At 41.3% G+C, this 243,793-nt stretch overlaps 1 protein-coding gene across 4 annotated transcripts; it reads right to left on the reverse strand.

Moving 5' to 3' along the window:
• Positions 1-8,400: 8,400 nt before the first annotated feature.
• Positions 8,401-235,985, reverse strand: plxna4 (plexin A4). 4 transcript variants are annotated; one of them, XM_018670973.1, is made up of 33 exons: positions 235,836-235,985; positions 225,480-225,546; positions 207,590-208,938; positions 194,153-194,335; positions 102,846-102,974; positions 89,708-89,808; positions 73,711-73,834; positions 69,675-69,828; positions 66,887-66,986; positions 66,430-66,544; positions 58,576-58,776; positions 57,587-57,683; positions 55,666-55,856; positions 51,862-52,013; positions 50,400-50,523; positions 49,091-49,227; positions 48,516-48,683; positions 48,093-48,186; positions 46,202-46,441; positions 45,888-46,034; positions 44,821-45,055; positions 44,296-44,438; positions 41,175-41,443; positions 35,720-35,786; positions 34,538-34,684; positions 33,299-33,458; positions 29,498-29,601; positions 26,623-26,722; positions 24,108-24,298; positions 20,779-20,948; positions 15,987-16,199; positions 13,512-13,662; positions 8,401-12,366 (listed from the first exon to the last, which is right to left on the reverse strand). In XM_018670973.1, exons 3-33 carry the CDS (start codon positions 208,832-208,834, stop codon positions 12,271-12,273), a joined length of 5,748 nt encoding a protein of 1,915 aa, XP_018526489.1. In that variant the 5' UTR covers positions 208,835-208,938; positions 225,480-225,546; positions 235,836-235,985; the 3' UTR covers positions 8,401-12,270. The 4 variants fall into 4 exon arrangements, with proteins under 4 accessions (XP_018526489.1, XP_018526488.1, XP_018526492.1 ...); XM_018670972.1 differs by lacking the exon at positions 235,836-235,985 and adding an exon at positions 233,278-233,739; XM_018670976.1 differs by lacking the exon at positions 225,480-225,546.
• Between the last annotated feature and the right edge of the window lie 7,808 nt (positions 235,986-243,793).

The following is a 243,793-nucleotide window of genomic DNA, read 5'->3' on the forward strand; positions in this document are numbered from 1 at the left end:
CCTCCGAGGATGCTGTCAGAGAGCCAGGCAGCTCCAAGCTGGGCCACAGAGCCAAGGCCCGTGCTGAAGAAGAGAGATTGGATATTGAACTTTGCATAGACAAGCGTGCAAACAATAATTTACATACAGTACAAGTATGTAACACATGTTTATGTATTTTCACCTACTGTTTCTCACTAACATATATGCAATATATGTTGGTGAGAAATATATTCTTACTCTGGAAGAATGTAGTACTGTCAGGCCAAGTTGCATTGTTTACCACATTTCAGCAGTCCAAATACATTCTAATGGAGTCTGGCCTTAATGTGTTTGGATAAAATCTGTCCAGCCCATAATAAGTGTATGAATGGTTGGTGTTCAGTCTTAAACCTGCAATCATCATTGTAATATTAACATTGTACTAATGTGACAGTTGACGGTCCTAATGCCTGCAGCTCTACTGAGCTTTTGAGCCTCTTTAAAATCATTGTTTTGGTTTTCAGGCAGATATAAAGTATAGTGGTAGAATCTCACATACGCAAACTTGATAAATCCATCCTGTAGTAAGTGTCTAGCATCAAACAGCTGATTAACAGAATTAGTGACTTAACTCGTGAACAAAACTTGAGCCCTTGACCCAAATATTTTTCTCAAAAATTGGTGGGTACCAAGCAGTGCTCAAAGAAGAGTGAATATTTGATTTATATTTGTCAAGGGGTCAGAAATCCAACTTGAAATGAATACAAATATAGCTTTAATGGTTTTAGAATTTGGTCATGGAAGTTGTTTTCTAAAGCATTATCCATGGTCTTGATTGCCACGCCTTTTTTTTTTCCTTGCTGTACTTTCCACCTGTTGATGGCTGTGAGCGTGGGGCAGACAGTTTTTGTTTTTGGCCAAAAAAAGAGGAAACATTGATGGATCATTGATGTCCTGTCAGCCACAGACTACACAAAGAGACAGATATGAAAAGGACAGTGAAAGGGTGAGGGATGTAACGGGTGCATGGATTGTGAAGGTAGAAAATGAGAGGCAGCTTGAAAGAGAGAGGCATTTAGAGGGACAACAAGAGCAACGGGTACAGAGGGAGGAAGAGAGGGAGAGCAGAGCCAGGTGAAGTTATGTTCAGTCTTCTGAGGAGGGATGTGGCTGTTTTGTCAGCTCCTACAGACTGAGGGTTATCTGTCTCCTCCAGCTGTGCCGCCCAGCTGTCACACGGTGCTATGCTCCACTCTGTCCTGGCATCCGACTCCCTCTGCCCACCATTATCTGCCTGTGTGTGTGTTCCACATTTGTCAGTCTTTACACTTGCAGATTATTAGCATGCAAATGAGCAGGTTCAGGTTATTTAAGCAGCATGAACCAATATGAGAGTCTCTCCATGCCCTTTCCTCCATCTTCAAGAGAGTTGAGGATCACTGTAGCTAGCTACGAACCTACTGTCTTTCCATGTTCCTCAGTCTTCTAATTAAACAAGTCTGTCTCTTCATGGCGAAAGTTTTCTTTTCAAAGCAGTCTTGGAATCTCTCTGCAGTCATTTCCCAATGGAAGCCATGTGCCTTCTCTAGACACCAAACCAATCTGCAGTCCCCACCACCGCTCTCACCATCCCAACCCCGCCGGGTAAGAGCCTCAATTACCCAGAGCCTATCACCGCAAACAGCCACTTTGCAGCCAACCACCTGTGACTCGGACTGAGAGAAGCTTTGGCTGCAGCATGGCTGTGCGGGGGGAGAAGAGCCAAAGCCCTGGGCTGGCCAGCCAACCATTGATTAAGGGAATCAGTATTGATTAAGGGAGCAGGGGACATCTGGAATGGACCAATTTATGTCCCCACATCAATTATTCAAATGGCTGCCACTGAATTGGATTAGAGGACGATCTTCCTGCCATGATTTCTACCCATCTACAATCTGTACCCTCTCAGCAAGCTGTTGTCACGAGTCTCCTGACAAGTTAGACCCTTGAAATGCAAACTTTTAGTTCACCAGATTGAGCATTTACTGTGTGTACAATTGGTGTAAGTCACTGTGCTCAGTTCAGATTTTGTTTGCTAAATAACGCGCATCAGGATGATGCTAGGACAAACTTTTTTTAGCCCCCAATCTCTGGCTAATGCCTATAGCCAATTGCAGTCCCACACTGTGTTGTCAGATTTGTTTCTCAGTTTGCCCTTCTGTCTTTGTGTTGACATCTTGAGGGCTTGAACACAGCACAGAATGGCACAGCCTGCTTAAGTCTGGGCCAGAGGGTTATTCATATTCATAATGTTGGTGCTGAGGAAGCTGTGAAAACGTGTGCAGCTTTGTTCATGTATGGTGTGGGGTATTTTGGGTGGGGGTGTGGGGTATTTGTGTTAATCTGTGTGTGAGTGTGCCCTGCGGGATTCTTCTTTGTGTGTCATGCAGCAGTCGGCCCACAGAGACGGGCCAGCACTGAGCCCAGCTGATGGGCTCCTGTCCATTGTGGACAGGCTAACATGATGGGAATGAGTAGTGTGGCTGAGCCAGGGACAAAAGCCCACAGGTGGCTGACTATGATAGAGGGCTGCCCTTTGTCTGCTGCCCCACTGGAGCAGCTCACAGAAACACTGATTCCTTTGACAATGATTGATGTATAATTTTTTTTTTATTCCAGATATAAACATCGACAGTGTTTGTTTAGCTTGCTGTTAATTCCATCCTTCCAATATCAGACTGATAAACTTTAAAGCTGAAATGCCTTTCTATCAGTTCAGTTTGTGTGAAGGGCTGAACTGCATGTTAAAATGAGGTACACCTGCATATTTTTATTTTCATTGTATGGAGGCAGGTAACATGTACATATAAATATCAAATCACAATGGAGATGAGAGAGGCCAAGCTGGTACTGCTCACTGTCTCCAGAATAGTGGGATTATGGATTAGTATTATTATAACCTATAAAGTATGTCACCAAGAAAACTGAAGACAGCTCTGGTATTTTTGAACTTGGGCCTTATTTTCCCATGTATCTGCGTGTAAATGATTGAAAGAGACAAAAGACTTTGGAATTGGTGCAGTATCCAGCAGCTGTTCACAGGTGCTGGATACCTAACATAAACAAACGTACCTACGTTAATCGTACCTTTCTGCGTCATAGTAAGTACACTAAAGTACTTGACAGGCTCAGATTGTGTTTGACAACAGTATGGATGGGATCCCTCCAGACATAGAGCTTTTTATTAAAGTAAGAGTTTTGTTTTGTCTGTGCTGTTTTGACAATGGGAGTATTGCCTATAATAGCATGTAGCAGGACTCTGACATGTCAAAGTAGACATCACTCAAAGAATTAAATTGTGCTGACTACTTATAATAAGCTTGGCTGTTGTTTAAAAGCAGGCCATTATATGGCTGTCTGGCTAATTCATGGAGATCCAGTGAGGCCTCTGCACCATTTGTGTGTTGTCTCTTGGCAGCATTTTTTGGGAAATTTCTTGCATTTTCCTCCTTATTAATGATAACTTTTGGTACTCCATGAAAGCTTCTCTGGATTTATTGGTTTGATCGACTTTAGCAATCATAAACAACGCAAACCTTATGGAGAACGTGGTGGAGAATCCTGTTCTGTCTTCTGGCAGAACGTAAACGTAAACACAGACGTAAACAAACTGTCCAATCACAAACACGTAAAGTTGCCCCACCCTTTCCATAATCTCAAATGTTGTACATTCAATATACTTCTCAACCAGATAATCAATTTATTGTGTTGTATAGGCTCACACAGCTCTGGTAATTTGTGTTTTAGTGAGAGCATATGGTGCTGGAGCCCAGGGAGCAAATATGCAGTTTAGAAGGAATTGCATGGTTGTTATTGATTAGGAGCTGAAATGGGAGAGAAGATTTGTAGAGCCCATAAAAGGGAGACTTCTTATAGTGTGCGAATGTGTGTGTATGTGTATAGGGAGAGGCAGGGGTGGGTAAGATCAGTGGCAATGTTTAGCTTAACAGGATGTGTCTAGACTCTGTACTGTGCAGCTGATTTATATGGTGGTGGTGGTGGTCAGGAGGGTTGCAGTGGGAGAGGTTTGTGAGATATAGTTTGATAACAAAGCACTATCCAAGTGTAAATGGTACATATTGTTTGAAACAGTTTGACCCAATATGTACTTGTCATGCAGTCAGCATGGGGAGCCATCTAACAGCACTTAGATTCAGGTATCTGCCTCAAAGAATTATTACACATTTAGTTTATACTCATTGATTTGACTCCAGCAGACTTAACACTCCTGGTCTCAGCTTGAAGGTTACTTCAGTGTTCAAAGTCTTTGTTCTGAAACCCTTTGACAGACTCAGACTTGTATCTTCATTCTCCATCTGTAGTGTTTAGGGTATTTCTGGCAGTAACATTGAGTCTGTCTGATTTCTTTCCCTGCTGCCACCAGCAACACAAATGTTTACCAAGACAGAGCAGACGGAGGAGAATGGACTAATATCGGTAATTGCTCCCATCTGCTCGTGTGCAGTTGTCAATATCTCTGAGTTCACCGCTGAAATTGGACCCGTCAACCAGTGTCCAAGCTGCACTCCTATCATCAATCCATCCATCCTGCCAGTCAGGCAGTCCTCACAACAGTCAGTTATCCACATGATGGGAGCCGTGTGAGAAACCTCACTCCAAAACTCTGAATCACAGACAGTGACCAGATGTTTTAATAACAGTTTTTGGCGAGGGCACCGATCATCGAGGATTATTAAAATGGTTTTTGGCGGTATTTTATTGCAAAACCCAAAACACTTTTCAGTTTTTGATACAATAATTACACAGGAACAACTGACTGTCACACAGTTACCAAGTCATTAGAAAACACTCAAAAGCACCCTGTGGTGTGAAAAGTATGAGATGAGTGAACTTACCTTTAGAAAAAAAAAAGATTTAAGCTCTTTGCACCTACATTTGAGTCTCAGATAAACCCCCCTTCTTTTCTTTTCTTTATGTTCCAATGCCAGTAAGTGTTAGAGATACATCAGGAACATGAGACAGGCTGGCTCCATTAGCCAGGCCAAACCATTACTAAGCTTGAAGTGTTTTTATACTCCAAGATAACTGAGTGGTATGAGCAGTCATAAATGATGGACATGTAATGTTCTTTGCAGTTTCCATATGTCAGTGCGCCATAATGTGATCAGTATGACACTTTTCTTCAACATTTGTTTCTTCCTGTTTTTCTTCCACATTACTTTCCCTTCCTGGACCTGTTCCTCAAACACGTCTTTCTTTGTGAGAGAAGTTTGACGCAGCAGCTGATGGAGTGATATTAATCTTTTGAATTGCTTTGTTGACAGTGAATATAATAGTTTCTTGTCTTGAGCATAAGTCTTTGAAGCTGAGGTGGCCAGGGGATGAATATGGGTTCAAATCCCTAAAGTAGCAGGTTCAGCCTTATTGATTATCTGACGCCATAACCCCACATGCCCCCCAACAGCGACTGTCTCAACAGCACTGAAGTCCCCTCTTCTCATCTGTCCATCATGTGGACAGACATCTTCATGTGGACAGACACTTTAATCTTTTTACATTTATTTTTCCATGACCACATCACATGTGTGTGTGAATCTGATGGGCAGGGGTGGTGTGTGTGGGGGGGGGTTGAGGTGAAAGGGCTTTGGTGATCATGGGAGTGTGGAAAACCACCCCCGGTGCAAAGCAATCATAGCCGGCTCTCTATCATCCTGCCCCCTTCGCATAGTCCATCCAACCTCTCTCAACCCATCACCCTGCAGAGTTGCCTCTCTCCTCCCTTCCATTATTCCCAGCTCACTAGTCAGAAAATTAGGGTGACACTTGGCAGCCCTCCCTCCTCTCTCTACCTCTAACTCTCTCTCACCCTCCACCTTCCCTCTTTCTATTTCTCACCCATTACTCCCAGTTCAGTGGTTAGTATATGGAGGGTGACACCAGGCCAATTCAATCTCTCGTCCCCGTCAGCCACTCAGCCTGCCCGAGAGCTGCAGCCTCCCCCTGTCTATGGGCATAAAACCCCCTCCCTTCCCCCCTCAACGGGCAGTCACTCTGTTTTGTACACTTCACACCTCCCATGCCCTCCTTTGCAACACACAACTTTCTATTTCCTCATCTGTCACTCCTTTTTTTCCATTTACTTGTCTTTTTTCAGCTTGCCTCTGACTTTTAAAGTCCTGTGTGTCTCGGGGAAGGTGTTTTCAAGATGGCTGTTGTTCTGGGGTGGTGATATGCTTTATTGTGAAGTTGGAAGTCAATGTCGCAAAAAAGTCATCTGTGGAGGCAGTGTGTTTTGTGAGATAACGAAGCTGATGAGCCATTTGAAAAAGTAGTAGTGTGTGTTTTGACTGCCTTTGATGTGTGATGTTGAATAATGCAGATTGTAGAGTAAAATAAACCAGTTGTGTTTACAGCAGAACTACAGCTTAGCTTTGTAGACTGACATGTGCTGCAAGGCAGGGATTTCCCTCTTTGATTTCCTGAATGGCTTCAGGTTTTCTAGATTGGCTGTAAGTGGAAGAAGCTTACAGGTTTGACTAATCTTTACCGATGCAGCTGTTTCCCTAATTATTTTGGCAGAAGATATTTGCTTTGCCTGCATCATAATGACCTGGGTTATATCATGTCAGGAAACACCTCTCATTAAAGGAGAGAAGCTTTTGTAACCTGCCTCTTGACAATATAAATGAGATCCATGGATTTAGCCCAGGGAGCTTATTTTATTTCAACTCAGATTAGGAACTAGGCAGCATTTGCATTGGTTGGACTGGTAATAGGCTGACTTAAAGCCAAACACAGCGAGAGGTCCAGGCCCAGTGAGCCAGCCTTACTCATTAATTAGAAAGTTCACTATCAGCCAGTTTCTACCAACTCAGAAGACAGAATGGAAACATTATCAAAGTTCAGGATAACATAATTTACATCTGTATGATAAACATTCAGCTCTGCTGAACCCTGTCTCCTTGTTAGAAAAGAGTGTGATGAAACTTTCTTAACGACTTAGGCTGGAAGAAATAGTAGTTTAGGAATATGGTGTACAAGGATGCCAACAGCACACCTACTTGCCTTGCATAAAAACTTGGCTCTCTAAATCTAATATGTACTCTTGCTATCTGCTGCTTCTAACACACCACCCCAGCCATCAATAGATTTGTGGATCCAGCTTCTTAATTTTATTCCCAGCTGGCAGGGATGTTTGTTTTTGTCCTGCCCAATATGAGACAGCTTTGTCATTGGGTAGGGAAGCTGCTTTGTAAGCCAAAATCAACCACTATGATGTCTGACTGGTGGTTTTCTCTGAATTGGATGTCATCACCATGTGCTAAGCCTCTGTCCCTGCTTGTAGAAAAGCAGTTATGATTGTCAAATACTATTTTACTTATTATTTAAAAATTTACTCTTTGAGCTGCTCATATTGAGAATTTGACTATTGAGTGTGCGTGAGCTTCCTCTCTACAGACATTTGTTCCAAACCGTGCTTTCTTCATCATCCCCAACGGTACTGTGGAGAATCAGGCCATAGGCTTTGAATTAATTGGATAAAGCCATAATTTGAATAATTTGGGCACTAAAATGATTTGGGTCATTATGGATCTTTGTAAAACTCATGGGGGGGTTCTCTTCATGGGAGATGTCTTGTCTTGCTTGTATATACAGTACAGTACTTTTCTAGGTCCTAATATGCATTCAGTTGACAGCACAAAGAATAATTGGAAATCTCACAGTACAATGGAATTAGCTCTTTGTTATGCATCTATTCTTTGTTGCTCTGCCCGGCACCAGACAGTGGGAGACCTCAGATGGCCCCAGCATTCCTGAACACCCAGTCTGGCTGACGTAGCACCTGTCACTAGAGTGGAAAGGAAAATTAGAGCCATTTGGCGAGATGCAGTGTAGTCTGTATGTGTGACCGCATTGCTAAAATTCAGAGCTATTATGCTGTTTTGTCACCAGTCCAGTGTGTAAACTGTGTAGGTAACATAAGGCAAGAAGGCAGAGAATACAGGCAGCATTTGATTTGAACCTGTTGTAATGTCTGGTAAACCCACACAGGTGTTTTCAGACCATGTGGCCGAGTGGCTGAAGCCTGCGTCACTGACACCTCTTTTTTTCCCCAAGTTCCTCATTGGATTTTAGTGACTTGAGCAAACTGTTGGCATAGCATCACCCATAATTGGGCTGTGAAGTAGTTGGCTGTGTCTTAAAATATTTATCATCATGTGTGCACTTTGCAGGAGGTAGTGTGTTTTCCATTGGAGTAAGGGGCATGTCAAAGTCTAAATCTAACCCATAGTACTTCTAGATTTAGACCACAGTATCGGATTACAGTATTCTTTTTCAATTTTAACTTTGTTAGTGACAGTATAGTTCAAATGTAGCTGTCGTTAATTAGCCCACTGTCTGCAAACTGACACAAAAACCAAAAACAATCATGAAATGCTTGGTTTCATAATAAAGTTTATTCTATATTACAAATAGTATTTTGTTCTTGACTGCAAAATAGGAATGCATTATATTTACATACACAGGTATACAATTAATTATAACAAAGTTAGAGAAGCTCGCCTTATATCCCCCAGGTTTCATTTTTCTCTCTCGATAAGATACTCTTTATCTTTCAAATATGGTCTAGTAAAAGTCTTTTCTAGCATGTTTCTGTAACACCTGCTATAACACTGAGCTAGGAGGACATTTTTAGTTCCTACAAAACGTTTGAAGGTGGAAACTTTATCTGTGCTCTTGGCAACACAAGGTAGCTACTGGCAGACAACCTTTTGTTGCAGGGGAAAGGATGGGGCAGGGAGAAATGAAAGACAGGATGTTGCACTGGGGGGCAAATTCACAATGACAGTCCGGGACTCTCACCTTGTGTTATTTATTAACACACGGCTGTGAGGGGAAACTTCGGGTATCTAGAAATAGTATACACTGGCTACATGAATGAAAAATGTTCTTTGAAATTGTCTAAAGGTGTTTCAGTATTAAGATTCTTACAATATTAATGCCAGTCTTGCATGAATTAATAATCCAGTCATGAAGTCCTTATTATCCTCATTTTCAAATAACAGATAGAAAGATTTGATATGTTTTACTACACAACATGTCCAGCAAACACCTTGTGAATGTACCCCTCCAAGTTGAAACAACAGACATTCATCATACTGTATAGCTGCAGACGGTAATTAATGGACAATGAATTGGATATCTCACATACATTTGACACAAGGGCTAAAAAACAATCACTTGCCAAACTCAGTCTTTAACATAAGTCTACTATCAAGCCTGGTGTGCCTCCTCCTCAGAAAGCTGTGATTATCTGTATGATAATGACATGTACACATAATTTCTTCCAGGTGTTTTTTTTTTTTCTTTTTTCCTTTTTTTAATTGAAAGGGATAGTGATGTTTGTAATCTCTGAAACACATGTTGGAAAACTGATGCAGTCTTTTGCCGCTTTTTAAGAACTGGACCAAACCCAGGACCACATTTTGTTATTTCAGAACAGTACTTAAACTGAAAATGTTTCTTTTCTAGCCTCAATTGATGGAGAAAAAAAATCTGCAATTATCAATGTAAATTAATCCAACGCAGTTGACAACTCTAAAAACAAGATGTAATAGCAGCAAAGAAAGAGCAAGACTCAACTCTTGTCTCTTGTTTACTAGAACTAAAACCACAGAGGAGACACAGCTGGAACAAAACTGATGGACTGTAATGGAAAACAGTTCAAGGGACAACAAAGATGGAAATTACATATAGGGTTTGTGTTGTCTTGTGAGATCCATCATCTTAAAATGAACAGTTGGCTTGTAAATGACTTTTAAGTCCCTAGTAGTAGAAGTATATAAATATCTTTGAGCAAGGCAGTTCCATTTCATACCATCCAAATAGGTCAACATGCAAGGGTATATAATATCTTTTTTTATTTAGCATCTAACACTTCACAAAAACCATGGGCATGAGGTTCTGCAGTAGGGGGTGAACTGGATAAAGGTTCCACCTTAAACGAAAGTTATAGATTTTATTACATGAACAATCCACTTTTTCCATCTCGATTCTTCCAAGCAAAAGAAAGATAAAAGAACACATCCACATCATCATTGCAAGGCTTAATTTTCTTATTTTTCTTTTTTTTTTTAAATAAGTTTCTTAAATTGTTTACGTTTTACATGCGCTTAAAAAGCCAATAAAGGACCCAAGGTGGACCTAGGGCGGTCTTCACACATTCACATCACCACATGGGGCACGTTGTCAAGGCAAAAGAAAGGGCAGAGGTCAAAAGGTACGGAGGGCGCCTCCATCATCTCTCTTTCAATCGCTCTCTCCCACAGTGGGGGTTCACATCCAACAAGTCTTACCTACTTTTAATGTCTATCATTTTCTGTTTATCCTGCTGTGATGCTCACTTCTTGTCCTGTTCCTGCTCTGCTTTATCAGATTTTTTTATTCGTCTTTTTTTTTTTCTTTTTCTTTTTTTGAGGCTTGGAGAAGGCCGCCCCCTGCCGCCACTGAGGACAACTACACTAATACAGACAAGAGCGCCTCAACAGTTACACACTCAAGAGTTGGGGTTTTGCCGTATGCAACTAGCTACCATCTCCAACGCTTGTGCAAAACAGAAAAGAAAACTGTTAAGTCAGGAGCCGGACACAAGGGTGAACGGTGTGCCGAGAGCCGGAGAGACCCGGGATGATGGAAAGAGAAAGGAGGATCAGATCACCTCGCCCACAGAGCCTCTCACCTCGACACACTGAGGTCAGAAAAAATCACACAGGTTTCTCTATGTTTCAGTCACAATATTTTTTTTGTCCTAGAAGTGGTTGTCTTTTATGTAGTCCTTTTTTTCAGTTCCTCAGTGGCACTTTACAAATACATTTTTGACCGTTGAAAATTTCAAGCTCCTTTGGTTTTTGGCTGACCAACAAAATCCATCTTGTTTGATTTCTCCACACAAAAGTCTTTAAATAAGAACATCCTGGGAAAGAAGTGCTACTCTCTCAACAGAGCCCCTTTAGGTAGCAGTCAGCCTTCTGAGACTACGCTGTACTGAATCATTCTTCTCATTTTTAACGATCAAGCAGTTTCTTACCCAGCACATTTCAGTCAGCTCTTCCCTTTACCTCCACCAGGGTTGGCATACATATCTGGGCAGTTGGGTTCTTGGGCAGCTGCTGATTGTGTGTGTATCTGTGCGTGTGTGTGCTTTGATAGACCGTCGCAGTGGCGACACAAGATTGGAAGTGGCAAGAGCCAGTCAGAGACTGCTCCTGGTGTTTGGATTCGCAGTCAGAACAATGTCTTTCAGAGTTGGTTGTGTGCTTCTTACAGAGGATCCAACTTGGGTCAGGGCCTCCAGGGTTTTGTCTAATAGGTTAATTTTGCAGTAGCCACATAAGCCAGATGGAAGCAGAAATCATGAGCATTTTCTTTGAAGTAAATGTATGCTGGGCAGGGAAAAATGTGCGAATGTTGCAAAGGGATACAGGTTGGAGATGCTCTGGTTTGTAAAGTTTTAGTGTCTGTCATGTTTCAATAACGGAAAAGTTCAGAGAAGCACTAATCCTTCTCTACCCCCATCAGTCTTATTCTTAAATACAACTCCAGCTACATTGAAAGAACACAAGAACATTCTCGGTTTGCCTGGACTCGCCCCAAATTTCACAGATATGTATGCTTTGCTTGTAGGTACAATGTAAACTTGGCAAACCATCCTTGCATTAATTTTCTTCAGAGGTGTTCATTTGGCTTGCAGTCGTCATCTTTGATGTTTCCTCTTGATTCCGTATATTGAATATAGAACTACAATAAATTGGACTCTAGAGATGGTTTATCTATCCTATTTTGAAAAAAAGTTCTCAACAAAATGGATACCCAACATTGTGGTTTTTTAAAGAATTACCTATCAGTGTAAATTCTTGAAGGCAACATAAAAATGTTTTTTCCCATCTTTTCTTCCAGCAGGGGGACTGAAGTATGCCAATATGGCCAGCTTTCAAGCAATCGCCCCTTGAAGCTCTCCCTGTGGCGAAGCTGAGGGATCTCCCGCATTGCACTGTGGGAGACGCCAACCTCAGCCCCAAACCACCCTTCAGATATATTCAGGTAAACTAGTCTATGCAGCAGAGTGGATGAGGAAAACAAAAATATTTATTGGGGAAGAGGAAGCAGAAAAAAGGTCAAGGAAGAAGTCATCTTTGAAAGGCGGAGGGAGGAAGTCACATGTTGAAAAAGATGGGGACAGGTCTTCGCTCAGGCACGGCTCGGTTTCTGACGGGGTCTCTTCCCAGTGCGCCCTGGGAAGTGCGGTTCTCAGCTCTCCAGACTCATGAAGGCCACCACCTGCTCCAGCTTGAAGGCCAGCCTCTGTTTCCTGGCTGCATCATCTTGCTCCAATGAACACACAATCTGCCAGCAGGACAGTGAGGTAAACACAGACACACAAAGACATTACAGGAAATCCTGAGAATAGCAAAAATGCAGTCACAAAATCTGGTACATCATAATTACAATTCTGAAACAATATGATGCTCCAATGTGTTTTGTACTGAAAATCATTTGACATTAAATACTCCATGTAAGCTAAAAGTGGCTATGAAAACACTGTACTGTAGTTTCCTGACAGCTTTGGTCAGTATAAATTCCAATGGCTACACCAAAAAAGAATATCAAAACATCCCAAGAGTCTTTGCAAACCACTTCTGCAAAATGATCCCCTTCTGTGCTTTAGTTTATTAACAACACAGCTAACTACACTACCCTATGACATTTGCAAGGCTGAACCATTACAGGAAATAAAACATCAATAAAGTAACTGGTGAGGTAACAATTGTTTGAAAAATGCTAAACATTTTGATGCCTTTTCCCACTCAGGATGGATGTTGGAAGTCACTGTAGCTGCTGTGTATCTAAGCTGCCATACTACGCTGAGACCTCTCAAACTAACAGCAGGTGGGTGTTTCATGAGTGCAATTTCCATTGGGAATGGGAGGAACATGTCTGCTTAACTTTTCAGAATTGACCTCTTACTGTCTGGCTGCCATAATCCAAATGAGAAAAGAGTTGATGAAGATGTTGATACAATCCTCTAGGCGACCTTCATTAATAACTTTTACCAGCAGCAGCTAGAATTGTTTGGATTTTTTTTGCCCTGGGCTTTGCCTCTCAGGCAACATAAAGACTAACCCTCTAATTGGTGGAACATACAGTTAGGCCTGTACGCTGCCTGAGGAGATAATAACCCTAACCCTGACAGAAAAAGCTACAACCTCCTCTGCATGTTCGTCACAAGAAAAAAAAACCCCAAAACATTTACTTGAATTCTTTCCTAGCATCAAATTCTATCTGTCTTGCACATTTCCCCCTGTGGGATTAATAGATCTTATCTTATCAATGAAATCAAATGCCACTGTGAAGTCAGTGAATTATTAATATAGCACAACTGATTTATTTCCTAGATTGATGTCATTGTATAACACCAATTTTCAGAGGATTGTTACTTTTAACTCTTATTACCAAAAATCAACCACAAGTGCAGTCACAGTCTTACATACCTCCTCAGTGTATTTGCCCACATAGGAGTAAATCTCACTGAGAGAGCTCATGGTGTTGAACTCATTCATGTGCATCCGTGACTGTTCTGCCAAGTAGGCATTCATGTCCTGGTCGCTGATCGCTGGCATCTTACTAATGTCTGAGTAGTACCTATTGAGAGAGAGGAAGGAATAAAACAAAACATAAGCACTTGTTAGGATTATGTTTACTGCGGAGAACATTGTTAGAAAAGCTGTTAAATGATTTGGGAAACAGGATACACCCAGTGCTGTATTTTAATGTTGATAGTGCTGCTGTTTTCCTCGGAGCTCATTACTTATTATAGCAGTTTGTTGAGGATATTTAAATAATCCATGTGGCACCGAGGCAACAAGTGTGTTTCATAGTAACATAAGTGAAATGGAGTCATACTAGACACTGACAGGCCTTAGATTTCAACTTTGAACACTACAGAACACACACACACACACATTGCACTGAGGTAGAGGCAATCAGTCACTGTCAGTAGCAGCTGTGTTGCCCCTATCAACTATGTTAATTAAAGCTGCTTATTTACATATTAAATTCCTGTAGCTGCAGCCGCTCGAGGACAGGCCCGGTGTTTGGCTGGATAATTCTGGGCGTGTGTGAGAGAGAGGGAGACGATATTTGCCAGGAAACAAGTCTTCAGAGCAAAGTGAGCAAAGGAAAAGGCAGGTGGGTGTTGCTCATAGCTTTTGCACAGAGGTCACACACACATCAACACCTGTTCAGTGCTGGAGGGCAGTTGTAGGGAGCTCCTAGCAGGGGATTGTTAGTGTAGAGAGCAGGTGTGCTTGTTTTGGGAAGAAAAGTTTTTACAAACCAGACTTAAGTCCTATGCTTTGAAAAAGTGGTGAGAGGCTATTTTCGACATTTAGTTAACCCAAGACTTACTGTTCATATATAATATATTGCTAAAACGATTTCAATATTTTTGAGCATTTTAAGCTATATACGTCTTTTTTACAAGGGGCATAAAACATTACTTTTTTGAGCGTACCAATCCATACGCAAACACTCTTATAAACAAATAATGTTATGACAGCTGTGATGGATTTGTCATTGTCTGGAGACCATCAACTCCCACATCAAATTCGAATCAAGTGTCTGTATCTCACTAGCCTGCTTCACTTCACATCCCTAAATTAATAGCATCAGCATACTGTAGGAAGTAAAAAGCTCTGTAGGATATCATGGCTCTGCCCAACTGCACTGACAGACCTCCAATCCCCACATAAAAAGACAACAAACTAAAACTGCTGAATATGTATACTGATACCGTTGTTGTCATTTATCAGTGTTTGAATAGGATTTCTATGTGGCTTGACTGCAGCATAATAAAAACTCTACATGTGTTCTGTCTCTACAGAGTAGTATGCAGTCTTCTGTCTGCTGCTGCACTCTGCATTTTAAATCCTCTCCCTGGTTGGAGTTCAGCACGGTTGGACAGCAGAGTGAAGCAGCACTAGAGCCACCCTAACTCAGTCATTACTATATTACTGAGGCTTTTCCAACTGAATAACACAACTCCACTGAGAGGTGTTCACTGATGACACTAATGCTCCACCAAGCTTGCAACAAGGGCATGATTTAGATACACTAGAGGACAGTAGGATGCTCCTTTTTTGTTTGTTTACAGCAATTAACAAAAACAGAATTTCCTGGAGATCCAAGAGTGTGCATGTTTGGTATGTAAGAACATAGCGTGTATGCACAAATCTCTGCTTGATCCACTGTTTCTGTTTCTTTCTGCTTATGCTGCCATCTACAGTATTCTGCTGTATTCTCTCTCCACACAGATCATTTTTCTGCTTACAGTATCCAAATGTATCCATGTATGAATCAGCAGAGGACCTTTACAATTTCCTCACACTTATTTGTGTTTATGAGAGACTACATACAGACGCACACAGGACTAATGAGTACGGTTCTCAGCCTGAAGCTCCTCATTTGGTTTCACCCATTCAAGCAGCACACATATATTCTCATCCTGAGGCTTGCCTTGTGACGAAGCTACAGACACATAAATACTCTGAACCGCTTCACAGTACCCCATCTTTTATTCAGGACTTCTTCGCCTCCCCTGCTGACAAATAAATTTAATAAAACTCTCATTTTAACAAATTACCGGCTTCTGTTGCCTGCTACTCTCAAAAATGCCCCCCCCACACACACTTCTGCACCCTCCCAGTACACTAACTCATCTGTACTGTAGATCTCATGCCCTGGGCACTCCCATCCATTCCCACTGTGTTGGAATATAGATTGTGTTTCATGGCCCATAGATCACAGTGCTACAGTCATATTGTGTGTGTGTTGGAATGAAACATGGCTAATGCAGGTTTTCTGATGTTTTCACTCACAGAAGAACCCACCCCCCACAAACACATTTCCTCTCTTCATCCATCCAGTGTTTGCTGTTTACACGTGTTTGTGTTTTATCCACAGCTTACCTCTCCACCCAGCTCTTGTAGCTGGGGATGTCCTTGGCATAAAGCAGCTTGTTGGAGGGTGAATCTTTCCCAAGGCGGTGTTCTGAGGTGGAGCACGAGTCCATGAAGGTCTGGGCCACCACAGACAGACAGGCATCTGTGATGCTGCTCTTATGGATGTCAAACACAAACTGGGGGTTCTTGATCACATTCACCCAGAAACGCAGAGGTAGGCTGCAGAAGAGTGGAAAAAGAGAACAAGGTAATGTGTGATTATACCAGTTTTGGACTTGTACTTTTTCATCACTGTTAAATTATGGTACAGTGGAGCAGCTTGATATTACATTTTCCTAATATAAGACAATAAGACTAATGTTTAATTTATTTTGCCATAACCAAACTTGTCGTGAAACCTGTAAACAAAATGACATCTGTTATAAAAACACAACAAAACTCTAAGAACTAATGAAAAAAAAAAAAAAACCTATGACATTTCAATGCACGGTAATATATTCTGCTGAGTTGGGCCCCCTCACTTTTGCATTGATTGTTCAGTTTCATCTCAGTGACAGAATGCTCAAATAGCCATGCAAACATAGGCACAAAGAGTGAAAGTAAACAACAGTCTGTGTCCGGTTGAACTGCTCTGAGATTAAGTCCCTAAATGCCATTTTTATGTTTGCTACAGACAGCCAGGCAATAGACATGAACATATTATGCGCCAGAAGGGAGACGAGGATGCATTCACTTTGCAAAGCTAGTACACAAGCCCTGCTGTTGCCAATGTGCTCTATCTGATTTGTGTGCTCAATTCAATAAAGCCTTTATCTTTAAAACCAGGTGGTGGCTGGCTCTCATTTTTTCCGGCAGTGTCCAGGGGTCCTCACTGGAGGCCGCACAGTGACACAGTTCATATTGCCTTGTTTGTGCAAGTGGGTCCTATTTTGTGCCTGTCCAGAATAATAAAAATATACAAGTCTGTTTATTTGCTGGGCTTGTTTCTACCAAAATGAATAGATATAGGGCCAGTTTTATCTGTGTGTTGCTGTGAAAGGGCTCAGGTGGTATTAAGAAAGAGCTGAGTGTTACTTGGATCTCTATATCTTTACTGTTCTCTGGGCTATATGGTTTTAGCTGACATGGCAAAAAAATCAAACAGGAAAAAGACTGCAGTCTAGCCTGCATATGAATTTCTCTGTATGGCACAATATCAAAGGATGAGAAAACAATAAAAACCAAAATGCAATCATTTAAATACCACCGGTGCTCCCCTGCCATCCCACTAAGCATTTATCCTAGCACAACCACCCACAAAGCCATTCAGATGTACAATCTTACAAAAGAGGATTTGGATTGAGAGGAAGAGAAAATTCTGCATTATGACTTCAAAATTAATCTAAGCAAAGAATCTAGTGGGATTAGGTACAGGGATCAAAGGGATATTAACACCACTGCTGTTCTGCCTTGATTGTTGACAATCTGCCCCTGCTGCCCTGTGCTTTGAGGTGTGTGTGTGTATGTGTGTGTGTGTGTTTTAATGCAGCAGTAGATGCTTGCCCTGCATAATTTTGTGTGTTCAAAATGACCATAATAATAACATCTACATAGTATGTATTGTAATATTTTTCTGCAATTAACTCATGCTGTGTAGTTTTAGGAGTCTGAAGGATGGCCATGATTGGTCCTTTTGGTCAGGGATTAGGTTAAATATCAGATGTCAAGATCAAGGGCATCTCTTATCCAATGGGAATTATGCCAGCGTCAGTCAGAAAAAGCCTTTGTATTAAAAGACTATTCGTCTGTCCATTGATTTAGGACTACAAAGTACAGTCAATTCAAACTGATAAAAGAATGTGATATATTGACCTGTTTTACTCCTAGTCTAACAGTTGGTACAGTGACTATTTAAAGAGAGGTAGCAGGTTTAAAATCAACTCTGCTAATCCTCTTCTCTCCCACTAGGAAAGATTACCCACTAGTATTGACAAAACTTTGTAACTGTCACGCAGCAAAACAACTACACTACTGTAAGCTCTGTTTACTGGATTTGATTCTAAATATTCTGACTGTTACTATCCAGCAAATGAAAGCAACACAAGTTACACAAATGTACATCCACAACAACTAAGACTCCCTGCAGTCCCTCAGTAGCATTTCGAACTGCCTCTTCCAGTTTCCACTGTTTGACACTTCTGACACACACACACACACACACACACACACACACAATGTGTTGTTGTGTTGTTGTCCCATTTCTGCAGAGGGGCCTGAAGTTGCTTGCCATTGGCAGGCAAAGGGTCACAGATGTTGTGATCCAGGGCTTCCCATTTGTGGCATTACAGCACAGACAGGGAGCTGACCAAGGCCGACCTTTTTCATCCAGCGACCTAAGGTTTGAATTAACAGCTTTATAAAGGTGACCTAACTGGGCATTGTTCCAGCTGGACCTCAGTGGGCAAAGAGGCACAACCTTGTATGAATGGCAAGTTGCAGTGCTTTACTGCATAAGCCGTTTGTCTGAACAAAGGGCTTACAACAAATAGTAAACTTTCTGTAAATTCCACAGTGTTCAACTTGATTCCAGAAACTCAGCTCAACTCAAAAAGTCCTAGTGATGCCATTTACAATCTGTGGGCGATGGGACTGCAGTATGACAGCAGATAGGTGGTTATCTGCATGCATAAAAGAGAAGTGCATGGTGCCAGTTTTGCACAATAATTAAAATTCTGTCTGTTGCATCCTGGCATGACAAACATGCAGTGCAGACAGACAGAGAGACACACACACACATCTAATACAGAAGAGCGAGGATGAGAGGAGATGCTGACACACTGCTGCTAATCCAAAAGATACCATCTGGAGATGCTCTAGGAGCCAGTGACTCATGCATGCACACACTTACTGTACACGCATACAAATACACATTACAACTCTGCCACACAATGCAGAAACAACTAACAATTTAGCTGATTTTAACTTTGCACAATCATGGTTTGCTTCAAAAACCGTGATATACATACAGGTATGCTGATACAACAGGGGCATAGGCAGGTATGTCTATCCCTAGAGTGCTGTGAAGGATGACCTTGGATTATAAAGGATCACAGATAATTTCCTGGGCTAGAATAAATCCTCGGTGCCATCTTTATGTCTCTTTCAGGTCTCAGACTGTGTAGATGTTCAGAGTCAATGGAAATCTGAACTGTGTCACACAGCTCTGACTGCAAGCAAGAATCATGTCAAAACAACTATGTCCAATCATGGAGACATAACACATTTCCACACCATAATCAGATATTACAGATAGAGGAAAATTATTCTTAATATAATTTCATTGTAGGTTATGAAAATCATTTTCTTTATAAATTGTAGTATTTAACAACAACAATGACAATTATATAAGAAACAAAAAATATAACAAGATAAGCCCTGAAGCACTACAGACCACAGGAGAGTCTAACATACGGGTTACATCAAGAGATGTCTTATAGTGGAGCTCTGATGGTGGGGAAACCCTGAAGGGGAGGTGGGGGTAGCAATGGGGTGCAGGGCTCTAGCTGGTGTGATGGGTTGAAGTTAATGGTGTGTATGATGACGATGGGCCTGGTAGGTTTAATGGGACAGGGGCCCAGCATGGGAGGGGCACTGGCATTATTATTCTCTACCATCAGACAAAATGAAGGCTTTTGTTGCAGCCTCGATTGCAGTCTTTTGAGACGATTAAAGGTTATAGGTAAGCACACACAAGGAGAGGCGAAAAGACACAGGCATATGCACATCCCACACAGAGCAGATATCTGCAGTGGCATCAACACAACCAGTTGTGTACAATCTAAGTGGCTTTTTGTGATGGTGTATTATGATAAATTGCTATTCATTCACAGCCCTCTAGTGAGAACCCATTCCATTAAAAATATAATGTAAGAGCCTGTTGTGCTCTCAGAAAACACTTAACACAGTGCAAATGGCCCAAGACACAGGAAAGGACCAAAATTAGGACCATAGCATAAAGTAAATAATATTTCTCCCCCTTCTTTAGCCCCTTACCCATTCCTCCTCTCTATTTGTCTCTGGATGCACATAAATTTTATTCTCAGATCTCCATGGTTCTCCTGGGCCGTGGGCTGAGTGATGCATGCTGGGATCTTGGCAGAGGCCAGGAGGCTAATGAGATATTAGTGTGCGTTTAACTCCCACTGAGTTCACTTCCCTTTCTTCACCTTTTCATTTTTCTCCACACTGCATTCTGGTGCACTATTGGTGATTTAACCCCTAACAACCTCTTCAGGTGAGCTCACAGAGGTCACTACAGTCTAAATTAATCAGTGGATATTAATTTAGAGGTGCACTTCCTGCACCCGGGAGCGTACATTTGTCACTATGGAGATTTCCACAGTGACAAGCATTTTTTGGCCCAGTTATCAATGATAATAAATGGAGAGTGTTGGCAGCCAATTGGATTAGCCCCTTGTGGTTGGCTTTAATGAAGATTACACGCCCCTGTGGTTAATGGATATTAGGAAGGGAAGAGGCGTGTGGTGAAGCTTGGCACTGACACTGGGCAATACCAGGGCAATGCCATGTGAAAAGTGCCAAAATGTACTGATTGTGACTGCAGTGCATTTAACAACAGTGCAGAAAAAAATTACCGTGAATGGAACCAAAGGCACCACGCTGTTGAAATAAATGTAAGATCCAAGTAACTGCCTCACCACTTTTTAAAGAGTTCATTACCAGGGCCTACTATGTGTTTGTGTGTATACATGTTTCTGTGACTGTAGGTTTGTACAGACATAAGCTTCACTTCACTCACCAGTTGCTCTTCCATGTGTGTCGAACATGTGGGTCATGGATGTTGTGTTTGTCTGCCTGCTCATCCAGGAAGTCAAACATGTATTTGATGGCCAGTGGCAGGGCGCTGCCTCGATGTGCTGTGCTAAAGATGGTCTCAAACAGGTCATCCACAAACTTCTGTAATGTGCCCTGTGGAGAGGGAGAGGAGAGATGGGGAAATATTATTTATTGAGCAGGACACATAGAAACAGTGAATGAGATTGTCACTGTATAATACATTTAGCAACATTCCAGTGTCTAATGCTGACAGACAAATAGGTATAAACTTGTGAAGTGCATGTCACTTTGTCCCCTAGCTGCGATGTTTATGTGTCTGACTCCTATCTCACAGACCCGGCCCCTAAATCCGCTTGCAGCTTTGATGGGGGAAATTGTTATTTCACAGCTGACTTTTAATAATATCTGGGAACAGGAGGCGCATCTCCTAAGCCTCTTTGTGCTGCCGGATTAGCTCCCACACTGCACCATTGACCCTAATTTGATTTAATGTTGGCGACTTTAAGGAGGAGGAGGAGAAAAGAGAGGAGAGACAGAGAGTGAGAGAATCTAATCCTCTTGTAAAGAATGAGCTGATGGGATGCACGGGAAAAGACGAGAGCGAGGGATGGAAATGAAACGACAGAGGTTTCCTATCAGAGAAAGATTGCCATTAAGTGTGGCAGATGAGGTGTGTACAGGCACTGGCAAATAAAAATCCAATTTGGGTTGGAGCGGGTGACCGAATCACGGAGTCAAGAGAGGTAGAAGAGAGTGGGAGGAGAGAATCCTGTTAGTCCGACAATCACAGCTATAATTCTAATGTGGCCCACATTCCCGACAGCTTATCATTTTTCTATGAAGATGGAATCACATATCTCTATATCAAGCCCATGTGCCTTCCAAGTGACAGTCTGCATTACCTGGCAAGGAAAGACCTGACATTTTGTGTGTGCATGCATAAATGTGTGTGTTGATACTAAAACCTGTGTGTGTGCCTACAAGTGCTGAGGCTGTGACATTTTACGTCACCCTCTATCTCAAGGGGGACTTCTGCATCAACACTGTCATCATCACAGGGTTCTCTTGTTCCCTGCTAGAACTCAAACTGCCAGCACTGCCAACTAGCCCACCCCCCACGACCATCTACCCTGTCATTACACCACACTTTAAACACAATGTGTCATGTGGATGTTTTGATGCCGTGTGCCTCCACATTGAAGTGAGGAGAGCAAACAATCAGGACATTGGTGATAGCACTGAAATAGAAATAGAGAGATGAAGAAGGAAATGTGGCAAAGAAGAGATGGACACACGCTGTTGAGCGTACAAGTAAGGAGAGAAAATGCAATCTTTCCCAGCGCCCCTTCACTCTCCTCACACACTAAACACGCCCTGTACCCACACTCAGAGTGACACTGATGGAGCTAATATGAGAGACGTCAGCGGCGTTGCCAGGGAGAGGTATTTATTGGCATGGTGAAAGCCAAACGCAGTCAATTACACTGCCTGTCTGCCCAGTCATTTCTCACCAGGAGAGATGGCCGGCCAAGATAAACTGGTTATTTCACAAAAACAATCCATCTGGAAAGATGATGTGCTGTCTACAGTCAGAACTCACCTTCCTACACTCTGGAATGGGATAATGGCGGGGAAATAGAGCAGCTCACAGAGGCCGGGAGGTGACGGACACGTGTGTAGGTGTGTGGAGGGCTATACAGTATGTGCCATGCTCCCCTCCTGCCTCTTATTCTACAGGCTCCAGTTTGTTTGTTTGTTAGTTTCTTTCATATGTTCCTTGTCATGTCCTGTTTCACAGATACTGTCATTCCTGTTTTGCTTTGTTGTTGTCACTGTCAGAATTATCTGCTTCAATTCATCACCTGATTTTGCTCATCTACCCACACATTTGCACAGTCATTAATTCTCCCAAGTATAAACACAGGGAAGTGTGTCTGTTTAGCCCATGATATCTGTGTTTCACATTTTCTTCTGTATTAAGTAAGTCATAATGTAATCAGACTCTTTCTATACACTCAGGTTTTTTTTGCTACAATCTTACTTAGATTAGTCTGGTATAACCATTAGCTTTTGGTGGCTAATGCTAGCTAATGCTGGCATACTGTAGCTGTGGCTACGTAACTGACACTACTGTGTCTACTGACTTTTTGACTTTTTTCAAGTTATGTTACAGTTATAGCATTAACCATACTGCTGTAACTGCCACAGTGTCTGCTGGTCAGTAAAAGGTACATAGGCTTACATAAAAACTGCTTTGATGAAGAAACAAAATGAATTTGCTTTTATCTGGAGGTACTATTTCAAAGATAACCTGAACTTATCAAACACATCGCTAATTAGTGATGTTTGCGAACATGTGGCATATGAGTGTGGTCTGCTAATCACCACAAGACTTTCAACTTATTCTTTCTATGCCTGTTTACTTTGAGCATGTGTGGAGAACTGGCCTCCTGACACTTTGTATTTACATTACATACAAAGAACTGTGCCGGTGTTCTTTATGTGAACTGCTAGACAAAGGCAATCAAAAAGTTACTGCCTGAACATTCTCACATCATAGCTTCCTGTTTGCTTTTTACCGTGCTGCTACGTCTCAGTCTGTGTCTGACAGAATGCATGTCTTGATGAAAACAGAAGGAGAAGGTGCTTTAGGAGTGGATTGGTAATTTTCATTCAGGTGTTGGATCAAAGTCACATTTCCCTCCAAACCAAATTAACTGTTTTTTTTTCTTCGTGGGGGCCATTGTTGTGAGGCACATTCACATTTTATAACCACTTCTATTTTTGCCTGATCTTTTTTTTTCATTACAGACACACCTTTACTAGCTTCATGGGTCTTTCCATCTTTACCCTTTTTGATATGCTGCTGCATCGACGCAACAGTAATGAAAAGAGAAAACAAACAGAAATATCTATTTTCTCTTTCTCACCTAAGGGGATGGAGGAATACATTTGAATAATCTTTTCCACTGAGATGACTCATCCAAAGTAAACATGAATATTTAAATTAAGTGAGAGTATTCTGAGTCATGGTACCACAGGGTGAAGGTTAGAGTGACCTTTTAGCCTTTCACCTGCTGAATTGCCTCAAGTGAAACACGATCTGCCACAGAGTGGTTAAAAATGTGACTGATGAGAAAGAGCTAAACACTTTTTTACGGTTAAATCATATGCCCTGCAAAATGTTACAGATCCAAAGTAAAGAATGAATTTAGCATGAAGAATAAATTACAATGTGACCAGAAGGAATCAAATCATTACATGTAAGATTTTCTTTCACAGATGGCTCACCTTAGTAGCCAGAAGTCGTGTCAGGTAGATCTCAGAGACCATCTTGCTGCCGCGGTCGCCCTCCTTCTGGTCTCCATGCTCATGGTTCTTCACCAAGTGCCAAACCTTGACCCCACTCTCCAGGTCAGGAGTGATCATGGGAGTGCGGGAACGCAGGCTATCAGGGCTTCCAGTGTACTTGATCATGTTCTCTGTGAAGAGCAACATGCATTTGGTCATGTAGTACAGATACAACCATTAAACACAGTGTCAATCAGTGCTACTTCAGTGCTAACTTCCATTGGTATGGAATGTTTTACTAGGATATATATAACCTTTATCTAATCAACATAGAGATGTGTAAACTGTATGCTGGAAATAAATAGCTGAATTTTGTTGGGTCTTTCCTGCCTGCAGAGAAAGTAATCATAGAGGGGACAATAAAAAGAAGACACACACACACACAGACACATTTAAAACTTAATCAGAGCAGACTAGAAGAAAAGAAAGCAAACAAAAAAAAAGCAACAATCAGACTTAGACAGCACAAACAAACAAATGAGAAAATACTAAAAAGACAAGTCTGTTGCTTAACCAAAGAGGCAAGTAAAGCCATAACTTGCATGTCAGCAACAGAATCCAATTTTTTTGGCTTGTAGCTTCCAATTTACAGGTCTGGGAAATTGGATATAAAACTTTTAGAAAGTGCGCGTGGTTAATTTTTCATGGCGTCTTCTCAGAGGGAAAAGACATGGCATCGCCCGCTGACACAAAATCGAACAGGTGTCAGATGAGATGAAATATGTATGGCCCACCCAATGGCCAGAGTGGCGATGACATTTCCAAACACATGGCTCAATGGATGTTTACATAGTGTGAAAAAAATTGATCAGTGGGTGTGGTTTGGAGAGAGGAGTGGGGAAAAAAAGAATGTTTTTCACTGTGACAGAAATCAATCTGTTCAGAGAGAAAAGCGGGAGGAGCATGTGGAGGAGAGAGTTTGGGGGGGATAGAGACAGCTGGAGACATAAGATACAGAGAATATATGTGTGTGTGTGTGTGTGTGTGTGTGTGTGTGCGCGCGTGCATTGACTGCTCAAATATGATTACAGTACTGAAAATGCTTATCTTTCCTATAGGGTACTTAAGTGTCCACTATTTAACTGTAGCTTTGTTGTTATACCTGTGTCAAGAATTCTCTACAGGGCTGTTTGATATTACTTTTATTTTTTTCATGGACACTGGACAAGTATGACACTAATTGCGCTGTACTTGAGGCTGTGTGGGTGCAAGAGTGAGAGTGAGCAGTGCATTCATTTTGTGTTAATTATTTATTCCAAGAAGTTAGAAAGCTGAGGGTGTAACAGAGTCAGGAATACACAGGAGAGAGATTTCTGGTTGGATTCTATTCTGATCCAGCTCCACTCACAGGAGGTGTTATTTTTTTCCCCTTGTGGTTTTTGATGGAAACATTACATCAAAGATCAAACACAAAGGTTTCTCGTTTCATTCTCTGACTCAACATGTTACACAGTGTTTGTCTTAATCTTTGTACTTTTTTCACAACTTTCTCTCCTGCTCCACTCTCCCTCCCCCTCCTCAGCAGCTATATTAAATTCATCCTTGTCTCTTTCTTCACTATTTGGCCATTGTGCTCAGGGAGAGTTCAAAGTCACTCAAGTACCACACCAGTTGTGAAGTGGATCACACTTGCGTTTGAAGTCAATCCCTTAAAAAAACTGTTGAGGGAGATATTCCTGGCATCCTCCCTCCCTTTTCTATTATGCCACTCACCTTGTCCTATCTGGTCTCATTTAGAGCCAGAAAGGCGAGGTGAGGCCGTATGGAGATGAGGCAATGATAATAATGTGGCACCACATTTGATGTGTCTGAAGTGTTTGTGGGCAGTCAGGCTGGCCCTTTGATCAGCAACTAACTTGATGGTTTCTCAGGTTCAAGGGGACGTGGAGCAGATGGACAGGCGGAAAAACTCTGGCACATGGAGGGATGAGGGGACACGCTTTGGAGTCTCAAGAGGCCAGAACAACAGAAGAAAGAGTCTATTTGGTCTCTTGTTATGTTTTAGAAATCCTTTCAACTACTCTAAATTGTGTCTTGTCTTTCCTCAGTCTGTCACTGTTGTCATGCAAGGTCCTGTGGATGCTCGTCACTTTCAGATGGGAGCATCCACTACTACTTTCTGTAATAAAACTGTATTTCATAAACACGCATTTGCTATTTTTTTAATGAAATATCTGTGATTTGGTTGATTTAAAGTGTAAATGTATTTTTGCTTCTAAAGATCATTTTGGGTCAAGTTTGAATGACCTGGTGCCTAGGGCAAAAAAAAACAAAAAAAAAAAAACAACAACTTTAAATGCCTTATGTACATTCTTAATATTTAACATTGATATGAAATAATAATAGTGTTTGACTATGCTTTGGACTTTGTAATATACATGAAGAATACCTGCGTACTTTCTACCAGTGTGTCTGGTCTTGAAACTTGAATATATACAGAAACAAGGAGACTTACCATATTTACTTGCAGAAGTTCGAGACACAGTGGAGTTGTTTACTGAATTATAAGCTGTAACTTGCTTGGGAACCAAAGCCATTACTGCATTATCAGGTACCTGAAAAACAGACACACATATATTATGCAAATGACTAACAAAACAATAGAACCAGAATAGCCTTTTGCAGAGAATTTGTTTTTTCATTTGTCCATAATTCTGACACAACCAATCAAAAAACCCATAGATCATTGTATTGGTGTCATTTTCTATATTTCCCTCCATCTATTCTATTTTCATGTTGGTGGGTAACACTTTAGAGTATAGAATATCTTATTACCCTTATGTGTTCTTTTCAGCCCACACATACATATGATGAGTGACAGGGGGGAGGGAGAGTTTAGCAAAGCTTCATACAGGCCAGAGTGAGAGGAGACGTCCCACAGTCTCTATTCAATAATACCTTTCCCCCTGAGGTGGGCATGTGTGTGTGTATGAAGGTGTGAGGAATCAAGAAGTGTGTGTCTGTGTTGGTCTATGTGTAAATAAGTGTGTGTAAATGAATGAACAAGTCAATTGTGTACTCCTCCTTCCCCAGTCAGCCAAAAAGGATTCAATTAACACAACTGGGATGGAGCCTGTCCCAGTCGTGCCCCCCCCCCCACACACACAGCGTACACGTATTCTGCATAATCTGGCTACCCATGCTGCAGGGTAAAGCAGGGTTAATTGAAGTGATCTCTATCATGGTGTGGGTGGATGGGACAGGAATAAGGGAATAAGGACCAGGGCCTTTTGTATGTATATGTGTGAGTGTGCATGTGTGTGAGAGCTGGGACCTTATTAAGATTGTATCATTATTTCACCCAGTCACTCAATCTGCTCCTTATGCATAATATGTTTATATCATTGTAAGCAGGAGGCCCTCAGGGCAGATCTTTTTATTCCTTTGTGGGGAGCCCCCCAACTCTCCAGCACCCTTAAGCATGCTCCCTGATCACTGCTCTTATATGCTGAATGGATATAAAACGAGCAAAGCACAATGGAACATAATGAAATGAGAAAGGAGGAGTGGCATTTGGGGAAATAACATTTGGAAGAGAGGATAAAGGCTAAAAGCACAGCACAGTTTCCTGAAAGAGAGGAGGAGGAGACAAATGTCTCTCATTATGGGACAAGAAAGATCTGATATGGCAAATGCCACATTTTTGCTCGCAGCTACTATGTGATGTTTGCCTGAACAAGTAATCTAACTTTTCATCCAGTTTGAGATGCAAAGGCAGAGTGAGTGGGTGGGTTTGGCAAGTGGTAGATCAAACGCGATTTGTTTAATAAAGGAAAGCACAGGACTCTATTCAGTGTGTCTGGTCGGTCATATTAGCATCTATTAAGACAAACAATACTTAGATAACATTTCTGACATCCCATGACCAAATATAGCAGCACATCTGGGTTGGCAAGGGAAGCATCAATCAACACAGTGCTTCAATGGATTTAATCTGTGAACAGCAAGATCTTCAATAAAAATGATGTGTAGATTTAACCCTTTTAAACTGAAAAATGAGATGAAAGTAAAGTTAGAAAAACAAGAGTGGAAATGCTAAATATGAAACTGCAGATGGCCTTGCTTGAAGCTTGAATGTGTTTGTCCCCTCCCTTACTCGCTCTCTGCTTAGCCTCCTGACAAAATTTGAGTGGATGGGAGTGTTTTCTTTTCTTCTCTCTTTTTTTTTTTTGGTCTGTCAAGGATAAGGTGCCCTTATTCCCCGGCCTGAAAAAATGAATTAACTTCTGTCTTCATTATCTTATCTCCGATTTGAATCAGCTCCCTAATCCATTCCAGTCGCGCCTCGCACTCCAAGCCTGTTGACACTTGCTGCCGCTGACATTTAATTTAGGCAGCACGCAAACTGCACTTGGAGGGGACAGTGGCTGCTTGCTTAGCTGCTGGACTTATTAACAGCATGTTGACAAAGCAGGCTTGTTTTTCCAACCAGACTCATTCTGGTTGGCTGGATGAACAGTCACTGCTCATGAAGCACAGTACACCTGCCGATATGTGTTTGCCCGCCACTCTGCATAAAAGCATTTGTGTATTTAATCAGTGAAAATTATTTGGGAGATTTGTCTTTATTTGACTACCTGTTAATAAATGTACATATTCAGATCTTTCCTTGTGCTATTAACTCGTGTGTCTCTGACCACTGATATGTCTTTTTTGTACATGAAGTCTATCGCAACACTAATCCATTTCAGTACACTTGACAGAGCATCAGATTTGGTGTATGTGTGGTGTCCCTGTCAGTCCAGGATTTGCAAGACTACATGGCTAGAAAAGCTCTTTTGCCAATTTGTCAGTTATATAGTTTTGAAGTTTAGTGTAGATCAGCAGGTAAATAGAGAGAGGCTGATATGAATAAGTTAAGTACCCTTGAAATGTCCAACACTAAATATCAGGCCTTTGTGCTTAGAATCAGAATGATTTATAAATCTGTCAGAGACAGGTTTCAGCATTGTGTTTGTGTAAAGCAAACAAACCTTTCTTGAAATGAACATGAACATGTGAATCTCTTTAAATAAAAGATGTAATCTATTTAATTATAATCTAATTACCAGCTCCAGACAGATGTCTTTGGAGATAGCTATCTTTTTTAAAATTATTTCTTTCTTTGTGAGATCTAAAACCACAATTCAGAACTTTGAAATGTTATTATGATCTCCAAATTAAATTAATGTCTGTCAATATTAATTTCAAGATTTTTAGAAATTTGCAGACACATGGATGTACAACACACAGGAAAACACAGACCCTAAGTAAACATACTTGAACTTGTTAGCTAGTTGTTATTGGCTTAAAACGTTTACTCATTTTAAAATATGTAGTAAAAGGCGCACCTGATAATGGGCCAACATGTTCAGTCTCTTCCAGTCACCCTCAATCTTAGTGGTGACATCCTCATCCTGCAGGATCATGCGCTGTCCTCTACCCTGGCGCCATTCTGAAAAGGAAAACAAAACAAACAAACAAACAAAAAAAAAATCAGGATATTACCCCCATAGTCATGTGACATTACTCCTTTGACAATATCTACTTTTTCCTGCAAAGGAGATTCTGTTTTCACCCCTTTCCTGTGTATCTGTCATATCTCAAAACCTTGCCATCTCTGGTGTTGTGAACATGCCTGGGGGAAAGAAATAATAGATTTTGGTTGTCCTAATGTTGGATTTCTGCTTTTAGGAGAATGTTGTGTTTTTTTAAGCCACAACAACAACAGATAAACAGTTGATTGCAAATCCTAGGGGTATGTTTGCAGTGACAATCAATACATTTCAGTTAAACTGTTAAAGAAATTATGTTGTACTGAGAGTAACAATCCATCATACGTCATATTTACAGGCTGTATATGTAGCAATCTAACTTCTCTCCAGGTATTAAAAAAATGTTGTAATTCTTACATGAAAACATAAACCATATCAAAAAAAACACAAATAAACAGAAAGTATCCTTTCTAATTGCAGTGTCTTTTTCTTCATTGGTCTTTCTTCAGAACAATCATTTCACACTGTCATGAAAACCCTGAATAGAATCAAAAATTTCAGGAGTGAGAATAGAGGAGAATGGCAAAAAAGATGTAGAACCAAAAGAAAAATGGCATGAGTGAGAGACAGTAACAAGAGGCGAGTTAAATTAATCACCCACTCTACTCTTTTTAAAATGAAGCTCCCCCTCTGTTTCCTTTCAATCTCTTTCACTGGTGCGATCGATGGGTGCGATTACAGCTGTATGCTCAGGGCTTGTGCACTTCCTTTTCCATCAGCAGCACCGGCCCTTATGCTCTGCTCTCTGGAGGCGCTATCGGTCCCTGCACCCCCATCCACCACTCTAAGCCCCCTGCCTAGCTGCTCTTATTGTTACTGCTGGGAGCTTTGGTAGAAGCAGATCAGACTCATACCCACACCAATACTAAATGGAGAAATTAGAAAGGCACAAACATAAAACAACAACTTCACTCAAAGACTGCAGATCACCTAATTTCCATACTGTACATGACAGTGTCTTTCCTTTAAACAAAAAGATGGCATTTAAATGACCCTTGCAACCAAATTACATCTACATTACATATACACCAGATCTCCAACATCTGTGAAACCACAGCACAAAAAAATTCAAACGCTTTCATAGAAACATCTCACAATAACCCTGGAACATTATCATAAGTGAAAAAGGAAAGCCATCTCAAAAACAAATAAGCACATGATTCCTCTTTTCTTTTTGTAGACATCATGGGCTTTATGAATATGTTATTGTGTCTGTGCTCCTTGCTTTGTTTCCCATTTGCGTCGGCCACTGTCATCTCCTATCCTGATCACAAACAGGAAAACAAAGCAGCAATCACTGTGGTGTGTGATGAGGCCTGTCTTTGGAGGATCGACTAGAATTGTGTTAGCATCTGAAAAATCTGCAGGAAATAAAGATCCTCCTGTTGTTTTTGTCTATACAGTACATCTTCCTATAAAGATGCAAATGAGCCCCTGTCTCCAGTTGAGGCCCAGTAAACAGATATGGAAATGAAGAGAAAAAAAGAAGGGCAGAAAGGAATAAATAAAAGAGTAAACTTGGTGTGAAACCAGAGCAAACTGAGATTACTCTGATTCCCAAATCCGGTGGTCTCTACTCAGTAGGAAAACAACAGCAAGGGTGTATGTATGTGGACTTGCTTTGTGGACTCAAACACAACAAACGAGATAAGGGCTTTGGGGAGTGTATGGGAACTCATGGTGAAGAGAGGGGCTGAAGGTGACTGTTGTACTCCATAGAGATGCATGACACACATTTGCTACCAGCAACACGCTCACAGTGACACAAAGACCCAAACACAGGGCCTGGCTTCTTTGTTCTCAGGCCCTATCTCCTTTGGTACCCTGTGGAGGATTGTGAATTGCAGCAGAGGGGAGTTAAAAACAATACCTGGGATAATAACACTCCAGGCAGATGTGTCTCAGGACAGGCCTGCCACAATCCCATTATCCTTATCAGACACTACAATCAGTCTGTATAGGCCTATATGCATTTGTATGTACCTGTGTATGTATAGCACCTCTCTTCAAATAAAAAACAGTGTTAAAATTACAAAACAATCAAATGAAAGACCCGTTTGCACTGAAGAATTATCATCCAACTTAAACATCAAAACTAGAAGTATGAAAGAATAAGACAAACATATGCCCTAAGTCTGTTTATGGACTCATGATGAAGAGAGAACTTTCTTCTGATCTGTGCAGAAGCACTGAAACAAATATTTAATTTCATGCACATGTTCTCTTGTGAGCTTGCATTTACTCATTGTCTCTCTCATACTCACAATCACACACACACACACACACACACACACACACACACTCACAGAGAGAGAGAGTGACCAGCCAACAATTTCCAGTCCCAGTCCCTTTTGTAATGAAACAATAATAGAACAACACATCCTGCCCAAAGGGGGCCATAAAACAATTTTATCCAGGAGTGTCGTCAAAAGGCTAAACCAATCTCTTCACTTAGCTATCACAGTCAGATTCCCCATGGTATGCACTCAGCCCATCTTAGATCTGAGGTTGGTTATAAATATGCTATTCTGAACACACAACAGGGGCTTGGAAAATCCATCTGGCAATATTAAACCATAAAAAGCACTGTGCATGGTGAAGAGACAGCCTGTAGGTATTGGCAGACAAACAATCATGGATAACACTGTTATGCTCACATGCATGCGTGTCTGTGAACAAGTACTGTCCACACACACTCAAGGTGTGCCAGACCCCTTGATCACTAGATATCTTGCAGAGAAGGTATATCACTGCACCTGTATCTCCTAACAGGAGACCCTTAAAGTAATTTGAAAATAAATTAGACGCAAGTTGAAATACAATTACACAACCCAGGGAAAAGGACTATACACTGTAGCTGCCCGTAAAGGTAACGAATGGCAACACAGGCCTGCATTCATATACAGAGTCAAATCAAATCCTTCCTACACACACTGTCCAACCAAAAAAGAAAGAAAGAAAGAAAGAAAGAAAGAAAGAAAGAAAGAAAGGACACTAAGAAAAGGATTTTGCAGAGAAGATATCACTGAGCATCTCAATTGATTAGCTGATCAATCATCTGACTCAGACACTAGTCGACAAGAGAGTCAATCGATGGGAAGTTTGGGGAGGGGAGAGACCAGACTCAGACATCTGAGCCTACAGAGCCAGGAAGTCAAGTCTCCCGAGGTTGAAAATAAAGCTAGCTCTCTATATCTAAGAAGACTTGTATTTTTTAAGAAGGGCTGGTGGGGTGGGGAAGCCTTTGTAAAAATCAATGGGTGTCTAAGTTCAGCCTGCTTTTTTCAAGGCACATTGAAATACTGCATGGATAAAAATGTTTTGACAAACTGTACAGTAACTATAGGGATATTCAAAAGCAAAACCTCTCATCAGCAACAATTCTGAAATTTGGAATTATAAATATCCCATTAGGGCAAAACTCTTCAACAGCCAGTCATAAAGGAACAACATGGAAAGGGTGCTATGATAACCCCTGTCATTCAACCTATCTTGCACTGTAAAAAAAAAAAAAGTTACAGTAAATTAATATCCCAGAGCTGACTGTTTGCCTGTTTTTTTCACACTATTTACATATAACAAGTCAAAGATTCATACCCAGGTCCATGTCAGAGGCTTTTAGGCGATGTGAGTGTGGCACATTCTTGTAGATGGCATCCAGGATTTTCTCCTTCACCTGGCTGATGGTGTCACAGTTTAGCACCTTAACCTGGATCTCTGGGCTCTTCTCATTCTCTGGATGGATGCAGTTCACCACCTGTAGCAGAAACACACACAAGGCTGCCACTGTGAGGGGGAACTAGGTACAAGCTGCCAGGGAAACAGTATATCCTTGGACATAAAATAATTTTTCTAATTTGATCCAGTGCAAAGGCTAAATTGTGCTGTGTCTAATACATGTTTAATCTTGGTAGAGGTTTGTGGGTTTTATATTAATAAGGTTGATTGCACTGTGGATTAGTACTCAATGGAACTGCAATGATTTCATTCTTGCCAAAGGGTCTGTGAGAGAATTGCAGCAAAAAAAAAAAGAAAAAAAAAAGATCATTCACCAGGGAAACATCTCTTTCCTCAGAGCTTGAAGAGAGACAGCAATGTGCTACCTGAATTGATAAGCAGTAAACCAGCTAATTATAATATTATTATCATATTCATCAGTTCTTTCAGCAATGCCTTCTGGTGTTGGTGGAAACACCTGAATTACAAGACAAACACAAATACACATGATAAATGAGAAGGTAAATGTGTTATCTCCTTTGTAGGCTCCATCCCAAATATGTATATCTACACTGTGCAGAAAATTCAAGCTTATCTTTAAATATTTCATTTAAGTGTAGTCACACGTCTATATTGTAGGAAATGTGTGGTGAGATTCTGTTGCAAAAGGCTGATCAGAAGCAAATTTTCAGAACATTTTTCCCTATCACAGTTCACTATGGACACTGACAGGGTATGCAAATCAGGAACCCCAGAATGTAGAGTACAAACAGATGTGACACTGAAAAGGAGAGACAGAAGGACTAAACAGTATGTGAGTTGCCCCTGCTGAAACAAAGGCAACACAGCGAAGGGAGGACAACAAACAGACTTGAGGAATAAACGAGAGGTTCCATCCCTAAGCCCTGCTCCTCTCCTTGACAGCTTCAGTCTCAACAGGAAGTGAGGTTGCCACTCCTGTGTCCCCTGCATGTCAAGCGTAACAACGACAGCTTTATGTCCCGTTGCACATCTCATGACCGGCAGCCCATAACCACCTTATTTCTATCTCCTTGTCCCTGAAAGCATATTAAGTGTCCCCTTTTAGCCCTAGGACCCTTGGGCAGGTGAACCCCTTACCAGCGTCTTGTAGTCAATCTGTTGTCTGATGAGCTTGTCCTCACTGAGTGAGTAGCGTGCCTCTCCTGTGATAGAGTCAATGGGGCCTTTCTCCATCTGCTGCTTGATGGCACAGAAAAGGGAGAAGAGAGGCTCGCCTGCACACTCCTGCAAAGAGATTTGAAGAGAGAGGAACAGAGAAAAAGTTTGGAGGGAATAAGAAAACTTTGAGGCCATTTCTGCACTCGTCTCACTGACAGCCTAGTTTAATAATATCTGAGAAAATATCTATCCAGAATGTTGTAGTTGCTTTTTGTAATACTATTTTCAGGCTGCCTTGCCTCCAAAGTTGCTGAGCAAGACTTATAAACATCATGTCCCAAACTCTATCATTCCCTTAAATTAAAGAAAATTGTACCACCTATCAATATATAAACTTAGCAGAAATGAAGCTGGGGTTTTGGAAAGCTTTGATGGATAAACAGTGAAAACTGTCATAAAAGACAGACTCTTGAAGCCACCCCCGTCTTCCTGCCCAAAAACACTGCTGTTTATCAAATAGAAGAGATGGGCCATTTATCATTGTTTTTATTCTCCTCCCTGCTGCAGTAAAGGGATGAGATGAGGAGGAGAAAAACAGGATGATGGTGACATTTTCTTGACTCAAAGGTAGGACGAGGTGGTTTTGCTTTTAGCACATCTTTAATAGCATAGATGCTTGGAATATATGAAAACTAAAACTTTGATGGATGATTAATCTTAAGAGGTAGTTAAGGATGGGATGAATAGTTTGCAGACAACACACTTTTTTTTAATGCAATGAAAACAACATTTTCTGACTGGAAGCCTTTATCATGTATCATTTATAGGCCATGCAGTCTAGTTTGAAGAATGCCTAAAATACAGGCCTGCTTTGATTCAAATTCTGCATTAGTGCAATTAAGAAAACCTTTACAGAATAAACCATGCATGCACAACAAATGGCATGTTCACTTTCCCTTGTATCCAATTAGTGTACAAATGTGAGTGTAAAAAACATCATCATTAACTATTAGTGAAGACACTGAGGAGGCCACACTGATTTCATCATGAGATTTATGCTGGAATTATTAACTTGGTTGAGGCTAGAACGAAAAAATTTGTTGAAGTTTTTCCAAGTAGCTTACAATGTTCAGGACAGTTACAAAGTGTTTATGGAGTTACCTTCAGAAACTTGTATAAGAGGAACGTAAACCAGTTGGTCAGCATTTTCTCTGCCACAGACTCAGTCCTGCAAACAGACAGACAGTCACAAAGCACATAATGAACATATGATCCTATACACTCTTATTACCATCATAAATATTCAATACCATCATCACATATTCTGCAAAAAACGATGACCACTGCTAATGAATAGGCTTTCGTTACACAAACATAATTGCATGACATGAATCGAGAGTGCCTTTGCACATGCTATATGATGGCCTTTCAGACAATCTTTTGGCTGGCTTTTATGCTCAGGCACGCCAAGGGCAGCTCGCCTACGGTGGCGGGGATTTTAATATGAGGCAAAGCAATTAAAAGCCTTTATTTGATCCCTGTGGATTGATGTCGTTAGGGGCTGGAGCGGCTCTGCAATAACACTGGCCTCATTATCAAGAGCTCCCTAGCCTATTCACTGGACTAACACTCGATCCGTGCACAATAGAAAGTGAATGAATACATCTCCCTCTCTTTCTCTGCCTGGCATCCATGCTCCACTGGTGTGGCAAAATAGTGTGTGTCTGCATTGTGTGTGTGTGTGTGTGTGTGTGTGTGTGTGTGTGTGTGTGTGTGTGTGTGTGTAATGACCTGGGCCAACAGTGTGAATGATCCCGTGTGAATGACTAATATGCATACATAATAACAACAGCGGTGGTGGCGAGGGGAGAAAGAGGAGAGGCGAGGATCGGATATCCTTTGACAGCAACCTTCTTGGCCAGCAGCAGGGGTGTGTGGGTAATCTGTCAGAACACCTCAAACACACACACCCCTCCCTCCCTGAGCAACTACCATAGGCATCAATATTTCAGGATTAGTGTCCATTGTGCCCGTGTGCCTGCATGTATGTGTGTGTGCACATAGGTTTTGTCCCGGGTGTTTTCGGCTGCCACCTGCAGCCCTCCCACCCCTCACTATTCAGACAGCCTCTTTAAGAGGCTCCACACTGAGGCGATGGGTGGTGGGGTGGGGGGCTTGTTTGCTGTGCCAGTGGGTTGGCCGGGCACCCCCTGCCAACACTGGCACAGCACCTGGGGGGGATTAACTTCCTGCCTTGCACTTTTATTCTGCCGCCCCTCCCGCCCTTCCTCTGTCCACAGATCCAAGGGTCAACAAGGTCACTTTTCATCTTTTCTTTCATGTGTCCTTGCTGTCGTCCTCTCTCCCTCCCTCTGACTGCCCCATTCTGGATCCTGTAATCATACACACTTCCAAATCCTCTCCATTTCCACAAATGTAGCCCATCTTTCAAAGGGATGAAAGGAGTATGGAGAAAGGAGGTGGTGCACTGGGAAGGAGGGAGGGAGCGAGTAGTGAAAAACGAAAAGAAAGAAAAGAACAAAAAGAAGTCTGGCCTTCCCTTTGCTTCTTCTTCTTCTTAAACTTCCGTTTTCTTACTCACTTCCAACAGATAGTGTTTTTTTTGTGTGTTTGTGTAACTGGACAAGTGTGAGGCTGTTTTAAAGCTAGCATGCAAAAAGCACAAATTAATCCCAATGTGTATTTATTCAGAAACTACCATGTGTGGTGACTAGTTGTGTGTGTGTGTGTGTGTGTGTGTGTGTGCACACGCGTGTGTGTGTGCATGCTTCTGGCAGTGGGTGCCAGCCCTGCAGTAATAAGAAGTCTTGGCACAGTCCCACCAGTTTGCTTATGCTCATTCTCAAGCATAGCACAGTCTATGGAGAACAAGAATAAAAATGGTGAGCTTTAAGATCTAATGTTAGTGTTTGGTATTACAACTTTCAAACAATCTCCTCCAAACCTCTCCTCGGCTGCTGTTCAAAACACAAAACAATCTATGTTTGGGTAAATGCAATGCTATGTGTTTTAACATGCTGGCGTGGTCAGACTTGGCTACTTGGCAGCCAGTCAGAGGGGCAGTGGGCACTGAGATGATCTAGAGCAGAGGGAACCTGGCAGTGCTTAGTTTCCCATGATTACTGAGGTAGGGTTGATTGGAATCAATGTTTCATCACACATTTTTGTTGGCCCATAGATGCCAGCACCATGTATTTGTGTAACTGTATGAAATGGGCACTTAAAAGGCTTTCTGAAAATTGATGTGAAATGAACATAAAGTCTAACCAAGAAAGCCATAACAAGTAATCCTGCCCTTCTGCCTATCTAATCAAAACACACAACCATTGTCTCTGCTGATATTGGTTGGTTTAAAATGATCCCTTACTGCATCAGAATAATAACACTGCTAATTTGAATTAGTTAAAAACAACCAATTATTTGAATATATTTTGCAGATTTGTAAATGTCAGAAAATAGGGGCAAATTCCCACCACAATTTTCCAGAAAACAAGACAGCAATCTTCAGTTGCTTATTTTGTCTGACCAACAATTTCTGACATTTAAGAAGCTGGAACCAAAAAATGTTTTGTCTAACATATAGACAGTTAATCAATTATCAAAATGATTTAATTAAATGACTTCATACTGCCTTTAAAGAGTTAAAAGGCCCTTTCATTGTGTCTTTGAGACTAATTACAAACATCATGTTATTTTCAAAAAATGAAACCAGAATGAAACCAGAAAGGAAAAAATTTAACTCAAGGTGCCTTTGTTGCAAAAAGGAGCAAAGGTGGTTGTGGTAATTGAATATTCAACTGGGTGTGACATGGTTTCAGTCACATGGTAAAAAAAAGCAGAAGTCAGAAATCATTTTCATTTCCTACTCTGGCTCCTGGTGAAAGATATCACAGTGATGGCTAACTGCTGACACTGACTTGTTGCATATATGCACATACAGTCATTCATTCTATTTACTGCTCACACACAAGCAAACACAAATCTCCTTTCAACAAAAATTATCCTTATTGTTAAACAAGGGGACTTTTATCTCTGTGTGATGATTGTGTGTCCGTGCTGAAGCCAAAGCAAGGTTGTGATCAACACAAGAACATATTGTGTTTTCATCTTTTGACTGATATCAAAACTGTTATTTTGACACATCAACTATAGCCAAACAAAATTTAAGGCTATGGAAAGGCTTGTTTAACTCTGCACGATGGGAAGATGGGTGGTTGTAAGGGGAGGCAAGTGAGAGATGGAGGAACGGAGGGAAGAGAGGAGTTAAAGGAGGAAACTGCAGCAAGGAATGTGACAGATGGTTGTGGAAGGCTCTCGTTAGTTAGCTTGCCTGGTGGTTGTGCTTCAGCACAGGTTGAGATGGGACAGATGGAAGGATGTGTGTTTGTGTGTGAAGAGAGAGGAAACAGACACACACACGTCCGCACACATACACAGATTTCTTGGAAGAGGAGGCAGTGGGTAGCCATGCTCAGATGCTGTGCCAGAGACACCCTGCTCACGCACTTTAAGCATTGATTTAGCAATCAAGAAAACAGGGGAGGGGGAAGAGAAGGGGAGGAAGAGCTTGGAATATAGATTGAGAGAGCAAGCAGAAGAGAGAAAGAGAAAGATAAAGATAGCGACAGTGTGACACAAGCAGCACAAGCATCAGAACTGAAGACAAATGAGAGCAGTGGAGAGTGAGCACAGACAGGCAGGCAGGTGGAGAGAGTAACACTCAAAATGAGTAAACATGGTGAAAGAAAGAAAAGGAGAGAGAGACCAAATTAAAGAGAGAGAGAGAGAAGAGGGAGGGGTGCATCTTCATGTTCATCTTCACAGCCTTTTTCCTGTGTATCTGGGCTATTTTCAGCTGCTATCCAAGGACATGCCAGTCAGCCCACACTATGGGGTGGCGTGGCTTGCTCACACTGCCTCATCACATCTGAAATGCATGCTGGAATGATGAAGGATTAATAAGCGCATCCGAGGAGGAGGAATGAGATGAAGATGGCCTGATCTGTGCCCATCACAGTTGTGTGTATGACAAATGGGCAATCAAACTGGGCTTGCATTTGTTGTAAACATGTGCTCTCCCTCTGGTGCTGGCTGACAGCGATGGCGTTTTCCCCAGGTTTTTCCTCTCTCTCTCCCATGATGACAAGAAAGAGGCAGGAGAAGAGAGGGAATGTGAGGGAAAAAAAAGTCTGATAAAAAAGGGTATGTTGTATTTCATATTTCCTTGGGAATTTCATCCTAAATTCAACTCACTCTGACATGAGATAAGTCAACAATATCTGTATATAGTCCATACAAGGCTCTGGTTACAAGTATGATAAGTGATCAAAGAGCTGGTCTCATCACTAGCCTCCATGCCCCAGTGGTCAGCTTTCTTCACTAGGTGACACAGCTTTAAGTGTTTCCATTGTCCTTGACTACCTCTCCCTGTCTCTGCTGTACGTGCCATCTCTTATGTTGTATCCACTGCCAGGATCAGCGGTTACTCCATTGTTTAGTGAATGCGCCATGCTCAGTGAGCTCTGGCTGCAATTAATCATGCCTCCTGCCCAGACAGCATTAATCTCTCTCTGCATCACCAAGTAGAGTCTAAACAGGTTTTCATGAGGTGAATATGTGCACTGTCTTCTGAACGGCATAATGAACAGCATTCATTTCAGTCCTCTGTGCATATGCTTGTTGTGCTTATTATATGTGTGTCTTTACTGGCAGAGATGTTTTTGGGTTTTTTTTTTTTTAGCCAGAGGGAGAATCAGAATTTTAATTGAAATGAGACAGACAAATTAATTTGTGACATGCCTGTCAAATCATCTGGGGGTGTCTAGACTTGACTGACAACCCCCGAGCAAAACAACATACAATGCAATGTGTACACATGTATAGACACACATGCACACTTCACACACATTCACAACAGCTGTGAGGAAGCCAGTTTACTCAAGTAACCATAATCATCACATTTACCAAACACCGCGGGCAGGAAGCATAATCACATACAGTGCTGTATTCAAGTGCATGCCACTAAAGCTTTGACTACAAATCCAAGGGAGGACTGTGATTGTGCCAGAGTGTGAGCTTTTCAGTCTCACTCTCTGCCTTTTTTCACAAATGAGTATTTTTTCCTCTTGAGCTATTTGAAATGTGATTCACTGCTAATTAATCATAATTATTTTGCTAATGATGTGCATGACAATGCACTCTGGTGACTCTGAGACAGAGCCAGTGATTCAAGGTCGCACCAGTTAATCCAAACATGTCATAGATAGGGAACACAGAGTAGCATCTCAAGTCCTTGATAGTATAGAGTTGACATAATCAGTACAAACATTTTATATATTTTCCAAACCAAACACAATACATCCCTAAGTTTGGAGAAGCTGTGTGTGAAAGTCGGTCAGTGCTTTAATATTTAGAGTAGGGCCTCTGACTTTTTATTAAAAAGACAGACAAAATAGAGGACGGGTAGGACAGCTCCTTCATAGTTTAGAATATGCAGCAAAGCAACTACATCAAAAATTGTCACTACCAGCTGCTTTTTAAACAGTGCTAGGAATAAAGTTAAACTCTGGACTTCTTTTTTGTGCCTGTTTCCTACCTGCGGAGCAGCAGCTTGGGGTGGTTCTTGCTCTCAAGGTTGCGGTCTATCAGGTCGGACAGCAGGTGCTTTAGGACATCAGTGGCGTACTCCAACTTGCTCTGCAGCACTGTCATGATAAGTGAGGCAACGTTGCCCCGGTCCCTCATGGAGAAACCACGCTGAGCCTCCAGAGTGCGAATAAAACACAGCAGGAAGACCTTGTTGTTAATGAGCTGGCCAAAGAGCTTCAGCCCCTTCTCTACTTGCTCCTGGCGGTAGCCTGGCACCTATGAGGAAACAGAAAAATGTTCACTTGACTGGAACACATTAAAAATAACAAGGAGGGGAAAAAAGTACAGATTACATGGCACATCCACAGAGTTGACATGTAGACCTAATAAGCCATTGGTTCATTTGAATGTAATATCAGCTCTCTGCCTCCCTAGTTGATCATATTATGATACAATGACATCAGGATAATAGCATAAACAAAGGTTTAGATTTCTATATAATCATAAATATTATTTTTAGATCAGCTTTACAGATATACACATGAAAATCCCTGCAGTAACAGATCAGTTAATACATCTCTCTTCACAAATAAGGACAGAAAGTGGTGAGAAATAGAAAGAGAGAAGGAAAAAGGATGACTCTACAGAGATGAGGATTTTAACATCTTCCAGTCTTTGGTATGTTTAGTCTGAAGGTTGAGAGTAAAGGCAAGAAAACACTAAGCCTCTTGAGGGAATGTTTATTACTTTGATGGTGCTGTGTTCCACACTAATGCAAGTTGAAAGGGAGTGCAGTGATGTGAATTTCCCTTGTCTGAGCCCAGACTGTCCCCGCACCATTTATACTAGTCACTTGCTGCACATGCTTCTCTTCTTTCTTTTTCCATATATAGCACCTATGGAGATTATGTTTTGTGTTTTTTTTAATCTGTCAAGAGCACTCTTGCTAAGACAGCATCTCTTTGCACCCAATGCAGCTGTCAACCAGCATATGTTCTGTCTTTTGCCTTTCCTAGAGGAACCCCTTGTAATCTGCCGGGAGCTATTGTTAAGTTGCAAGTCTAATTTCATACCACTTGACAAGATGTCTTTGGTGTTTTGTGTGTGCACATGTGTTTAAGCTCTTTCCTTTTTTGTGCATGTACAGTATTTTAGTGTGTGAATACAGGCACACATGAAAATGTGGGAAAACTGGGAATCGTGTGTGCACTTGTGCATGTTTTCAACTGTCTTTTGTATTAACCCCAATGTACTGTGAACATTTAATGGGTTACAGAACCAACAAATATATTGTGCAGGACAATAAAACAAAATGTTTTAACTTGTCCCTTAGGATTATAGTGAGAGAGTGCATAAAAATGTCCTGACCTACACACGATCTCCATGGGAAGCCTTTAATATTTGAGTTGACAGGTGGAGCAATAAAATGACAAGAACTGCTGAATCTGAATTGTTTCCAGTAGAGATCAAGAGGGAAGTGGGAAATATAATGGCAGGAAAAAAATCATACAAAAGCAGAAAGCAAAATGAGATTCAGGTGTAAAGTGAAATTGTTGGGAAAATAGAGGGAAAGGAAGTGATTTTGACTGCTAAGAATAAACCTCAACAGTTACAAGGAACAAATAAAATGTCAAGAAGCAGGCTCTACTGAGCTGACACATGCCAGACTATATTTTAATATCTTTCTACCTGTAATTCTCACTTTAACAGAGAGCTTGGGATGTTAAATATTTCATTACTGAGCAAACTTCCCACTGTGTCAGTAAACCCAGACAGACTTTCCATCACCTGCACTGTTTCTAACTGTCTAAAGCTCATAGTCAAAAACTTGACTTAAATTCTCTGACACATCAATAACAATTAAGCAGCTATCAACCGCCTAAGATAAGCCTCCTGCTTTCTTCATTAGGCTCCAACTCCACATTATACTCCTCATACAGTTCGACATTTATACCAATTAAAACATAATTAATATTGCTTATTACTGGGAAATTCTCATCAGGGATAGAGTAGCCAACCCTGAGGGCAGTGAAATGGGGGTCCATCATTCTCTTAATGGAACAAGACGACCTGCTCAATTATGGCTGTCTATCAATGTCACCACCAGGGATAAATGACTTGATTTTTTTCTTTTGCTTTTCTCCCTCTGATTGACTTTTAATTTGTTTTTGAGGTGGGGAGAGAAAACGGTGCAGCGTCTCATATCGTTAGAGTTATTAATGAGAGTGCGCTCCTGATTTGAGGGCTGCCTTGTTTGTTTTTGAAAAAGTGTGGTTGTCGGCCGTCAAAAGGCTTTTGTTTACCAGACAGCAACACAAACAACACTGGCGTCAATTTCACCTACTGTGACCCACCACAATGTTAATTTGCTTGCTCATTTTGCTCTCTTTTCAAATAAGGCTAATTGCATTTGCGATTGTTATTTGATTGGGACTGAAAAACAGGTACACAGACTACTGTTATTCCCACTCTTCAATAACACAAGTGGTAGTAGGCCACATAATTGACTGGGAAATTGGTTACAACTTTTCCCACAAACCATACTTTGCTGATGTTAGTGGGGGACCTGAAATTAAATCCCTAAGTATAAAGAGTTTCCCCAATGTTGTCCCCATCCACAGCCTTACACTTGCAGAATCTAAGTCTCATAAAGTCATTTTAACAGAGCACTGTTCTCTCTAACTACAAGGTGTCTCTTCATTTAAACGCTTCACTAACACTGCCGCCAAGATAATAGGTCTCCACACACCCAGCTTCCAAGAGCTCAATTGTAAGGCCATCACATGTACTGCAAACACAATAGCACAGGACATCACACACCCACTTAACCGACACTTCACTGTTCTGCCCTCTGGGCACAGGTACAAGTCCCTGAGGTGCAGGGACCTGTACCTCTGCTTTGGCAAAAGCCTTGTACCTGCAGCCATAGCACCCCTAAACAGGGTGACACACTAGGCATCTTGTCCTCATGCTGCCACTTTCATCAACTCTTGTCTGTTTTCATGTTGTGTTACCTGTCGCAGTGCAGAGTAAATCAACTATCTCACTAACTAACCAAAGTGAAACTGACCAAATTGGGTACTTCCTTTGTAATTAAGGTCAAATATCCCTGAAATGCTCTCTGGTACCTCCAGGTCTCTCAGTACAGGATGTTCCTCGATGCCTGGGAAAAGGACCCTCATGGTGTAGGTCCTGTAGTCCAAGAAGGGGATTCCTGCACCATCCAGATCACTGGTCAGTTCATGGATGTCTGTTTGGAGCTCTGCAAAAGCTGATGGATAAAACAGATACACAATATATATATATATACGTATATATATATACATATATAAAAAATATGGTTTATTTCAATATCAAAACAATTAGTTTATGATTATATTTATGGCACCTATAATCTCAGTCATTTGATCAATGTCTTCTACATATATAAATATAAAAAGATGCCTATAGTGTTTAGGTATTAGAGTATGTTTACCTTATTCATCAACAAATTCACTGTGCAAATGCCACTTTTATAACAGAGTGATAAATAGAGAAGGCTTTTCACAACACAAAGACAGCAACGTTTGACATTCTGATCTGAATGAGAGTGTTTGGTTAAACAGAGCAAATAAATAATTCAAATTTAGACTACATCAGCACCAGCCTCTTACCCTCTTTGCACTCCAGAGCCACACGTGACTCAAGGTTGTCCATCTGCATCTGCAGCCTCTTCAAGGTCAGGTCACTCTCACGAGACTTGCGCTTGTAGGCAATGAGCACCACCACAATGAAGAGGATGAGAAGGGCTCCGGCTACAGCAATGCCTATGATTGCAGTGCTGCTGAGCGGGCTGTCAGAAGTAATGTGGACCACACCTGGGGAAAACTCGATCCCACCCACACGTGCCTGTTGATAATGAAAGATACAGATTATAATTACTGCATGCATGTACTATACATAAATACACTATTTACTTCTTTGAGGGGTTTTCATAGAGATGGGCCATGTGTTAGCATCTTGTGTGGATACTTTAAAGATGAGACAAGTGTCTGAGTATACTAAAGCTATAATCAGAGACCAGCTTCACCAAAATATCACTTCAGCAATACCATTTGGAAAAGATTCAATAATTTGACTCTTAGAGAGGGAGATATAAGTGGCAATCAAACACTTAAAGGAGTATGGCATTTTTCAAGGAAAAACATATCACAAATATTCATCAGCCTTAACGGAATTATTTCCTCTGAGATTCACTTTTAGGTCTCTGTCTTTAAAATCAAGATCAAAGCTCAGGCAGACAGACATATCGATTTGTGATTTTAGTGTACACACACACTTTATTTGTGCATCTACTAATTGTTTTGCAGTGTTGTGTCCATCTCTTTCTATGACACTGCATCCAGGTGGTAACATCAGGAAGCGCTTTGTTCAAAGTGGTTCCTCTTAAAACCACAAATGGAATCTTTATTGAGTTTGCTGGGGCTCTAATCCCTCTTACTGAGGGCTTATTTGTTTGTCTTCTGTCTGCTTGTGGGCAGTAACAGGAACCACACAGCTGATTGGATTAAAGCTATAGTCTGTCTGGAAGTGGACAAGGAGATAGAAAACAACACAAGGAATGTTTGTCTTTCTGTCAAACTGCCAGTCAATTTGTGGTTCTGTCTGCCTTCTCAACCATAGTTTCATGTGTCTGTGTCTGTGTCTCTTGTCTTTGTGGAGCATGTGGTATATCACTCACCAGGACCTTGTGTCGACCCGTCAGGTTGGGGGACTCACAGAGCAGCTGGGTCTCTGATACTGTTAACATGCAGGGCTTCTCTCCAATCAGAACTGTATAGTTCAGTTTTCCATTTCCACTATTGGTTGGTGGAAGGAAGTTCCGCCCCTGCAAGAGAGAATTAATGCAAGATTAGTGTTTGTACTGTTAAAGGGAGGGTTTAGAGGTCACATAATACATTTATGAATGTGATTCATGTGGGCAGAGCTGTCTGTACTTCACTGAGGCACTGATGTTTGTAAGTAAATGTGGGTAAGTGATATTGATCCTCCTACCTTCAATATGATGGGTGATCCAGGTTTAAGCTCCAGCACCCCAGACACACTGAGTGGTTCAAATTCAGGATTGGGGTAGTAGATAAAATTGGTAGTGTTGAGTGCCATCAAAGCCTGCACATCATCCAGTTTAAAGCCAAACTCGTCGGGTCGTTCAGGTACCTCCTGCTGTCTGGCCAGGCTTATGGGCAACTCTGGGGCTTGACATAGCATGGATGTAGGGCTGAGCAGTTGGCACAGCTGGGAAAAGAAATATTTCTGAATGAGCATATATTCTGCAAATAAAATGGAATGTTTGTTGGAAGCAAAGAAATTTGACATTGTAAGTCAAGATCTAACACACTGGCACTTGAAAATGTACCAACTTTACTATGTGCCAAGCTGACCCATCAACAGTCATTAGTGTGAATCTTTTAAGTCACAGGTTTACATTTCACTAAGCCCACTGGAGACTCAATTTAAACTAGAAGCTCCTCTATTTCAGAAAGTGCAAAGAAAACCTGTTGGAGTATTTTCCTCAAAGAAAGCCCCAAAATGAGGTGCAGTTAACAGCCTGTGCAGTCTCACCACAATCAGGCTTTGATGAGTGAAGATTCAGGAGTGATAACTAGGTCTTACCCTTCCTTCATTACCCTCCAGAAAGACGCCCCCACCATCTCATCACTTTTTTATCCCCTGTCCCGTTATTGCTCTGTGTGATCTTTTCTTCCTTCTTTGACACATTCTCATTCACTCACTCATCTTCCTCTACACCGCTTTCCCACTCAATTACAATGTCTCATACATTTTTTGTGTCTTGTCTCATTGTTGTTTTTTATTCTTCAGTCTATGGCAGGGTCTCTCATTTGACATGTGATGTGATTTAAATTCTTTATGTGTTCTACGTTCACAACTCAAAGCCAGTTTTATAAACAAGGACAGATTGTCCAATCGTTCAATGTCACGCCACACGCCCTTCAATATCCCTCTAACGTCTCCATTTCTCTCTCTCTGTCACGGCATTGACAAATCAACCACTAGCACAGGTCTTATTCACAGACATTTCTGTCTCATTCACAGACATTTCCACAGTAACCTCTGCCATGCAGCCACTCAAACTATTGCTTGTCACTCTAATTGGCTCCTTGAACATCAAAGTTGACAAATCCTGCAAGGCCTTCAGGACATCTCAGACAGTGACTATTTTCTGTACGGCTGCTGCAGGAAGGTTACCACAATAGAACAACAGGGAAAAAAAACAAAACAAAACAAAAAACAAAACAAAAACCTCCTGCCTTTGCACAAATGTTGTTCTAAATTGCTTTGGATTTTGTTTTATTATCTCAGTTTCCCTCTTATTCAATGTAAAATAAGACTGAGAAAGTAAAACATGGGGCAAATTATCTGTCGGCACATTTAATTTATGTTGGTTCAAAGTACAAGCTGAAAGTACAGCAGCTTGAGACACAAAGCCCAGTAAAGGGACATGTGAGCACAGATGTTAAACGTGGTGCAAGCTCATGCTCAAATGGACCACGAAGATAGCATTACTGCCTTTTGTTACTCCCTCTTCCTTCAATCAGATCACAGGGGCCCTTGTATGGCTTTATCTATCCTCCCCTGGGTAAGAGGGTGAATAGAGGGTAAAATAATTTGATAAGGGCCAGTCTCTGTGGTTTTTAGTTCAGTGTCAAAACTTCCCCGTTGTTACAAAGGCATGGAGAGGAATTACATCATTTTCTCTTTTAATTCAGCGGCAACCTGTTGATTTTGTCTATGCCCTCTCGGTGTTCTGAATTTTTTCATTGACCCATTTACCTAAAAGTGGCACTGAGGAATTTAGTCATGCTCTGAGAGAAAAAACCCCTAACATTTACAATGGCTTAGACTTAGAAACACCATTGGTACTTACATTGAGTGTCTCATGGCCATTGTATTTGGCCCTGATGAGTGGGGTCTGAATGATGTCCAGGTTAGTTCCTGTCACTGTCACTGGGGTGTGTCCACTAGAAGAGAGAAAAATAATTGACAACAAACTTAAGGGGATAGTTCAGATTGTTTTGACAGAGAGTGGGAGTGATATTGATGCATGGACAGTGGCTCAGACTGCTGATGCAAAATTATGTCATACGCTATATATTACTCGAGATGGAAAAAATGTTATACATTTTGTTTTGATCCTCGTGCTGATCATTTTTGTCTTTCTTTCTGACTGCTCTGATGAGTTATCTCCATCCACAGAATCCATAGAGTCAATAAGTATCTGTTGCCAAAGAGTAACATGCAACCTGTTGTCAAAAACATTAACTAAAGTAAGTACTCCTTTCAACCATACCTGTAGATGCTCCACTCAGGCTCTATCTTAGTGATGGTGGGATCCTCCACATATTCAAACCGCAGATCTTTCTGGAGATGAGCCTTGTCTATGCTCACAGAAACAGACACATTTCCATAGCCATGGAGGGAAGCATGGGTTCGGCAGGTGAGCCATTGGCCACCTCTCCTAAAGTGATAATAGGATGAAACATTGTTTATGTGTAACTGATATGTCAGTGTTACTGATCAGCGTTAAGTGGTGGATTACAACAATACTATGTCTTTTCCCAATAATTTATACTATAGGAAAATGCCATTTCTTCTCATTAAAAACTAGATTTTTCAAGCAAAAATTAACCATCACTAAATAACAGTTTAAACCTTCATGATTACAAAACTATACACTATTCCCTAATCACCCTCATTGTTTCTTCCTAGGATATTTAATCATTGTTTCAGTTTATGTGTGGAAAAATTATCTGAGGGGTTTACTCCTTCCTGGAGACGTTTGTCTAAGACTGCCTTTAACAGTGCTGTTAATGGAGTGTTTAAGTGTGATTGGCGGGGTCAGTTCTGGCTTGCTCCCCCACTAACCTGAGATAAGTGCATGGCTGATCCTTAAACATGATTGACACATTGCTCCCAGCATCGAGGTGGCTGCCACTGATGTTGACAACGGTTCCTCCAGAGACTGGCCCTCGGCTTGGCTTGAGGCTGATAATCCTTGGGATCTGGAGAAAGGGCAGAGGATATAAGGTCACCAGTCAATCAGAGGGTAAAATCAAAGTGAATTAAAGTAGCAGAAGAAGTGATGTATAACAAAGATAATCATTATACTCAGCCGCCCAAGAGGCCATAAACTGATCGATCAGTTAAGATGAACCAGTGTTAACGTTGTTCATTTGTTCTAAGTTACTATAACAAGGGTTATATCTTTTAATAAACAATATACAATGTATTGTCTTTATTCATACCCCAAACATAAGCACCCTTTCTACCTCAGTAATAGGAAAATTATTTCTAAAATTAGTTGAAACACAATGAGTGAACATGTAGGCTCCAGAAAAAAGAAATCTACTCAATGAGCATTCTCAGCTTAAAAGGCCTCTGAGTGTTGATATAAACTTGAATTGACTAGTGGTGGAAATCTTTCAAATTAAAGTGACACAGCAGCAGCTGATGTAGTCCACTGGAGTTTGTGCCAAAAGTAAGTCCTCCAGTTCATTTAGACTTCTTATGATCTCATCTTCAGCCTGCTGTGTAGTGTGACATCTAGACCTAACATCATATAATCTGGCACAAGGACCCCATTGAGAAATAAACCACAGCCAGCACCCATTAATGGATGGCAGTAAAAACACTAACACTGCATAAAATGAGCACATAATGGCAACAACTGCTAATTTCTTTCAGACTATGTGAGTGTGTAACTGATGCTGATTAATTGTGTGTAACTTGAGTGTTGAAAGTACACAGCCAGTATGTTATGATTTTGTTTTAATGTGTTTGTGGCGGAAAAATGTTTTTGTAAACATCAGTGTTTCTTTCTCATTCTGAGCTCATTAGTGACTGCCAGCCATGTCTCACTGCTGACATATGCATGAAAGAAACATTGCGAGGGGCTGCACCCTTGGTGAGAACCACACCATGTCAGATCACAGCCAAGTATACAGTATGAGGAAATCAACATGTACATACATATTAACACAGTAGGTGAGAACAGACCAACAACCGGCAACATGCAATGAGTGACATATGCAGTGCGGTTGCCTTCTTGCTTATAGAGAGGCAAAACACGGTTTGTGATAATTCCATCATCTAGAGTCTTTTAAACCATCAAAAACATTTTTATGTTTCAAAACTCTACATTTTTATACAAAAAGAGTCAAAAATAAAGACTCACCACAAAGTAGTAGTACTTGGAGGATTTTGCCATGAATTCTGGCTGGCATTCTCCAACCCCCACACAGACCTGCACATTTCCAGTATACTGGCTCTTCTCTGCTTTACCCATCTCACACACAATCCTGGAAACATGCATTGGCATTATTGTGGGATATGTAAGAAAAAAAAACACATGGAACAGAAAAACCCTAATGTACTATATATGCTACAAACAAAAATGCATATGCAACAACCTCTTGAGGATCCTGCAGCAGTTTGCCTTTCCAGCAAATGCAGAACAAATTATTTAATAAGAATGCATCCAAACCTATGTTAAACCCTCAATAAAATAATGTATTATTTGGCAGCTGCTTCACCTCCTGCGCACTTCCAACTTGTGGAAGAAAAGGAAAAATCTCTATCCTTTTACATATGACCTCAAATACAGCTACAGCTAGCTCTCCTGCTGGGTCAGCATTTGCTTAGAAAGTGCTGGCACACAACTTACTTTCTTAGCAGAAGGAGCACTGGGTCTTTTGATAAGCCAACTTTAAACTAGTTTAAAATAATTTGATAAACGCCACCTGTAAGGAACCAAAGTGCTGGATTAAACCCAAATGTCAAGTAAATGTAACCTCCCAAACTTTCTAGAATGATTATGGGACTGTGTGTGGTTGTGTTTGTATGTGTGCTACTATGAAATATGGAGGCCTGACTTGTTCACTGTTGGCCTCAGCAGCACACATACAAGTCTCTTGTACTGTATATGCACTGCTGTGGCTTGCAGTTAAATCAAACTCCACTTTCTTCTGGTCTAGGGATAAGGCATATTTAGTATTAGTTTACTGGCCATGTCATAGTCTTACTCTCTTACTCACTTTCTCACTTGCTGCCTTACACACACACACACACACACACACACACACACACACACACACACACACACACACACACACACCCTGAGGTGAGTACTCTGACTCATGATCTCTTGGTCAGGCTGACTTGTTATAGTTCTGTCGTTTGGGAAACACACGTAACAGTGTTGTGTCTGTGTGTGTGACTCAAGTGTCTTGTTCCCTGAAAGGCATGATGTGTTCAGCTGTGGTCAAAGTGCTTTCAATGGGTTTATGGCAAGAGCAGAAACATTACACTGAATTCATTATTTAGATTTGCTGCTGTTTTAAAATATAGTTTGACTTCTCTCCATGGCTCTAGTGCAGCTGGAAAGACTGTATTCATAGATAATATGTTCATTTGGGTTGACAGAATGAAAAGAAGGAGGAAGGTTGTGCCACGATTGTTATAACCCATAATTATCACTATATCTGCTATTAATAGCCTCTATAAACTGGCTGCTGCCTCTAATGGGACTTACTGCTCTGCAGGAATGTAAGTTAAGAACAGCAAGGTGAGGATATTCTATTTATTACTTAATGCTGTCAATGCTTTAGAATCAGTAATCATTGTAAAACGTGGCTTACTGTTCAGCAGGGATGTAGCCATCACGTATAGGGGTGCAGTCCACTTCGGCCACCTTCACGTTACCCTGAATTTCTCTGAACTCCAGTCCCAGGTTCTCGCCACGGATAGTCACGAGTGTGCCACCTTCCCTGGGACCCCGGAGAGGAGTGATCTGTCGAAATTCAAATCTAGATTGATGATTTTGTACATGTGATTTTGTTTGTTTTCCTAAGAAACAAGCATTTGTGGATTGTGCAGTTTATTATTGTCTGATAATAAACTCCTACTCAAGCATATTTTAACCAGCTTCCCAAATGGTGTGACTAATGGTGTTAGTGATCAGCCAGTTAGACTACAATGTTTCTAGTTTTTTGTGTTTTGGTGTGTTTTGTGTAACCACTGTAATGACAAAGTCCCTCCTCAAAGGCAATACTCAGGTGTGGAGGGACAAACAAGTGGAGAATAGTAGCTATTTATTAGGATTCATCTGTGTTTAGTGGTTCTGTTCACATATTATGTAACTCTCAGAAAAAAATTACTTTTTTCAAGGGTGGGGGAATGAGAGAGACAGCTGCAGAGAAGAAAGCATACATGACAAAATAATAGCTCCAGTGACAGCTAAGGGGTCAAGACTCAGGGTCAAGGGACTGTCATTTCTCAATCCTGTATTCACTGAAATCCACAACAATCTATTACATAAGATTAACTTAGAATCTGGCAATAGATGACATCTTTGCAGTAATCAATGTCCCCTGATTTATCAGTACCATCTCTCATTGTTGATGAGGAGGTTCCAACATCCATCAACACTTTACTCACACAATTACTTTGCGGCCCAGTGAGTGTGTGTGTACACATCATCAGGCCAGCACAGATGGATGGATGCTAGAGACAGACAGAGAATAGTCTGTCCCTATCTGTCTCTGCCAAATTGAAGTCATCTATGCTGCAGGCAGGGGCCTGGCGTTAATGGTGCTGTGTCACCATTCCCCTGAAAAATAGTGATCCCAAGGATTTTAATTGAGGCTGAGACTCTCGTTGTTTTGCTTCTAAGTTTATACTAGACTGCGTGACCCCCAGTGGTGTTCACAGGTAGAGTGCTGAGTGTGTGTGTGCGTTTGTGTGTGGCCTTATCTCATGCCTTGGAGCTCTCGTATTTTGTGGTATGATAATCCTTATGTTACTATTACATGTGCATCAAAGGATTTTAATTTACCTATTTGATTATTTTTCAAAGAAGTGAATTGAAACAAATTTAAGTAGTTGGGCTTGAAAGGAACTAGCCAATCGAATGACAGAGGCAAGCTCAAGCCAGGTCAAGCAGAACACAAGTCCTGTGGCTGTCATGTGGGAGATATCGTTATCGTATGGTTCAGTGTCTCTGATTAATAAGGCTCCCTGCTGATATCTTAATGAAAAAAAGACCCTTCTGGGAGTGGGGCTACAATACATGCAATTAAAAAGAGTGCACACAATGCATTGTGGCTCTCCATTTATTAACAAATATGGAGGATGGAGAAGGAGATTCAAAGAGCAATAGTGAAAAAGAAGGAAGGAGGAAAGAATGGAAGAGAGAGAGGGATAGATGCAATGAGGCGCTGATTATATTTGTGACTTTGACAAGATAATTGACGGTTGGGTAGAAGCAAACACTTAATCACTTCTCCCTCTCTTGCCCTTTCTCTTTCCATCTCTCTATGTGAGTCTCTCTCACTCATATTGTTGATGGGAGATGTCATTATAATGAAGCATATTAGAATGCATTAGGATCCCGGTCGTCTTGGAAAAGTCCTCACTCCTCACCCACTGACAGTTTTTATGGGGGACGTGAGAAGGCTGCAATATGTCCCTGCTGCAGCCTCAGGGATGTAAGAAGAAATACAGGGCACATCTCCAGGAATAAATCCACTGTTCAGGGTGAAGACAAACACTAGAGTGGAGGCATGATAGAGTGCACCTGACTGATCCAGACTCTTTTATAAGTGCAATGAGGGACAAAATATCACCATCTTTTTATCACCTTCCTCAAGAGTTGATTTGATTTTGCCTGGATAAAAATAATCATAGTGGGTTAGGTTATCAATGAGAGGAGAAGGTCAAGTAATTAAGTATACTGTTCTGGAGATGTCTATGTCCTTGAAGTCCAAAGATCCAGATTCAGATTTCTTTCTTCTTCCCCTGTCTGACTCTCTTCCTTTCCTTACTTAAAATAATCAGATTCATGATGCATCCACGGTTATAAGTGACAGTATCAAGTTTATGGCGCTGCTTTCACCAAATCTCCAAGGTCAGCCCACTTATCTGGTGCTGGTGTATCTAGGATTCTGTAGGGAGTTCTCTCTCTGTCCAAACCCATCACTCCCCTAGACACCAAAGTGGGATTCCCTTCTCTGTCTTTTTTATTCACGTGTTGTTTCATCCCTTTCAACTCTAGTCGGTCACCATCTGCTCTAAACACTCCTCCTTGGGAAAATGATGCAGAGAGGACCCTTACATCCATCATGGGGAAGAGGGAAGGAGGTAAGGTGGGGGTCCTCTTCCACCCCTTCAGCCTCTTGTGAGTCTAATCTGGCTCAGTCTACCCATATGTCACTGCTCCTCTCTTTTCATGTAAACCCAATCCATCCTCCTCTCTCTTCATCTGGGCATTTTTCCATCCATCTTTCCTTTGTATCCTCTTATCCTTCATCTCACCTTATCCCTCCTGCCATTGCCCCCTTTATATGTCTTGCACAGGTCAAGTCTATTTGCCTCACACAGTGTTTGTCGTTTTCAGGAACATGCTGGGTTAAGTGGGGGTTTACGTGGACATCTGTGTATAGCTAATTGATAACTAGCAAGAAAGAGGATGATTTGTCTCTTTCTAGGTCTTAAATGCATCTCAGTGTTTGTAAGAAAAGAGCAAATTCCATCAAAAATGACCATTTACAGTTTTGAGAGAAGACATCTAAAATGTCTATCCACATGATTGCTGTTATGGTGATTCTAGTGTATGTGTAATGCTGTCAGACTGAATAGCTGCTAGTGACTCAGGCTCTGCCATCATGCTGAAATGATCAAGTGCCACAATGTTTCTCTCAAGTGTGTAAGTATGTATGTTCCCATCCCAGTTCCCATTGTAATTACGTTAATATATATATGTATGATCTTTGAGTTAAAAGTACTTCCATTAATGTTTGCATTGCATGGCTCTTGTAAGAGCTTATATGAAAAGTACTGTGTTTGTGGACACGTGGACGCTGACTCTTCTCTTCTGTCTCTTTCTGCAGGTATTTCTGCCTCTGGAGTTGTAGGGTCTGATCTGTGATGACAAGTCTCCTGCTGCTCCTACAACTCCACTCAACACCTGCTGCTAGAATTAGAAATTACTTACACTGCTATTAGTTGTATTGTTATGTTAGCAGTTAATACTTTAATTATCACTACTATCATTACTACTGCTGTATTACTGGCCTCACCTTACATCTGATATGGAACCTGTGTTATGCTATGTTCTTCTTTCGCTATTCTCTACCCCCTCTCCCCCCCTCTCCCCCTCTCTCTCTCCTTCTTAACCCAACCGGTCGAGGCAGATGGCCGCCCACCCTGAGTCCGGTTCTGCTCGAGGTTTCTGCCTCTTAAAAGGAAGTTTTTCCTTGCCACTGTCGCCTAGTGCTGCTCATGGTGGGATTTGTTGGGTCTCTCTCTGTAAATACCTATTTTAAAGAGTACGGTCTAGACCTGCTCTATATGAAAAGTGCCTTGAGATGACTGTTGTTGTGATATGGCGCTATATAAATAAAATTGAATTGAATTGAATGTCTCTCCTGGTATGCGTGTCTCACCTGTGTGATCCGTGGGTGGGTGCACTTGCTGTTGATGCCGTTGTGCTCCAGCCACTGGTTTTCAGGGTGGGGGCAGTGTTGCTTGAGGGTGCAGCGGTTCTCTCCTTTACACCAAACACACCCAAACAGTGGGTCTGCCTTCAGACACAAACCGCAGCTTCCACGCTGGGCGTCACACTTGTACAGATGGACTGTGCAGGAGGGAAGAAAGGAAGGGAAGGAAGAGGGAAGAAGGTAATGGCAGAGGGAGAAAGAGAAGAGAACAACCTTTGTACAAATGATTACAGAACTGCAAATGCATGTAAATTTATTTTGGGCAATAGCCTGAAAAATGATGAACAAACACTTCAAAACACATAACAAACTACAATTTGGGTTGTTTACCCATATCTCTGTGTCTGTCAGCTGCTGTTTGAATATATGAACAACAAACTGAGCATTCTGAGGAAGACATTCATTGATATCTTTGTCTCATTATCTCTCCATCTATCATCGTCTCTATATACTCCTCTCTCTCTCTCTCTCCGAGTTTCCAATACAGCTGCCTCCTGCTCTGCTCACCCACCACACATTTAACATATTATCTCCATGGCAACGGGCCAGCCATTTTCTTTAATTGTGATTAGATGCATGTGTGATCTGTCCATCAAATGATGCTCTAGTAGCTGCTTCCTCCACAAGAAAACAGAGGTAGGAGGAGGATAGAGGAGGACTCTCTAGTTCAAACGTCTCCCTCTCACTTTCTCTAACTTTGGTTGATTCTTTGATTCTACACTTATGCTCAAGGATATGTTTTGTACACTGTATTTGACTCAGACACACATGCACAACTACAAACACACACAAGCACTGTACAAACTTTGCCTTACAGCACAGTGTCATGTTGGCATATCATCCACATTCTAACAATTTGCTTTTTATGCCTGACTCCTCTGCCTTTGGTTAAAATGAGTTGTTTTCCTGTCAGAGAACTACAACCCCCAGAATGCTTCTGTTTTCCTGTCCCGGCATGGATCATGAACAGTGGTGGATTGCCAGTGGCCAAACTGAATCAAGCTCAGCCAATGAATGCTGAATGCCTGTCAGTACTGAGCTGTCATTCCACATATATCATGAGTAGATGGAGAGTTAGAAAAAAAAGAAATAGAGAGAGAAATATATCTTACTTTGCCCATTAATCTGGCCAGGAATAATATATTAGCTTTGCTTACTTAGATTCATATTTTATATTTTAGATTTCATTAAATATTGTTTTATCACCATTATTTTGCTCAGCTGTACCTATATGCTTTGCCAATACTTCCCTTCCAAAATGTATGCTAGTAAAACACATTGAATTGCTGAGATGAGAAAAATGAAATGAAAGGAGGAGAGGCGGTGGTGAGAAAAACTGACAGATTGCCAAACTCCCAGAGAGGTGTTGACAGAGCAAATAAGAGAAACAGCAGAAAATAAATAATATTTGAGAGGAGGGAGGCAAATGGAATTTAAAGTTAGGAAGAGCGAGACGACAGAACACAGTGAAGTGTAGGTCAGACAGATGGAAACAGAGATATAGGGAGGGGACAGTGAGACCTACAGAAGTAAAATGTAACAGAAGATGTGTTAAAGTTAACCACTCCACACACCAACATCAGGGGATGGATGCTGTACCTCAGCACACCAGCCCGCCTGTTGCCATGGAGACTGGCTCCAAGGGCAACAATGGGGAGGCAGCGGCTTTACTGTGTGTGTGTATCTGTGTGTGTGTAAGTGAGAGTTTATATTATATCTATGTCGACTATATGTGTAGGTTATTTCTTGTGATACTGTGAGAGCTATGGAAAAAAGCTGATATGGGTTCAGTTGTGTGCCTGTGTGTTTGTGTGTGTGTGCATGTGTGCACGCACATAAGTATACACACAACTCTGTGCATGCTCACCTTTGTTGTGGGCGGGGTTGTCAATGCTGAAATCTCCGTTCCAGATGACGGTCAGTTCCACGGGAAGACTGCTCATCTCCATCCCATCATAGAAATACTATCACCATAGCAACCACAGAGGAAAAGAGAGATAGGGAAGACAGCATGAGAAAGAGAGAGTAAGAGAGAAACTGTTGAGCTACTTTAAACTGTCTATTATCTCCAAGTCCAAAAGCCTGTGGTATCATAATACTCCTTTGAATGCAAAACACATCATCAACAGGTGGCTGTACACACAATGAATACACACGTGAACTCACTCAAGCACACACTGAATTCACAACCACACACTGCACACACCAGAGAGCTTTCAAAGAGGAGATTATTTTTCATTTGGTTCTGTAACACCAGCAGCATGGAGGGTTGATGCTTGAATCATAATTTTCCGCTAAATTACAGTTTCCCTCCTTCACTACTCAATCAAAGTACAATATTTGGATGGTACTGTGATTATACACACAAATCCCACAGCCATCTCTACACACAGATGCTGACACACACACTCAGAATGATGAAGATAGACAGGAAGATGAGATGTTATTGTATCAACAGACGATTAGCATCAAGACCAGCATAAAGCCTTTTTCATGCGAGTCTTTCATTGCTGTCGATGCATTATTCAGTCAGTGAATGGAACCTGATCGCAGGGATATTTGTGTAGGAGAGACAAAGTCAGGCTCTTGTCTCATCAACCCACTGTCTTGTAGACCAAAATCCCTCAGCTGGAATGAGTGTGAGTGTGTGTGTGTGTGTGTGTGTATGGCCATCTCTGTGTGAGAGATCGAATAAGTATTACGGTCACTTTTATAGGAAAATTTTATAGAAATGGGCATCTTTATAGAGATTGTGTTGGTGTGTGGGTGGGTGGTGGTCAATGATGATATGTCACAGAGGCTGACACATTAAAACACACAAACACACACACACACACACACACACACCCTCCTTACCGATGTGTTTTGACACTGTACTGAGGAGCTGTTGAAGCGCAGGGCAGGAACTCGGTGCTCATTCCCCTGGATGGTCAGCAGACACTCGTACCCCCTCTGACCAGACTGAGGCTGGGGGAGGTTCTTTGCCCGAAGTGTGATGGGCTTCACCACGTTGACTGGAACCAGGATCCTTTCTGCGGGTAATAACTGGGGACACCCCTGGAAGAGAGACAAAGAGACAAAGGAGGATAGTGAGTCTAATGCATAATTGCAACAAGATTAATGTTACTCAAGAAGATCCTGCAATGATACTTTGAACTAAGTTTTTTGGAACTTGCATCGAATGCATTCTGCACCAGAGTTTTATTAGAAATGCAGTTTTCCTGTCAGCTGAGGCACACAGTGAAGTAGACAACTTCTTTTATGCACTTTAATGGGAGAAAAAACACAACAAATTCTATTTGAGAGAAGTGTAAATCTGGCTTCTCATATGCCATACTTAAAAAGACCATTCATACAGAATAGTGAGCCAGGTTCAAGTTATATTAGCCTTATGGTGTAAAACAGCATGACATAATTTCATGATGCCAGTTTTAGAATCTCAGATATGTTAATTCATACCAGATTGCTGATTCTATTCCAAATGATCTCCACATAGAGGTGATGAAAATTTGAATAATTTACAAATACATGGTGTCTTGAGCACTGCTTTATTTTACTTTTAAAGCATATAAACATCTGATGCCTGTGTATTTTTGACATTACCTAGATGTGAAAATGATCAGCATCAACATTTTTAATCAGTTAAATCTGTTTGGAGATGCTGAGGGTGGTTGCTAATTGGACAAGGAGTATTCCTAAAACCTGACTGACAAATGGTGTTCTGTAAACTTACAGAGCCATCAACACTCTCATTTATCTCATCAGGTAGCAGACACTAACACCGAACAGTAGGTTTTAGTGTTTTAGGGCTTTCATATGTTCCTATTATTAGTTCCTGTTGGTTTGACATCAGCTAAGTCTCTCAGTTTGATAGTCCTAGGACCTGCTCACATACACTGTCAAAGAAGGGCCCAGCTCAATAGGTACTCTACTGTCATTATCCACAGGAGGGGAACATTACTGATACAATGAAACAGGCTCTTATACAGAGATATGAGCTCTCAGTTGTATTTGCATGTTTGGTTGTTGCGTTCATCTTTTTGTTCATGAAAAAAGATGTGCAGTAATTAGGCAAGAATGAGTGACAGAGGGAGCAAGAGAAAGAGAAAGAGAGACAGAGAGAGAGAGAGATTAAGTCACTTAGCAATTGGAGGTCTAAAATTAACAGCCAATCAATTCAGGTGTGAATAGCTGGCTAAATATAGAGCACCTATGGCTTGCCTGAAAGATGAAGAGGAATGGAGAGGAAAGAGGAGGAGGAGGACAGGTGAGGAGAGGGGAAGAGATGGACAGAGAGGAAAAAACAAAAGACCACCAGAGGAGGACAGAGAGGACCAGTGGGGAAAAAAGCGGTGGCAAGAAGGAAAGTGACTGACAAGCAGGAGTGAAAGGTGAGGAGGGAGTTAAAAGAGGGTAAAGATAGCAAATAGAGAACAGCACTTCCCTAAGTACTTTGCAAACTGTTTCATGTTTTCACTGAAGAGAGGTGGAAAGAGAGAGAGCGCAAAATAGGCAAAATGAGAGACAGGAACAACAAAAGAACAGAGCAACTGAAAGAGCAAAAAAAATACCATTAGGCATATGCGACAGGAGGAGCCTTAGCATGTCAAAGAGGCAGAGGGAAAGAGGGTGAAAAGAAGAAGAGCAGATAAGGTGAACCCCCGCATGGATGGAGCTGGGGGGGAGTGAGGCATAGCGCACGTTGAACTGGGTGATAACACTTGTTTGAAGTTCATTAAAAGCCACTTGATTGGGTTAGGCTGAGTGACTGACTGGATGGCTGCGTGGTGAGAGAGGGGGGAACGCTCTGTGACACTATTCACAAAGTCATTATAGATAAATGACACACAGGGTGAGTGAGTTCAGTGGTGGAGGAGAGGAAGAAGAGGTGGTGCATGCGTGTTTGCTCTTCCAAATCTCATTTTCCTAAGAACGAAGGGTCGTATTTGGAGAATGAAAATGAGTGGGAGAGCAAAGAGAGATGCAATCCATTTTTAATCACATCTCTTCCAGTTAATACACTTGAACAATAGGGACAATAAATTTGATCTGGTTTGTGGAAATGAAGGCATAGGAGGCACTGGACTGTGACTTGACATGGTGACTTAAGCTGAATCTGGAAGACACAGATCTGCACTGATAGTGGCATATGGTGATGAGGTGACAGGACTGTGTGTACACACACACACACAGCATCACAGCTAAAATGCACTATAGTGGCTGAAACCCTACACCCACACCAAAACAACAGTGTCTTGTATATGTCAACATATTCAAGCTTAACATCCGTGTGTGAGTGTGTGAGTGTGTGAGTATAAACACACATGCATGCAAACACATACAAAAACTACAGCCTTGGAATCCCATTACACTGTAAGATAAACGCCACACATCAATCCCAGACAGCGTCATCTGCCTTTATGACAACATGTCATGTAGAAGGAATTGAAAACTTCAAAATGCAAATTCCAACAGCTGCCACCCACACACACACACACACACACACACACACACATACACACACACAATTACTTCACCATTTTATTAACACCTTCTACAATTCTCTTTATGACACATCAGAGTAAATTTATTTTTTTTACAGCTATGCTCCAAATTCCCATCCATGTAATCTCTGGTAAATAATCTTACACGATCACACAAGCACACACAGGCCTACACACACAAACACACACACAAATTTTTTTAAACCCATAAACAAGAGTCATCTGCACTTTAATTCTGAAGCAGGCTTCCCTCAGTACTACAGGTTGTACACGCACGCATGCACACAGAAACTGCAACTATCAACCTTGGTAGCGGTACAGCTGGTCATTCCTCATGTCTGTTTAAAATCAGAAGAATCTTAATTAATCTTAATTCTCACCCTTTTTATTTTGTGACAGATGAAACAGCAACATATAAAAGAACAAAACACTAAACAGATGTCTTATTTGCTTCGACAACAATGAAAAATTAATATGCAAAGGAATCTACAAGCAAGCGTGCACACTGTTGATAGCCAGTGTTTTATCTCCTGCGTAGCTGTGTTTTTTCTGTTTGTATGTATACATACACACTCAGGACAAATTGTATAACACATTGTGAATGCTGCCAGCAGTCCCTGAGGCCAAGTGGGCTTTCAGTGATTTGGACAAACACACATGTATATCCTAGTTGGCTACTGGTGCTGGTGGTGTTGGCAGTGATGCTTGCTGTCGCCCGTTGAGATTTATGTCAACGTTAAGTTGATCTAATGTCAGTGTGTTTATCCGTGCTCCCCACCTTCTCAACCCCCAATCACTGAAGTGCGATAAATAACACAGTGGCAAATGCAAATCACCCCACATGTACACAAACTGGCACATCGTAATTTCACATTGCATTGCAATGTAAAATAATATTTTGTCAGTTACATTTGTTTTTTTTTTGTTTGTTTGTTTGTTTTAGACATTTGTATGAAATTTCTACTGCAACACCAAAACAATAAGGGTGACTTTAATTTGTGGTGCTCACATCAATTACGATTTACATTAAAAAATGTCTTCACTGAAGTACAGGCTGAATTGTAAGCACTTCATTGGCACTTCACGTTCTGGTTGAAAACTACTGACAGCATGTTAAATGGATTACTTAAAGTAACAGGTGTGTCTGTTTCTAGAAACAGCTGATTTGGTGGATATTTGAAAACCTGGAGAAATTCAACCTAAACTATTTGTAAGGTTAGATACCAGTGATTTTATTTGAATTCTGAGTGATACAACATTTTAATATTTTTTTCTCCCATTTTAAGGAAGAGATAACTAATCTGAGTAGTAGATGAGAGAGACAAAAATAAATTTTAGATGCGAAGGGAGCTAGTTTATACATGTGTGTGAAGATGGAAACTTCAGTGACAGTCATGTAATCAAGGACTGCCACTAAAGCACTCGAAAGAGAAAAGTACCTGTCAACAGCATGACTCATCATAACCACATAATCAGCGCTGACTTCTGAAAACAAAGTTGGCGCCTTTCTTTTTACTATATAATTATCCAGCATTCTTCCTCTTTCCATCAATGACTCATTGTTTTCTCTGACCTCATCTCTGATTCTACTTCATGTTCAGGCTTTATTCCTCCTTCATTTATCTCCCTGTAAACCAAGCCTGTTATGTTCGTCCTATCTAGCCTCACTGACCCTTCTCATTTCTCTTATCAACTCCCTCTCAGTGATTCTCTCCTCCTCTCTTTCTTGACTTCTTTTTTTCTCACAGACCTACTTAGATCTGATAATTAGATGCTGGTGGGAGTTGTGAAGGGTGGAGATAGGGAGAATGACAGAGTAGGAAGCAGAGTGGGAACTGTGAATGTAAAAGCCCTTGGCATAGTTTGAAGCATGGGAGGGTGAGAGAGGCACATAATTATAGCAACGTAAGGTGTGAAGATGAAGAGGATCTTAAGTTTTCATACATGTACACACACACACACACCTTGTGGTTACCAAGCGCTCCCATTAACTGGCCTCTGTTTTATCATCTCCAACAGAGCCTCGGGCAAAGACACTCCCTTGCTCTGTGTTCACCTTCCCTCCTTTCCTGCTGCCTCTCACCTTGTTCCTATCCTGCCGTTTGGTCCTCACCTTTAATTTTTTTTAACCCAAATACTTCTTCCCTTTTTTTTCTTCTGACATTTTTGGTCTCTAGCAGCCTCTCTGCCCTTTCTGGGTTTGGGTTTTTCTTTAATAGCTTTAGCCATCATTTCTGCAGGCTATGATAACAGTCTACTCAATAAACTAATTGCTGAGATCATGGTGACAGAGCCACAATTAAATCTGATGGGGCAACAAACACATCTTTAAATCATCAGCCTGATTCTAAACAGTCTAGACAGATTATCTTAACCACTTTATTTCAAGGTAGTTGTGGTGCACCTACAATGTCAGCAAGAATCTCTCACAACAGATCAACACAAGCACAGTAGTTAGTCTGTAAACTGCGATGTTTGGGTGTAAATTCACTGGGGGTTGTTTGACTTTTCATGTTTCTTGCTCTTTTGAACCCTTTTCAAAATCATTGCTGTGTTTTCAGATTTATGGAAGTCGCATAGTAATGATGCCCAAAAATAAATAAATAAATAAATCATATATATATGTTTTAAGTAGCATTAAGAAGCTCTTCAATCTTTCTCTTTCAGTATCTTCATTTTGTCATTTCGCTCCCACTTTATTTCATTTCCTTTCATTCTAAATTTTGACATATCCCTTTCCTCTTCACTCTGCAAATACTCAACTGACTCCTCAGGAGTTGTTGCCTGTGTATGACATTGATTTGCCCACAAATCGAACCAAAGCACCTTTCTCCACCATTCCTATCTAATATTGGCAACTAACAGCTATTACTGCTGGCATTTAACTTCTTTAATAAAATTATCTTGATCACTTGATCAATAAGTTCCCAGTAAATAAACTCCCAGGCATTGATCACCACAGCACAGACAGGAAGTAACTAATGCAATGATATAGTATATGTGCTAGGGGAGAGTGATATGAATTCAGTAACATTAATATTTTTGTGCGTTTTGTATCTCCCTACCAGCTGAATATGTTAGTCAAAGGCTTGGCAGCAGATCAGGATATGAGCATACTGTGTTGTAGACAGAAGAAGAGGAAAGGGAAATATCCTCCTGTGGTTTTCATCAGACAAAGAGAACGGGAAGTGTCCTCCGTTTCATCATTTGCTTTAGGTGCAACTATGCGTGCACTTTAGAGATGGGGGGATGCAGTCTGAAAAAGTGCTAAACATGCAGGTAAACAAACACTGTTTATCAGGCAAACAGGCACAGCCTGTTCATATCTTAATCAGTGCAACAGTAGTGGTCAGGAATCACTTTTGGCTATTTATACAGTGTAACCAAATGGAGCTGCATGCATGTTCTTTGTCAGTGAGACTCATCAAAATGGCTAAGTCCTTGAGATGTGTGGAGGGCAAAGAGGGACGTGGCCTTGCTTAATGTGCCAACAGGCAAACGTCTGATCCGAGTGCCCATATCATTGCTGGCATGAATAAAAAGGCACCCACTGTACGCCCAAGCCTGGCTTTAACTCTGTCCTGCCATGCATACTAACAACAAGCTCAACCAGTAGGGAGATTTGCCTGGCCTCAATCATTAGCATAGCACTAAGGGATTATTCTGATCACTGCCTGAAATCCCGTAATTGTAATAGTACACAAAAATTCATCTCTAGCAAAAAGAGGCCATGCAATCCCATAGAGCAAAGTTGACTTGTTCCCTTTCATGAAATTTGGGAATGATTCTGTGGTTGTATGTGTACTTAAATTATTAATTCAAAACAGCAACCAAGAATCTACATGACCTTGGATTTGAGGGGTTAATTAAAAGCAAATTAAAAGTCATTAAGTCTGAAAAACACCTGCTTTTTCTGAAACAACATGTCAAAGAAGGGATGTCATTAATGTGCTAATACCAAATCCCCTCACTTTATTTATGATTTTCTTTTAGTCAAAAACACAACAGGAGAGGATTCACACATTATTATCCTCAGTCAATATTGACCAGCAGTGCCTGAGTTAATTGGAAAAGTAAACCTGCAAAGACTCAGGCTTGGGCCTGACTAAGCAGGAGGTTCAAAAGGATAATGGAAACTGTGAAAAAAGAAAATAATATTGTCTGCGCAGGTTGAATGGCTCAGGGGAAACATGGGTGGAATAACACAATTGAGAGCAGACTGCTCATCAAAGGAGGCAATCTGGCTAAGCTTGTCCCTGCCCGTCGTGCAGCGTCTGCCAACCCAGACATGAGCACTAGTGATCTTCATCATAGCTCACCTCAGGCTAGGATTAACAGGCCACTAACTCCCTGTAAAACCCTCCCATGAAAACTTCTGTGAATTGGCAAGGTACAGGCAAGCACAAACGCACACATACGCACAGATGTAAAAATACATAGAAGCATGCAGATAAACAGACATACTGTACCCACAGGCCCACACTAAATGTTACAGACATACACCAGCACACCCGAACCCAAACCTTTCTTTATCTCCTTGCGCTGTTATGAAGGCCGCTACTGTGGCAGTGACTCTAAATCAGAGTGAGACCTCTCTCACAGGACGGGAAGTGGGCGGGTTGGGGGCATTCACTGAATGTACCCCATCCAGCGAGTAGCTTGTCCTCAGCAGCAGAGCAGCCTAATTACAGTGGGCTCTGCTTCGACGGGAGTAGAACTGGCTGCCAATACTATTGATAATTCACACAGACTAAGCTGTCGCAGGGAATAGGGATGGGCAAGAGGAAATGGCTCCGTTTTATTAGCTTCCACTGCCCTTTGATGTGCAGTCAAGAGCGAGACATGCCAAGAGACTCATGCCAAATGGAAGCACTACAGCTGAAAGGTGTCTCAATCCTTTTAACATAACTCTTTTTCCATGTGAAACCTAGAATGCTAGCTATTAGTCTCATGTAGCCAAACATTTCCCCTCAATTTATTTCACTGTGTTTTATTACTTTGCTGGCCCACTACGAATAGGCTGTCTGGAGGTGGTCAGCATTAAAGCTATGGGGATTCTTGGACAATCTTTTTAAAGGGTTTGATTGTCTTTGAATCGACAGGCAGAGGTGCCGCCAGAAATTTTGAGCCTTTTGAACACAGCTCAAACCTCCAGGGTTGAGGGTATCACTCTCCTAGAGGGCACCTATAGGGGCGGTAGGCTCACCTCAGGTTTCTTGACTCGTCCCTCCTGGAAGGAACATGTGCGAGGGTCGTGGGTACAGTCATGTCTGTATTTACACCAGTGGCACTGGTAGGGACTACTCACACATGACAGACACCTGAATGGAGAGTAGAGGAGAGGGAGGACAGTGTTTTGAATTAGTATTGAACTGTGGTAAATACACTGGAGAACAAAAGCTCAATATACCTACTTGCTTATGTATACAATACAATTTCCAACACTTTAAGAATCAGTGTCAGTTTTTTCATAAATATGCAGGGATAAGAACAATCTGCTAGAGCATTCCAAGTTGAAATGTCAAGGGAGAGTGACATAAACTGACTATGGATGTTGCATGCTTTGACCCATCTGGTAAAATTTTTACTTCTATGAGTTCATGCAAAATGTAAATCACACATCTTAGAGCAACACTGAAAGCTGTAAATAGATGGAGACTTACGATTTGTGCACGCTACAGTTGTAGAAGACAAAACTAGTATTTGCGAATGCCAGGCCTGTCTCTTTGGACTTGAGATAGAGCTGCACAATCTGGTGGTCACCTAGAGAAAATAGATCACAGTCAAAATTAATGGATTGATACACAAAGACAAGCAGAGTATTTGTATTTAGATAACAAAAAGGCCAGATAAGGAGAAAAAAATGAACCAATGGCAGCAACAATTGCTTTTGTTTCAGGTCATTTATTATTCCCACTATTGATAGTTACATTCAACTTTTGAAACAACAAACACTATCACACAATGGTGATGGTAGCATGTCATAGCTGCTTTTCCAGCACTACCAGTAGGAACACTTTTAAAGGACCCCTGCCTGAGTGATGATAATATTAATCACTTGCTCACATACCCTTTTTCAGTGTCTAGTTACATTAGATTTTCCCGTGAAGAAAATATGACTGCACTGCTTTGAGCCACAGGTGCTCAGCCTGTTGCTGTGGTAAAGGTAGTATCTTTAGAGAGAGGAGAAGGGTTTTGTTGGGTTAAGTCTCCTTATCCCTTCCACCTTACAAGAGACAATAAAAGTTGGTGCACACGTGTTTCCCTTGGGATGGAGAATATTCCTCTGAAAAAGTCTTTGAGAGTGTCTTTGACAAGGTAAAGGGAGAAGATGAAACAAAAACCATGTGTGTTTGTGTGTGTGTGTGTGTCTGTGTGAAAGTGTGTGTGTATGTAAGCTTGTGCCTCATCTGTATTTGGTGTGTCCTTTTGTCTGGCCCTAATGAAGGAGTTCATGTTTAATTCAACAGCACATCCACACATCTAACTGCTCTCTCTCTCTACTCTACCTCTGTACCTCTCTCTGTCTCTCATCCCCACTCTATCTCTACACACAGGTTTCTTCGCTTCTTTCCACACTGCGACTCTTTCTTCTCCCCCGTGTCTCTCTCCATCTCTCTAACAAAGAAGGAATCATTCATCAATCACAGTAAAGCACCGCTGACAACGGATCTGTCCTAATTAGGCCACCTAAATGTTACCTTGAAGCCTGTTAACACTATCTATCCCTCCCTCTCTCTTCATGCCAACCCTCTCTGTCCCTTCTTTTCTCTCTTTTAACCAAGCTTAGACTAATGAGTACTAGTAAAAATGGAAGATGAATGATTCAAACAGAGAAATTCAAAAATGTGGAATATTTTCCTCTTCCTGATACCAGAATAAGATACGAGCATGTATTTGTGGGTGTGGGAGAAAGACAAAGCAAAAGACTGTTCATTTGTGTGTGTCTCAGAGTACATATTTACGCATCTATGTTTGCACAACTGCAGCATCACCAGTTTTACATGTGCCTGACATGGCAAATATTAAACAAATGTTTTTAATTCCCCAAAGCACCCTTGGGCTCCCCATCAGCCTTACATCTGTGTGCTGTCTATCTGTGGATTACTTTATTGCAGTGGTATTGTGTGTATGTGTGTGTGATGTTTCTGTTCATGTGGGTGCGCTGAACAAATAAAGGAAAATGTGAATATTCTTGCATGTGTACAGCTGAGGCCTAAAAAGGTCTCACCAGCACTGTAATAAATGCTGGTCATCTCACTCCCTGTCTCTGCTTTTTAGTCTACACGTACTTCATGTTTGGCTTTTGAATCCAATATTTAAACAAGATTTAGATAAAATGTTTGAAAATGACAAACAAGCAAGTGCGAATAGCATTTTCTTCAGGGCTCTTACATCAGCAGTGGTGGGGTCTAAAACCCATTAGTAGCATGAGCATTCCTTTGTATGTAAATTTTGAGCATTATTGATGGATCACCATCTTTTTCTTTTCTGTCTATTTTCTCTTTTCATTCATTATTCATTTTTTCTTTTTGTGGAACTATGGAGGGATGGCATCTTCATTATCTTAACATGAGGACACATTGAGGGTTGGTAATGAAGAATTGCCTGCCTGGGGACAGGCCTTCCCAGATGGGAGCTTGGTTCAATTAGACCAGGCTTAGCCGACCACGGAGAGGGGAGGTAAAGACCGGGGGGAATAAAAAAAATAGAGAAAAAAATATTTTTCCTTCTTTGCTTGTGGAATGAATAATGTCAGACATGTTTTAGCTGTTTGACTCTTGAAAGCAACAGAAATGGTGCCATTATCCGCAGGGACTGTGTAATCTCCAGGCACTGAATAAGCTAAATAACTGTGGTTGAACACTTGGTTGTGCAGCTTGATATTCTTCTTTTTGCAGTGGGCTAACTGGGGTCCCATCACTCCCTCTGATACACATCCACTTTGAGGGAAGGTCGTAAATAAATCCCTCAGCAAACTAATAACTAATGTTCACTCAATTACTAAACATGTCCTAAGGCAGTGCTGCGAGGCCTGCTGAGTTACCGATGGCAATGAGAAAACAAAAATTCATAGAACACTTATAGCCCTAGGTCTAGCATGGTTCTGACTGAAGGGAAAACATCCAGATGAATGTGTGCTTCTCTAACAGATATGTATTGTATTCAACAGGTGCTCTAATGTTGATAACATGTTGACTAAGGCAATGGCTTTTTTCCTTAATATTTTTTCTTAATTTTACAAATAATGATATTTTGACAGGTTATCAATCAGCTTCCCTCGGACTGTCACAGGTGATGATATCATTTTCTCGTTTGTTTACAATGCATCAAATGCCAAAAATGTGACATACACCACTGGTTGGTATGGAGTAATACATTTCCTTTCCATTTTTTTTTTTCATCTTGTTGCTTTTTGGGTGAAAAAGGCTCAAATAGGTCTACCCTTACCTTTGTCAACAATTATGCGTGGCATCTCCTTCTCAGCAGGTGAGAAGCACTTGATTCGATTTCCCTCCACCAAGCCGTTCATCTCAGCCAGATCCTCAAAGGTGCAGTTGACACCTGCAGAAAGTTCTGGGACGTTATGGGCTTCCAACACCAACTGTAGAAAGGGAAAGATAGAAAAGTGTGTAAACAGCTGTAAATATTACATGCAATCCTAGATAAAATATTCACTTCACTGTACCTGCACTGACCAAGAAACATAATAAAAGAATAATGAAATGAGTTCATGAAAGTGATCAGCAGCTCTGATACCACGATGAACTGGCAGCAGCTAGAGATAACAAAAATAGGGAGGATTCAGTTAAGTTTCAGTGGCTTCACATTCACATTGTCACTCAGTGAAAACAATGAATCTGTTAAATATACCATTGATGAAATGCATTTTTTAAATTGCACCCAGGGTCAGAGATAAACATGTTAGATCTGTGTCCTGACTGTTATAAAATGAATGAGACTCCCAGCATCTGTGAGCACTTCAGAGCAGTTTTGGAGCCAATATGTTCCCTCAAATATGACTGTAACATAATATTACTCGTGAGAGGCACAGCTGAAACTTCTGTGCAGAATAAAGATCCATCTGCAGTGTGGTCAGTGGCCAGAGAAGCCACTGGGGGACTCTTGAATGAGGCATCAGATGTGTCCAAACAACATCAAAACACTCAGAAAGATGTAGACTGACTCGACACTGAAATAAGTGTCATCTTAATAGCCCATATCTGATAGCAACATGCACTACTACCTTTCAAGCCACCTCCCATAATGCCTTGTGGCATCAATGAGCTGTATGGATTTCACATTCAATCTTAATGTCCTGACTCTCTGGCTCAGTGAGGAAAAAAGTATTTTTATGGGAGAAAGTACTGTAGAAAGTCAAGATAAGTGGAAGAATGAGGAGTTTGAAGAGATGGAACAAGCCTATTGAATGTAGATGGCTGAAACAAGTGCAGGATGAAAAGAGACTAAGGACAATAGGAAGAAAGAGCTAGCAGGAAGACCGAGGTGAACAAATGAGGCGGTGAATAATGGAGGAGAGGAGAAAAAGGGCAGGCATACAAGCTGCTGGACAGGGAGGGAAAAGAGGACTCTCTGGGAAATATAGAATGCAAATTTTCCCACTTCATTTGAAAACGCTGTGTAAGCTCTCTACACCTCAGCAAAAACTGGCTTCAGGTGGAGCAGGAGAGGAAAAAAACACTGTCCTTGAATAAGAAGAAGAGGAAGAAAAAAAACAGAGGGTCGGGGAAGCAGGTGGAGTGGGGTCAAGACCAAAATATACATATTGATGGAAAAGCGTGTCTGCACTGGGCCTTGGTCTAGGCATTGATTTGAGGCGCAGTCCATCGAACACTTGTGATATGATGCTGAAAGCTGCCTCAGCGGCAGAGAAAGGCTGACCTGCGCTGTTTTTATATTGCTGTTTAATGAAAAGACGGCAGCGCGGGTGTGAACACATATACAACTTCCCACATAAGATGGACAGTGCATGACTGAGCTTCTATCTCTTACACATCCTCTTCTCTCATTTGTTGCTCGCTCTACCTTTCACCTTCTTCTTCTCCCACTTTAATTTATTTTTCCTTTTAAGGAGGGAATACAGCCAGACCTTGAGTTTCCTCAATTACATTTAGAGTATTCATGGCCAAGCCACAGCAGGGCTGAATAAATATGAAAATAACCTACTCATGGTAACAGAGAAACACACACACACACACACACACACAAATAACTTCCTGTAGTTTATAAAACACCATGCCTAATGCTGAGGATATAGGATGAAAGGCTGTTTGTGTTGCCATGGGGTTTAAGCTAAGAGAGAAACTTTGTTCAAAAGCTATCAGATGCCACAAAAAGACAGGAGGGAAAAATATTTGACTTGATCTTTATAGCCTCTTACATTAATTTTTTTAAGTCACAACATTTTCAAAATGATCATATTGTATTTCTTTAACTGTGACATAATTTATTGCAATGTATAAAACATCCTGTGTGTATACTGATTAATGACAGCCATTTAAGCCATTTAACTAGAAATAATAAATGCCATTGTAATTAAGTCATGTTTGTATGTGTTTAGAGCTGTTGTAGCATTTTGTAATGATTGGATAGAAACAAAAGCAAATGTAAATATACAGAGAAAATTCCCCCTGGAACTGCATAACAGGATAAACTTTTCATAAATAACCAAAAAGAGAATTAAAGTAAAAGAAAACAATGGATTTTTTCTTAGAACGGGTCTGATTTCAGCAGTAAAGTGTCTGTGTTTCTGTCAAGAATGCCTTAGCTTATCTTTCCAAACAAATATTTAATAACACAAAGGTCAAGGAGGAACCCCTGTCTGTCTGGCAGAAGCCTCTGCTCTGCAATCAGTTGGATGGGAGATCTGTGGCATAGCCTTTGGGTAAAGCCTGCTCACTGGAAAAAGGTTAAACACTCTAAAGGCTCAGCTTGAGCAACATCTCACACACACACACACACACACACGCACACCCAATGAATATCATTAAAGTGATGCAGAGGTGTACCTCAGAAAATCAACACCTCATGTGACCCTCGGAGCAACATGGATGGAGAATAGTCATTCAGGCTCGACCTCAGAAAATCATATTGGATATTTATGTACTTGGTCCCTGAGGATCAAAACCATTTCCAAAATATCATTAAATAGGAAATGGGAATTGAAATGTGACATCACTTAAGGTGGTTAAGGTCAGTGGGATTTTTGTAATTCAGTGTTATAACCTTTGAAATATCAAGAAATCAACACACGTGATATGGATAAAGAAAAAGCTTTGGAAGATATAAAATAGCATAATTTGCACAGGCACTGTCAATCTTCTCCTGGATCTGCAGTAAACATACCACACAGTAAACATACCACACACACATACCCAAAGGGATACACACATGTAGGTGCACACATACACAGCCACTTAAAAACATTAGAAGCAGCCCGTTCCTGTTCCAGTGAAAAATAATCCATCAAATTAGGAATGGGCCTTTAGCGGAGGTGACATCTGGTGCAGTGCAAGGGGATACGTGAAGAAACAGCCACAGGTCTATATGATTAATTTCACCCAAATGCAGCACATGCTTAATTGGTTAACAAAGTATAGTCATTAAAGTCTGCTTATGACAATATAACCACCAAATAGTATCATGGTATAAATGACATTGCATCAGTATTAAATCACATTCTCTCCTAACTAATTTAAGTCTCAACAAGTGTTTGCATTTCTCCAACTCCTGAAGCGAGATATTTTTTGTTGCAATGGATCACAGGTCCTTGCACACTAATCAATACCCTTAAAAAACCATAAAGCATTCAGAGCCTTTAAATCTGGCAGCTGTTTTAGAATGAAATGTCCAGGGGAAAAATGGCGCATTTAGCTGCCAACAGTCACAATAAACACAGCTGAGCTAAACTGTGTGCTGTTAATGACTGTTGACATTTGTTGGGAAGAGTATTTCAGTGGACAGGACTGTAAGTTGTGAGGTCAGGATTTGAAGGATGCATGTTGGCAGGCTGTAAAATGATGTAAAGCAGGATTACAGAGTTAACACTGGCTACTAATCAGTATCTAGAGCATAATTACATCGCATTACAAATTATGCTTGAGTGTGTAATATTGTCAATCTGCCAGACAAGATTTTCTCACTAGTAACACATTCAGCAATCTTCAGTTTACTGCAATATGGCTCCATTAAAACAAATGCTTGCTTTAAGAGTTTTTATTCGTATTGAGAAATATATTGAATCACAAGGCACAAGGAAGAAGCATAGTAATAAAACAATAAGGTAATGGCAACTAATATTTGTCAGAACATCTGAAAAGAAGAGGAACTACAACAATGCAGGTTAGATGAAGAATATTTAACTAAATAAGGTAAAATTATGATATGGCAAACACTGTGCAACTACTCAAACCTTTACAAAACAGGTCATTGTTTTTGTGTATGGGTAATGTTTCTATCCACTCACCGTGACACTAAACTGGGACACTGAGATGTTGTTTGGGTGAACACTGAGACGCACACACTGCTTGATGTCCGATGCAAAGCGCCGGGGCTCTGATGAGCGCTCACATTTCTCCTTTCTGGCACACCTGGAAAAAAAAACACAACAGAGAGGGTGTTATTCACAGATTACAAATTCACATGCATGCGCATGCACATACGTGCACATAGTAATCCGACCAGGGCTTGCCCCTTTCCACCTGTTGGCACCAGGGAAAAGGAGAATGTCCCTCTGCTCCCTGACAGACAGAGTTAGACACATTTATCATATTTCCTCTCTGGCAGCGCACTCGCTGCAGTGGCCAGTGAATTGAAACCCTGTCTCTGGAGGGTGGGAACAGTTGCATTTAAAACAATGGTCGCTCTATATGTGGAAGTGGAACCGGTCCGCTGGGAAACAGGTAGCCCTCGTCTTTGTAAAGCTGTCTTAATGACTGGCATTCATGGGCAATGCCAAGTGCAGGTGGAAATGTGGATGTTGGTGGGGGGCAGGGATGGATTCCTCTCCCTCTTAATACCAAACCAGGTGGTCTAATCCAGTCCATTAAAGTGGTTTTGGGAGTTAGAGGACAGGACCCTTTGTGTTGTAAGAGAAACTTACTGGCTCCTGTTCCAAACACTATCCCATGATATACTGCAGGGTATTTCCCAGTAGTCTGAACATCTAAATAGGCTTGTGGGTATGTGAGGTGGGTATGAGAGCTGCAATTCATGCCCACTAACTAGTGCAGTGGAAGGTGTATAACTCAAGTATTACAGCAGAGGTGGCTGACAAAACACTGATGAAACAAAGTTGTTGATAAATGTATGTCCGGTGAGAAATTCTGTGAAAAATATACCTCAACCATTTATTCTTCTCGAAACACACACCCACACACTCTTCCTCTCATCTAATCCCCTCATAAACTTATTCAAGTTTAATCCCCTATTGATTTAGACAAAAACTTGCAGCGCAATTAACAACCTGGCAAATCCAGAGAGTGCCCTCCAACTCCTTTAGAGACATAAAAGAATGAAAAGAAAGGAAGAGGTCGTAATGAATGAATGAAAGAAAGACTTTCGAGGCGTTTGACGTCTGAGATGCAGTAATACCTTATGCAGCAAGAAGCTTTTTATCCTGAATTAAAGATTGAGGGAGGGTGGGTTTTGACCTGACATGAGTATTGTAAAGTTAAGCGGCCTAACATGCTGCAAAGAAGACAGACATAAAGAAAAAGAAAGGAAATAATCTGTTTTAGAGAGGGGGAGAACAGGAAGAGAGGTAAAGAGTGCGAGAGAGAGACAGAGTGGAAAGGAAAGCAAAAAAGAAGCAAGATTTAAAGGAAGGCAACCATTGTTGGCTTTCTGTGAAGCTTTCCGTGCTAAGCTGGTTTGAGTAGGGGTTTAATCGCTTCAGGTTCCTTTGTGTTTCTCTATCACTCCTGTCTGTTCCTCCTTTTCTAGTCCTGATTTAATAAGACCACATCATATAAGTACCTCCAGGCAAACAACCCACACAGAAAACCCACAAATGCACACTTGCACCTACAAATATACATATAATAAACATCAACACTCAGTTTGCTTTCCTGCATACCCACAGGTCTGCTGTTTACACCAAGGGGAAAAGTAACACTGTAAAAGATATTTTGTGTAAATGTTTGCCTTGTATGTGCTTTTTGTGTTTGTATCATGATGTTTCTCTTTGTGCTCATTCCTTTACAGTGTCCCTGCATATTGTGTTTTGGTAGAAAAACCTCAAAATTATGTCAAAAAGACTGGAAGTGTTGCATTATTAGCATTTACTGGCATGGTTTCTGTGAGTGATTCATCATTATGAGTGAATAATGAATGGGTAAATAGAGGTTTATTCCACTCCATCAATTTATAACTCTCTCTCTCAGAGACAAACACATACATAGTAAATATATATCTAAATGCTGTCCTGTTCAATATCTTAAGACAATTACATAACATTTTATTGATTCCTGAGGGATGTTGAGAGTAGTGAAATATTAATATAGAGAAAATACAAAGGATATATAATAGACACTGTGTTGTTTATTACACAAAGTGTTTGCTGCTTTTTTACTTTCAATTTTAGCCACCACTGCTCCTTTTTTCAGCTTTAAGTGTTGTTTGGTCATGTCTGACATCAGATGACATGGATCAGCCCACTTGCAATTCAGGCCTTTGGAATATTGCTAGAAGCTATGACACTGATTTAAAATTTAAAGATAGGAATTGTCAGACCTTTTCCAGCTGGCTCATACCTGAAGCTGAACTGGCTAACTTATGTTTAGTTACATCAAAATTTAAAGTCCATTTAAAAAATGTGTTCCTATTATTTTATTCACACCTTTCCATGGTTGTTTACCACATTGGGAGGGATGCTGTGGAGGCACTGGGTAAATGTGACAGAGATCCCAAGTAGTATTTTGATTTATGAGGGTTGATAAATGCTTATGTTACAACCTTGTATGGCTCAGGTTTATGACATCATCTCCATGAGATGCTAGATGCTGTAAATAACAGAGAAGTGCAGAACAGTAAGATGAAGATACAGGGACACAGTGCGACACTGTCTAGCTTTAAGCTATCAACATTTTTAGGTTGGGTTTTTATGTGTGTGAGTCACAATGTGTGACGTTTACTAGAAATAATTACTTTTGTGAAGATCTGCAGCCAAAACGTTTTATCATCTGTAGACTTTTATAATGTATCTTAATATAGTTACAAGCCAACAAGACATAATGAGGCAATGTAAGTTGATGAGAGCAAAAACTGACCCTGGCGTAACTTGACTGGGGCTTGCTAATACATTATCATTAGTTAGGGTATATCACTCTGCTCTAAAAAGAGGACAGGGGCCAATTTGTTTTGCTTGTTATGCAAATGTGCAGTAAACATGGACATTTTCTTGAAAAACAAACATCCTGCAATGAAGGACATCAATCTCAGGGAGGCTCAGTGATCCCAAACTCTCAAGGATCACTCTCCCACTTCCACTGAGTGAGTCAATGTTTGACCCCCCTCTCCCAGATTAAGTTTACAACTTACGCACATTCAGAGAATGCAATCTGATTCTCTGTAGAGGTAGAGGTTATGCATTTTGCCCTCTATCCTGTCATGGTGTTTGGAATGCCAGTTTTTACTGTGTATATTTTTTACTTTCCTTCACATACTTCACCAAGTCTGAAATGTCATATTAGTCATAAAAAGAGGTGGTAGTGCAAGTGTATCGCAAGTACTGGATTCCCTCTGTTTATCTATGGAGATGTCATATAGGCCTGCAGAGGCTCTAAGTTTCATCTCATTGTCAGAGTCACTCAGTCACAGACTTGCTGGGCAGGATGAAACAGCCAACAGGTCGAATGATTTGCTTTTGCATCCCAGACATGGAGTATGCAGGCAGGCCTTTTCATCCCTCTCCCTCCCTAAGGGATGGGCAACGGCACCACTACAAAAAAATGCAGGCTTTTGTCAATGAGACTACTGCAATGGCACAGTGGAGAGCTCTGTGACAGAGGGCTACACCAATATTACATGGGGTATTCTAGAAAAAATTGGTTCTGAGTTAACTTTTTTTTTTTAAGTTATTTTTTGGGGCTTTTTTGCCTTTACTGACAGGACAGTGGAGAGTTGAGTTAACTTTTTTGGCAGTTCAATGCAATGTCATTCCCCAGCTGCTTACCTCACAAATAAACATCAAGACAGGAGAAAATTACTGCTGCCATGGCAAATTTCCAGAGACATACAGCTGGTGGAGAAGGATGGATTATAGTGTGGTCTCTTGGCATATTATAAATGTTCATGTTCAAACTGGACTTTCAAGATGTCCACACTTATGCAACCATCTTGCATAATTGCATTGCGGGGCAAAACACTCCTTCAATCACTGACTCTACATTGATTACTTGCTTTTCAGTCTTTCCTGATAAACCCTTATGTTTATGTTCATTCTCCCTAGTATATCAGCAGAAAACCCCACTGACATACTGGTAGGTTTTAGAAGTGGTCTTGCATCCTGACTGAATGTCTCACAAATGTGGGACAATGTGTAAGACATATACACATATTGATTTGGATCCACACTGCTGTGAAGGGGAATTTATGTAGCTGCTCTGGCTGATTTGGGCCCTCAGTGAAAGGATATTGAAGATAATGCCGTACATGGTTTAGTTGATGTAAGAGGTGGGCATTATCAGAGCAAAGCACTGGATAATTGTTTTCAATTACTATCCAGACAGACCTTGAAAGAAAAAAAGATTGCATCGTTTGTAACAATATGAAACAATCCCACCCTTTGTAAACATAGAAGAATAGACCATTTAGAGAACCCCAGAAATCAAAGCGATTTAGATTTCAAATAACAGTCATAAAAAGCCTGACTGTGGCTATCTTTTTTGTGGAGAATTACACGTCCAACATCTCTTCATTTGGTTAGTAAACACTGTTGTTGTGCAGAGCTGTTTGACTGACTGGCAATGACACGTTATGAGAGAGCGAGCTGAAAGGATTAGATTGGCCCTGAATGGAAACTAATCTGCACTCTTGTTTCTCCCAGCCTTTGATAAGGTGACACAATTAGAGTGAGACTGTGGAGAGGGCAGAGATGGATTTTTAGCCTCTGCAATTGTTGCTGATGAGGCTGTCATGGCCATTCAAAGCTGGATAGTGTTGTAGATAATATATTTCATCACACAATATTCATCATTTAGCCCTTTTGTTGATTTAATTGACCATAATGTTTAGAATACAAGATGATCCTATCATTCTGTGCAGTATGTGCACAGACCAAAAATATACATAATCAGCACTAAGATGATTTAATGAAATCGAACAGGTCTGATTCACTGCAGACCCTGTATCATACATATGTTTATCTTCAAACATGACTTTTAAAAAAAGGAGCAACACTGATCACCATTCATTCTTTGATTTGTAGTTTGGGTATGAAAACATTCACCAGTATAATGAGACAAACTGTAAACGACTAAGAATGAAATAAAAAGAACAAGGAGAAAAAGCATTCAAAGAGCAGAGCTTTGTTCATGTGGGTAACTGGGGAAAATAAAAAAATACCAAAATTTAAACAGAGTAACTCTAGAAAGAGTAATGAAGTTCACCTTTCAATATAATGTAGTGTCATGGCAACAAAAAATAAACACAATAACCAAAGTCAGTATCAAGGCACTGTATTCTTTGGTATTTTGACAGCATGGGAACAAAATATAATTCCAAGCTTGATCCCTTGTGGCTGAAACTAGTGGAGTATCAGTGGGGCACAGGTTGCAGGGCTCAGGGGAGCGTAGAGAGATATATATACTAAAGAGAGGGTGCAGGTGTATCTGGCCATGTGAGACTCCAGGTGTAATGCATAGCTAATGTGAGACATGGAGAAGGTCAAGCAGGCTGGGAAATGAAAGCTATTAAATTCTCACAAAGCTGAAGTCCAGGCATCCTCAGCTTTATCAAATGCTCATGTCACTGGAAGTACACAAGCACACACATGCACACACAAACACACACACGCACCGACACATGCACACGCACATGCGCACACACATTAAGTAAAACATAAGCACAGACATATAAATGTTCAGCATGTACATACAATCTGTGTATATATACACTGTGTATACACATACAATATCTCATACATATCTGCATATTCGTGTACACGAGCAAACAATAAAACCTCCTGCAGACTTTTTAAAGTATTTTTTTGTATATCACACAACTGCTCACTACCATGCTGTTTGTGGTAAATCAATGCACAACAAACAGGCACTCTGTCGTCCAGCTGAAACCCAATTACCATACTACCCATGCATCATCAGACACTATATGGAATCCTATACATACTAATAGCCTGAGGTTGTATAAGTTGCTATAGAGCAGGACCTGTGGCAGATTCAGTCAAATGACACAAACCTACATTCAACTAGGCTACATCTCTCACTTGTACATGTACACGCATGCACGCAAACACACACACACACACACACAAAAGTCAGTGTGCCCCCCTGTACTATCATTAAGAGTGGTGGTCCACAGAGCAGAAATCCGCATGGAGGGACTGGTGGGAGAGTCATTACCTGGCCCACTGGCCATGACCCTGTTTCTCCCATTTGTGAACAAACACAAACACACACACACACACACACACACACACACACACCACTGTCTGTCTTATAAGCCTATACCCAAAGACACAGAAATTGCAAAGTGGCTGCCCCCAGGTCTAGAAATCTCTGAGCCATCCCCTTTACGTACTTCCAAAGCAAGAACACCGGCTGAGCGGAAAATTACACAGTAACACTGCTGCTGAGGGTCTGCACCAATATAAAGCCATATAAGATGGAACAATCTCTAAAACATATATATTAAAAGAGTGGGGAGAGGCAGAGAGGGAGTCTAATTTTGTCAATAAATGTTCCATAAACAGTTGAATAAAATGAAGGCTATTACCATTTATTATTTCCAACAACCTCCATAAATTCCACATTTCTCTCTCATGCACACAAACAGCAGAATAGATTGGCAGCATCAATCTGGTCCTCTGGCCAAACAAGAAGCAGCTGTTTCCCTCTGCAGTGACTTTTGGTGCCTCGCACTCCACCACACAATTTTAGCAGCTGCCAAAGCCATGCCACCAATTTTCATCACTTCATCTCTCTCTTTCTCTTTCTCTTTCTCTCTTTCTCTCTCTCTCTCTCTCTCTCGCTCTCTCTCTCTCTCTCTCTCTCTCTCTCTCTCTCACACACACACACACTTCCAAACAAACAATCCCCTGGCCTATTTAATGGTATGGTAGTGTGGCAGCCTTATTAGGCTGTTTATCTAGCATGTGATGCCACTGCTGCCCCTGAAGATGTCATTAGGCCAGGTTCTCTATATTAAACAGCTTTATCTGCCTGGCTCGGAGGGAAGTTGGTATATGTGTTTCTGAGAGGCAGGAAGGTTAAAGAGGGTGACAAAGGAGATGTCATTTACAAAATTATTCATTATCTATACATCTTATCCAATAAGGGTTGCAGGGGGCTGGAGCCTATCCCAGCTCACACTGGTCAGGACACACATTTACAAAATTAACTTTTTGGGAATTCTTTACCTGAATTATTGAGTTGTTTACGAATTTCTGAAAACACAAATTAGACAATAAATGAGTATTGTGTTAGTCAGCTGGTTATTTGTATATCTTGATCGCATTCATGTACCTGTTTACTTTTAAATGTCCATGGGAGTTCTAAGATTACTCACTCTTTATTTGCATTTAAAGATGACAATATTGAACTAACATGTTAGTTTAGATGGCATAAGACAGTCAAAGGATCTAAAAGTTAATACTTGGAATTTCCAATCAGGTCATATATCAATGCCCCATTTATTACTGCGTCAAAACACAACCTGACCTCACATTGAAAAAATAAAAGCCCAGACACTGACAAGGGAAAATAATAGCTTATCATTACACTGCATCTACAGTGTTTCCCAAGGTATTTGTGAACTGAAGTCTTCGTTTGATGATGTTTTTTTTAACTGCCCCTGAGGATGACAGTGCAGGGCACTGGAGGACTGTTTTTCAATGGGGTCTCAATAGTGGATTTGGCTTTTATCTTCCCGTATATTGTGTTATGATCCTACATGTGTGCAGCTGCAGATGGCAGCGTTTCATTCAATGAGGTGTGTCTATTCACAGCCAAAAGGAAGTTTCTTACTCTGGATGAGATGACACAAACGTGTGAAGTGTGTGAATGCAGCGTGTCAGGACTCATACAGATGCGTCTAATATTAATTACATATAATATATAATTATAGTACATATAAACATTTATGCCTTGAGGACACATGCAGTGTTTTCTGGTAAAAAACTGAGAATGTAACCTAAACATAGGGTACTTTTTAGTCCCAGGATAACACATCTGCTGCAGGACAACCAGACCCTGCACATGCAGTGTTGCTTGAGTCCTGTTGAGGAATGACTGTCTTGGCATGTATGAGTGATCTCAGTGACAATACTATATGACATAAATACTGAAAAATCAGTGGGGATTACTGTTGCATTATGTAACATGGTTGTCATATTCTCACTACGTTGCTGTTGCCATAACAACAGCTATGTCAAGGGACATGTGAGGTGACCTGCGTGGGTGCCCTCTCCCAGGGGTGTTCTCTATTATAGTCAAGATGGACTCTATATGTTTGTGTTTTTACCCTCATATCCTCCACTAGAGTACCTGCTTCTAGAGTTTAATTTATGTTCTTCACTGGAAGATTTCTCACTCCCTCTCTCTTTCTCTTTTGTCTTACTCACCCCTTTCATCACCATATATCTTCACTTTCTTTGACTGTCAACAGATCTCTCATTCATCCTCTCTGTCTGTCAGTCCCTGTGTCTGACTCTCGCTCTGGTGGACAAAAGCAAGACACCTTCCCCACTGTGAGTGTGTGTTTGTGTGTGCATGTCCATTTCCCAGCGTTTCCCTGTGTGTGGTGGGGTGACAATAGGTGACAGTGAGCAATGGTCCTGACTTAAAAGTGGGCGTGCAGCTGTGTGCTTGTGCGTGCAGGGCTAGAGCAGATTGGTTTCTGTGTGTGTGTGTGTGTGTGTGTGTGTGAGAGCGTGTTTTCACACTATGATGGTGACAGTTGAGAGGGAACTGGGAGGTGTAGCACTCCGTTCCATCCTGATGCCCCTGTCACTTCTTGGCCTTGTTCCCTTCCCTCAACTTCCCTTAGCATCCAGCAAGAGGTGGTGGGTGTGTGTGAGGGGGTGAAACCAGTCACCCATACTCAAGGGATGGCCACCCTCCCCTGGGCACAGACATCAGAGCAAGAGCCATGGATGCAAGGATGCAAGATCAAAGAAACAACTTTGAATAAATTTAACTTTGAGAGCTGACCAGGTCATTTTAGCACTCTTTAAAACCAAGTCCGGCTCCTCCACTTGGGAATATTAGGCTGAGCAGTGTATTGTCATGGCTGCAACTAATTGTACTTAGCTTAAATTGTGATGCAAGGACCAGCATCTTGGCTCTGTCATGAGACTAGGAAAGTTCATTTCAGATATTTATGCTTGTCCTAATTGCTTTCACCTGTCTGTTATTTCACCAATAAACTTCATTTGTTTTGAATTTTATGTCAATAACACTTCCATCTCTGCATTTAAAACAGGCATCTATCAAACAAACATTACATCACATTACATATGAAAAGTCAGCCTACTAGCTTAGCCTGATAGCAGGTAATATTTTTACTTAATGTGGCTGCTCTCATGTCAGATGTATTACTGATAGTGGAAGAACTCTTTTGGTGTAAACAATTCCTTTCCCTGCCAACAGTATGTTTCAAAGCACTTATGGCTATCTCCAGGGGAGGCTGGTGGTCGCCACAACCAAACACAATGCGTCCCTGGTAGCATGCTAATTGTGGCACTGCAGTTTAATTAGAATTAGTGTGGCATACCACAGTAATGAGCACACTGAGGTAACGGATGACTGTGAACACAGCAACAGGTAGCGATGGTGCAGAATTAATATGAGAGAGAGAGAGGTGAAGGAGAGAAAGAAAAACCATTCAGTGGATCTGCCAATTAGCTTTTCCCTTCGAAAGGTTATTCATTTGACAGCACCAAAGATGTCCTGGGAATACAAAGGATTTAGAAGACAAGAGGCTTTGCAGCATGACTTGCAAGTTTTATCAGCCATTTTGTGTGTTTACTTATGACTTCTTGAACTATGTTGTACCATCCTAATAAGCTTGTACATATGTTTGACAACAGTTTATCAAGGTGTGATTGTGTGACTCTAGCACACAACTTCAAAAAAGTATTTAGATTTATCTTCTGTTCATTTTGATAAACAGAGTCTACTCCAAAGGAAAATGTAAGAGGCAACTATGCAAAATGTGACTGTATGAGCTATCATTCAGAATCAAACCCATAACATTTTCAAGTACACAGTGGATGTCTGGGTCCACTGATTCATAAGGACTTCCCCTGTATATCACAGTTTACTTCTAGAGGTTTACTATTGATTGTACAGACAGACCTTCTCTAATGAACTAGAAGAAGGTATTTGCCTGTGGTCAGTGGCACAGATGATTTTACTGTCCCCAATCTACTTCAGGGACGAGGGATCGATGTTTATGAGTGTTTGGAGGAAGAGAGGAAAGGAGCTAGATGGAGTGGGAGCATGATGCTGTTTATGGGTAAAACATGCTTCTGAACACAAAATGTACTACAATCTGACACACACAGATGATGTGTACACATGCACAAGAATGTAAAATAGAGTAAAATACACCAAAACACACACTGAAACTGATGGATAAATGAATTAATACAGACTGGGACTGGATTGGTGGAAGCACAGACACACAAACACGCTCACACAAACACAAAAAATGAAATGTATCATAAGCCTGCTGGATATGGACTGTGATTTGAATGATAGTGAAGACAGGAAGAGGGTAGAATGAGAAAAGAAAATGAAAAACTGAGAAAAGGGGAGAAAGGGAAAATGATTTCAGCACTCTGGGAATATTGCCACTATCGCAGGCAAAAGCAAGAGATTGAGATATGTCAAACCAATTATTAATGTGAAGATACTGCAACATTAGCGCCACTTGTTCCAAATTGACACTGGTATCAGAGTAATGTGAGATATTCTCAACATCCATGCCAAATGTGATGACATTCATTTTGACAATGCTACTTCTCCAAATATGGTTTCCAATCTGTCTGGCTGTCACACGTGACAGGCGCGGTGACAGCCTAGTTAACCACTTACAAAACTGACAGCTGACAGACCGGCATTAGGGGAGGTAACATATCCATAATGTAGCTGTAACATTTCTGACACACTGGGTCGTCGCAGAAGTGCCTCTACCTTGCTTGGAGGGACCCAAGTATGGATGAAAACCGCACAGCAAAATGAAAAATACATCATGTCTGACTGGCTTCATACTGTAAATAAACAAAACAGCAAGACATGAAACCCCAGGGTTTCGCTGAACGGAACAAGTATTAGCAAATTAGTCAAGTTTTGACAATCACAGGAAAGTGATTTTAAAATGGCTCATTGCAGTGTGTTTTACAAATACTGTTCTTACTAGGTCATATATCACATAACTAGGATTTTACATTGATATATGCAGAATACCAAGAGGTCATTTTTTTCCAATTAATATGCATAAAATAAATAAGTATTTATGGTTGCCACTGTACATATGTGTCTTTTACACACTCCCTTAAAGGTAATCCTCTGTAAGAATCCGTCATGAGGTTTTGATTGACAGAGTACGACATCTAATGTCAGTGGTAAAAGAGTGGAAAGAAGGGGGAATGATGAAAAGGAGGGGCTGATATGAGGGGAAACTTTCCTTTCACCTGCCGAGCTAGACAGGCATTAGCATAAGTTGTGCATCTCAGCGGTAGAGAGCATGAGTCCTGAGTTTGATAGGCCAAGACAGTTTGGTTGACAGGTGAGGCTTCAGGTTTATAGTGGCAGAGCTCACTGCAGGGAGTGGGGTGGGGGGTACAAAGTTTCTTAGTGGGCTTGAAAAATATAGAGAGGAATTTGTCTATACATAGCGAATACATATACATATTCAAAGTCGCTTGTTAATTATTGAAGACGTTTGCCTTAATAAATAAATGGTCAGTGTTTTCAAGGACAATAACTGCTATCAGACAAACACACACACAAACACATTCACACACACACACACACACACACACACACAAACACATTCACACACACACACACACACACACACACAAAGGTGTACCATCCACTCCTGTTGATTTCCTCCCCTGTACTATTGATTGCCTTTCTCCTCTTCCCCTGGTGTTCTCTCTAACAGCTCCTCTCACTGATCTATAGAGTAAATAAAGGCAATGCTGGGAGTAGGGGGCAGAGAGGGGGAGGGGGGGAGAGAGAGAGAGAGAGAGAGAGAGAGAGAGAGAGAGAGAGAGAGAGAGAGAGAGAGAGAGAGAGAGAGAGAGCTTGCTTGCAATTCTGTTTGCTCTCAGACCAGTGAGGTGATTTCAAGGTTGATTGGGAACAACAAACTATCTGGAAGAACACTTTGAAGAGGAACTGCATGCCATCCTTCCCCTCAACACCCCTCCTTCCAGCACAGACTAAGTGTGGGTGGAAGAGTATATGTGAATTCTAAGAGTTCCCTGAGTTTTGGCCTTTTTGCTATATGTTATTAAAGATGCATGGTTTAAGCCTTTGGTCTATAATCAGGGCACTAGGCAGGGTGCCTGTTTTTATTCCTTGTAGAAATATCTTTAACCTTGGCTGAGCCAGGGAAAACATTTCACAAGATAGCATTGCCTCCATTATAATATATATTTAGAAATATATATATATCTGTTGTTGCTTTTCTCTGTTGGCCTTTCAACATCAAATTGCTGTCATTCACTTATGGGTGTTCATCCATTGGTTTTCCCTTTGGCTACATGCCATAATATCAGGCTAATCAATTCAAGTTATGACTGAGCAGGACTCCTGACCAATTGGAGACATGGAGGCAAGCATGACAGGGGTTTGCATTTATAGTTTATTAAGTCTTATTTTGGTAAAAATACATATATTTACTATGCACACAGTGTACATGTTAATAGAGGACTCTTGGAAGCTGCACAAGTCCATGTTGTTTGGCTGTAATTCAATTACTCTCACTTTTAGATGACCTTATGTCCATAAAGTAGTTTTTGTTAAAGATCTGTTGATTCAGTTGCATGATAAATTTATAGGCTGTGGTGCTGCTGGACTGCATTGCATTATGTTGACAGATGTTCCTATTATTTTGTTCACCACAGTCGTATATGCATCCTTTCTTTCTTCAACTTTCTTTATCTTTCAGCACATTCAAATTGTATATAGCAATACTTGTAGTATATTTCTCTGTAGGGGTTTGGATGGTGGTCAGTCTGTTGATTTCAGAGACTGCAAATGTGATGACAGAGGAGATTCATGATAAAAGGCAAATCGAAAAAACAAATGAAAAATGTTCTCTTTGGATGTTTTTTTAATGACCTGCTGGGAAGTCTTCTGTTATAGGGTTCAGGCATGTTAATGGTCTTACACCTCTACTGACCTCACATGACATTAAATGCACATGATTAAATAAAGGGGACGTGGAGAAAGAAATGGGAAGGAGACATGCACAATCCTTATGAACCATTTTATCCGCCTGGGGAGTTTGCTCAGGGACAATCAAAACATATTTCTTTAAGGCCCTGTCATCTCAGTGTGTGTTTTTATGTGGTGGCCACCTGATTATTTACAATTATCCCCAAGAGATCAGACAAAACTGACCTGTAGGGAAAAAGTGGCATGTTTACACAGAATATATATGACTGTGGGTGCAATATATACTGTATGTATCACATCCAGCACATTCATTAAGTACATTGCTAACCCAATGTGGGTTAGCTAGATTTTCCACACCCAGTCTGTCCACTTGATTTTGTCTGTCCAAAGCTTACTTAATATTAAAAAGTGTTCTGCATTTGACAATTAGTCTAACACAGAATACTGGGTACTGCTCATCTGTCGAACACCCCAGACTTTGATAACAATCAAGAAAAATATCAAATGAGTATGTGACCATTGACTCTATTTTAGAGTTATTTTATTTTCTGTTCTAGTTGAAGGCTACATTTGGTTTAACAGTCAAAAAATGTAAATTTTGTAAGAAGCTGACTTAAGTAAACAGGGCTAACAAAATAAATATGCCAGGTGGTGAATAGAACAGAATGACAAATAGCAGGGAAACAGAGGTGATTATAGAGCGGTCATAAAGCCATGGCTGCCTTGTGGAGGTGGAGCTTGAGGGAGGGGTTGAGTTACACCAAGACCCAGTTAAGAATTCACAAGCTGGTGGTTGGAGAGTGGTGAGGAGGGGAGACTTTGGGAAAGGTACACCTGTGGTCGATCAGTCACATTGTGTGGTTGTGCATTTTAAGTGTTTGTGTGCCAGAAGGGTGAAGGAGAGGCAAACTGTGCATCCAACTGACAGGAGGTGTGAGCACATGCACACCGCTCACAACCTTTCTGTCCCTCACACACACACACATACACACATAAACACAGCACACCTGTAATCTCCCCCTTCTGCCCTTGTGATGGTCAAACACCTAGACACCTGAGATCAACTCAAGTGGCATTTTGGTTATTTTCTTCTCTCTCACTCTCTCTGGGCTCGATTTTCATTTTGGCGACTTGACACTAATTCTCTAGCAAGAGGGGTCTGCCTATGTGTGTGTATTTCTGCCCTTGTGTGTATTTGTGTAAAGTGACGGGTGAGCTGAGGTGAGCCGATTTTATCAGGCTAAGTGTGACAGGCCAATCTGTGGCCACCCATTTACTCTGACTGGGAGGACGTCCAGGGTGTTAATGGATTTGTACACACACACACACACACACACAGAATCACACGTGTACTCACATGTGAGCCATACTCACTTACAGTAACAAATACTTAGATATGATTTAAATTGCAAGTGCAGTCCAAATGGCAAACCCTTAATTTGTGTTTTTTTTTTTCTTCACTGATCTTCATTCTTCTATTTCATCTCTGGACCACCATAAAGTTGATTCATGTTTGATTAAGTATAGAGTGGGATTCAATACAAGAAATTGTGATTAACATAAAACTTCTGGACTGACGAATTACACTTTCCTGCAATGGTGTATGTGTGTATGTGACTTTGCCTCCAACCTCTGGTTTGTGACCCATAACCCATCAGAGTGTGTCCTCTGTCTGCTAATGCACTTTCTACCCTGGAGACCTTAAACACATTCATCCTCTATTTCTCCTTCCTTCATGCTGCTGAACACAAACTTGGAGGGGGGTTTTCTTTTGCTCCAAAAATCTTCTCATTTGAAGAATTTACTAATCTTTATTTTTTAGTATTCTTCTTCCTTACCTTTCTCCCTTTGTCATCTTTCCATTAATCTATTATTTTCTATTTCTATGTCTCACCGTCTCCTCTCTTGTCCACTGTCCTTCCTTTCTGGGTTTCAGTGTGTGTGTGTGTCCCTCTCACACTCACACTGCTTCTCTGCCCTCGCCATGTCCTCTCAGTGCCAGCAGGGATGAAGGTGCTAAATGTACTCAGTCTCACTCACACACTTACACACACACATACATACACACACACTCTTTCTACCCAAGGGCACCAACACAAGAAACCAATTTTCAATTTACAGTGGAGTGGGAAATCTCCCTGCCCCCAGCAAGCACTATCTCCTACTCCAATCTTGAGGGACAAGGTTTTGACAGCAGCCGGGGTGTGTGAGAATTTGTGTACATGTGTGTGGATGTGTGTGTGTCGTACAGAGAATGATACACTGACAGACAAGCGTATAGGTAAAACAAGAAGAAAAATGCAGGAAAGAAAAAAGGTAAACAAGGCAGAGATTGAGTCAATTGTGCTTAATGAGGTAATCTCTGAGATCTCGTTCAGCAGTTTCCTACAATAATAGAAGCTATCACTCTCCTCGTAGTCAACGCCTGAAGTTTGGAGTGGTGCCCATTAGAGCCCTGGTAATGCCCGGCAGTGTCTGTGCTCTCACCAGGCTCTGGTTTCAGGGCTGGTAAACAATGCCAGTGGTTAGGTTTGGTAATGGATCTAAGAGGGGTGTTGGCACAAGGCCGAGCCCCAGGAAAGCAATCTGAGACTTGGCCTGGGTTGGTTAGAGGAGCCCCTGAATGCTCAAGGGCTGCAATGGATGGAGTGCTAGGCATGGGCCCAGGCATCATGGAGGTAGGGGAGGCTAACAACCCAAACACAGTACCCCCTGTCTGTTTACTATGTGGGAGGCTGAATGGGAAGGAAGTAAAAAAATATTTGTGTGGCTAAAGTGTAAAAAAGAAAACAAGAAAAATGCAACTGTACATGTGTGTTTCAGAGTGTTTGTATGTCAGAGTGGTCACAAATCTCTAACAGTGGCACTTACATGTTGTGCAGGACACACCAGCCACAGTGGGGATCTCCTGATCCAAGACATTCACTGCAGGTTGAGTACTGACCACAGGCCTCCACTGGTACCCTTGACAACTGCAGAGAGATATACAACAATGATTAAAAACCATGGAAAGACATTGAAAGTTTTTTTTATTTTTTCAATTTCCATTTTTCTATTTTCAAATGGACTGAAGATGAGCCACATTACCACAAGACAGAGAATGTGAAATGCCAGAGAAATGTCATGTTGACAGAAATCCAGTGTTTAGGTATGTCATGGGAGGACGTTGAACGTGATGGAGAATATACTATCTGCATGTGTGTGTGTGTGTGTGTGTGTGTGTGTGTGTGTGTGTGTGTGTGTTTTTGAGCAAGAGAGAAAGACAAATCAATGATAATAAATAAATAGATTAGGGGCTTCCTAATACTGTTTTCACATACTTGCCGGCTTACAAAACCCTCCTCAGGCTAGACAAGCATAATGAATTTCTATTCCATGTATACCCATTATTAACAGGTGATTCAAGACCTCAAAAACAGACTAAAAATAAGAGTGTGCAGGGAGCAGGAACTGTTGGATAATGGTAAATTTATGTGCTTCCTTACAGGTGTTGTATCTAATCTACTCTTAATGTAGCAGACAGCCTCCATAACATAAACATTGGTTTCAAGCACTATTACAGCTAAATGCATATTAATTGCAAAAACAAACAAACCAATCAAACTAATATGCAAAATGAGAATGCAAAGTACTTTGTACAGAACAGATTTTCATAAAAATGTTACTGGTTGACAGTTTCCATCTTTCTCCACTGGCTCCATATGGGAAATGTGGCCACTTGGGACAGCAGGCCATCTATTATGATATATAGCCCTGCCAATTCAAACTGGCATTGACTGGCACTGATTGGCATGGGCCTTGAGTGACCGAGCGCAAGGGGCAAAGCTGAGGTAGATCTCTGCCGTCCCCTCCTCCTGTCACCATGGTAACAGCATGGTGCAATAATAGGTGTTGCTGGCACTTTTGATTAATGAGCCGTCATTGGTGGATGACCGCTGTCACTCAGACTGCTCACTGATGACAACCGGGAAAGAGAGACGACATCATCAGTGTGGGAACGATATTGGGTTATGATGAGGGTAAAACTGTGTGTGTGTGTGTGTGTTTGTGTTTGTATGTGTGCTTGCACAATAACTGGAATTTCAGTCTTGAAATTAGTTTTTAGGATTCAACTTTAACAGAAAGACACTAAAAATTACTATTACTAACTGTGTGTAAGAGTAACAATACATGTGTACTGACCATAACTCTTAGCCAAGAACAGAAGTGTGAGGCTGCAGTGGACATAGGCTCACAACTGGACAGTTCAAGTCTGGAGAACTGTGGTTTGGTCTGATGAATCTAGATCTCTGCTAAGGCGTGCAGATGGTAGGGTCAGGATTTGGCATTAACAGCATGAATCCATGGACCCAACCTGCCTTGTGTTAACAGTCCAGGCTGGTGGTGGTTGTTAAATGGTGTGGGGAATGTTCTCTTGGCATGCTCTGGCCGCCTTAGTACCAACCAATCACATTTTGAATTCTACAGCCCAACTGAGTATTGTTGCTGACCATGTAGCCAGAATTCAATGGCTACTTACAGTATGATAGTGCACCATGTCACAAAGCAAAAGTCATCTCAAACTGGTTTCACAAACATGACAATGAGTTCAATGTACTTCAACAGCCTCCCCAGTCACCAGATTTGAATCCAGTAGAATACCTTTGGGATGTAGAACAGGAGATTGGTAGCATGAATGTGCTGCTGACAAAGCTACATAAATTATATGATACAATCATGTCAACATGGACCAAAATCGCAGAATGTTTCCAACATCTTATGGTATCCATGCCGTGAAGAACTGCGGCTGTTTTGAGAGCAAGACAGAACCTGCCTACTATAAATGTGGTGCTCGTAATAAAGAGCTTGATGGGTGCACATACAGAATCTAAGTCAGAAATCAGAACATGGGATCAGCACCAGTAAAGCTTGCTGGATGATGGATTGATGCCTGGGGCAAGCCCTGCTCAAAGAAACTATGGTAGGGATAATGCACACTTTGGCAAGTTCAGCCTCACAGTAAACCACCCCGAAACAGGTTCTGAGGATCAAGTTCTTTTGCATGATGGCCTCTTTATACCTCTGGATATAAGTGATGCAATTTTACATCTCTTCGCAGCACATTTTACTGACTAAATTCCATATTTAAGGGTATGAAAAGGACCATAATTAAACCGTCCAATGTAGGGCATGACTGAATGTAACAAGAGATCAGAAATGCCTATGCGTAGTGGTATCTCTAAAGAACAGCCTGGCACTGACGGCAGTTCTCTCTGTTGGACACACAGACTATCACACGGCACATCTCTGCCTGACAGGCTCGCTCTCTCTCAAATAAAAACACACCAAGTCAATGGTACAATTTCGCACATACTCACTGTGGAAGTCATATTTCAACATGTGTGCACATAGAGAACCACAAAGACACACATACTGTCACTGAAGTCAGACATTGTCACAACGGAGATACTCTAAAAACACACCACTACATCATTCTCTCTCTTGCTCTCTACATTTATGTCTCTTCTGTGTATCTCTCCCAGTACTATAAATAGCATACTCAGGCAGACATGTGCGCATACACACACACACACTGACACAGATTCACACACAGCTGAATGAATTCAGAGGGGGCGTATCTCCTTGTCAAAGTCAAGAGGAATCCTGCATGCTATTACAGATTAGAAACATTGCAAGTGCATCTTTGTGTGTTAAGCGTGTGTGCGTTGGGGGGGGGGAAATCAGCAGGTATGTTTTGCCCTCCCTACTTTGTACAGGCATATTTGCATTAGGTAGATAAAGGGAATGAGTTTGCGATGGAATCACAGAGATAGTGGTGCAAACGTGTGAGCACATGACCAAACTCAACGCTGATCCTCACTGCATCTCACATGATAGATTCCCTTCCTTCCTGTCACTCTCCATTGAGCCTACTCCTCCTCCTAAGATCCACCACTGCCTCAACCCACTGCCAGCTAAATAACCTATTAGTCACTGAAGAGAAAGGCCATTGTATTAGCCTATGGGGGGATATCAGCTGCCAAAGCCTTATCATGAGAGTGTATGAAACCACAATCTCCCTGTGCATGTGCGTTTATGTAATCTACGTAACCACGTCACCACATCGAGTGGTTTGTCACCTTGTGATCTGCCATAAAAGCTAAGCACCCAGACAGAACTGTAGCAAACAATGCCACCATATCTGAACGCTTTATAATTTAACACTTCATCGGTGGCAGATATGCCAGTACACACACCACCCACATGTACACACATACTGTCTACAAAACACAGTCGGATTTAAGACTTTAGAATGGAAGAGACCTCCTGATGCCTATCGAGGCCTCAGATGCCTGCATCTGGGGAAATGGTTTTCTCAACAGATAAAACACACACACACAAAGACAAATACACACCACATTCAGGTCCCAGCAGATACGATGGGTGCCAATGTGAGTCCTCTGTTCCAGAGGATGCATCCTGATATCATTCATTCTCCCTCTGTCTCTGTCTGTCTGTCTTTCTCTGTCACTCAGATGCTCTGAGGTGTGTAAGATCATACATTCATCATCTCCACAGCCTCCGCTCTATATCTGGCCCTCTCTCATACACACATATGCGCACACACACACGCAGACAAAGACACACACACACATACTAAAGCAGGCAACACTTTGTCCCCTCCTTTATCAAAAAAAATTGAAGGATTTGGTGGCTAAACGACCCAATGCACCCCTTGTCTCTCTCATCTCGATATCACATTCATTTCATGCTATCTTCTTCGTGGGCTTTGCCGGAGAGGCAACCATTATGCCTCACTGTCTCTTCACTATGGCTGTGCTATCATATCAGCAGGGATAAATACAAAGGATGGGGTGCATGGCATTTTCTAATTCCCTCCTGTTTCAGGTGAGCAAATGACAGCCATTACACCCTGCACTCTCCCTCTCTTCACAATAGGGAGAGATGGAAGCCGCTGAATATAATCATGCTTTTAAAAAAAGGAAGAGATCACAGAAGTACTTGATGCCTTAATGTGTGGGGAGAGAGATGAAGATGTACTTAATGATTTACTGTGATGGCACAATTGCATTAAATTATATATACAGTATATGTACAGTAAGTGTGTGTGTCTATCATATCTGTAGGAGATAAAAGTCAAAGGGAGAGAGGGAAGAAGAGTCGTTTCTTTAAGTGGATTCAGAATTTCTTCTTCAAGATCTTCATTGCTTCACTCAGTTTGAGTTGATGAAGCTTGACTTTGTTTTTCTTTCCTCTCTCTTCCTTTTCTCTCTGCCTCCCCACCTCCTTACATAATGCCAGAGGCCTTGGAGTCAACCTGCAGTGGGAAAGTGATCATTTATTAAATCTGCAGAGACTTTTATTATCAACTAATTCTTCTGCCTCATCTCTATTCCTCTCTTTATCCTACTCTTTTCCTGCCCCCTCCACTTGTAATTAAACAGGGATTCCACCTGCAGCCAAACTTCACCACTCCAAATGAACAGGGAGAGGGAAATTAAAGTGATAGTCCAATCCTGCTTTACAGCCTGTAGGGCAAGCTGAACTTCTCTTATCTTTTCTCTTCTTCCCCCAGGCTAGCTTCGTCTTTTTCTCCTTCCCTGGTGTGAGTTTGTTCATTAGTTCAGCACAATGCTGGCAGTGTGTCATTACTGTTATCGGTGGAAATAAGACGTTAATAAGATTTTTTTTTTGGAATAAATGTATGTAATCTAGAGTTATTTCGTCATTTTAATAACACATTTTAAGTGAGCGCTGTTGTGTGTCTGTCAAAGGTATATTACTGCTTACAGAGTTAAATATTACTGCTTACAGAGTTAAATATCCTCAAGTTTCACCAGCTGTTACCACAACAGTATGTGTTGCAGAGCAGGCCATTAGCCCCACCTCGCCAATAATGTAAAATATATTAATACATCCATTGTATACTCTAGTTCCACTGTAAAATGTTGAAATTCAGAGTTTTTGCCAGAGCTTTTTCAATAGAATAAAACAAAGAAGCCATGAAAAAATTATTATTCTACAAATATCGTCTACAATGGCCTGGGTAAAATGAGTGGTACCCCTTAGAAGTGGTGATAATAAGCGGATTGTAATGATATTTCAAGCAGACTACAGTCTTCAATTACTGCCACAAGTGTCTTCAATCCTGTAAACTATTTAGCCTATTTAAATGGAGAAAAACTCCTTATTATACTGTTTGGTGTCATTGTGTGCACCACACTGAACATGGACAAAAGAAAAAAATAAGAAAGTTGCCTGAGGAGATAAAGAGGAAAATATTTGCAGCAAGCATGGTCAAGGTTAAGGCTTAAAGACAATATCCAAGCAGCTAGATGTTTCTGTGACCACAATTGCTAGTATTATTAAGACGTTTACGGTTCATGGAACTGTCACCAACCTCTCTTGATGTTCCCTTGGCTGCAAGAGGAAAATTAACCCCAGATTGCAGAGAAGGATAGATTGTGGATTAAGAAGCAAGGAAATCTTCAAAACAGATAGTGTCCAATCATAACATACATCACTTTCTGAATGAAAGTGGGCTCCATGAATGACCCAAGAAGACCCCACTTTTAAAAAACAGATTAACCAAATGTTATACTGACAAGCCACAATGCTTCTGGGAGAATGTCCTGTTGACAGATAAAACAAAAAATAGAGCCGTTGGGTAAGTCACATCAGCTCCATGTTCACAAAAAATACAAAAGAAAAGGACACCATCCCAACCAAGAAACATGAGGCTAAGTTATGTTATGGAGGAGCTTTTGCTTGGCAGCATCTGCCACAGGGTGCCTTAAATCTGTGCTGAGTACAATGAAATCAGAAGATTATCAAGGCATTCTGGAGCAAAACATACTTCCCAGTGTCAGAGACCTCTGATTCTGTGGCAGATCATAGTTCTTCCAACAAAGCAATGACCCAAAACATACATCTCAAAGCACCCAAGAATGGATGAGAAAAGAACACTGGAGCATTGTGAAGTGGAATGCTGTGAACCCTGGTGTTAATCCAACTGAACATCTATGGAAAAAGCTGAAACTAGGGCAATGTCTATTTAGTTGTTACAAATGGTAAAATGACAGTCTGTTTCCTCTTAACTTCAGCTCATAAATTCTCATCTGTCTATCCTCTTCTTGATCTAACACCGGATATTTATTCAATCTGTCATTTATTCCTTCATTTATTTACCGGTGTCTCTCTCTCTGTCTCTGTCTCTCTCTCTCTCTGTCTTGTCCTCCTGTGTCCCACCTCTCTCCTCTCCAGCTGGATGGAGGAGAGATTGACATGGGAGTCAGATGAAGCGAGGGACACATCAACGGCCCACTGCTTCGTCACAGATGACGCACCACTCAATCCGTCAGCCACCAACCAACGGTATTATATCATAAACTCAGTTAACAGAGCAGGCTGATGGATGCAAGTGCAATATTGTTTTCATTCGATGTTCTCAGAGGTCAAATGAGAAAGCCATCCATTGCGCTGTCAGGATTGTCAGCGCATGACAAACGACTTGGATACAATCAATCATTTTCACTTATCTTTCTATTCCAAAGAGGGTAAGGCCCCCCCATACACAAAGAAAAAAAATGTTAAACAAGCCTGAGGCAGTTTAATAATAGTTTACAGATTAGAATTCCCTGCATGACTTTTACTCTGCTATATTTTTTGACCATCTGTCATCTTTGGTATTCCTATGCTTACCAATAAAGCAGCCAAACACTGACGCACGCTAAGCTCAGCAACAACATATTCACAGAGCAGAACTTGCCCTAATATCATGCTAATGTTGTCTCATTACACTGTCAGTCCTCGGCGCTAGAACCATGCTTAGGACATGATGGATGTCAAAGTAAAGTGCATTTAAGGTGTATGGTGAGGTTTGACCCCTGGGTGCACAAACAAGATTTGAATTTAGTCTGCAATTCCACTTCTCCCATTGGCAGGTGCAAAAAGTACAGCCATACACATTCACACACCGTGGCTAATTCTGCACAGGCTGCATCATCTTGCCCTGGGGCATAGCCTGGGTAAAAATAAGGCTGTATTACGCAGACAGAGTGCACAGTTTGGACTTTTTCCACTAGCCAAGATAGTGAGAGAAGATTCTGATGATGACTCACATGAATAACAAATTTTCTAAAGTGTTATATAGCTTTGCAGATTCACAACTACCTGCAATAGGGAAGAGACAGGAACACAAGATTGAGAGATATAGAAACAGAGACAGGGTAGAGAAAGCGAGGGAAGACAAAGGTAATACTTTAAAAGGGACTTTGAGTGAGCCAAGAGTTCACTCCAACCTTGTCTGCCCCACTTCGTTGACATTTTTCAGAAGTGTGTCAGGCAGCAATGGCTGCAACATATAAGCTCTGTTCACTTGCCTTGTTAGACTATAGCAGCCTGCAGCTAAACTGGGACACAACATAATATGCACATCTAAACACCTTTATAACTCACAGCCACACACTAGAGGGGTGAGGAAGCCACACTGTAAGGGATGTGGTAAAAAGTTTCCTGCTGATAGAAATTAAAGGATGCTGGTATTGAACATCTTTGATGAGATGCAAGGACGTGATACCTCCACAAATTGGCTTGTCGGATTTCCCTTTGGGGGTTCATAACAGAAAAAAAGCATTTGACTTTGAACGATCTCACCCCACTATAGTACACATTTTCAATAATTCACACTTACAGATCTGCATTTGCTACGCTGAATATAAATAATTTAGAACCATGAGTGAGACAGTCGCAGCACTTTCCAGCAACAGTTTATATGCTGAATGTAAAAGCCACACTAAATGCTGAGAAAATGTATTTCACCATGAAAACCATGCAGGAACATAACTTATAAAATCTATCCACTGACTGACTGAGCAGTTGCTGGTAGTTAATATGTTTCCCTGGTTGCTGGAGGGTAATGGCGAGACTGTGGAACATTGGAGGATGGACTGAATGACTAAGACAACAAAACAGCTTGAACTGCTTTCAAAATGCCCTGGAACACATGTCAAGTCTCAGCACAGCCAGCCACTGAGTAATGTACTCTACAGTCAAAATTCTATCCAGTCAAATCATTTTCTCACAATCAGGTCCAAACTGAAGTAGTTTTCATCCCATCTGACTAATCACGTTATACATAGACAGTTGCACAAAAGCACAAAAGGTGTGGTGTTAGGGATTCTAGCATGTACATTTGCTACTGCATGGTGGTGTGTATTCAACAGCTAAGAAGGTCTCGCTATCTTAAATATAAATAAGAAGGCAAGATGCTTTGCTTTATGTTTAATGTGTCAAGTGCAGGGTGTGTGTATGTGTGTGTGTATGTTCAACAAGACGTGTAAGAGACAGGGTATTGAGCAGTCTCACAGCTTGTGGATAAAAACTATTGCACATTCTGGTGCTGCTGGCTTTGATACCACCGTATCGTTTGCCAAATTGGGGGGAGGAGGGGGTGAGAGGGAAGGGGAGGAGTCTTTGACGATGCTGAGAGCTTTGTGGAGGCAATGGTTCCAGTTTTGTGACAATCTGTATTTGTTATAGATAGGCAAGTGCAGTAAAACGTTACTATAAGTTATTCATATTCTCCACCTCATGCAATAACTTCCCATTCCACTATTGACCTCAATAACTGCTCATCACTTCAAGGAGGCATGTTTTCTCTACAATAGGTTTATAGCACCCCCCCCACCCCTATCTCCACTGACACCACCTCATTCATTCTCACCAGATGTCCTAATTGTGGCTGACAGATGAACCAGTGTTAACAGGATAGTAACATAGCAGTGAAGTACAGTACCAGTTCACATTAACAGCGGTTTTGACCTGTCCCTGTCACTCAAATTGCAACCCTAACATCCATAATCACAGCCCATTCAATAATCTGACTGTCCTCTTTATACCAGAACATCTATTTAACCCACTAATAAGACTCATGTGTGTATGTGTGTGTGTGTGTGTGTGTGTGTGTGTGTGTGTGAGAGAGAGAGAGAGAGAGAGAGAGAGAGAGAGACAGTGTGTGTGTGTACAAGTGAGAGAGATACAGGGGGAGGGAGAAAGAGAGAAAGAGAAAGAAAGAGAAAGAAAGAAAAAGAAAAAGAGAAAGAGAGAGAGAGACACATAGAGAGACAGAAATCCAATTAGAGGACAGCCAATCACTGGATTAATGAGAGGGTAGGGATGACAGATTACTCTGCTAGTGAGGAATGGTGGGAAAAAAAATGAAGGAATGGAAAACTGGGGAATGGAATGGGGTAAAAATGACAATGGGTAGCGAGAGAGGGTTAGAAATGAAATAAAGAGAGAGAGAAAGGAGATGAGAAAAGAGGAGCGAGAGAGACAAAAGGCTGAATCCTCATTCGCTTTACAAATCCCCTTAGAAATGAATACGGGTTGTAGGAGCAAAAATCTATAATCCTGAAAGAAACACAAACCAAACAAAGATGACACAGTCACAGGATAGAAGAAAGAAAGAAAGTGGTTGCAAGGACAGAGGAAAAATGAAATAAAGGAGGAGAAAATGTATTAAAGGACAATACAGTAGATCCCTTGGTGATTTTTACAGTATACTATTCTGCATGGGTATGTGTGTTTGTGTTAGTGTTTGGCTAGCTTCCTTCTCTAATGAGTGTATAATATGACAGAGACAAGCAGGGTACAGTGTGACTCTCAGCATGATGCCCAGTCCCTGATGCTGAATTTATACTACTCTGTCAAGGTGTTCCAGTAGTTGTGCCACAATGTAATTTATTTATAACTGATTATGAACACAGCACTAGAAGAACATTATCATACTGTGTCATCCTTACAGAGCCACACTAACTATATTTATATTATTTAACTTTGTGAGGATGCCAAAGTGTGCACTGAAAATGACTTTGCTATCTAGATCACAGAATACAGATTTGCCTACTGATTAAGAAAAAATTCCTGAGCTGTGCAATCATTATATAGCCCAGGTAATCATGTTTACTTTCTTTAATTCACTTTGCAATAAGGAGGGATGATTGCAGCGAGGAGAGCGATTGCATTTTTCAACCATCAATGAAATGAGAAGATTACAGAGCCTTTATCCAAGATGTCTTCACTGTAAACTGCTGGGATCAGAAATATGATGATCAAGATGACCAGGGACACTTAGATTGGCCTCCACATTATCTCTGTAGTGTCTATACCCCAAACATGTAGTTCAACACTTGCAGAGCTTCAAAGCCTCAGCCTGCACTCTTTGTATGTAGTCTGAATTATTAAGTATGAAAACTTACAAAACCATCTATCAGTATACAAACAAAACACACAGAAATGAAGGCAAAATGCAGCACAAATTTCTCCAGTCTGCGTTATTTATAATGACTACATAATTATCCCTATTTTTCCCTTTTTGTCCTTTCTCTATCTCTCAAACCCACTGTCTCTCCTCCACCATCAAAGTCTAGACCTCACTATCCTCTATTCACACTGAACTGGAGAAGACCTTCACTCCAGCTAGGCAGGATCCAGAGGTGGTCTTTCTGTTGGTCCACCCTGGGTCTGGCATCACCAGACTGCAGGGGAGAGTTTCAAGGCTAACAACAGCAGGGGATGAGCTGCATCGACCAACTCTGTTCTCAGCCTCCTGTTGCGGGCCCACTCCTCTTCCCTCTCTCTCTACCATGCGTTTCCTCTTTCTGTATTTTTCCCTCGTTCCATCTATCACACTCTCTCTTTCTGAGTGTCTGGGTCCCAGGCCCCAGAAACAGCAGGTGGCCTTCTGCTATCGACCAGCTCAGGCTGCTTTAATAGCATATGCCACCACTGGGAATTGGGAATGTGTGTGTGTGTGTATGTGCAAGATGTTATTCTAAACCACAGAGCTGATCTGGAAAGCAGCACTGAATTGTATATCAAAACTCTTGCGAGAGAGACCACAGTGACCACAGTGTGACCTTTGAACTTGGCTATCCATATGAGGTTAACAAAAAGCAAAATCCGAAATTCTAGATTACATTTATCTCTGAATACTGGTCAGCTTACTGTTACCAGTGAAATGGAAAGGAAAAATATTTTATCTGTATCAGGACGACAAGCAAATGAATGCATGGTACATGACAAATTTGATATGTGGTTGATTTATTTGTCAATTACAAGTGCATATTCATTTTAAAGGTATTTCTGTGCATTCTTTGTGTATATGTGTTGTATTCATTAATTGCTTTCTATATTTGTGTTAATGGTAATTCCCTGATGCTCCTCCTAAACAGCTAGTGGAGGTCAGCCCCCTAACTAGGCTAATAGACTAATTACTACGAAGGCCTCACACACACACACACATGCACAAACACACACACACGCACACACACACACACACACACACACACAGAGGACTACTATTGGACAGCAAAACTCACATTTCAAAATAAGTTAATTAGCATGCAGATTAAAAATGCTAAATTTGTAACATGATGTTAGGCGATAATAGGAAGACATAAAAGATTTTAACATAATGAGAAGAAATGGAAATTAAGTGTTCCTAATAATTCATTTGTTATTCTGTAATATCTCTTGTTAGCCTAATTACACGCACTGCAATCCAAGAGAAAAAACAAAATTTTCACAATGCTCGTTAACATATTTGCACAAAAGAGTGGTAATTGGATGCCATGACAAAATGGCATCCTAAATGTCCTTATTCTGCTCACTTCTGTTTCTCCCTCCCTTTTCCTTCCTCCCTCTCTCTGCAGATGGACTGACTGAGACCTCAGGAGAGGCAATGAAAGCTATATTTTAAAGGGCACCTTCAACTCACTGTCTGTCTGATATTTAAAGTGTTATCAGGAGAATCTGAGTACTTAAAATGTGCTCACATTTGCACACACAAACAAATTGCACTACACATTAGCAAAGACTGACACTTTCATGGTGCCAAAGAGGTCTATAATCCTCTGGAAGCCGAAGACAATATACAAGGGTAACTAGGCTATCGCTGCCAACAAAACAGCAGTGCCCTTCTGTGATTATGGGTGGCAGGAGATAAAGAGGAGGGAGAGAGGGAATGATATGCATTTTATCTGTACTTCAGAGCTTTTGCAATATTATTTCTAGCATTCACATTAATAATGGACAATGAACAGAGCTAAACTGAACTGAAGGGAGAAAGAGATGCACTCTGGATTCTGATTTAGCCTCAGTGACTTGATTACTAACCCGTGTGTCTTGTTAGAAAGATAAGGAAATAACTTTATGGATCAGAATTTCTCTATGAGGACAATGAACATGATGATTTTTTTTTTTAAGAAAAATGAACTAGACTCTCATCACTTGTTCACAAATCAGCTTAATTAGATTTAATGGTCACTTTACCTCTGAGAAGTCCTGGCCTGTGCTATTTATGCTATCACTATTTAACTCACAATTCCACCACATAAATTACTTCCTACTGTACATGTTCAAAATATAATGTAAACACAGGCTTGTGGGCTGTGTGTCTTTTTGCATGTAATATAAAGAGAAAGTGAATACCTAGTGCAGTGAGTCATGTGTGTGTGCATTTACGTGAGCACAGCATGTGTGTTATGGATTTTCCATGGTGCTATTTTAGCAAGGTTTTGCCTCTGATAGAGGTGTTCACAGTCTCTCTGTGTCTGTGTCCATTACACAGAGTGCTGCTATTTCGCGCCACATTCCATGTCATCAAAGGTACTAAGAGAGATTGTGTGTGTGTGTCAGTGAGAATCTGTCTGCGCACACACAAACACACACAAGTGGACTGAGACCACTCTCCTGTCACCCTATAATTCAACACATTTATTCACTCCAGCTCTACCCTTACAGTCTGTTTCTATAAAAAGATGTGGTCATAGCATCCAACAGTCCATCTAATCCTTTACTCTCCTCCAGCCAGGCTGTAATGAATTCCTCTATGCTACATCAAAGGTTATTGTATCCTCTGACATAAGAAAATGATAAATGCCAGTGGTAATGATATTGCGTCAGTAGGGGGGACTTCTGATGTGTGTATTCATGTGTGTCTGACCTGGGTCTCAGACATGACATAGAGGTAGTGGTGGTCAGAGGAGAAGGCCATGTCTCTGAGGATGGGTCCATTCTCCACCGCCTGCACCGTCTCATACTGCAGGGCACGAGAGGAGCCGTCCACCCGGATCTGGAAAACAACAGAAGAACATTGCAAATTAATCTAATATATCTAATACCAAAGTTATTATTTTAACTTTATCAAAGATGACTGAAAATGCAAAACAAAGCCACTAAAACTTGCTTTATGTCATCTTTTTCATAGTATCTTTGATGTAAACATTTCACTTACTCCTTTGCAAGTTACGGAGAAAATAAAATGGACCGTGTGAATGACAGGGAGAAAAAAAGAGTAGTAGGAAAGTATTTCCTTTCACAAGGAAGGACTTGGCAATGGAACAAAGGTGGTGTCTGGGACAACAAAGTGTGCAATTAGGAACCAAGGTATCATTAAAAAGGTACTTTTGAGAAATATTATGGGCAAAATTGCCCATTTACCGCACACTGCCTGAGGATTTTCCCATACGTCATGGATTTCAGTGCTGTATGTGAGAAGCTCATCTTTCTCTATCACAGTTTCAGCCATTCAAAAGTGATTATGGTAATTAGGCATCTGGGCAAGAGGTGTGGTCTGTGGGCCCCTAGGTGTGTTTACTCAGCAGAAAGTGCATGGAATTGGCTTGGTGGTGTGACAGAAATGTTCTGGGTTGTGCATGAACATCTGCTTACATCGCTTCACATATGCACACATACACACACACAGTCACACACACACACACACACACACAGAGGGTGTGATCCAAATGCTCCTCCCTAAATCCAGTCCTCTGGCTGCAATTTTCCAGCAACACACAGGTCTAACATATACCTACCCAAGCAACTTTCACCACCCGGCAGAATACACATTCATATACACACAAAGGCCTGTGTGGGCTTGTGGACAGGTGTGAAGTAAGTCTTGTTAAAGTTGTGATGACTCTTGGTGGTTCTTTGTGCTCTTCAGCACTTAAGGGTTCACAAATAACAGGCTCAAAAGGAAGATAATTGGACAGGTAGCAGATGGTCGAGCAGACAGGTGAGTCACTTCATGATTAATTATAATATGCTGATGACAACATACTCTCTGTGTTCCCTCTGTCAGCATATCATTAAAAATCCCTTTCTGCTGGTCTGCCTAAAGCTAAAGTCTCTTAAAGGTCAAGAAGCCTCAGTTGTTCTAAGTGGGTAAGCTGAACCCTGTGAACCCTGGTAAAATGGTGCTGCATCCATTGAAAACAAAGGTTGTCACCTTTGTTTGGTACTGGGTGGATTTATATTTTATTTCAGAGTTACCTTGGAAGATTTATTGTTAAGAAAAGACCAAATAGGCACTTCAAACTGGTGTGATGTGCACCAAGGATCATAAAGTTCTTTATCTCTGTATCTAGACTTTAACACTTTAATTCATCTATCATGATCAAACTAATAGGGTGAATGTCAGTTTTGGGAAGCACAGTATGCACAGTCTTTATAGTAAGCGATTGAATGTCAGTCACTTCCACCTTCACTTGATTCTGCATCATAACAGAAACCAAAGAATCAACTGTTCAACTATATTCTAACTTTTCTTTGTCATTGCTTAGACAATCAACTATTGTACAGCAAAGAAAGAAACCTGAGTGCAGTTTTAAGTCCCACCCTACTCCTGCTGTTTCTTCTGATATACAGTTTCACAACATGACATTTCTTTAAGCAGGTGCCATCTTTCACCCTGATTTCACCCTGCTCTCCCTCCTCCTTTGTTTCTCAGTCATTCTTCCTCTCTCGCTCTGCCTCCTGCTTGGCTTGTGTAGTGATCTTGATCTCAAAGGACCTTGAGTTCTGTGATATCAAAGCCTCACACACTTTCACTGGGAACTATTATATGCACTAGGGTCAGCTGCAAAGAAAAGAACAGAAGGCAAATAGGAGATAGAGTAAGAAGAGAGGCAGGTAGGAAGAAAGAAACCTCCACGCGAGCCAGGGCCAGATTCAGCAGGTGAGGTTATCTAATCTGCCCAATTGGGTGAGTTAATTTGAGGCGCTGTGCGTATGGCGCAGTACACGCATGTCTGTGTATGTGCGTGCATGCAAAGATGTGTTTTTAACGGCTTACACGCACTGCATATGAAAGAAGTGTGTGACCAATTGCCGAGCAGAGTTAAAGGGTAGACAGTCTATGGCAGTGGCTGAATATAGAGTTTTATTGTGTTGGGATGGATCCACAGTCACCAGGGAGCAGAGGGGCTTCAAGGGGAAGCTCCTGTATATTATCCCTCAATCTGACCACTAACAAAACAAATGAGCCACCAGGGAGCGCACAGCATGTCCACAAGCATGCAACAGTGGCTGGTGTAGTCACACTGGGACTGGAGGGGAACACACAAGGGAGAAAGACTGATTTAAATCAAAGACCAGTGCATTTATTTCTACAATAATTGGCACATAAAAAGTATTTAATAGTAATTTTACCCTGTAATTTTTGTTTTATTGACACAGAAGGGTCACCCTGGGCTCATAGGTTTTAAAACAACAGTTAGAGCATACTTCAACTCCCCTGATATTAAACTCTGCACTTTAAAGGAATAATACTCCACAATGTAATGTAATATATTTTAAAATGAAACAGCTAGTGCATGATTTTTATTACCACTAAAATACACACCATCAGCAAGCAAAAATCCTACTCAGTGTAGACTGAACACAAACAATACCTTAATTCCCTTGATGAAAAGCCAAAGCTAATGATTATGATTTGTTGTGAAATGACTAATCCTAGTTTCATTGTCAGCAACAGTAATTATTAATATATCTTAAAGTAATTTTTTCATCAGCTGAAAATCATTAAGGCAGCCACAGTGGTGCTAGCCAATATTATCTGATTCCTTTTCAACAGTAATAAAGTGGATTAGCTGCTCTATGCTAAATGGATTACAATGCTAATCTCTGCTATCACATTAGCACTACACAATAGACATTCACTGCCAGACAGACTTCATTCTGCCTCTGAATATTGGGAAGGTGAGAGATGCAATGGGCCCACACGTTAATGTGTGCATATAAATATGTGTGTTCACATACGCACATGCATGTATAGAAAACATTGGCATTTCACTCTCTTTCTCTTTCACATGCTTATACACACATGCACACAGAGGCAGCCTGGCTGGAGCGACTCATATGGTAATGAGGGGATACTCTGGGGGGAGTGGGGAAAGTTACTGGCACTTTTGACTCACAGAGCACATTTTCTTAGCCCTGCAAAATGTGTCTTGTAAATATTTCTTCAGCAGTTCTGTTTTTGTTTGGATCAGTATATGTGCACATCTGTGGAGAGATCCACACAATATTGCAAATTATACAGAGAAGATCCATGTCCTCCATTAAGCGACCACTGTGATCATAAACTGTATCCCCCTAGTGGCCATGACAGGTAACTACACCAGTACTATCACTGAAGACAGCGGCATTCGCAGTAAAAAAAAAAGAAAAAGAAAAAAAAGTGTAGACACACCTCAAGTGTCTTTTCTCTGTGATTCTTTATGATCACAAACACTAATAAAAATAAATAAATTTAAGGGGTGTTTTTAAACTCATTCAGAGAAGTGACTGACAGTCCTTTCTTTAGATCTAATAATTTAAGAATAACAGAATGTGAAGGTAGTGATGTTACCAGATGTAATGACAACTGCAGATACATTTAACAGGTTGCACTGTTACAGCGCAAAGAACAAGAAATGACACCTTATAGGCAGATGGTATTTTCTGTCTTGAATCTGTCAATGAAAAATAACGTGCCCGAAGTGACTATCTCCCTCTCTCCATGGGGCTAACAGCTAGCAGAAGGTGTGATACAGACAGGGAAACCATTCCGGTGTGAAAACCACAGGAGTACCCTCTCTCAGTTTCCTCATATTGGCACTGTACACCACAAAAGCACATGGAAAGTACGGCACTTCCTCTGACTCTGCGTGGAATCCAATTTGAGGCAGGTAAAACTATAATGCTGGTATATTTATTAGACCTGTGCTTAAACTGTCTGAGTTATGCTGTACAATAAAATCAATAGAATGTATGCTGGAAAAGATGTGGAAACGAATCAAGATACATAGAAATCCAGGACAAAAACATTCTAGTATCAAGTTAATATAACGTCAAAACAAGGATTGGTTATTTTGTCATTGGTTGGGTCCACAAGACACCTTACATATCCTAAGTCAATAATGTTGTTGCCCCTCTGGAACCTTCTTCGCAAGAAAATTGTTCTTTGAAATTTAGTGCTTCTGGTTACACATCTGTGCACTTCTATTGATTTTGGATAATCTCAGTGAACTGGCATGCCATTATGCAGAGACTACTTTACACCAAGTGGTGAGATGAACTGTCCACAGTATGGTCAGTCCTCAGGAGACATAAAATACTGCTGTAGTAGTGTTAGGGCAGATGGTTTTGGCTAAGTGCAGGATATACGCAACCAGAACTACCCCCTCTGGACAACACCACTTTGGGGAAACTACATATTGAACATGTACTTCCTTCCTTCCAACATATAACAACTTAAACAGAGGAACTATGAGTGTGGTTCTAGGTGAGGACTGTGAGAGTGACTGGAGAATTGTGTCCTTGCCTGCTATGGCATAGATTTTGGGGTGGCAAAAGGAAGGCCAGTCACACAGAGTTGCAGTCTGTTAAGCATGGCACACACACTAACACACCATGGCTGGAACACACACCATGACCAACATGCTGCTGGTGGAAGCCAGAATAAGCTGCTGACTAAAGTATCGCTATGCTCAGACATGTGCCATGCAACCACAGTGAGGTGAGTGGGCCTGGAGTAGAATGTCATCCAAAGTCATATTGCATGCTGGGAAACTTAAATTACCACAATATTTGTGTGAGGAATTCCACCAATCCTCAGAAACGTGCACTTGGGCAAACCCAAAGTCAGTGCCAACATTTCTGCAGCCAACAAGGGTCATGAACCTTTATCTACTGGATACCCACATGACTAAAAGTCTTCTACAGTATATATTAATAAACCTTTTACCAAAATGCACTTAAAATACAAAATGCTTTTAAAATGTAACAACTAGAGTCTTGCAATATATTTGCAGCACTGATTCTAATTCACCAACTCCAATGCTAAAATCAGGAATTGCAGTATGAAATGCTAAACTGACAAATCTTGTTGTAAATACTAAAAACTACTACTTTGTTTCATTTGACTGAACATATCTACTGTAACAAGGAATGAAATGAGCTTTACAAAGCACTGAATGATAACACTTAAAGTGCATTTACTTTCATTGGATTTTTAAAATCAAGGGTGGATTTTTCAGTTAAACTGTTGTTAACTTGCTGCTGCTGTTCTTTTCTATTGGACTTGAATATGGTCACATTCCTTAAACTCAGCAATGAAATTGTAAAATGTTATGACCAATCAAAATGATGGCAAAAACTACAAAAAGAGGAACACACTCTTAAAGAATTCCTCTTCAGTTAGTCGTAATGTCACTTTCCCATAAATGTAAAGCTCATTCACAACATTCAGACTGCCTAATACAGTCTTTATGATGTTGATAAAAAAATACCCAACCTTTCACCTATTTACAATTTTTATTGGAGTTGATTTGTGAGTTTTAACAAGCTCGTAACATTTTTCAAAAGCATGCCAGAATAGAAGCACCTCTCCTGGGGTCTCCTATTTTAGCCCTTGGGTCCCTACCCTGTTCAAGATATCAATCAGAAACATTTTGGAGCAGCAACAGCGCAGCGACATACCAAATGCCTCTGTAACCCAACCTGCCACGCTTCGGTCAGGTTTCAACCCTCTTTGTCAAACCACAGCAGAGTGTTAGGTATTCAACCAGGCAAGGTAGGACACGCAATAAGAGCTGAGAGAGAGAGAGAGAGAGAGAGAGGAGAGAGAGAGAGAGAGAGAGAGAGAGAGAGAGAGAGCACGACAGACAGAGACAACTGAGAGAACATTAACTGTGAAAGAGACAGGAAGAAAAGAAACATCATATCGTCACTACATAATGGCAGTGTGTCTTTCCACGCATTCTATTCATACCGACAGCAATACAATGGTGGCTGTCTGATTGCCCAAATCTGTCCAGCTCACTGAAACATATGGCAGACAGAGAGAAAAGAGGGGGTGAGGAGGGTAGAGAGAATAACAGAAGGAAAAGGGGGCTAGGAGGCGGACTGGATCCATCTCTGAGTGTCAATCAATGCCGGAACAAACCCTCCACTTCTACATTCAGTGCCTCAATATCTAGCTTTAGGCAAGATGGACTGGTGCAAGACTTGTGGGGGAGTGTGGATGATTTGACATTAATCTGAGGGTATTAATGAGGATGCAGCATACTAGTGTGGAATGCTGGGTTGGTTACGTAGCCATGCTGGAGCAAAGGATCACATATGATCCGCTACTCATCACCACTCAAGAGTTATTAGGGACAATCAAATACTGACATGTCTGAGAGGAGAAATGAAAGCAAGTACTGCAGGTGACACATGAATAGGCTAATGCCATGGTACTTCTACATCCACAGCATCTTGTGAAAGAGTATTTTATGTTTTATGACAAGCTATAATGGAGACATCTTGCAGTTATCCAAAAGGTACAATAACACGTCAGTGTTTTACTGCTTTCCTTTATGGAAGTAAAATATTCATTCAGTTCATTAAAGACAATTTTAAAGCCCCCCCCTTTCCTTCCTTCCTTCTTTCCTTCCGGCTTGACTCCTCTCTCTATAGGAGGATGAGTGGGCAAAAAACCCCACAGAGTGGAACTGAACTCATTCTGTGCTTTAATTCACTATTCTCTGTTTTATGTTTGTGATTATGCATATCTGCTACACAGCAGGCTTTTAATTAATGCTCCCCCCCCAATGACTGCACTGTGTGGGAAAGTGCTTTGTGGGTGCAAATCAGGGAAATGTCATTGTTAGCAGGGAAGTAACTACAGAGACTTGCGTTGGCAGTCACAACTTTACAGAAATATGACCTCTACAATGGTCCTCCTGTTGAGTTTGGTTTTATTAAGGTTAATCCTCTGCAGATGTTTTATTTTGGATAGGTTGTTTAGGAACAGGAGGCTAGAAGAAACTGGAATCTCCACAACTCCGTGATCTGAGATAAAAGTGGTATAACTGAGTGTATTAACGAGTGGCCTTAGTGTGGCTGTGTCATAGCAGCAGCTATACAAAGTAACTCCAGAGAAAGATGAAAATTAAGGAAATGCAGGGAATCAGAGGAAAGCAAGACTGAAAAAGGAAAGTCTGTGAGGCAGCAAGCATATGTACACTTATGTTTGTTTCTATTAGTGCCACTTCAGTCTCCACCACCTCACATCTGGGATCTGACACTATCGCAGACAGAGCCGCAGGGGGACCCCTGGCTCAGTGACTGACCGTTGTGGCATTAAAGGTGTCCTGCCCGTTAGCCTGCAGGTCCATGTGGCCTACTAATCTAACCTTATCCCCCTGCTGAGAGATAGACAGAAAAAGCGAGGAGTGAGGAAAGAGAAGGACAAGAATGTTATTGTGAGGGATGATGGTGTTGGACGTGAAAGGGGACAAGTGTCTGGAGGCTTCCCAACTCATTTCTCCCCCTGCTCTCCTGTCCTCCCTCAATCTCCCCCATGGCTTCAAAGGGTGAGTGACAGGTCTCCCTGCTATCATTGCCTTCACTGCTGAGCTGCCTTAGAGCACTGTGACCAGGCAGGGGGCTCACAGCTCAGCTTTTGTTACTCATTTCCCTCCTCTGCTATTGCTCTTGCTCTTTTTCTCCCTCTCTCGTTCTGTCTCAATCTGTAAGTCATGAGGTTGTCTAAAATACCTGCAGGCTTGTGGCCACTTCAATCTTGACAATGTTTGTGACCTCTTGACTTCTCACCACTCAGTCAGTTTCTCTCATATACTTTTTTCCATCTGTCCTTTTCAAAATTGCACTCCCTCTTTCTTGGCATGTTTTCTACCGACTTTATTCCTCTGCTGCTGCAACAAAGTATTTTGTACGTTGCCTTCCATTCATCCTCCCTCTTTTGATTGTGCTTACATATCTTTAGACTGAAAACCCTTTACTCTCCTGTAGACTTGATGGTTTGTTTTTCATTTCTCCCTGCAAAGCCTGTTGGTACATGGTAATTGAAGGCCTGGCACTTGATGCTGTTATCTATGTGGAAGTGGACAGGGAAAGACTCTTCTGTCAAGTCAAGACAAAAAACACACAGATATATTCAGCGTGTCCAATGATGAGCACAAAAGGCCTTAGTTCTTCTGGGCAATTGTTCCTTCCCTTCCTTATTCATCAACTGCTCCATCTCTTATGCTTTTCCTCTCAGTTGCGTCTTTCTGTTCTCATGGTCTTACTTCATTTCTTTGTCCACAGATTTTTAAGCTTTGTCATTTTTTCCTTGCAATGTGCATCATTCCATCACTTATACTGTGTAGAGAAGATGTCTCTCTCTCAACACAACCCCCCTATTCTTTCCCTTTTCCCATCCAATTCCTCTTTCACTGTCTCATTAGAGCAGCAGCAGGGTGTTAGAGGCGACAGGTAGAGATCTCCTGACAGACCTCATTTAGTGCAGACAAATACCTGGCTTGGCTGAGAAAAACCCATACGCACATTTCTTTTTCAAACCAATTATTTCCTCTACTGTTTTTCCTTTTTTACCCCGTTATTCCACGGTGATAAGAGCTGCTGTTCCCGCCAGTATTGCTGCAGCTCCTGACTGGGCCTCAAGGACCCCACAGAGGGAACGGCATAATTTGAGCGCACATCACCACCTGTGTCTCTATTAGTGGCGCAACCCGGTGGCAGTGCTACAGAGTGGTGTGCACCCCATTATATTTTGTGACCAGAGGCCACTGTGTGAGAGCTAAAAGGCTTTGGGAGCCATTAATGAAGTCAACATGGTCCCCGGAGTAGTGAGGGCACCAAATCAGCCTATTGTGCCGAATCAAGACTCGGCCTTTCAGGCGACACAGCAGTGCACAAGCTCAGAGCTATGGATGCCATTCATTTGGAGGAGTAAGGCAAACTGTTTCAGTGGGTTGAATAGTATAAATACAGCCCACTGAGTATAATCGCATTGAGATTATACTCAGTGGGCTGCATTTTGTGTATGTGTGTGCACGTACATGAGACACAGGGAAAGGTTGTATGTGTGTTGTCCACACCTTAGCATCCAGAAAGCTGGACATATGGCAGAGGCAGCTAGCTTTGATGTTAGAGAAACAGAGGGACGAAGAAAAAGAGGAGAGGATTGAGGAGGAAAAGTAGGAAAGAAATCATTCTCTTTCTTCCAGTAAATGAAATACATTTCACTTAAGGATCTATTTATTCTGCCTCTTTACAACACTATATAAACAGTATATTCACAGTCTGTCTTGTTTCCATCACTGTAAATATCAATATACATTTTTCCTGCATTAGTGACCACCAACTTGAGTACACTGTTTATCCACCTTTATATTTATCACAAAACTGCTCCCTCATTTCCCTGCTTCCAGCCCTCCCACGGGTGGCATGCAGCCTTCAGATAGAGGAACTTTCCAGCCAAATTCTCTGCCCAAAGCATAGAGAGCATATGTGCATGGAAGCTTGTTTGAGAAGTTGGTTTAGTTCAGACTGAGGATTGTGACAATTGAAAGACAAGGTGGTCCATTCTTCTTCAGAGTTAAGTGAACTTAATGACATTTCTATCAGCTAACCACACCCTGCTTCCTTAACTGTCAATCACCAATTTGTCCAACTTTTGAAGATAATGAGTAGAGGATCTGTTTGTCTTTTGAGCAAAGGAGACTGAGAATCACTGACCTATGATAACCTATAGTCATGATTACAGGGAGGAAAAAGAGCAATACTGGGGAAACCTTAGATCAACTTTACACAGATCAGGTATATGGCAGGAACCTTGAATGAATATGACCTCTTTGGATAATTGTTTGGTGAAAGACTTTGATCAACATTCACAGGACTATTTCACAAACACCCCCACTGTGACCTTTATCCATCTCTATGTAAGGTCATATTTCACAACACATGAACAGGGGTGCATTCTTTCATCTTAACAGGGTAAACTCAATAGGTTTTCCTTGATTGGACCATACCCTGCTTCTATAAATGTCAATCAGCAGCCTATCCAACCAGGGTGGTGGAGAAGGGCCAGGTCCCCAAAGAGATGTCTAAGTCTGATAATGACCTACTGACAAGCTCAGATCAACTTTAGTCAAGGTGAAGGCATGACTTTGAGAACTCTTTACTCCCTTTTTACCAGACTGTGCTTTGTTTCAGTGGATATCTATCTCTCTCTTTTCTTGCTTATCAGTCTGCCCTCTTCTCACTGGTCAATACTAATTTTCGGCTTGTTTACCAGGGCATACAGAGCAGTTCATTGACTTCAAGAGTGTGATTGGTTTCCTGGGAGATAAGCACAAATACATAAATACACAAACAGACATATCTACACACAAAAGTATGCTCACACTCATACATACACAGAGAAGCTGCTGAAAAGATATCAACAATGAACTTTTAACTGTCTGGCCACAAATGTGGAAAAGAAAGTGTAGTGCAGAGTAATATGTGAGCAGTGTGTGTGTGTGTGTGTGTGTGTGTGTGTGTGTGTGTGTGTGTGTCTGTGTGTGTATCCAGGTGTGTGAATAATAGATGGGGAGCTGAGAGCCAGACGCCGTCTGAGAGCAGACATCACCCTGGATCCCGTTACCACACACTGCCATCAGAATAACTCTTGAGACACAAGCATGGTCTTGCACACACACCTAGAGTTCAAGCAAAAACACATGCACGTGGCTATACATGTGCACACACAATCACATATACACTGTAACCTTTCTACACCCCAGTGAGCCATTTCTCAACACAACACTATCCCTGTCTTTTTTCAGGTGTAATCACAGAGTTGAGTAACTTGATCTTGTAATGGGAATTTTAAATCTTCTTTAAAAAGGTAAGGTTGATGTAGTACACATTTTCCAAGCAATATTCACTCACTCACTCACACACACACACACACACACACACACATGAACACACACACACACACACACACACACACACACACACACACACACACACACACACACACACACAAATTAAATCTATGGATCACTGACTGAAGCTGAAGATCACACATGCTCATGAATTCATGAATTACCAATGGCCTTACCTTTTGGACTTGAGCAGATTTGTGTGTTTATGTGTGTGTGCATCAGTGTGTACACGGGAGGCATTCATTGCCTACTCTTCAGTTTTATGTTGTGGTGATTTATGGGGTTCCTACCAAAGTTTCTAATTAAATAGGGAAGCACCTCACAACCAATTCCTCAGAGATAAACAGGTGTGGATTTCTGTGTATCCCCCCCCCACCCCATTGTCTGTGCAAGTGTGTTTGTGTGTATGTGTGTATGTGTCTCTATGTATATTCCCTTGTTTCTAGCCCTGAGGGTGCTTCCTTTTTCCTTCTCATCTCTCCTCTTTGGCTTTATTCCTTTATTAAACAGACTGCCACACTCCCTCTATTATACCTGTTTTCCCACTGAAGTGAAAAATTGTGTTGCTGGCATAGCAGGGGACAGAGAGAGGAAGACAAAGAGAGAGGCACAGAGTGAGAAAATGAAAAACAAGGAGAGTGTGGAGGACAACGAGAGCGACGAATAACACTGCACTAAACCCTTGAGGCATGTGTTGATTCACCAACTGCTATAATAATGGAAATCATTGAAGGAAAGAAGGTGAGGCTGAGAGGGAGCAAAAAGACTAAAGGCCAATGTCCACTGAAAATGGCTTGGATGCATTACATGAAGCTTATGGCTAACAGAACAAATACAAAGCTGGTTTATTTAATGGTCCGAATTTCCACTGGCTGCAGGAGTCATGTGAGTGGATCGTTATACTGCTATTTTTGTTATTTTCTAACTTCATGCGTTTCACCTAGTATATTTTTTGAACCTGCATACAAGATTAAAGCATAAAATATACTTTCTCAGTAAAAATGATATTTGCGTAAATATTGTGTATAAAATTCCTTTGATGACATATGTGACTAGAAACTACAGCATTAACCTTTTCAACCAAAGAGAGCATGAGAATGACGCTTGAAAATGCAAAACTCAAAAACAAGCAGGCTTCTTAGTTATTGTTACGACAGATGCCATTACCCCCTCAAGCTAATCATTGTTGTAGTGGACATTCACTCTAAGAGAGTGCTCAAAAATGGATGGGGAGGGAAAGGAAGAACAGAGCAACGATACTGTATGTACTCCAAAGAGTGAAACCAGTTCCCTTAAGTCACTTGTATTTTCTTTTCTCTTCTTCCTGTCTTGTTCTCACTTCAAACATCCACATGAGGCAAACACATTAATCACAACACAAGTTCATTTCTGTTTGTCCCTGTATGGGGTACAATATCTCACCCTGAATTATGTCTGGCACACCCATTAGGCTTTGGCTCTACTTTAACTTTAATATAGCAGCAAGGTTTTTCAGGCTTGTCAGAAAAAAACCTTATTACTTGGTGGTTTGGAAATTGCTTTGAGTTATTATTATTATTATTATTATTATTATTATTATTATTATTATTATAACACATGCCTTCTCTTTTACCAATGAAGACATCACAAGTATAAGCGATCCTTTCACTGACTCCACAGGAGGTTTTTCTAAAATTAGCACTTCTTTATCAAGGGAGCACATTAGAGTTTCACGCCCATGCATTATGCCGTAACACAGAAGCAATGTATTGTGCATGATAATGGAGGCTTCACAGTGGGAGTCAGATAACTTCACCCCATAAATAAATGAGCGTGTTGTTTCAGGATGGTTGGTTATCTAATAACAAAGATGAGGAAACAAATAAAAGGACCGTGCAGGCATGTTCAAATGGAAAAAATGCCTTCACAACTATGTATTTCTATGTGCGAGCACATATATGTGCAAGCCTGTGTGTAATTACACAGCCTCACAACATGGAAACAAACACATTAGCTGCTGTGGTGAACATGAACACATGGAGTGTCAGGCAATCTGTCAAAGCACAGACCCATAACATGAATATTGTTTATTAGTTATTTTTCTCAGTGGACAGTGGATGTGGAGAACTTGACTTGGTTGATATGGCAGTTTAAGGACAGAGTTACTGTCTGTCTTACTTCTAGCTCCCACTCTGCCTCGACTCCTCTGCACACTGTTCTTTACCATCTCCTCACCTCCCCTCTATTCTCCATTTCTCAGTCTTATTATCTACATTTATTCCTTCTCTGCCTACCTATTGTGCCCTTTTACGATGTGACATATCAAAGTACAACAAACAAACAGGCAAACCAAGTGCCCCTGTCGGAGAAGAGCAAGCCTGAATGACAGAGAGAAAAAGACACAAAGAGGACAGATTGAGAGGAACTGAGATCACCTGCAGAACGTTAGAAAGATATGGGTGTAAGCTGCATTAGAACTTGAAGACAGATAAAAGTTAATTCTTTCTCTGGGAGAGACAGTGAGAGAGAGAGAGGAGTCTAAGAGGATATCTGGTGAATGGGGCCTGTCAGCTCACGTTCTGCAGAAATCCTCTTATACCTCAAAATTTCAATTAGGTGGGGAAGCGTTTCGGTGTGGTGCGTTTCTCTCATTCTGCGCAGGAAGTACAAGGTGCATGAGGTGGGATTTGTCACAGCAGCGACAGGCCTGCTCCACCTACATTATGATTCAAAGAACACACACACAAACACACAAAGAGCGCTCCCCCCTTCCAACTGCCAAAGCCATTTCGAGTGACAACAGTGGTACACTTGATGCTACTTCAGTGTTCAGTGAGCAGTGTTGCAATTGAGTTTGTTCCACTGAAGAGGATCTGAAATTTAAACTCCACAGGTTTGTGTTGGGCTGCTGTCATCTGTATGACAGCTACAATTACACTATGTGTCAACCTTTCCAAATGACATGACTTACAGTAATTACAATGCCAAATGTAGCAGCCCGTTTTCATGCTCTGTTTTCATTTAATTCTCACCTTAGTGTCTTGCTTTCATTTTACCTTGTCTGTCACCCTCTTCCATAAAGTCATACATAGCCAGAAAAAGAACCACAACATCCAACCTTCGTTCTGAAATTGTATTTGAATAAAAGTAAAGGGTGTAACTAACTAAACTATAGCTAGCTGTTCTTACCAACTTTTTATAAGACAGTGTAGTTCCTCACAAAAAGAGATTGAAGGATATTGTTAAATTAGGAGGAAAAACATAACCATTCCAGTTTATTAGAACTTGAATCAAAGTTTTGTGTTTGCCATCAATTTGTATAGAACTGTATTCACTAATAACTGCTAGGATCTAGAAACATGAAGACAGGGGAAAAAATGTGTGGTTACACGATCAGAGACCAGCAAGAGTGTTAATTACTCCTACTTCTTCTAGGTAAAGCCAAATATCTTTTTATGGTTTTTCCCTTCTACTTCCAATTTTGCCAATTTTTTTTCAACCTGTCAGCATTCTTACAAACTATCAATCTCTTGTTACCTCTACCTCCCTTATCTCCACAAACCCTCTCTTACTCACTCTTTTACCCTTTCTTTCTCTGCCTATCTGGCCCTTGTGCTCCTCTCTTTCCCAAAACTCAATCCTGTCATTCTCTTCCTCTCACCTTTTTCCCCCCTCGCTCTATTCCCTGCTTCCCAGCTGGCTTTCATCTTCCCCAGGTTAGATTACTGTAAAGCACTGCCTGTCTGCCAGCATTCCTGAAAGCTTTTCATCTCTGCTCCGATTCATCTGGGGAGACAGAGTGAGCGAGGGAGAGTGAGGGAAAGAGGGTGAAAGAAAGAGGGAAAGAAAGAGAGAGGAATGCAGAGGATGCTAGCAGAGAGAGAAAGAGAGAGAGAAGGAGAGAGAGACAGACAGAGAGAGAGAAAAAAAGGCTGTGCTGCTGTGCTTATGGATTTCAGAGCCTTCAGTGGTTAACCTGCAGTGCACACTGCACCATGGGCTGATGGGAAATATCCCCGCTGGTCTCTTGGCTGTCTGTGAAACGCCCACTCAGAGCTGAGAGCACACCTCGCTGGGGACAGACAAATATGCACACACATACACGCACATACACTGGCTGTAGCAAAACACAAAACAAACACTAAACACACAAACAACATACACAAAATCTACAATACACAAAAAGTTTACACACAAACCTGTGTAATCTCAACACAAAAAGTGCTCACTAGAGTTTAAAAAAAAATCAAGAAAATTGCTCAAAAGATGAAAGGAAGCATGAAACAGTATAAAAAGGATGACGTTCTGATACAGTATTTGTTGATTCTTGCATAAAAGTTCACTACTAGTATTAAGTATGCTCACTCTAAACACACACACTTTTCCAACAAGCACAAAGCACTTTAACAAATCTACAACCTACCAAGTGAATTCTTGCAATGGTTTTCATAATATTTGAAAGTTCAAACATTGAGCTGCTTTAGTAGCATGATAATACACCTAGAGATGTGTTTATGGTGCAACAGAGTCAGATAGGCACTGCTCATCTGCACACAGCACAGCACAGAAATTTACTCAGCCTTGAGAAAAAAAGAATGCATGAGATGTAAATACAACAGAAAATGCATCTGTGTGTGTCTGTGTGTGTTCCTGCCCACATACATGCACTGACAGCTTACAAACAGCAGTACAGGTTTAATTACAGAAAGCCCTTCAGCTGTTTCTTGCTGTGATTCAGTATGCATGACTGTGTATGTGTGTGTTTACTGTATGTGTTTTTGTGCAAGTGTCTTTGCATGTGTGTTGCTGTGGAAATGGGGGGATTGTGTCAGTGGGTGAGCATCCAGCTGTAGCTACACTAAAGTTTATGACCAACAACTGCAAGGTTTGGTTACTTGGTTACTGAGAAAACAGCATGAATACGACTGTGTCTGTTCTTATTTTCTACAAATAAGTTCAGTATTGGGAGGTCTAAAGCACTCCACTTAGGCAATACGCAACCACTCTTTTTAAAATATCACTGGAACAAGGGCTGCAATTATGTTTATTTTAAGCATTAATTAATGTGTTGATTATTTTGTAGTAAAAATTCATCATTAACTCTCTTGAAATGTTGGAAAACAGTGAAAAATGCCATCACACATCCTTGTGAACCCAAGCTGATATCTTCAAAAGTTCAAATTAGTGAACTTAGTGTTGAATGTTTCCGAGAAATGGAAAAAGTATGGTGTTCCTAATAAAGTGCCCAGTCAGTATATGAGAGCATTTCTGCCATGCCTTCAAGCCAAACTGTGCACTCTCCTTAACTCACATTGTCATATCATCACAACCAAATCTCATTGTGCCAGGTCTATCCTCTGTGATGCGGCTGTATGATGATATGGTGCTCTGAAGTATTAGGGGCATCCCTGCATGTCATATTTATGGACCTGCCTGTCTCCTGGCCCTACTCACAACTCCCACACCCTTTAATCTTACTGCTGTCATCCACTGTCACTGCCTTATGACTATGGCCTTGGCTAACTGCCAGCTGACACATAGACTGCGTGTGTCTGTGTGTGTGCACTTGAGAGTGTGAGCATGGGACTGTTGAGATTCAACATCACTGTGCAGTACAGTAGAATGCAGTATGTCAGTCAAATGTAGGGCAGAAGTGACGAGTGGCAAAAAGCAAGGGTGCTCAGTAATGACACTAGTTACAATACAAACTCACATCCCTCTCAGCTCCAAAAAATAAATGTGTTTTATACCCATAACAAACAAAAATAAATGCAAACTCACTGTCTTAGCTCCAAAACAATCCCAGTGTATAAGGGGCAACACACTAATTTGGCAAGAAAATAGAGAGTGAAAGAAAAAGACTAGAGAGGAAAAAGGGAGGGTTGGGGAGGAGAACAAAACTGTCCTCCAAGCAGTGCTGTTACATTCACAAACTGAATTGAATTAGCAATTTCTGAAAATAACAATTCTTTAGTCTTTGGCAGAAACTACCACCCCCACACACAGAAAAATGGAAATTACACATAATGAATACATTAACGTGTATGTCATGATAATTCTTATAATCAAAGCTAACAGTATGCGGTGCTTTTTGCCCTGAATTATTACAGTTTTCTCAACAGGCCCTCAGAGGCAGTTTGGTTGCTGTCCACATCCTCTGTGTGCAGATTCAGAAATCACTTGAGGCAGATGAGCTGGCTTAATGAATGGATGAATGAATGAAGTGATTAACAGTCTGGCAAATGGCCTCTTACAGTATTTGAAAAAGATGGCAAATCCTGCATGCACACAACATACACACACAGACAAAGACAAGACCATTACCCTGTTATGATAAGCATTTATCACAAAAGGCTTCCACGAAACAGCTAATTCGTCAGGCTCTGTGGGAAGCTCATTGTTCCTGAAGAGGTGATGTGAAATTGCTGTGATCAGCTAAGTAAGTAACTAAATAATTATAAAATGAGACATCCACTATAATGAGCAAAGTTGGAAAGCAGACCCCTGCAAATTCAAAATAATAAAGAAGAATCTAATGTGAAGAATTAAGACTTAACGGTGTACACAGTTTGTTGTTTTCAGTGCATGTGCATCATGTAATGAACTTTGCAGATATAAGTAAATATGGTTAATGTGAAATATTAACATGAAGAATTGCTTCAAGCAGAGGGTAAGCACTACCAGGTCACAGAGTCAAGGGTCGATCTCCCTGAACCCAACATAGCCCATATACATATAAATTATAATTTCTCCAAATAGTGTTTTTTATTAACATTGTTTAAAGTGACTTATTTTTGTTTCATTATTATTTGATGGAAATGCTTGAGTAACTGCATAAATCTAAGAGTAACATATGCAAAGTATCATTACTGCTGTCTGTTGCCAAACACATTAACATAGTCCAAACAAGACCATCAGGGTCTCCTTCTCAAAGAAGCAGCCGGAGGGCTGAGTGTTCCTCCCTCCCTCCAGAGTGGGTTAATTGTACAGTCTGGAGGGGAGTGCTGCCTCAGTGCTTTAACTTTGGACAGATGGGTTCGCTCACCCCTTTCCTCTCTCTCTCTCTCCCACTCTGAGAAGGAAGTTGAGCATCATTATCTGTTGGGAAATCTTAAGGTGGACCTGCTGAGTAAGCACATGGACCAACCTCATCCATTTTCCCTGTACATCTTTCCCATTATTCTGGGTGTGTAGAGTTACTGGAACTAATACTGCCTAAATGGTAAAACCAGTACATGTAACACTAATTCACTATTCAATCAATCGCTGCATTATTAAGTTGCTGGCATTGTGGTGTTTAAAGAGCAATCAATAAATGCAATTAATACCGCAAAATATACTGCAGCATTTTCTGCTGGCTGTCACTGTGTGGTAATAGCAAAAGGGATTATTGTTGTCACTACTCAGCTAGCCTGTGTAACGTCAGTCTTTGGGGAAATTAACAACATTTCCCTGTTTTTCACAGCTTTGCAAGCCCTGCAACTTACATAATGAAGTGAATGAATGACTGATGCAGTGTGGACTGAGCTGCACTAGCCTTGGAGGCAGATTTTACTTCTGGGAAAAACAAATAAAACCAAAATATCAAAATTTATTTACTGGCCTGCTGAATTGATCCCAAGATATAGTATTTGCAATATTAGTTTCTGTTTTAACCTCTTTAGTGAATCCCATGCCAATTATGTGTTTTTGTGTGATGGATTTTTCATTCAGTAATATGAAACTGACCAACTGGTATTCCAATAGGCATAGCTACTGTATGATAAGCCACCAAAATTGCTGTTGAAATTATTAGACCTATTAGGATCACATTGCTGAGCTCTATGCTATTATGTCAAATATCTAATTAACGTGGAAATCTTTTAGCATATAATACTGCTGAATTGTCTATGCCTTAATAGAAAATTACATGAGATACAATTTAATGTTTACAAATCTAAGATCACACACTGTCACAGCAGTGTATCACAAAAGCACCAATACACTCAAAATCAATAAACCGTCCAAGTCAGTTCTGCTGACCCCCCCAACCCCAGTTCCTTCACTCCTAACCCTTAAACAGTCCCATTTGAGCCCTATCATTCCCATTTCCCAGGGGCTATGTATTTTAGCAAGCCAACTCATAGCCCCTTAGCTTCTCATGATCTATCTATGTATGCCTCTCTAGCAGTCTCAGGCCAGGAGATGAGGGCTCTAAGAGGGAACTGGTAGAAGGATTAGCTTTCCTATCCTCCTCCAGCTCTTTACCATTTTAATGAGGCAGGGCCAGAGGGTCTTTCTTCTACCCCAGCCAACTGTGTCATAGTCTGGGCCTGGGGACAAAATGTGGCTGCAGGGGTTGAGGGACGGTTCTAAAACGGCACAGCCATTGTACGGGGAAATGGAGTGAGATATGGCACTGATGAGAGGGGAATGAAGAGAGGTGTGTGTATGGGGGAGAAACACACAGAGACGGAAGTATGTGGGTGTCGTATATGAGTGTGTATGCACAAACCTCTATGCGTGTCTTCTCCCAGAATAAAAGAGCAATTTAGGGCTTTCTATGGGCCTACCTCTAAAGCTTCCCTGGTATGCACCCCGATAACACAGAAAGGGCACATGTGGATTAACTCTCTATTGAAGGAACTGTAATTACCTGCTGATATGAATTATTATTACTACCAGGCAAAAACCTGACAATTTCCCTTTCAAAAATCCACAAAACGAAGTAAATGGTAATGGTTAACTATGCAGGGGAAAAACACTGGGTGAAAATGCTTCACTTTGTCTTTGCAACTTCACTTTCACAAAAGACAACAGACATCAGGGATTGTGTGGGACTGTATTGTGTTGGGATTACACAAATACAAAAATGCTTCCAAGCAATTTTTTTTCTCTTTACATTAAAGTTAATATCTACACATTGGGTCGTGGATACATTCAACCATACATTCAAGACTAGATTAGACTAGATTCATAGCATTGCAATCAACAGGACGTATGGGTGCTACTGTATTCAGTATTAGTAAATTGGCTGTGACATTCACTTCCAAAGCCACCTGGGGTTATGCAAGGCAGATGTCTATTAGATGTTTTAAAGAAGGACAAAGCTACTGTCACTGGAGTGAGAGAATGGATTAAAACAGAACATACTGCTGCCATAGGGCTTGACAGCAGTGGACAGTGGGAAAGGCAGAGGGGCTGAGGGCTCTAGTGTTGTGTGTAAAGATCAAAGGTAAGTTGAGTGTCTGTGTCTCTGGCGTGCACATGGATGTGCATGTGCTTGTCCGTGCTTTCATCGGGAGCGAGCATCCAATGACACCTCAAAAGAATCTGGACTGAGACAATTTTTCAGAATCTACAAAACCCCTTGGCAAAACAAAACTGGAGTCACAGCAGGGGGTCTGAGTCAGCCCTCTCTATTGGACAAAGGGCCTGTCAATCATCACAGGGGGTCAGGAGGGTGGTCAAAACTCAAATAAGGGTACAATGGCTCTTTGGGATTTCTCTCTCTCTCTCTCTCTCTCTCTCACACACACACACACACACACACACACACACACACACACACACACACACACACACACACACAGCTCACACACACTCAGCAAGAATGCATGGCTAATCAACCTTGGGGAAAACACACAAATAACCTCGAACTGATGTTCTGTGGGTGTCAGTGATAAAGGGTTTCATAAAAAGAAGGAACTAGACCAGCCAAAGAATGCTACTGATGTGAATGCGTGCAGCCATAGCTATTGAATCAGTTATAATGGAGAAGTCCATGAAGAGGAGTCATTGACACAGGCTGAAGTCCACTTCACGGTGGTTTTGGCATTAAGAGAGTGAGACTGAGAACCATTTCACAGCCAAAGACACTTGGCCTTGGGGCAGAAATGCCTGTGGAGTAGGGCTAGGCTCAATGCTATGACCTAAGGGTGTCAAGGGGCATAGAACACAATCATTACTGTCACTAAAGCTTGACATTGACTTAGGCTTTGTCTGTCTGTCTCAATCTTTCTCACGCATAGTCTGAATGACCTCAGACACAAGTGGCAAGCACCCATGCCAGTCACCCAAGCCCTTTGTAGTCACATCCTGAACTGATGAAACAGCCAAGACGCCCATGCCTTTTTTCTGCAATTCTCTCTTTTTTCCTATGCACGCTTCCCATTTCCCTTTACCTTATAAAATAACCACCTTTACTAAGGTCCCTCTTTACGTCTCCTGCCTTCCACTGCTTCTTTTTTCATACTCTCCAGTTCTGTCTGCTATCTTCTGCCAGACCTTTACCTCTGTTCAACTCACCTTTATTCTCCCTTTTGTCTCCTCTACAAGGCTGGTTCCTCTATGTTCAAGCCCTATAGTCCCAGGGCAGGCTAAATCACAGCCAGCCACAGGCGCTAAATAAGAACAAACGCCTCTGCTTTACCTGGACAGCCTCCCTGAGGGGACACAGAGAGACTAGAAGACAGCTAGCATTCTCTCCATTTCGTTCTGTAAACCCCCTCCCAGCTCCCCTCACTCTCTGTGTAATTGAAAAACATAAAGCCCAAAGGCCTTTACTTTCTTCACTAAAGAAACAGGGCGAACGCCTCATAGGGAGAGGAAGGAAAGGGGGAGGGTGTGAGGAGACACTGAAAGAGTTCAATGTGGAGAAGTGGGAGAAGTGATTTAATTGGACAAATAAGCAGTAACTGTGACGCACACAGTGAAGGATTGTTTTTAATAGGGGAGAGGGCAATAGGTGAGACAATGAATAGAATGGGAGGGAAAACATCAAATGAATACTGTATACACTTAAAGATCTAAAGAATTTAACATTTTGCTGAAGCTGTACGTGAATGCACAGAGTCAAGTTCAAATGGAACAATATGGAGGAAGTTACAGCAAGAACTGGAGTTCCTGACAAGTTCTGAGATCAGTTAGAGTCTGAGTTGTCAGACTGACATGACAAGTGCATATGTTGCTTGCAAACCACAGCTATACTAGAAATACAGCATCATTGCCTCCATGAGATTTATCTATCTAACATGATGTCCAACTTGGTTTGATTCAAAAATCTTGTAGAAAATGTGTGTGTGTGTGTGTGTGTGTGTGTGTGTGTGTGTGTGTGTGTGTAAAGAATAAAAGAGAGGATGAGCAGGGGGTGGCTTGAGGGATCCTCCATCCTGTTGTTTGATTTTGAACAGCAGGTGTGTACTAATCCCCTTGCTGATAGGACACAAGCTAGGAGGCTCTCCATCCCTCTACACACACACACCCCCACACACAAAATAATCAAAAGAAAATTCACCTGTCTCTTCAGCAGTATGCACAGAGGGACATACACAACATGTTGAACATGCACAGCCCCCTTGTGCAACTTTTAGTCGCAAGTAAACATCAGTCGAATCATAAATGCCCTACATATTTGTCTTAAGAAAACACCATAAGACACAGATATGCAAGTGCATACATATGATGCCTGTGTGTAACTAATTATTAATTTCTTCTTTGTGTATTAGTGTGTGTCACTGCTCCTGCCTGACTGCTTTGCATTCTCATCTCTCCCTCTCACATCGTGCACGCAGATGAAAGCGGGACTTGTGTGTAATTAATTGGATATGTTTGTAATTAGGGGGCGAGAGAGGGAGAGATGCATGCAAGCCTCCTTTTGTTTTGTCTGTTGCGCCTAACAACAGCACAGGAAAATAAAAACTGATTACACAGAACACTAATTACCATGGAATTATCCCCCTCACTTCACAGGGTTAATTCTTATTCCATGTATTTATGTGTTTGTGTGTGCACTCATTGCGCATGCATACACGCATACAATTTGCGTGCCTTCCTTCTGCATATGTGATATGGACACACACTTCAGTGCTACAATCAGTATGTTATTGACCATCAGCCTGATCACAAAGAAGCGTAACCTTGGGATGGAAGGTGATGAAATATTTGCCTAACAAGAAAGCAGCTTGCTTGTTTGTTGGTGAAACACAGTGTGACATGTGTGCTGTCAGGGACAAAATGGATGCAGCTGATGATTTGCTTTTAGCCAGCACGCTCACTAATGAGCTCCGAGCTCCACAGAGTCCAACAGTAACTCCTCTAATTTAGCCTCAAGTTTCTATGATCTTGTTTGGAACTCAAATATTTATCTTAAAATATCTGACAGCCAAAATTTTAACCTTTCTAACAGTAAAGGATGACAAGTGAAAGAAGAAAAGAAAACAGAAGAGAGTTAAAATCACAGGCAGGAGACACTGGGGAGAAATGAGGACATGGCACCAAAGCCAGGGAAAGACAGACAGCGGTTCCAAACCCTGGTCACTCTCAACACCTGCTCCTAATACGTTCTGCGCCAAATCCAAAGATAAGACATGTCCCGTATCAGTTGAGCGACAAACCGACACCCGGCTTTTACTTCCAGCTAAAGAAATGTCTTAAGAATACAGCAGTGAATAAGCAAGGGGCCATGAAGTCAGGATCTATTCATAAACAAGGCTAGGCAGCTATTCAAAACAGTTCAATAAAGTGCCCTAATCGTACTTATGTTGGTCTCAAAAGTCAAGCTCTGCCACTGAATAAGCACAGCAGTGCTTTCACTCCGTCTGCCTTCCTGTTATCGTTGCCTTTTGCTAAGCAGGAAGAGTTGGTAATGAGTTGGTTGGTTGTTTGGATTGTTCTGTTTGTGCATTGTGTGTGTGTGTATGTGTGTGCACACTTGTCTGTGTATGTGTCTATTTCAAAAGTACATATACCCAAAAACATGCACACACATCGTTTCCAACTGTGCCTAAAATGCCATCTGATTAATAGCCCTTTTTTTGCTTGGTGGCGTTAATAAGCTTATCCTCCAGCAGCTTTTATACAAACAAACACAGACGCACAACTGACACCAAGAGACTAACTATAAAAGCATTTGAGGCTTTTAGAATGAGCCTCTACTGGCATGGGGCAGTAAAGAGGTCTATATACACAAACAAACAACCATGGACCATAACAGGTAACAGACTGTGTTTTGCAAGAAGCGACACAAACTACAGCAGAGAAAACAGACCATATGGTGTCAGAGCAGTGAAGTTGCTTATTCTTATTGTTGGTGATACATAGTGCATATTTACCAAAAAGAAAATATGAACACACATATATTTACTGTGGTGATAGACACTGGTTGTCCAAATCAACACTCACGATCACTCTGGAAACAGATTTATGATTCTTACAAAGGTTTACAAAGGTTTGAATCCAAGTCAACCATAAACATTTTTCCTAAAAATTAAGTAGTCTTTTTCACTGTATGCTTCTTCTAATTCCTGTGCTGTATGGATGCCAAACTAAACAGTGATGCTTCAACAACCATGGAAATAAAATATGGGATAAAAATGCAAAAACTGAGCAAAACAGATAGATGACAGCATATGCATCCAAAGCATGTTCCCTCTGAAAGGAAATATCTCTCTTGAATCTATTTTCCCACTGAGGTGGACCTGAGGGGGGGCACCCTCTTCCCTGTAGATTACAGAAATGGAAGAGTGGATCCCTCTGGACCTCTCTCTCTCTTTCCCTCTCTCTCCGTTTTCCTACATCCCCTCTATTGCATGGCTCGGCTCGTCCTGTGTTACCATGGCAACAAGGACTGGTGCGCCATGGTGAGGACTAAGGAGGGGGAAAGGAGGAGAAGAGAGGGGAGGCAGAGTCCACCTGCAGTCCCCTACCAGCAGCTTGACCCCCCCCCCCTCGTCGAGAGGGAGAGACAAAGAGACAAGAGCTGGTCCCCAACTTCCTTCTTTGCACAAATGTATTTGTCCTTCAGCATCAACAATGACTTGTCCTTCTGTCTCTTCCTCTCTTATCACCATCCTCTGCTCCTTTATCCTGCCCTCATCCCCCCCCCAAACTCTCTTCCCTCCAATCTTTGTCCTTCCAACCTTTTCTTCTTCTTTTTATTCCCATTTATCTCCTCTTCCTCTTTGCTTTTGTCCCTCCTTCCTCTCCTCCTCCACCCCCTGGAATGAATTAGTGATGACAGTGGTTTGGTCCACAGTGGTGGAGCAGAATTGTAATTACAAAACTGTCACTTCTAGTTATGCCAAGAGAATTTGGGGGGACATTACTGTCGGTGACATCTGAAAGAACTAAATCTGCTTTACTTTATTTACCGGGTCATATCAGTCTTATATGTAACTAGAGAGCTTAAAACAAATAAAGCTTTTATTCCATGTTGTCACAGTAACTTTCTTTTCATGGATGAATGACTTTAACGTGATATCTGAGAGAAATATTGCTGCTTAAAATGTCACCTTATGACAGATATAAAATGGATTGTTAGACCTCTCATGCCTCCAGTTACTCTCACCCAGCACTTTAGTTATACACTGGGATATTTTTGCATCTTTCTTTTTTTTGGATTCCAACTGATTGTACATTAGAAATTGATGGTGTTTTCCTAAATGAGGTGCTTGTGAATGATACTACTACTTGATTTTCTAATAAAATTGAATAAAATGAACTGGATTTTTTTCGGCCTGCCATTGAGTGTTTTAAGAGATTCTCCAGCCCAGATACTTGTTTTCATCCTTCTTGTATGAAATTGGATTTAACAAGACATTTCTCTTGTATTGGCACAATCTTGTATTAAGTTAGGACTCACAAAGAGTGATGTCAGAACACTGCGCTTTAACCAGAAATATGAGGATCAAGCTCCTTATTGGCAAGCATCCACTATGCTGGATGTTCTTTGAGAAGAATAATGAATATCTATCAGCTCTGGAGCTGCTGTTGTGCTGCTGACTGATCTGGTTTGACCAATGAAGAATCCAATTCATTATCGATGATACACAATGCATAATCATTGGCAGTTTATCAAAAAGTTAAGTTTCTTACACCCTCGCCAATTCTTGCAATATAGCAAAATATGATTTTAAGCTTTGATTGTGATACACCGTGTAGCCTTATCATGATTCCCACTATATTTTTATGATATGAGAAGCTTATGTGGCTCTAGAGGCAGTGGGAAGTAATAAAGTCTCTCTATATCTTCGTCTCTTAGAGTCACAAGTAAAGGCAGAGCTGTCACAGTGATGTAACAATCTGACCTGAACAGGGCCAGGGTGCCGAGACTCCCATCAGATTGATAAAGATGTTCATAAAAGGATTTATATTGGCTGTCACAGAGTGTATAGATTCTTATCAGGCACATATAGATGCAATGTCTGTGCACATGCACAACTATGCACACAGATACAAATGGAGGGAGAGACAGACACATCTTACACACACACACACACACACAAGCTCCCGCCACATCCATCTTCACTATTTATGCTACCAAACCAACTGTGATCTGAGTGATCTCACCAGCTGATTCTGGTTCAGATTTGAGGTATTGGATGACAAGAGGAAATCACATAGAACCCAGATATGATCAGATTCAGGGACCTCCTCTGCATTGCACCGAAATACAACTGGATCACGTTTTGACACATAACACAGGCAGCCTGCTTATCCCATCATTACTGCAGCTCACATTCCCTTTGAAAGACAACATAACCCAATTACCAGCATCCTGTTTTTGACAAGGACAATATGGGTGTGTGACAGAGTGTGTGTTTTTTGTGTGTTCATACGTGTATATACACACATTTTTCTATGTGTTGAGTATCTTGGTATTTCATGTTATGACACTGGGATGGATCCTGCTGAAGGTCACACATCTACGTCCTGCCATACAACATATCAAGGTTCTTTATCCCTACAGCTTTAAAGACATTTAGACTGCCTGATACTGCCTGATGTTGCAATTAATAAAAATCTCTCCTCAATCATGGATTTGTAGTCATATATAAAAATAGATTCTGATTTTATCGCCTGAATTGAAAGAACTTTAGCCATTATCATTTGTATCTGCTGTTTGCAGCTACATTTGCCACCACAGAATTCAGTGGCGATCTAACATAGTATCAAGACTAGCACTGCCAGTGTGCTGTTGAAGGCCACAGTCACCACTCCTGTTGCCTACTGGCTGTTGTTGATCATAACGCACATGACATTTTAGTCAACACATTGACTTTTTACTATTTACTATTAAATGTTGAAAATAGAATTTTGTCATTATTAAACATCTCTTTGTTGAGAGAAAGGTTGAATGAACACATCTATGTCTAATATCTAAGTGACTCATGACAAGAACATGTGGTAAACTACATTTTAATTGAGGAATTTCAAGGATAAGTAATAAAGGGGAAATAGAGAAACAACAAATGAAACCCTAAACCCCATTGCTATCCTTGACACTGTTGAGTTACATGATAAAATGCAATGATAAGCTAATTCATTACAATAAATGCAGTATGCTGGAGAAGCTTTTTATGACTGATGTTGCCTCTCTATAAATATAATGAGGAGAGCATGGATGGAAAGATGCAGGGATGGAGAGGTGTTATGGTGCAAGACCCATTCATTAACAGAATCCATTAGTGCATAAATGAGCAGTGGAAATAAACAAACAGGAAAGAATAGTTACGATGTACTGACTTGATACAGCACATGTGGGTTTAAATGCTTGTGTCTGTCAAGTGTTAATGTTCAGATTAGTGGGTCTGTGCACCCTCTGCCGTGTGCATTTCAGAGGCTTACAGAAGTCATAAACACGATTGCTGACTGTTATCGGGCCTTTTTCAAGGTTACCATGAGCTACTTTAATTAACACACACTGCCAGAGGGAGGCTCCACTGATACAACAGCAGCAGACCAAATTCCCTATCAGTGTTTCTACAATGTTGCTGCAGGCTGGTAGCATTTGTTGTTCACACCAAGATGAACCAGCAATAAATCAAACTGAAGGAAATTCCAGGCACTCTTGCACTTCATGTGGAAGCACGCAGATGAGAGAATTTCTAAACCGTGTTTAACACAAATAAACAGCTCATGACGTGAGAATGTCACTGTGTCATCTTTCCAACACAGCAAGAAAACATTTAAAAACACTTTGTCAAGGTCATGTTGTTCCTGTCATATACATGTCTACAGTGTGTATATGCATTTTTTGTTGTTAGAGACTTCAAAATACAAAGTAATTGTAAATTTTCTGAAATATTTGCTCTGAAATATGTTGTGTGTGTGTTTATCAAGCTGATGTCTGAAACATGTCCTTGAGCAAAGCAGTGTGGAAAGCACAGAAGACAAAACCTGTCTGTGCATACATACCTACACAGTAATGTACAGACACACACTGGACTCCCTCTCTCACACACATACAGAACACACACATATCCATGCATAATAACCGCTGGTCCTTTGAACCTTCACCACAGTACTGATCACAAACACTGACCAGTTGTTTTGCTATCACATACATATTGTTTGACTCACCAACACACCTCTGGATGGGCACTGAAGTACAAAATGTGTATAAAAGTGTACACACATATACACACATACTCTCACAAGCTCACGCCCCATTCATTTTTACTATTTATACTACCAAACCAACTGTCATCTGAGTGATCTCACCAGCTGATTCTGGTTCAGATTTGAGGTATTGGATCACACAGAACCCAGATATGATCAGATTCAGGGACATCCTCTGCACACACAAGGGCATTTACATACACCTCCACATCTTTACTGCTACAGAGTTTTGTTTTGGTCCATTCCAGCTCTCACTCCATTAACCCTGTTGAGTCTCTCACATCCTATAAAAAAACACTCTCACAAGCATAGAAAAAGTGTTGCAGAATGTAAAAATCTGTAAATGAAGATTCATGATGCTTTATACACAGTCGCCCGACACAGAACCAAATCCCTGCACAATTAATCTCCCTTATCCTCTTTGTAAAGTGTGCCTCTGACCCAATGCTGCCTCGCTTTTCCTTCTCCCACTCTCCCCATCAAACTCTCTTCTCCCTGATGGCCACTCTCTGTTCTGTTCCCTGACATGCAAGAGGAAAAGGAGAAAAGCAGCAGCACATAAAGAGGGCGAGGAAAAAGTAAACAGAAAGACAATGCTATAGAGGGAGGGAGCTCCTCTACCATTAAAGAGTTCAGAGAAATAATGGAGAAGAAAAGCAATGAAGGAGGGGCAGAACACAGCTAATGTACCAGCAATGATACACCTGACCTACAACCAAATCCTACTGTACTTTATACAAGTGAACCAAATAATTAACCCACTGGAAAGCTTTGTCAAAAACCGTTGTTCATGCAACAGACAAGCCATTAAAGCATGCTGCGTTGGATTAGGGGAACGAGAAAGCCGGTGAGAAAGATGAAAACAAATGACAACCTTGATGAAAAGTTGAAGTAAGCAACAAAAGGTAAGAAATGTAATTAAATTGAAGCTTTAACAGTTTGAAAGACAAATCAATGACAAAAAATAACTAAAGAGAGAAACTGAAGCAGATATGAAGTCTGAATGTAGCAAAGCACAACTGCAACTCAACATAGGATTCTATGAACCAGTTCATAAATAGAAAGAAGGAAGGAACAAAGGAAGGAGAGAGCAAGAGGAGAGAATAGAGAAGAGCATGTTTCCTCTAGTGCTGAGTCCCCATGTGTCTGACAGTCCAATGGATGATTTATGGCGAGCATTGTCTAGCGGTGTAATTGGCCGCCATGTTGGTTTCTAGTGTGGGAATGAGAGCATGAGAGAAGTGGAGATATCTCTGGACTTGTGTGGACCGTGTCCAAATAGCGGCAATCAACTGAGAGAGGTGGAAGGTAAAGGGGTAGAGATGCTAACAGGAAAAGAAGGGATGTGGGAAAGACTGTGAAAGACATGGGCCACACCAACAAAGGCTGAGGCTGCCAGAGTCTCTTTGCATAGTCCTCATTTGCTGAGTATCAAGCTAGGAGAAACAAACACAACCATACCTTCATATCCTCTCTGAATTGCTCAACTCCACACATAAACACACATATATAAATACAAATACATAATAGGTAATATCAAAGGGTGTAGAGCTGTCAACAGCCTCTGCTTAAATTATCCCATCAAAAGACACTTCCGTAAGTTAATTGTCCTTTTCCCACAGTGCAGAAAAAGTGAGGTTCAGAAGGGCTAAGAGCTTAAAAAATGAAATCCTAGATAAAGAATAAAATTTATCCCCATTTATCCCCATAATTAGTTTCAGTCTTTTGCTTCTTGTTTATTCAAACTAGTGGTTGGCAAGAGAGCAAACGTCAGTTGATGATCTAGTACTGCGTAAACTGGTGAGTAACACCCAATCAACATGCCATCAGTGCCGGGTGACATAACTGCAGCCGTATCTCAATTTAAGTTTATTGATATATGTGTGCTTGGCAATGAGATCACCGCTGTCACGTCAAACTGAGGTCATGCTATAATGTTCGGTGATTTAAGATGAAGTGCGCAGGCTGCCCTGCTAGCCTCCAAGTGTCCTGACAATGTGCTGCACACATTGAAAACATCTCTTTGATTTAGTTGACAATATTTAAAAGAATAAATGAATACTACTACTTCTGTGCATGTCATACAGGCCAAGCAAGAAGGAAGGGACCAGAGAGCATACAAATCATTTTTTGACTATGTGCTGGGTCAATAGCTTTAGATCAGAATCAAAGGGCCACAACGCTTAAATACCTCATCCAGTGTTGAGTCCATCTTCAGATAGACTAATATAACTTAATGGCAGCATCAATGTAGCTGAAGAGTTTGATTCTATATTTACATACATTTTACTGTAATGAAAGCAATAATCTTCTCAAAGTAGGTCTTCCATTTGATCTAATTTTGTAATAGGACTTTTCATGTATAGATAAATGATTGGGGATATTTAGTCATCTCCTTGTCCAAGCGGGCAGCCATGTTTGAAGTCAGTGTGTGTTGTTACATCGCTCTGATGTGTAAATAACACTGTGAAAAAGTTGAGTGCTATTTGGTTTGGTGTTTAACTGATACGGTCTTTGGGAAACATATCAAAGGGCCCTCTGTGTCTTTTATCTTCCCATCCTGGAACTGGCTTAATGCACACACACACACACACACACACACACACACACACACACACACACACAGACATACACACTGCCATCCACCCACCTATCCACATACACACAGATAAAAAAGGGAGGCAGAGGAGGAGAAAGACAACTGCACTGTCATCTGAAGACTCAAGCCAGATAAACTTCTGTCTCTTCCCTGTTCTCCTTCTGATATGCCTCCATCACTGCCTCCGATGCACCTCCATCACTCCCTTCTTACTGGTTCCCATCCTCCTCTTTTGTCTCCACTTTTCCCACCAGTGCTGGCACTCAGTGGAGAGAAGTAGTTCTCGCTATTTTCTCTGTACGAGTGGACCAGGCAAATAACTTCTCTCCTTAATGAGCATGCCATGTTCCCCTGCTCAGCTCATTCCCCAAACACACCCTCTCCAACACTGGCAGCTTTCTGGGAAGGGGATGGTGTGTGTGTGTGTGTGTGTGTGTGTGTGTGTGTAAGGGAACGACAAAGGAAGTAAAGAGGGAGATATTGTCGCTGTGTGACTGGAGCGGGCCAATAACTCCTCTCTTTAATGAGTGAGTGTCATGTTCCCTTGTTCTCTCAACTCTCCTAACACAGCCTCTCAAACACTGATAGCTTTCTGAGGGATGGAGGGATGGAGAGAAGAAGGATTACAAGGAGGAAAGTGGGGGCAGATGGTGATAAAAATGAGGTGAGAGACGAAGGAAGAAGACAAATAAGGCTAGAAAAGCAAAGGAAGAGAATGAAAGGGGAAAAAAAAGATAGAAGACAGACAGGCGGAACTAAACCAAACACCTTCAAATAAGCTGTAAACTAAAGCTGTGAAAGGTTTGGCACAAACAATCTCAGGCAAAGACACATACTCCCTGCATAAATGCCGGCACCCATGCATGCACACACACACACACACACACACACACACACACACACACACACACAGCCTGAGGCTACACTGTCAATCCGCAAAACCCTTCTCACCAAACTGTAATCCCCTCAACCTTCCTTTCTCTAGCATACAGTGATTTCCAAACCCTCCACTGATGTTGCATCACTGCTGTTTGATGACATCACAGACTTTTCCTGAGGTATAGATCAGTGAGCACTGTATACCAGACACCACATATACCAACAAAAGCTTGTTAGAGCCCAAAGCTGATAGGGAAAAGGCTGATTTGCATAATGGCTGTGCTATTAGCAGGTAAAACAAATCAGCCTGTCACCATTTAGTAACCCTTGCTATTTCATAGGCAATAGAAATACGATATGTAAACTCCCACCAGGAGATTAAAAACATAATTTTACCACAAGGTCAAAATATCAACCAATTATAGTTCATACATTTTATGTGGCAAAAGAAATCACTTAAGTGCGGGTAAAATATTAGAGATAAAAAAGTATACAGACATAAAGATGGATATAGTCTATCGTATGAAGTGAGATAAAAGCCCAGTGGCACGCACACACACATACACACACACGAACACTCAGCAGACAAAAGAGCTCAGGTCCAAACTTCTGTCTAAGCAGCAATGAAACCTGCTAGAAACTTTCTGCCGGAAGCAGGTGTGGATGAATATTCATGAATGGAGCCAGTATCAGGTTGCCTTTCCAACCACTATTGAGTGAGTGAGTGAAACAGTGCGTGTGTGCTTTTGTGTGTGTGTTTTTTTTCTGTGTGTGTGGTAAGTGAGTTCCTCTATATCCGTGTCCTCGTGTAGGTGGAAAAATGGCCATTCCTAAGAGAGGGACAACTAAAGAAAGATAGGGGGTGAGAACAAAACACAGGCCAGCAGCAGTTCTGAATATTCATGAGGCGCAGAGTGACTCACAGCAAATCAGCAGGAAGTAACAGGAGGGGGGGGGTTTGTTTCACTAATTCCTGTTCGATCAAGTTTGATATAAGCCTGGAACAATATTGCAGAACATGTTCAGTTGATTTTTTTTAGAATACAAACCTGAGTGCCTCAGAGGAGGGACTTTAAAAGGGGTCTTTCGAAGCAACTTAGAGATATTGGTGGCAACTGCCATGCATTTTAATTATCATCACTTTCATCAGCTTAAGCAGAAAATTCAGTGGACGAGAAACACGAGGGGAAACAAGCTCGATGTGCAAACATGGCACACAACATTGTCATTAGACCTTTAGGAGAATATGAAAAATGAAATGTGTTGGTAAAACTGAGCCATGGCCAGATGCAGAAATAGAGCAGAATGAAGGGTCTTGTTTGGTAGTTCTGTCCACAAATTCTAACAATTTATACACAAAAGCAATTTCTGTAATTTGGGTACACAATGACATTGTTACAACAACGTCTGACAGGCAAAGAAACACAAGTGTTCAGACAATCAGACAGACTGTACACGAGCCAACATTTTATTCAGATTATCTAAATAACCAAAATATCCCAGTAACCCGTCACTGCACAGGAAAACTGTGATATGGTCCTTGCCCCTGCAGACTTGATCTTGATCAATTTGTCTGCCTTCACAGATCTATTTAAAGTAAATTACACAACAGTGTTATTTCAGATAGATATGATAACAACTACAAAATAAGACCAGAGTTGTAATAAACTTGAATTTCTTATAAAGGAAAACAAAATTGACATCGGCTATGCAAAGATATCATCAGAGATATAGATATTACACTGTGCGCTGTCTGTCGCTCTTGCTCTTGTCCATTCTCTCTCCCCGTCTCTCTGTCACACACACATCTGGTTCAAAGCCTTTTCCTACTGAATGGGTAGCTTTATCAAAACCTGGCCTCTGAAAATGTGAGGGACATGTTGCCAAAGGGCATACACACATACACACTCACACAGACATATGCAGACACATACACATACAGGCACACTATCACACTAAAATGCTGTCACGCCACAGTAAAAAGAGGAAAAGCACATTTTCGCCGATCACAGTACATCACCATGGAAACGCTGTTTAACAGCTGGTTTGCATGCCAGAACTACAGTGGTATTCACCCTACATAATTTAAGCCCCATTTAGATGGGCTTTGTCCACTTAGTGATCTAGGGGGAGCAATGCAGGAGGGGGAAATGGACTGAGATGCACCACTGTTGATGCTGCAAGAAAGGTATGGTAGACAAGTAAATTGGTTCTGGAAAGGTCCAATTCTCTAAGTAGCATGAGGCGCGAAAAGGTCAAAATGGGAGGAAGAGTGTAACACTGTGGGAAAGTGAAGAATGGAGGGGAAGAGGAAGGAGAAGTGGAGAAAATGAGCACCAAACACACAAGAGACACAGAGAGGTGAAGACAGTGTGTGAACTGTGAGGAGAAACAGAGAAAAGAAAATCATAATGTTTCACCCACAGAGAGAAAATGATAAATTATTTATGTACTCCTCTGTTTTCTCCCCAATCAGTTAGGACTGTACACTTATTCCACTGAGTGGGGAGAGAGCAAGAAGAGAGGCAGAAGGAAGGACAAAGGAGCAAATATGAGAGAAAATCTGAGAAATGAGAGGGAAAGCGAGTGCTGAGTACTTGACGTGATTGGCATTTTAATGTGATACAGAGATAGCTGTGAGACCAGCAGCTCACTATGGTTTCAATAATAATAATGATAGTAATAATAATGGCTTCACAGTTAGGACCCACATGGCCCGGGCAGAGCACTGCTTTGGAATCTGCTGAAGCTATTTATCTCCATCTTTACTTCAATTCATTACCTCCCTCTCCTCAGCTCAAACAGTTGCCAGGAGTTTTGGAGTTCAGTGTTGCACGAGGAAGTAAATAAGCTATTACAGGAAATGAAGAGATATTTTTCACCTCTTATCTCATCATGTTTTTGTGTCCCCTTGAATAAAACATGTTTGCAGGATGCCTTTGAGTTCAATCAGTTGTACTTAATAAGAAGACATTACCCAAACTTCAATAACTTAAGTAACTTGATTTATTCTTTGCAAGAAAAAATGATTCATGTTTCAGGTGCCAATGACCTATAAATCAATAAACCTATGACAGCTGACTATGCAAGCACAGCTACCTCAAGGTCTGTGTGTGTGTGTGTGTGTGTGTGTGTGTGTGTGTGTGTGTGTGTGTGTGTGTGTGTGTGTGTGTGTGTGTATGTGTGTGTGTGTGTGTGAGTGAGTGAGTGAGTGTATGACCTCGACGTGTCATATCTTGTCAGTCAGTATAGTATGTCAGTAGAGAGAGGGATAAACAATGAGTCAGCAAACACCCTCCATGAATTCCAATCAGGCCAGATGGGTTGCTGCTGTGTCATGAGAAATATCCAGACCTGCTTTCACCATGTGACAGCCACACAGTTACTGCAAACAACAGGGGAGGACAGTGGAACTGAATCAGGGCAAACCTCTGAACAGCATGAGCTCACAACTTTTGCTGAACAGATATGGATGTTAATTTTGCCTTTAAAGCTAATACACAGGGTCTGATGTGAATACCTATTGTGCCACTGGATATTATCATGTATTAAATTTATCAATTATAAATACAAGACAAATATAAGATTTGACCAGATTAAATATTTGATTGATTGTGTAATATTGTGACAAATAAGTGTTTATCTAATTCTATTTAAATCAGTATTTCAAACTATAATGTCAAGACACTTAGATACAACATTATACCCTCTTTTCTCTGAGCTAACGCTGAGCAACAGAGGATATCTCTGAGACGTTCTTGCTCCTATTTTCATCTATATCTAAACACGTCCTCCTTTTTCACCCGCTCCACTGGCTGCCCAGCCTGCTGTTCCACTGCATCTCCTCCAGGTAAGGAGTGATCACACCAGCCCATGACACCATGCTGGGACATGTGGCACTTCTGCCGCTACACATCTCATCTGCCTAAATTAGCATGCATTACACTATCACATGAGCGGTTAAATTGTGTGAGAGGATGACAGCGTATGCTAGGTGGGAGACAGACACTAGGGGAGAGAGTGGCTCCGTGTGTGTTGGGCAGGTGTTGCCAGGTCGGACTGGAAGGGCTTTTGAGGAGGGTGCAGCAGGGGTAATAGCAGTTACAGAATGTTAGGCAAATAGAAAAAGCAAAAAGATGTAAGGCTGGAGGATTTCAAAAAAATATATGATTGTGACTGAAGGAAAGGGGAATACAGGAAGAGAGTACATCCAGGCCAAGTTAAGTGAAAGCAAAAAATAAAAAATAAAAATATAGCCTGTCCTGCTCACCCGCTTTTTCTGTCTTGACACCATCACAGCCCTCTGACATCACCTGACGGATTAAGTGCTTTTCATCTTGTGGCAGGGTTTTTCACCCAGAGACAGCAATTGAAAATCTTACTAAAAAGTCCTGTTAAGAGCTTAACAGCCTCCTTTGTGATGGGGGAGGAAAAGCGCTGGCTAAAAGGTCAATAGGCTTCCACTTAAGATCTTGATGATGACAGCAGGAAGGACAGCAGATGTTGGCATAGTAATTCCTATGCTGATGCGTATTGCTTTCTGTAAGTGTTTTCCTCAAAAACTACATGGCTGAAGTCAAAATCACATTTGCATGCACTGGCAGACACTGACAGAGAGGGGATATAAGAGATATAATATGTATTATGTCCAGAATGGTGGATAAGGAGAACAGTGAAACAAGTTTTTACACTTGGTACTTCAACACAAAGGAAATTTGTCAAATATATTCAACAGCGCAGCGTTATCAGTGACATAATATGCATACCAACAGTTTCTCAGTTTAGACGTGTCTGTTGTCAGCTGAATGTGAAAATGAATTCTGGGGAAACTGCAAAACTGAGGAAACTTTATCTTTGGTATAATATAGTCTCTAAGTCTGCCATGTAGGGCAATGCAACAAGTGCCAAATGTTTCAAAAATCACAGCAAAGAATATGGAAGATGATTTTCTTTTTTCCTGTGATTGACACCTTTTCTTACACTATGTGAACTGATGTGCAGCAAAACTGACACACCTAGTAAAGTATGGACGTTATAAATAACACTGGGAACTCTTTGCACCTGCTGTTTGACCCAGATGAGATCAATATTAGAGAACTCTAGGATTTATATAATGTTTTTCATGAATCCAGATATAGATATTTTCTTTCTATCAGAGCAATTATTCTAGAATAAAAAATTGAGGCTTTTTACAGGGCAAAACTGTCTTTAGCAGGGACAAAATTCATCAAATGCAACAATGTGGAAGACATATTTATACCAGGAAATAAAGGGCTGTGCTTGCAAAATAATACTGTATATATTGTATGTATGCATAATTAACCAGAGCAGCTGTGATATTATGTATAGCACTGTATTTGAGAGAAAACAGGCTGATGACAATCATTATGTGACACCCGTATGCACTGCAGTATGGGTAAATACAATTTGTCTAAATACTGGGTATATGGAGCAAACAACTGGAAAGTTCAGACAATAGGAGGAATTAAGAGGGCACTTTTAAGTTATTAATTTTTCCCACTGCCTGTAAAGAAAGGTTGCCATGGACAACAACATGTCAACTAACAACTGTGGGGTCGGGAGGCATGATAGGATCATCATTGCCAAGAGCAATTTGTGAAATGATTGTGAGGATCCCTTGAAGTGAGAGTGTTTTTGTCTGCATGTCTCCATCTAGGTCAGTGTGAGACCACATGAGTGGCTGCTTACATAATTGAGTCCACATTTCTGTGTTTGTGTTTTATCTTGTTTGTTTAGATTGCACAAGCAGATTATGAAAATTTCAGCACTGCTTGACATGAGAGATTGTATGACACAACTACCTGGGAAACATCAAAAGCCAATCAGTGTGTGACACCTCCACAGAGAACTAATAAAACTGTCATTAGTGCTGAGGAGTGGAGAGTAACTCATTATGAAGGAGACCATAACTTAACTTGTGTCAGACAGTGTGTCTGTGGGTAAGAATGGAAAGAAGAGAGTGGAGATGAGCACAGAAATTGATTTTTTTTTTTTTTTTTTTTCTGTTCAGAGTTCTTCCCACACAAACACCAGTATACTGCCATTGTCATGTATATGATGTTTGTCTAACATGATACACATGTAGATTTTATGAAAGCAATCACCCTCTAAACATAAAATATTAAAAATTTGCATGTGCACACAAGCATGCACTGGTGCTGCCACTCAAAGTCCCACAGTCATTACAGGGCCCTCTATGGACCTAATGTGTGGTATAAAAACAGCGCTGCACAATGCACAGCACATCTGCCTTAGGCCATACTATTATGAAGTTGTGTGTGGCTAAGGGAAGTATAGGGTGACATAACGTTATCACTGGGAACCAGATCCACTGGATCAGTACAATTTAACATCATACATGTTTCTCAACATACTAAAATGTTGAGAGGACATTAAGGCCAGAGTATGAACAGAATTTTTATTGACTAATAGTAGAGAAATAAGCAAAAGAGCAAGGCTGGACCTTGGCTGTTTGGATTGCTCATACCTCAAGTACCACTGCTTCATACAACACAAAGCAAAGCAGGACAGAAGCTCCAAACACATATCAGATGCTAAGCTAGTGGTGTGGTGCCTACTGTGCCAGCTGCAAATTGATTAAGAGAGACTCTGGCCAGGGGCAACAACCCAAACAGGATGGGCATGCAGGTCACACAGTAGAGACACACACACACACACACCTGTGCAAGACCACATGGCCCCACATTCATTTTTGTCTGTGAAGCTCAGTCAACACTCAGAGGCTAGGCTGACAAAAAGATTAAGTGGGTGAAACAGGGACATTTTCACCTGGCTCACTATAAGGGTCACCAGTTTGAACCCCCACACAGGCTGGAAAAGTCTGGGCACAAGACAGTAAGCATGTAGCACTCTGCTGTGATCATTGTTCAGCTAACATAACAGAAAGATAGCACAGCAGAAAAATACAACACAATACAAATATAAGATATTATGTTGAGTACAAAAGGTTTCGTTGATGTGTGAATATCAGCTAATAAAGCAACTAATATAATCATAGTCATCATAACAAGGCTAAGGATTGACGTTAAATATGCTTTGTATGAAAAAATTATCTATTAAGCTTTTAAAATTTGTTGTATCAGTCATTCTGTTAAAGCAGATGATACTCTCCTCATGGATTCATATACTTCATACTTTAACTTCAGTTTTCTACAAAATAAAACATGAGGCAGTCCTGATTGACTGTCCTCATATAAAACTTAACTGCTCCAAAATGTCCACAGCTGCATGGCAGTATGTGGGTGTTAAATGTGTTTACATACCTGTAATAGGGAGAGGCCCATTGCAAAGGTGCACAGATGTAGACGCATCACAGGAATATAGAAGAAAGGGAGAGAAGGAAAAAAAAACATATTAATAAAGTGTTAACTGGGCATTAAAATAAGGATACACAATAATCCATTTTGAACAAAAATGATCAAGAGTGGCACAACAAATCAACTCAAAAAAATGAAATGCTCAATTTACACCACATAATAACCACATATGTCAAACTAATTCTACAACATTCCGCAGGAGGGCTGTTTGTGTGAAGTGAAAAACACCCACAGGCTGAAATGATCAAATTTGTCAGGCAGTTTCCGCTCATACCCGGAATCTAATTTTCTTCTCCTCGCACTAACTCTCAGCCCCTGTTAGCAGTGACAGCACCCACACCCTGTGCCATGTTGTGCGAGTGAGGCAGGCTGGCACGGGGCTGACTGGCGCTCTGCAGTGCTGTGAAAGTGCAGCGGCACAGTAGCAGCCTCAGGTTAGAAAGATGTGATTCATTAATCAACACTCCCCGCAGGGAATAATGCTGCCTGCTGGCACAGCCTTTCTTTCCTTTCTCCTTCACTCCCATCTGACTATGAACTGGACAAACAGCACAATAGTATGCTATACATAGGGGTATGCACGTATAAACACACCGGTATGCATCTCACTTGTAATTAAACACACTTACACGCACACACACATCAACATAAATATTCATACTTGTTTTGCCTGAGCTTTGTCTCCTGAGGCTTATCTGTGATAGAATGGGCTTGGTTCGGGGACTGACGGGACTGGGAGGATAATTAGTTGAAAGCAGGGTGGGAATTTTTATCTGAAAGCTCCAGATTTCTCTTGCAGTCCTGGCCTCTTTGGTCAACCGTTTACATTCACTTCCCATTTTTGTTTATGTAGCAACAGTGGTTTTATTAATCACTGTCAGCCATTATAGGGCCTGAAGTGGCCAGTAATTGCTGTTTGCAGTGTTATGGAGCAACATTATACAGGTCCCCTGAGTTGTTCTGTAAAGGTGAGAGGACCTTTAGGGGGTGTATGCTTTCTTCTGTGATGTTTTTTTTTTTTTTTTTTTTTTTTTTCTGGATAACTCTAGACCTGCAGAAATACGTTTCCTTTACTAAATCCTCATGCAGATAATGGTAAATGAAAATGGTTTTTGTTATTTACACCTTCCACCCTGGTTAACTGGCTCCTTTGAGAAATCTGTAAATTGAGAGCCATGCAACTCTGTGGATGCAGTGCTTTCCATCAATACACTAAGGATGAGTGTCTGGCTCTAAAAAACTTGCACATGCCATTGAATGCCCTAAGGTTCCCAGGCTCTTGTTAAGTGCTGGTTTAACATCTTGAGTAATCATGCAGTCTGCCCCACAAGAGCCCTCAGAGAGACATTTTAAGAGGACAGCCTTGCTGGGATTAGAGATAAAAGGTCACAACTGTGCAGCCAAAACACGGTTTGATGCAGTGTGTCTCTCACATCGACCTATAGCAAACAGACTTAATGGATAAGCTTTAGTAAGAGACAGAGCTGAAAAATGGCAATAGTTCCCTCTGCAGGTTGGAAATGACACGCTGAGGATACACAACTTCAGAGACTTTGAGTTTTTTGAGATTCAAGAAGAAAAGCAGAACATAAGAGCAGCTCACTGACAAAAAACAGAACAAATGGCCAGCTTACTGGCAACATTCACACATAATTTCTGAAGGAGTTACAGTGGCTGACTGTGAATATGTCTGGGAAGGTGTTTAAAGGACAGAAAAGCTGAAGAGAGGTGAAATGTAAACAGTGGTCAGTCCCAGTTCCAAACAGCCTTTTGTCTTTGATTGACGGAGAGCACTAACTCTTCTCTGTTAGAAGATGAGTCCATCTACTGAGTGTAATCTGTGTGAATTCTGGCTCATATTTTAGTCCAATCAGGATGAAGACAGACAGGTCTTATTTCTTAGGTACTACTGACTTTGATGTTTGGGTGAGTATGCCATCTAAAATCAGTATTAGTTATACCACACTATGTTTGTGGAATAGAAGCGCTGCAGAGTGTGAAATTAACGTCTGTCCACATTCTTCTTTAAATACCTCAGCAATTTTTTTTTTGTCTAAATGAATGAACTGAACAATAAACACCCAACAGTTTAAATCCACATTCACATTTCTCTACCACAATCTAAAAGGCACAAACAATATACATTAACCAAGTATTAGCCATCTGGTTTGGCTGTCTGCACCGCCTACTGAGGTGTAGAAGTAGCGTTCACAAAAGCAGAGGTATTATCGACTGTCCAGCTGGCCATGAACAAATAAAGGGGCAGACTAATTCTGCTGAAACAACACATCAATTGCCTGTCCCGTCAGCCACCAAAGGGTGTGCCTAGATGTCAAGTGATTAGTGTGACCCACCACTTACTTCAAATTAGACCTGTTTTAAAGGGAAAGGAAAATCCATATTGAAGCCCCAAAGGATGCAGGGCCACTGCCAGTCATCATGGCAGGACACAGTACAAAGAAACTGGACACACTGCACTACTTTCTGCATGTCCTCTATCTATCCCAACAGTGCCACAGTAGGTCAAGAAGAGGTCCATTCTACTGGGAATCACTTATTTCATTATCATATTATCAAATTTACATTTACACAACATATGTGGCCACCCTGAGAATATTGTCAGTTTTATGAATTAGCATTTAAACTCCACAAACGAGATAGGAGGCGGACAGGGGAGAGATGAAGGGAGGAGGGGGAGTGAAGAAGCATAATAGTGCATGAAGAAAATTATGGAAATTTTGATTAAGGTTCAACAGATGGGCGTCATTTAGATGAGCCACAGCTGACATTTCTGTGCCAGGGGAAATGGGTACTGAGACGGGTTCTCCTAAAATAAGGCTCCACTAAGTAAATACTTAGAGGAAAGGAGGATTGTAACATGTGTGTTTGTGCATATGAGTGTGAGCATGTTTGAATAAGTGCATGTCTCTGTGTGCATGTGTGCCCGTACTTCAAATACTTCAGGGAGCGACAGAGGGGGCTTAAGCACTTCTTGTTTTTGTCTGCACACTGCATTCACGCACTTGACTGTGGCTCAAACTAATTACCTGTAGATTTCACAACATTATTTCACAGCAACTAATGACTGCTCTTAATATGCCTGTAATTACCCGTCAATAGGATATAATTGACAGTAACAGGCGCAGGCCTGAGCCTAAGGAGAGGAGTTTTACAACTGGCAGAAAATATTGACTGCATTAAACTCTGGGCAGTGTGGTTTTATTTTCACTTTCTGTCTTTTTTTTCCCCTCGCTCTGTGATATTTTCTTTGCCAATTCTTGAACATTAGTGGTCTAATTTGCAGTGATTTTGAAGTGTCCCAGTTCTAAGGAATGTTGCTTAACAAGACTATCTTGCATCATCCTTTCTCATCTGTTAGAACTACACAGGAGACCCCTACTACACCATTTCATCTTCCTATTATACATAGAACATAACTGTTTTTAATGGTGCAAAGTCTTATTCCATTATTCCTTTACATATCTTTTTCACTACTCTTTACTTTCTCTTTATCTCTCTGCCATTGTTGATCTCTTCTTCAGCCTCTCATCTCTCTCTCTCTTTGTCTTTCTGTCTCTCCAGCCACTGACAGCTCCTACAGCTTCTCTTTGCAATGCAGCAAGCAAACACGCTCCTCGTTCCTTGCTTTCTCTTCCCGCTCTCACAGTCTGCTAGCCGCACACTCTCACCGCCTCATCCCATTATTTATTGATCGGGTAACAGGGGGCCAGAGGAGGGGCAGTGTACGGGGTCTGAAAGGAGGCTGAGCAGTATTTCCATAAAGGATATTTAAGGCCATTGCCTCTCAGTTCCTCATCCACCATTCCCTGGAAGACATACTGTGGGGTCATAGGGCATGATGAAAGGACAACCCAGACCTCATGAAATATGGACAGCTTATGAGAGTGGCAATAAGGGGACAGGAGGGGGTGATGGGGGATATAAGGCTTTACCGAGGATTTTAAGGGTGGGATTTGGTGGCTATGCTGTAAATCTGACAGTAAGAAAGACATTAAGATCTTATATTCATTCACATCTAAGCAGTGGAATGCTCTCTCTCCTCACTTGCTCCCTCTTTCCCTCATTCACTGGCAGTCAGACCGGTTTAAGGGCCACTCAAGCCCCCCTTTCTCCTTTGAATAAAGGACAAATGGTGCACCTGGGTAGCCTGGCCAGGGAGCGCTAAAATTGAAGCGACATTGTGTGTCATTAAATTCCTCCACACCACCCCAGACTGCTGATACAAAAGCACTGCCAGTAATAGGAATGGTGTGTGTGTGTGTGTTTTCCTAGAGCCCTGTAAAAGGTCAGAGATGGTACTGCAGTCTCTTGTCAGCATTTGTGGTAAGCGGTGTGGCAGGAGAGAGAAAAGGTTGGTAGTATCTTTTCATTTGGGTTTCCCTGGGAAATAACTGGGGAAATGAGGCTCTGTTTCACGGCTGTCTTCACAGCACTGCACATGAGGAGAGAGAGAAAGACAGGTAGTAAAAGGAAGGAGAGGACGTGCAGAGGGGATGCTGAGGGATGCAGGAGAGACTGTTGACGTCCGATGGAGCAGGCCCAAGGTGTGAGTGCTGATCTATGTGGGGCATGTGTGAGTCTGTGGCTCTTGCCAAGGCCAAAGCACTACCTCAGCGACTGACACCAGCCACTGCAACATGACACAGATGCCAGGAAGCAGACAGACATGCTGAATGGGGAAACACAGAGGCTCTGGATCATGAACAGCGGGCAACTGAGGTTGATTAATACACAGACACACTAAGTAAGCAGAAGAATCAGTGAACACTAAGCACTCAACAATCTAGCAGTGAGCAGTGAGAGGACAGGGACTAAACACACATGAGCTAATGAGGTGATGAGTTGGCTCTGAGATGGGCTAAGACAGAACAGCATATAGGGAAAACAATACGGACATATTAGCTGGGCAGTCGGCCAATAGCTGAACTTGGGGATAAACACAGAGACAGTCCACTGTAGCAAATGAGAGGAGAGGGATAGGTGCAGCCAAGGCAGCAACATGCTCACTCACTCTCCCCACTGGTTTCTGTAAGGTCTTCCTCTCTAGTTATGATATAAATGATCTATTGGCCATCATTTAGCAAGGCTGCATGTTAATCATTCATCACAGTAACCATTCTGTATGTAGGAAGCTGTTAGCTCTCAAGCCAACCTATGTGAGACAGAGAGCAGAGGGCTCCCTATGGGACTCACTGGAATGGAGAACAGCGATGGATCATTCCTTGAGCATTAATCATACTAGCCTAGTTCTTAATACAAAGTACAAATATGAGGGGAGTTAAGGTGTGGTGTGTTCATAAGAGGTATGTGTGCAAGAGTATAAAGGGAGGAAGAGAGCATATACAGAAAGAAAAATGTTTAATGCTAATTAATATTCCAGTGTCAAAGTATAATCTTCCACCCACAAACCAGTGACCTCAAAGTAAATATGATGCTCACACACAGGCAGCAATACACAGACAAAGCATTCAAGATGGATATAGAACTGTAAGAACACTTAAAGTCTTATAGTCCAACGTGATAACGCAAAATTGTTGAAAAGCCAGACCCCAGACACCACTATTGTAAATATCAGGCTGTCTGAATTTGCAAAAAGCCGAGCAGCATCCCAATCACGCGACTGTGTGTGTGCTGTATACCACTGATTCTGACAGAAAGCAGACAGAAAACATGACAGCATTAACTGCAAGCAGGGGACCTGTCACCTGAAGACAAGGGATGGAGGGGAGGGAATACAGGGAATACAGAAAAATAAGAAAAGTGGCAGGAGAGATATGAATAAAAAGAATAGAAAAATGTAAATGGGGGATGGCGACACACATGAGCCACAGGCGAGCAAAAGTCTACAGTCATGGGAGAAAAAAACAGAAATGGAGAAACACTAAGGAGGGAGACAAGGATAAAGAAAACAGCAGACCATCTGGTGTGTGCTTGAGTGTCTGAATGCGGGTATGTACATGCTGAGTGAATGGGCTCTTAGTTTGTTAGTTGTATGTATATGAGCATTTATGAACTCCCACTCAAATAGCCTTTTCTGGGATAGAGGATGCTATTACCATACAGCAGGCAGTGGACATGGTCACTTCTGCAAGCTGGAGCAGAGATGAAGAAGAGTCGTGTGTTTGGACAGACAGACACACACACACACACACACACACTTCAAACACATACACACTGCTCATGTTCCCTTGGGAAGCCACCTCAAACAAATGGTTGACCTGTGTGAGTGTGTGTGTTTGTGTGTATTTCAGACATTTATCTTCACAATGTAATAAACAGAAACAGCTGCAGTCAGTCCTAATTAAATACCTGTGCATCTGCTCCTGGATCTGTCTTGCTTCTTGTATGTCTGTTGTGTTTGGTGAGTGGGTGGCTGTGTATTTCTCTGTGTGTGCACATATAGTGTTATATGCAAACTTTTACTTTTTTATAAATAGTCTTACCAAATATTCCATTAAAATTTCATCCTTTCAATTGATAGATAAATGTGTAATTAGTTTAAGCTCTACTTGATTGCATACTTTTAATGCAGCATCATAAAAGATATGGCCCACAAAGGGTACGACCTTGACTTTCAACCAAAGTAGAGCCATTACTGTCATCATTACTATCTATAACGGTGTGAACGGAAAAAGTAAGTGTGGATATAAAGACATGGAGAATCAGAATGAGAAGAGAAGAAGGCAGAAGGTCAGAACATTAATCACTTTTGGAACTAGATGAGAGAAAAAGCTTGATGAAAGAAAAGCGGATGCTTCTCTTGTGATGATGATGAAGAAGATGATGAAAGACCACGCAGACACAGACAGAGCTCTTTGTGTGTCATCAATAGCGGCCAATGTCCAGTTTCTAAGCATGTCAGTCCGTCTGTCTCCATTCAACTCATCACCTTCCCTCAGGCCACTCTGGCTCTAAATTGAGGTCAGATGTCACCAATGAGTGTGTGTTTGTGTTTTTGCTTACACGCAAATGAGGACAGGCATCAAAAATGTAAGCTTGGGTCACAATATCGTACACAAACACCCTACGCAGACGCAAGCACAAACATCCCCAGCTCATCGAGCCTGGGGGGGACAGCGGTACTCGCCCCTGTTAAATATTTACTGGCACTGCTGTCATCAAGTGTCTCACACACTTAACTGCCATTCATAATTGTCTATCTATCTTTCATCTCACACAGTAACGCAGGAAGACAAACATGTATTGACATTCTTTGTCCACTTTCTATGTCTCTTCTCCTGATGTTTCCTCTACTTTTTAACACAAGGCACTGTGACCCTCAGTGACGCCTGTTTAAAAGAAGCCTGTCCAGAGGCAGACCTAATGAAGACATCTGAAGTATAACAGCTGATATCCATAGAATCATATATGTCCATGGTATACACAGCACCACTGCAGTCACTCAATTACTCAGCTGACATACTCCATTGTTTGGATAATAGTAAGGACAAGTCATGCATGCATAAAGGAAAAAGTCCTGTGTGTGTGTGTGTGTGTGTGTGTGTGTGTGTGTCAGCCATCGCCCCAGGGGTGACACTTGGGGCAATCATTCTCCCCACTGCATTGTGTTTAACCTCTGACCTTTCAGAATGATACAGTGCCAGAGTGCTGAATATGTCTAGACCACTTACTGATCGCAGGGGTCAGAAGAAAAGAATCGGCCTCAGGACATCATTGACTGAGATTTATGAATGAAAGAGGACAGAGTGAAAGGATGTTAAGGATATTGGGAGACAGGACTCTTGAAGAAGCTGCTGTTTCAAGTTCTGATCGGGGAGGTAACAGTACTTGTGAGAGTTAGTGTGAATATTCGTTTCATTTACATTTAAACAGGAATTTGTAGAAATGCCATATTCATTCCTTAATTCCTTAATTCAGAGTCAGAAAACATTAAATGAAGCTGTGTATATCAGCTTTAAGCCAAATCAATTTAACACCATTTAAAAAAACAACTCTTCTTGCTCAGTGTGAGAGAGAAAAGCAAATGATGAGAAACTGATCAAACACAAATATGGAAAAAAGCTCCTCTGTATTGGCTTTAACTACTGGCTGCAAATGAGGTGGACTAAGTCCAAGAATATCTATCAAACTCTGGCAAACACAAAAAAAAGAAACAGAAAATAATCAAACTTTCATAGCTGGATAAGAAAAAGGCCTGCAACACACCTGCTGTGTATTTGGTTCATTTATATGATTGAGTATGCGCTGTAGGGACGCAATCTACATAATGTAATAAAAACTGACAAAGGGGCTGCTAAAATGTGAAACCCAATCTCTGATAATCTCCCTCCTGTGTTTAGGTCATCTGTATTGTGTCAACACAAGCTTAAGTGTGTGTGTGGTGTGCAGGGGGAGGGCTGGGAGTTTTCATGATCAATACTGTCACGTGCTTAGACATATGCTAGGCTAGTTATTGCCTGGTATCATTAATCAAAATGCACTTGACTCCATGAGTCTCTGCAAGCCACAAAATTGGGGCACTGTCCCACAAACCTCTCCCTATACCACTGTGTGTGTGTGTGTGTGTGTAGTTTTGACTAAGTGTCTACTGTGTATGACTTTGTGCAGTGAGGAAACATAGGTGATCCTTTGGTATTTCACAGTGTTCCTATTACAGAAGATAAAGGGCACTTATAGATCAAAGGAAGCACTATGGTCCTACTATTTCAAAACACACAACAGCTGCTATCAAGGGACAAGCACTTTGCCCTATGAAGCCCACTTCCCTCATGTATTGAGGTCTTGAGAGCCTGTTTGGGGAGGTGGTGGGGGGGGTATGAAATATGGCGGGTGCTAGTTAGGCACTTTGCCTCAGGGATGCTCTCCATGGCTCTTATTCCATCCTCCACTCCACTGTGGGTTGTTGTGTATCCTAGACTGGTCAATACCCCCCTCCCCCACCCCCCTCCCTGGAGGTGAGTCCTGCTAAAACATGCATGAGTTTATGAGCTGGGAATGTGCCACTGGAGGCCTTTAGGGCTTTTCAAGGTGGTGGGATATCTAAAAGCTAAGTGAGGTTTGAGGGCTTTCCACCTCTCCTCTAATACTCTTTTACTGTTGTCACTCTCATCTTTTCCCTCCTTATGTCTTTGTTTCCTCGCTTCCTCCCAGACAGACATATGGCCTCTATACATATAAATCAGTCTAAAAGCCTCAACCGTTAGGGCAGGTATATCCACAAATCTAGCCTGCTTAGTGTAATGACAGGAAGCCCCATGCTCATTGTACAAAGCTTAGATTTTAGTCTCTCCATTAGGAACTGTACAACCCCACCATGTACTGTAAAAGAAAATGTATTTTGCTCAAAAAACTTGGATCTTATTCCTCTTTATCTCATGTTTTACAGCCTTATGTGGCTTCTTGGATTTAAATTTAAAATATCCAGTAATCTGGGAGGGCTTTTTGAAAAGGAATACAAGGGAAAATATGGGGGTGGGTAGGTGGAAGGAGAAACAGAGAGATTTGGGTCGATGAATGTTTGATGAGCCCAAATGGCCTGTTGTGTGACCCAGCTGTTGAGGGCCAGGTGGGCTTTTAGTAGAAGGGAAAATACAGCTGAACAGAGTTGAGAAGCTACAGTAAACACAAAAGGAAGTTTGCCAACAGAATACAAAGTCTATTCTTTTATAAAGTTAGGGTGAATGTGTTCTGCTCCTCATCTAAATTCACTTTGAGAGGTACTTTGTTTACATCTTCCTATGATATACTCATTTCCCTACCACTCACACAAAAAGTTGAGGATCAATGTCTTGTCATGCCTAATGTGCACTGTCTGCAATCCTTCATATTCAAAACTGGGTCTCGGTATCAGAGCATAGCTGACACAAATCACTGCTCAACAGCAAATGTGGAATAAAGAATTGGAAGAGAGAGGGATAGATGGATGGATGGAGAGAGGGAGGACAGCCACAGCTGATGGAGGAGAGGACCCCCTGCTTACCAACACATTAATCATTCACATACAAAAAAAAGCAGGAACCAAGGCAGACAGGATGATGCTGAAGCCACAACAACACTCAACATGCAGTTCCCTGTCAGAAACATGATCGGCACCACAGAAGGGCAAAATGAGGGTTTTCTTATATAAGACGTGGATAGAAGTTGTACTTTTCTTTTCAACTACCTCTCACTTCATCTGATCAAAAAAAAAAACCTCCTACTTATTTTCCAGCAGGGATTCGAATCTTATTTCCACCCATGTCTTGTTTACACATTTTCCCTTACCCTCACACTCTCCTGCTCTGCATTCCTCTATCCACCTCTCCCTCCTTCTTCCTCGATCATAGACAATGATGCTTAGTGAATATTACACTCATCCATTCTTCTTTTAAGTGCCGCCATTATGGTTACCAGATGCACTTATGGCTTTTTAGGCCCATTGATTGGCACAATCAATACGTCATCTTAGGAAAGTTTGCACTACATTAGAGCTCCCAGACGCTCTTAAAGCTTTAAGCAGTAATTTGTATGGAGATGGTGCTAGTTCGTTATCTTAATGGTCAACAGCAGGTGGGCTAGGGTGGGATCTCAACGCCTTATGGCTGCTTCCAGTATGTTGAGATTTCTTTCCATAGGTTTACTGCAGTCAAACATTATTTTCTCTTTCCAGGCCTTGTCACTGCCATTAAATCATAAATGCCCTTCTAATCATATTGGTCATGACTGTCATCAACTGTATTATGGCATTCATAATGAGAAACCACAGCATACAAAGTGGCCAAGATATTTGCTTCCATTATTACATTAACTAGTGCAACAAAATGATGAGGAATGCATCTGGCACGCAGCTCTGTGAGGTTCACACAAGGTTCAAAGTTTATTTGTTAATACTCAAGGGTAATTTTTGTTTTCCAGGAAGGAGATGTGGCATTCAGAGACAACAACACAACAGACATCATATAAATTCAAAAGCAATGAATGAAAAATCAAAACATTAAATAGTGTACAAATTTTAGCTCAGAATACAGCTTATATTTGGCTGCATTCTCCTTATTTAGCAGTGCAGCAGCCTCTGGCAAAAAAGGTATCATTTGGTTTTTACACGGAGGAGAACTGAAGAATTGTACTGGCTTTACACTGAAGCCATGGGGCATGAAGAAATCATTCAGTTATTTCAGTTGAAACTCAGCTATCAGCTCACTAGGCCCACTTCATAATTTGATTAAAGCAATTAAGGCAGTTTTTCTCTTGTTTCATTCACAGTTCTGACACTAAGGGTTTCATTTTCCTTATGTCTCTCGAAGTGGATTAACACAGTAAGTGTAGCATACTCAACCTGACTGTCAACTTCTCCCCATTTGAAGGTAAATGCATTTAAGTTTGCATTTCAATCCCTCAATCCAACAACTGTCAAATCATTAGTTGAATTTATTATTATACCTTGTTTTGAAAGAACAGTAAGACTCTCAGTCATCATTATAGCCTATAGACTTCACCACTGTCACTGCAAACTTTCTGCACAATGAAACTGTACACAATCATTTCTGAATTTCACAAATTTGAAATAAGAGTCTGTATCCTCATAATGCCAGTCCCTGCTGTTGAGCACTTGCACTATGCTACGCCACAAATAAGCTCCGATTGTTTTGCTATCTTCCCACTGGCCGCCAAGCTAATCTGGCATGTCAGGCCCATAATCAGGCTGAAGCAGGTGACATGTGACTGAATGGCTGAACAATGGGATGGAGCTTGGGTCTCAGATAAGAGAATTAATATTGATTGCACATACATGTCAGACAGATTGTGTCCATTAGGAGTTACATAGTGCTGCTCAGTCACACTGGTAGGGCGCCTTGGCTGAGGGCTGAATGAAGAAAAGAATGAAAGACCAAAGTTCATTTATTCAATCAATAATTAAAGTTAGTGTTCATTCAATTGTAACTTTGATTGTTTGGAGTGATCTTAATGAAGTGTTTTCTTTTAGGTTGATTTAGGGGCCATAGTTTTTATTTCACAATGACTTTCCTGCATTTTAAGATGGAGTGTTACTATGATGACTGTTTTGGTAATTTCATGGTTTGTACTGTTCGGTCACACTACAAATCCAAAATTTACCCATTTATTTGCCATTAAACTTTAAAATTCATTCAGTCCTCATTTATTGCGATTAATTTATTTTCTGTGGTCTACAAATGGGCTGCCGATGCTGTAAAATAAAAGTCAAATAGGAAAAGTATTCAGCCATTTGCTGACTCATTTGCTTTGCAGAAAATGAGGTTACATAAAATGTTCCATCCATTTTCCCAGCAGCCAGGTCTGCACAGTTCAAATAAAGCTGCCCGTGTCCCCACACAGTCAGCCACCTATTCATAGATAAGGCATAAATAAAAGCACTCACACACTCAGTCTGGATAGTGTAACTAACACCCAAATATAGATCTATGCACATGAGTGTGTATGTTGATGTATGTGTGAGTGAGAGTGAGAGTGAGAGACAGACAGAGAGTGCTAAGAGCTATAACTGTGGGAGTGTTTTACAAGCTCAAAGCCCTGTGCCTGCTCCTCTAATTCAGCACACACATTGCACTTTCAGCAGATCAATGATCCCCCTGTGCCTCACACTCACACACACACACACACACACACACACACACACACACACACACAATAAGAACATATACCCTCCACAGTGCACAAAATCATGCACACACGCCAACACACATTCAACTCTCTTCATCCTCCCTTCTCTCCTGCTCCGTTTACCGTGCATGTGCTCTCATACACCCCCCTCTCTTTTTCTTTCCATCCCTCCTTCTCTCCGAAGCCCTGAGCAATTACTCATCAAGACTCTAGAGAAGAGGAGATAGGTGGGAGTGACTGCAGTATGAGAGAGAGGAAGGACAGAGGGATGAGAAGAGAAGAGTTAGATGTAGAGCAAGGAAGAATGAAAATTGCCTGTCACCGACTGCGAGAGACTTTAAACAAGAGCACCTCAAAACATCTGCTCTTCTATAACCAGGGTCAAGGTGTCCAAGTAAGAGTGTGTGAGTCTCATCTGTGCAAGAGAGCGAGTGTATGCATGCGTGTGCATGCGTCTGTGTGTGTATGTGTGAGTGGCAGTGTGTGCAGTGTGAGGTTAAGGGGTGTGTGTGTCTGTTAGGGGGGTGGGCCACAGCAGTATGACACAACATCATTTATTCATTGGGGAGGGTAATGCGTGCGATACAGCTGGGATGCACATGCTCACAACACAATAACACACACACACACACACACAAGGCACTTCTGGAGACCAGACCAAGTTCTATCAACCAGCTGTAACTCTCTTACTGTGGGATAACACACACGCACAGACACAATACAAACAGCACTGAAATACAGTAATATAGAATAATAGCCACGATATACTGGAGATAAGTTATAGTTATGTGTGTGTGTGTCTCTTTAGTGTCCCCAGCCTTCACTAAGCTCTCAGGTTGATCCATTTAAAACACAATGGAGGATTACATTCTCATCTGGCCACTGGCTTCAGCCTGCACAGAAAAACACTACAGCTCTAATACTACCTTGGCACAAAGTGTGTCAGTGTCTAAGGGAGTGTGTGTGTTTTAATATTTTATGCAAAAAAAACCCCCACACAAGTTACAGTATACAACATACTGCGTGCCAATCAGTATGTGTATGTGGATCTCTGTGTGTGCAGGAGCCTCAGGCCTGTCATCGCAAGGACAGGTTGGGGGGGCTAAGACCCCTCTCCAGTGTGGAGTGGTTGTGAATTGGTTTTGGCTCCGGGCTAAATCTCCTCACAGACACCTCTTCGTTTTCTCCGCAAGACCAGAGAAGAGACTGCTTTCACTCAAGCCTCACACAACGCATCCAATTCACTGTGATTTGAGCCAGTCCTTGGCCAAAATGCAGGTGTGAATATGTGCGCGCACACACAAACACACACAGTTTCTCTCCCTCTGCATTTCTCTCCCCACTCATTGCCACAACCACTGAATTATTTTCAAAACAATAATGAACCCCCTACACAATGACCCCCCTCCCCCATCTATTCAAGCCTGCAACTCATTCTTCCACAACCAAACAGCTTAACCATAAACCTCTGCTCTCACACACACACAGACAGACAGACACACACACACAAGCAGTTACCATTTCTACATAGCCGAGCCCCCACACAACGAAAACTACAGTTGCAGTCTGTCTATCCGGCAGTATTCAGGCCCCTGATTAAACCAGTGCTTATTGGTAATTAAACACTGTGCTTTGTGGCAGTATCCAGAATGCGGTAAAGCACTCCACCTCCCCACCACATACACACCCTCCCCACCTCCACTGGCACAGTGCCTTCCCCTCCTCTCCTCTTTTTCTGCCTTTCAGGGGGCCGCAGGTGGCACAATTGGCAGTAATGTGTTCTAATTGTTGGCAGCACTGCCCGGGTAAAGATACGTAGTGGGGAGCGGGAGCTTGGCTGGCATACGGCGGGAGACGGGATGGGAGGAAGGGAGGGAGGAAGAAAATGTAAAGCGGAGAAGGGGAAGGTAAAAATGGAAAGAGGGAGGGGAGGAAAGAATTAAAGATGGAGGGGATTAAAGGACTGAGCGGGAGAAGTAACCTGCCAAGCACAGAATTTGAGGGGAAAAGGTAAGGAGGTGGTATGAGTAACAGCAAAAAAGGAAGAGCAGAACTGTGAATTAAGGACATAGAGGGGAGTAGGAGAAATGTAAACCAACAGAGGATGCCGTTCCTGACGTGTCCAAATGTTTCCTTCTCTGTTGTTGTTTTTCAGGCAGCTTGGAGAGAGGCTCCCCAGGGTTGAGGCTTAGCTGAAACTGCAGCAGAGACAGACACAGCGTGAGCTGCTGGCTTCATGTAGTAACACAGAGGTTAGACACAGACCTAAGTTGCTGAGCTCCAGCCCATATAAACCCCTGAGGTTTTCTAATTCACTCTGTGTATATAGAAATGTTGAGGACTGAATATAAGTATGGTGAGAAAATTAAGTCCAAGAACGTCAATGCAATGACTATTCCATAAAGCGAGTCATGGTTCATTGAGATTCTTACCAAGTGGCATCTATTGTGTGTGTGTGTGTGTGTGTGTGTGTGTGAAAGTGTATGAGAGTGACTCAGCAGCTCTCCCATGGTGCGATGGCACCTGTTCCTCATTTCTCATTGACAGGTGTTGCCTTCCCCCTCTGAATGTTGTTAACGTGGGCTAAATCAGATAGAAAGGCAGAATGACAGCCACTGAACACATACAGGTACGCCATGAGACACTGAGAGCCAGAAATAGTCTGTTTGGGCAATTGTGGAAAGATCTCGGGATGTCACTATGGTGGCAGACCTACTATACAATGATTCCACCTCTGCTTTCAAAAATGAATACTTGGTGCTACGATTGGTCCATATCAGTATTATTTTAAGCTACACTGAACAGGATGCTCTTGAGAGTAACATGAAAGATAGGAGCATGAAATAAAGGTCATGAACCAGATTAAAACACATTGTGAATCCATGGTATGACTCTCAGCCCATTCTGGCACCCGGTTGCCCACAAATAAGGGTGTGGTGCATGTCTAGTGATCAAACTTTAAATTCCATGCACATGCTGAATGTGTGGCTGTGTGTGTTGGTCTTATCTCTAAAGGCAGACAGGCGAGTGAGAGAGGCTGCTTCACATGAAGCCACATTGACGGCCACACACCCAATCATGGTTATCTCTCTGGCTACACACACACACACACACACACACTCCATGTTACCTGCCATAATGTACTCATACAGACTTGTGTGCACCCACAAACACATATTACTCCCTCTCTCCCTCTCTCTGCTGTGGCTGTACAAGCTGTTGGGTCATCGCCATGCAGGTGGAAACTTTCAGAGGACACAAAATCCACTGGAATGAAAACTGCAGTGAGCTTTTGAGAAACAACTCTACACTGCAAGGCGCTGCTGCTGCATTGCCATGGCAACGGTGAGGAGAGCATAGTGTTAGAGTCAGAGTCTCAAGGTTACTCAATCTATTCATGTTTTAATAATACCACTCCCTTATGAAAGGAATATTACATCCCTTGTAAGAATGATGAAAATACATATCAGATCTTTCCAGCCAGTGTACTTGTTCAATGAACATGGAGAACCTGCCATCAAGGTTAAGACAAGGAAATTAACTGCACATATCTTGGTTTCATTAACCAAGACTCAAGTTGATGAGGCCTGATTTCAGACTATTACATGGGCATACTATTTCTGGCTTGGCCTATTTAAATGGGACAAGATTGGTCAAAACCACCGGTATGTTTTCTCCTTGGAATAGACAGAGCTGGGAAGAGAATGAGAGAGAATGAGAGAGAGAGACAGCAAGGTGGAATTGAGAGCATCTTAAACCACCAGAAACAGATGAAGAGAGTTTGGATGCAAACAGAGACGGCAGTGTTTACATGACAACAGGGAAGCGAGGAAACAGAATTCATCACAGCTGTAACAGCTTTCCATGGCCCCAGTGTGCCCCATCTTTTTCCCAGGTGTTTGTGTCAGAGGTGAAGCAGTAGGTGAGCTACTGGCAATGTACTCATGTCTTTCATGGTGGGGTCAGCAATGCCTACTGGGATTTGAGTTTTCCACCTGATCCATCTCTGGACACATATGTGGCCTACTGAAGCCAGTGACAGTGGAGCTGACAAATAGCATTCAGCATAGAGTTAATGAGGGAAAAGCAGCTGTATGCTGTCCCTTTGGAGAATTTCTGTGTATAAGTGCATTTGCTCTGGCTCATAAAATGCCATAAGTAACAAATGATGTAACAGATAAATACGTCATAGTCTCATTTATGCACACACTATCTACAGAAACACAAAGTACAAACATGATGTTAGACCTTCACATCTCACTGTCTCCTTCTCCCTGTCATAACCATGCTAACACAGAGTCATGTGAGAAATGTTTTACACACTGACATACAGATATGAATCTCCTGTGCACAAGACATGTGATTTTCACATGCCTTACACTCCACTTGCTAACAGTTCACATTTATGTGAGAAAAACTAAAGAGCAATAAAAAAAAAGCATAGCACATACATCACGGACATGCTTAGGCAGGCAGCATAATATAATAACCATCTAAAAAAAGAAATATGACAAGCAGGACTATAGTCCCTTCATTTTAAATTATTAAGGAGCTTTATGTAAGAAAAAAATGAAAACAGAGCTCAAGAATAATGTTAAACAGGTTATAATACAAGGATTTATCTGTTGCTGTAAAGGCAGGAAGGCAGGGGTTACATATAAGAAGAAATTAGTTTTGTTGCTGCCTCAGTTATTACAGCTTAGCTCTCTTCCTCCACTCCATGACATGCTGTCAGTGTTCTTCTCTGCACTGCCTCTTTTCCTGACTACATAAGTTATTGTTTTCATCAGCCTCTCTATCTCCCTCTGTCTCCTCCATCTGGATTGCGGATGAGGCCAAACCGTCATGAGCTTTATGTGTGTGTCTCCAGCTCACTCCACAGAGAGCTCTACAGCAGCCACTACCTCTGCAGAGCTATAGCATTCACTGACCCTTGACAGAATCGCTGCAGTGCTAGCACAACCCTCTCTGCAATAAATTCATGACATTAAAGAGATTATGTTAACCCAGGAGAAATAAAATAAGAGTAAACAGTCTCTGCTGTAATACATTTAAAGCTTCAGGCCACATAATTGTGGCAAATTCAATTAAGTTTTCAAAGCTGGGGGGACTGTGACCATTTCATTTCTTTTGACAAAGACTAAATTGAATTTGCATTTGGATCCTTGTGCAACAACTGGGAAAAAATCTCCACAATTATTTTTGAATCCAAGTAATGAAGTCCAAGTAATGACATGTCTATTGTGCAAAAAACATGAGAGCCCAGTTCCTGCAACCAGTATCATTACTGCTGGCCATGGTGCTGCTGATGCCAATCAGAGGGGCCTTCCCTAGTCACTGTCCATGGTGCTGAACTGACTCAGGAGGGAAGTTTACAGCACCTCTGCCACCTCCATGATATGGACATCAAATATGGTAGAATGTACCTGCTTGTTTAACAGTCAAATCTTGCTGATCTCTCAACACAATCGTCAATACAATAGTCTCCATAATAAATTGCAATATGCCGTATACTGTAATCATCCCTAACTGGCAATAAAAAAATGACTGGTAGGCCACCACACTTGGGAGTGTTACCTTTGGTTTCAAGTCCTGCACTATGACAGATTGGATTCCAAATTGGAATTCAGGCCCTGTGGACAGTGCCAAAGTTTAGTGTTAATGGTCATTTCTTACAAGACTGCTAGCATGAATATAGCTGTAAGAGTATCAACACTGTTCACTGCTTCCTCAATCAATCAGTCAACCCATCAGCCCTTACCAGGCACTAATACACAGCACATCCTCTAGTTGGGTATTAGGATCTGTCTTGATTTCCTTCTTGTGGAAAAAACCCTACTTCTTCCCTAAAAACTGCTCTTATGAAGCAATATAAACATTCAAGAACTCAATTTTGAACCACTGAAAACACAAACAAAAATGTTTATAGCAGTAAAATGTTTAAAGATATTTTTGGCCTAATTAAGCAAACGTCGGCGGTGGCGCATCAGAGCATGAACCACTAAGACAGGCAATTTCACTGCTCTCTCCTCTCGTCTATAAACTATTAATTGATCTCCAGAGAGCCTTGCTGTTTAAACTGTTCAGAAATATAGAGAAGACTGTACTGCAACCTTTAACAGAGAGTAAGAAACACCCCCATGGGTAAAGAACTAGTGTGGACAGTGTCTGAGAAACCTCAATTTTAATGAAGTCGTTATCACATTTGTGGATCTAACTCCAAAGATGTCAAAGGATGTAGAGTTTAAGTGATCTCTTCAAACTTATAATTGAGAGAAAAAACATATTTTTAAAGGAAGACCAAAACTTGTTCTCTGTTCATATGATATCCAGAAAGGCATTTCTCAAATAATTTAGTAAGCTAAAAATCTAGTTACAACAACAAACTAGCTACTATTACAACTTTGACTAATTTGGCTGATAATTCTAATCATTTAAAATTCAGACATCTCTCAACTTATGTATTATAAATAAGGACTGGGAGGTTATCATCAGTGCTGTGCTGGTCCCTTTGTGTCCATGAATGTTTGTGTTACATTATTAATGATGCTACAGTATACCATCTTTTAAGTCATGTTCTATAAGCTAGAGGGGGGCAGCATTTCATCAGTAAAAGAGCTCATTAATGTTATTCAGTAGAGTATTTTCTAATTTGATCGGAGATTTGTTCATGAGCATGTGTGAGAGAATATTAGGAGTTTCTAGTTCTCACTGGCAACACCAGCAGCAGAGGTGGGAGGTAAACCAATTCCATGTGCTAAGAGGTGCTCGTGATGTGTGACGATGGCAGGGCCGAGAGGTCCACAAATCAGCCAGGTACCAGTACTTGCCTGTCACAACTAACAGAAAACTGACAAACCAGGCATCACAAAAAAACCCACACATGCTCCTAACAGACAAAACCTATTCCATCCTCTCTTCTCTCCCTCAGTTCATGTGCTTGACTTGCCAAAAGATATAAGAGCGAATATAAACAAACCCTCAAATGTTGTCTCTCTCACACTTTCTGAGGCTCCATTTCCAGCACAGCAGCAAAAACAGACAAATCAGTTCTAATAACTGAGTGGAGTGGTGAAAGATACCATGATGTAACAAACTGTAAACAACCACAGTGGAACAACTCATTGTCTGTAACAACACAATGGAAACTATACAGAGCTGAAGACCACAGGAGAGGGTGCAACTTTCCATCAGACAGAGAGAAAGTGTGTGTGTGTGTTTGAAGGACGCAGAAAGTGAAAAGGCTTGGTCAGACTGCACCTGCATTCATAACCAATTTCAACTGTGGTTAAAATTTTGAGAATTTTCATAAACATATTTGTACCATTACAAATAAGAGAGTTTTGACCTTTTGTCTATTGTGTTAATAGACAATAGTGAAGAGTCCAAAATGAAGTAATCAGCTCATCAAGGTAACTCGCTAAGTTTTGTTATTATGGGCATAAAGGTAACTCGGCTCAACTCTAATAGCTGAAAATTGCTTTTTGCTTTGTATCCATTTTACCCCGAACAAAACCAGTCAAAGCCAATGGTAGCCACTGCACAACCTGCAAGCAATGACTATACCACACTTTTAACAGTACCCATTGTACTGGGATGTACAAATGAATAGCTGACAGAAATGTTGATTGAGCACAAAATAATGAAGGGTATGGGTCAAGAGAGGATATTTTCATCTGTACTGGGAGTGAAGGACACGTGAGGACTACAAAAGACACAGCTGAGCCAGAGAGGGGTGAAAGGACAGAAAAAAACTGATGCCCCATGATGAATCCACATCTCACACACACACACAAGCTATCCCTCTTTCCTCAGAGCAAAACACAACTGCTGCACAAAAGTGGATGTCACCAACACTCAAAAGGCATAAAAGCATGTAGATGCTTCTCAGTTACAATCACGGAATAGTGGATGTTGTCTTTGCTAAAAAAGGTGCTGCTCCTAAACAGTACATGATCAGGCAAGTCTATGACTCATCATTATCTACCATGGGAGACATACACACACACACACACAGCAGCGATAAACAACGGAAGAAGAGTCCCAATAGATCACAAAGGGGAATCTCTTCTGTGTTTATGTGTGTGTGTGCATGTGTAAACTTGTGCATGTGTTACTATACCTTATCGTCATGGACATCCATCACAACAAGCAGCTGAATAATTCAACACTACAAAATAAAGGAACATCCTTGTGCATGCTGAAGAATAAATGGCCTTATAAATGATGAACGAGAGGATGACAAACCAAAAGGGCTGCTATAGTGTAAGCAACTCTCATTCATTTTTGTATGTGAAACTGTGTCCAAGTCCATGTGTCTGCATGCACATATGCATGTGGATCTATCACACCTCTCTATATAAACTACAAACAATGTATACACAAATGCTGACATAAGTGGATATTATACAAAGCTTTCCTCCTCCCCCAAGGGTAGAGTTACAGCACAAAGCAGTTGGGAGTTGGGCCAAACAATTTTCTTTAACACAACACAATAGCAGAGATGATACTTAAACGTAGAGAAGCGTTGCTTATTTAGAAAATACTCACAGATAGAGTTATGACAGAATCAGAGAGAAAGACAACAGTGGAATTGAAAAAGAGGGAGAGGAAAGCAACCAAGAGGAGATTGGAAATGAAAAGACAAAGGCAATAAGGCAAAAGCAAACACTGGGGCTTATTGAAAGTGCCAAGGTACACACACACACACAAACACAGACACACACACAAACTCAGAATCTCTCTCACACAGACACAAACACATACACAGACGGACACACAAACACAAGGATGGAGATGTAGCATATGTCTCCAGTAGTGCCAGCTGGAGACATCTGGTGCCAAAACTCCACAGGTCAAACCAAGTGACATGCTCCCTGAGGCGTGGATGGGAGTGTGTGTGCATGTGTGTCTGTGTGCCAAATGATTAAAACGGTCACTGTGTTTCATATACAGTTTTCACATTACAACAAGCAGGACACACACACACAGTGATGCGCTGTCATTGAAGTGACCAAAATGGATGTGAATTCAAAGAGCAATGGGAACAACGAAGGAGCAAGAAAAAATGTGTGTGTGGTGTGTGTGTGTGTGTGTGTGTGTGGTGTGTGTGTGTGTGTGTTTTTAATTTGTGTTATTTGTGTTGTGCCTGATAGAACACAGATGTCCGCTAGAGGGGTGAGAAGTGAGGCAAGAGAGAAGGGGATGATGGAGGAAGCAAAATGGATGGCTAAAATCTAAATTTGCCGACCAGAGGTCAGGCAGCTTTGAAAGGAAATACCCAATAAGACAAAGTTGCAAAACTGCGGCAGAAAAATATCTGACACACACACAGAAAAAAACATTAACATTTTGCAAATTTTATGACCCATCCTGAACAATACCCTTATGATCATTAAATGCAGCCAGTCTCAAGATATATAAACAGTGATGTAGTAGTAAATCAAAAGTCAATGAAACTATGACTCACAGTCAGAGGCCATCATTAAGCAGCAAGTGATATGAATATATACATTCAGAAAAAACAATAAAAAGTTATGTCTGTGAACCAGAGGAAATTACTTTATAAGCTCACTGAAACTGAAAAAAAAAAGTTTTTTGCTGTTAAAAAATCCAGATGTTGTATCTGCTACATGCTGTATCTGCTGCAATTCATACAAACACATAATTACAACAATCTTTTCATTTCATGCATGCTGTACCCTGTGTATGTGTGAAGGATAACTTTAGGAGGACAAAAATCACTGATCTTTGCATAGTAAAAATACACAATACATGTATTGATGGAAGTAATGGAGTGATGAAGCAATCTGGCTGGCCCCAAAACACGCACACAAACACACACAAATCTGCAGACAGAACATAAGCTTACCATGGGTCACTTAGGGGCAAAGTACTCAAGTAGTTGCGCAATAGGAATTCTGCCAAACACAATCACAAACACACATGCTGTCCAACCGGTAAAAATTGCCCAATTTCCAAAGAGATCTGGATTTCATAAATCAGTTCCAAACAAATGGCATTGACTTTTATCCTTCACTTTTACAATAACAAACTAAGACACCACAGCTGTTTTCATGATGTTAAACCACTCCACCCACATCCCATCCTAGCCTCTTCAAAATGATTCCTTTTTAGATTCAAGCAACTTATTATGCCGAAAAACAGTAATCACCAAAAGGCTCTGAGATGTGTATCACTTCCAATGTGATTGCGTTGCAGAGGAGTACTGAAGTAAAACAGTGCTCATCAAGCCGTAGAGAGTTTACTGTAGAATTAGCATTGGCTCACAGCTTCCAGTGCAAACAGACAAACACTGAAACAGAGATATGATTGTTATACTGGTTGTCCAGCATTGCTCATTAGGCTGAGGAGAGATACGTTGGCAGGGCCCAATCAAACTGTGTGTGTATGAGTGCACTCGCAGCTACAGTTGTATTTGTGTGTTCCACAGACGTCTGTGTGCTCATTAGACTGCCTGTAGAGAGAACAAGAGCCACTGGCCAGAAACACATGCACTCACACATTCATACACATAGGAGCAAGAGAGAGAAATAAGCTGACTACCGTTCAGGCTGCAATTAGACCAAAACACAAGAAAAGTGACATAGCTAAACTGCACTCAACAATGTGATCAAGAATACAAATTAGAGGGTTGATAGCTGGCTACTGGAGACAGTGTATTGCAATATCCTCACAGTGTATAAAATCTGAACAGATGACCTAACCCCTCAACTTTTCTCAGACATTTATATCATGGCCTTCATATAAATCATTTAAGCAGTTAAAACAAATGTAACACACAGACACATACACACACACCCACACACTCCTAGTCAGTTTATCATGCAACACCAGTGAACCTGCCCTTTGGCTCACCGCTCACACAAACACACAGCCAAACAAACACAGGAGCGAAAAGGGCAACGTCCATCTCTTGTCCGGACCATCATGACCAAAGCGTTCAGCAGCAATGCCGGTCTTTTCATTATAACAGTGTTTGCTTGAGAAAGAGAAGATAAATAAACAGAGAAAGACAGATAGCAATACAAGCATCAGACAGTCTTTTATATATCACCTCCTGCCAGTCAAGCCATTTTCCAACCAAAGACAAAGTCATGCATTTTGATACCAGTTTCACCTCTTCATAGACACTAAGATGTGAGTTCATTTTTTTAAAATAGTATACCAAGTCCAGAGCCTGACAAAGTGCATGGGACAGGACTGTCACACACTAAATTGGAGTGTTGGAACATCTGAATCAAGGAGAAAGGTTGTATAACATCTGACTCACCAAACTGTAGGTCACCCTGAGGTGATGCCAGCCGCAGTGCAGTGTTGTTATGCTCAAAGCGTGGGGTTTAAATCTTGCCCAGACTTCCAATTGAAGATATTCCAATGTCACTGACTTTCAAGGATTAAATGATGCATCAGAATCATTGAGTAAATATAATTCTAATTAGAATGTGCAAGTTCATTATTCACACATATACACATTTACACATATACTCTGGAAGAACAGCATATTGTAATAAATTCCCAATTATATGGTCTAAATCCTCCTCAAACAAAGTTATTTCTCAAGCTACTGCATTTACCTTCCACGCTGAGGATAACAAAGTAACAATTTTAGCTGAGAATGGTGTTGATATGTAATTCTTATCTCCATAAGATGACTGGAATAACCATTCACCTTCACAAGAAACTGAAATGTGATTCCACTCATTTAGACAATTTGGAGATATGTGTGAAAATTTATTTGACTTCTTTAAAACACAAATGTCAATACAGTGACGCCTTCTCTCTTAACTTCTGCTCCAACTCAGTTATAATTTACAGTGAAACTATTTAGTTGCATTAGTATTTAGTCAGTTAAAGAGTGGATAATGTTCAGAACTTATTGGTTTTACTATTGGTCTTAAAATGTATAATGATTAGATTAAAATAATCTTTAATTATGTGCTCAAGAGGATAAGTACAGTGGGGACATGTTAATGATATGGTGAACAGACGGCACCATTGTCATGTCTGTCACTGACAGAGAGAGAGAGAGACAGAGGGAAAGAGAAAGGAGAAAGAAAGGCAGTGAAGAGAGAGAGAATGTGTGTGTGTACATGTTCACACACACCCATATGGGTTAGAGCCAGTAAGCACATTTGCTGAACCCATCATTAAGTTCTCTCCCCTTGTGGTTGGTGTCAGGGTCCAGACAGGGAGACAAAGCCTGGGACTTTTCTCCACATGGTACCCAGGGGAGAGGGCAGAGTTCCTAGGGGAGAGAGCTGGGGTGGGACAGCACATCCTGGGTGACAGACAGGCAGCAGGAAGAGAGGGGAGGGAGGGAGGGAAGCCAAGAGAGGGAAGTAAGAAGGGATGAGCTAATGTATGAATGTATGGGGACAGAGAAGAAGCTACAGTATCTTTGGTCTTGTTAAGAAGCAGAAAGGAGGATGGGGTGCACACTTGGCAAGCTGGTGTTAGGGGGGTAATTAGTGGGAGAGACACACATGTCCCTCATTGAGGGGAGTCCCCTGGGTGCGGAACAGCTCAATCAGTAACCAGCTGCAGGTAGAGGGGTTGCGTGTGCTTGCATGTGTGTGAGTGGAGGGCAGGTGCCAGTATACAGCTGCACTTTTACCCTTTGCACTCTGACTCATTAATTCTTATGCTACATTAAAGGGTTTACTAACACAGATACAAAGAAACATACTAATCTCTATTGAATACCAGCTGCCTAAATGGTGTTGCTTGCTTGCAAAACATCATACTCAACAGAGACACGTTTGAATTAAGCTAAATGTGTTTGGGAGGGAATGTAATTGTTAAATTACATTCACGGGCATCAATTTTTCAAACACAGTGAGAAATTTGAGTCCTGTGCCCCATATGTCGTTAAGCTTTGGTAACTAAAACTCTTGGTCAAGGCTATAGCCTTGCTTTCAGCAATTAACCAAGACCACTGTTCTTCCCTAACCTTAGCCAAGGGGTTTGAGCTGCCTAAACATAACCATACAAATGTTTAGCATGCTTTATTTTCCAGGTAGGGAAAAAATAAGTTTAGAGTAAACAGTTTGCACTGACAGTTTGCAAATACTTTGAGTTCCACTGATTTCCTTGTTATGTTGATTACAAACATAATCTAGGCAGCATTACATTTCCTACCAAACAAAACTGGTAATGTAAATTAGTTGTATATGGACATAATGTTTTGGAGACAGGGTGCATACGCAGGTTGGTAATAATGGGTCTCTAGTGGATCCAGTTGGCTCATGCTGTGCTCCGACTGGGAAAACAGACAGACCCCTGAAAAGACGGAAGGAAAAGAAAGAAAGTAGGAAGCGAGTTGGGGGGAAGGGGAGATGCTTGGTTGAACAACAGCTGTTGGGATTACTGTTTAATAAAAGCTGTCATATGCATGCACTCCCTCATGCCCCCCTACAGAGCAGACCAAAAGGCATTGCTGTGCGGAGCCCAATAACCTGACATCACAGTCAGTCTGCCACCCCTGGGGGACCCGACGCCAGGCACCTCATACCACGATGCCAGGCCCCCAAATCTCCCACCAGGCCTGCCGTGCCTCAAGGCACACCGTATGTGTGTCTGTGTGGGTGTTGTACTTATTATCTGCCTATGCATATGTTTATATGGTGCATATGTGAGTGGACCTCTAAAAAGCGTATACATGTGCAGAATGAGTCTTTTTTATAGCTGTGTGAGCCAGTGTTGTGACAGTGTATGCTAGCAAGACATATGTATCTGCATGTGTGTATGTATGTATGTATGTGTGTGTGTGTGTGTGTGTATGTGTGTGTGTGTGTGTGTGTGTGTGGTGTGTGTGTGTGTGTGTGTGTGTGTGTGTGTGTGTGTTTTAAGTGTGTCTCTGTCTGAAGAGGGAGAGGGGGAATTCATCAGATAAGCTACCTCATTTGGGCTGCTTCAGGAGGAGTGAAAGGAGCTGTGGGGAGGCTTTCATCTGTGAGATGGAAAAAAGAGACAGAATCAAGATGGAGTGAGTGTGAAAGAGGATGAGAAGGTGGGAGAGAGGGGGAAGAAAGGGGGTGTGAAAGGAGGAAGAGAGTAAGATAAAGAATAAAAGAGATAATCCAAGAGGATGTTTACCTTGGTCATGCTGGCAGAGGACAAAAGAGGCCACTAATATGTACTGCCCCCTATAGGGCCACAGGATATTGAGTGCTGAAAGGAAAAGTTTATTAAAGAAAACACACGTTGAGGTAACAGTGTACTACGCCCATCACTCACTCTCTCACAGACAAACCGCTTAATTAAACATGAGCTACGCGAGTGCTGTCTGTCTGCCTCTGCATGTCTGGATATACGAGTGTGTGTGTCTACTGTGCATTCATCTCGTCTTCATAGAAAGCACAAGGAGGCCATTTGCAAGTCAAATTCAGCATTTAATGACACGGGAAATCATCTGAATTTATTGAAAGCCAGCATGGAGAGGAAAGGAGCTTGTTCAAGTTTCAGATCAAAAATGCATAAAATTGCCACCCCTCTTTGCCTGCAAATAGAGCTTTGAGTGCTCCTGATTTTAAATGATGGGATGTGTCAAGGTGAATGTGTGGCAGACTGATAGCTTGGGGCTCCCTAGGTGCAATGCCAGATTATTTGATACAGATTTATAGAGATATATAGAGATAACTCTACCCTATAAATTACTGGAAGAAACTTATTGCATGGGTTAAATTGGAACTGCTTACCTAAGTTTGTATATATATGTATATATATATATATATATATATATGTATAGTATGTATGTATGTATGTATCCAGTGGAACCTACGATGTCCTGAAAAAAAAAAAACTTGAGAGCAAAACAGATCAAATCCTTTTAAATCACTGCTAGTGGCTAATAACTGGTGCTCAGGAAAAAAGAACACTAGTTAATTTAAAGCAGAGCCAAGCTCAAACAGGTTAAGACAATGAACATCAATTAATAAGTAATACAGGGCAGTAACAACCACAGCTGTTAAAATGCTCCTCCGTGGCAACACTCATCAAAGTGTGCTGTTGCCATGCGAATGCCATCCAAGAATACTGTTTAAGTGAAAGAAAGGAGGAGAGGAATAGATGTGAAGTGAGAAAGGGGAAGGAAGAGGAGGAAGGCAGTATGTTTGTTATGGTCTGCATCCATCATGCTAATTGGAAATAAACAGGAGCTCATTGTTGGGAGAGCATTAAATCAACCTCTAATCAAGTCTCTGCGTAGAATGGTAAAGCTTTGCCGCCGACAACATTTCCCTCAGAAATAACTTTAATGGCTTTAAATAAGGATGTGTGTGTGTGCGCACCACATGGCTGATAACCTTTTGTATTAGCACAAAGGGGGCTAATTCCAAGTGATCTCACTGGAGAGTAATCAACAGCACTCCTCTCTCCTATGGACACACATACATAGTACACAGCACAACTAAATCCACATTCACGAATTGGTGGCCTTTACATAATCTTCAGATGCTCTCTGCAAATATTTCAAATCTACTGTCTGATTGAGATGAAGAAAATGAAACAAAGACAGAAACCTTGGCTTGACACTGGGAGCAAAACAGAATGACAATACAGACATCAGTACAGACACAGAGAGGATACATAGGGATACAGCTTTATTTGGAGTTATGTTTGACCTGATATATTTATTATTTATTGGGTTACCTCATGGTATTATTTTCTCACCGTGTATTTAATCATGATTTTCATAATGAATGCTATTTGTGGCACTGAAATTATAAACCACAGGCAGCCAACCATTAAAAGGACAAAATAGATGCTAAAATAGGAAGGCAGATGTGCATGGAGAGCCAGGCAGCTAGAGAGAAAGTGATGCATACAGACAGACGCCACAGACATAAGAGCAGCAAAGAGAGATGCAGAGTTGTTGATCTCATTAAGATTAATATAGTCAGACAGGAAAGCAACCACAGAGACAGGGAGGAACAGAAACACTGAGGTGTAGCTTTAATGGGATCAATAGATCGGGCATCAGTGTGGGGTCAGTGGCCGTGTCCATGGTGACCCATCTCTCACTGGCTGAATGACTCACATCAGGAGACCTTTGTCCATGCCTATCTATCTCTCTCACTCACTCACTCATCCCTTATTTCCCCGTTTCTCATCACCTTTTTCTTCCTTACGTTCAGTCCCTATAATTCACCTTGATTTCTTATTTAGTCATATTCTCCCTCTGCTCTCCTCCTGCTGTCCTTCCTCTGTCCCACTGACTCATCTCCTCTCCCTCAGCATGCTACCCACTATCTTCCACCTCCATTCCTGGTGAAAAAAAGAGGAGCTCTGACTGAGTATTTTGTGCGCGACTGCTTAAAACAGCACATATGCTAACCCACTGTTTGGCAGCCTTTTGAATGAAACACTGCACTGACACAAGACAATGAATTCAAAGGTACACCAATTATTACGTTATGTCACATAACAGCACACCATGGTAATAATACTGAAGAAACAACAATTTGTATAGCTACTGCTAACTTTGGGTAGATGTCAATATTACAACATATGCTACATTTTTGCTTTATGTTGATTTTCTTCTTAAGAAAGCTAAATCTGCAGGCACAAATGGGTCTCGCTTCTTGTTTCTTATCAACACACACCACTGAGCTGATGCCTCACTTTCTCCCTGGTACATACAGTATTTTGTAACCTGTAATTCCAGTTGACATAAGAGTGTAGCCCCATGTCCTCTTGACTGAATTATTCACCGCAGCTCAGTGGGGCAGACTGCACGCTGTTACCTAACCCTGCCAGAGACACTGTCGCCGCACAGAGAGAGAATAACAACATGTGTGAGGGTTGGATAGGAAGGGTAGGGGCATCAAGCTGCACACACAGGGAGATGGCGAGAGTATGGAGATGAATGGATTTGTAGAGAAAAAAAAACAGATGAATGAAAAATGAGCAGAGAATGGAAATGAAATGGACTGAAGAGGAGAAATAGATGAATGAGAAATGAGAGGACCTGAAAAGTGTGAGAAACAAAGGAGATGCACTGTTTGATGTACATTATGTAAGACTGGCAAAAAAAGAAGAGAGAGGCAAATATATAAAAGTGAGGACAATAAGAATTTTAAAAAGAACCTCAAATAGAGGAAAAAAAGAACTGGGAATTGTGATAATGTGAGAGCAGGTCTAAAGTCTCACTGAATATTACGTCAAAACTGTTATGAAAGGGAGGGGAGAGAGGGAGGGAGAGATATAGAAGTCCCTTTGCCTTCATCTCCAATAATAGTGTCTCACTTGTGTATTGCACTCTCCATACTGAAGCTGCCAGTTCCCCTTCCCAAAACAAAGCCCCAAAAATATCACTGCCAACACATGGCACATGCATTTACAGAGCTGTGTGTGTGTGTGTGTGTGTGTGTGTGTTCTAGCTTCCATAGCTGTGGGGAGTGAGGAGTTCAGCATGAATAATTGAACATGGGGGGAGAAGCCTGCCATCCAAAAAGCAAAATGCCAACTGCCAGGCTCATTTTATTTTAGAAGGAGGGGGGAGAGCCAAAGGTGGTGAAAGGGATGAATAAAGGAGGGAAATATGAAAATAAAAGAAGACACCAAAGACCCAAAAGACACAAGCTCAGACTTGAAAAGCCCGAGTAGCCCATTAAAACAACTAGCAACAGCTGCGCTTGCCGGCTCAGTCTTTTTTGCCTTGCTCATTGAACAAACAATGGTGTTATAGACAACACAAGGCTCACAGGTCGGGGGTCAAGGTTTGGGGGCTTAAGGTGAGGGTTGAGGTCAGAGCCATTCTGAAAAGCACAACAATAGACTGATACTATATGACCTTGGCTGGATAAACACATGCTCATCATAATTGATCTTAACGCAGAGGGAAAGCCAACATGAATGAATAAAGATAATGTTATTAAGCAAGAGTAGCATCACTGGTCCACTGCCTTTTAAAGCCTCCAGTCATTGATCTATTGTCATTGCTGAGTAAATTGATGATTGAATGATTCAACAGCAAAATACGAAATAACTTAATTCTATCACATTTTTTGAATAAAGTCCCCTAAGGAAAATGCCAACAAAAGTCTTAGAAATTAAATTACAGAGGAAAAGAAAAGGATGGTTGCAAAAAATAAAAGCCACCAGGGAGGGGGTTAAGGGAAGAGCAAGAGTCAGAGCTGGCAAGCGAGTTTTTTTAAAATGAAAATCCTTATTCACCCCTGCTGGGAGATCACAGCTGTCCTACTATTTTATCTCCATGATCACACTGTTGTTTTATAGAGGTATCAACCAACCATGTTCAGTACAATATGGCCAAATTTCTCTCTCCCTCTCTCCCTCTGTTGGCTTTGGTGGTGGTCAGCTTCAAACTCATTAGTCCGTTTTGATAGATAAGAGGCTTGCAGCTGGAAAGCCATGGCAGCAGTGGGTTTTGTGGGTTACAAAAGCGATGTAATCGGGTTTTAGCAATAGAAATCTAAGGAGTTTAAGAAGGGGAATACTCACTGATTTGTGGATTTGAATTGGACTGAGACTTGTTTAGAACCTGATCTAATGAGGCAAATGGGTGTAATCTGAGGAGAGCTGTGTATGACAGAGTAAGGTGGGGAATAGAGTGGCACATGATATAATGCTGGGAAAATATGTGAAGTTCACTGTTACACACCAATTTGCCTGTGTCTTTCTCCTTTTCCATCTGACTCATTTTCCTTTCACAATCTCTGTTACTGAATCCCACACTTGTCTTTGTGTTTCTCCTCCCTTGCCCTGCCATCACACTCATCTTATTTCTCTATGTTCATCTACCCGACTTCTTCAACCAACCCCCCGTTTTTCCCTAACAGTAATCCTCTCCTCCCATCCCTCCTTCTTTTACTCTTGCTGTCAGATCTCTCCATCCACTCCAGGCAAATTACACTTTTCAGATTACACCCCAATTAAAGGCCCCGTCAGTGCTCTGTTTGCATGCTGCAGCTCGTCTCTGGAAACAGAAAAATGTGTCTGTGCAAGTGTGTGTCTGCGTGTGTGTGCGTGCGTGCACAGCAAAAACAGCTATATAAAATACTAGCTGCTGAAAAAAAGGCATATGTGCATGTTGCGTATGTCTAATCGCAGATGGCAGCCCCCTGCTAAATCCCTATTAATGATCCTATTTACACTTGTTGCCAGATTGATCAAAGTTTAGCAGTTGTGTGATCCGCGGCCTTTTCATCTCAGCTGGGTTTTTTTTTTTTTTTTTTTTGAGGGGGGGGGGGGTTGTGTGTGTGTGTGTGTGTGTGTTAGTCTGCATGTGTACTGTGGGTTGCAGGGAGGTTGTTAGTTGGCACAGTATGGGGTAGTTGGCACAAACAAGGGCAAGACACCATGATATAAAGGCAGGGAGCTGTGTGGTGTTGAGGGTATTTATGTAGTGTCTATGTAGTGTATGTGTGGGGTGCTGGCTCCTGGCTGAGATCTGACGGTTCAAGAAAAACAGCCATAATGGTCAAGGCTAACAGGTGCTATGGAACAAAATCACAGTGCGAAGACAATGGAGCCACTGGTTCTGGAAGTATTTTCTCCATTGTAAATTCATTAAATTTTTTTTTTTTTTTTTTTATCCACAATGTTCCTCAACAAAAAAGTGTTTTTGCTATAGATTTCTGAATAGAGGCCAGTCAGAGGCATCAGCCCTGCAGCAAAGTCAAAACACTTGCAAACAGAGAGGAAACACTGCTCCATAGCTGCCAAATTCAACCTAAACTGCCCAGGAATCATAATGAATGCGTTATCATGTTTCTGCAAGGTGTAATCTTTAGCTTCTGTATGCCGTTAATGTCGCACATAACTGAGTTTTCAAAGATATTCTTCACAAAAAACATTCCATGACTCCTCTCTAACATCTCTCCCTGTGTTTGCATGTACAAAGGCTTGTATGTTTTTCTTTGCAATCATAAAGACAGATTATTTCTAAAGCAGCCACAAATCTTTTGTATTGTGCATCAACTATTCGAGTTTCATTGATTCCACAAGCCTTGGAAGCAAGCTCCAACTGTAAGTCACTTACTATTGTTTATCAATGTTTATTGCTTCATGTTCTATATCAAAACTTAATCTTCTTCTTATTCACAGTCCATTCCCTCTATCCCTTCAATCATTAATCCTTTCCCTACTGATTCATCATGTCCCTCATGCTCTCCTTTACAAACCCTCACTAGCTCAGGCTTGTTTTTTTTTTAACATATTCTGTCTTTCACCAAATACACTCCCCCTCCTTCTCTGTCTCTCTCTCCCCAACTTGTCTCTCCTTGCATTGTCCCCTCAGGTTTTTGCCTTGTTAATTGTTCCAAACTGAGGGAAACTTTGAAGTCGCTGTCCCGTAAAATAACACTGCACTCATTTATTTGCCGCCAGAGCTTTGGCCTGAAGCAGCACAGATGAAGACAGAGACGGGAGGGAGTGGAGAGAGAAAATGAAGGGGATTTTAGCTGGAGAAAAACAGTGAAGATGAAAAGATGGACTTAGTATACAAGGGGAAAAGATGGCTGGGGTGTTTTATAGACACTGTCAGCCCCCTGGATCATTCATCACCTGGACAGAGGCCCAACAACATACACAAAGATGCACATACACACATATGCACTCACATAAGATCTCCTCAATTGTCTTTATGGTTACTCATTTTCAGTAAAAGCACTTCCCTACTACGTGTGATTCACCACATCCACAAGCAAGCATATGCTTGTGTAAACACACCCACAAACATGTCCATGTCACATGCAATAAGCTAGTTTCACAAGACAAGCTAAGATTTATGGCTTATTGATTTCAGAGGGACTAGTTTATACTTGTGTCCTGAGAAAATCTTAAACCTTTGCCAAAACAGGAATAGACATTGGCTTGCTTGTTTGTAATTCACAAAAAATACAGCTAATTTGTAAAAGGTTGTGTAGAGCTTGAAGTACATTATGCTCTACATGTCAAGGAAATATTAATGTTAGTAAACTGAGGAATTACTTTATTGACATTTTTTTATATACATTTAAATGAAGTAATTCCACTTTTTAGAGATACATTAGCACCTTTGGCGCATGGGAAACATCATCACAGTTCTCCTTACCATTATATCCAAGTCACACAATTAAGCTAATTCATAATATGAAAATGTGAAGGCCATCAGGAAAATCTTACACTGCCAGTGTCTCTCCCTGCAAGAGGAGAAGGAGAGATTTTCTTAGGCCTGTAAGGAAATTAACCATTTACACCATCACTGCCTATTCACAGTCCTATTGGCATGCAAATTTGCCACTGATTGGCATCAATCATCTCCTTTCCCTGTCCAACGGTGAGCCCACACTGCTGGAGTTGACTTTGAGCATGCCCACTTTGATGATATGAATGTTGGTGTATGCGTTTTCATGGCATCTGTGCGCAGACAGTCCTGTAGTGTGTTAGTATTAGATTAGATTGAACAGTAATACTACTAATGGACGGGCTGAGAAGGTCAGAGACTCACCTTTGAAGAGACTGAGAACGAGGGAAACGATCGATTGCCAAGTGACAGGTAGAGGAATAGAGAGGCAGTTTGTGTATGCGCTTGTGTTTGTACTTGTGTGGAAAGGAGAGGTCGAGAGATACAGTAGAAGTCACTCTTGTATAAATAGCTGAGCCCTCAATTAGCACCTGGCCTTCCCCTTGACCCTTACTAGCCCCCATACCTGCACAATGACAACAGCAAACAAAACCTCTTGGACTGTTTCTGAGCGTTGGAGATAAAGAGAGTATACTATGTACATCTGAATGATTTATGATCTTGCCTTGTATTTTGTTTTTGTTTTTGTTTTTTGGTCTTGTACTATATTTATGCACGAATATGCTGTGGGAAGCAGCTGACTTGCAGCTGTTGTTTACCTCTGTTGCAGCAGAATGTTCACACTTTCAACTTGAATATGCATAATATGACATCACATAGTGTACAAAACAGAGGGCCAAATTGTCCATGCTAACTTCCCCATTGAGCCCCACCAAATCCCATAATAGTAGATAAATAGTTGCCTAGCAACAGAGCATAGCAACAGCAGCAGTCTAGATATGCTATCGCTGTACAGGAAACTTGAGGGGAGAAATGCCTCCACTTTCAGCAAAGCAGGGATTTATTAACAGAGGTACCAGGGAAAACATCAGACTCTACTGAAATGGATCTGCCATCAACTGTAATGTAGACAAAGATCCTTTTCCTGCTGTATGCTAACACAATGAATGGCCTTTGATGAGTTAGTGTTCTGTGCCGACTCAGGTTTCTGTTGACACACAAGCACACACTCACAAGGGGAAATATCCAACTGAGGCAGAAAAAAAGGTGATTGTGGTTTGTGAGTATGAGTCAAGGTAGGGACAATTTCATAGCTTGAGATCTAAATTTTTCTAAATTTGAACACAGTAAAGAGTCGGTGAAAAAAACTTTATATAGTGTATATTTTGTCTACTTAGCCAAGGGCCTGCTTGCAAAAGTTGTTTACAATTACACAGCCTTTGGACCCTTTAAAATGCTACACAATGGAGCAGACTACTACTACCAGCAATTAGTTGATTACACTGGTCTCAGAGTCCATGTCTTGGATGATCACAATTTCAACGTAATGCCATTTGTCTCAAATCAAAGTTTGGGATGTACAATATTTACTGAATTGCACAGCATTAACACGGGCTGTAAAGATGGCCTTGAGCACAAGTACATCTCCTCTATTAACTCAGAATACAGTTTGGCATACTCCAGCCTGAAGACAAAATGCCTTTCTCTCTCAACTGATGAGTAATTTCACTCCTCATCCATAAATCAATTATGTATAATCCCCTGATACAGAGAATTAGTGGCCATTTAACATGAGGAAGCTAAGTGTTCCAGTGTGATACAATGTGTTCACATCCATGTGTGTTTATGTGGGAGCTGTCTGAGTGATGATTTACTTAAACACAAAGAGTTATAGTGATGTAAACATGCCTTATTTCCCTGACTAAGTGCTGCATGAGAGAGCAACTCCAGAATTCTCCAGAAAGAGCAACACAGAGACCATGGACATAATATACTGGACTATCAAATACATAGTAACTGTTCCCACAGTCATTTACCACTTATTTGGTGATGTGGCAAAAGCATCAGCAGTTCAGTCTGGGTTGACACACTTTTATGTACCAGTGTTAACAAATCTTCTCATGATTTACAGCCTTTTGACTAAATTGTTCTCAGCATCTATCCACTTAGGTGAGGTGACAAATGTATTATTAGGAGCATTTAAATATATTGCTTCACACCTTAGCTGTGAATTTTGATAAAACACCCTTTTTGTTACAGACCTCCAGTTTTAGAAAACAGTCCCTTCAGCATATTGAGAGAAAGCTAAAAAATAATTAGCAATTATGGGACAAACAGTGTGTATTCATTTTGCTCCTGAAGGGGAGGAAGTAAAGGGGAGCATTAGAGTCAGTGATCAATGAGAGAAAGGCAAAAAAGGGATAAGATAAAGGAGGAGGGCTGCAGAATTTATTTCAATATCATTTAATGTATTCATAAGAAAAAGGAAAAACATTTTTTTACAAGTCAAAGCTCTAGAGTGCTCTAGCACTTTTTTTGGCATTCATCTGGGACAAATGAAGCCTAAATAATGTTTTCCTAAGAGATGAGAATACTCCCTCCATTCCTCCTCCTCATTTGTTCGTTTTGTTCATTTTGCATATCATCCAACATGCACTACCCCCCACCCACCATCCCTCCACCCACAAATATTACACTGTTCCCAAATTGGCTTCACAAGCTCATTATTCAACCACCAGTAGACATACTAGCCCTATGTGCAAACCAGAGATGAGTCGCTTCTTCAGCAGCTGCTAGATGGCCCGATGATCTCCAGCAAGTTTGAAGTGTGGAATCAAATCTCCACTGAGGAGCGGCAATAACACAGGGGCAAAGCAGGCAAAGCATGGTGCAATAACAGCTCATTTGGGGAGAATCTGATGATTAGAAATACTGACAAACAGATCACCCAATCACATAGGGAGAGCTGTGAGGTGCAAAACAAGGGGGCAACAGCTCTTTCTCCATATTCTGGCAGCCCTTGCTACCTCCCTGTTTTCCTATTCTCCATCTGTCTGGATAAAGTGTGTGCAACTGATGTTTCTATTTCAGAACGTGTCTCCCTTAGCGTGTCTTCGTCAGCCAAGTCTGTAGCCCACACTATGTGAATCAGGGCGCCTGCCAACACATTCTAACACACACAGTTACATCTGTAGCGTGCTAAACCGCTAGGGAATCGGAGCCTAAACTGTAGGGCACTGTATCACAACACAAGGTACTTGTGAGAATAAATAGAGCTAAACCAGCATCCACCTTTAAAAGCATATTTAAAATGTGCTGATGATGCAATATAGTGCAAGAATGATGCATGTTGTGTTTTCTTTTAGATATAATTTGTGATTGTCATGTTTACGGATTTAATTGAAATTCAATTCAGTAATGTAAAATGGTATTCCCAAGAAGCGAGAAGTATCTGCGTTGTTGTTGATTGGTCACAACAGCTCCTGCTAAGACTGCACACACTGTTCGGGTTTTGACTTTTCTGAGACTGACAGCAATTTTTATGTGACTGCAAAGCTCACTGGACTGGACTTGGAGCTGACAGTTAAGCTGCTACTGCGGACCAGAGCCAAGCAATGATGGTGGCGGCAGAAGGAGAGGAGGACAGTGGTTTGGTTGGTTTGCCAGTTGTAGGAGCGGGCAGCTGAGACTAAACGGCAGTAATGGCCTAACAAGGAGAGATCTAGAGAGCCAAACCAGATGGAACGGCAACAGCCACGTGCCTGTCTGGCTCTCTCATGGCTTTGTTAGCCAAACATAGGCACAGACAGAGATTTACTCAAAGATGAAGACAAAAAGATGAGAGGAATGCTGAAATGAGATGAAGGGATGTTGTCTCCTCTACATCTCAATTTCCTCTTTTTTTTGGCCTATTTTTGTTTGTATATTTAATCCATATTTTCTCCAGTCTTCTCTGTGCCCTTCACCCTTTCTTACCTCCTTTCGGCATCCTCTCCCTCTACCCAAACTCTTTCTCTGATTGATATTCAGCACATTCGGTGACTAAGCTTTTTCCCCTTCCTCTATGTGCTAAGGGCTTAACTTTAATGAAAGGGGAGAAGTTGATTACATATGGGGAGCAAAAACTAGGCCTTCATCTCCAGGGAGGAGTGTAGTAGACGAAGTGCCGCACTGAGTTTTAGTCAACAATGAAAGCAGACAGAGAAAAAAGGAATTGGGGTTGCGGGATGTGCACATTAGTGTCCTTGGAAGTCAAATTTCCCAGGATGCTCAAGTGTCAGGTATCAAGGACGTGGAGAAAGGGATAAAAAAAAATATCCATGGTGCTGGCTTTTTAGAGGATTCAGGCAGGTACTACCAACACAAGGACACACTAAAACATGCATGCACACACTCACACCTCTCTGAGCATACAAAGCTCTAGTTTGTGGGGCTGCAGTGCTGCTGTGATGGCTAACCTAAATCCATCTTTGACTATTACAGCAGTGAGCAGTGACTGGACTAAGGTTGCGCTGGCTGATGTCATGCCAGCAGACTATATTTCAATAGAACGCATGGTATTCCCAATGTCTTTCATCCCTTTGCTCACAAAAGTGCGTTGTACTGTACTATATAAAAGGGATCATCTTTCTCTTGAACTTATAGAACCCCTACCTGACTCATATGACAACTTCTTTCACATCATACTGGTTGTCTCTGCAAATACTCTATATACATTCTCTTATAGTGATGAATGTTATAAGAATTACATACTCTGCAAATAGACATGCAAACACACACAAACCACAAGTCCAGTCTCACAGCAGGGATGAATATCAAGCAGGAAAGAGCTGGCACTTACTGAAAGATGGAGAGAGAGAGGGAAAGAGAAGAGGGGTGTGTAGGAGTCTAACTGCTCAAAAGGTGTCACAAAGTGTGTTTTGAATGTGTGTGTGCCAGTGATTCTGGGCTCAGAGGGGTATTGCTCGCCTAAAAACAATTAATGAAGTGTTGAACTGGCACTCTCCCTATATTTTAATTGGCAGGAGATGATGAGGAAAGATGCTGGGAGGAATGGGGTTAAAAGAAGGGTTGTACTCCACAGCACCATACTCGTGACACCGCAATTAACAGCTATATAATGCTCATCAGGCAGAAGAGGAAGCAAGTGTCAAGTAGGTGGTGTTAGAGCAGAAAGAGTCTCAGTTTGTGTTTAACTATATATGTCTGTGTGTGTTAAGAATTTTGTAAACACTATCCATGACTGTACCACACCTTTCATCCCATCCTGTGAGAAGGCAAAACTTAGAGAAAAAGGAGAGAGAGAAAACAGGAGAAAGCTGCATGTTTATCTGACACAGGCCACTGATAATGTGTCTTATTCTTGACAGTGATGAGACCTTGTGTGAGCGCAAAGCTACACAGCCATTAGAGAGGTGTGATGGCAGAATAGCTGCAAAGATAATATATAGGGCCGCACACACAGACCCACAATTGACATTTTTAAAGAGTTTCTTCACCCATTCTGCTCTATTCCTTAAAAACAAGGAGTGTCTCTAACTGCAGATTGGCAATTACCATTCTGTGTGTGCAGCGGGGGGAAAAAAAATCCCATAATCCTTTGGGAGCGCTGGTGTAGCAGAGATAAAAATCCACTTATTAAGGTCTGTGTTGAGGATGGGAAAAGAAAGGACGAGGAGAGGAGGTAAGAGGAAACGAGAGGACTGTAAGGATAGGTGTGCAAGATTACAGATGTTAATTTCTCTTTCTCCTTCTACGTGCCTCTGCCATCTTTTTAATATCTATACCAGCATTCCTCTCACCCTCCTTCCACCTCATTTATTTACTCAGTCTCTCTTACTTTCCAGCTCTCCTGTCATTGTGTCTATGAAGCAGCTTCGGAACCTGAGGCACACTTCAAAGTCTTGATGTCAGTCAGACAGACCCAGGGACCCTTTTAAAGATGTTTACGCTGGCATCTGCTTAATGGGCGAGTCAGAGTTATCTAAATCGCAACTCCCTGACACCACTGCAGCTACATTAGGTGGTGTGTTTGTGTGTGCGCATGTGTGTCTGTGAGATGAGTAGGAGGAAAAGCTGAGCAATATAAGAATGTGCAAATAAACGAAAACAAATAAACAAACAGGTGCTGGCAGATGCAGCTGATGTTTGCGAGAGACTTAATGCATGTGGTGGTTAACAGAAGCTTCCAAACAGAGACTGAATACACCAACACACACGAATAAACACATGGAAAATAAATATCTCATTCATATATGCCTCTTATTCACACATACTTTGGCAACTCAGTCTACATGCCTTCTCAACAGGTTTCAATACACCCACTGTGAGCAAACAAAAAGCAACCCCCTTGACAGTACACTCTTACATCTTCAGTCTCAGAAGTCTCCCTTCAGCTGAGCCTAGCTACAGAGTGCAGCCTTGCTTAGCCTTACCTCCCTGACTGGCTGTTTGCATTTACTGCAGGGAGGAGAGAGGATGACCCAGTTGTGAGGCAAACTGTTCTCTGCAGAGAGGATAAGAAAGAGAGACAAGCAGGAAAAAAGAGAAGGGAGAGATAGAGGAAAAGGAAAAGGTGTGCGAGGGCACTAGTCACCCCAAGAGACCTATAGCATGCGATGATTGGCTACACACACGCAGGGAAGGAGCTTGCAAGGGAAGGAGGGGAGGCAGAGGGCTCACCTGCAGTGGTTTGTCCTCTATAGCTACACAGACTCAACCATAAATCACAGAGACTTGCAGAGAGGAGGGATGTCAGAAAGAAAGGAATGGAGAGATAGAAGGTAGAAAGATGTAACGAATAAAAGAATAAAAGAAAGAAGCATTTGTAACTTGTAAGAATCCAGAGCATGAGTGTTACTGTAGAAACATGGGCACTGCAAGTAGTAGTCATCTAACAATGATTTTGCAACAATCCATTATATACAAAGTGATAAAAGTTTGTGCAGGGTGGAATGATAAAGAAAGGGAGACATACTTGACAAGGATTACTTTGCTGCTGATAAAAAAGCGCTGGAATGAAGAGAACATTTATCTTCACTTAACCCTAATCATTGTAGTTTTAGTTAGTTATGGCTGGTAAGGACTAGGAAATGAAATGATGAAAGGTGGAGCTAAATGCTGTATTTTTCTGCTTCTACCCATCGCATGCTTTAAAATGCTCTTCTTGGGTGCAACAATATAAATTTGCAGTATGGGAGGCACTGATGGGAAATTACACCCTGGCAGGGTTACTGCTGGCCATCCATCCACTGAGCTATACAGGAACACACTGTGTGATTAGTTGCTAGACACTGTATTGATTTTCCACTGCTGGAACACAAATTAACAATTGCCATGCAATGATTTGGTACTCATACACAAGCAAATGCCAACGCATGTACAAAATTGAAATGATAATTAATACACTGTAATGTTGTTGGTTTTGCAGCTACCATAAACTTTTTCTATACCATTTCATTAACAATAAATCACCTTTAGGAATTGTTAATTAAGTGTTGGAGAGCCCATGCCTTCACAGTCTGCTACACAAGAGTAATTAATGCCAATTCAAGCGCTTCTTCAGTATCCATCCACAGAGTAGCCACAGAGGGTGATTCTTAACTGTTCCAGACACCTTTGACATGAGTAAAAGTCTATGTAAATGTGTAAGTGTGTGCGAACGCGTGTGAGAGACAGCTATGTCTGGAGTGTTTCACTGTGGTTACCTATTCAATGATCCATCAGTAGAAGAGAGAGAGAGAGAAGAGAGAGAAAGCATGGACATAATTACATTCCCATTTACTGGCTTGACACAGACTTGATATGGCTGAAGAATGTTAATAGTGATGCTAATTAACTGGCGGAGTAGATCTAGGCTTCAAGAGTGAGCTTGACAGGAAAGGTGGAGAGAAAAGCAGATTTGCTGCATGAGTATGAACATCTGAAAGAGTTCAGCTAGGGTTGGCATCATGTCTATGCTATGTCTAAACTACGTGGTGGGTTAGGTTGCTACCTTTGAGCTTAACTGGGGCTTTGCTCAATCACTTCTAAACTGAACCCACAAAAACCCGTGTTAGTCGAGACTTGGTAACCCGAAGACAGTCTGACAAAGTCTAACTCACTTTGTGATACAAGCCCCATGCCCGCCTGGCAAAGCCACCCTCAATGAGCAGCTTGTAAACACACACAAGCTGCCAGCTTTTCTCAGTGGACAGCCATACAACAACATGTTAATTAGAAAAGGGGGAAGGGGAAGGAGGGAAGGAAGGAAGGACAGAATGACAGATAAAGAAAAACATAGGAAGGGGAGAAGGAGGAAGATGGTGTGTAGCTAGAAAGATGCCGAAAAGTACAGAGAAGAAGGAGAAAAACAAATGAATTGGTCAAAGTTAAAAAGAAAGGAAGGGGAATGGGGGAAGAAGGGAGTATTTTCTGCAGGTTAGTTGTTGAGCCTGGTAATTCACCTGCCATCACCTTCTCTGAATTTGCCATTTCTTCAACTCTGGTACTTTAACACAGCTGAGACTTAATTCCCCACAATCTGAGACACTGATAAAAGGCTATATAGATATTTAACACTAAATGAGCCACAAATTATCGTAATTTCCAGACTATAAGCCGCTACTTTTTTCACACGCTTTGAAACTTGCGGCTTAACCAATGATGCAGCTAATTTATAGATTTTTACGGGCTAACAAGTTTCATGCCGCAAAAACATTTAGACACCTGCGGCTTATAGACAAGTGCAGCCTGTATATGTACTTTTTTTTTTCTTTTTAAATTTAGTGGGTGTGGCTTATAGTCAGGTGCACTCAATAGTCCAGAAATTACGGTAAGCATCTCCTCACTTCACAAAGCCAGCTCACAATTTTCACTTTGCTCTGGCAATGCTCACTAAGCATTTGCTCAGATTATAAGCACTGTCAGTGTGCACTGGCCAAAACTGAATCAGCTTCATGAAAAATTCAACACTATAAGCTTCACAAAACATAGATGGGCAATTATATTGGACTGGATAAGGACTCAAAGGTTTTCATGTTATGTTCATGTCATATCCATGCAGCAGATTTCAACAATCAAAAGGTGACAGGATTGCTCTTGTCTTTCAGTCCAAACAGGAGAAAATTTATATAAACACATGCATACTTATATATATTCATCTGAGCTGATAAAATACTGTTCTTTCCCAAGGTCTAGATGTCTAGCACTAGATGAACCATCTACTGAAAAGATATTTAAAAAAAAAAATGACTGGCAAATTATACTTGAGATCAAAGCACAGATTCCAGATTCCTTGTCAGCTCTTTGATTTGTTTATGTCCCTAGACCTTGACTCATCTTTCTCAGCAGCCAACCTTGTCTTAACCCTGAGCCAGCAACAGATCAGAGTCAACTACAGTTCAAACTGCCAGGAAACAGAAAGATCAGACTGAAGTTAGTCATTTTCTCTCACCAACTTCTCTGCTGGCTCAAGCCTTTCAACTCCACATACACACTGCAGAGAACAGCCACTCAAATCACTCACAGCTCAATAGGCTGCCACATACTGGTACTCTTCTCAATAGGTGCAGACTCACGAGAGTGAAATGAACATCAAACTCTATTTCACCACTCTCACCCTCTCCTCCCATCAGACTGTCTCCCTTTACCCTTTCTCGACATTCTCTCCATCTCTGTAGCTTTCACCCATCATTCTTGCTTGCCAATTTTGCCCTCTCCACTCTTTCAGTCTCTCTGCTCTCTTTTCTGTTGCTGTTCACCCACTCTCTTCCTGCTTCCCATTTCAGAGAAGATCAGTGTAAATAAAAAAAAAAGATTTCTGCAAGCCTTGTGTCTGAATACTAATTAAATTTCAGAGGAAGGTTAGAAAAACATTAAAAATATCCAGCAGCGTAACATCAAGTTGACATTCCGAGGTAGTTTAATTTCACTCTAAGAGCTGTTGCAGCTAATCAGCAAGTCACAGCAATATAAACAGCATTTAGGCAAGAACACTACATGGACCATGATTCATTGCTGGAGGCTCACCTTTGCAACAAGCTGCAGCAATACATGAGCTTAAAGCACTCAGGTGGTTCTGACTGTGCGTGCATGTATGTGCAAACATGGTGTCGACCTGCAGTGAAGCAGCTTGTTACCAAGGTTGGTTGTGTGTGTGTGTGTGTGTGTGTGTGTGCTATTGCCCTGCTCAGCCCCTGGCAGCTCATCAATTATAAAGGAGCTCTGGAAAGGAAGGATAAGGCCAAGCTACAGCAATGGCATCTATAAATACACCTGACACGCTTGAGGTGAACAGCTATTTTTGCATACGGCCAAGTCCGCACACACGTGAACATGCTGAACACATCAGGCAATGTCATCCACCGTATCGGGGCACTTTGTGTATCTGGTGAATCAAGAAGGCAGAGTGTACACTGGCTGCTCTTTGCTAACCTGAGCACCATGTGATAATCTGTCTAAATCAGAGGAGAGATTGCTTTCTTCCTCTTCCCTCATATCTTTCATCAACTAAACACTGTCTCGCTGAATGGCCAAATGGAAAAGTTGAGATGTGTGTGTGCGTGTGTGTGCGTGTGTGTGTGTGTGTGTACACGTGTGGAAGCCCAGGTGAATTCCATAATGGTCTGGATGACATGTTCTATCACTCCCTGGTGGCCCTTCACTCTTCCACCTCAGTCTGTTTCCATGTCCCTCTACCTTTCTGTTTTTCCCTCTTTGATAATGTAGCCCTCAGTTTATCTCTGCATCTATCCATCTCTACTTTTTTCTCTCACCCTCACCATGTGTTGCACATTTAATCTACCAACAATATACCCCTCCAAGCATCTCTCCATCTGTCTATTCTGTTTCTCCATCATACATCCATCCATCTAACCAGTTCTCTCTTCATTGCCTCCTTGTCTTCATCCTCCAACCCCCACAAAACTATGGCCAGTTTCCACACATTTCTCTTGTTCTCCGCCCCATCTTCCATTCCTCCTTACCTTTCTCCTTCCAACTCTATTCCATATCCTTCCATAAGTGAACAACAAGGCTTCCTAAATGAATACAACATGGGCTCTGCTGCCCAATCAGACCGCCTGGCTACTGGATGAGGTTTTTTGTGTTGGCAGCAGGCGCAGCAAGTATTGAGGGGATTCTGAGCAGTACCTTCTGATTCTCTTCCCAGGCCATTACTGGACTTCACTTCTCATTAACTCCTGTGATTTCCTGCACAGAAAATAACTAATATATACACACCCAGAGATTCATGGACAAAACACACACACACAGGCTATCCACAAACCACCTGAATCTAGGGAAGGAACTGAAATTTGGAGGGAGGCCTAAGAAAACATTGTGCATCAAGCAATTACCAAAAGAGGATGTATGGAGAGACAACAAAAAAAAAGAGAGAAGCATAAGGTGACATGCCTTTCTATCTCTACAACAAATAGCAGACCAAAGCTGGCTAACAGACAGCAGTTAATACAGCGAGACAAAAACACCAGCGCACTAATATTGTGTGTTCAATCAGCCTTAGAGCTGTGAGGTGGACAGCACCTGTCATGGAATAACGGCCCACTATCAACAGAGAAGCTCATTCTAATGTGCACTCAGTCAATTGTCTCAGCATAAAGTCTACACTGAGTGTGCAGCACTGAGAGCTTATACAGTGCAATGTACTCTTGTGTGTGTGTCTTCCCTCTGTTGATGCCATCTATACATTCTATCCTATGCACATGGAACAGGCTGTGCTACCATGGCAACTCACGACTGAGCATGCTGCACTAGCTGGTGTGGGAGCAACAACACACACACACAGTGCCAAGGCAACTAGGAAGACTGCCGAGGAATACTTAATAGTATGGGAACATTGACATTCTAGGAGTACTGGTTGAATACAGTAGCAGTTTAGACCACTGGTCTGAATGAATGGATTACTGGCAACTGGCCAGGGTGATAGTTGCAGCGTGTGTGAGTATGTGCACCTGTGCAGATCATTGTGTTCTAAATCATAAACCACTGTCCACACCCACCCACACACACACACACACACACAGCACACATGTACACCATGCCTGTCTGTCCTAAAGCATATTTCATCATTAGCTCTAAGCAGTTAATCCTCTGCTCCACTGACCACGGCTCAGCTCAGCCCATTTCAATAATCTGCATCTGGGGCTAACCAACCCATCATACAGACACAAGCACACACACACATGCAAAACAAGGACACAATCAACCCACCAACATATGGGATTGGTCCAGAGCAATAAATATCTCAAGTAAAAGCTCTCACACCCACACACACGTAAATTTATCCATCTATAATCTGTTGTGCTGACAGAGAAGCCAGTTAGAAGGACAACCCCCTTCATTTATTAGACAGGGGGTGACATAGAAAGGCAACATTAATTGTGATTGTAATAAGTTCAAAAGCAAATAACTGGACATATATTTCGATCACTGTGGCTTAACTATTGTTTCCTGATGAGACTGTAAGATAGTTTAAGATGTTGCTGAGCAAACTCATAAATCCAGAGGAATTTTTCAGTGAGTGCTCTTTACACTACAAAGTCTTTGAGGAACTAGTAGGAACCAGTATCCTCACATATCCTCACAGCAAGGTGATACAGAAGAGAATGTCAACATTTGACTGAGACAGTTGGTAAAGACTTGAAACAACAAATATTTAACACTGGCTTTTAATGACCTTAAGAGTTGAGCATTTTGAAGATTTCTGTTATATGTGGACAGAAGGCATGGGAGAGTGAGTTAAGCCAAGAGTCACATAGCAGAGTGGAAAAATTAAATGAAAGATAAATGGCATGTTTGTGATGAGCTGAGCAGCAGACAGGTAGTGTGAGGAAAAAAGATTACTGTGGCTAGAGATGGGGGTAATGAGACAGTCAAGAGAGAGTGGGCCATATCATATAGTATGAAACAGAGAAACTGACAGGTTGAGTCAAAAGTGAGAGTTTGACCTTTCCCTTCCAAACAACAAACATTAACCATTGAGCGTTGGAATTGGCCTGTTTCTCGCTCATGCCATCTCCCCTGACAACCTTAAATGACAGGTCTCCCTCTCTGTCTCTATACTACTCCTGCAAGATTTTCTCATCTTCCTCAGTAAATTCTAGCTTTGCCATCTACCATTCATTCACCTCTCTGTCTCACTCTCTGTCTTTTCCTTGCCATGCAAATTCTTCCTGCTTTCCTTTTTCTCTCCATTTTATTAGTTTTTCTGCCTGTGTGTTAGCTTCTACACGCCTCTTCTCTGTCTGGCTGGGACGGATTAAATAGTGGCGGCAGTGGTTAAGAGGTGGGTGAATTGTCACAACCCAACACCCTGCTCTTTGCCTTTGGCCAAATGCTAAAAAATGCTCTGTGGAAAACATGTTTTTTTCCCCCCTTTCTTTTTCCCCCTCTGTGCCATAACTCCAAGAAGCGTACACGTGTCTGCTTTTTCAGACTCTACCTTTGGCAGTGCTATGTATATACTGGTAAAATATCTAGGGCAAAGAAAAAACACACACACATTTACTCTCAGCTTCTTCAACCTCACTACCTTTGCATGCCATGCCTTGCTCATTTTTGTTCCTCTGTCGATGTCAAGTTCAAGGTTAGCTGCTCATTGTATTGAGCGCCAATGGTCCCCCATCGGGACGGACAGAGGGGAGATGCATTAGCACCTCGGCAGGTGGCCCTCAATCTCATCTCTTCTCTCCCTTTTCTCTCCACTTTTTCCCTCCACACCACCCTCTCATCCCCTAGTTCACCTCTCCTTCCATGGCCCCATGGAGTTACCTGGCCAGCCTTTGTCCAGCAGTGCGTACGTGGGCTGGCGTGAGTGTTCACTGACGCATGCATGTGTGTTTATCTCAAAACACGCAATCGTGTGCAGTGAGTATCATGTATGTGCCCACGCAAATGTGTATCTCTCATGCTAATGTGTAGCACAACCAGATGACCATAAACTAAACCAAAGCCTGCAGGGGGTTACGGCTTTCCCCTTGACCTACTGCTGTGCACTGACCTGGAGTAAATGGGTTTAAACCTTACCCCACCACAGCCTTTTATCTCCATCACATCTCCATCTCCTCCTTAAGCCACAGACCAACGCACACAAACTGACCAACAGACAAGCTGACAGAAGCCATATGGTCCATTCACTTCCAATGGCAGGAGGTAGCCATCAAAGAGCTCTCACAGCAACTCCAGTCAGCCATAGACAGACAGACCAAGGGAGGGAGAGACATGAAGGGGAAAGGAAGAGGGAAATTATGAGGAGAGGGCAAACAGAGGTAGAGGACACCAGGGGAAGCAAAGAAATAAGGGGGGGTGGAAGTGTGGTGAAGAGTATAGAAGGAGAGAGATTCTATCGATTCATTAGAACCAGGACTCACTCCTGGAAATAGAAAATAGAAGGACTTAGCAAAAGGCATGGAGGTGTACAGACCATATAAAGCCCCTTCTGATGTGAGGGTCTTAAGCCCTGTGTGAGAAAGGAAAGGCCAAACATAGCTGTAGCTGTGAGCATGTGCTGAATTCTACTGATTTGACAGCACTGCCTGTTTTCTGCTGACAGGAGAGTGTTACGAAGCTCAGCTTAGACTGTGTCAATATGGTCTTTACACAACACAGCCACTCAGCACCAGAGACATTTGAGGTAGTGGTTGGTTTGTGTCTGTGTATGTGTTTCAGTCAGTGCATGTAGTATTGTACTTTGTGAGGACAAAACTTAAATTGGTAGACCATGACAGCAAAGTGGAAAATTTTGGCTGGTTCATACTTCAAAGAACTGAGACTTGCTTTTGAGGTTAAGGTTAATATCAAGCATTGGTGAACATTCAATATAAAAGACCTTCTCTCTCATAGTTTGCCTTTATTCTTCTATTGGAGGATACTGGTGGAAAGTAAGGCTGGATTTTCCTGATCCGGTCTTACTTTCCTGACTCTGTCACTTCTGCTTTCCCATGCACTCTCAATCGTCTTTCAAAACAACTACACAACCCAATACATCCCGCCAATCACAATGACCTCCAGATTTTTCAAGGAGAATCACTCCACCAGCACCACTATTGTCTAGACTACAGGGAAACTTGTCCTACCTCCTGTCTTAATGGGCCAACATTACATGAAGGCACTTAAAAATAATGGGGCCTAATCACCCAAGTCTTCCTCTCCTGCCATTTCAAATACTATTATACATCTCCAACTAATCTCCAGTTTAGGTTGAAGCTAAGGTAAGGGTTGGGGTTAAGTATACAGTTGTGTTAGTTAAGGATAGGTTTAAGAGTTAGAGAATACATTATGTCAGTGACGGTCCTCATCAGTATACAGCCATGTCTGTATTCTGACCCACAGGCCTCACGTTATACTAGCGAAATTTTACTCTAACCCCCATTACATAAAACTATTTCACAAGCAAATTGAATTTAATTCACTCAGCTTTCTGCCCAGCTCAACTTCATGATGTCATAAAAGCGAGCCTGTAAACACTAACATTTAGCTCACCCAAACACCAATGCATTAAAATCCATCCGTTCTCTTTTACCGTAATGCTTATATTTATTCAGGATGGTGTGTTACTCACAGGATCATAAATAACACTGAAAAAAGCTGAGGGTGAAAGAGAGTGTGTGAGAGTAGATCTGAGAGAAAGGAGGAGGAGGGAGTTGGGGGATGGAACAAGTAAGGTGGAGGAGTGTGTATAAATCAACATCCATTAGCTGAGGGGTTATAAAGTCACTGATGAAGGAGGTGGACTGAAGCTCAGACCTTTTATTGTCTTGTTGTTCTCTTTTATTGCCTGTGATGTCATCTAATGGTATACAGTTAACGACAGGGGAGGGGAAGTATGTACATGGGAGGGGAGGATGGTGCTGTAATGGGGTTCCATGCAAGTGTGTACGCCTGTGTTGACACAGGATATTGATCACCTTTTGTCAAAGATGGTACATGAGTGCGGCCTCTCTTTGCATGAATATACTATATGTGCACAATCTGATCTTCATTCATGTCGAGTTTGAATGAGAACAATGCCAAAATCCTGCAGACGCGATTTTCTCAAGTGCCAATATGTGGGTTTGAGAGGGATGTCTGGAGAGCGGCCAAGGGAAATTAGAGGGAAAAGCATAAAGATAACCAGGAACAGAATTTGTTTCTCACATCCTGAAGCAAAAACAATATTCAGAAAACAGCTTGTAATACTTTTAGCACTCAAAGCCACTAAATTTCTCCTTCCTAACTCGCTCCCATCACCACAGATGAGCAGGCATTAAATATGACTGCATATTTCCCCTGTTTGAAACATCTGCCTACGTGTTGGTTATTGTCTTACAACATGGAAAACTGCTGCTTCAACCACTCTGTTCCTGTGTGGAATAAAAACAGCAACAACAAGCACAGGCAGGGGCCAGTAATCAACAAAAACAAACAATGTAAAAACCCTGCCTGTGTATTGGTGGGAAAATAACTGTCGACACTAGTTGCTTGTTCTGTTCTCCATCACATCTTTGTTTAACTTTTCTCCACTCTGTCTTTCATCTGTGTCCCTTCATCTGTCCACACATAACTCTGTAAAAATATCTCCCTTTAAGACAGGGATTTCAGGAATATATTCCATCTCGGTGTAATCTTTCCCTTTCAGCTCAACTCTCCTCTGCTTCCTGCAGTCACTCCCTCCTTCTCTCTTTCCTCCTGTCTGTGTAATGCTGTTTTCCCCGAGCCTGTGAGGCTCACTGGTCTAGCCGCCCCAGAATTAGTCTCAGTCATGGCCCTGTGATATATGTGTGTGTGAGTGTGGGAAAGGGAGGGTAAATGCACAGGAGCTACCATCCTTCTATCACACCTAGTAGCAGTGCATCATCCCATTAGCCCAGAAAAGGGCTGCCACATGGGGCAGGGCACAGGGGCATGAGGGAAGTCTAAAGGTGGAAGCCACAACAAGCCAAAAACCCAGCTTATCCAGTGCTGTTTAACTGTGAGGGGACAAATCTTGTTTAGCCAAGGGCTTTGCTGTCACATAGAGTGTGACATGTTTTTCAAGGGAGAGACAGCTGTGGTCAGAGATGTTCAAAAATGCTACAGCTAACACAATTCTGCATGAGCTTCCAAGCCTGCATAGCCCAGTTTTGTTTCGGATAATGACTAATACTGTGATGATGATCTAGTTGAGTACACAAACTTAGTAAAGAAAAATGTCAAGCAAATGCAACTCACAGCCTCACAGTATGTGATCTGACTTCCTTTACCAAATGATTTACGACAATGCTAGCTCCGGCAATGCTGTGTTGCAATCCCTCCGGTCCGGCACTGACCGTTATGTTGCAATCCTTCTTGGCTTCAAATCTCTACCAATAGTGACTGCACCCATACTACATACCGCTTCTTTCAAGCATTTTCATTCTTAGTTACCATTGATACAATTAATCATCACTTTGAGTAATATCATTGGTACAGTTATTCTTTAACTTTTGCACTTTGAATGACAATTAACTGTTTAAATCACAAATAATGATTTTCAACCTCTCATACCAACCTTACAGTGTGTTACCAACTTGCCTTTTTCTACGACCGGACAAGCTCTCTGGTACTTTTCAGTCATGTTGCAATCTTACCATTGCTTAACCATACTGTCATATGATTTTTTATGCATTTCATGCACACACACACACACATATTACATTGGTTATAATGCTCATTTTATATTGATTAATTTCTAAATGGTATATCAACTTGTGCATCTTACAACCATGGGGAGAATCTAGCATTAGATCCTTTCTTTTGGCGTTGGGAGTGGATAGATGTCAACCTTTCTTGACAACATAAATCAATTAATGAATGATGTATTTCATCCATTTGGATCCCTCAATTTGCCTCAAGAAACAGATAAGAAACTTTGTCTAATCGATTCTGCAACATGCTGATCTGTGCTGTCTAGCAAGTTCTGCAACATGCTGATGTGTGCTACAATCTGCCCCCAGGGCTCTGGATTTTATTCAAGTCCAAAGTGAAGGAAAAGTACAGCGGATACTCCTGATCCTGGGTGTATAGGAGTGTATGTGTGATATATGGTGCAGTGGATGAGGAGGATGTTGAGAGATACCAGATAGGTTTGGCTCTAGGAATAAAACCCCCTCAGGGGCTCTCCTGATCCCCCTTCCTCAAAACACACACACACACACGCACACACACACACACACACAAATTCTTTCTACGGTGAAAACACACACTTCCTCCTTTCACTCTCCCTCTCTTTCATGCACACATACACCTCTTCCTCTAACAAATACAGCCGACTCAGCTGATTTGCCTGAAAGTCAATCTGCCTTACTACTACTATCCTTCCTCCAATCCAGCAGTCCCTAATTCCCAGCTCTTACTCCACATTCCTACAGAGAGAAACCAAATCTCTGCTACCCTTCATCCTATATTCCTCCTCCTTACCTTCTTGACTCGGCCGCTTTTTGTGCCCACGAAGACGAGCGAGTGGTTCTTGTAGACGTAAGCGATGACGGAGGTCATTTTGTCAACAGCGTCGGAGAACACAGGCTTGCCGCGCACCATCTCCGACACACCCAATGGCGCATTCATGTCGAGGCCGCAAAAGTCGTCATCAATGGTCAAGAGCTGCAGTGCAGAGGAAGAAGAAAAGGGATTAGTTCAGTTTTACTCATGAATATTAGGTTTACAAATTCAAGTTGAAGGTTAAAGGCACCACATGGGCACTTAATGAGTTCTCATGTCAATTTCTGAAAAGAGCTGTATGCCAGACAGGGAGAAAGGCTGGGGGTGTCCCACAGTGCAGAGCATGCTTTTCAAGATACAACTACAACTGACTCATGAGCTCAGGATTAATAAAAATAGCAATCAATACCTTGTGTCTGAGTGTGAGTGTATTTCCACAAGGGATAAATATGGGGGAGAACAAAGGAGAAACATTTTGTATGTGAGTGAGAGGATGTGTGAGCATTTGTATGCATGTGGACGTCTGCAGGTCTGCACGCAAAAAAATGTGGAAACAAGTAAGAGAGATGAAGATGGAAGAAGACTGCAGTCAGGCACTAGCTCTGTAATAGCGCCAGAGGCTGCTCTGTCAGGCACAATTCCCCATCGTCCACCCAATGCAACAGCAACTGCAGAAATGCCAGTGCCGCAAGATATTCACCATGAAATGATTTAAAGTGAACTGAGTGAATAAAAAAGTCAGTCACACAGCTCTGAGGCAAATCACCACTATGCATCTAAATATATAAGTATTAAAAAAGAACAGACTTAGAATCAGGAGAAATAGAATTCTTGATGGGGGTTCATCTGTTATGCTTTTGATGAGGACACACTGCTGTGATTTTGTGATTATATACAGATGGGTGTGTTACATGTTCTCTACCTCTCTACAATTTCTGTTTTGCATGCATGTGTTTTATCCTGCCAGGGGGATATTCACACCAGACACTGTGGGCAGAATGACTTATGGGTTTTGATAAGAGAATAATGGTGCTGGGGATTGGTCATTATTCTGTGTGTATGAATGGATATGAAACACTGGGTTTAGGACTGAAGCGGGTGTTGCTTGATTAATCGCTTAGCAATGCAGTGGGTTGCTGTGAGGAAAAAAAATGTCCTGGCAGGTGACATTATTTTTTCAAAATGCACAGAAAACATCAGTAGCTAGATGATATAGTGGGTGTGTATGAAAACCACTACTAGTGTAATGGCTTGATGAAAAGCTGGACTGATTTGAATGCTGAATGTTTGAAATGAAGCCTTTGAAATGCTTTGTAATGCACTTTTGACTTTGCCTTATTTTCCGTTTGTCTTCCTGGAAGCCTCACCACCTTTCACTAAACGCCATCATCATCAGAAGCCTCAGACAAAGCCACAGAGCATATATGGGGTCTGCTTTCATTAGACAAATGGAACATGGCTGGTCTAGGCCACAATGAGCTTGAGGCTATATAACATGGGCTTGTATGAAGTGGTATGAATGATCGATAGAGATGACCTGAATTTGGGTCAAGATCATGTCATATGGTTAGACGGGGGTGATATGAGGACGAAGAGGAATAACAATATATGGATTAGGGAGAGATGATAAAACAATGCAAAGTTGTGACACCAAAGACTGTGAAATAAAGGTGAATACTGGTGCACAACAAAAACATATTTAAGTGGACAATATTTCCCCTGATTTCTCTACCCTCTGCTTACCCACCCCTCTCTCCCTCCCCTGACCTTTTCAGAATGAGCTGCTGTCAAGAATGCACTCTCTGTCCTACAAGTCGTGTGGTGGCTCACTGCTAGACTGATGGTGCTCAGATGAGAATCAGGGTCACTCCATAAAATCACTGTGAAATATCACTCTGGTTTGCAGTGTTTCTCTTCATGCTAACCTGCCCCTCCTTTCTTAGACAACGATTCATAATCAAGACAATTCCTCTTCCTCTCTGACATGCTAACAAGCCACCACAGATCTCCACTAATGTCCACTTCCTGTATGTTTTCTCTGGTCACAGGTAAAGCTGTTTATCTATGCATTCATATATAATCCTTGATTTTGTGACAGTAAGAAAAACACCCTCTCTGTGTTGCCATCTGTTATAAAGGAACTTCACTCTCCTAGGTTTCAAAGGTTAACAGGGTCTATCAGAAGCCATACGGAGTGCTTTGTAGTATTCGGGGTCTCCATGATTGAATGCTTCCTCAAAAGATAATAAATGTGCAACCACTTCTCCCAAGATTGATTACTTTTATAAAAAAAGAGTGGCTCTTGTCATTTAAAAAAAAAAATCACTTCACATTATGTGTTTCTGTCACACACATTGGTGACTGCGTAAGTACATGGTGATGCATGCGGAGAGGAGGAATCTTTTATGTGTGTGGAAATTAGTCTATGTGTGTGTTTTCATCTCTTGTCACTGACACATGCTGTTTTTTTCTGCTGGTTGCCAATCACAGCCGCCATCTCTGTTCCGCATTCTGCAATCTAATGAAATATACTTTCTGTCTGTCAGCCCTTTCAGAAAGCAGACACATTTTCATTACACCACCACCAAAACATGGCATTTGTAGTTGTGATGCCAAGGACGCTTCTAGTCAGAATACCAAATAATATCAGTGTAGCCCTTGACACTGTCGACAAATAAAACAATGCTGTCAGTGCTTCTATCATGTTTTCTGCCCCTTTCTCTTTTTCTAAGCCTATCTTCTGAATGCATTTTAAAACTCAGAGGCTTACAGTTTTTCACTGCTTTTTCTCTCAACCATTTCTGTGTGACTGACTATGTGTAGACCTTGAGGATGATTTTTCATCCTCTTTCTCTCTGTCTTTTAAGTTAAATTTCTAAGTGTTGCCGACCACTCACACATCTTAAAGTTCTTTAATCTTCCATTAAAATATGTTCAAAAACATATCTTAATGTGGAGCGGTGCTCTCAAAGGCTTCTGTGACCCTGACACATTAAACAGCCTGGCAGCAGTGAGAGATACTGTCCTCGAAAGGTTTTGAGAGAGCCTCATCCTTCTAACCAAACTGAGGAGGCCAAAGTCAGGGGAGCAGCACACAGTTACATCAATACATGAACTCTTCTGTGGTCCACTTCTCCTCTTGCACTGAGGCTTCAAGCTAGTATTAGCTGCTAGAGGATGTCACAATGGCTAACTCAGAGGCTAGCAAATTCCTGATTCCTCATTAGCTCAGGACAGTGTCTCAGCTAATAATACAGGGCTGGGTGTAGCATAACAGATGAGAAAGAGGGAGGGGCAGTGGGAGCAGAGTGGTCTGCTTTCAAGTCTCATACTAGCACCAGGTTGATTTTCAGAACTTGCACTTGCACTTGCACACCTCTTAAATAAGATTATTTGGGTATTTAATCATACTAATACATTCAGTGCATCAAATTTAAGTTCAATCCTGACTCTTTATTTTCATTTTCTTAATAATGATAATAACAATGATAACAACAATAATAATAACAACACCAATAATAATAATAATAATAATAATAATAAATTGAATCAGTAGTAAGGAAAACAGCGAATAAGGCTCAGTGCTTTGAAACTCCTCCATGTCTGGGTGCTGCAGAGATATCATTTAATCAAATTATTACTGGTGCAGGTACCATTAGTTGTAGATGTAGGTGAGTGAGGAAGTGTGCAAAGAAGAGCAGCTTGACTAACCACTCAAACTTGAGACTCACTTCTTGCTAAGGCCTGGTAGGCATTTCAGCCTGAGTCCCACAGTGTAGCAACAGAGGAGAAAGACAGAGGGTTCCTCCCTAAAGACAGAGGGACAGGAGAGCAGAGTCTCTGTATTTGGACTGAGGCCAGGCAGTGAGGCAGAATCAGGTCACTCTCAGCCATATCCATCTCTCTGCTTCTGTCTGCCTGCCAGCACCAGCACAAAGAGAGCTCTCTTCTGGACTGTGCAGAGGGATCAGCAGATACAGAGTGGAGAGAAAGAGAGGGGGCAGTGGGCGCGCGTGTAAGAGAGAGAGTTGCTCAATGCGATTAGTGGGGACTGAAAGAGATCCGCTCTCCAACGCTCTCTGATGTATGGCCTAATCTGGGCTTGCACTGTTGTGAGGGCCCGTTCCATTGGCTACAAGTTCACAAAGTTAATGACACACATTAAACCACAGACACATTTCGCTTCATGCTGCTGTTCAACTGTTGGAGGCTCCAAAGAGTCCAGTTTCTTGCATTTCTAGCTATTCCTTTTTATTGCAATTATTATACTGCATGAGGCAGTTTGAATGACTTTCTTCCCAAGTCCATTTTAGTATGCTGATTGTGCGCTTTGTTTTTTATTATAAAAGTCTTCATGCAAAACTTGTTGTTTAAGATTAGCTTCTTTTACTGTAAAGTTATTGATGATTACATGAGAAAACTTCTCTAAGGGAAAAAAAAGATTGGAGGAGTAAAATAAAAAATATGTATCCTAGTGGTTGCTCTTTGTATAATTAGCCACTTAGACATCCAGTATTTTCCTCTAGCCCTACTGTGCTAAATGACTGACCTGCCAGGATGATTGGCGGCACTGAAGAATTATGTCACGACTAAAAGGGTTTGCAGTGTTCATTTTAAGATATAATATCAACATTCAATTTCACTATATTAAAACATTGACTGTATGACTCCTGCAGAAACAGTGAGTCACTTTGAAGTAAAGCATCTGCTAAAATAGTCTTGATTACTTTAACTATATATCAAGATACACAATAGAATATTTAGTTCACAATCATGTGAAGGCATCTCAAATACATAAGCTCTACTCCTTAAAAGGAATCATTTGCTGAATATTGAATTGTCATAGTCTAGTCTAGTACACTGCAAAAGATAAATTCAATGAAACTGGTTTTATGTTGCTTTACGCAGTATGTGTTTTGTCCACATACAATTAGCAAAAAGTGGCAAAGACTTTGACCACAAAGGAGAGACCTAAACCATAACAGAAAAAGGACTCCATTACCCATTTTTCAACCAATAAATGATTCTTCTTCTAAGTCTAGATGCTGGTCAGTCTCATTGTGTGGCATGAACTGTAGCTGTACTGTAGCTGAAGTTACAGCAGTCCTGGAATAATCAGGATTATGCAAACAAAGCATTGACTATATTTATATGATCCAATTGATTAGCTGTCACTGAGTAACAACTTCAACCAGTTAGTGGTGTATAAACACTGCACAACATGTCAAAGTGGTTCTGAGTCAAATGTTAGCAATGGCTACAGTAGCCACAGTGAGGCTGCTGCAAACACTGGGCAGATGGAAGTTTCAACAGTGATTTAAATTTAAGTACTCAAATAACTTGCCTCCTTAGTTTATTTCAATTCAGTGTTTAAACTTTACTTGTTATGATTAACTCATCAGACCAGGTTTTCTAATAGCTTTTTATGTAATTATCTTGCTATGGTCAGTTCTACAGACTTCTCTATGTCAGCAACATTATCTGTGATCTGCTTATACTCAGAGAAAGCTGAACAATCACATTTGGTATATTTTTTTTTATTCCTCTAAAATCTTCAAATCTGCAAGTTTAAATGAAGCTAGCCTTTATTTGGTCATGTGCTTGTGAGTAAGAGTGTGCCAAAATGTGTGTGTGTGTGTGTGTGTGTGTGTTTGGTGTGTGGCTACTGTGCCAAAACATAGTCTGTCTGACTAGTGATCCATGGTGCCTTCCATCACACTAGCAACGCGTGACAGAGCACACCATCACACACTATGAAGAAAACAAACACACACACACACACACACACACACACACACACACACACACACACACACACACACACAGAGTGAGATGCGCAAGGCACAATTCCACTCCTACTTCACTAAAAATACTCTGCCAACCTTGTTTGCACTCTTCTTTATGTTGTTTCTTCTTTTGTTATTTGGTCCTAACAGCATCTCATCACAACCTCCTAGCTGTTGTGTCCTGTCTCCACAGATGATTTTCCCATTTCCCTCCTCACAAAAACAGTCTATTTTGGAAACTGTCCAACCTTATACTCAATTGAGCCATCTGAGGACTCTTCTCCTTCGAGATGCCTGTTTCAGGCAGAAACAGAATACCAAAGGAGGAGAGAGGCCTAAGCATAAAACGCCTGCTGGTCAAATATTCTTACAAACTCACAATTGCTTCTGCACATGTATAAATATATTGATAAGCAGTAAAGCATTTCTAGGAGGAAATGTGTGTGTCCAGATTAGGCAAATAATGCTGGATAAGTCAATGCAGCTTTAACATTGATGACTCACCCACATATTGGATATATGTGGGTGCAAAAAGTAGCTTCTTGTAGATTAACATATTTTAGGAGACATAGATACATGGCACATTCCACAACAGAGATATTACTCTTGTGAAAATTGGCTAAACTGAAAAACTAGTTGGTCTTTCTAAGTTCAAATGTGCAGTTCATCTTCTTGGTAAGAGCAGGAGTCATTTTGAATTGGTTTCTGATTGCTAGGGTTCAGTTCTGTTTGCCACTTGAACACATCTGCAGGGCATCCAAAAAGAGAGAGCTTTAGAGAGAGTTTAACTTCCCCTTTCTATGGTACCCTGGTGACTGTTTCAAAAACTAGTCACAATGATTAGGACTGAAGAAAGAAAGAATATGTATGTGATATATATATATATATATATATATATATATATGTGAGTATGCACATGAGGCTGATTCAATGCATGACAGTGAGGTCATCTAAGGAAAGATGTGCCATCAATTCTGGAACATTGGTACATTCACAGAATGCAAAGAGGGGAATGATAGTGTGAATCAGTGCACATTCATATTAAATGAAGATGGAAAATGCAGCAAATTTGCGTATATCGGAGTGTGTATGGGTATACCAGACTGTATACACACTTCTCAGGATGTGCCTGAAACATAGTTGATTTATTTATGTGTTCTGTTGGCGGGTTTCAATGTGAGGAGGCAGGCTTTGATAAGACTGTGATATTTTGTAAATTCATGTTTGCGGATGCTCGCACCTGCCAACCGTTAGCTGAGCAGCTACAACAGATAATAAATATTGGTTAGGGAAAACAATCAATTCAGGAACTAACGAAACAGCATGACAATTTTGGAATGAAACGGAGACATCACTAAAGCAGAGCCAGGAGAGAGAAGGTAAGAGAATGTCAGAGTCAAGATTGGAGTATAAAAGATGCAGGGATAGAGGAAAAAAATAAATTCACAAATCAAACTAGGAACTGTAAAAAGAACTCAATGTCATAAGGAGAAAGATGCTTTCAATTCCTAACCCATATTTCCTGCTTCACTGTGTACTGGCAGCAAATATTTCATTACTTCTTTCTGGAATGATTACAAGGAATCACCATCTTATTTTTGATTTTTGACAGATTTATGCCACTGTATTATTATTAAATTTACAGGGACCATTTCCCTCAAAACTAGTACTTCTGCTTTTACTTTAGTAAGATTTTGAATGAAGATCTTTTACTTGTAAAGGAGTAATTCCTACATGATTGTATTACAACCTTTACATAAGAAAAATATCTTGTTCTTCAAAAGCTATTTATTATCATGCCTGTGATGACAAAGGTCCAGCAGACCTGTCGCTGTGGGAGGCGCAGTTTCAGGAGGCACTCCCATGGGTCATATCAGAGGACACAAAAAAACTATGACTACAGTAAACTTCAGGAACATGTGCTTTGTGGAGCCTCTGTATTGGACTGCATTTAAAGTTATAGTGCATTTCCAGTAAATTGTACTGGAAATTCAGGGTATTTTGACACATTACTTTTTAAATATGGTACAATCCTGCTTATTGGGGAGTGAGAGAATTAGATAGTTGGAAAAGACGGTGCACTCAAAAGACTTTTTAAGAGCAAAACAAAAAGACAAGAAACAACAGTAGAAAGAAATGAAGGCACCCAAATCAGTCAGGGTTTTCAGGCGGTGGCCAGCCTGCAGAGTATGGTGAAGGAAGCAGGAGACTTGTTTAATCACAGAATAATGATATTGTGATGGATTCTGACCTTTAGCAAGTGGTATCATGTATGGAGATTTAATTAGCGAGCCAGCCAGCAAGCTGGATAGCGGATATGTGGATTGAGTGGGGTGAAGTGAGAGGGGAGGAGGGGGGTGAGTCTGGATGTTCTTAATGAATCCACTAGCCTTTCCCTTCCTGAGGATGTGGCCCAGACTGACTCATCAGCAGCAGCAACCCGCCGCTTATTAAGCTTGGCAATCAGGAGGAGGAGGGATGGAGATGGCCAGTACAGGAGACAACACTGTTCAAAGGTTGGTCAAATACAGAACAAAATTGAAGAAAAGAGTCAATAATATGAAAAATGAGCATGGGGGGAGACAGAGGATGTCATATTGGAGTTCCTTTTAAGTGAAGGATGAAACAAGCGAGGGATGAGCATGTGTGTTGGGGGGACTGTGAGAGAGATCAAGGAAAAGACTCAAAGAAACAGCAGCGGCCGAGTAGAATAATCTAATTAATTGGAGTGAATTCAGAATGTGAAGTCGATAGCACATGACAAATGTGGAAGAATAGCCCGTGGCATGTTAGTTAATGACATGTAATTAATGATCATTAGCAGAAAGGATGAGGGGATGGCCGTGGCCCGTCAGGGACTTACAGGCGACCTTGTAATTTTTCTCGATGTTTGGGGGGATGAGAGACAGTACTTTACCCTGTGCTTATGGAAAATAGGAGAGAGAAGGGCAGACACATAGAGGAGACCCATAATAGTATGAGAAGATACAAGTACTTTATGGTGGCAAGTACTTTATAAGAACATGAAGTGAAGGACAGGCAAAAGAAGAAAAGAGTGGCATAGGCAGTGAGCAATGAATCAAGGATGAGAGAGAAGAGAGCAGTGTGAATTTATTGCAATCCAGCTGTTTTGTTGTTCTGTTTTTTTTCTGCTGACACAGTGAACATGGAGGGAACAGGCAGCCTTTTTTTTATAGGTCACATGCCACTTCACAATGATCTATGGATGCAGGCCCTTTGCAGACTTATACTGTTGAGCACGCATTATGTGGCTCAGCCAAGCATGGCCATTTGGGGGAGGCATCCCCCCCTTATCCTCTCTACTGCTCTCTCACCCATCATGCCACTCTCTGTAGGTTCCTTTTTTTTTCAACTTCTCTCTCTTTCCATCTCTCTCACTCCGACTGAAAGCCTCTTAAAGATGGTGTAAATCAACGAAGGTCATGGGTGTCAGGAGTAAGTGTTTATGTTACTAACCAGGCCTGTGTCCTGCAAATGTACTTGTGTCCTTGTACATATTCAAACGTACTGTGATGCTTTCTCATTCCAAAACACTGCCACCTCAAAATATAAATATTTTATTCTCTGATAATCCTCGGTGGCTAGAAAATTATTCATCATACAGGATAAATGACTTCATTGTTAATCTAATGGAAGCACGTCCTATAAAACCTTATCCAATCACTGAAATCCTCCCTAAGTCTCATCTTTAACCTGAGTTAGAGGTGAGACAAGCACACCTACAGATTAGTCAAGAGAAGAGCTGTGTCCCATTTCCACACTAAATACCGAAAATAATAAGGTTTTTGGTATATACTGTGCTGGAGAAGTGATAGAGTACACTCAAAAATGTCAAAACACCTGCTAAATTTACCAGTTTCTTGATGAAACACTGACATTTGGCAATGAAATGCTAATGAGAAATAGACACTGACAACAACTGACACGGTTACTGATGGCTAGATAAAATTTTAATCAAAATGTTGATGAATGAAATGAGTGAAATTTGGCTGCAGTGTTTCTGAGTTGTAGTTTAAGAGAAGAAAGTAAGCAATCATGAATATTTTAATGATATTTAAAATTCACAACTGCATAAAATGAGATGCAAGGTTGTTCGTATACAAACGCGTGGCTCCTATAGTAGTAGGGTATTGTGGTCATGGCTGTCATGCATCTTTTCTAGCAGAAAAAGTGTGCCTACAACATGTGGTTAAGTCTATCCACACTGTGTTTCATCCATATCAGAAATGTGTGTATCTGTGTGTGTGTGTGTGTTAGTGTTGTTCCATACAGCCAGGCTACTCTAATGAGCCTAGGAGCTGTTCATCCGCTCCCTAATTGGAGGAAAAACATATCATGTTCGAAATACGACAGCGTTTGAAAGAGTCAGAAAAAAAGACTGTAGGAGAAGAGCGAGAAACAGGGAAGACAGTGTAAGAGAGAGGAAGACACGGAGCGAGGAAGAGGGCAAGATAAAGGGGGCACAGACTTAATACAAGGCTTCTTCTCATCTAAGTTCCCCTACAGTAACAGCCCAGAGAGTGACATGCAGCCCACCATTTAAAAAACATTTAATGGTCTGTTATTTTGTCCATGTCATTTGTTTTTGATACAGTTTAAGGGTAAAGGGGATTTTGAACACAATTATTTGTTGGGGATGTTCTGCTGCCTCTACGGACTCAGATTTTTTTTTTTTTTTTTTTTTTTTCATTTTTATGAGAGATTAGATTGTTTAGATTGATTTTGTCACAGACACATCTAAAAATTGTTGTTTCCTGCTCCAAGTGGATACCGATTACTGCAATTCATAATATGCAAGATCCTATGGCAGAGCTGCAAGGTCAGACAATACTTCTAGTAATTGCAAGTGGAAAGAAATATAAGGAGAAAATGCTAATGAGGTGCAAATATGGGCCAGAATCCCTATCAGAAAAATCTGAACAGTGCTGAATGGAGCTTTTCACTAGACATGACATTTCAAATTTGGATTTTGAACTCATATCTGATATGTTACATTAAATATTATTGTATCGGAAAAGTCACTTGCATGCTTTTTCCACATACATTATCTTCATTAGTCTGGATTTCATACTTTATCGAAAAAGCAGAAATCTGTATTAACTTTAACTTTTTTCCCAGGGGAAAATAAGGGAGATTGTGTGAGCTTGTGTAAGAGATATCTAACAGCAGCACAGTTAAGATAGTGAGAAAGACCCTTATTTGATATTTATGTGTTTGTGCGACTCCACAATCATTGTCTCTTGTGAGCACAGGATCCTAAAAAAAAGCAGTGTGCCTTCCACAATTCCCTAAGTAACCTCGCTTGGTATGTTCAAGACTGTGTGTGTGCATGTGCGTGTGTGTGTCTGTCTGTCTCTGTATGCTGGCTCTCTACCAAGGGAAGCACAGCGTAGAGAGGATGTGAACGATGAGTTTAAACTATATTTCTGATGATATTGGAGACACTGAGCTCCCAGTCATGCATCATTTAAAGTAGCAAAGGAATTAATCAGAGAGTAACAGCCAACGATTCATAAAAATCAAACATGGGATATTAGAAAGACAACCATCCATTACAGACACACATGCTGTTGTGTTTCCCCACAGCTCTTTTCTTCACATATAACATGTTCTCGTTCTTAAAAAACGTACAGAAATATATTTAGCCTATATTTACGTCTATTAATTTACTAATGCTAAAGCAATAAGCCTTTGACTTCTGATTTATGTGTGTTGTGTGTCCATGTTTTTATGGCTTTGACGTCAGCATCAACTCCACTCTACAGCAGCCTAGAATGATCTGATCTGCATTTTAATAAATCACTTAATAAGTGTTCATATAACAAGTTATTTATTGCCATTGTTCTACTTTATCAAAAACCTCTCTCTGCCTTTACAAGCCACCATCTCCATCTCCACAGAAGCCATACTTACATGTGTGGTGGCATGTGTGTGTATGTGTGTCAGAACTCATCTATCTCCTGCAGAGTCCACCATCACTTGTTCAGCAGGGTCTAATTTATGCGGTGGTGGTGGCGATACTGTGGCGCATGCTGAAATGGCATCATTCCTCAGCGCTAACCCCTGTGTGCTCCCTCACACTTCCTCTCCCTGCTGACAGTTCCACCCTGGGCATGATTTATCAGGTCCTCAAGCAGCAGACAAAGGCGCCCCAGCACGTGTCCCGTCCCAGAGACAGATAGTAGAGACAGATAATAGATAAACACAGTGATTCCAGGACCAAACACCAGAGAGGGTCAACTTCATAATGTCTTGAGATAGTGCACCGCTGAGGTCAGAACAATATGGACTAGGCAGTGAGAGAATCAAATTTATGTTTCTGAAATATGACCGTGACCAAGTGATCTAAATCTCTTTAGAAGTATTTGTAGCTGTATAAATTCCTATTTGAAGCTCTTGTGGATAATACGGATTACTGGCCTGAGTGAGGAAGATACTATTCGTCGTTCCAGTGATTATCTTTCTTGGAAAAATATTTGTATTTTTGCTCACTAGTGCATTCATTCAATTCTCCAATGCTACAAAGCTTATGGACGTTGAATGCAAGTTTCCTCTTTATTTCCTGAAGTACAGAAATACTGTAGATGCAGTTTCACAGATCATCTATAGGTTACATGATTAATGAAATAATTATAAATAAATCACAACCATCCAGCTACAACGACAGATCTTTAACTGATTTATATGCTGAAAAACTGATCTTTCCAGTGAGGTCTTGCGTTAACCCATTATCTACATTTCTCTGAACTCAGAATTGGCAAGTGAGCATGTGGTTCATTTATCCATGCTTGGTATGAGGAACATGATAACTAACAATTTCCTCTGATCGAGGTAATTTTCTCTTTCTCCAGGATGGCAGCTTTTATTAATGATGTAATATGAGGTCAAGAAAAGAACGGCATGAAACAGTTATGGCTGCTTGTCAAGGTGGTCTAAACATGTATCACCCAATTTAACCTTGTTTTTTATGCGCACAAAGTGAGAAATCAAATGAACTGAATCAATGAATTTGTAATGCTGTTACGGAGAATAGAATTATGGTAATTTGGCTGAGCATTCAGCTACATTGTTTAAAGGGTGAGCGGATTAAAAGAGGCAGTGGATGGTTAACATCTCATCGTTATGGGATGGAGCATGAACCCACCCAAGAACACAGTGTTCATGAAGGCCTCCCGCAGTGCACCCAAGCTCATTATAGTAACATGGCAGAGAGCCTTCACAACTGATTTTCCCCCAGAGATCCTCACTTGTAGTGTCCCTCATTTAGAAATTACTGAAACAATAAGAAATCATTAGAGATTTTTTTTCCCCTAATACACTCTTGCAAATAATCTTTTCCTAAATTAGTGTGTTTATTCAATTCTCCATTAAACAGAAAAGCCCAACACCTGCTGTTCTGGATATTATAGTACATAATGTGTGTACTTGTGAAAGCAAAGTATATTTGGTATAAATAACATCTTCAAATATAGTCCTGTTATTCTACACTACAATACCAACATCTGTTGAGGGTTTTTAGTGAATCATTTTTGTACTGTCTTGCTGTTATCATTAAATTTGCATGCTTATAAACCCACAAAATGTGTGTGTGCATCATAGAAGTACTCACCGCACTGCTGCAGGGGATATCTTTGACTTTGAGCCAAGCCAGGTCCAGCGTGCCCTCACCCTTGTAGCAGGACTGCAGCCTCTCCTTGATTTTCTCGTTGATCTTGCGCAGGGAGAAAACACACAGTGCAGAGTCCTGGGAGGCCTGACGGGGACGTCTCTTCTGGCCTTTAGAGAAGACGGCAAATAATACATCGTCATCCGGTGCCACATCTAGTGAGCGTGCCAGGATAGCACCAGCTTTGGACAGGTAGGCCGCCTCAAGTAATCGGTACTCCACATTGCCACTAATGCAACCAATAGGCACCTCCACATAGGAGTTGAAGGCCGTGTCTGCCTTACAAAGGCGAACTATCTTGGAGGTGTAGACCTGTTCCCGACCAGCAGAGGAGGATCCTGTAGCTGGCCCACCCCCCATTTCAGGCTGTAAAGTCAGAAAGTAGACAAAGTTCCCACTGGCAAAGCCATAAATGTAGTAAATGTCAAAGTCTGGGATAACCGTGAAGGTGTCAGAGGGGATCTTAATCATAGAGGCCACAAACTCATCATGGAAGACATAGGCAAACATGCCATCCTCCTCTGAGTTTCTGGCCAACTTACGGCTAGAGATGGTAGGGAAGTACTCTGGCTTGCCATCCACTGCTGTGGCTACAAACAGCATGTCCGGAGAGGCATTGCCATATGAAACTATGACGCCAAACACAGAGCCACTCTCATTGACACCAGAGAGGTAGTGCTCCTTCTTGTGGAAGGGCTCTCCTAGTTTGAAGAGGTCATCTAGACGGAGGAGTTTGCAGATACCCTGGTAGAGGCTGCCACATGCGAGCAGCCGATTCTCCCGATAGTCCATCAGAAGCATCTTGTTGACGTTATTGGTGAGCGTCAGTGGCTCACTGCATGGTTGGACGATACGTGGTGGGTAGCACTTGCGGTTGTCTTCATCTGGACCAGTCTCATGAGATACCTGGACCTCTAAGTCTGGGGACAGTTTGTATATGCGATTGACGGCTCCCAAATAAACATTGCCATTGCGATAGTCCACCGCCAGATGGTTGAATGTCCACTCAGGGTTCTCAGCACGAAACGATGCATACTCCTCCTCCTGAAGGGACACTGTGATCACCTGGGAGCCAGCACTGTGAGCCTGTGGGGCTTGCACCACTGTTTGTGATGTCACAGGCAGCACCAGACTGGACAGGAAGCAGCATACAAAAAAGAAGGTCCGTGTCCTGGTGAGGGATGTCATGGCTATGCTGACGGTGGGAGCTGTGAGGACAGGGAAGGAGGCACAGACCAGTACTGTCGGCCAATCAGGATCAAGCCTCTCTTGAGATCGAGGACATTATGTACCTAAAGAAGAAAGAAACAAACTCTTGTGACAATCAACAAATTACTGTACATTCAAGGCAACTGTCACATTGTATCAATCGATATACATTAGGCATATGAAGACATTATGTGATGTTGGTTGTAATCCTGTCTGGCAGAGATTAGAGCAGAGCATTGTTACACAGAAACAGGTGAAGAGGCCACATAATTGAGACTCTAGCACAATCTATAATTGGAGAAGAAATGGGCTAGTGAAAAAAGGAATGAGGCTAGAGCACAGTAGATAGTCAAAAGGCAGTGTAGACCTTAGGCCAGTAGGATCAGTTCATGGATTGAGGAAGGGGGCAGAGGAGGCGGAGTAATGCATTGTCTCAGAGGAGGTGATCAGCATGGCTCTGCACCATCTCTCCGCATGGACCCCTGCCCTTCTCGCCCCTCCCGCCCCTCCTTGCCTTTCTGCTCCAGCTGCTATGCACTTAATTGATTCTCCCCTTGGAGTAGCAATTTGCATGCTTTGGCGAGTTCTCTCTTTTCTCCCAATAGGTCTGCTCACCTGCTGACACTGCTAGCAGAGAGAAAAGGACCTTCTTTCTCTCTTTAAACATACCTACACAGACACACACACACACACTCACTCACAAAGCAGGTTTATGGGCAGAAGAGGAACAATTAGGGAGGAAATGCAAGCAGTTGCAGAAATATGTTTCCCTATAGTCCTTAGGTCATTTGAATAGTCTAAGCAATACACATACAGTCATAACAGACAGGAGCACACACACTTTAACACACTACATTTTGATGGTAATTTTGCAGGTAGTGGATAGAACTGATATATCTATACTTTCACAGTGCCTGGCACAGGGTATAACACACAGACAAGCACAGATTAACAAGAGGAAATGACAGCATTTCCTGTAAACATGGTGCTCCCCTGTGTGTGTCGCCTGCTCATTAAGCCTCTCCAGTAGCAAGTTAGGTATTATGAGGAGCCGTGTTCACCTGGGTAGTATCCAGGTATTAGTTTTACACACACACACACACATAATAATGAAAGTCCTGAAATGCTGATCCAAATCATCTCTTTTACCAAAACTCGCCAACATTATTCTGGTGTTGTTAATCCACATTATACTGAAACCAAAAGTATCATCATTGATACTATGTGCTAGAATAACTTTATTATTACATATACCAATATGTTCCTCACATAGAAAATCCAAAATAGATTCTCTAACATCAAATATGAATCAACATACAACCTACATGGTGCTTACAGTATGATCTAGCAATATGTAAAAATAGTACAATACTAACATCTTTTCCAAATCTATAACGATCTGTGTGCTGTTGTGTCAGAGGTACAGGGTGAAGACAAAAAACTCTGAAGTGTCACTCATAGTAAAGCTATGCGAGAGGTTGTCTGTCACACTTATGTAATCTCCATCAGTCAGAGAGGAGCTTTATTGACAGTGTCATGGTGTTTTAGCTAGACTGTCTGTGCAAAGACATAAAACTGTTCTTGTCATAGTTTAAATTAACAAATATTCACATCACTATTTCCCATCATTTCCATGTCATTGATTTTGGTGCATTATTCACTTTTTAATTCTGCAGACTCTACAAATAAGTCAGCTTTTTAGAAGCTTTTTACTATGATCACTACGAACGCTTGCACCCATAAATGGTGGTGCAACCTGACATTATCCTGCCATAGATCTCATTTCAGGTTCATATCCAAGCAATCACAAGTTGTGGTGGTGTCAAACGCAACCTCACTGCAATCTCACCAATCTCCCCCTCCATCTCCTGGCAGCCAGAGAAAGAGAGACAAAACAGAACAGACAGCCTCTCAGCAGATGATAAGAGGAGAGAGAGGATGATGAGAGGGATAAAAACTGATAAAGAGATAGAAAAGGTGACGTGTGCTCAGATGTGTGTGTTTGTGCAAGGATGAGTGTGAGTCAAAGAGCAATCACTACCATGGCTCTAACGGTGGCATAAGGCAGGAGGGTAAAGGGAGAGGATAGGGAAATATTGGCTGTGGACAAAATAATCAAAACACTCAGGATATCACAAAATAACACTGAAGTAAATACAAATTAAGTGACATGCATAAAAGATGTTAGAGAAAATATTTAAAATATTGTCACAAAAATTACAAAAACAACTTGCCAATTCAACAAAAACAAAAACAACATAGTTAAAGATGTTTCTGTTATTGTATCCAGCCCTAAAGAGAGAGCAAGTATAAAAGAGACCCTGAGACAGAGAAATTTAGATAAAGGAGCTTGAGAAGTAATGACAGGGCAGTGATCCCATAATGTTCCTCTAAAAATAAAAGAGGAGCTGAATATTAATCTCACACAGGGAATGGCACAGGAGCTCCCACCTCTCATTTACGTAGCGGAATGGACGGCCATAACAAAGTGTTCCTCTGAAACTCCCAGACAACTTTATTCAGCATTTATTATTAATAGAAAGAGACAGAGAGGAAGGAGGTAAGACTAAAGGAGACTAAGAGGGAAAAGAAGGGCGTGAGACTTAGTGAGAGACAGAGGGAGAGGCCGTTTTACCACCTTCACTTCCACCTATCCTCATGAGTATGAACATTTCCACACAGCTGACACCCAAAAACAAAACAAAAAAACACTGGAGAAGAAAGGCTCCCAGAAGTCTCCCTTGAGAAATACTGTAAATGGGAATTTTGCAAACATGAAACACTGAAACCCTGAAAGGAAAAAAGACACCCTCATCAGTGGTACCCGGCAATGGCAGTGCGTCTGCCACATGAATCTGTTGGTGAAATGCAATTATCCTCCCTGACGGGGGGGCAAGCTCGTTTAGTTGCTGTTTGCCTTTGCCTGCTGATCATCAAGCGCCATTAATTAAACCTTGCTATGGTTCTGAAGATTTATACATCAGACGAACGCACGCACACACACACACAGAACAACTGATTATTATAACACAGTTCATCCAGTTGTATGCAATTAGTACATGCCTTTTCCCTCAGCTGCTCTTATATATGCATATGAAAATGAGGTGATACTAGTAAAAATAACTTTTACTGTCTAATTACATTGACAAAATAGTTCAATCACCCCATAAAAATAATTATACAAGCTTTCTTTGACTGAGTTTAGATTTAAAGATAACTAGTAACTAGTGAAAGTTTGTGAAAATATGTTACATCATCAAATAGCAAGTAAATATGAAAAAACACGAGCTTTAAGTTCTGTGACCTGAGTGCACAGCTAGCTGCTCTGGGATAACTGACAGATATACTTAAATATCAAACACATACACAATCACACATTCACAGCCCCAAAGACATCAAAGAGCGCTACTGAATTCATGATTAGCACCACAACGCTTCCTCAACACACGTTTCCAGTATCACTGGAACTGAGGGCAAAAACACTGTTTATGTGCATTATCTCCATCTGTGAGACTCAAAATGGAATATGAGCTCAAAAATGCTTAAAAATAATTGGGATGTTTCTGTTTTCCAGTTTCATTGTATTTGTCCTCAAAGGCAGTAAGCAGCCAGCCAGGAGGTTGAAACTGTGAAACTGCATTTACATTTCTAAATGTGTGACTCCGCTTAATAGGATATTATGAGGAGGGGAGAAAAGAAGAGGAGAGGAGATATTGATTAGTTCTTCCAGATGTGTCTGAGCTCTATCAGGTGAAGTGACATCAACATGGCTACACGCCAGAAATGTGATAGAACATGGATAAAATGTGCCTCTCACACATGCATTTAGTCTGGTTGTCAGGAATATCGCTCTAAACTTCAGACAAGACACAAACAACCAGTTAAGTTCAAAGATCAGCAGGTTCCAAATTGCCCTGTTTCAGCTAAAGTATTTTGATGCTGCAAAGCTAATTTCAGGGACAACAGTATTAGGCAAAGCTATTATGGATATGTCAGGAGCCATTTTGCTTTGGCGATGATTGTGTAATGGAGAGCCAAGGCCAGACATGACAATTGGAGGAGACGCAACAAAAAGCAAGCCTCGGCAAAATAATCTCCTGCTATTTATGGGGGCGGGTGGGACATTTATGTTGAAGAAATGACTCGGAAATGAAGAAACTGTCAAAGTCTTTGGTAAACAGCTTAACTTCTCACAGTGTAAAAAATGTTCAAAAATAACTATCATATTCATAAAACAGACTATGAGTCAAATGGGATTAGGAGATTATGAGTGAGTAAGAAGTAGAGTAATTACACATAATCCTTTATATTCATAAAGAAAAAACACACATTTTTGCACAGTTATCGAGGGTAATCTGTCACGGGGTGAAAAGGGGTGAATGAATGACAGCCACTAACACATGCATAGACAACAATTAAGACAGCTGCATAACAAGTAAATAGACTTGACCGCAGCACTAAAGCACAGTGGTGACAAAGGCGTAAGAGACAGAACAACAGAATGTGGACAAAAGTGAAGTTTATAGGACCCAACCATGCAAAGTGAGAAGGGAGAAAGGTCAGTAAGGTTTCAGAGATGTTAAGAGCATGTCTTGCTCCAGCTACAAGAAGGTGCACTCAGTCCTGAGTCCATTTGCTTAGAAGGAAAAGACGGAGGAAATGATGGATGGATGGACAGATCAATATAAGATAAAATAAAATACTCAGGCTTGTAGGGGATGTTGTAGCTGGAATCTTCACTGAGACCAAATGAAGAGTTCACATCTCTCAAATCCTAGCGTCTACAGTTATATCCAGTTATATTTACAGTTAATTTTAAAATTTTGTTGATTAATGTTTTTTTTAAAAAACTCCATGGACTAGGCCATACCTAAAAAGTAGGTGGAGTAAGTAATAGAAGGTAAATAGAGGCTCAACCCTCAAATGACCTGATCAAGGTCTTAGAGATGCTCAGCGAAGCGTTTTGTGTATTTCCAAATTAGAAATCAATGACCAAAGGTGAATGAACTGTTGCTATGAGAGCTATCATCAGGTCATGCTGCAGTGTAATATAGTAGCAGTATGAGAAGTAATACCAGCAGTAGTAGTAGTATTCATAGATGTAGTAGTAGTAGTAGTAGTAGTAGTAGTAAACAAAGTATATGTATCTGTGTAAGTATGACACTCTGTGTGTAACTATGACTTTGACACAAAAGAGAGCAAAAACAAGTGAGCGAGGTAGTCAGAAGAAGACAGAGGGGAGAGAGAGAGAGAGAGAGAGAGAGAGAGAGAGAGAGAGAGAGAGAGAGAGAGAGAGAGACAGGCAGATGAATGAAGAGAAAAGAAGCAGACAGAGATGTGTGTCCCAGATCAGTGGATGTACTGACTGGAGTGGTGAAGTGCCCCCCCCTCTCTCCCAAAAACCTCCACCCACCCCCCTCCCCTGCTGAGCTCTGGCACTGATCAGACACACACTGGGACTGGAGGAAAACAGTGTCCCTGCACTCACCCAGCATAATCACAATCACAAATGCAGGCGCGCACACACACACACACACACACACACACACACACACACACACACACACACAGACCAATCCACATACAGACCAGTCCACACACACACACACACACACACACACACACACACACACACACACACACACACACACACACACAATGCAGACCACAACACAGCAAGACACACACTCCAACTTGACACTTCTGTACACAATACACACAAACACCACAAGCATACAGAGCAGGAATGCCCCCGAGCACAAACACAAACTGGCATTATACCTTGGCACCAACAACAGTACATTATGCCTCCACCCCGCCACCCCCACTACAACATTGGCAAAAACCAAATTAAACTAGAGCAAAGTAAACTGAGGTTTTTGCAGTTTGCTGGTGGCTGGGGAAAAAAGCAGAGGCCTCTGCTATCCACGCATGGGGCTCAGGAGAAGCTGTAGCTAAGAGAGAACCCAAACAACAACATATACAGAACACCATGTCTGCCTGCAGGAATAAGAGAATTGGCAAGGGACAAGGCACAGGACGATTCCTGAATCATCATTACCAGTCTGACAAACATACATACATACTTCCTCTCACACGCAACTCCAATTATACTGTTAATTATTTAACGACAAACGTGTGTATACCACGCAACCATGCATGTCCTTACATGGATTTAGCACCTTTATATTTCAAATTATTCCTTTTGTTATATCTTGAAATCAAGCTATAGCACTTGTGTCCTAACATACACTCACCAAGCACTTTATGAGGAACACCTGCATACCTGCTTATTATTGCAATTATCCAATTAGTTAATCATGTGGCAGCAGTGCAATGCATAAGATCATGCAGATATAGTTCAGGAACTTCAGTTAACGTTCACATCAAACAGCAGAATGAGGAAAAATGTGATCTCAGTGACTCTGGCCATGTTATTATTGTTAGTACCAGATGGCTTGGTTTGAGTATATTCCTGAAACTGCTGATCTCCTGGGATTTTCACACACAACAGTCTCTAGAGGTTACTCAGAATAGTGCTAAAAAAATAAATAAATAAACTGCGTGGCGGTTCTGCAGACAGAAACACCTTGTTAATGAGATGTCAAAGAATGTCCAGGCTGGTTGGAGTTGACAGAAAGGCTACGGTAACTCCGATAACCATTCTTTGAAACTGTGATGTGCAGAAAAGCATCTCAGAAGGCACAACATTAAATGCTGAGGTGGAGGGGTTAGAACAACAGAAGACCACTCCTGTCAGCCAAGAACAGAAATCTGAGGCTGCAGTGGGCACAGGCTCAACAAAACAGTTGAAGACTGTTTTTACAATGGCACACAATGCAGCCTAAATGACAATGGTCTGATGGACCTCAATGGACCTTGTGTCAACAGTCCAGGCTGGTGTTGGTGATGGAATGCTGATGAATACTTTGGGGCCTTAATAACCAATCAATCATGGTTTGAATGCTACAGCCCTACTGAGTATTGTTACTGACCATGTGGATCCCTTTATGGCTTCTTCTAATGACCACTTCCAGCATGACAAGGCACCACATCAAAAACACACTAATGACAGTGTGCTGATAGCCTCCCCAGTCACTAGGTCTGAATCCAATTGAACACCATTGGGAAGTGGTAAATACAGGGAAACTGCAGCATGAATGTGCCACTGACAAATCTGTAGAAATTACATGATGGAATAAATGGTAACATGGACCAGAATCTCAAAAGGAAAGTTTCCAACATCTTGTGGACTCTATCCCATGACCAATCAAAACTGCTGTGGGAGTAAGGGGAAGCCCTGCTCAGTATTAGTCTAGGGTTCCTAATAAAGTGCTCAGTGAGTGCGTATGTTCATTTTGCTGGTGGGTTTGTAAAAGTAGCAGCCACTAGCAGTTGTTTTCATTCTTATACAATAATTAAAACTATTACTTTTGGGTGCAGCTACACTGCTTCTCTGGGAAATGACAAACACATCACTGAATTCTATTATTATAGAGCACAACAAAAAAAAAAAAATTAAAATGTGTAATAAATAACTGGGCAGCCTTTTCGTTTACACACACACAGACACACACTAAAACACACACTAACCTGTGAACAAACAAACAAACAGACAAACCTTAAATGACAATAGAGTAATCAGGTCTAACACACCTATCGGGCTAAGCTAACCCCTGCTGATACACAAAACAGATGGCACACTCATCTCTCTCAGGAAGGCAGCAATAGAGAAGAAAAAAGGAGGACAGGGAGGATAGAGGGAGGAGGCGGGTTGTCCTTGGTGTTTACATCAAGACGTGGATTAGCAGCATGGATTACTGTCACCAGATACCCTGTCTAGATCGGGGTTAGGAGGTCTAATCCACCACAGAGCTGTTGATATTACAAAGAAAGCCTTAGGATTGCACTGTCAACTGGGTATATATCATATGAATGACAGAAAACTGACTGAGAGGCTCAGACATTTTGTACTACAGATGTAGCAATCAAACCAGTGTTTACAAGCATCAACACACTGCAAATAATATTTTATTTTTAATTATGAAAGCAAATAATGAGTTTTAAAACCCAACACCTAGTAAGGGAAATTAGTTTATACCAGACAGATTATGCAGTTCATGGCAGCTGACTATGTTGAGGAGGTGAACAATGACTTGACGCCATAACTTGAAGCATTTTCTTTGGTCTAACCAGAGCTTGGTTAATGGAGCACTACTAAATTACAGGCAAACAATGGCTTTCAAAAGCAAGCAACGCATTCACCAAACAGAATGATAATATTAACAAGTCTGAAAAGCCCAGGTTACTTTAAATGACAATGTTTATGATGATACCTTGCCAACATTTTGAATTTGTCCTACAACAGTCTGGCATGGCAATAGCAGTATGGTTAAGATGTGGTGGGTATCAAGGTCAAAGTGCTTTTGACTTGGCCGGGTGCCTCACCAACTGCCATGGTCTGTAGGTGGCCTGTGAGAAAAGAGAAAAAGAACTGGCCATTGACTTTATGTGTATCAGAACTAACATGCTTGTCCACACAACAACAGTGGGAGTTACCAGCAGAAAAGGGGCAAAATTCAGAAAAAGTATGTGTCCTAAAAAAATACTGTAAGAAAGAACCATAGCCAAGCATAGTGAATCTCTGATCCAGTATAAGTATGTCAAACATAAACCCAATTTCTGTGTCACATATTTTCTCACTTTCTTGCTAGCTTGCTGTCCATCTTTCTGTCTCTCCTTTTCACTCTCCTGGAGTGAGTCGGAACATTTCAAAGAAGGGGTCTAGGCAATGATCCAACTGGACAACCCCTCTGGATTTTAGAGAAATAGCTGACATCTGCCCATCCCCTCTCCTCACTCAATCTCTTTCATTTTTTGCCACTCCTTCTCTTTTCCTCTTTCACATCTGAGATTTACTAATCCTCCTTAGTAGAATAGGGTTCAAACACACTCATTTTTCTAAACACACACTCAATGTCAGGCCCATCCAGAATATTTTCTGCACAGAAATAATAATCTCTGCATTGCGTCTCTGGTTACAATATCACTAGTGGTGTTACTACACTGCAATGTGAGTGGGGAGTCCTTCAGGGAGTAGGGCACTCAAAAAGTCCTTGGTTCCAAAGTAAGGTCATGCAAACACACACACACAGACAAACTCTATACACGCATTCTTGGCTCAGGCAGGGCCTTTGTGCAGTGAGTGCTGATGCAGGCTGAGATATGTGGAGTGTGTTATCATCAGTGAAGATCAAGGGGCTCTAATGTCATTAGGAGGACTGTTGAAGAGCCCACTGGTCTTCCATCAGCGCTTCACTCTGATTGGGTTAGACTCTGGCTAACTTCTTGAATGGGATGGGCTTCTGAGTTTGACACAGACCATATAGCAGTGACTGGAGAGGGCCATTTACTGGGTGAACTTAATGAAGCTCTGGATTCAATTAGGACAACTGAGTCCTGACCAAGACACACAAGCAACTCATCAGTGAGCATTGGAGACTGTAATATGACAAACGATGGTACTAAAATGATTATGATTTAAGAGTTTCAACCACATGTATTAATCAGCAGTGTAAGATATAAAATAACAAACCAATGCATAGTTTAAAAGAAAAGTATAAATAGAGGTTAAGCGGATGACCGCTGCTACACATCTAAGCAACACACAAGAAGCACACATGACATATTTTGTGTTAAAGAAGATATCCTCTCAATCATTCTGCCCCCTTAGTTATAGCCGTGTTGAGTCATATAAGTTTGTTTGGAATCAAAAGGCATAGATATTTTGCTGTAATTATTCTAAATGCTGCCAAGAATCCTTCGTAAACGGTGTTGCTAGGCACTGTTTGACAGCTGCTTTCAGAGAACAAATTCAAAGCCTCTAGCTCCTTCTCTTTTTCCATTCCACTCTCTCTCTCCCAATTCCCTTATTCCCCACGCTAACGGGCAGACAGGAATGCAGGGCCGTGTAGACAAATCAGCTCTCGCTTCCATCGGCTGCCGACTGGCACCATCTTAAGTCCCAACACGTCTCCTCTCTCTCCATCCATCCATCCATCCACTCTTCCTTCCCTGTACCTCTTCTCCTTCCAGCTCTCCCTTAGCTCCTCTGTTCTTTCATGAGAGTGAAATTTCGCCCCCACCCCCCACCACCCCTTTATCTTTCTTTTGCCTCCCTCGCCCTTTCTTTTAGTCACATCTCTGGTTTCCAGTATCCCTTTTTCCTCTCGACACAGTAATTAATCATGAGTTGTAGTTTGCTTAAAGCTGGAATGACTTTGGATGTTTTCCTGCAGTATGAGAAACACTGAAACAAGACACGTCAGTGTAGTGTGCTCTCTGTGTGTATTCCTGTGTGTTTTGGTTAAAGAGACAGAAATGACTTTGCCGTCTGTCACCTTCAAGGCAGGATTTTGCTGTGGAGCTGCAAAAGAATCATAATTGAAGTGCTTGTGACTATCTGAATAAGAGCCCAACAGCTAAATCAGCATGGCCAATATTACCGGCCAATTGTAGCTTATCATAGGTACATCAATATCAGCATATTCTGTATGCTGGCTGATAAGGACCATGAATTGCAGTACAGAAATGCCAAAGATATGTCTCAGGTACTTCAGAAATAATGTGGCTGTTACATAGTTTGTTCATCAGAGAATACAAACAAGTTGTTTTTTTTTTGTTTGTTTGTTTAAACTCCAGGCATCCAAAAACATGCCCATGGTGTGACCTCTGAGGGTTTAATCATCATGCAGACAGGCTTGCTCAGTTGTGCAAAGACTTGATTTCCAGCAAAGGTGACATCCTTAAAGCTTCTCTTTCACATTAGCTTTTCACTCTTCCTCTCTCTTCCTGCCACTTTTCCCTGCCTCTCTCACTCAGCAATATCCCAGCATGCCAGTGCCACTGAAGCAGGTAATAAATCAGGAATTATAACACTTCATTTTGCACACAGCACACTTTGGGCCTCCAATCATAATAAACAGCTTATGTAAGACTGTACAGTGGGGGTAACGTGGCTGGGGGGAGTGAGATGGTGAAAGACTACTGAAAACATTGACCAAGAATGGGGAGATTTGATGGAAAAGGGAGTTTGTATGATCAATCTAGTCCTTCCTTGTAGCCTCCCTTCATTTCAGAGTCTAGAATCTTATTTCAGGTAATGATAAAACTGTAGCAGAATGGGAATCACAAATGCAGGTTGACAACAAGGCTTGTAAGATTTTCTACTACACTGTTTGCAACATTTAATAGGTGAAAGGCTGAACTGCAACTTGAAAAAGAAAAGTTTGGTAATGGGACAATACATTTTACAATGACACACAATTAAAACGTGAGTTGAGGACAAAGGAAAGAAATGGGGCACCGTAAACCGTGGAGTGGGAGAAAGAAGAATCAATTATTTCACAGTTGACATTTTAACATGTCATAGCAAGAAAAGCACAGATTACTAATAACAATAAGATGACTTTGTGTCATTTAATTGTTCTAGTAAGTCACGCCAGCATGCAGGCCTGAACAATACCAGATATGTGGAACTGGAACACATAAATGCAATTCAGCCATTATCAATGTTATTAATTACACATGTTCTTTTCCTGTCATGACAGGCCAAAATGTCTGCAGTGAAAGAGTCCTACAGAAACACAAACGCACACATACACCCTTAGGGCAAGGGTGTACAAAATTTGGATAGCTGTGATCCAGGTTGAGACAAGCCCAGAGACTACTGATGCCCACAGGGAAAGCACATGTAAATTGTAACCACAACATTTGAACCCCTTCAGTGCTAAACCACTGGCATCGTGGATATAGAAATATGAAAAACAAATGTGTACGGACAGTATTTAAATGTGGCCACACAGACAGAACAAAGGAGCCCACACATCTGTCAGATATCCACAACATCACTGTCACAGTCTACCACAACAGATATTTCTGTTGTCTAACTACTCAAAATTTACTTTCACAATATTTCAGGACAACTGTAGTCACAATGCCATTGACCTGACATCTGTACAAACTAATTCCACTCAGTTTTTCCTGATTAATTCTCACTTGTCAATAACATCCAGTAAAACTGTGTCATCCGCTCTTCTCATAAACCTGTCAGAATGGTGTTTATTTCCTGGTTACAGGTTGTGTGGCGCCAGGAATGAAAAAACTCAACATTATCGCTACATGCCAAAATAACTGCTTCTGAACTCACTCTAAATCAGGTTTTCTGGCTGAGTCAGTGTAAACAGGATCAGACTTGCCCCAGTTCAGACGTTTCGTCTTGACAAATGAAGCTAGTGATCACTGAGCACTGACCACACAGTCAGTTTCACAGATTTTTTTATTCATTCTTCATATCTATCCATATTTGTCTGTTTCTCCCTCTAAATCCCTTTTCCAGTGACCTGTCTATATCCTCTGCTTTCACCGTCCTCCTCTTTTGCTGTTGCTTAACAGAGCTAAAGCAGACTTGACCTCTGGGATGAACTTCTTAGACATGAAAGCTAGATCATTTAGAAGGATTTGTGGTGATTATAATAAAACATTAAACTGCTGCTTTGTCTCTGATCCCTCACTCTGTTTCTACATTGGGCTTCTTTTTTCTTTTTCTTTTTTGTGAGGTACACACCAAGTGCTCAGTGTGAGAGATGTTTACGTTTGTTGATGTGTGTGACCAAATGTGTGTGGTAATGTATGTGCATGTGGACTGTGCTGAACTTGGCACAAAGGACAAGGAATAAACTATTGGACAAAAACAGCCATGTTAATCCATCCTATTTTATCCCATTCCATTACACACACACACACACACACACACACACACACACACAAAAGAAGAGTACCATGCACATCTGTGAGCCTCATCAGTGCAGTGGTTGATTTGGTTTGCTCAAAGTGCATGGATTACAGCTTTCCCTTATAATCCATGGTGGTGATGAAGAAGAGTCTTAAAGATCTCAGCTCCTGGTTTACTATGCACAGCTGGAATGAGGTCAGCTGACTGGCCTGTAGTGGCCTTTTAAATTTTTATTTCCTTTGTTTCTGTATATCCCATTTAACTGCAAACTAAACTAGTCTCTACATATCTACTGAACCAAAAAAAAACACTATCATAATTTAACAATTATAGTTTCTCCCTTGTATTCAGGGAGAAACTTTAATTTATTTACACTTGGTCTTCTAGATAACTGAGGAGAATGGATAAAATAACAAGGACATCCATTAGAAACAATGTCATTCAGCGACAGTATAAACTGCAGCCACACAAATTACTACTGAGGTGAATCAACACATTACTTGACAGCATCAATGGAAAACTGAACACTACACTGGATTTTACTGGTGTTCATGGTAGTGTGTTCAAACCCAATAGATGCAGCTACTAACAGTTCAGTCACAGTATCAGTCTGGCAGGGACATTAATGTACTGTCATATACAACACAACCATATGCTATCTATATTTCTGACCGTCCTGCTGTTTAGTTTGCAGCTGCCTCAATTAAAATGAAAAATATGACCTCACTTTCAACTTCTCTTTATAAGAAAGTATACGTCATACTTTGTCTTCCTGTTCATATGCCCATCTAGTGTAAATTACCTGAGTAAAGGCTATGTGGGACCGATATAGAATATGGGACATACTAGTGAAGACAGAATGTCTACACCTGCAGAGACTTGCAGCCCTGCAGTAATGGTCTCAGAAAACTGAAAAATGAGCAGTTTGACAGGATGTGTCAAAAGTGCCCTTCCAGGGCCTGAGATATTCCATTTTTAAACACATTCAGCAAATGGTGCTGTATTATAACTACTGCCTGAGAGAGCAAAGACTGAAAGAGAGGAAGAAGAAGAAACAGCTGGCATGATAAGCAGAAGTCAAGATGTGGATGTGTCATTTTCCTAAAAGGTCAAAGTAAGAGAGAGAAAGTCAAGAGTGAATGATATAACAGTGCTGAAAGAGTAAAATAACAGTTAACTCCCCACAATAAGAAATGTTGGTGATTAAATAATGTTAGCACCAAAGCACTCTATTCTACACTGGAAACACAGATGTGTACATTACTGTACACACATATAAAAACACTTCTCCCGTTTAATGTCATTCCTCCACTGTCTAATGATGAAAGAGTGTATCTATCTCAACTACTACAACTAATGTTGGCATGATGCTATTATAGGTACTTGCCAGTATTGCAAATAATTGTCAATAATTACAGTACAGAGTGTCCTTTGGGCTCATTATGAAAATGTTGACAGTGTTAATATTTAATTGATGAGTCAAATGATGCAACAGGGAAGACCTTCATGTTGCAGATGCATGTCAAACTCATGTTCATTGAGGTGAATTTTAACTAAATACCCAAGCCTTTCAAAGACATTCTACACAGTGAAAATGAAGGGCATGTTGCTAAGGGTAATGCACACACTGACACACTGCCTTTATGTGAACCTATATATTTCTCCTGCACCCCTTGCTGTGCTTGACTGCAAGGAGAAAGGTCAGAGCTCATGCTGCTAAATCAAAAAGTACACACTAGCAGGTCAATGGCGGTGATCTTGAACTGATAAAAGCATTTTAGCAGTACATGAATACAGAGGCATGATCTGAAAAAATGATGTAATGTTCAAAGAATTATCTCAAATCATCTATTGAAAAAGATATCCAAATGATGAATTAGTTACAATCCATAAGTGAATTTAAGACAAGGTCAAGTATTCCCTATTCTTGTACATTTGGTCAGCATTATACTTAGCACATATACTGTGTGATTTAGCAAAACTGCTGAATGTGTCCATGCATGCGTGCATGTGTGCATGCGTATGGAGTCTATTCAACCATAAATCTGCACCACAAGCCAAATGTCAGCATCATACTTGGTCTGTGATGTCCTGGAGCACAAAGAGGCATCTGAAAGAAGGAGGGAAGAGAGGTCTACTGGGACATGGGCCATGATTAAATCATTCACAGGCTCATAAATCAACTCTCATCATTACGGAAGAAGCTACAGACTCATTCACATTTTCTATCACTTACATACATACACACATAGATTATAAGATGCAGGTTGCATACAACCTCACAGACACAAAATCTCCACCAGAATCCATTTGGTATTGTACACTAATATAATACTGGCCACTACAGAGACATTTCAACCGCTGCAGTGTACAAACAATAGAAACTTGAGTAGTATTGCAAAACAGCTTTTCTCTACTGCCATTGGCTGTTGGATTGTGTGGGTGGACCAGCCCAGGTTTAAACCTGGGCCAGCCCAGGTTTAAGACAAAACAGAGCTGCCAGCAGGTTTAAAATGCTTTGCCCACATTAAGAGTATTGCTACAGAACAAAAAGGTTGTCAATTCTTGTCAGTTTTTGGTTTGTACTTTGTTTATGCACCTTTTTCATCCAAAAATCACTAACCATAGACTAGGATAGTCTTTTACACAGCTGAAAAGGTTGAGCAGAGGCGGAGTTTGTCTTCAGAGATATTTCAGCAGCCAGTGTAAATTAGGTTATGTCTACACATGGCCATTGGTCCTGGAGATCCCCCTGGCTGATCATTTGACTGTAAACATTGCTATCACTGAGGATGCATGGCTGCTTTAACAATAGTTAACTTTTCAAAACAAAGGTAGAGTCTAAGGAAATGTGACCAGAACAAATGTGGGTACTTCAGCAGAGCTCCTTCATTCACACAGGCAGAAATACTCCAGCAAAGAGAGATGGCAGGTGCTCTGGGTGTATACTAATAAGCACATTAAGTGTGTCTGAGAATATTCTATTGTAAGGGTGATGACTTTATAGAGGCTCATTATTGAAAGCCTCCTTAAATATACTTGATTGGAAATTTAATTTGCTTAAAAATAATCATGCATCTGAGAGGTTAACATCAAGTAGCACACTCTGAATTTACATAGAAGCATCCTTGAATATCAGCTGTAAATATGTGTGAGCTATTTCACAAACTCAGAGGTGGTTAAACTGAGTTCATGCAGGTTTACACTCCATTACATGCCTTTTCACAGCCCCTCCCTGCCTCCCCTCAAACTCTCCCTCTTCGTTTAACTCAAAGCCTCAAAGCCTGTGGCATAAACACATCAGACAAGCTTTCTAGTCAGCCATCGTTCACAGTGGCAAGTGAGAGGATGCAAATTGTTATCCAGCGTTTTACCCAAGTTCCTTCCTCTCCTCCTCCCCTGCTTTCGTCTCTCCATAGTCGGTCATGGCCGTTTTTATACTTTGATTTTCTGCAAGCTTTACCTCATCGCATTGCTTTTCCCAGGGACATGAGGAAAAACCTCTTACACACACTGACTTACACATGGACAGACACACACACAGACACACACACCACATAACTATCTGTTTGCCAGATTTGCCGGTGGGCCCAGAACAACCCAATCAAAGCTCAGCTGGAAGGACTGCCGTGACAATGCAGAACGGATGGACACAAAGAAAGGGGAGTGTGGAGGGAGGGATGAAAACCTCTCTCAGAACTTGTGCTTTCTCCACAGTTACATTTGTAGACTCAGTTGAGAGAGAGAGAGAGAGAGGATGGCCTTTTTGTGAGCCAACAGAGGAAAAAGTTAGAGAGAGGATACTTGATGCAGTACAACAAAGTGGCTCACCTTTCCTCTTCTAGTCTGTCATCTGGGGATTGGAGTAATGCTGATGTCTCCAACAACTCCTACTGCTCTGTGTGGAGGTGGCAAAAGAAGGAGATGTGTGTTCAGTACTGAAAGGCTTAGTTATAACAGCCAGTGTTTGTCCATATAGATACTAATGGGTGTCTAGTAGCTGCAAAATCATTAGAGAGACTATTTTCACTTTTTTCCAAACTTTATGGTTACACGATTAATCAGTAGTAATCTGGGGTACTCCAGTCAAAAATTTGAAACTGGGTAGAAAAAACTGTTGCTGCTGCTTAGGGTAGTATGTATCACAAAATAAGCACCCAACTAAAACACTCAATCAGGTAGTGTTTTCTAATAAATAGGACTTTCGGTGTGGTAGAGCATCTCAAAATCCAGTCATTCAAACCCATACCAACAGTCATCAGTGTTGAGAATGTCAACAAGCATCAGTGCTCCTCTTCCCACAGCAGATAAAAGTTAATCGTGAATCTTCTGAGCCCAGTTATTGTCATATGAAAGGTTGAATGTCGATCACAGTATCAACCCATCACGTCTCTTTAGTGCCTCCTGCTATTTTTTCGAGGGAAGCACAGCAGTGAGGACAATTTCTGTGGAGGGGCTGTCAGTTGACAAATCATGTTGCCATAGGAACACAGTTAGTTGCGTGGGTGGCAGGTAAGGATGGTGTGTGTCACTGTAGTGGAAATATTTAATAGGTCTTCCCTGTGCTGAGCCAAACAGGAATGCGGTAAGCAGTGCAGTTTAGATGATTCTCAATCCCAACAATTGTCACAACAGTGGAAGGAGTGAGAAGGGATGACACAAGTCAAACATGTGTCAGAGTTGAGGGATGATATCATGTGTGAGTAAACACACACTTAAAACTTTGACACTCTGATGCAATCACCCCTTTCCTGGAAAGTTTAATTTCAGCAATCAAAAATCAATACCCATCAGTGATGAAAGTCAGAGACAAGACCAGAATAACAAATGAAACACACTTTATTCCAGGAGAGCAACAAACTTCTCCCTAGCACTTGGCAGGAGTTGGGCCCTGGCTAAGAGTCAGTCACTGCATTCGCACAGACACAAGCCATTCCAAATCCCATCAACAGAAGAAAAAAAAATACTCAAGAAAGGCGAAATCCCAAACTCAAAAGGGAGTAGCACACAGAGAGAAGAATAACACAAAAATCCTGTGTAAGTCTTGTTAAATCTCTCTGTAACATCCCCGACATTATGCTGCTAGGCTACGATATATCCTGAGGGGAGGGGGCAGACAGGAGAAGGTGGGATGATGTAGGCAGGGTATTATAGTAAAACAGGTCTCCTCCACCAATCCCACTGCCTTCTGGCTATAGCGCAGTAGGGGTCCTCCCTGAGCCCACTGTTTCACAATTACTGTGGTAACACTGCATACTGATGCCCCCTGACACCACTGACACTCGGGGCAGACAGGAAGTGAGAGAGAGAGGAGACAAGAAGGAGTGATACAGAGAGAGAGAGAGAGAGAGAGAGAGAGAGAGTGTGTGGTGTGTGTGTGTGTGTGTGTGTGTGTGTGTGTGTGAAAAGACTGGTGAGACATATCATTAACTTTAAATCCTCTGGTGAGCCAAACAGAGGACCCCTCCTGCTAGGACACAATGTTATTCTATACAAATATAGTAATCAAATATAGTAATTACATTCTCTATGTACTTTACTGGCAGCACTGTTCAGTACAGGCATTCCTACAGGGGTCTGAAAACACTTGCCAATCATTGAGGCACTACACTTAGTAACTAATAAACCAACTATTTTAAATAACAGTAATAATATAGTCATTTTGTAAGGCATTTTTTTGTACTGGTCAGTCTTCTTTCACAGTTTATATACATCTACCAAAATCTTTTCAAAGTGATACTAGTATCTTTTTGTTATTATTTCAAAAGAGAGGTTGTGCAGTGAGCGCTCTTAACCCAAAAGAAGTCACTGACCTCTTTTAGCACCTTGCACCATAAGCACTGATCCTCTTTTCAAGTTGAAACCAGTTCAACTTCTCTGAAAAACAGTTTTCATCAATGGGAGTCCAGAGCTACTACAACAAATGCAGTTAAAGCAGGACTGGGGCCAGAGTGGACTGTCAAGAGCATACATAATACTGTCAACAAATTGTATTAATTAACATGTTAAAAGCACTACCAACCCTAATGTTCAAGAAGTTGACATGCGGGCTCACAGTCATAATAATTTTGATGTACAACACATTAGAACTGCATTCTTGAGCAACACATTATCAAAGTGTGGTTTGTTCCTGCAGCCTCACTTAAAGAAACACTTGCTGTTGAAAAACGTGATGAGAAAAACAGCCCAAATGTTAGAAGTGTCTGCCTGAACACAGTCCCTCTGGGAAGAATTACAAGCCATGAAAAAAAGAGTTCATATGTTGGTTGTAGGTTACATGATAAACATTGAGAGCTCTGAGGTATTGTGTGATATGGATTAATAAAAAGTGTGTGCACGCATGCATGCTTACTTCAGCATGCATGCCCATGCTTCTTTGCGACAGGCAAGATGAAAACAGAATTAGGGGCCTAATCCTTGTGTGGACTTAAGGCATCAGTGCGGGAGCAAATGAGAGCGAGTGGAAGGGGGGGGGGGGGCTAAGACTGTCTGCAATTTTCTCATCATTTCATGCATCTGAAACAAAACTAATTTACTGCTTGTCATGCTCGGCTTGGCACACACAAACATAAGAGCCAATATGCCACAGCGTGTCATCTGCCGCTGCATCAAAGAGAGCTGTTTATATATCAGACTCACGGCTCCATATGAATCATAGAGACCTGGGAGAAACGCTTAACATCGTCTTATCAAAAGGAACAGTCTGGCAAACCCACTGATACATTGGTGCCTTTCCACATCTCCCTGATTCCTATCTAAAACAGCAATATCCCATGTCTTCTTCTCACTTTATATCCTCCCTCATAGGTCATTCCAATGTCACAACAGTCAGGATTTTTTTTTCCCAACCCCACACACAAACACACAGATAAAGTTATGTGCTTGGCAGCTTAGAGTCAGGCAGAAAGATATGGGAGGAGAGAGCTGGAGGCAGAAACGGTCAGAGAGAGAGAAGGATTGAGAAAAAAGATGAAAGGAAGCATGAGAGAAGGCTTGAGGGAGAAAATAAAAGTGGTGCAACTGTGATATAGTAGCATGTACATGTCCTGGGCCCCATTATAAAAGCATGTGACAGCTTAACAGGACTCCAACGACTGCCAACATGAAAAAGAAGTTCTGAAAAGTAAGATATAAGCACATATAGGCACACATATAGGATAATATGTATCTTCTCTGTCGGCGTCACACATATGCTGAGTAAACTATTCAGAAGAGAACAAAGGTTCTCGTTAAATTGGATGCTGTGACGCGCATTGATTTCTCCCCACAGAATTCACAACGCCTATTGTTTGGAGATCCTCACTTCAGATCTCTGCTGTCCTTGATGACAGTGGAGCAAACATCAATATGCAGCTCTATGGTGCATTACCAAAGGGTTAATTACATACTTGTAAGCAATTATTCTCTTAATGTAGCATAGAATCCTCCCCCCAAATTGGAATTTAGATGAAAACCATCAAGGCCTCAGTCAGTGATACCATCTTTCTAATGAAGTGTCAACTATAACATAATAGACTTTGAATCTTACATCGTACACCAAGTCTAAAGCCTAATCTGAGTCAAGTCCACATAGACAGGATAACAAAGAGAGGTTTTATGTGGCCAGGTCTGATGACTATAATTCAAAATTTAATTCTAAAGCACTCATCCTAAATAAAAAAAAACTTTTCACCACTTTCCAACCAAACCAACACACTCTACATTTAATTGTGACAGCTAAATAAGGAATAATGGACAGCACCCCCGAACATTATACTTTCAACTTTATTTTATGCCTGCAGCCATTGTTAAAGAATCATGTGTCTAACTGTCCTAAAATATGGGCGACAGATTATAGTGGCAAGAACAGTTGGTGACATGGAAATACAATTTGCAATCTTCTCTGTGGTGTTTGGTGGCACAAGAGAAGAGGGGGGTCTAATTGGACACTAGCCTGTGGCTGGTAGTCCTGTCACAGCGCAGAGGGGTGTAAGTGTGAGTGTGCATGTGTGTGTGTGTGTGTGTGTGTGTGTGTATGAGTGAGAGAGAGAGGGAGACATCAAGTGAGAAAGAGAGCAACAGAAAGAGAATGAGAACAAACAGAGAGCTCCATTCAGGTCCAACCCACAGACACATCATTCAGTCTGACATGACGATACGTCTCTGTGACCAGAGTATTCATATAGGGCCTCGCCAGGCCAGTCACAGATGCATCATTCACACCCACACACATAGACACACAAACACACTTCCGCCTGAGTCTTGCCTACACTGATACCAGGCATTTATATCACCACAGAGAATCTTTCTAAGGTTCCCCATTCATATTCATTCATGGTTTCCCCCTTGACATGAACACATTGCAGAGTCTTTCTATGGAGCTTACTCTTGTAAGTGCCCCCAAAATGTAATGAATGTTTTAACTGCCAAGGTTGGAGTAAGAGTTTATCCATTAGCAAGCCATAATATTGACAAGGCCATGCTCTCTGGGTCCAAACTCCAGCCTTGTAGCCGTAACATTGGCCAACAGACAGGGAGTAGTATGTCAATGTGAGGTGCTTACAGGCCGATAAAGGCTGCTGTTCCAACTCCTATAGGCAGGCTTTGATGGACAGCACACAGGGAGAGAGGGAGGAAGGGAGGGAGGGAGAATGAGTGGTGCCAAGTGCTCTTACAGCCTTTAAGAGTTTAGTGCTGAGCTGGAATTTGGTGAAACGACAAGGAGGCAAGACACAGATGAGATAGGATTATCAAACTGCTCAAGGACTAAATGTTTTTCCCTTGAGACCTTGACAGCAGCAGAAGACACACACGTACACACAGTAAGAGGACAGGCACACAAATTTGAACATTCAGAAATGAGCTGACATACACATTAACACTGCAAAACAGGCACAAACACACAGGCATGCCTGCCAGCCACAGTCACACTGACACACACAAGCAGAGGAACGTCAGCCTGCAGTGGAGACACTTTGCCCTGTAGGCAAGCTACTTCCCTTTGCTTTACCGTCACAGGCAGTTAAACAGCAACTAATGGACCACACATCAACCAACAGCATCTAATGTTTTTTGTTACGGTTGTTTTCAGCTGCCCATTAAAAACTCATCAGACTTTGGTGCCAATACAGATTCATAAAATCCAATAATGTAACAATATTTTTTGCTACCACCCCACAGCACATCTAAACATATGTAAATGCTATGAAATATCATCTATGGAATGATGACTATAATTTCAAAATTTTGAATTATGTGAAAGTAAACACACACACACGTATATATATATATATATATATATATATATACACACACACATTGCTATTAATTATCCAGTGGACAGTTACGCATAATGTAATTGTGTAATAGTGCAAAATTGTTGCCAACAAAAGCCTAGACCATGGGATCAATCTATCCACTGCACCAGCTTGTGAAGCCACACTGCCCCTCATGGACTTTCCAGCATATAGCCTTGTCCCTTCAGCCATGCTCTGCTGAGCACATATTAAACAAGTACATAAGCCTTTTGGTGGGATCATTAAAACCCAACTAAGAATGTATAATTGCCATGCTTATGACATTATTTGTGTAACAACAACACAATGCTGTACATCAGGTATAAGATAACATCCAATAGGGATTGGAGGGGCGACACTGAATTGATGCATTGAGTGTGGAGTGCAGGTGGAGAGAGGGCGGGAGAAACCGGCAGACGGGCTCAGAGTACTCAGTGTGACTGCTGCACTAGGGATCTGCATTTTGCATAGGCTGGAGCAGCTGCTTTCTGTGTATGAGGTGCGAAAGAGGGCGGGAGCAAGGCAAGCGAGAAAGAAGGGAGTGATGGAGCAGGAGAGAGATGAGGGTGACAAAGTGTGTGAGCCACATTTGGAGTCAGACCTACATCACACTACATGGCTGAAGCAAAGCTATAGCATGTTAAGAAGAGCCTCTACCATTGTGTCAACCAGTGTGTTGATAGCAAAGTACGATACTGTTTATAGAGCCAAATGCATCATTTTAAGACAGTGTTTACCATCTTAAACTTTAAATACTGAGGAAAAATTGCTCATCACCACGTCTCTTGGCTTACTCTGTGTGACTCCATGGGAAAAGTGCAACACAGTCAAGAAGGTAATCTATGTGTGTTGACCATCCAAATACTTCTAAATCATCTATGTAAATGAAAGTCGCCAGGTTTGTTTAACTGCAGTTTGGCAGTGCGGTATAAATCTAGACTTGAATCACACTCAATATTCTGAAAACACCATCACAATCACCATGTTTGGGTGTATACTATACTCTATACAGAAAGACCTGAATAATATTTATGATAGTTAAGTGTATGCAAGTTATTCTTTACTTCAATATCAAAGCAAAAATTCTTCAATAATCTGGTAATAAAATTCCATGGCTTAAGATAAAGTCATATTAAACTCAGCGGCCTACTGCATACCACAGAGACTAAGTCCCTGTAGAGATATTACAGTGTTTTCTGTTAACATGAGTGTCCCTAAAGTCAAGCCCTTCTTGAGGCGCTCTGTCTGAGCCACATCGGTCAAGTTCAGAAGCTCTCAGAAAAGACTGCCATATCCCCGCGATCCTGAAAGCCACATGGGGACAAATGTGACAGAGTTAATACTGCATAACGCAACGAGCGTTTTCCACCGATTATGAGACAGTAGACATAGCTACTCTTAAAATAATAACCATGCGGCTACAGTGTGAGTCCTAAAAATATTGTCATACATAGCTACAAGGAGATGTTCAAAGGCAGAAATACCAAGAAATAATTAGTAGGGACTGTGCAAGTGTGAAACCTTGATATCACAAAGAAACCGTTTATAAAGGCTACCGTGCTTGAATACTTTCAGGCTACATAAAAACCACTCCAACGTGGATCTCTAAAGATGCAGGATATGCTCCAAAACGGCATGGATTAAAGAACTTTTTTTTATGAACTACGCTGTGCTCACCATTGAAATTCACAATGTTTTCCCATCAGCCTTTTCATTTTAACGTGTCGCGGGAACTGCAGTTGCTAAGCATCCTGACAAAACCATGTGTGATAGAATATCAGATAGTTTTATCCATTTTCATGTTTTAGAGCCGAGCCACGACAGAAATCCCAACTGCAGTCCATGGGTCTACACCCCACTAAATATCCTAGGCACTGGGTTTATCCCCGGGGGTACTGCACAAATCCGACGTGGAATCCCCGACAATTTTTTTTGTTTGTTTGTTTTTAACCCTCAGAGTTTAACACTGCAAGAAGAACAAGCAAAATGTGGGCATGCAGCTGTCTCTGGCTTACAGTGGATGGAGGGCATGAATGATCTGAAGCGCCAAAACCGAAGGAATCCAGTCAATATAGGGTCCCAAGTTCTGAGAAATAGCAGGTCATTAAATTTTCCTGCAATTCTCCCCGGGGCTAGTTATACGATCCAGATGGACAGGTTCGGAATGAAATCCGCCCCATCGCCGGAGTGCGCAGAGCAGGCATGGCGCAGCTAGAACAGGTGCAGCACGCCTCGAATCACCTGGCTGGTGCAGTGGCAACCTCACACCCAAAACCTGGCTATAGTGGCACCAAAGCACACTAAAATCAGTCCTGACTGAGGGAACTAACGCCGTAACAACCCTCTTTCCTTACCTGTAATCTATGCAGATATCACAGCCGCAGCCGCATCGACACTGCGGATAAGAGGCACGTCCAGAGCAATCCCCAACTCCTTTCACTCCCCCCAAAAATGAGAAATGCTTAGAATAATGTTATATCCTGATCAAACGGCTTGTCCACTTTAAATCCCCGGTAGGTTTGTAGTTAGAAGGCGATTCCTGCACGGGAAAAAGAAATAGCAGAAGACTTCCAGCAGCATCCCCGATCAGCAGGACTCTACTACGCCGCTCTGAGCGCTCTGAGACCCGGGAGCAGCACTTCCCATCCCTCGGCTAGGACGCACTTGGTATGCCGCTGGAAAAGCCGCTGCGCCGTATGGGATACCGCAGGAGGCTGTGCTTGTGTGCGTGTGTGTGCGTGTATGTGTGTGTGTGTAGAGAGCGTGTGTGTATAGATGTGACTCAGTGCGGTGCTCCTGTTCAACTGAGGTGCTGAGGGTGCTGCAGCGGAGTGCGAAAGAGAGAGAGAGAGAGAGAGAGAGAGAGGAGAGAGAGAGAGCAGAGAGAGGGACAGGAGGGAGGAGAGAGAGAGAAAGAGAGAGAGGTGCGCTTGCAGCCTCGGAGTTTGCAGTTTCGCAGCGGATCTTAAGGCTCGGGAGGGACTGAGTAGATGGCGCTTCGTCCGCTGCAAAAAACGACTGTTTTCACCAAGGATCCCGACTCACCCGCAGTAATATCAAGGGGCTGCGCCTGGGTTACATTTTTAAGCCCCTGGCAACTACCGTAAAAGAAGCTTAGTGCGCATTAATGAGCGCCAGACCAAACAATGTCCATCTGAAGACATGTATTACTGTAATCATGATTATGATCCAATTTCCTTTAAATACAGCGACAGAGCGCCAGCTGAGGTAAGGTAATTCCACTACCGTCCAATGCAGGTTCACGTTTATTTTTTGTGCCAGCACCATAAAACAATCGCACAAACATATTTTAACAGGAAGGATTTAAAAAGTTAATTTTCAAGTTCAATAGTTCCACCCTTTGACGGGGTATTTTTTCACCTACGAAAATAAGGCCGTAACAGAGAATATGAGATTAAATAAAGCTTATGTTTGTTAAAGTAGAGGTTTATGCAGTGAGGTATGGGTCCCGCAGCCAGACGAAGGTTTATGTAATGCATTCATCCCGTTGAGAATGGGATTTGGCAATGCCAAAGGGAAATTTACACAAATACTCTACAATACCGGGATGAAATGATCAGATCATCGGATTTGAATATCTAATCGCAGGATCATTTAAAGATAGAGATTAAGCAACACAGCAACATAATTACGACACTTGCATAGTTGTAGGGGATTAGAATCTGCATTTTTGTTCTTTGATGATCTTTTAACATGCTTCAGGAGTGTATCCTCCCCCCATACATTTTAAGCAATTAATATTCTAAAAGCCTAATTATGTAATCATGTCTTTAAAGAAATAAGCAGTGTGGGTGTGGGGGGATAATGCTTTTTCCACAAAATGGGCTATTAAGCCTACTCCTTATCTTCATACAATGACAATTCAAAACAAATCCATCAATATCAGCAAAATATTGCGCACATTAGTCATGCTGAGGTTTCTTTTATTTCCACCTGATGAGATAACTTCCAAAATTAGCCACGTTGTTCTGCAATATTAGTATTTCCAATAATTAGTGAAAGGATGTAGAATTTGTGGACCTGGCAATGAGCTCAATGAAAACAACTAACTGAAAAAAATGTGAAAAAAATTTATGCCAGCTGACTGGGAGAATAAAGTCGGAGCACGCGCGCCCTGACCATACAGTCTACATCCCTGAAAGTCTGGGGTAGTGGGCGCTTAAGGGGGTCTTTTGGGGAGGCATCCGTGCCTGCTGCTGCGTCCTCTCCCTCCTTTCCCATCCTCTTTCCCTCCTTCTCTTCCTGCTCTCACTTTTAGAGGGGTCCCTCGGCTTTGAAACACTGCATCAGAGCCCCACCTACAGGCCAAAGAAACTCTACAGCCACTGACACTGACAAATACAAACCAAAGCAAGGTGCATCGCTGGTTCTGTAGTGCTCTGTGACCATTTAATGACCATCTTTCAACAAAATGTTTTAAAACGAGTACGTGTAAGTGTAAAACTTTACAACTGTAAAACTACAATACACGTATAATACAAGCACAACAGAGAAGTCAAACGAGATAAGCCTGTGATCTGCTGCCTCAGAAAATATTCATACTAGTGATATTAGGTCTTTCAGACAGAGCAGAAGCACAACGGTGACCTTCAACAAGGTCAAAATGAGTCAGAACTCGCCGTTCTAGCAATATTACAGACATACAATGTATCGTCATTGGTCTCTTGGGTGGGGGAGAAGGACCAAAGGCCGGAAGAACACATTTGCTACTCTTTTACAGGCTACAAAGACCAGCACAACAGCTGACAATGGCACTAACACAGCTATTTTAGTTTCCGTGTACGCTAACCATGACCAACATGGCACTGAAATAACTCTGCAAAAGCTAATATCCACAGAAGGAACCCGAAAAACACAAACATTTAGCCTTCATTTGGAAAAACTTACTTACCTCGCATATTTTCCACAACTGTCTGTCAAACGAGTAAACCCCTGCGTTCAAATGCATCTTAGGCACTAGTTTAAACTCCAATTACGATGTTAAAAGTTATAAAAATTACAATATCGAGGAAAAAGAAACGTGACGGCTGTAAACAAAGATGGAGTGACACGCCAATAATTGACGTCACGTGACTGTAATCTCGCTCACCTGTGCTCTCTCTCTCTCTCTGACAAAAGGCTCACGTTTGAAGCTACAGTAAAATAAAAGTGTGACCACGTAATAGGTACGCTACACTTTTTAGCTATAGCTCTGTAGTCCCTTGATTTGTGGTGGAACATTTTATGCAGACAGGCCTGATAAAAATGTTCAAATGAGCCTGCAGACATAACTTTGAACTTTTTCCACGCTGTATGTAGTATCACATATTATGTATCTTCTTGTTCCAGTGCTTGACTGAAGATGTGATTCATATTAACGACTTCAGTGTTACATCAAATGAAGATTTCAAGCCTTGTGTATCACACATCTCCCAAAAATATAACCATACATATTTGGTATAGATTCACTCGTGGGAAAAGAAGAGTATAAGAGGTCATTCTGCTCCTTGGCAGGGTAACACTTTGTGTTATGAAAAAAAACAGCAACACAAGGAATGGACTAAGATAGCCTTTTCTCAACAAAAATGTGAAAACAAAGAAAGGTTTTTAGGTCCTAAACCTCAATGTCACCTCTGAGGGAGATTGCCTCCTAGTCAATCAATTCAAACAATAAGTCAACAATAGCTATGTGTTTGGGGGTGGTTGCTATTTACTCAAACCTCTTTGACAGCCCGTTGGTGTCAGTTTGTGTCAGATCTGTGTTCATTTATCATATTTTGGTCCTCATGACAGACTCTGAGGGTATCTCCAGGAGTCATTTGAAGGATGAAAATGCATAGATATCTACAAACCTATTGGCTTCATTTAATTATTCAATACAAGCACAGAGCTAAATCAACAGTCTGTGGATCTCAATATCAGATAGCTTTCAAAGCGCAGCAAATCAATAGCGCTGCAATCTACAGTGACAATAGTAATTCCATGAAGGGTCAGGATCGCATGACCTTAAGAAATTAATGTTAAGGTCGCTGGTCCATGAGTAGATCAAACATGCTTGGACCAAATGATAATGGGTCTGTATAATTATGTTTTATCATAGGAGTAACATCCTATCTGTGCACTGCATGAGCATATATTAATTCAATCCAAGGACACACAGGTTTGCTTTGAAAACTTAAACACATAAGGTTTTTTAAACAACAGATAAGTGGAAGATTTGCATGCACATCAGGTATTTCAATGTTGCGTTGACAGCTAACAATCAAAGAAGAAATTTGTTTGTCTTACCTCTTTTGCCTCTAGTCTGATACCATTTAATGAGAGCAAACTTAAAGATTAATATAAACAAGGATTTGTGAAACAATCCCATCATGAGGTGCACCAATAGCTGTCCTAGAGCTTATACTCATATCATTCAATTTTCTTTAGCAGATAGAGTTTCCCAACAACAGTGGATGTTCAAATTTACATTTTCTGAGCATTTTGTCCAGTTTATCTTAAATGTTTAGATTAAAAGTTAATTCTTCCTGGTTATTCCTGGTATTTGGGGCATATTTTCTGTACAGAATGAAAGCCTAGTTTAAAACTACTATAGCACTTCAGCATGAATATTAAGCAGTGACACTGGTTTAATCCTACTACAAAATTTTGATTTTATGACACTAATACAAAAAATGAATGTTAAATGTACTGAATGAGAAGTATAATGACAAATGCAAACAGGGCTCGCCAGGTTATTGTTATACAGGTGTTGAAATATAAATTTGAATGTTGGCTTATTAAGAGTTCAGCAAATCTGGTCCTGCTGTGTGAAAGCCTGTGTCTGCGAGGGCAAAGGAGGAGAGGAGGATGCAAGCTCAGTGCTTGGCTCTTTATTAAAATGCACTGACCAATTTGACTTCCCCATTTGTCTTGCAAATGAGATGATGACTTATGGAGGCAACATGAATAGCTTTGATGAAGCCTCCTTTTTAATGCAGTCAAGTGGGTTGGAGGGAGGTGCGCATGTGTATCTGTGTGTCTGTGTGGGTCTGTTGCCAGCTGGCATGGGGTTATTTCAGCAGCTCTCCTCGTCTTGCCGAAAACTGTGTGTGTGCATGTGTGTGTATGCGCATAAGCCTGCATCGCGTCCCTGTATCCTTTTGAATTAACTCAGTGAACCCCTTTAAACACAGCTGTACATGGTTTATCTTAAGCCTGTGGGGATACAGAGATCACCCCACAGTGGTACACTGTTCCCAGGGGTCTTCCCCTTTTCCCCTGAAAGCCCTACTACACACACACACCCTGCATACACACTGTATCATTCACATAACAGACATCCATCACACATCTGTAACAGTATATCCCTCAATGCGGCAGGCAGCTAAATCACGCATACCAAGTGTGTATATATCCGCTTTATGGTCAATTCACAAGTCATTTCTAGCTCCGGGATGATAATATTTATGGGCTGCCAATGGTGATGCCTGATTGAGTATGTCCATCTTCATAGTGTCTTCCCTTCACTCTCCCAGTGGCTTATTTCTTTGTGGTTTAATCACACTGAAACACTGGATATGTCAATCTCATCCATGATATCTCATTTTTGTAGAAAATCTATTAGCGTGACGCTAAGCTAATAAAGTTTTATGTGTTGTATGGACGCAATGAATGACACTCTGATACCTCATTGATTTGGACTGTAAATAGGTTTTCAATTTTCCATCTGTATCATGAGCTACCAGATAGTAAATTATATTGAAGCTGACATTTCTGTATAACTGGTGTGTGTGTGTGCATGGGCTGGTGCATGCTGGTGGATGGACGGGTGCATTGGATATGTCACTCAGTCATATAATTAGTTCGTTTGCATATTGATGACTTACTACTTTTTCCGTAAATGTGTGCACAGTTTTATTCCATCATGTCATGTGTGTGTTTATTCATCCATGCATCATCTCCATCAGCCTCCCCATCAGGCTAGCAGCTGCCTGTCTGTCTGTCCATGTATCTGTGTGTGTGTGTGTGTGTGTGTGTGTGTGTGGGTCTGTAGACACTCTAGGGCCAGGTGAGTCAATGTTTTGCCAGCCTCCTCTCCAGAGATCCAAGCTCACATCCATGGAGATCCAGACCAAGCCACCCCCACTGTGCCTCTTTCTGTCCCTCCAGAATTAAACCCTTCCGTTGGGATGGGCACTGCAGATGGTCAGGGGGTTGGAGACTAGGGACACAAAATATACAGAGAGAGACAACCAAAAATAAAATGATAAGATAGAATGTGGCTCACAGGGGCCACACAGTTTCCTGTTGACATCTCACTCTATTACTAGCCCAGTGTTCTATCCTCCACTACAGTGTCAATACAACAAGTTGTGAGTCCTTTAAAGCAGAGAGGTGTTGATATCAGAGTTTTGGATGGATGACTTTATGACTGACTTTAGAGTAGAGTTCATCATCCCGCTCCTACAATTAACATTGATCTTTTTACTAACTATAATCATGATCTTTCCCTAACCTTTACCGAGTGTTTAAGTTGCCTAGCTTGCACATATATTGTAGAAGGCAAAACATTTAGATGTATGCACTAAACTCAATAAAAGATCTCTGAATGTATGGCACTTCATGTCCTATATATTTCTTTCTTCCTATTGCAGTTTCTTTTTCCCTGTGTCTTCCATCTAAGGTCCCTGACAACCATGCTTTCCTCAAAAAACTAATGCACAAAGGTCAACTGACCATAGCCACTTTGTGTCATTTTTTGTGTATATAAGGTGGAGGTATGTTTGTGCTTGTATGTTCTGCACCCATGTGAGAGGAAATAATGTTAACCGCTCGCGAACTACCACCACTGCAAATTCAACATGCTCAAAATTGCAAAACATATGCTGATAAGAGCTGAGTAGATGCATCAGGGCTGGACAAACCACTAACCGCAGGCTATGGTCAGGCACAGGCACTCAGTGATGGCCCATTGGCGCCTGGCAGCCTACTGTTAGCTCGTCATGTCGTGACCCCAAGTCCTTTTTGCCGCCAACAAAATGAAAGCAGTGTCTTCGTCTCTTTCGTGAGGCAAGGTAGACTGATAAGGACTGAGCCAGACTGTCCAGAGTGAGAGAGCGCTTGTATTTCACTCATCTATCCTCACTCCTTTGTCACACACAAGCAAACACACACACAAACACACGGTTCTAGGAATCCATTGCTGTGGTCTGTGGATATTATCTATCGACTGTATCTTTCACCAACTTGACCAGGAGCTTTCAGCGCAATATCGACTGGCAACGTTCCACATTATACACTATCACTATCCCTTCCACTTCCCCTTTGGAATGCATCCACTGGCCAAATTTATGTGTGGTTCATATCCTCTTTCTGCAATAGCTTTGTTTTCTAGGTCCATGTCTTCGGATATTCTTGTCTCATCATGTTTATCTGTCCTGATATTCTTGGCTAAATTGAATGAGCATTTCCAAGGATTTTGAGCATGTAATAAATTTATTTTGGGTCCTGTGACCTGCAGTAAAACCATCTCTCAAAAAAGCAGAAATAGCCTTCTGTGCATACTGCAGTCTCTAGAAACAAACATGTGTCACTTAAAATCATTCTGACGTGTGTCTGAGTGCATCATGTTAAATATTCAGAGACAGGAAAGATTCAAAAGGCAACAGGAGCACAAACAAATCACAAACCCAGAAACAAGCAAGTCTGCCGTGTTAAACACATGGATGGACTAACTGAATGATTAACTCTGCCTCCCACAATTCCTCCACTGAGCCTCCATTCCACCCCCTCCACTGATCATGGCGTTGGTAAAATGGCACGTATGTCAAGCAAACCTTCACTGAATTGTAGAAAATTTGTGCAATTCACACATTAAATCCTTATTCAGCCCATACATAATGATACATGATGAGCACCAGTAATAAGATGAGGAGGGAGGAATAGGAAGGGAAAACATTAAATTACCCACAAATGTTATTTTCACTGTTAATTGATTGAACACGGAGGGAACACATTTACATTTTAAATTGATCATTGTCTTCCAAGTCTGACGGAGGAGATGTAAATGGTGCAATTATGCATGCATCAATACATGTCATAAACACGCAGTGTCATTGCACTCTGCCAGAAAGTACTGCATGTGTTACCATAAGCAATGAGTGACAGACTATATCATATTCATTTTGCATGGAAGTTTTGACAGAGCGACTGCTGCACTCTGTTAACAAACAATAAATAAGAATGCTCTGGCATGCAGACAAACACTACAATGTTGCTATATTTGACAGTATTTTGAACCAAAGTTCTGAATATATGAATGAAGACAAAACAAAACATCATATTGAAATAATCTGTCAGTGGTGAATAACAAGAGCACAAACATGTTGCAGACAAATGATGTCTTTGATTTACAAGCTGAATGAGAGCACATAGTAGAATGCGCCAAAACAACACATCCAGGTCTGTTTGTCAAACAATATGCAGGAATGGATCTTTATTAAAAAATTTCAATGGATGTTCAAGATGTGCTTGTTGTTTGCATGTGCAGTCACAATCACTGGAGAAATCCCTTTTAATGCATTCGTCCCGGATCTACCCTGACTTTTATAATCCTTCATTGAATCTTTCACACTGTAGTTGTAGTAATACTTTATAATCCCACTCTGCATTGCTTGAGATGTTTCTATGAAAAAAAAAGAAAAAGAAAAACACAGATAAATGCAAGAAAAAGTACCGGGCACACAAACCAATACAGTATACTGTGTACTTACAAGTTTCCGTGTCTATATTAAGGTAAGGGGTGGAGGGGCAGTGTCCATTCAGATAATTCTGTGATGATATTCCAGTAGGAACAAACTGTTTAAACAGCAGGGTATACTGTGATATAAAAGCTGAGCCTTCCTTGCATTACCAAGAAATTCCTTTTAAATTCAATCAGCTCAAAAGTATCCATAATTTGATTCTTATGCAATGATACCTGCAGGTAGATAATACATTATAAACAAGGGTTTGGAAAATAGCTTCATCACTGTTTTCATTGCAGAAGGAATTATGTAAACTCCAATGGAATACCTACCAGAACCATCCAAACCACACAGCAATTAAGTCACAGGCATCTGATGATACTGGCATCTCATTCAACAACTGGCACATATTCGATACACCTACACAGACAAGAGACATGCATACAAACACATGTACACACTAATCCTTGGCCACAACTGGAAATGTAATCAGTGCATAAATAAAGGCTATCCACTGCAAATGCAGGGCTGTAAACGCTTTTTAAGCACCTCTCAAATTCTGAAACAGCATTACTGAAACACTAGATTGGTGCTACTTTAACTTAAAGTGACACTTGTTGAAAAGAACTGCTATGGCATAACTTCTAGCTTGATGAATTCGTAATGAGTTACTGGTGGAACTGGTAGATGGTAGATGTTTTTTAAAGGCGCAATTTGTCATTCAAACAGTGTAGCCCCACTGACAAAATTCACATGACTGAAACCTGCTATCACTATGAAATGATTGACTGATATTTAATTTGGTGCTCAAGAACTATAAATTATTAATGGTTTCTGGTGCTTTTAAAGGGTTGTTAATATCAGAAATATTTGTCATAATTTCAGCACTTAAAAACACACACAATGTATTTGATTATATTTGACTATATGTGGGCTTTAAATTTAAACAGCATAATTCTACACCCATCAGTTGTTATTCTGTTACATTTGGAACACTGATCTTTAAGAAAAACCATATAAATCATGTGTGGTTTGAGAAGAATTTTGAGTTAGAATCATAGAAAATGATCATCACAGCTCTCACAGGTCCACAACCACAGTAGCTGAGATATGCTAAGGTTTACAGTTCAGCCATGCTGCAGTGGGAATATTCTTCAGTGTTGTTGCTCTTTTCAATAGTTCGACACTCCATGGTGCACACACCAGGAAAAGAATGTGCACATTTGCTTGTGTGCACACATGCGCACAAACACACAAAAGAAGAGGTGAATGAAGGAGAAGACTTCAGCAAGCTGACAAGCAGAAGATTAATCCATCTTTTCCAGCCAGTCACTCCCACTCCCTCCCTCTTCCCGTTTTCTCCTTCCAGCCTCATTGTTTTCAATAAAGTGTCAAGACTGGCCATTTTATAATCACATTTGTGACTTGGGATCTGGGATTCAGATGCAATCAATGTCTATTAGAATCACAGCCTTATTGATTGAAAGAGGAGAGATGGTGCAAGCAATCTCTCCCATTTTCATCCCCACTCTCTTCCTCACACACATTGTACACATATTTACATACTGTCAAAGCCGGGGCCTGTACATGTTTACTGTACACATGCTGCTGCTCACTTGCAGCAACTGGATAATGTCTTGTTCAAGAACAGAGGAAAGGAAACAAATGTCAAAAAGGAAGCTAAAAAAATGCAGTATCCCCATGAGGTCAGAATAGTTCACCTTCCCTCTGTGGTTACTGTTACTGGGACTAAGGATATTTGTCATATTTTGTTGGATTTTGTGTATTATTTAAAAGGACTTTTGTTGTCATGCTCATGTTGGCTCTTAATCAACTTACCCACAATTTATAGAATGAGTGTTCCTATTACATGAACTGCAGTTTTCATTAATTCTAACTGAGTTCAAGGAAATGTTGATGTCACTTGTGTTTGGCAGGCAGAGTGAACCATTCAAAAAGCGTGCACCTGTGTATTTGTGCAACAAGATGAAACACAAAATGCAATAGAAAGACCATAAAGAATTGATGAAGAATAGGGAACTGCTGCTTTTTGTGTTCCTCCATGTTTTCTGTACAGTACATATTAACCCCATACAGCTCTTTCTCAGTTCATGTGTGTGTGTCTGTATGTGTGTGTTTGCAT

The sequence above is a fragment of the Lates calcarifer genome, linkage group LG18 (assembly GCF_001640805.2).
Source record: "Lates calcarifer isolate ASB-BC8 linkage group LG18, TLL_Latcal_v3, whole genome shotgun sequence".
Taxonomy (NCBI): domain Eukaryota; kingdom Metazoa; phylum Chordata; class Actinopteri; family Centropomidae; genus Lates; species Lates calcarifer.

Coding starts and splice junctions, on each gene's coding strand:
- plxna4 (XM_018670976.1), bottom strand. CDS start 208,834: ATGACATCCCTCACCAGGACACGGACCTTCTTTTTTGTATGCTGCTTC. Junction 66,987..69,674: donor ACGCATAATTGTTGACAAAG/GTAAGGGTAGAC, acceptor TATTTTCTCTAG/GTGACCACCAGATTGTGCAG. Junction 50,524..51,861: donor GGCTACATCCCTGCTGAACA/GTAAGCCACGTT, acceptor GCATGTTTCCAG/GATTGTGTGTGAGATGGGTA.